Source organism: Eublepharis macularius, chromosome 9 (assembly GCF_028583425.1).
Source record: "Eublepharis macularius isolate TG4126 chromosome 9, MPM_Emac_v1.0, whole genome shotgun sequence".
Lineage (NCBI taxonomy): Eukaryota > Metazoa > Chordata > Lepidosauria > Squamata > Eublepharidae > Eublepharis > Eublepharis macularius.
The window spans coordinates 65560708-65815167 of record NC_072798.1 but is presented as its reverse complement, the minus strand read 5'-3'; the positions used below and the strand labels follow the sequence as shown (position 1 = coordinate 65815167).

The 254460-nt window shown below is 42.1% G+C and overlaps 4 protein-coding genes across 10 annotated transcripts; 3 read left to right on the top strand and 1 right to left on the bottom strand.

Moving 5' to 3' along the window:
* The first annotated feature begins 16783 nt into the window (after positions 1–16783).
* TBK1 (TANK binding kinase 1) lies at positions 16784–46938 on the top strand. 4 transcript variants are annotated; one of them, XM_054988722.1, is made up of 22 exons: positions 16784–16897; positions 18736–18825; positions 21013–21131; positions 22192–22332; positions 23257–23386; positions 24912–25093; positions 28475–28635; positions 30811–30921; positions 32308–32487; positions 33407–33603; positions 34195–34253; positions 35682–35773; positions 36662–36763; positions 37679–37757; positions 38499–38620; positions 38739–38815; positions 39767–39806; positions 40913–41014; positions 41343–41439; positions 42563–42669; positions 43323–43394; positions 44466–46938. In XM_054988722.1, the coding sequence occupies exons 3-22, from the start codon at positions 21045–21047 to the stop codon at positions 44515–44517; spliced, it is 2190 nt and encodes a 729-aa protein (XP_054844697.1). In that variant the 5' UTR covers positions 16784–16897; positions 18736–18825; positions 21013–21044; the 3' UTR covers positions 44518–46938. The 4 variants fall into 4 exon arrangements, with proteins under 4 accessions (XP_054844697.1, XP_054844696.1, XP_054844700.1 ...); XM_054988724.1 differs by lacking the exon at positions 16784–16897 and adding an exon at positions 18042–18073; XM_054988721.1 differs by lacking the exon at positions 18736–18825.
* A 2758-nt stretch (positions 46939–49696) lies between these two features.
* RASSF3 (Ras association domain family member 3) lies at positions 49697–164684 on the top strand. Of its 3 annotated transcripts, XM_054988672.1 has the most exons (6): positions 49697–49815; positions 82820–82944; positions 147091–147198; positions 147982–148246; positions 154432–154547; positions 161742–164684. In XM_054988672.1, exons 2-6 carry the CDS (start codon positions 82927–82929, stop codon positions 161892–161894), a joined length of 660 nt encoding a protein of 219 aa, XP_054844647.1. In that variant the 5' UTR covers positions 49697–49815; positions 82820–82926; the 3' UTR covers positions 161895–164684. The 3 variants fall into 3 exon arrangements, with proteins under 3 accessions (XP_054844647.1, XP_054844646.1, XP_054844648.1); XM_054988671.1 differs by lacking the exons at positions 49697–49815; positions 82820–82944 and adding an exon at positions 117721–118104; XM_054988673.1 differs by lacking the exons at positions 49697–49815; positions 82820–82944 and adding an exon at positions 128904–128991.
* Positions 164685–166483: 1799 nt separating this feature from the next.
* GNS (glucosamine (N-acetyl)-6-sulfatase) lies at positions 166484–187187 on the bottom strand. The gene is made up of 14 exons (XM_054988984.1): positions 186925–187187; positions 185255–185314; positions 184031–184237; positions 183272–183337; positions 182895–182993; positions 178586–178753; positions 177045–177127; positions 175823–175941; positions 174973–175076; positions 173893–173994; positions 172774–172881; positions 172412–172522; positions 170355–170515; positions 166484–169642 (listed from the first exon to the last, which is right to left on the bottom strand). Exons 1-14 carry the CDS (start codon positions 187063–187065, stop codon positions 169567–169569), a joined length of 1605 nt encoding a protein of 534 aa, XP_054844959.1. The 5' UTR covers positions 187066–187187; the 3' UTR covers positions 166484–169566.
* Positions 187188–192648: 5461 nt separating this feature from the next.
* On the top strand, positions 192649–234245 carry TBC1D30 (TBC1 domain family member 30). Of its 2 annotated transcripts, XM_054989164.1 has the most exons (14): positions 192649–193062; positions 200959–201123; positions 212476–212537; positions 213063–213128; positions 214244–214369; positions 215561–215746; positions 216033–216201; positions 218380–218548; positions 222655–222760; positions 227390–227496; positions 227669–227808; positions 228786–228992; positions 229172–229228; positions 230614–234245. In XM_054989164.1, exons 1-14 carry the CDS (start codon positions 192699–192701, stop codon positions 231393–231395), a joined length of 2706 nt encoding a protein of 901 aa, XP_054845139.1. In that variant the 5' UTR covers positions 192649–192698; the 3' UTR covers positions 231396–234245. The 2 variants fall into 2 exon arrangements, with proteins under 2 accessions (XP_054845139.1, XP_054845140.1); XM_054989165.1 differs by lacking the exon at positions 229172–229228.
* The last annotated feature ends 20215 nt before the right edge of the window (positions 234246–254460 follow it).

Here is a 254460-nt window from a genome sequence, read left to right as displayed (position 1 = left end):
ACACGTGTCAGTTTCCTGCCTGCTGTTTTATTACCTTGATGCTGCAATAGACTGTGTAGTTCCCTGACTCCATGCTTGGATAACTGCACAAAGGACTCTTTTTCTGGGCAGCCCTGCCCTGACCTGTATCTGGATTTCCCAGTGTATGTTTGGACTTTATTACAAGTGTGCCCCGTGCCTGCAGTGCCATCTGCCACGGACTGTGCCTGTTCCCTGCCTTGGACTGTGTTTTAAAGTGCTGTTCCCCCTGCTTCCATTGAAGCCTGCCTCGTCTGGGCCCAAGCCGCTGCTAGCAGCCGGGCGCCTGCCGGGGAAACCTCCAGCGAGCCTGGCTAGGCGCTCCCTGGTCAGTTCCCGCCTGGAGACTCCCGCGGGTCGGTCCCCGAGCTTGCCCTCGCTACCGGGCAGCCTGCAAACCAGCCCCAGCTATGCCCAGCCGGCATCCATGTTCTTAGGCAGCCAGAAGACCCAGGGAAGAAGCCTGCTTTGGGAAGCCATTTCAGCGAAGCGGGCACACCACGTCCGCAACGAGAGTACCTCGCCCCGCTCTGCATATCTTAGGAGCCGCCCCGGAGAAGGAACTAAGTGCCGACCATCCCAAGCACTTAGAGAATACATCTCAAAGAAACCTCCGCATTCCAGAGCTGATGACATCAGGACAAGCCCTGTCCGCTGGAACATCCATTCAGCCCACTCGGATTTCCCCCTCCCTCTTTTGTCCCCTCTTCCTGAGGTGTCACTTATCACAATCAGATTACCGAAGTGGCCCATCCAAGCCATTCAGTAACCCATTAGACCCTTTGTTTTAATCTGTGAGAACCACCAAGTAAAGCACCAGCCCCAGGGTACGTTTTGGGGTATTTAAGCCGGTCTCTCAGACCGCATGGTGCTCATGCCATTCCCGTCCTGTCCCAGCCAGGCGCGTGCCATCCTATCCAGAATCCCTTGCTGTCCGTCTGTGGTCTCAGTGCTGGCATTGGGCCACCTCGCTGTTGTGTCTCTGCTTCGCTTCAGGATAAGTGAGTAGTTGGGAACCAGCTAATGCAAAAGTCTCTGCATTTCCTACTCTGTATTTCTTAGATCTTGTGTGTTCTCTTGTATGCTTGTGCAAGTTTAGGCTTACGCCACATTGTTAGCAAATATACGTGATTGAAACGATTTGTAGTCTGCCTCTTTTTCACTAGAGTGTCTGGGATCGGGACCTCCGTAAACATAGGTTAAGATCCGCGCTAATTTAAGTTACAGACTGCTAAAGCTAATTTCCCCCATTAATAAGAGCAGTTCTGTTAACAGTTTACTGGTGGAGGATGCGGGCATAACCCGGTTCGTGTGAATCCACGTGAGTCGACATGTGTGTTTTCAGCGAACTGCCGTAGAGGAAAATTTTCCAGACCTCAGTGTAAAGAGCGCAATTTAGCTCAGGGAATTAAAAGTGTGAGTGTGTGTGGCTCTAGCGAGCATTTCTATCTTGTGGGTTGGCTTTTCCCCATTTCCTCCTTCAGCCAGCTTTGGACTACTTGCCTTTTGTGGTGCACCGCGAGGCCCTCCAGCCGTTATAACCGGTGTACTGTGGGTGAGGACCTCTGAACTGGTGAAGTTCCTGGCCACCTTCCGGGCCGCCTAAACGCGTCTATGTGGGTGGGATCCCAGAAGTAGGCTCTATATATATACATCCTAAAGCAGCACATATAAAATTCTCTTCCGCCCTCCCCCGTCTCTCCTAAGTCCGTCCAAACCCCGTTCCTGCCAGCACTTAGGCTTCAATCCCCGCTCCGGAGGAAACGTGAAGGGATCGATAGTCCGTTCGTTTTAGTTTAGCTTTGGGAATCTAAAGCCAGGTTCCTGAAGCCCCACGGCAACCGGCCGCACCGTGCTTAAGAGTTTTAAGGTAGACTCTTGGGCGCACCTCGCTTGAGAGTTAGTAGGACTCTTGGGCGCATTTTTGCTTGGGAGTTGTTTGAACTCTTGAGCGCTTTTCGCTTGGGAGTACCGTAGTTTTACTCCTGGGCACTTTTGCTTGGGGACGTGCAGAGGCAGTCCTTGAGCGCTTTAGTCTTTTGGTCGAGGCTTGGAGACAGTTTAACCGTTTGTCTCTTAGCACGAGGCCTGGGGACACTTTGAGTTTAGTTCTTGGGCAGAGAGCTTGAGAGCATTGTAGCTTCTGAGCAGAGGCTTGGGAGCATTTCTGGTTGCCTGAGCATAGGCTTGGGAGACCCCTTAATTGCAGTTTCCGAGCAGAGGCTTGGGAACACTTTTTGGGTTTCTGAGCAATAGGCTTGGGAGACCCCTGAGCTTTGGCTTCTAGGCAGAGGCTTGGAAGCACTGAGCATTTTGGTTCCTGGGCTTGGAGAGCTTGGGAGCACCTTCTGAGCCAGTAAACCTTTCCTGGTCCCGTGGCTTGTAGGCAAGCTTGAAACGGGAATAGGAATTTTCCTTCTCCCCCGGTGGAGAAGAACCGAGTGTAGGACCCTTAAATACCCTTGTGAACATAAAAGTAGGACCTTAAAACCCCCTGGCAAAACCTTGTGTAGAACCCAGTTTAAAGATCCTTGAGGACCCGAGGGAAGGATAAACCTCCCAAAGGAACATAGAGAGGAAAAAAAAGTTGTTAAAACCCTTGTGAATCCAGTGTAAGAATCCCCGAGGACCCGAAGGAAAATACCCCTCCGAACGGCCCCTAGACGGGAAAACTTATAGGGAGCTTTTAATCGCCCCACCCCTGGTGTCGCTGATCCACTCTTTAAACCGCCCTGAGATCAGCCCTAAATGAAAGTAAAATGTACCGGGCAAACCCCACCGTGCCCCGCCTGGAGAAGTGGCTAGTTAAGAAGGGAGATTGCCCTTGGGAAGCCGGTTCCTTCAAGGGACCCGACCCGCTCCAGATAGTTAGAAGCGCCTTCCAGGATTTCTGTGACAAGGAGAAACCTAGATCTAGTAAGAAAGACAGATACGGAGCTTGGGCACTTTTCACTGCCCTGCAGGACAGCGTGTCCCTAATTAGTAAATTACAGATAGCGCAGGAAGATAGTGAGCAAGAAATAGAGAGGCTCAGAATAGCCCAGGACAAAGAGAGGAAAGAGCTAGAGGAAAAAGCAAAGCGAGAACAGGACGCCCTGCGTCTAGAAATCCAGAGCCTCAGGGCCAAACTAGTCGAACAGGAAAGAGACCATGAGGAAAAGGCAGTTGAGTGGCGTGCTGAACGCGTCAATTTCATATTGGAAAAATAAGGACTAACCACTGCCCTCCAGGACGCTCAGCACAAGGCTGAAGCGGCCACCGCTCGCGCTGATATGGCTGAGCACGCAGTAATTGAAGGTCAGGAGAAAATTGCCAAATTAACCCATGCTGCCCAGTTCATGGCGGAGCACAATCACTCCAAGGTGGCTTCTGCAGACCACTCCGCTTGTAAGAGGGAGCTAGAGGCCCTGAAACAGCACCTGGGGATGCAGCAGGCCGTAATTTCCGCCATGCACCCCTCCGCCCTCTTGGCCCTCCCAGAAGATAGTAAGGATAGCTGGGCACCTCAGTCACCCCAGCCTGAGGAAGCCCCGCAGCCCCTCCGCCCGATAGCTACCAAGGAGATCGTTTCCACAGACGAGGATGGCAGAAAGACGGACCGGATAGTTAAAGAAACCCGCAACTGGAGGCCCGACGAACTCCAAGCCATAGCGGACCGCATGGGACCCCTGAACCGGGACTCAGCTATACAATGGTTCGCACACGTGACCATGTCCCAGCCCTCTGCCAGTGGCTCCAATGTGGCTCAGCTGGCGCGCCATTGCGCCAGCCCCGAAATAGTCACCTCTCTTAACGCATATATTTCCAACCGGAGACTAGCCACTCGCAGTCAGTATGGTGCCATGAAGGAGTTGTGTGCCTTCCTCTAGCCTACTAAGAGCTTGAAAGCCTTATACATAGCAGAATCTCAAAAACCCGGAGAGGACCCAGAGGCATATTTAGCCAGAAAAGAGCTCCTAGCCGAACTAGCAGACAAGGTAGATTTAGACTTAAGCGACATGCCTGACTTCGATGACTTAGAATTTAGGAGAGCAGTCATAGATGGTCTCAACAGTACCACTCGCCTGGCCCTGGCAGGAGTTGAACCCGGGAGCATTACATGGGGAGAGCTGGAATCCCGCATCAGGAGCATTGCTGGCCTGTTGCGAGAGACCGGAGCGATCCGCCATGTGAAGTCCCCGGCCTCCCGTAGGAAGGAGAGCGAACCGATTAGTGTAGTCACTTATGCCAATCATGGACCCCACTCTCAGTACCGGCCTCAGGAACGCAACTCGTACTCGGAGGCAAGGGGAGGGATCCTGAGGGGAAGGAGCAACAGTTTCAACCGGGGAAGAGGGCCAAGGGACTACCGCCCGGGAGTTTCCTTTGCACCCACCCCAAGTTACGGTTCCTCCTCCCAGCAGGGACCCCACGAGCCCCGACCGCAAGATGCGCCCCTAGCCCCTTCCCATTCTCGAGCATCGCACCCGTACAACCATCAGGTCTACCCACCTCCAGATCAGTCTAACGCTTGGGGAGCACCACAGGGCGACCACGAGGGCTACAAGGACCGCGGCAACACGCCCCAGTCCAGGGACCCCCTCCGTTGGGAACTTTGGATGCACCTTAAAAACATCGGAGCGAACATGGAGCTATTCGATGGAAAGCCCACGTCCGTTCTGATGAACGCGATCATGGACTGGGAAGACCAGCAGCAACCTCCGGTACCCCCGACGGCACCCCCTTTACCGCCGGACCTTTCCTTTCCGGGTCCCCCGATAGCTGCGGTCCAGGAACGCCCGAGCCCCAACAACCCCTTTAGAGGAAGCACCGCTTCCACCGACCAGGGCGCAGGATCAGAATAGGGCCGCCCCGAGTCCCAGTCTCCTTCCGTGGGCATAGTTGCCAGACTAAAGCCGGACACATGGGGGAGACCGACAGTGAAGGCAGGGATCGGGACTCCCGGGGAAAAGAAGAAGCCTGCCACCCTCCTCATAGATACCGGAGCTTCACTTAATATACTCTGGCCCACCTTATTTACAAAGGGAACTCAGACCTCTACTACCATGCAGCTCGCCGGTTTTGGAGGCGGCATGCAGGAATCCCCGGTCTGGCAGGATATCCCCCTCTCTGTTGGGAGCCTGGCCACCCGGATTTCGGCATGCGCAAACCGGGGAGAAGATGACGGACTTTTGGGTATGCCGTTTTTCCGAGCCGAGGGACTGACCATTGACCTAGCAAACGGGCTCCTGTGGCGCATCCCAGGAGGCCCAGACTTTGTCAATGCAGTCCATCAATGTGCAGCCCTTAAGGCCCCTTTGCCTCTCGCCCCCATCACAGGAGACCCCTGGGTTCAGGACTTTCCCGAAGTTTGGGTGACAGACAAAGCCGAGTGTGGGATAGTGAAGGGCGCCTGCATCCTAATTGAAGGAAAGGACCCCCCTCCCCAGAGACAGTACAAGTACCCAGCCGAAGCCGAGGCAGGGATAGCCAAGACCATTGAAGGACTCCTTGAGTGGGACGTCATACTCCCGATGCAGTCCATCGGCAACACCCCATTGTGGCCGGTTCTGAAAGCAGATGGAGTGACCTGGAGAATGACGGTCGACTTCCGTGCCCTGAATGCCACCACCCCTCCAGTTGCCCCGGTTGTGGCCAAGTACAACGAGATCCTGACGGCCATTGCCGCTGGGTCCCGGTTCTACTCGGTCATAGACCTGGCCAATGCCTTCCACTCTATCCGGTTGCATGAATCTTGCTGGTACAAGTTCGTGTTCACTTTCCACGGCCAGCGATACGCATTCAGGCGGACACCCCAGGGTTTCCACTCCAGCCCCAGCATTTGCCATGCCCATGTAGTCCAGATGTGGGAACACCTCCAACCCTCCTCGAGGCCCCATGTTCTGAGCTACGTGGACGATATCCTGGTCCACGCCCCCACAGAAGAATTAGCTCGCCAAGTCATGAGGGAAGTCCTAGAACTCCTCCGCGAGACTGGGTTCAAGGCAAGCAGGGAAAAGGCCCAATTGGTTCAGACCAGTGTCAAGTACCTGGGTCTGACCCTGGGACCCGAAGGTCGCACCCCGGACGCCCAGCGAATGGAGGTCATTTCCAAGCTGCCTGCACCCACCGACGTCCCCTCCCTTAGAGCCCTTCTAGGAACCTTCAACTTCTCCCGAGATTTCATCGAGTCGTTTGCAGATAAGGCTCGCCCTCTTTATGCCCTACTTAAAAAGAACACTCCCTGGGAATGGGGACCAGATCAGCAGACAGCCCTGGCCGAACTGAAATGTAGTCTGGCTGCAGCCCCAGCTCTAGCCCATCCGGATGTCACCCAGCCGTTTTTTATCCAGCTAGCAGTCTCGGACAAAAGCATAGGAGCCACGCTCACCCAGCAGCAAGCGGGAGCCGCTAGAGTAGTAGCCTATGCCTCTCGTAACCTAACTTCAGTAGAGACCAAGTTCAGCCCATGCAAAAAGACTTGCCTTGCTCTAGTTTGGAGTCTGACCCATTGGGAATTTATCATAGGTGGCTCGCGCACGATAGTTCAGACCACCCACACGCCCCTCAAGTACATCCTATCTGGAAAAATACAGGACGGGCAGGTATCTAACGCCCGCATAGCACAATGGACCCTAGTCTTGGTCAACCGCGGAGTAGAATTTAAGAAGGAAGCCACTGAGCCACCAGCCCCCTATGGCCTGTTAGTAACCGGGACCGAGCACGAGTGCCCCCTGGACCCGCCACCGCAGGTTGTTTGGCCAGTCACTTGGGGAGTCCCGCTAGAAGAAGCCCGACTGAACGGCTTCACATGCTGGTTCTGCGACGGCTCCTCCTTTCACGTTGGCACTGCTTGAGTTTGAGCCCCCAGAAAGCCCACTCGCCATTTACACAGACTCGGATTGGACGGCCAAAGCCGCCACAGTCTGGCTCCCGGTGTGGCAAAATCAGGGGTGGAGAGCTAGCGATGGGAAACCCGTAGCTCACCTACAGCTATGGCAGCAAGTAGCCGCGCTCCTTCAGTCTCGCACAGGCCCAACGCAGGTTACACATGTTAAAGGGCACCAAAAGATGAACTCAGAAACCGCCTATTGGAATGACCAGGCAGACCTCGCAGCCAAGGCAGCTGCCACTGAAAATGCTCCCTTACCGGACCCAGCCCCAGATTGTCCCCTCCACCCTGTCACCACCCGAGCACAAGCCCGCAGCCAGGCTCAGGGAACCGCAGGTACACTAGACCTAGCCCAACTGCAGACATCCGACCCAGAAGTAGCTGACCTCCTAGCCGCAGGAAGAGACCAGACAGGAAGATTAGTGATACGAGAAGAGGAAGGCATAGTTTGGGCAGTAGATGCAGCCGGGGAACGCCACTGGGTAGTGCCACTGGAAGTCAGGGCCGACCTGATTCAGTTTGTCCACGAGCAGGGACACCGAGGCAAGGATCTGACTCTGGAGAGGGTCAAAGAGGTTGGTTGGTGGCCTAGCATGCGTACCGAAGTAGCACAATGGGTGGACAACTGTCTGTCCTGCGCTATGGTCAATGCAGACCCAACTGGACCTAGAGCTCCCCTCCAGCATCAGAGAATTGATGGACCCTGGGCTCGTATACAAATCGACTTTATCGGCCCCCTTCCTCCCACTCCCCGCGGCAATCGCTACTGTCTCACTGTCATAGATCCCTTTAGTAAATGGGTCGAGGCATTCCTGTGTAAGCATAACACTGCAGCCACCACGGCCAAGCTACTGTTCAACAATGTATTCTCGAGATGGGGCACTGCACGAGTCATGGATTCCGATTTGGGCTCACATTTTATTGGAGAGGTCACCCAGGAACTTTGCAAGGCATTAGGCATCCAACAACGCTTTCACATAGCCGGCCATCCCCAGGCTTCCGGCACCATAGAAAGAACCAACCGGACACTCAAGGAGGCTCTCCGCAAGATGGTTCGCTCCTCCGGGAGAGACTGGGATGAAAAACTCCCCATAATTCTAATGGCCATCAGAGGCACCACCGCAGTTCACGGACTCACACCCCATATGGTCATGACAGGACGGAAAATGCAGCTCCCAGAAGCCTTCTAGCTAGACACGCAGCTCCCTTCTGATATGCAACCCATAGTAATTAATGACGCCTGGGTTCAGGACCTCATCTCATCCATACACGCCGTCCACATGCAAGTGGCCCAGAAGTTAGGCACAGCCCAGAAGGACATGGACTGCAAGCTAGGATGGGTCAGGAACCCGAGGCAGTGGGAGGAAGGACAGCTCGTTTTATATAGGAAGTTCTCACAGAAGGCACACTCGTTAGCGGCCAAATGGCAAGGCCCTGTCCCAATCACGAAAAGAGACTCCCCAGCCGTCTATCAGGTAGCCATCCAGAGGAAGACAGGAGGCACTTGGCTAAAATACTTCCATGCCTCCCAATTGAAGGAATGGAAAGGGAAGCCGCTCCAAACCGCCCCGCCTGTGTATGATCCTGGGGGAACAGCCGCCAGTCCAGCCCCCCTCTGCCCAGTGATTCGCCAGATAGCCCTTCACCCTGGGCCAGAGACACCCTATGTCCCCTTAGACCAGACCTTTTTAGCTCTAGTATAAAAGTAACGGCAGAATATATATATATATAAATGTTAAGAGTTTTTTTTTCAGTTCTATTCTTTAACTTTCTTAGGCGGGCCCCACAGTTGGGACCCTTGGGGGAAACACGGCAACCAAAGCCAAATAGGACCACCACCAAAAGTGATTCTTAATTGGATTTTTAAGCCGCATGTTCGGAAAAAAATTGCACAGGCAAAAGAGAGTTGCCGTGTGTCGAGTGTTTGGAGAGGCGTTAGCCCAAAGGTGATTTCCAATACTGTAGATGCACCAATAAAGGTGATCTCTGTATTTGAAAATGTTTCACCCGCCGTGCTGGTGAAGATCCCGCATCTACGTAGATTCGGGGTCTCACCTGCCAGACCCACGCTTTCGCATGATGGTCGGCTTTGGCTTTGAGGGCCATGCCTCCCCTGACGGAAACCCCCGTCCAGCCCGTCAACCCCCTCTTTTACTAATGTTCATATTCGTCATGGTGAGTTGCTATACGGCGCCACCATCTAGTACGCTTTAGTGCAAAGGTAAAAGACCCGCCAGTATTTTGTAAATATGTTACCCCTGGAATGTGTTATTGAGGTGCGTTCGCCACGCACAAGGGGCAGCGTGCCTCATTTACATAGCCAGGATCCCTCGCGCAAAGATGACCCCCGAACAACCCAGACCCAGCGGCGCCGAAAGATTTCCGCCGTCTTCGCCGCTTTTCGATAAACGCCGCCGAGCGCCTTTGGCTCTACTTCGGCCCTTTCCGCCAGCAGCCGCCCGCCCCGTCCAATGTAATCTTTTCCCTTGCCGGTACCGTATAAGGGAAAAGAAGGGGGGGGGAGACATATTGAAGATATAATGAAGCCATGCCAGGCCTTCCAAGTGAGGGCAACCTGAAAGTACCCCGCACCCGTGTGCTTTTGCTTTGTGTGTTTTTCTTTCTTTTAACATAAAAATGGGGCCTCCCGAGGGAGCCCCTCCAAAAATTGTTCGTCCTGCAGAAAAAAAAAATAATTTCAGAAAAATTAGACAAAGGTCTCCTTTAGCAGCAACCCTTATGGTTACTGGAAACAGCTCTCTAGCCCATCTTAGGCGAAACAAACGGCAAGGCCAGGCCGAGCCGGACCGATAACTCTCAGCCCGCAAAATAAAAGCAGCCCGCCACCGAGCAAGGGGCACCTGAAGGCCACATAGTCTAGGCACCCAGGGACCCCTGGGGCGAGTTTGCATAATCCCGCCTAACGCACAGCCGACCCTCGCTCGACGTAAGGACATTACCCTCTGAAATATACATGCTTTAGGAAGAAGCCCCCGCACAGGAGTTCCCCAGTGCAACAAGCTGGAAGGCTCGCTTAGTGCCCTGGGACTCCTCGTTCGAACCCCGCTTAATATACTGTGCTGGCAGAAAAACACCCTCCCTTTTTACCCCGCTTCACTTCATTTATTTTGCTGCAACAAACTCAGGGAACCTGTACTTATACCCACAGGTCTCCCCAGGATATTTTCGCCACAAAAAGGAAAAGAAGGCCGGGAGATGAGACACCTGGCTACTCTGTGTTTGCTTGTGCTGGCAGGCACCCTAACAGAAGGACGCCCGTCCAAATTAATGCCCTACCCCCACTGGAGATGTATTAATACCCTGGCAGGAAATGAAATGATGGTCTGCAAAGTTGTGCAGCAGAGCAATATGACCACCCCTACGGATCGCACAAACTTCCGCAGTTGCGAAGAGCAGTGGATCCGACCCCCAGAGCTTGTTATTTTATGTGTAGGAGTAAAAACCATGTCCCAAGAACTAGTATGCTATTCACCTACCGATACGGTTTCACCACTCGCTCCGATTCCATGTATGTTTCTCCCCCGCATCAGGCCAGCCCCCACCGCAGTCCCGGTGGTAGACAAATATACCACCCCTGCCAACCCCGAAACCTCGCCATTTGTCACTGAGGCTTTCGGACCATACTGTGAAGTTATTCTAGTGTCAGCCGCAGTATGGAAGGCAGGAGACCCCTTTAGAATGACCATCCTACTAGGCACTACTACCACTGAATCTGCATCAGTCACTGTCACGCCCCCTTCAGGTGCAGCTCTCTCTTTTGCTATAGAACACTGGGAGAACCTGACCTGGATTGTAAAAGAGGAAGACCTAGCCAAACACAGCCCACCTGATTGGATACTGGTTCAACAGACGCCCGAATGCCAAACCAAGCCCCTAGTAGAGAAATTTCACCGGCTTGGGCTGCTCTTTGTAAATTTGACTCACGAACCAGGCAATTATTCCCTGCTGATCTGGACCCAGGAGACCCACGTCATCCAAATTGACCCTTTGATTGTTAGCAATGAACAATTGAGCCAAGGTGGCACGCATATAGTGGGCTCCCATGTTTTGAAAACTGACATTCGAGAGAGAGTTCTAGTCCGCCCGCAAATGTCTTTAAAAGAGATCCGCATAGACTTAGCTGAGCTAAATGTAACCCAGAGGCTGCCGCAGTGTGCTCCCTATCTGGAGGCCGGTAGCAAGGGTTGGAATGCATGGCTACAACTGTGGATCGATCCCTCCCCCTCTCTCTCGCGTGCCAGACGAAGCATTGCCGACTGGACTGCTCCTGCAGCCGGAGGCTTAGCAATCATGGATTCGGTCAACATTGAGACTCTCGCTAATAAGTTTGCCCATGTCACGACTAGCATCTCCGACTTAGGTAAACCGGTGGTGCAGTCCCTAAATTCCATTTCGAATGGGCAACATGAGATCAGCTCCATTTTAGTTAACTGGGAGAGTCAAATTGAAAGAGATTTTTCTCTGCTGCTCAAAGGAACACAGTCTTTTGAACGCAACGTGTCAGTAGCCATGGCATGTATGCAAGCCCAACAATTAAATCAGGCTGTGGCCATGGGGCTAATTCGGCAAGCCACGGACGGGCACTTGCCCCTGGAAATTAAAAGATTGATTATGCCCAAATTGTCACCCATAGAACTGGAGCTTGAATCCTGGTGGTCTCTCGTAAATTCCTCATTCTCACCGACCACCCAGGAGCTTAAATTATTTTTATTAACGGCCAGTGCGCACGAGTCATTCCACGTGTATCCAGTCGTGCCTTGGGACTCCAAGTCAGCGACACCGAAGTCCTCTACGCCCGCCACCCTGATCATTGGGCCCACTTCACCCCGACCAGATGGCAACTCGTCAGCCTCCAAGGGTGCCAGCATCGAGACCAGACCGGCTTCATTTGCCAAGACCAAGCCTTTGCACCGCATTACCCCTGTGTAGCCCCGCAAGTTGACGCCCTCAACGAGTGCTCCTTCGAGGTCGTCCGGGAGAACAGCTCCGCTGTGGTCTACCTTGGGAAAGGATGTGCCTGCGTGCGAACGGCCTGCGACTTCGTGATCCTGAATTCGTTCCAGCTTAAGCCTGTGATCCCGGGAGTCAATCGCTGCTTCTGCAACCTGTCTTCGGTGGCAGCCTGCGACTTCACCTACACGGTACCGGTCTGGACCCAAGAAGAGATCCTGGTGGCACCCTCCATCTAGCGTTATGTGAAGCCCATCTCCCTTGGCATCGGTCTGGAGCTAATCCACGAGCTCCTGACCCACCCGCAGCTCCACCGCACCCTCCAGAGCATCCAGAGGGACGGGGACACTACTGCTTTGGTTGTGTCCCACAACGGCAAGGAGATTTTGGATCTTGCCCAGCGGATCAAGACCACCGGAGAGCATTCATGGTGGGAAACCCTCTTTGGCTGGAGCCCCACTGCCACTGGAATTTACAATTTGGCTTTGCACCCGATCGTTGTTATTTTGGCTTTTCAAGTTTTGTTGTGTGCCTCACTACTTTATTTGGGCTGTTGGAGCCGCCGACAGCTCCAGCAACTCCAGCTGTCTTACCGCTTGGATCGATACAACCCCGACCTCCTTCTGCCTTAATGGTTGTTCTTGGCGCCCCATTTCTATTCCTTGCTTATTTTGTTGTTTATGGTGTTATGAACTATGCTTATGTTTCATTATGTGTACGGATCCTGAACCGGCCCCATGGACGCATTGCTGCTGGACACAGCTCCGAGGCCCTCTTATGGACTAGGGGGGGACGCATTTCTCTGCCTCCCAGCCCACGGCCCATCTACAAACGACCGCCAGCGGCACTTCCTCCATGAGGACTAGAACTGTGTGCCTGAAGCCCTTCTCGCCGCTCACCGACCCTGCTCTGCGGATTGACGCAGACAGCAAGGGGGGGTGGAAGTGTGTTTTGGAACACATGGACTAAGTTTGCTTGTTCCTGTATATATGCAACCCAGTCTAGCAGCTGCACTGCGGACTGAGCCGTCTGTGATCTTTTACCGCTCTATTGTTTTAGTTCTCCATGAATTTCTTGCCATTACTTTCATGAATTTCACCCCTATGAATTTAGCCCCGAAGTAATCCCTCACTCTATCTATTGCAAGTGCGCCTATGATCCTCCCATGAACTGGGATCTTTTAATCATCCCCTATCAATTTTATTCCTATGAATTTTCTTTTAACTATATGAATTGCCTTTTAACCCGAATCCCTCCGCCGAAGTGATTTTAGCCTATTTATCAGTCGTGTGAATTTGGTTTTAACCGGGACCACTCCTGAACGGTCTCTTTTAAAGGTTATTTAATTACTGATTTTAAACTTTATGGATTTGGTTTTAATCTGGCCGCATGAGTTATCCTCTTAATTGCGAAGTTTATTTTTCTGCCCCCATGAGCCCTTCCGCCGCTTACTCTCATGAATTATTTCCTCGCGCTTGCTTTTATTATTGCTGCTTTTATTTATGTACTGGTTTTAATCTCTTATGAATTGTTCTATCCCATCGATTGCTTTTAACCTTACATATACATATATATTATTTTAACCGCCCATGAATTACTCCAATATTGTATCCATGAATTAGTCTATGCCTTGCTTGCACTTTTCACTTTTATCCTGTATGAATTGCTTTTACTCCTACATTCATGAATTGAACCATGAATTGTCTTTGCTTTTAACCCTATGCTTATGAATTAATCCATGTATATGAATTGCTCCTGGTTTTTAGTGCTTTTAATCCACCCTGAATTGAGTATGAATTATCTCGAGTTATGAGTTGACCAAATATGAATTATTGCTGCTTATATACATGAATTGCACATTGCTGCTTATATCACTATGAATTGCTATTGCTTATGAATTATTGCTATTTATTCTGACGGTTGCACTTAGCACACCTCCTGGTGTGAACCCAGAGACCTGCAGCCCATTGGCTGATCCAAATTGCACTTATTTGGGTAGGTGGTTCTCCAAACTAAATTTTTTTTTGAGTGACGCCTCCCCCTCCTTCCCTTCCCACTCCTTCTTCGCTCGAAGCTCGACCACCGGACATTGCCGACCACCTCGCCTTTGAAGTCAAGTTCGGGGAGCCACTACTGCTCCCCGAGGGGGGGAATTGTTGCCCCCTCTCCTGCTTTAAAGCCTGCCATGAACTGTGTTAAAGTTTCCTGCGTTGCTGTTTCACTGCTACGCAAAGATTGCCCTGCACGTGTGTGTTCTGTTACATGTGTCAGTTTCCTGCCTGCTGTTTTATTACCTTGCTGCTGCAATAGACTGTGTAGTTCCCTGACTCCATGCTTGGATAACTGCACAAAGGACTCTTTTTCTGGGCAGCCCTGCCCTGACCTGTATCTGGATTTCCCAGTGTATGTTTGGACTTTATTACAAGTGTGCCCCGTGCCTGCAGTGCCATCTGCCACGGACCGTGCCTGTTCCCTGCCTTGGACTGTGTTTTAAAGTGCTGTTCCCCCTGCCTCCATGGAAGCCTGCCTCGTCTGGGCCCAAGCCGCTGCTAGCAGCCGGGCGCCTGCCGGGGAAACCTCCAGCGAGCCTGGCTAGGCGCTCCCTGGTCAGTTCCCGCCTGGAGACTCCCGCGGGTCGGTCCCCGAGCTTGCCCTCGCTACCGGGCAGCCTGCAAACCAGCCCCAGCTATGCCCAGCCGGCATCCATGTTCTTAGGCAGCCCAGGGAAGAAGCCTGCTTTGGGAAGCCATTTCAGCGAAGCGGGCACACCACGTCCGCAGCGAGAGTACCTCGCCCCGCTCTGCATATCTTAGGAGCCGCCCCAGAGAAGGAACTAAGTACCGACCATCCCAAGCACTTAGAGAATACATCTCAAAGAAACCTCCGCATTCCAGAGCTGATGACATCAGGACAAGCCCTGTCCGCTGGAACATCCATTCAGCCCACTCGGATTTCCCCCTCCCTCTTTTGTCCCCTCTTCCTGAGGTGTCACTTATCACAATCAGATTACCAAAGTGGCCCATCCAAGCCATTCAGTAACCCATTAGACCCTTTGTTTTAATCTGTGAGAACCACCAAGTAAAGCACCAGCCCCAGGGTACGTTTTGGGGTATTTAAGCCGGTCTCTCAGACCGCATAGTGCTCGTGCCATTCCCGTCCTGTCCCAGCCAGGCGCGTGCCATCCTATCCAGAATCCCTTGCTGTCCGTCTGTGGTCTCAGTGCTGGCATTGGGCCACCTCGCTGTTGTGTCTCTGCTTCGCTTCAGGATAAGTGAGTATTCCCCACCATCGTTGGGAACCAGCTAATGCGAAAGTCTCTGCATTTCCTACTCTGTATTTCTTAGATCTTGTGTGTTCTCTTGTATGCTTGTGCAAGTTTAGGCTTACGCCACATTGTTAGCAAATATACGTGATTGAAACTATTTGTAGTCTGCCTCTTTTTCACTAGAGTGTCTGGGATCGGGACCTCCGTAAACATAGGTTAAGATCCGCGCTAATTTAAGTTACAGACTGCTAAAGCTAATTTCCCCCATTAATAAGAGCAGTTCTGGTAACAATAGCTGCTTTTCATGAAGGTACTTCTGATAATACTTAAACCAACTTAATCTCTTCAAAATTACTATTTACATGAGCAGGGAAGCAAAAGGCTGATGTTTGCTACTACCCTTTACAAAATATAATAGAAAGGCTGTGGTGTGTTTCCAGTTATATAGATGAGTTCATGCAACCTTGTGCATCCCAGTACTATTGCCAGCATTTTTTTAATTAAGGAAACCTTTCTGTAATGATATAACACCTAATACTGAATCCTGTAGAACAGAAGGATTACTGGTTATTTCACACCGTAATACATCAGCATTGCTTTTTTTGTTAGAACTTTGGCTGGGATATTACAAAGTCAGTGTGGCTGAATGAATGCTGTTTCATAGACTGGTATCTAATAAAACTGTAACTGTCTTAATAATGATGTTGCTACATTTGCTAGATATGTAACAGTTCCTTTAAAAACGTGTGTATCAGTCTTGTCCTTTGAGTTAAACATTTCACTATATTTGAGTATGTCCCCCCCACCCAATATCCCCACTCTTAGAGCTCTACTTTCTAACTGGTTTCTGCCAGCCTAGACAACAGTAGCTGTTGCTCTGCCCAACTCACACACTGTTCGTTCTTTAGTCTTGACTAAAATCATGGATGTCACAGATGACAGTTCTTTTTTGAAAGCATAACTCTTATAACCAAACCAGAGACTAGGAGATTGCCCAAACATCACTGGTAAACAGAGGTTTTAGGGATCCTACATTCAGACTAGTACATGGCATGTCCATGGGGAATTTAACCCTTTCCCACGTGTCACTTTTCCATCTTCTTTGACCCACAGCTAGTATTTGCCCCATTAAGCAAATACAATCTGCCAGTACACTGAGGCAAAAAACGTCAGGAGTGTGTGTGTGTGTATGTAATTGAGACTGGGAAAACAGGGTTAACCCTTTGCTGCCTTAATCTGAATTGAGGCTGCTATAAAAACATAGGGGGGCTCCCATCACGGATCTCCTGCAAGGGTTAGAGTGGGAGTGGAGAAGTCCAAGTCCACGAGAGACCTTTTGTCAGTTATATTGTCCCTGCCTAGCCTACCTCACCGGGTTGATGGAAGTATCAAATGGAGATGGGTATATCCTGGTATACCTTTGGAGGAAGAGCGGAATTAAAACGTGTAATAGAACAGATCATCTAGTTCGAGCCTAACCACCACGGGAACTTTCTGAGGCGCATAAGGGGCTGCAGATGGAGACCTGTGCGTTGATTCGCGCGGCGTATTGCCTCGGTCCTCCCGGGGTTTGGTAGTCACACCAATGCACCCGCCTCGGCCTTGCGTGGGGCTGGCCCGCCTCCTACGCGTCAGGAAGCCGGAAGCAGGCAGGGGAGCCGAGCGGAGTGAGGGAAAGTGGTTGGCGAGAGGCGGCGGGAGCTGGAGCGGGGCTTCGGCCGAGGTTGGAAAGGGCCTTCCCCGCCTTCGCCGTCCGAGGGGGCACGGAGCGGGTAAGGCCGAGCGACAGGCCCGCAGGAAACGAGGCGCCCGGGTTCGTTTCCCTGGGCAAGCCGAGCGCGTGACGCCTTTCTGGGGGAGGGAACTGCGCCTCTCGGCTCGAGGCTGGCTGGGTCGATCCTGCAGGCCTGAGGGAGGGGAATTCCCGGCGCTGGACTGACCCGAAGCGGCGGCAGCTGCTGCTGGGCCAGGGGATTGGGGGTGGGGGGGAGAGAAAGAAAGCAGCGCGTGCAGCGTGGAGGCGCCTCTGGCTCGGGGGCCCGGGAATCGCTGGCAGGTGCAGCTTTTCTCCAGCTCAGCCGTAGCGATCAGAACTTCCCGCTTTTGCAAACATATCTGACCCAGTGCATTCGGTCAAGTTCTCCGGGCGTCTCTCTGTCCTCTCCCCCAGACTCTTCAGCTCTTCCTTAGACTGCCGCCGCCTCGTTCCTTCTCCAGATCCCGTTTCCTGTTTCTTCCGCTGCTTTTCTTGTGGCCGCCTGCTTTGCGCCTCGAGGACCCTACGCTTCTTTCGAAGGGGCGTTCAGGAACGCGAGTTTCTAGATTGCGTTGTTTCGCCCGATTTTCTAGCGCAGTGTTTTGCAGGGGTGGTGGTTTATGGGCTCGGCTGTGAGGTAGTGATGTGCATAGTATGACTTGGCATTCTTGTCCTTCTGTCGTTGCTTGTTCCTGTTAGGGACAGTAACGTGGCTCAGACTTTCCACTGATTATTAAGACTGTTTTGTTAGGATTGTTAACGCCTCCGTTGTGTATTTCAGCTGTTGATCTTGGGTTTGAGACTCGGGTTCAGATTCTCAAATCACTCATTAGTTGATGAAGAGGGCAAATGGTTAAAAAACTGTACACTAACCCTTCTGTGTAGCAACTTTTGGTAATTTGCACCTCAGTCCTCCAAGCTGCTGAGAAAAATCTTTGTGAAGAAGGAAGCACATTCTGTTTAACTACGTGCTTCTAAGCAGTTTGAGTCACGTGCCATAGAAGAAACTGTTCTTTAAAATATTTAGAGCTTGACTTTGTATGGATCCATATATCAGGAGATTTAAAGTTCAGTTAAACCGCCTATTAAAAATAAAAACAAACAATAAACAGCCTATCATAAGCTAAAAGTTATAATGTGGCAGCAATAAAATAATCTGCTACTAAACTACATACAAAAATTTTATGGAGAGGTAAGTTTTATAACTATTTAAACAAAGTGCCACAGTTATAGCTGGAAATAATTACGTAAATAAGTTAGACAAGGGAACAAGTAATGGGAGTGAAAGTCAGTCTCTAGAACTGATTAATAGTTTTTTTAAAGATACTTACAATGCCTTGGACCGTGTTTATTATACTAAAGCTTTGGCCATTGCTGTATGAATAAACTGTATGAGAATTTTTTTTGCTGGATAATCTCTGTTGGGCATCAAACTTTTGATGAGCTTGGGCAGACAGGTATTTCTACAGGAATATGGGAAAGACATCAAATAACAGATAGCTGAAGTTTCCCCAAAAGGCTGCAAGAAAAGGGGGAGGGGTACAGTAGGTATACAAGCCTTATGTTTTAAAGGCCTTCTGTAAACAATGCACCTTTTCCTCTTAGAAGTTTTGTTTCTGGGAATCAGATATCTGATGTATCTAGTGTTTTACAAGGCTTAAGGAAGAAAGTACAATTGTGGCTTTCCAGATTCAAGCCTTCCCTATAAAAAGCTTTTAAGTGTGGGATTCGCCTAAGTATAAGTAACAAAAGCATTCTATAGTTACTTTGAAGTATTTTGTTTCCTATTAAAAAATCTAAAATTGTCAGTGATTGGTTATTTAACTTTTTTAAAAATCTTATTTGCAAAAACAGGGCCAGCCTCCTCCATTTCTGTATTTCTGGATTAGCCCTAGTCTTGCAGACTACATTCTTCTTCCAGTTCAAGACCACATGGCAGGAGAGGTCAGTGCCATCTCAGTAGTGCACCACTGAGTTCATGGATGGATTTATCGAATTCTGGCAGAGGCAGCTTGGAGGTTCACCCAGCCTGGCTGAAACACTCATTGTTTCTGCTTGATATTGGGGAGGATTGCAGAAATCACTTCAAGCTTTAATCACCTCCAGGACTTACAAAATTTCGTTCTGTGGAGTGGGATCTTAATATGGGTGACTGAAAGCTGAGAGAGCAAACAAAGAGTAGTAGGAAATGTTTCAAGTGATTAAAAAAACACCTAGTAGTTGGGAAAACTCATCACTGCTTACACTTGGCCATTGCCACTGTCCATTTGGGCTGCAAGGATAAGCTGAGTGCCAACAAGCCAGTATGGCCTTGCTACTTGAAATGAGAGATTAGCAGTGCAACCTCAAACAGAGTTATACCCTTCAAAGTCTGTTGAAGTCACCGGATTTAGAAGGGCATAACTCTGTTTAAGATTACACCGCAAGGTACTTGATGCCCCAGTGTTGTTCCAAGTGGCAGGCTAGAACTCCCCCTTCCCATTTATAAACATCCCTGCTACTTGATCATCAATTGCTCTGCTGATTGATTACAGTGGCTCTGCATATGGGCAGGTTAAATGCATGACAAAGAAGAATGCTTATATCAAGACAGTTGTAAATATGTCAGAAATTGAATGTATTTTGGAAGAAGCAAGTACTCAGAGTCACATTCACATGAAAAGATATTTCAAGATTGAATGTCAGGAAGTAGATGGGCAATTAATACTTGGACTTAAATCCATAATTGAAATGTAAGCCCAGCATAACATTTTTCCATATTGTATTCCTCGGATGTGAAAACTTGGTGCATCTCTTGGAAATAAATGTAAAAAATTGGAGAGGGGTTTTTAAAAGTCAAAACATGGATGTTTAAACAGCATTCATGACCTGAATAGAAATACTTTGGAACATAGCTGTCAGGCCATCTGTTTTACAGTCTACATGGTACAACATTTTGCACATGAAGGATTAATAAATACCGTTAAGAATTTTAATCCAGCCTCCATCCTTCAGCATTATAACAAGTGATGTGAAATTATTACGTGAGCTGTCAGGTGGTGTTTATCTACTTTTTAATCTATGCTGTGCACAACCTTTACAGTACAAAGGCTTGGATCCAGTAAAGTGTGAATGAAACAGAATGCATGGAAAGGTTGTTTGATGATTACCCCCTTTTCATTGCAGCCATCCATCTCCTGAAGAACTGTTTCTGAAGCTTGGGGGGATCCCAAGAAATGGCATGGCATGTATCATGGGGGGATAGAGTAGGAAGGAGGAATTGATAGAAATAACTCCTCTCTTGCACATGAGCTTGCTCCATTTGTAGAAGAAATCAATTGTACTTAAGTGCTATTTATGATTACGGGAAGAACAACCAGTACTAGTTCAGTGCAAAATGTTACTACTGGAAATACTGTGTAAGGAAAATAGGAACAAACACTTTCCCCCCTCTGAAGCTCATATTGTATAGAGGATTTATGAATAGAGACCACCTTTCCAGAGCTCCGCAGACATTTTATTGCTTGCATAGGAACTCCTGAGTCATGCAGGCTTTCTCATTTACTGCAAAGTGCTGTGTGCATGGAGCGCTCCTTAACACTATAGTGAATAGGGGAGAGTCCTAATGCTTTTGACAGTTCTGAGTGCATCAGAATTGCTGCATGAGCAAAGAGCTTTTCATTGGGGCATGAACTTAGAGAATTTCTTTTAAACAGTGCTGTAAGTGTGTTGGGGAGGGAAGGTAGCATGGCATAGCCCCGTCTTGTCAGATCTGGGAAGCTAAGCAGAGTCAGTACTTGCATGGGGGACCACCAAATAAGCCTCTGCAGAGGAAAGTAATGAAACCCCCTCTGCTTCTCACTTGGCTTGAAACCCTTGATGGAGTGGCCATAAGTTGCTCATACCTGGACAGTACAAATAGATGGGTAAAGTGTGTTGAGAGGAGTTTTGTATGGAAGTACACACTTTGGATAGTATACCTCTTGGGTCACACCTATGAGCTCTCAGTAAGAAGAGAGAAGTTTGAGAAAGAGGATTTGTAGTATATAGCTTATATGCATGTTACGCTGTTATCATGTAAAAATGAACTTTGTAACTAAAAAAGTTGCTTTTGTAATTTTGAAAACTGAAGATTATTATTTTTTTGTTAAGCTTAAATAAGAGTCATCTAATCAAGAGCAAACATGCAGAGCACTCCAAATTATCTCTGGCTTGTATCAGACATCCTGGGACAAGGAGCTACTGCAAATGTTTTCCGCGGACGACACAAGGTTTGTATAGAGAAAGATCCTATCCATGTGCATGAAAGTGCTTTGTTTGTTTGATTGTTTGTTATAGTTTGCTTTTTCTCACTAATACTCAAGACAGATTACATAGTGTAAGTCAATACGATCACCAGCTAGGACATTCAATAAATGGTACAATAGGATATGTATTGCTGATATTTAAAAAGAAACCTACATTTGAATACAAGAATACAGAGATGAAACATTGCTGAAAACAAACCATAAGTAATTTGAACACAGCATATTAAACCACATGGAAACTACCCAGTAGGAGAATATCTTTATCAACATTATGTTAAAATAGACCCATTATTTAGTCACCATGGATCTATCTATGTTTCATTTTTATCTCATCCTTTTTCCAAGGAGTACATGGTACTGCATTAAGGTTCTCCCTTCAACCATTTTATCTTTACAGCAATGCTGTGAGATAGAATAAGCTTTGAGTGACTATTACAGGGTCACCTTCATAGCGGGTTGGGGTTTTCCTAGTCATAGTATTGATACTCTGACCACTACATGCATAGGTTCTCTCTGCACTGAATTTGTGTGTTCCTTACTTTTTAAGAAGACATGATATGATGAACAGAGCAATATGTCAGAAACTCATCTAGTTTGACTGGGTAAGGGAGAACTTTTATCAAAGACTTTTGCCAATTATTGCTTAGTAACCACAAAGGTTACTAAAGCTGAAAGTTTGGTCTTTCTTTTGGAAAATGACTGAAACAATGTTTTTCTCTGTGTTTTACATTAGTAATGGTTCTGGATGTTTACGCTAAAGTGTTTACAAAATGCCGTTTACTCTGTTTTTCAGAGTCAACCCTATTTGTAAAGTAACAGTAATACTGCAAATACCATGTGTGTTTATGTACTTGGTAATCTTTCACTGTGATCACATTTGTGTAAAGAGTTTTTTGCACTGTTAGTTGATTTAAAAAAAAATTATTATAGAATTTGTAAAGACCATAAAATGATTTCATTGATAAAATTATTTTGTGACATGTTTTTTTTTAATTTTTAAATAATATCAATATTTGTTTTACAGAAAACTGGTGATTTGTATGCAGTCAAAGTATTTAATAACTTCAGCTTCCTTCGTCCTGAGGATGTTCAGATGCGAGAGTTTGAAGTATTAAAGAAACTGAATCACAAGAACATTGTAAAATTGTTTGCAGTTGAGGAAGAGGTAGTTAACTGAGACAGTACAAGATTTTTGTGCATATGTACAACTGTAACATCTAAACATTATTATATATGGCAAACCATTTGCCATTTATGAAAAATCTGTTAATTGCTTTTTATAATTAGTTCTAACCCCTTTTTTAAAGACTGCCCTTTTAATCTCCCAGGTAAGAGGTACTTTTTGGTCGCTAGTTTCAGGTGGGTAGCCATGTTTGTCTGCAGTACATGAGCAAGGTTCAAGTCTAGTAGCACCTTAAAGACCAACAAACAGTTTCCAGGGTATGAGCTTTCAAGACTCAAGCTCCCTTCGTCAGATACTGGACTCACATCTTTTTTGTAGTCTGTTCCAGTAGTCATGCAGTAGTCATAAATGAACCTGGAAGCTTCACACCAGAGCATCCAGGTAATATGTGGGGTATACTAAAGGGAAAAAAAACCTGACAATTTTGGCATGAAGTTGAAAGGTGGATCTCTTCCTGTATGGAATCTTTCATAGCAATGTCCTATCCCTCATTTAGAAATGTGAAATAACTTCAAAATGATCAACTTTTTTTTAGCTTAAGATAATGTTGCTTTAATTTGAAAGTCCCAGGAAAGTGGCTTGCATGAAGATTCCATAGATGCTTTTACTTGTGTACCAGTGGTATACAAAACGTTTGACCATGGGGGAAATCATCTACGTTTTTTCTTTTACAGATCTATTTCACTTTTCTATTTTGAGTGCCGCCAAGGCAGCTAACCAAGAACATATAATAAAAACCACATATTTAAAACTAACAAAAAACACCATTAAAAGAATTAAAATCAGAGCTAAAATACATACAAAAACAAACAAAAAAACATTGGGTGGGAAGGGAAGGAATGCCAAACGAAACAAAGTCTTCTACTTATTGCATGTAATTTACAAATCTTTGTTTTTCTTTTTCAGACAACCTCTAGACATAAAGTTCTTGTTATGGAATTTTGTCCATGTGGCAGTTTATACACAGTTTTAGAAGAGCCATCTAATGCGTATGGCTTGCCAGAATCAGAATTTTTGATTGTGTTGAAAGATGTTGGTATGTGGAACATACTTTGTATAGTTCAGCTTATCTTAAGTGTTATGTCACTGTATTCAAAAGTTTAACCTAATTTGTAACTCCTTTAAGTGCAGACTCTGTGCTGTAGAAACATTGTGTTGGCCTGTCTTATATTTATCATTGGTTTCATATGTCTGTACCCAGGAATACAACAATAGCTTATTCCTAACAGTGAAAACAGTTGTCAGGGAAAACTGAGACAAGGAAGAATCTGTTCCCTGTGTTCATACTGTGGATGATTAAACACTGAGATTTTGCAGTGGGTGCTTGGTGCAAGGGAGGAGAGAGGTTTCCCTATTCTTTGTACACACATCCACTTTGCCAGTGAGCCAGGCAGCCTGATTGGCCTCAGTATAGAGTTATCTGTCTGCTTTCCAATATCTTAGGAATCGTCTGTTTGACCCTTAATGCAGGGACTCAGATGCACAAACCTACATGTTTTTTGCTCCACTTCTGCTTTTCTCAGCTGGATTAACTGAAACAGCTTTATGTATGTCCTATTAAAATTTTCAGGGAAGTAATTTTAAGTACTATTGTAGGAAGTAGTTTAGTGTGGGACATGTGTGAAAAAACTGGTCAGGGATTGTGTGAGCGTAGCATTTGTTAACAAATTCAGGAAAACACCTATGCTTTGTCATCTGTTAGCATACAGAGGGAAATTTACCTCTTACAGGTTAACTCTTGTCTGGAAAAAAGATGCCATTATATATTCATTGCATCTACTACACATATCTGATCTGTCTTTCTAATTCCAAAATCATAATTCTGTTCCTGTTTTGTCTGCAATATAACCTTGCAGAATTAAAGGCTTTTTGCTTTGTATGTGTGAGATGTAAATCTAGAAGAAATCTGAACATGTTTATTTAAATTGTACTGGTGCTATGAGATTACTTCTAGCTGTATTTTCCCCTTTGGGGAAGGAGGATAAGTGTCTAGGAAGAATACATCCTCATAATACCAGCAGTTATGCTAATGATAACATAGTTTCTGTAAAAACAATATTTAGGTGTGGTTACACTACAGTGGTAATTGTATAAATAGCGTGACTATGTTGTTAATGATGTTTTGTGAATATTTTGTTCTTGTAAACTATCAAGTATTTACATGTTCAGTAAGTACTCATTGTAGGAGTTAAAATAGTGGGAATATATCAGCAGTGTTAAAACTACTGGCAATTACTGAATATAAACTTATAACTTGTTAAATACATGATTCTTTGGCATATGGTGTGGATCGCCACACAATACCATATCTCATATCAAGACAATGTGCAGAAGAAATCAAAGTTACCCATTTCTGTACTGTTAACAGCTCAGGATATTGGATTTTTTTATACAAAAAGAGTCCAAAATTCTGTTCTAATCTTAGATACCATCAGTTGTTTTGGGTTGAACTTGATAGTATTTTGGCACTGACAGGAAAAAAGCTACTGACTAATTTTCTGTTACAGGCACCGTATTTCTTTGAAAATACTCATATACTTATCTCTGCCTTTATGTTTAAGTGGCTGGGATGAATCATCTTCGAGAGAATGGAATAGTGCATCGTGACATTAAGCCAGGAAATATAATGCGTGTTATAGGTGAAGATGGTCAATCTGTTTATAAATTGACAGATTTTGGGGCTGCTAGGGAACTGGAAGATGACGAACAGTTTGTCTCCCTCTATGGTACAGAAGAATACTTGGTAAGCACTTTAATCTTAGACATCTTAAAAGTTTGGAGTATAGTTTGAGGATGGCTTGCATGACTACCACCATTCCAACAACTTCTTGCAGTGACAGCTTAAAACATAGTAATACCCTCAGTATAAAATCAAGAGATTTGTAGTACAATCCTATACAGAATTATCCACTCTAAACCCAGTGTGCTTAGACTGCAGCAACTCTGCATAGGATTGCACCTTCAGAGTTATTTTCCAGATATATTTTCTTCTCAAACATTATATTAAACAAGCAGGGGACCTGCATAGACTTGCAGGGGGCATCTCATTTCCCCTCTCCTGCTATTAGCTTCTTCCCTTCCCTGGTAGCTCCCATAGCCCCTGCCCTTTTCCTGCTTCCTTATCTCCTTACCGCCCTCCAACCAATCTACCTTTGTAGATCTCCTGTCTTCAACTTTCCCTCCTGCCCTTTGGCAGCGTCTCCTCTGGAAAACTATGGCTGAGTTGCAAAGCACCAGTGTAGACGGAGCCAGGCCCAGTTATGCAGCGGGGAACCCTCAAGGACTTGTTGGGGGAGGGGCATCACAAACCTACCTTTTACCTGCACCACATCTTTAGCTATATTTATTATTGACTTACTTTATATCCCTTTTTCTACACAGTGGGAGACCCAGAGCAGTTTACATCATATTCCTCTCCTTCATTTTATCCTCACGTTCTCCCTTTTGAGGTAGTTCTGTTTGAAAGTATGTGGCTGGCCCAAGGTTACCCAGCAAGCTTCTGTACCAGAAGTGGGATTTGAATCTGGGTCTCCCAGATCCTAGTCAGACACTCTGATCACTACACCTCACTAGATGTGATAGCTCAGGGAGATTCATAAACCCCTTTTATTTCATAAAGGATGGGATATATTTAATCCTCCCTCTCTGTGCAGCCTTTCTTCACAATGGGGATCCGACGCAGCTTACACCATTCTCTTCTTGGGTTGCCTGTTCTAGGTGTGAAATTCCTGGAGTTTTGGGGTAGAGCCTGGGGAGGGACCTCAGCAGGTTACAATGATATGCAGCCCACCCCCAAAGCAGCCAGTTTCTCCAGGTTCACTGATTTCCTTCATCTGGAGATCAGTTGTAATTTTGGCAAATTTCCGGACCCCACCTGGAGGCTGGCAGCTCTATTCTCTTTCAGCAACCCTGCAAGGTAGGTTAGTCACAGAGATAGAGAGAGAGAGAGAGACTGGCCCAAGGTCACCCACCATGCTTCCATGGCAGAGTAGAATTCAGTCCTGGGTCTCCTAGATGCTTGTTTGAAACTCTAACCACTACACCACACTGGCTACTGTACAGTGGCTGCTGTTGAACAGTAGTGGCTGGCAGGCCTGACCCCCCCCCCCTGAGTTTTCCCTCAAAGGCCAAAACAGGCCTGGAAAGCATCCCGCTTCCTCTTCCTGCCCTTTTATTGACAGAAACAAATGCTTGAAGGCTAGCAGTATTGTAGTAGTTGCCTAGCAATCCCCATCATGGCCACTTCAGAAGGCATTAATTTCTTAAGGTAAAGGTGCTGCTTCTATTATTCTTGAGAGTTTTAAACTGGTGCATTTTTAATGATTTAATTTTTTCTGCAAACCTGGGGCTATTCTCAGTTTTGTAGAAAGATCTGTCTTATCTCTTCGTGGATCCAGTCTTTGGATTTAAGTATCCACAGATTGGGTCATGTTGAGAATTAGATATAGTGATAATTAAACTTGTGCATGGGAGTTTTTAATTTGTTTTGTTATTATTTGTTTTCCCAAAAGGGAAATAATTACATTATTGGATTGTTTCTTATGGTTCTGTTTCATTATTTTTTGTTATTTTTGTTTTCGTAATTCTGCGTTGTTCTTATTTTCCATTGGTTTCAATGGAAGACCTCTTTTCTCGGGTCTGTGTCTTCATGGTACCTTCATTGCCAATGTTCAGACAGATAGAGTAAAGCTCCCCCCACCCCCCACCCCTTTGAGGCAAAGTCTACAGGAGCATTGATTAGGAAAGATTCCAAGCAGTAAAACGGACAGCACTGCAAATAGTTAGCTTGAAGAACGGTAGCATGAGGAAGAGAGAAACTGACAAGGCATGGGCGTTTGATGACACAAGAAGAGCAAGACATCTAGGCAGGCAGGAAACAGCTAGAGGAGCTTGAGGTAGATTTGCTGGGACTGGGAATAAGGTTTGGAGAGCTGTAGGCAAGCAGGGGAGTGCAGACTCCAAGGGGAGACTTGGTGCAGCAGGCAGGCATTAGGAGAAAAGCACAGTCGCACCTCATATCCTTCAGGATTGGAGTACCTCCACATTTATGTAATCCTAGTGGCTACTGCTTGCTGTCAGTCAACAAAGCCCAGAGCCCGTCTCTCATCCCCCCCTCGTTTCCTCCTGAGGAAACTCTGTAGACTTTCTGTTTCCCTATTAGAGAAATATTGTCTGCTTTGAAAAAAGGAAAGCAATAGAGGTAGAGACTGCAGTAACAAAAGAAACCAGAACCATTTGAAAGAAATCAAGCTGTTCAGATGGTAGATTTGTATCATATAAATTACAATAATTACAAAACATCCCATTTTTTAGTAATTATTGTAATTAATGAAAGAAATGCATTGATCTATTGATGATGACTATGTTTAGAAGACCTATCATTATTGTATGGATTTATGAACTTTTTATGGAATGTTGGCGTATCAGGGATTGCTAAATTGAGAGGAAGGCTGCCTGGGAGAGAATTTTTTTGTCCAAGCTACTATTTCAAGATTTTCACTTTGGATGGGAAACTTATCTGCTGGTCATTAGCTGGCCACCTGTTTTTATTAAGCCGCTTGACGGCAGCAAGTGGATTATTTCTGTTGGTGACAAAAACCAGCATAATTATGATGATCTTGTTTAGTTGGCTGCTTCAGCATATGCTCCACCACTAACGCAGTCTTTCAGAAGAAATTTAATTATTTAGAAAATGTATGCTGCCTCTCTAGAAACTTGCTTTCATTTATATAATTTCACCTTTTGTTTCAAATAATGCATAGCACACTAGAACATGCATGGTTTTATCTAAAGAACAAGGATTGGAAAGAAGTAATCAATAATATTGTTCCATAAATAATTGTGTAAAGAGTTTTCTCAAGATATTTATTACACAGTGCTATAACAGGTAGCTTTTATACCAGGTGTTTTTGTATACGTATGTACAAGAGGTTTATGTAATCTTTTGTACAAGTGGTAGAATAGCTTTGAGGTTTATTTCGCTTAATTTTGGCAGTTTCCTAGTGCAAGGACCAGCCCATCTGTGACCAGAAGGGGAACATTTACTTTCTATCTATAGTATTTTGTGTTAATTGTTTATAAAGCAACTGATACTTACGTAGCCTTTCTTTTTCACATTCTCCAGCACCCTGACATGTATGAACGAGCAGTATTGAGGAAAGAGCACCAAAAGAAGTATGGTGCAACAGTTGATTTGTGGAGCATAGGGGTGACGTTTTACCACGCTGCTACTGGAAGTTTACCCTTTCGGCCTTTTGAAGGACCTCGCAGAAACAAAGAAGTGATGTAGGTAACTTTAGAAGGAGACTCTGTCCACAGGGTTGGGTTTTTGTTGTTGTTTTTTGTAAATAAAAATGCTGAAATCAAGAAACAATAAAAATACAGTCTAAAGGGTTTTTTGTTTGTAATTCAACCACATAATCAAAGTGGTTGATTATGCAAATTTCAGAATGGTAGCCTTTTTAGCGTGTTGCAGCAAAACCAAAAAAGGAATCTTGTGATATCTTGAAGACTAACAGATTTATTGTGGTGCTAGTTGTGAATGAGAACCTGCCTGTTTTAAACAGTATATCCTTAGCTGACAGATACATACTCTTCTGCTGACAGCCCAGATAAGTCTTTAAGAACAAAAATGACATTTCAGGTTTAATTGAAATGTCACAGTTTATACATTTTGCATTTCATCGGCTTTTCACAATTTTTTCCTCTATCCACTATTTGGGTGTGTTTATATCTGCCAACTAAGAACCTACTTCATACCTCTGATGCAATGAGCATGAAAGCTTATGCTACAATAAATTAGTTAGTATTTAAGGTACCACCAAACTGTTTTCATACACTATCTTGTTATGTGTGCTGCCATTTCTTTATTCTTGTATTGTATATACAGCTATATTTATGTTTTGAAAGGTTTTTTTCAATGAAGTAAAGTTGATGTTTTCAGCTGTGTTTTGTGGGGTCTAGACTTGTTTTCTTAAATATAATGTCTGTTTTTAGTGTATAGAAAGTTTTTAAATGATGACTATTAAGATATGGCTATTTTCCACAGATAAGCTCTGTAGCCAACAATGAAATGATGGCAGTTTCAGGCAGATTTTTAAGGCTTTGTCCTTCATATGAAAGCGGCTGAAAATTGCTTCCTGTGGCAATAGCATTTGTGTGGCAAGCTCAGATGTTTTAAGGCCCCTACACATGTAGCACCTTCATGGTAGCATTAGTTGTCAGGGAGGATGTGGGTACCTGGTTTGAAGTCATTATAAACAGCATGCCTATCATCTGGAACACTGCCTAGTGTTATAGAATCATTTTTGGTGGCCACTGTGTGGGAACATAAAGTTTAAAACCATACCCTTCAGGCCAAGCTGACGTTACACATTATACAAGTTGCCAGTGGGGACTGGCAGCTATATTGCAGCTGCAAGTCCCTGGTGGCAGCTCCCATGTGAAAGCACAGCAGGTTGCCCACCAATTTGAGGAGCCAAAATGACAAACAGTATATATGCATTTCCTTGATGAGGCAAATAATAGTCCCCCAGTGCAGCCTCTGGATCATTTCTCCCCTGAGAAGGGTGCAGGGGGGAAGGCAGACGCCTCACTTCCCACTGTGTCATGGTCTAGATCTGAATCGGGCCCCTGCTGCACTTATACATAGGAGTTGCCAGTGGGGGCACAAAGCTGCAGTATGGTTGCAAGTTCCCATGGTGATTTCTTGTAAAACAAAATGTAATTTGGCCCTTGGTTTAATTCTTTAACAGCATGTAGTCGAAGGTTACACATCAGTGATGCAGTGCTAGTTCATTTTTACTGATATCATTCTTGCATTCATATATAAGCTTTTCCTGCATTCATGAATACAAATTAATTTTAAATCTGACTCTGAAAAAAATCATGCCACTAAATAATTGAATATTGCTTTGCTAACTGTATCTTTTAATTTGAGATGTTTATCAGTAATGGATGACATAGTGGTAAAACTTGCATTCACAAATGCTCTATCTAGGACTTCTTTTGATGTACATAATGCACATTCTGATGAAATCTGCTTAAATTGAATTTAGTATATGCTTTCCCATGAATTAAGCTTTCTGTTATTCATCGTAGTGTTCACTTACACGGGCACTGTCATTCTGGACCAGTAGTAACAGTTAATTTTAAAAAATAAAATTTGTTTTCTAAGACATTATAATTTCCTAAAGTTGCCGAAGCATATGTGTCTTTTTGCTAATCTTTATTGAGATAAAAATAATTAGGCTGGAATATCTTGCTGCGTTCTGTTTTCCAAAGGCAAATAGTACTGCTTTTCAACAACAGTAAACTATTGGAAATCGGTTAATAGATCACAACTTCATTCCTGAACTGCATTCTGTTGAAAGAATTCAGAATGAGAATTTGCATCTAGAGTTTCATTAGAGGATTTAACTGTGTTTTCATTTTTACTGTGTTTCAATATATTTAACAAAGGTATAAAATTATAACTGGAAAGCCTTCTGGTGCAATATCTGGAGTCCAAAAAGCAGAAAATGGTCCAATTGAATGGAGCCGGGATATGCCAGTTTCTTGCAGTCTCTCTAAGTAAGTTGTATCAAACTTGTTGACTTACCTGAATGACACTAAGTGCATGTTCCCTTGTGTTTCATTTAGTTGTGTATCAGAGGAGTTAGCCGTGTTAGTCTGTAGTAGCAAAATAGTAAAGAGTCCAGTAGCACCATTAAGACGAACCGACTTTATTGTAGCGTAAGCTTTCAAGAGCCACAGCTCTCTTCGTCAGATGCAAGCATGCATCTGGAATCTTTAATATTTAGTAGTGTGTTACCAGGGTTAAACATTTTTGTTCTGTTTTTTTGCTTATATCAATTATGAACTTGTAGAATAATAACTATTTCTTTTTCACATCCATACTGTTAGCATAATTTACTCAGAAATAAGATATTTCTGTAGCATGATCAATATTTGAATGTTATTGCTTATTCTAACTGGGAGAGAGAGGACTGTTTTGAGGTTTAGCAGGTCAAAGTGAAGAATTTCCCCTCAACTGGTGATATTATTCTCTGATAGGCTGCATCCCAATCATTAACACATTTTAGTCTATTACAGGCAAAATATAGACATGGTTAGCAGTAACTTTGGTTTGTTGCCTTAAACCTAGTGAAGATCCTAATAGCAACCTAATGGCTGAACTGTGAAGCTAAGCTCTACTCTGTATCCTATATTATGCAGTTTAACAGTAGTCACAAATGTGAACTTCCTGAACTTTCACCTCTTGCTCCTCCCTTTTGCCTTGGTGGAAGTACCTTTTGTCAGCTGAAAATATAGTAAGAATCCAAGCCAGTATTCACATAGGGGGGCTGGGGGCAGTAATCCTATAGATTTCACTAGAATCTGCTTGAAAATACATGCCTTTGGTGTTGCAGCCTTAGAGTTAAAGTATGTTCATACCAGCAGCTGATACAGAATTTTTCTGGCAGGACTGCCTTTATCATTGTGTTAGTTTTACAATATACTATCCTTCTAGAGCTCTTAAATAAATGTGTTGAATTCTTGGCTGTTTACTGCAGCCCATCTACAAATGCACTTTCCACACTATCTCCACAAAATACCTTGCCGTAAAATGACAGAGGGAGAGAGGTCAGCAAATCATACCACTACTGGTACCTGTGCTGGCCATCAGGAGAAAGCAGCCTGCGTACACTTTCCATTGTGCAAAATGCACGGTAATTTGAAAAACTTTCTCCTGACTAGCAGTGCTGAAATATCTGGCCAGGTATGATGCCTCCACTTTAGATGGGGGGTGGGAAAATTATTGACCAACTCCTTGTCTGCCTGTTCTACCAGCAAGGTGTCCAAGATATCACTGTGCTGTTACACATAAAATAAATGTACTCTATCTTGGCCAGAGAGAAAAGAAACAAGAACATATTTCCCAGAATATAAAACAATCATATTGACTTGTCTCTTTAGAGGCCTGCAAGTGCTGCTCACGCCTGTTCTTGCAAATATTCTTGAAGCAGATCAAGAGAAATGCTGGGGATTTGATCAGTTTTTTGCAGAGACTAGTGACATACTCCACCGGATTATTATTCATGTATTCTCTCTGCAACAAATGACTGCACACAAAATTTATATTCACAACTATAATACGTAAGTGTTCCTGTATTTTCTCATCTTTATTCCTAGCTAGCATTTAGAACTGTGATCTGACATGAGCCAGCTTCCCGGGGACGCAATAGCTTTTCTCATTAGCTCTGAATATTTTTATATAGATCATTTTGAAATTTTCATTGGCAGAGGAAAAGAAAAGACCTCACAAACCTGTGTCTGAACTGTCCACAGGTCAATTACTAGGGCTTCCGTTAAATTTGGCATATGGGGCTCCACGATGTTCTGTCAGCCCATGAAATGACGCCAGGCTATGGTCCAAGAGTATGTGTTGTTAATCCAGGAGAAGCAGAGGCCCCCAAGGTGCCCCACAACTCCGTATACATCTACCTAGCCAAAGGGGTAACTGTCAGCCAGCATGTCTCCAACCCCTCATGAGGTGGCCTTTCTTTTGGGAGAATTGTGAGGCGCTGCCTTTGTTTACTGTCAAGTTGTAATCTCTGTTCTGTGCCCAAGCAGTGAACAGAACCGTCCTGCCAAACTGTATTTTACGGACATTACCTTTCTATGAGGAAAACAAAAACTCAGACCCTTCTGTGTCAGTTGGGAGATGTGGTAAAATTCTTTCCTGGCATGAACTAGCAATGAACAAGTCCATAAAAAGAGAACTGTTACGACTCAAGAAAAACATATGGAATATATGGCTAGGAAGGGAAAAGTGAGACATGAACTGGTCAAACCCCTTTAAACATACCAGCAGTGGATCATGACAGTGTAGTTTCCCCCATGGTCTTTGATTGGCTGCCTCTGACATCAAGGTCAGAGGGAGATTCATCTGAACCATTCTTTTCCAGACCCTTCTGAGCCAGATGCAAATAGATCTCTGTATCAAAGATAAGGAACTGTCCTTTGTTGTGTTAGGAATGATTTCCTAAATCTGACGATGTTGTTTTCTTAACAGTGCAGCCATATTTCATGAACTGGTCTACAAACAGACAAAAATAGCCTTGCTAAATCAAGAACTGATATATGAAGGCCGGCGTTTAGTACTAGAGCCCAGTCGATTGGCACAACATTTCCCCAGAACTACTGAAGAAAATCCTATAATTGTAGTAAGCAGGGAGCCTGTGAACATCATAGGATTACTCTATGAAGAAAGTATGGTGGAGTCTCTTTCTTAACTCTTTAACATTTTAAATGTTTAGTTTGTAACAATGCTAATTCTTCTCACTATTTAATCATTATAGGGTTTTTTTAAAGGAAAGGATTAAATATTTGCTATTATATCCTCATTACATTGACATTAGAATTGTTTTTTCATTGTTAAGTTTTGAATGTCTTGTATCCAGATAAGTCATAAGCAGTTACTCCAGTCTAAGCCCATTAATTTCAATCGGCTTAGACTGGAGTAACTCTGCTTAGGATTTCATTGAAGGTCACTTAATGCTGGCTGCAGTTCTCTGGTCTTTCAAAGCAGCAGAGAGTGAATTTTTGTTTTTTAATAATAATAACAACAACAACATTCAATTTATATACCGCCCTACAGGACAACTTTTTAATTTGAGGGTCCTGAAAAAGATACCTAGAATTTTTATTTTACCTGTATTCCTGGAGCTTTTATCATATTTTTAAGACAATACATTGGGGGGGAGTTGGGAAAGGGAACATTATTTTATGTTGTTGTAATTTATTTTTGCTTCATTGTCTGCATTTTTATAAATGTTTTAAATAAGACTTTCTGTGTTTCAGTTTCACTTCCTAAGGTCCATCAGCGTTATGACTTGGATAGTGATGCAAGTATGGCTAAAGTGAGTATTTAACTAAAACTAGTATTGAGGCTGTTGTTCAGAAGTGAAATATATATCTACAATACCAAACTTAAATAAACTAGTATTTTTTTTAATGATTTTTTTTATTTTAACATCTAAAACAGTAAACTACAAAAAACTACAATAGTGCAAGGGGAGGGAAAGAAGGAAAAAAAGAGGGGGAAGGAGGGGTGGAAAAAAGGGGAAGGCAACATACAAACACTAAACACTACACTTCAGTGCTTTCCATTCATACTGCCATAATTAAAAAATAAAGCTTAATAAAGTAATGATGGAATGGTTAATCTTACAAAATACAAATTACAGTTCAAATTAAATCTTTTTCCCTCCCCTCGGCCTTGGACGCAGTTCTCTCTGAGCAGCTGCAGCTGCAGCGCTCGTTGCCTCCCCCCTCCCTTCAGGCTTCGCATCTTCTTCTTTTTGCTTGGTGTCTTGCCCAAATTCTTGATTTTTGTCCACAAAATCCCTTAGCTGATCTTCCGAATTAATCTTGTAAGCTTGATCTTTATAACTAAACCTGATTCCTTCCGGAAATAGCCATTTGTACTTTATGCCACGTTCCCTCAAAAGAGCTGCCAGCCTTTTATACTTAAGTCTTCTCTTCCGAACTAAAAATGGAATGTCCTTCAGTATCTTGACTTTATTTCCCAGAAAGTCCAAGTCCGCATTATATGAGTTATATAGGATAGTGTCCCGGACCCTCCTAGATGAAAACTCAATAACAATCTCACGAGGCAGCTGCCGCTTCATTGCATATTTTGAAGATGCCCGACGGACTCCCAAAATGGCGCTTTTTACTTCTTCTTTAGTTGCCCTCGCGGGTGTCGCTAAAAGTTAAATAAATTAGTATTGAGGCTGTTGTTCAGAAGTGAAATATATATCTACAATACCAAACTTAAATAAACTAGTATTGAGGATGTTGTTCAGAAGTGAAATATATATCTACAATACCAAACTTAAATAATATAGGACAAAAGTATTTACATCAGCAGTTCTCAAACTAAGGTCTCTGGACCTCCCATGTGGTCCGCTTTGACATTCCCAGTATGATTCTTCCTCATCTCCCCTCCTGCATTCCCATTTGCCCTTCCTGTGAAATGCTATTCCTGGTGGTAAAGGGCACCCCTGGAAACAGCATGGGGGATTTCGGATGTCTGCAGTGGAAGTGGGCAATTGCTGAAAATGACCTCTTCCTCTCCATCTGCAAAATCCTCCATAGGATCTAAGCCATTGTGAAATACTAATCTGAAGTTTAGAAAAGTCTATTTAAATATTGTCTCAGTAATAAGTATGTTGACCACTATTCCTCTCTGCATGACAAATTACTTTTCCATGTTACAGTCTTCAAAAATGTTCACCTTTTATTGCTAATAACTGTAATACTGATGCTTTTTATTTTTATTTCAGACAGTGACAGGTGTTGTATGTTACGCTTGTAGAGTTGCCCGTGCTTTATTGCTTTACCAGGAACTGATGCGAAAGGGGATTCGATGGTTAATGTGAGTAATGGGATCACTTGAACCTTTAACGTAGCGGCCTGTCTAAAACTGAGTCAGACCAATGGTCCATCCAGCACAATACTGTTGGCTCCAACTGGCAGCAACTATCTAGGGTCTCTGGCAGGTAAAAATCTTGCCTAGAATCTCCCCCCCCCCCTCAAAGCCTTTGACTGAAAATGCCAGGGATTGAAATGGGGAACTTCTTGTGCAGAGTAGGTGCTTTACCTGTGAGGCTCAGCTCCTTTCTGTGATCTGTGTGATTTTCTCTGATAACATATTTTTCTGACCTTGGATAATCAATGTCACCTGGAAAGAAGAGAAGGCCTAGGAAGGCCTTTAACTTGTAATCTATAGTAACACCTAGCTATGATGTTACTTCACACAATATGGGTGGTAAAGGCCCCGAGATATCAGCATCTCAGGTTTTCCTAATAAAACATAACTCATGAAAAAGAAACAATTAACAATAAGAATCTGCAAATAAAGTGACTCAATTATACCTTATAGATGCTTGTATAATTTGCTAACAGTGCAGTCCTAACAGCAAGTCAAATGCAAGTCTCCATGAGTTTAAGGAAGAACATAGAATAATAAAGATGTTTAGGGTTACAACCTTGCAACCTAATGTTATTGGGCTGTGTTCAGTGACATTCTTACTCACAAATAAGTCTGGAAAAGATTGCAGCCTTTCAACATGCCCACTTTCAATAGCAAGTTAATGCATTTTGCATATGAATAATGACCTTTTAAAAATTTGCTCCTTTAGTAAACTGATGTTACTGTGTCAGTACACTTACATGACACAGTCATGCAACATTGTTTTTTAAAATAAGTTTTAGGGGTGTGTGTGTGTGTGTGTATTATATGTGCTATTGGGTTTTTTTCCAGTGAAATAATCAAAGAAGATTGCAATGAAACAGTGCATGAAAAGACTGAGGTTGTCATCAGGTTAGAATTTTGCAACAGAAGTCTAGAGAAAGCTGGGAAAATGTGAGTAGTTTGGGAATTATGATCTGCACTTTTCATATCTATAGTAACTGTTAACATTTTACTGATTGAGGTTAATTTAATGCATGTTGTAAATAGGAGCTTAGTACTTCACAAAAAGGTCTCTGATGTGAATTTTTATCCTTCGTATTGTACAAGTGTGTTTCCCAAAATCTTGTGTGGATTCATAGCTGTGGTACAGTGGTTGCTATAAAACAGTTCTGTGCCATCTTAGTAGGCTGTCAGTTCCAGCCCATTTAATTTGACGGAGCTCTGCTGGATGGCATTTTGGCAGACAGAATGGCAGTAGAGAAGGCTTGCTTCATTACTGTCATAATACCTGAAAAACTATGCTACAGTCAGTCAGCACTAGTGAAAATTGATTATCATTTTACACACCTGTTATTGTCTAGCCATTTTACATGTTTTGAGTCCTCTGTGTAAGGAGCAACAGGACAGGTCACTGGGGAGAAAGTACATCAGTAAATAATGCTGATCTGCTGTTCTAAATGTACTACAGTTGGCCTTCAGTGACACTGCTGTCAAGATCTGTAGGTCAGCAGGATTTTAGTCCAGTGGCACCTTCTTTTGAAGAAGGGAGCTCTGATTCTCAAAAGCTTACACTCTGAAAATCTTGTGGGTCCCTGTGGTGCCACTGAACTCAATTCCTGCTGTTCTAATGCAGATCAACACAGCTATCCACCTGTAGGTGTTTCTGCAGAGATTTCTTTTATCCAGTCTTTGGAGAAGACAGTCTTATTTAACAGCAGCTGTTCAGCAGTCAAGAATTCTTTTTAGTGCCCAGTCAAATCACTTTGAGTTTTAATTACATTGGAATGTCACCAAAGTGTCACTATGCTAAACAGAACTGTAGCCCACTGTTGACTCCAGATTTTAACTCTTAGTTCTTGCAAACAGATATCAAGATATGAGGCAGATGAATCTCGCTCCATCAGAAGGAGATAAAATTTCAGACATACACTCAAAGCTATTACGGGTAAGCATCTTACATTGAAACAGTGTCGTTTTCAAAATAAGGTCCTTTATGCTAAGTTCCAGGTGTAGTTGTAGAGTAATTTTTTCTGTTAAATCCATGTAGTTGCATCAGCAGATCCTTATGCTATCAGCAGAATGTTCAACTGGTTTAAGGAGTCTTCTGTTTACAAGAGGCAGCAATAAAAGGCTCCTTGTGCCCGACGAAAGCACTGCTGTTAGTGGAATGGATCCACAGGATGCATTCACATGGTCCTTTACACAGGTTTAGGGGTGGAGGTTGTGGCTCAGTGGTAGAGTTTTTCCTGAAAGGGGTCCAAGGTTCAACCCCTGGCATCTCCAGTTAAGAGGATCAGTAGTAAGTGATGAGAGAGAACTCTACCTGAGACCTTGGATAACCATTGCCAGTCAGAGTAGACCTTGATAGATTAGTGGTTTGATTTGGTATAAGACAATTTCATGTGCTCATTTATTGCTGCCTTTTTCATCAAGCTCAACTGGCCAAATTCATAAAAAATGAGCTTGTATAAATAGCCTCATTATACTGGCCCTAGAAAATTTACTATCTAGAAAGAAAAACTTGAATACCTTTCAATCTTTTATAGTAATCGGGATCTTAGTCTACATATATTTGCTCTCTATAGATCAATCCATTTGAAGGTGGTGTACATGTTTAATACTCCTTTCATATGGATATTATACATGATTTTTGTTGTATAAAGCTGGATTTGTTGCATTCATGTAGCTTTCCAATTCACGGGGAACCATAGAGTCTAGTCTTCAGGAGATTAAAAGCAAACTCTCTCCTAATGGCCAGCTGACCGATGGCTGGGCTAACCAGGAAGGCACACATCCAAAAGACAGAAAGTAAGTGACTATTTCTTATTGAATGCTTTTTATATGTGGTGGTGGTGTTGCTTTTTAAAAATGTAATGTGGCCTGGCATGTATTAGTGTTTATATAATCTATTCTCATTCCTTTCTAGCCCAGAAAGATTACAAGTACTACTGAATTCTATATCAGATATTTATTACCAGTTCAAAAAAGACAAAACTGAACGAAGTAAGTTATTTAAACCTGTTTTTGGTTTAGCTTAATGTTACCATGGAGTTCTGTGTGTTTTATATTGTTTGGACATAAAGAGACTGTAAAAACAAGAGTATTTCAAACAAAAACAAATAGAACATCTTCTAGACCAAGTATTGAATAACTGGATGGATATACATTTGGCCTGCTGTGATGCTTTTGCAATGCATTTTGAAGATAATTCTGCTCGCATCCACCATGACTCATTCCACCATTGGTGCAGTTCAGTCTTGGGATGTTATTGGAGTCCGGTTCTAGTTGGCTGATGAGGCCTATGAAGTAGATGAGCTGCTGCGAATTGTGTGGCCCACCAAGTTTAGGCTTGACTCTTGGCCTTCATGGCTTGGTGACTGAGTGGGTCTGGGAGGTAATAAACACCTTTCTGCAAGAGGGTGTAGTTTCAGCCGCCTTGAAGGAGGAAGTCATTAGACCCCCTCCTGAAGAAGGCGTCCATGCCCCCTGCCAACCTTAAACGACTACCGCCTGATGGCCAACATTCCTTTTTTGGGGCAAGATGCTTGAGCAGCTGGTAGCTTCAGGTAGTCTTAGAGTAGACAATCTAGAACCATTTCAGTCTGGAATCAAGCCCAGGCTTTTAATTTAAGAGGTTGATCTTTTAACCCTATTTTTATAATGTGCTTCTAGCCTGAAACTGTTGAGTGATTCATGTTTTTATGCTCTGGCTTGGTTTCAATGCTAATTTTAATTAACAACGTTAATGTTTTATGTTTTTATTACGGTTTTATTTTGTAAGGTGTCTGGGATGAGTTCCCTACAGAGGTGGCATAAGCATTTTCTAAATAAATAACATTTAGCTACACTTAATGGAAACCATTGTAACTTATACTTTTAATACATCTTCAGGAAAATAAATGCTACTAAATGAGTGATAAGTATACAGTTTCTATTTTTTCTTTCTTGTTTAAGGACTTCCTTATAATGAAGAACAAATACACAAATTTGACAAGTAAGTCTTTATAGTATAAACATTTTCTTTTTGCAACACATTTTGAGGTGCTTCTAGTCTGAAGTCTTCTACAGCAAAGCTAATCCATGTAAGTTGTAAGAGTTTCATTCATTATATAAGGCATATCTGTATAGCTTGCTGTGTGTTAGAAACGTGAGACTCCCAGACTGAATTTTTAAAAACCCAGTAGGGATTGTGCATGTGCCGTGTCACAGCAGAGTCATTTGTGCCCTTGTGTTCTAGCTCTCAAGTTTACAAAAGTATTTCTGAAAATGTGAAGGTGAAAAAATTGCCAAAGGAGCAGAAATAGGGAAGCACTTGAAGCTCAAAAATTACAACTCTCAAAATTTCTAAATCTGCATGTGTATTATCTTAAAACAGAATAAATTTGATATTTGTACTTTTCCTATATGACTCAGAGTGCCTAGCAACATTTAACAATGCTCTGTAAAACCAGAAGAAATAAAACTTGTTGAACTATGATGCTGTGAATGAAAACAAATTAAAACAATCCCGTTCTAGTTTAGTGAAATCCCAAACATTGAATATACCAAACAAGAAGGCATTCGGTTTTCCATAGTGAAAAGATTGCCCTTTCCTGTTCTGTAGCTCATTGTATAGTTTTTTAAAAAAAAGAATTAGATGATGAGAGGAATCTCTGGAAAGTATGTAACTCTGGCTCAATTCAAATACCACATGAAACTCTTGTTTAAGTAAATTAACTGTGGCTGGTTATGGTCCATCAGCTGGTTATGGTCCATCTGAAACGATGTTGGTTTAGTAATCACAGTTAGTGCTAACTATGGATTTGTGTGATGTGACTTACTCCATAGAAGTGCCTCCCCAGCAGCAGAACAAAGGTGATGAAACCGGCGTTTGTTGAAGCAAACTGGATTTCTGTAACACAGGATTTGAGTGATCAAGCTGAATCTTGATGATTTTTTTATAAAATTATGTTTTTGCATTTTGTCTGCAATCCAAACCTCTGTTGCATTATTAAAAGTACCGTTTAAATTGTCTTGTGCTGTGTGATTTGCTTTGAGCCTCAGTAACAAAATAAGTAAATAAAAGAAGCCAATATGTGGATTCTTATTTCTGTCATATAGGCAGAAGCTTTGTTTACATGCCACAAAAGCCATGACTCTGTTCAATGAAGAATGTGTCAGCAAGTATAAAATATTTTTGAACAAGGCAGAGGACTGGATGAGGTAAGGTTCTTTTCTGTAGTAAATTTCAGAGGAGTTGCTATATCAGTCTATTGCAGCAAAAATAAACAGGAGTCTTGTGGTAGATTATAGCTTTTGTGGTATTTTAAAGATTTTATTCAAACATAAGCTTTCACAGTCTAGAGCCCATTGAGAACGGGAACATAAAGAGCAACGGGCTCCAAACCACAAAGATTTAAGCTAGAATAAAAACATGTTAGACTTTAAAGAGCTGCAAGACTCCTGTTTATTTTTGTTTGTATACTGTTTAACAGCAGACAAGCCACAGGTGCTGATTTGGTTTTTTTTTTTAAAAAAAAAATCTTTCTAGGAAGATGCTCCACTTAAGGAGACAGTTACTGACTCTCAGAAAGCAGTGCTTTGATATTGAAGAAGAGGTATCCAGATATCAGGTCTTTGTAAATGAGGTATACATTCTCCTTGATTATTCCATGTCTCTTTAGTCGTTTAAAAATGATTAAGACAGGGATAGTTTATCAGCAACTGTTTATATAATCTGACCTAGTATTTGAAGAACAGGTCCCAATAATCAGAGCCTTTGATTTTGTGGTAACTTTTCCTAATTGGGGACCATCTTGGTTGCTTCCATTTCCAGGGCACCTTGAAGGCTATTGTACTCATAGCTAGCTCCACCACCATTTCATGAAATCATTGGAGTTCAAGGATGTGTTTACTGTTGTGAGAAATGTTTAAGGAAAGAGTTAGCCTCAATGGTTATGTTGTTTTCTGGAGTATGACTTCTCACCAGCGGATTTTTTGTCACGTTCCCTTTCTGCTGTCCCTTCCCAGGGAAATGTCAGCAGAAAATTAAGGTTTAAGGAGACAGACTGTGGGACTGGGTGTAAACCCACCCCAAACTAGCTTGATATCTGAGGGATGAGGTAAATTGGAAAATACAAGATGGTTTTATTTTTTAAATTGAGTGAAGTTTATTTTTTTAAAAACACACAGAGACAAATATAAATAGGGAACTTAGAGAAGTGGGGTGGCAGTATTTAGACACAGCATAGAAAGACCCTTCCCATGAAGACTTTAATACTTACACTGTTAATAAAATGCTACACATATTCCACAGCACTCACCTGTAATTCAGTAGCCATCTCAGATTTAGAACAGCTTCAGTCCCACAACTCTGTCCCTTACCACTCTCATTCTAACTCGTTTTCAAACTCTTCTCCCTCCCTGCCAACTCCCAGCCTTTAGCTAATTGAAGCTTCACCTGTCACTCCCATTACCAGGCTCACAGCTCCTATGGGCTGCATTAGAGCACTGCTCTCGTTGGTATCTGTATTGCTGGGGTAATTTCTCTGCTTCACCTGTCACAATGGTTAATTCAGAAAAAATGGGCCCCTTGTCCTCATCTGCTTTATCAAGTAATTGTTGCTGTTGGTTTTGGGGATCATCAGTTGGAAGAGGGAAACAGGGTTTAGAATCAGTTTCCAGCGCTTGGGATCGTCAGAGCTGATTGTACTGACCATCTGTTAGGGATATCTTGTTTTGTAATTGACACAACTTCTTCATCTATTGCAGTTACAAGAAACTTTGCCCCATAAGATGATGGCAGTTTCCAGTGGGATCAAACACTCAATTAATCCAGTTTACCCTAGTTCAAACACTTTGGTGGAAATGACTCTTGGGTAAGAATTCTTCACCTTAATTGCTATGATACTTGCATATGCCTTTTACATAATTAACATTTTCCAAGATTTAAATGTTTAGTCTCTTTGGCAAAGGTGCATTTTTTAGCTCTTAAAACAGGCCAAAGGGAGAAGTTCTTGTGTGTCATGAAAAGAATCTGTTCACCATTTTAGGCTGTGACCTATCATTAGCTTTTCCTGTGCAAGCAGCCACACTGCAGCGACTGATCATTACAACTGCTATTGTAGGAAGGGACATTGATTTGCTGTGAAGTTTTTTCCCTTCCATATACAAGAAGAATTGATTCTTGATTTGAGTCAGAAGGCAGGGCCAAGCAAATACCTCATCAAGAAAAGAATTGAAGGATCCTCCCAGTTTAGTTCTGCCTTCTAACCAGAACTTTTAGTGGCTAAAAGCCACAAATTTGATAGCAAGAAAACGGATCTTATTCTGGCATCACTACATACGGTTCCACCATAATTGCAGGTTACTGAAATGACTTGCTTTGAATTCTTATCTTGTCCCTTGTTTGGGTATCTTAAAAGATCTGTTTCACTACTAGATTTATTATAACTGAAGAAACAATCTTCTTGAAGTACTAACTAAAAACTTGCATAAAATGGTATATTCTTTTTTATTTTTTTATTTGCAGCATGAAGAAACTGAAAGAAGAAATGGAAGGTGTTGTTAAAGAATTAACAGAGAATAATCATCTTTTGGAAAGGTAAGCAAGCACTTTAATTACCTTTCAAAATGCATTCTGGCATTTTAATGGATTCACCAAATTAAGTAGCTGTGCACATTATCTGACAATAGCTTACATAGGAGTCCATGAGCTCTTTGCCTGTTACAGAAGGCACAAGAAGCAGCTCACTGCACCCTGCTGCAAAAGCCCCAGGCAGATGATAATTTTATTCGCAGTATATTTTCTCTACACACCAACAGGTTCTATGCTTGTTTATGCACTTGTCAGTCCACATTCATTTGTGATTTGATTTGATTGTTGGAACAAATGCCAGTTCTTGCATGACTTTATAGAAATCTGATTGTGGTGGAAATAAAAATGCTGTGAGTGCTTAGAATACTTTCATAATTGATGGTAAATATTGGAATGACTCTGTGGCCTCTAGAACAGATTCCCAAATTAAATACTGAGATGAAGTCTTCTGGTTGTCACTAGGTTCATAGCATTGGATGTTAGTGGCAGAATGGGCAACAAGAGGCAAAATGACAGATAAATTGAAAACAAAGATAAAACTTCATTGCTGGGTCTCCCAAGTTGCAATTGGCTTATTAATGTATTCCCATTACCTTATATTTGTTTTTCTGAAGCTACATGAATTGTAGTTTTTTAATACACTGATGATGTAATCCTAAACTGCATAACAGCCATTTAAGTTCATTGGACTTAATACTCTGCTTAGCATTGCGCTGCTCAAGTTGCACTGCTGTGTTGCACAGTATTTTTCTTCTACATGAGAGATTCCCTAGCCATCCCCAAATCACATTCACATGGAAGACTTCAACATACAAATCAAAGATACAGTCAACAATCATTCCTGAGAGCATAATATCTAGGCAAAAGTGCTGCAGTAATTGTAAAAATACCTTTCTCCTTTTATCTGCAATCACCCTGTCTGCTCCAGGTTTCTTGGTTTTTGATGCAACTTGGAACTCTGTTCACTGGTTAAACTAACCTTCAGAAATGCCATAGCACTGCAAGCTCACTAGGACTTAATACACACAAAAGAGATGTTGAATATTATGCCTAAACAAAATTTATTTTTTATTTTAGGTTTGGAGCTTTGACTATGGATGGTGGCCCACAAAATGTGGATTGTATCTAGTTGTATAGTTACTGTGACACAATTTGATGACTTTGCACACAAAAAGAGCCTTTACAGGCAGATACTCTGCACTCGGCTCCCTCTCCCTAGTATTTAACAAAAGTATGTAAATATGTATATACTGTAAATACAGTAAAATATATCACTTTTGGTATTGTTTAAAAATGGTCTTAACATTTTAGGAAACACTAGAATTTCCCCTACAAAACTAATTGTGGCTGCAGATTTGTGAGCACACGGGTACAAGGCATTTACTTTGAATGTGGTTCTTCACTTTCTGGTGAACTTCGCTGGGGAGATTTTGGTGTTGAGTTCGTCTGCTATTTAGACTACCTTTTCAGCCATCTGAATGCTGAATACTTCAGTTAGGATAATCTGGACTTAACCTGCTTGCTTTTATTCACTGTGAACAGATGTGTCATTAAATACTAAAAAAAAAAATCCATTCTCACCAGTACCTTAAATGGCAGTGTTTAATTTTGACTGTGAAAGGAAGTGCTGTGTTTTCAATCATGTCTGCTTCTGGTGCATCAATCCTTTATCAAAACTATAATTTGCCTACTTGGGACTTCTAAGCAAGCAAGCATGAATCCAATCTTCTAGTTTGCTAAAATCACAGGTAAAGTGTTGCTTATCCTTGTGGGTGACGTATAATTTAATACTAGTGGTGGTTCTTTCTCTGATGAAGGCTGTCATCTAAAGCAAACAGATCGGTGAGAACAATTTCCATCCTGCATAAATCAGTGAAATTCTTTTTATTAATTCAATTTTAAAATGTTTGGCAATAACAAATAAAGCATGCAAAAGTTAGCACAATTGTGTTTATGCACAAGTAAGTGCTTCGTTTTTTACCTCTAGTGCTTCTTATGCGATAAAATGCATCCCAGTTCACTTCTAAGTGGAATCTAGTCCTATCGATGTTAGGAATTGAGTGTTTACCTGAGACAGGGCATTAAGGCTGCAGTTGTCAGCCAATTTATTCCAGATCAGACTTGAAAGAGACCAAGTGATTTATTGAGACTGTACCTGAATTAAGAGGGCTGAGGACTGTGGCCTTTATTGTTTTCACTGTGGCTTGCATAGGTGAGGTTTCCAGTGAATTGTGTCTTCTGTCTCAAACAGTTTAACATGCAAGAAACTTAAATATCCTTACATGGAAACGTCCTGAAGTTGTGTTAAGTTGCACAGAGAGGTTTTTCAAGCATTACTGCCCCAATATTAGGCACATGAAGTCTTTGGACCAAAGAACTTTTTTACTCAATTCATTCAATTTTGAGCAGACTAATAACAGTGAAGCAGTACAGGTTACCTATCCAGGTTTCTTGGAAACAGCGGCATTATGATGTATACAAGTAAAAGATCCAAAGGAGTTAGCCATATTAGTCTATAGTAACAAAATAGTAAAGAGTCCAGTAGCACCTTTAACGACTAACCAACTTTATTGTGGCATAAGCTTTTAAGAATCACAGTTCTCTTAGTCAGATGCATCTGACGAAGAGAACTGATTCTCGAAAGCTTATGCTACAATAAAGTTGGTTAAGCTTTAAGGTGCTACTGGACTCTTTACAAGTAAAAGGGACTCTGTAAAGAGCAAGGTTGCAATCCTCTATGAAGGCTATTTAAATCACATTAATTAACCCCATTGAATAAATCTAAGTACAGTATCTTCTTTGGTCCAAAGTAATTTATAGTAATTATTGATATATAGAGCTAAGTTTACAGATTCACAAGATGAACTTAATACCATGTTCATTGACAGTAACTCTGTGAAATCTTGCTGTCATATTGTATATAAATACATTTGTTTAATTACATTTCTGTAATTTTATGAAATCATTTTGTACTTCAGTAGAATCATTGTTTTTGCTCACTGAAACTGGGGTGAGGAGGAAAAATGGATTTTTTATTTTCTTTATACAGCCTGTCTTCAAGAAGTAGTTTAATTGTTAACTTGGTTTATATGCTATTATGTATAACAGCTTGCATATTTTAAAACATTTTATATTTTATACTGTATTGGGTCAAAAACCTCTTGTTTTTAGCTAGGTAATTGCATCAGTAGCATATGGGCTTATAATTCATTTAGGAGTGATGTACTGCAAATTATTGTAAAAAGAAAAAACCCAAATTTTCACATTTGTAATTATTTTTCATTGGTGAAAAAAGGAATTTATATTTTCATGTAAGCTGTACTTCACTTGAAGCTTTAAGTCAAGACTGCTTATATTTATGTTGAATGTCATATTATTAATCATGTTCAGAAAAAAATAGATGGAAAGATAATTTTAAAATGAGACAGCTGTGTTTTGGTAAAATAGTACATTGCAGTATTCACTTAGAACAAGCCTATCCTCTTATTCTGTATAGAAAAGCACGAGTGATTCTCTATGCAAATACAGTATCTACTACTTACTTTGTCTTGTGTTTTTAATTTTTTTCCTATGTGACATTTTCATGTAGAATGTACAGAGAGCAGAAGCTATATTACTATGTTCTGCCAAGTTGCCTCCAACCTATGGTGACCCTATGAATGAAAGACCTTCAAAACATCGTTAACAGACTTGCTCAGATCTTGCAAAATGGAGGACATGGCTTCTTTTATTGAGTCCAGCCATCTTATTTGGGGTCTTCCCCTTTTCCTTCTGCCTTTCACTTTTCCTAGCATTACTGACTTTTCCAGTCTTGTCTTCTCATTATGCAACCAAAGTATGATAGCCTCAGTTTTGTCATTTTAGCTTCTAGGGATAATTCAGGCTTGATGTGATATAGAACCGATTTATTTGTCTTTTTGGTCACGCATAGTATCTGCAAAACTCTCCTCCAGAACCACATTTCAAATGAATCAATTTTCTTCCAGTCAGCTTTCTTCATTGTCCAGCTTTCACATCCATACGTAGCAATAGGGAATACCATAGTTTGGATTTTCTTGATCCTGGTCCCCAGAGAGACATTCTTATCTTTTCCCCATAAGATGATGGCAGTTTCCCTTTGATTTCCTGGATTGTGTGGAACAGATCTCTTGCTCTTCCTTTTTATTGTTCTCTTCTATTTCTTTGCACTTGTTATCATAATAGATTTCTTTGTCTCTGAATGCAGGTCGCTAAACTGCATTTAGAATTTATTCTATTTCTCTCACCTTTGTTTCTTATCTGTCTTTAGCAATTTTAAGAGTTTCCCCATCCATTTAGGCTTCACCTTTCTTTAGGCTACAGGAATAGTCTTTGTACATTCTTGATAGTATCTCTGGTTTCAGCCCATAGTTGTTCTGGTTAATGTCAGTTAAACTTAGCATTGCAAATCTGTTCTTTACACGGTCTTTAAATACTTCAAGAACGTTACTTAAATTATATTTTGGCACTATGATTCCTTAAGGATTTCTCTTCAACTTTATTCTAATTTTTGATAATAGCTGTAGCAGTAGCTAAATACACATACTAAACATGCACACGTGCCAGACTAATGTTGTGACCAGTATCCTATTTAGGATTGTTAAATTGTTTAAAATAGGTCAAAAGGTAAACCTCAATTTCTTCAATTTAATATAAAAAACCAGAGTTGCTGCAAGTGTTGCTGAACAACAGAACTTGCAGCATGATTGTGTTCATGGATCTTGCCTCATTACAAGGATTTGCTCTGAACATTGTTACTCCTGTTAACAGCAGCCCTTGAATACAGTGTAGTTAGGAACAGATAATAGAAGAGTTTCCCAGATGCAGCAAATGGTTCCAGTAACGATGGAAACAAAAGACCCTAATTTTCAAAGAACTGGACATATAACATATCCATGTTGTAATTTTTGGAACTGAGATTGTGGTGCTGTGGTGTATTCAGTGAGTAAAACTGTATGTTGTCAGCCTTCTGGGGCATCTTGTAGGATTGAACCTGGAGATTTAGCAACAACTGAGGACTGAACCTGGACCCTTCCTGAAAGATGGCTCTCACAACATGGTAACTTTTCTTTCCATAGGATTTATTCTATGAGTTCCTCTTGCACCCTAAATTGTTTAACATCTGTATGAAGTTGCTGTATGAGGTCATCTATGAAGATGCCACACAATTTGGAGAATTCTTATCATATGGGAAGTGAGGAAGCTGTCTGGAAGATTCACCAACTACATTAGTTTACAAAGAGTTGCACTATGCTAACTTGCTTCACTTGCTCAGCAACTGCCTATTGTGTTTGTTGCTACCCCAGACCAGTGGCAATCCCCTCTATTCCATATTATGCTCACAACAACCCTTAAGGTACTTTAGGCAGAGTAAGTGGCCCTAAATCACCTGCCAGTTTCTTAATGGAGCAAGATTTGAGTCCAGTTGCACCTTAAAAGATAATCACTAAACAAGCAATAACCAAGAATGCTACTTTTTGAAGAAATTGAGGTTTACCTTTTGACCTATTTTAAATCACAAGACTTTCTGTTGAGGTCTGAATCCATGTACAGTTATAACAGTAATATCTAATGATGTGTAGGTGTAGAGAAAAGGTAGTAAGAACAATTAAGAAGCGCACATGCCACAACACAACCTTGAACACACTTAAAAATCTATTCTCAATGAGGCAATTATGCCCAGCTACCAACCCTATTTTGTAACACCGCCTTTCTAGGAGCACCTTTTGAGTTCCTCTCATGGCCCAGCCGCCTCGGGCCCCTGAGGCACGTCATTCGATCAGTACGCGTCAATGGATGTGGCGTCTGAGCGGCCTCCCCACCCTAAGTTCTCTACTCGGGCGAGGCCAGTGGCTGCGTCTAGCCTTGCTCAGCCTCTCTGGCGTGGACGGTGTCCTCCGTGGCCACCCCGGTCCAGGGGAAGCCCGCCAGGTGTTGTAGCCACGGGGCGCCGTGAGGCGACTCGTCTGTTGCTCGATACCCCGCCGCACGACTACAAGCGGCGGCTGTTGAGAGTTCCGGCCGAGCCTTAGCATGGCGGAGGCCGCCTTAGCGGCCAAGCCGCTCCCGGTCCTCAGCCCCAGAGGCAGGAGGCGGCGTGCGTCCCGGAGGCCGTTGCTGAAGGCGCCGCGCGCCCTTCGGCCTCCCGGCCCCCAAGCGAGGGAGCTCTTCGCCTCGTCGCAGCCACTGCCCCGGGGGAAGGACGGCGACCCGGCGACGCTCTGCCCCTTGCTGGGCCGCCGACGGCAGGCGCTTCACCGGCCGCGTCACGTTAGGACGATCTTCGAGCCCGAGCTCGCGCAAGAGCCCCGGCTGAGGCAGCCGCACCGCTTCCGGCCCGAGCGAGGGGCGAGGACGTGGTGCGACCTCTGTTGCCGCTACATCTTCTCGACCAGCCAGCGCTGCGCCGGTGAGCAGCCAGCCGCAGCAGCAGCAGCCGCCCCCTTTCTTCCTCCTCCCGGCTTGCCTTTGGTCCCCTGCCTGCTGCCACCCTTGGCACTTTTAACTCGGGAGCTCTTCTCTCCTGCTCACGCCGCGCAAAGAAAGGCTAACATTTCCATAAACTGGAACCTCAAAATTCACCACAATAAGCCTCGTTTTTTAAAGAAGGGAAGCCCCTCGCCTGTCCTTATTACATCAGTAAGAAAGGTTGTTATGGCGCATTTTGTTCTGTGTTAAGAGATCTGGAGGCATGTATTCATATCCTTTTCCCCCAAATTACGTTTTAATTTCCCCTCTTTTTTTTCTTTTGCACACTTTCTATTACTTACTATGTTTCTGCTTTGTATTTCATGTATTTTCCCCTTCATTGGCCTTGTCTCCCTTCTTGTTTCCCCTTTCCTAACTCAGTTGCTTTTAGGGCTGTTGGATGCTGCTGCTTATACTATTGTTAGTGATTGTTATTAAATTGTATCATATTTTTAGTGTACAAAGTGCATTTTTTAAATCTAACACAAGAAGTTGCTCCTTTAAAACTCTGGACCTGGCAACCATACCTATTCAGAATTCCACACCATTCTGTGCCTGCTTCTTTACTTACTAATGTCCCCCACTACTCAGCTGAGTTTTTGTCTCAGCACCAGGGCTTTTTTCAGCTGGAACGCTGTGGAACAGCGTTCCAGCACCTCTTGAAAATGGTCGCAGCACAGAGGGCAATCTAAACTCCCCTCTGTCTGGAGATCAGGGGGTGGGGCCACCAGCCATGTGACCATTTTCACTGAGGGCAATTTAAACTTTTAAAAACTCCCCCCTTGTTCCACTGACCCAAAGTGACATCATTGTGTGGTCCTGGGAGCGTGTGTGCACTTTGCGCGTGTGCATGTGGTACCAGGGGCACCACCTCCCACCAAGAGTTGTCCCCTGTGTTGGCAACCCACTGAATTCCACCACCTCTTTTCCCAGAAAAAAGCCCTGCTTAGCACAATTGCCATAATTAAAAAAAGACAAACCTGAGTCTGAAATATCTACCCATCTATCTATACACCCCCCAAAGATTATATGAAGGGCTGACATTGAAAGTGTTGTGAAGATAAGTTGTGCAAACATTTCACTACTAGTCTTTGATTGCAAGAATAAGGAAGAAAAAAAGTGCAGGTAGCTCTGTTGGTGTGTGAGAAAAATACAAAAACAGCAGCAAAGTGTAGTACCTTAATTAGGACCAACTAAAACATGACAAAATAACGAGCATAGTTTCAGAGTCACTAGAAGTCTTTGTCTGATTAGTGTTAAGCAAAGCAAAAAGGCCAACAATTTCTCCAACCCCCCCTCCTTTTAAAAAATTCTCATTTATTATCATGCAACTGAAAAAGCTCTGGTAAACTTGCAAAGCTTGTTTCTTCCTTTCAGTGTCTTAATAAAGGACCTAATGTTATTTCACAACAAAGGAGTAACCTTAGGATGCTATTAGAAACTCCAGTGTAATTATGAGTTGTAAACTACAAGTAGAAAAATGTAGGTTGTGTGTCAAGAAGAACTTGCTGATGTTTTGAAGGTCATTAAAATGGTCATTATCTTTCATTCTTCATCAGTTTCTATAGTATGCCAAACTGCTGCAGGCATTGTTTTAATGTTGATACAAGTTAGATAGAAAAGAGGTCTAGATTTAAAACATCAAACAGACGTTCTTATTGTTGATGGGAGCAGGGTGGAGCGCAGTGCCTCTAAGTGTAGTTGTCAGTATGATTCATCCATGACCTGTAACTACCTTTATGTTCATAGCAGCTTCTCCCGCCTCTCTATGCAGTTTTCTTTTAGTTGTACTCCGTATCTGTCAGTGGATCTTGATAGACCAGTGGTTTGTCTGATTATAAGACAGCATCATGTATTCATATAAATAAAATAAATCCTTCACCAGCCCTTTGTTTAAAATGCAGTATTGCTACTGTCATGTAGGACAACCAATTGATCTGTGTTTGATTCTCAGAGATCAAACCTCCCTATTGCTGCAGTGTGAAAGTGTGCATCCAGAATGAGGGTCGGATATGGTTGAGTCCTAGAAATTTGACGTTTCTTGGGAATTTTTGTTTTTTTCAAATTCTCTTGTACATCCTCCTTAGTCCCTTATTTTGTATGACCCAGTCATACAAAATAAAATGTTGCCATGGCATCTCTCAGCTTTATGGCTTTCCTTCAGACATTTTAAAATTCTATTAGGTGACTTTTTTATGGTTCACTTTAAAGAACAATGATGTCACTATAAAACTACATTGTTGAGTTTGATTCTGGGTATTGGCATCCATGACTAAATAACTCTGCTTTTAAACATTAACAATTGTTATTTGAAGTTCAAGGTAGGGTCAATCTTAGGGGAACATTCTGACTGAGGGAAATTCTGTCACAGTACAGCAGGTTCTTTCATTATGTTTCATTCTTGTTTTGCTAGTTTTAAGTTGGATGTTTTGTGCCTTTCACAATGAAAAGGTGTGCCATGGATTTTTTCCAGATATAATTTCTAAGGAACTACAAGTCTTTAAAATGTATTTGTTTTATTTTTGTACTCAAACATTAGAGACTGGAATCTGAAAACATTATAGTACATCCTGCAGTAAAGAACAGTCTGCACTTTAACAAAGAGACACGCTTCTAATGCTTTTGTCTTTCATGAAACGGCTACAAAAATTCTCTCCAACAGACATGACAATAGTAAGAAGGAATTTGCAGCTAAAATGATTTAAAATTTAGAAGATAGCAATTTAAAATAGAAAATTATTTTTAAAAGAAAAACATTCCAGAAATAATATAATAATAACTATAATAACATTCTATTTATATATTGCCCTTCAGGAAAATGTAATGCCCACTCAGAGAAGTTTACAAAGTGTGCTATTATTATCCCCACAACAATCACCCTGTGAGGTGGGTGGGGCTGAGAGAGCTCTGAAAGAGCTGTGACTGACCCAAGGTCACCCAGTTGGCTTCAAGCGGAGGAGTAGGGAATCAAACTTGGCTCTCCAAATTAGAGTCCTGCCGCTCTTAACCACTACACCAAACTGGCTCTCAATGTTATTTAAATTTAAAATCACCAGTCCTTGATAAATAGTAATAAGCAAAAAACATGCCAGAGAATTGATAGGAAATTTATCTGTGGGCCATTATGTATGAAAAAAGCTCTCATGATTCTGTGGGTAACTAATATCACAGCAAAGCTCCACTAATTATTTGATTCAATCTCAAATTTTATGAAATAAAATGTTTGAGAGGATCTTCTTATATATTTGGAGTTTGCAGGGCATTGCCATGTTGGAGAATTTTCCAGCATGAATTCATGTAAAAGATCAGTCTAGACTCTATACATTATACTTACTTGGAAGCAGGGCTTTTTTTAGGGGAAAAGAGGGTGGTGGAACTCAATGGTGGAACTCAGGACCGCACAATGACATCACTTTGGGTCCGCTGGAACAAGGGGGTTGTTTTTAAAAGTTTAAATTCCCCTCGGCAAAAATAGTCACATGGCTGGTGGCCCCACCACCTGATCTCCAGACAGAAGGGATTTTAGATTGTCATCCACGCCACTCTCCTCTGTCTGGAGATCAGGGGGTGGGGCCACTGGCCATGTGAACATTTTCAAGAGGTGCCGGAACTCCGTTCCACCGCGTTCCAGCTGAAAAAAAGCCCTGCTTGGAAGTAAATTATACTAACTTTAGTTGGTCATCTTCTCAATGTGCATAGGATTGCCGCTCAATAAACATGAAAATGTCTATAAATACTGGACCAAAGCTTACCACATTCAATGTATGTTGCTGTGGAGTTACTCTGTATTACTTTAGGGCAGTTTGGAGCTAATCATTCCAAATGTCTTATTCTCAGCTACATTAATTTCTTACAATTCAAAAGACATTGAATTGAAGAAAGAAGTTGAGAAAGAAATTATCTTTTCACACCCCGACAAGCAGTTGATAGAATGATCAGATTATCAAATAAGGAAACTTAAGCAACTACCATAGACAAATGCCACTCAAACACTTTTCATAACCAAGTAAATTCTGCAGAACTATCAACCTAGTTCCAAATCACCCTGCTTTCAGAGTTTTCAGGAACACACAAGGCTTTGAAAAATGTGATTATGACAGCAGAGTAGATAACACTACTGAAATAATAGGACATTCTCTGAAAATCAGGCAGTCTATCAACTTGGGAATATCTGCAATTCAAAGTGTCTAGAAGAAAACTTAGCAAATGGGAGTTTATGCTTCACTGGGTGATATGGAAATGGATCTCATCCCCTGTAGCTGCAAACAAATAATATTGTTCCATCTTTGTTTCCATGATGAGCCTGGTACGCAAGGCTCTTAGAACTGAGAGCTAAACTACAAGAGACAAATTACATGAGGACGTTCATGTGAAGGGTTAGCTGGGAAGCAGAGTTTTAAAAGACAGACCAGAAGGCTTTGTCAATTACCTCTCTCTATGGAGCAATTTCCTTTCTCTGTGGAGTGGGTTTGTTTATTTCCTCTTTGCCTCTTAGAAGGGGAGGTGAAGAGGAAATTAACAAACCCTCTGAGGAGACTTCTTTGCTGGCTCTGTAGAGAGGGGAAATTGACAAAGCCTTCCTAACTGTCTTTTAAAACTCAGCTTCCCTGCTAATATTGCGACTCCCTTCACATGCATGTCCTCATGTAATTCATCTCTTGTAGTTTAGCTCTGAGACTCCCTTCGCAATTCACAATTCACAAAGATACACAGGAGAGAAAAGGAGGAAAATGCAGAAATGGGAGAGGATAATGGGATAAAATTCTCACCAAAAATGGGAGAAATTATGTGATAGTGTGGATGATCGATTATACTTCTTCAAAGTTTGAGTCCAATAGCACCTTAAAGACCAACAAAGAGTTTTCAAGGTATAAGCTTTTGAGAGTCCCTTCTTCATCAGAGTCTTGAAAGCTTATGCCCTGGAACTTCTTGGTTGGTCTTTAAGGTGCTACTGAACTCAAACCTTGCTCATCTGCTGCAGACCAACACAGCTACCCATTTGAGACTAACGTCTTCAAAAAAAGAATAAAATGAATCCTATGAAAGGGGAAAGGATGTGGCTGTGCCCTATCAAAAAGAGAAAGTAGTAGGAGAGAAACAGTGCTTTTAGAACAAAGTGTTATTGGGAAAAGCAATTAATTCTGCTTGTAGAAGAGTGGGAAAGGGTCCTTGAAGGACATTGATATATGTAACTAAATTGTTAACTGTCCTAAGTCCTCAGAATGGAAAGATATAAGTCTGAATAATAAATACCATTCAGAATTGTATTCATTTAGTGTTTTTAGGGTTTTTCTGCTTGATCTGTTGGTTGTTTCCATATATTTACTAATTTAGGTAAACCGCATTGTTACCCAATGGGAAGGTCTCCTTGCAAGTTGGGGGAATTAGCATGCAAGGGGAGCAGTGAGAGGGGATAATTTAGGGATCTCCACCAACGTATACGGGGATTGTCCCAACTAGAGAAGACCAGACAGAGGTTTCAACAAAAAAGGGGATTTTAATTGAAAATAACAAAGATCAACAGCACACAAAACACACACAGCACACACTCAGAGCTAACTGGAAAGCAGTGGTGAGAGTTGGATAGAGTTCAAGGGACTGGGTGATATTTACCATCCAAAAGAAGGCGTCTGGAAGAGAGAGTGTTGAGCAACCTGTGCGTCAAGGCGGAAGAGCTCAAACGCATCTTCTGCCCCCAAAACAAAGACTTCCCAGAATGGGACAAAGGATTGAGAGGTTGTCTCTGAGGTGAGACAAAGAGCTTGCAAACCGTCTCCGGGGTCTGACAACAAACTAGGAGGGTTTGATTAGGTCCTTCCTGGATGGAACTGAAGTTATCAATAATGACTGACAATCCGTGAGGTATAGATGGGTGAGGCTAGCAGCTTCCTGAATTGCCTAAGAACAGGAAAGCGGTTTAGGGGAGATCGATCGGGTGTGTTGTGGTGATTAATTCAGGAACTCATGGAAAGCCGGCTTGTATCGGGATCCTTAGCGTGCCTCCAGGATGTAGGAGGGGGTGGGCTGGCCTTGTCTGTCATTCCTCATGTTTACACGTTCCATCTCCCAGCCGGGTGCTGGTTTCCATGTTTCTATCTGCTTGGGCAGTAGTTTTAATGCTCCGAGAAGGGACTTATGGCATAATTACATTCATAAGACTTCTAATATTGTGGGGACAAGTCTGACTGCTAAAAGGATCTAATGTTAAACATAGTGATGAAAGAAGAAACAAACCCTCTCAGGCACTAGAACCAAAGTACACATTCCTTAGATTAAATTTTGGGTAGAAAAAAATTAATACGGAGTCAGTTTTTATTGGGACACCAACACTAACAACTATGTAGTGAACTACTTTCCACTGTCAACACATTGTGCTATATGAACTGCCTGTTGCCATTCAGCAGAACTATGTGTCACATTTCAAGGAAAGTCATTCATTTTTAAGGACCCAGTAGCTAGCCTCCGGCTGTTCATCTGTTCTTAGTTTTCTCAGTTTGTAACCTGGTTGGCATTCTAAGAATGCATAATTCTTGTGTGTGGACTGACGTGGCAAAACTGAAAAGGTTTAGGATAGGAGTAATCTACATAGATCAGAGACTAATAGTTTTACCTCAAACATTAGCAAACACAGAATTCTATTATGTAAAATGCTATGAAATAGTTAGCATATTAAGACTCTATGGTTCTGCAATTCCTGAAAACTCTATTCTGTTGATCAAATGAAACTGAGTATCAGGTCTGTAATCTGCACAATTTAATAGAGATACATTTCTTTGTATTACTTTGTTGGCATTGAGGTACTTGGACCTGTATTGATTTTAGCTGTAATAATTTTAGAAACTAAAACAGCATAACTGTAGAGGAGATACCATGTTTTGGCCCACTTATAAAAAGCCATTTTTAAGTGGCTTTTTGCAAGTGAATACAGGACCTCTAATTTTCCTGATTCTTAGGCTGGCAAATGGCCATACCAAACCACACTGGTGTCTGTTCTGCACCCACGCATAAGCTCTTTGTTTGACGCTGCTGTGTTGCACAGGGGAAAAGAAAAATTCTGTCTTTTAAAACCGATGGCTGTTTTGGAGGGTGCCTTTTTATACTTGAAAACCTAATTTATGTATCAGAGACAGGAAGTCTAAGGATTTGTTTCTGTACAAAGTCCACATGCCTTTTAATCCATTTTGAGTAGAAAAAAATAGCACAATGTGGTGAAGTTCCCAGACAGCAAATGAAGAGAATTTGAGTCCCCCCTTGTATTATTTCTCTTCATTCACTAGAGGTATTGAAGACTTGAAATCTGAGACCCCTTCGTATTACATGTCTTCATTCACTAGAGGTGTTGAAGTAACAGAGATATTATGTGGAAAGAGACCTTTAGGTACAATGTTTAAGTTATTTTTCTCTGACCAACATATATGTTGATAATTTCAGATGTATAGCTGTGTTAGTCTGTAGCAGCAAATTAAAACAGGAGTACAGTGGCACCTTAAAGATTAGCAAAATTTATTCCAGCATAAGCATTTGTGATTGTGAGTCTGAGCTCACTTCATCAGATGTACTGGAATGTGCAATTCGTTATGTCGATGCATAATGGTGCATGTATTTGGCTGGGGACAGATGTTACCAAGAGAAGCTGGTTTAAAGCAAGATCCTGGTGAAGTCTGACAAACTGTTGTTAGATAGACAAGGCAGGATTAATATAAACTCTCACGCAAGAGGATGAACATGCTACTAAATCACAGTAAAACTCTAAAGCTTTCTGTTTGCAAAGGAACATGATTGTTATGAGCTCTTTAGCAATTAACTCATACTGGCAACGAAAGAGTAGAATCACATATATAATTGCTCCATAAATTACCCCATTCCTTCAAGGTCCCACAAAAATAAACTTAAAATTTCATTCAGCAGAACCGGGCACCCACAGCCATAGCACCACAATATGCCAACATTTTCATGGCTGACATGGAACAGCGCTTCCTCAGCTCTCACCCACTAACACCTGTCTTGTATCTGAGATTCAATGATGACATTTTTATCATCTGGACACATGGGAAGGAAGCACTGGAGAAATTTCTCCAGTCTTTCAACAACTTCCACCCCACCATCAATCTAACCATGAATCAATCCTCACAAGAAGTAAATTTTCTAGATACCACTGTACAAATACATGATGGAAACATAAAACCCACATTATACCAAAAACCAACTGGTCACCATACATATCTACATGCCTCCAGTCATCATCCCAAACACACCAAACAATCCATCGTCTACAGCCAAGCTCTGCTCCAATCCCTCTGGCAGATTCTCACCTGTGTGATCTACAACAGAGATTTCTGGAATTACAGTACCCACCAGATGTAGTAATAAAACAAAGCCAGAATGATACCAAGGGATGATCTGCTACGAGATAAACCCAAACAAAACAACGGTAGAACACCATTGGTCACATACAGTTCCCAGCTCAAACCAGTTCAAAGCATCATTATTTACCTGCCACCCATGCTGGACAATGACAGTGCTCTCTCACAGGCATTGGGAGGCAAACCTTTTCTTGCCCACAGACAGCCACTAACCTTAAACAACATAGCAATGCACTTCCCAACACAGACACAAACTCTGGAACTGAGGTCTGCAATAAACCAAGATGCTAACTCTGCCCCCATATTTACTCCAACAACTGAGCCAAACAACACCAGCTGTACCAGCTCAGGCTCATTCACTTGTTCATGTTCCAACGTTATATATGCCGTCAAGTGTCAGCAATGCACCTCAGCTCCCTATATTGGACAGACAGGTCAGTCCCTTTGCAAAAGAATGAACGGACATAAATCTGATATTAAAAAAATCACAATATTCAAAAACCAGTGGGAGAACATTCCAAGGACTTTCCATTGCTGACCTAATAGTAGCAGTTCTCAAGCAGAGAAACTTCAAAGGGAAATTACAATTCCTGAAACTGAGTTTATTTGCGAATTTGGAACCATGAACCGCCCCAGGATTGACATGCTGATTTTCTGCATTTCGCACCCCTGCTTTACTAAGCTAATTACATGTATTATAGCTTCCTGATCCTCTAATTTAATACCCTCTCACCCGCTGCCTGGATTATAAAGACTTCCTTTTTCGACTCCTTGTATCTGATGAAGAGAGCTTAGACTCTTGAGAGCTCATACCTTGGAAAACTAGTTGGTCTTTAAAGTGCTATTGGATCTAGATTTTGACCCAAAACAAACTGTAAAGGAATTCTTTTGTGAGCTATATTTTATCCACAATATACAGTCCCCATGTAAAATATTCTCTTTTGCATTCAAAATAATATATTTAATGTAGTCATAAACCATACTTGCATTTTATGTTTATCAGGATCCTCTGTTTTTAAATACTGATAATATGCTTGTGACTTTGTGCTAGATTAGATGAGTTTTTCTGGAAGTATAGAAAGGAGGTGAGTAGGATAAACAGGAAGAGAGAAGAGATAGATTATGCTTCGTTTATCTGGTCTGATTCTGAATTATGTATTTGCTTCCAGGAACACAGAGTTTTTCTTGGCTTGCCTGCTTTGAATAGTTAATGATTTTGCTCTCTAGTGTCTCTAAATTTGATATTTTTTCAAATATTTTATCATAATAAGATAAGAGGAAAACATGACTGGAAGAGAGGAAAGTAAGGCAGTGAAAACGATCGTAAAAGGATAATAACAAAAAAAAGAGATAGTTACATTTCTTTCTGTGGTCTTATCATAGTCCAGTTTCACTCATTTTAAAGACCTGTTATGAGAACATCAACAAATATTCTGTGTCTGGAAAGAGGAAAGTATTCGGGGAATGAGTAAATAATAAGGTATGAATGGAGAATAAATTGTGGGAGATTGGAGAAATGGAGGAAGTGATTGTGCCATGCAGGAAATGCGTATATTTATGTTTAACAATGAGTCAAAGCTGTAAGTTGAAGCTTTAAACAAATGCACTGGAACTATAATACTTTAACAGACTTGGGTTTAATTTACCCTTTGTGAAAGCTCAGAGGTTAAGCTAGAACTTCCTTTCTAAGTAGATCAAAGTTTGCAGATCAAGTGTTTTTTCTAGCCTTCAGTCCATGAGCCTAGCTGGGGGGGGGGGCAATTTACCTGTGTGTATGTGATAGCCATGCCAACAGCACAAAAGAACAAAGGAATTTTTCCTATGACACTTGATCTGATTTCATGAAGGGAGCTCTGCTAGGTTTGCCAAACTTGGGTCAAGAAATTCCTGGAGATTTGGGGCAGAGCTTGGAGGGGGTGCGGTTAGGGGAGGAACCCTCAGGGGGTATAATGCCATAGAGTTCACAGCCATTTTCACCAGGGGAACTGATCTCTATTGTCTGGAGATCTGTTGTAATTCTAGGAGATTTTCAAGTCCTACCTGGAGGTTGGCAACTCTAACTCTGATGCATGCAAGCTCCTATGCTGGAATAAATTCTATTTGTCTTTAAAGTTCCACTGCTTCTGTTTTATTTATTGACCTAAGTGTCATCAATGGAGCATTAGGGACCATTTGTTGTCTGGCATGTGATTTTCTAGGAAAAAGAATGGGAGGAATCTGGAAGGCTGTAAAAGAAGTTGTCTGTTCTTTGTGGAACATTTTGAGAGACTTTGGGAAAGGACTTTGGAGGAGACTTTAGGAAGGACAGGACAAAGGCAAAGAAGCAGAGAATCACTGCTGGAGTCACTTGACAGGATCCAGGGTCTTTTCTCTCTGGGGATCTGATGTGGAGGAGCCCTGTAGGAACACTTCTGTGCCTCCACCTGAACCATTGTAAACAAAGCCAGAAATCTCTAGTGTGTCCATTTCTAGCCTCTGGAACTCCTTACCAATCAGAGAAGTGAGGCACAAATAACAATATCTAAAACACTAAATCTAAGTCATTAAGCATGAAATTGAATGACTGGGTCAGGTATTTTCCTCCTGCCTGTTTGTTTAAATGTCTTAATGCAGGATACAAAAGAGAAGTCTATTCATTTTGGCTTACAGTCAACCAAAGCCTTCAGGCAAGGTGTTCTGTCACCCAATGACCATAATATTATATGTCAGATAATATTGCAAGATTCCTCAGCACCTTATACCCACACACATATTCCTTGCCTCCATTTCTTTTTCTCAAATCCTAAATAGTATAAAGTACAGTACTAAACCTCATGCCTCTATAAACAAAAGTTCTGTTATCACTGATGTTAGCAATCAGTGATAATGGAACTTTAGTTTATAGCAATCAGTAAGATTATGATACAATCTGCACTTTTCAGGCATGTATGTGTTTTAATTTCTCTTTGTGCATAAATATATTTATTTAAAATAAATAATAGATTGGATTAGCTGTTTCCTTCCACAGCAGGAAGGGGGAGGAAGGAATCTTAGCATGATTGGGTCTAACCTTATATATAAACATTAAAAAATCAAAGGTTACACAATGCTGTCCACACATTTATGAAATTATTTAAATTGTATTTGGTACCTTTTCAAACAGCTTGACGTAGATTAAGTAAAACACCACAATACAAACAGAAGAAATATTCTTATGAGATGCCACAGTCCAGGCACTTGAACAAATTGTAGTTTGTTTCTTATTTACAATCTGAGATTCTAAACCAGGATTGATGGTCTTCAATGTAAGATCAATGTGTAAGGGGAGAAGGGAAGGAGCACATCAGCCTGAGGATAAACTGGGCTAATTCTTTTCAAAAATGAGCCAGAGGTTGTTCGTGACATCTGAAAAGCTCTAGTCAGACAATACAATTGAAATAGTCAGGCATCGGTATACTGTAAAGCTCTAGACAGGCTAAAGTCCTGAACGTATAAAGTTGCCCTGGACTGCCCTGGACTGTTTGGTCAATATTGATCAATATTACATAGTCTGACTAGAAGGCAGCAGCTCTACAACGTCTCAGGCAGAGGTCGTCTTGTCTATCTTTGCCACCTTAGATCCTTAACTGGAGACAACAGGGACTTAACTGCTAAGCATGTGCTCTGGCAGACTGACAAAACCCTGTGCTTTGTGGATCAAAATTAGCACCTTGTATCCTTCCCAGGAACCTATAGGAAACCAGTGTCTGGCATAAGATCAACAAGTTAGTCTTCAAGGGATATAATCTGAATATTTCCCCTCAGCTTGCTAATTGGTATCTTTTTGATATTTTTATAGTCTTTTGCTTTCATTGTTTTTGCTCACCTTGGATCCCACAAAAGGTGGATCTATACATGTTTTAAATAAATGAATAGAATATGTAAGTCCTTATTTATTAATGGATTGGGTCCTAAGCAGAACAAGCAGAATCATGCTAGAGAAGGGCAACTTCTCCCCTCTCTCACTTAAGACTTCTTCGCCCACAAATCATGAATCTTAATGTCTATCGCTCAAAGAAAATAGTATGAGGAACAAAATAGGGGGTGGAAAGGAGTAATCTGCAGGAATTTCTCTCCCTTCCTCTGCAGGCAGAAAAAAAATACTATTCAGTTGGAGGAGCTGCAACTGTGCTGGTGGAATTAAGGCCTGTGATTTTTCCAAACTTCTCATTTAAAACTTTAAATTGAAATTGATAATCTGATGGTATATTAAGCACTCCTGTTTGTTTATTGCATTCATAATCTGTCTCATGACTAGACTGGAGAAACTTCAGATAATTTTTGATCCTTGATCTCATGATCGTATTAAAACTGCCGCTTTAATCCTACATATCCTTAACTGATTTTGATTGATGCATTGTGACATATCTGGTACAAGTGGAAATGTTTGCATTTTTCAGGACATATTGACCCAGGAAAACTAATCTAGCCAAGTTAAGTCTGGGCAAGGGCAGTAAGTTAAAAATATCTGATTGTGGGGGTTAAATATTTTACGTGTTTTAATCTGTGGGAGTGAAATATAAATATCTGCTGAACAGTTAAGACTCTAGCCACTGCCAGTGCTACACACACATTTTAGTGCCAGTCTGCAATTTTGGCAGTAAAGGCCTTTGTTCCATAGCATTTCAGTGTGCTATTTTGGCTGTATTTTGCTGAGAAAACGAGATAGACAGCTGAGTGAGATAACTGCACAGGAGAAAATGCAAAAAAAGGGGAAGGGGCGGGATATGCTTCAAATGAATGCTATCATTTTACAAAAAATACTGTAAATGCCTGGATTTCACCCCTGATGGTTATCGCCATCCAGACTTGGTTCACTAAAAGCATTTTTATTTATATTTTTAAAAGTATATTATTTACTTCTTGTATTCTTAACTATGGGACAACATAAGGAAGCTTCCCGTCAGTTATTGTGCACAATTCACGGCCATGACTATCACATTCAAAGCCCTATTGCTCTTTTCTAAATGTGTATACTTAGAAATAAATTTGGAATCAGTTGAACTTATTTATAAGCAGATGTTTCTAGAAACTCCAACATTACTTTTTTAGAGTTTCATTTATGAAGGACCAAATTTTAAACAATAACAACTGGTAAAAAATGATTTCCTAATATTTTAATTGAAAAGTTTTATTTAGTTGATTCAGTTAGTGCACTACTAATAGGAAAACTGGATAAACCTGATTAATTTAGGATTATTACTTGGGGAAATGTGTTGGAAAAAGAAGAGAGATTTTTAAATGGAAATTTAGAATACGATACTGAAAAATTCCTCCTTCTATAACCAACTATTTGTATACATATACAAATATAGAAGTCTTTCATTCGCTGAGTGGGGACGGGAGGATTTAGGACTGGCAGGTGGTCCTGAGACGTTCTGGCTGATGTTCTAGTCACAGCTATTTAGAGTATGTCAGTATTTGAGAATTTTTTTCTTCCTTTCTTTACTTCTCTATAGTTACATCAAGAGCAGCAGAAACCTTTTAGCTATGGCAGTAAGAAGGGAGTTGAACAAAACCATCAGGAGGATAGCACAGTTTTTTTATTGGTTCCCAAAATCACTAGGTAGCACAAGGAGGAGGAAAATCAAACTTCTTTGGAAGTCTTCTGGTAAGTTCCTCAGCATCCCCCCCCCCAATCTTTCTTAAGCATTGGAATTAAATTGAGAAATAATTTGTTTTTATAGAAATGAGACTTTTTCCACTGCTGTCTGCATGCCAGTGTAGAAAACTGTTAAACTATTTTTCATATCTCTGTGGTCTGGAGCATGCCCACTGGGATTATTCTTTCTCCTTTTAAACCAAACTGTCACTCCTGCCATAAACTGCTTTGAAAACTTCCCAAAATATGCCATTACGCATATGGAGCTGTTCTTCAAGAACCCCCAGCTCCATGGAGTGCAGTTTTGTCTTCCTTTGAATCATGATCATAGAAATTATTTGGACACGTAAACTAAATCATTTGAAATCCTAGTTATCCTGTTTCATGCATTTCTTCAAAGTCATGCAACATTGTGAAAGTTACCGTTGTCGGTTTTAAGTTCTGATTTATTAAAAAATACTGCTTTGCTAGATCAGACCAAGATTCATATAGTCTAGCATTCGGCTTCAAGCAGCCAGCTGGAAGCTCACAAGTAGGCCATGAAGGCAATGGTCATTTCCAGAATCTGGTTGAAGGCTGATAGTCTTTAATATGTCTTGTTAAATGTATCTAAACTTTTCTTAAAGCAACCTAAATGTTGCACTATGGCCGTTTTCACATGCGCCCTGGGAGATCGCACAAACTCATGGCATGAAGCGTCTTCCTACCACGATCTCCCGGCATGATCCCCTTAAATGGCCCAATGACATCAGAAAAAATGCCATTAAACGGGATTGTGCCAGGAAATTGCGCTAGGAAGACATTTTTATGTCGTGAGTTTCGCATGAACTTCCGGGTGCATGGCCATGTGAAAATGGCCACTATCTTGTTTTAATAAATATAATGCATTAATCATTTTATGAATATACAATTTCCTGACCAAACTCATTGCCAATGGTTTAAACCGGATGACCCCAAATTCTAGAATCACAAAATCCATACTATATGGAACTAGATGAAATCTAATATGATGCCATTTTATATTCCTTTCTGCTTCCTCATACATACTTTTTTCATGGCAGCAACAACTGCATAGTTAGGAGCGACTAGGGAAATTTTAAGTTTTCCAAGATTAAGAATTAATCATAGGTAAGTTCTCATGTTCTCCTTTTCTCTCTCTTCCTAGACTAGGACATAGAGATGGGCACAAACGGAAATACGAACCAAAGTTCGTGACGAACCAGGCCGGTTTGTGGTTCACGACACGAACCAATGGTTCATCAGAGCCCATTTCTGATGAACTGCCACAAACTTTAGGCTGGTTCGTTTGGTTCGTTTTCTGGTTCGTCACTGCAGACAGCCTGGCACCAATCAATCAGTTTCTTAGGCAACAGGGGATGGATTTCCTGCAGACTTTCTGCTGACCCAGAAGTGGCATTCTGCTGGCCCGGAAGTGACCTTCTGCTGACCAGGAAGTGACGATTTGCTGACCTGGATGTGACATTTTCACGAACCAAACGAACCGGTTCACGAACCCGGACAGGTTCATGAATGTTTGTGGTTCGTGAAATGCGACGAACTACGAACTACACGGTTCTTTTGTTCCCGGTTCGTGCCCATCTCTACTAGGACAGCTACTTATGCAGTACAAAGAGGCATCTTATGTATGTAATAAGCATCATATGAAGCACTGTATCATACTAATTTTTACCAACCCCCTTCAATGATACCTTTCTTTTCCTTTTATTCCCTTAGAAGTCCATTGATTAACAAATCTTGAGCAGCAAAAAGTTCTTATTCGTTTTTTGGATGCAATGGATAGAAGGACTGAGGCAATTTTTGCTACCTCCAAAGTAATCTTAGAATCATTATCTTTCAGCAAATAAAACAATATTTCTGGGTTATAGGGGCCTTCAATGACACATGCCACTGCAAAGCAGTTCTATGGCTGTTTTTCTCTAAGAATAGAATCTGAAAATGTGCTGCTTGCCAGCACTCAGGAGAAAAATCACTCAAATGCCTGTCTAAAGTTGTCCTCTTGACATTCAACCTTAGTAATACGTAAACAAGCATTTTCCTACTGTGAATTTTACCTGACCATGGCCCTATTTTGATGCAGTATTTTCTACCTTATTTTGTTGCTTGGATACTATATACATATCCACATGTTGAACACATAGAAGCTATTCTGCTGATGTTGCTGAAAAAGGCGTGATTGCAATAGGTGGGCCCTATTTTCAGAAGGATTGTTTTCTTGACAAGACAGTTGTGTGTTCTCCAGAGCCCAATTAATAGAAAATACATTATATCTTACAGCAGGCACACAGTGCATTAAGATATCATTTCTGCAATTCTGTTAAATCTTATTGACAAACTATAATGTCATTCTTGCTCTTACCTATTTTAATAAACAGCAAATAAACCTGATGCAGGGAATCAGTGCAGTCTTTCTGTTATGTTGTACATTTAGCACTAGAGGGCAGTATCTCCATCAGTAAACACTGTGCTAAAGCAAAAGATTCATTTTTAAAAAGCTTGCTTTTCTTTTTAATTTACATTTTTATTAATATTTTAAACTTTTTTTATAATACAAACATTCCAACACTAAACTCCAACCTATAACATTAACCAATAAGGTAGACAAATTAGTATAAAATTAGCGTATTAATGCAATGAAATAACACATACATTCAACAGATAATATTTCCCAGTATCATTATAATAAAGGGCAAGAGGTATCGCCTATATATCAACAAATATCAATTAATGTTTTATAATATTCCATTTTCGGTATTGTTTGTTTGACCGTTTCATTGATTGTAAGGAAATCCAAAACTGGGAGCCATTGCTCAAGTAGTTGTGACTTATGGTTTAGGGTTTCTAATTGTGCTATATGGTCTGTTAGTTTCTCCATTATAAAGTAATCCCATATGTGGAGAAACCAATTTGATATTGTTGGTGGTTGTTTTTGATTCCACTTAAATTCTAGCTTGCTTTTCTGTTTGATTAAATTTCATATTAAAGAGTGATTCCAGGATCCACAGTTCAGAAACAGTTATTTGCATTAATATTCATATTTGTACACAAAGTTATAAGGAAAAATTCAGGCCAATATTTAATATTTACTTATTGTGGAAAGTCATGCTGTTGGTTTTTATTTCAAAATAAATGCTTTGATTCTCTTCCTGAGCAGCCTCCATCTTAATGCTGCTATTAAGTTGTAAGATGCACTTTCTGAAATGTAACATACTTTTAAAAAAATTATCAGAAAAAATCTCTCCCATGGGAAGTTTTGCCTGATAGAAAAAAACAAAGAATTACAGACTTTAAATGATTAACAATGCAGTCCTCTGCAGAGCTACTGCAGTCTAAGTTCATTGACTTCAGTGGGGCTTAGACTGGAGTAACTCACCATAGGGTTGCACTGTTAGTTCACCAAATATTAATGAATATTCTAGCCTCTATTACTCCATGAAAACCCACTGGAAGTGACTGAAAGCGGCAAAAAGAAAAAGAAAATGCTGAAAGAGGGATGGATAGATCTGTTCTATACAGAGCAACAGCTCTGGAATAGTATATAACAGTAGTGGTACAGCTAGAAACTCACATCCATGCTCAGGGTTTGAGGTTATACAGCTGAAAGTATTGAAGAGAGAGGACAGAGTCAAATCATTACAGATTTTATGTGCTTCCAAATACCTGCATGTATTTGTACTGCTAGCAGTACTAAAAGTCACACATGTTGAAACAATAACACTTGTATAAGAATAAAAACATTCCTTTGAATACTATAATGTTAGGCTGTGTCATTCTGGGGGCTGAAAATTAATTTTCACAAATGTCTTAGTGAGGGGCTTTAAAAATACATTTTTGAATGTCAAGAATTCAGATCTGCTATTTTTTTTATTGGACTACATTTAGCATGGTAAATCTATGTTTGATTGAAAAGCACATACACTGCTCTCAGAACACAACATATAATAATTTTAGCTTCTGAAAAAGTCAGGTAATGCTATAAAATTTTTATTTTCTCTGCATAAAACCTATCCTAGTATGCATAAAACATATCCTTGTAATCATAAAACAACATGAGAAAGTAATGACATCAGTTAAAAATATTCAAACAACCAGTTTCATCCAGTCTTGCTTTGATTCATTCTTGCATAGCAGCTGCAGACTTACTTCTTGGTCTTTGATATAGCTCTCATGTTTCTCATGTGTATACATCCTGCCTGCTGCCTCTGTGACTCGTTTCACATCCCTCTCTATAGACTGACATAAGAGGGCCACTGTGGAACTTGCACGGGCTCATCGATTAACTTTTTACTTCTGCTGTTGTCACTTTGCATGTCAAAGGAGGTTTATATACCCCAGGGAAGACGCACTGGGACTGATGGAAGGTGTCTTCCTGGGACATACAGAAAGATCTCACTGTGTCATCATCTCCACCCCTCAAGTCAAAAATCTTTTGCACACCATCTCTCTGCTGCTCACTGTCATTGGAGCACAAGAGTGTCTGGATTATCATGAATGCATAAGATGGCTGGCAAAACAGCATCCACTACGGCCTTCTTTTGCAGCCTAAGTAGCCACAGGTGAAACAAGGGCCATTTCCACACTGCTTACCGGCCATGAAACATCGCACCAAGCTCCCGGAACAACAGCGTAATTGCATGGCGCAATTTTGCGTAAGAGCTGCAGTTCTCACGTGTGAAAACAGCCATGGTGTGGCATGGGCTTTCCACCCAAGAGTGTTTTACTTTGATCTTGATCCATCAGGGGTAGTACATGCCAACAATGTTTTGCCTGTAAGGCCGTGTTTTGAAACCCGTATGCAGCAAACCCTATTTGCTGTTGTGTACCACCTTGAATGGCTGACTGGACCAATTTCAAGAAGGGCCAGATCTGAGGCACGTTCTCCTGTGCTTATGGCCTGTGTAATTCTATACCCATACACCTGATCAGTTGAGAGATCCTTGTCAACACTGTCACTCAGAGGAATAAGAAGCTCTCCAATTGAGAGTTTGGTGAATGAAGGATCAATTTCAAGTTCTGTAGCAATGTCTAGCGTCTTGCCAATTTTATATGTCCATTTTTTTGTTAGACAAGGCCTTCCTATCTAGTGCTATGATCAAGTGTTGCGGGGGTAACTCATTGGTGTGGAGGGCACAAACCAACCATATCAACTTACAGCAACTACCCAATGCATGATACCACCCTCCCAGCCCGTGTTAACATTTGTAGAATCACATCCAATGGCCTGCAGGCTTTTATCAACACCCTTCTTCATGAAATCTACAGGACTATCGGCAATAACTTCAGCAGGTTTTTTTTCTTTGAGCCTTTCTCCAGAGTGGAGTGGTAGAGCTGTGAAACACTAGTGGCTAAATATTTTACATTAACTAGAGGCCAACTCCCAATCATGGGATAGATGCATGATAAGGATATACATGGCTGGTCTTGGTCATGTGGTGCAAGTCTTTTAAGTGTTTCAGGAACACCATGAAACCCACACAGAAATATTTAAATGGCACCTATGTATGCAGAGATTATACCTCAACATTGATCTGTGATCATCCTCTCATAGAGTAGATAAGCCTTAGTGAAGAGACTTTCACTTCTAGCATCCAAAGATGCTTTGGGTTATAAGATACATGAACAATAGATCATAATATTTTTATATTTAATTTAATATTTAATATTATATTTAATTACTTACTTATCTCATACTAAAAGCAGGTAGCATATAATGATAAAAATGGTGATCTAACAAGAGGCTTTTCCATCTGGTACATCCACTTCCACATTGAAACTAGTTAATTTCCTCCTATTTGACCCATTCACATTTTATTATTTGTTCCCCCAGTTGTGCATCTGTGTCATCACTGTTTCATACTTACTGCTGTCATGCCATTCTGTTTGCACATATGGCCACTCTTGCTTTCAACCGTCTCACTTCTGTAGTCCCACCACCATAGCCATTTTTGCCCACAATCTTTTCATTAAGATGAAGAGATCGATATCAACATTTTCATGGCTCTTAGGACTCTTGAAAAAAATCATTCAGGAACTGTGAAGCTGATGCAGTTTAGATAGTAGTTTGGGTAGTTTGACGTCTAATGACAGGCAAAACCCCAAGTGGTGCTAATTTCAGGACCAGATCACATTATCATTTTGATATGGTGATATCAAGGTGAAGTTATAAGCTGTTTTGTTTTGGTGTGGTGGTAACATGAGTTTTCTGATTCAGGAATGCAATTTCCTGCCTCAGTCCAATTTCGAAGGCTATCTAGAACAGCCATGATGTCAATATCTTTTTTATTTTAGAAATGGGGCCATAGAGTAATATAATAGGACAGAAGTATACAAACATAGTTTCAAGTCAAGACTTAGGTTGCTTCCACATGGCAAGGATATTAATGTTTTGCTTTCACTGCCATTGTGAATGCAGTGGCATGTACATCAGCAATGGAGCTTCCACGTAGGCGTTCTCTGTTTAATTGCCTCCTATGTCTACCATTTTATCTACATTTTTCTCTTGCCATATAATGACAACAACATTTGATTTATATACCGCCCTTCAGGACAACTTAACACCCACTCAGAGCAGTTTGCAAAGTATGTTATTATTATGCCCACAACAATCACCCTGTGAGGTGGATGAGGCTGGGAGAGCTCCAAGAAGCTTTGATTGCTCAATCAAACCCAGGATGAATCAAACAACCAAGGAAAAACAGTCACCTACAGGAAAAGTGTTTTTGCCATATATCAAAGGAATTACTGATCAGATGGGAAAGCTTATGAAAAAGCATAACCTTCAAGCAGTATTCAGACCCACCCGAAAAATACAACAGATGCTACGATCAGCAAAAGACAGCAGAGACCCCCTCACCTCTGCAGGAGTATACCGTATACCCTGCAGCTGTGGACAAGTTTACATCGGGACCACAAAGCGTAGCATCCAGACAAGAATAAAAGAACATGAAAGACACTGCAGACTTGGACAGCCTGAAAAATCAGCAGTGGCTGAACATAGCCTAACTCAAACAGGGCACAGTATCTTATTCCAGGACACCAAAATACTGGACAACACTTCCAACTACTTTGTCAGACTGCACAGGGAAGCCATTGAAATTCACAAGCATAAGCAAAACTTCAACAGGAAAGAAGAAACCTTAAGAATGAACAGAGCATGGGCTCCAGTTCTGAAAAACACCAGGCCAACAAAACACTCCACACCCGACAATAGCCCTGCAGAGAAGATTAGCACATCAAACACCAATCCATATGCAAAAGAACCTCCTCAGGATACAGTGAAGCCTCCCGCCATTAGCATTCCACACCCTGGGAAACTCTTACAGAATGACTCAGCTCAACCCCACCCCTCCTGAGTAGATACAAATGACCTACATCTTTTCCACACTGTGACACTGAGAGATCTCTGTCTTTTGGTGCTACACCTCTGAAGATGCCAGCCACAGCTGCTGGCGAAACGTCAGGAACTACAATGCCAAGACCACGGCAATACAGCCCGGAAAACCCCCAACAACCATCGTTCTCCGGCCGTGAAAGCCTTCGACAATACAATGAACACCATGTTCGGGTTTTTTTCTGTTCGTGCCCATGTCTGCTCTTAAGCACTACACCATATTACTGGAGGGCTTTTTTTTAAAAAAAAATTGTTATTGCTGTAGCAATGACCAGTTTTTTTAAAAAAAACCTTTCTAGTTGTGCTGCAGGCAAATGGCCACGAGAGGCTGATGGCAGGAAAATGGTACTGATGTGGGTAGGTCCTTCGCTGGGCAAGAATATGCACACTTTGACAGATGATAATACGCTTGGACTTGATTGTCCAAGATTGCTGCAAAGCAGGTTTGGGGAAAAGTATACTTAGAAAGAGAAAGGATGATTAGAGTACAGCATCATTTGGATGCCCCCCAAAAGGTAACACTACACTGTTTGGAAGCCAAAGTAGGAAAAAAAACCTGTGCAAAAGCACTAACCTTATTCTGAAGGTGGCAAGAAAGAGGTCTCATTGACTCCTAGCTGAACTATTCCCTGGATTTTCAACACTGCCTTGATTATGTTCAGAGCTTAGCCTCCATTATGCCAATGTGTTTGCAAGTCAAATTAGCTGAGTCAAAATAGGCTTTTAATAGGCAGTATACACAGGCTGGAAAAGTAGGTCCTGTGGCAGAACATGGAAACTTGTGCTCTTGAACATCAACAGCCGGGGCTGTTTTTATCAGAGCCAGCACAGCTCAATTATCTAGGTCTGCTTGTAGAGCATCTGTTAATCTGCTTGTCTGTACAGTGTTGTAGATGCTCTGTGATGGGAACAGCTATACACAAGCTATCAAGCAAAATCAAGCTCGAGAGGAAGAAAAAACAGATAGCAGGTAGGTGGCTGCTAACATAAAATAAAAGTGAGAGGTCCGCACGGTGTGGCAGAATATTAGCATTAGAAGCCATTTGTATGTTTGGTTCTTCTTGGATTAGACTTTAAAATAAGAGAAATTTACTCTTATGCAGAGATGAGGTTTTAAGGCTTACTATATGCCATTCTTCATTAAAGAATGAAACATTTGAAAAAATGATTCTTAGATGCAAAAAGTATTTTCTGGATATATTTTTAAAATTATATTTCTAAAAGCAAAGGGGATAAGACCTGTGTCAGTTGTATTAGCACTGTAGGTACTTATCTAACTGTTGGATGGCTGATGCAGCCTATCCTTGCATCCCTCTCATCACAGCAGACTAATTTATTAAGAGTTCAGTAATATTTTTGTCACAGCAGTGCTCAACTTCAATATCATCCTAGCCAACATCTTTTATGTGCAGTCACCCAAATGGACGATCGGAAAAGGTTTGCTTTCAGAAACAATTTTTTATAATTAAAATCTCAAGTACTCCAGTGATGGATATCCACACTCCTTAAGTAAGGACCGTTCCTAGCATTTTCTTTTTCTGCTTGTGGCATCGATGGCTCTAGTGCAGTCCTGCACAAATTAAGGCCCATGAGCCAGCTGTGCCTCTGGGTCTAGTGTGCTGCCCTCTGGGAAAATTCTAAGTACCTTTCTTTTGTGGCGTAAGCTCATTAGAACTCAGAAGCTAAGCCGGGTCAGCATCAGTTTGTACTTGGATGGGAGATCACCAAGGACATCCAGGGTTGCTCTGCAGAGGAAGACAAACCACCTCTGCCCATCTCTTGCCTCGAAAACCCCATGAGGGTCTGCCATAAGTCGGTTGTGACATTTTATTGTTATTATTCCAACATCTTTGTGGAAACATCTAAGAGCCAAGCTACAAGTGACGCCTGACACAGGTTGGACACTTGTCAGCTTCCCTCAAGTTTTGATGGGAAATGTAGGCATCCTGGTCTTGGAGCTTGGCTCTCCATTTAATTGAAGTTTACAGAAACCCACACACACACACCCAGCAGAGGGGAAGGGGGGCACCCAGCAAGAGCCCGACGCCAGCAGTCCCCTCCTGACCGCATGTTCTCCCTCCCATAGACTGCCGCTCTGTAAACTTCAATTAAATGGAGAGCTAAGCTCCAAGACCAGGATGCCTACATTTCCCATCAAAACTTGAGGGAAGCTGACAAGTGTCCAACCTGTGTCAGGCGTCACTTATAGCTTGGCTCTAAGTCTCTCCCAAACCCTTCAGATGTGGAAGTGGGGATAAGAGAACGTCTGCATCAGTGCCCATCCTCTCCTCCCCAGATTCATATGGAGTAGCCACTGGTTTCTCATCCTTTGCACAGGATGCTGCACCGCCCACTTGTGTCTGAAATATTATTGGTATGAATTGCTGGGATTAAAAACAACACTTGCACTGTTTCCATAGAACTCCCAAGAACAGAGAGAAAGGGGGAGGAAACAGAAAGAGAGAGAAAATAGAGACTGACGGGGCATTCCTAAACAGAGTTATACACTTAACTGAAATCAATAGACTTAGAAGGGTGTGATGGGGAGTCTGCTTAGGATTGCATTGTGATAGAAGAAAAAGGGGGGCAACTGTGAAATGGCCATGAAGACACCTGGGTGAGAAAGAAAGGGTGGGAGGGTAATAAATATGAGAGTGCAGAGAAACTTATAAAAATATGGAAGGACGACAGAGTTGGAGAAGAAATGCAAACAGAAATGACTAAGCATGTCTTGGTAACCTCTTACTTAGATTAATGTCCAACTGAGATTTGTAATTTCCTGTGCTGGCTACATTTTCATTGTATGTTCTTTGATGTAGGAACCTTTGTGCTTGTTATTTTGTAAAATGCCACATATATATTGAAGTTGTGATAGAAATAATAATTAATTATTAGGAAAGACTTCCTCACAAGTTGGTATTAGCAGTTGCTCTTATATAACACCATCAGTATTACATGGCACTTAACAAAGTAGCAAGCATCTTTTTTTAGTACTGCTCATTAAAAGAGGATTAATTGAAATGCAGTTTGACACAAAAAATTACATGGATTTACAAAAATATACCTGTTGTGATTTTTCAGTTTTGGCTTAAGAAGAACTTGTGTGTCTTCCTTCAAAATACTAGGACTGAATTGGTTACGGATTTTAAAAACAGACGAGGAAGAACTTGTTTCCTAATATGATTATTAATCCTGTCATTGGAATTATTTATCCAGGACCTAATTCCCTAATATGATTTGTCAAAATGTGTGGGATCAAGTGCTAAAAATAAATGAATACAAAATAAATGGGATGCCAAAGGATTGTTTCTCAGCAATCTTGTTATCATTACATTATTGGTGAGAGCAGAAAACAGAATTGTCTAGAACCGGCTCTGATGCACAAAGTAGAAGTCGGTTCCTAGTTCCTTATTCGCAAAGCCAAAGCCAAACGTTGTGGGGAAAATGAAAAGCTCTGCACCCCAAAATGCAGAGGGAGGCCTCCAATTGGCCTCCCTCTCAGAACCTTCTATTAGACATTGCTGTGAATAAGGAACTGGGGAAAATAAAAGCACTCTGCACATTCAAAAACAACAGTAGGTTCTGGGAGGCAGGCCAAATAGGAGGCCTTAGCTCCAGAACCAGAGAATGGATCAGCACCAGCACATGTTCTGGTTCTGTTGTGGGTAACAGTCTCTGGAGTTCAGGACTGTGATTTGGGATGATCCAAAGATTGTTTTGGTGGTATAGAGGGCTTTTATTTTCCCCATTCCTTATTCACAGCAATGTCTAATAGAACATTCTGGGAGGCAGGGCTGGATCTAGGGTTGCTGGTGCCCAGGGCAACCCTAGTCTGACCCCTTGCGCGCGTGCGCGCAGTGCGTGTGCACTCCCGGTGCTGTGTGATGGCATCACTTTTGTGATGTCATCGTGCAGGGCAGAGTGTGCTGCCCACGCGGTGCACCAGTGGAGTCAGTGTGCGGGGCTGGGAAGCCGCCCGCACCATTCGCCTCCCTGCAGGACAGGGGGTGGCCGGCTGCCCCCTATCCTGCAGGGCAGGCGAATGGTACGGACAGCCTCGCAGCCCCCTGTGCTGCTTTTTCCCTGCCCCACAGGACAGGGGGTGGCCAGCCGCCCCCTGTCCTGTGGGGAGGCGAATGGTACGGGCAGCCTCACAGCCCCCCATGCTGCCTTTTGTCTGCCCCACAGGACAGGGGGCGCGCAGTAAGCCAGCTGCCCCCTGTCATAAGAACATAAGAACATAAGCAAAGCCATGTTGGATCAGGCCAGTGGCCCATCCAGTCCAACATTCTGTCACACACAGTGGCTAGAAATCCAGTGCCATCTAAAGGACTGTCAGTGAGGCCAGGACACCAGAAGCCCTCCCACTGCCTTCCTTCCAGCACCAAGACAACAGAGCACCACCTCCCCACAAAGAGAATACCATCTATCTCCTGTGGCTAATAGCCACTGATGGACCTCTGCTCCATATGTTTGTCCAGTCCCCTCTTGAAGCTGGCAATGCTTGTAGCTGCCACCACCTCCTGTGGCAACGAATTCCATGTGTTTATCACCCTTTGTGTAAAGTAGTATTTTCTTCTATCTGTTCTAACCCGACTGCTCAATAATTTCATAGAGTGCCCACGAGTTCTTGTATTGTGAGAAAGGGAGAAAAACACATCTTTCTCTACCTTCTCTAACCCGTGCATTATCTTGTAAACCTCTATCATGTCTCCCCTCAGTCGTCTTTTCTCCAGGCTAAAGAGCCCCAAGCGCCTCAATCTTTCCTCATAGGGAAAGTGTTCCAACCCTTTAATCATTTTAGTTGCCCTTCTCTGTACTTTTTCCAGTGCTATGATATCTTTTTTAAGGTGTGGCGACCAGAACTGTACACAGTACTCCAAATGAGGCCTCACCATCGATTTATACAGAGGCATTATGATACCGGCTGATTTGTTTTCAATCCCTTTCCTAATAACCCCTAGCATAGCATTAGCTTTTTTTATGGCAGTCGCACACTGTGCTGACGTTTTTAGTGAGTTATCTATCATGACTCCAAGATCTCTCTCTTGGTCAGTCTCCGCCAGTTCAGACCCCATCAACTTGTATTTATATTTTGGATTTTTGGTTCCAATGTGCATTACTTTGCACTTGGCTACATTGAACCTCATTTGCCACATGGATGCCCACTCTTCTAGCCTCGACAGATCCCTTTGGAGTGCCTCACAATCCTCTCTGGCTTTCACCACCCTGAACAATTTCGTGTCATCTGCAAATTTAGCCACTTCACTGCTTAATCCCAATTCCAAATCATTAATAAACAAGTTAAAAAGCATTGGACCCAATACTGACCCCTGTGGCACCCCACTGCTCACCACCCTCCACTGTGAGAAGTGCCCGTTTATACTCACTCTCTGTTTCCTATTAATTAGCCAGTTTTCGATCCACAAGAGGACTTGGCCCTTTATCCCATAGCTACTGAGCTTACTTAGGAGCCTTTGATGAGGAACTTTGTCAAAAGCTTTCTGGAAGTCAAGATAAACAATATCTATCGGGTCTCCCTTGTCCACTTGTTTGTTCACTCCCTCAAAGAACTCTAACAGATTGGTGAGACAAGATCTTCCCTTACAGAACCCATGCTGAGTTTTCCTCATCAGCTTTTGGTCATCAATGTGCCCACTAATTTTATTTTTGATAATAGTTTCCACCAACTTACCCGGTATTGACGTCAGGCTGACTGGCCTGTAATTTCCCGGATCTCCCCTGGAACCTTTTTTAAAGATGGGGACAACATTAGCTACCTTCCAGTCCTCAGGAACAGATGCAGAGTTTAATGACAGATTACATATTTTTGTGAGGAGATCTACAAGTTCACACTTGAGTTCTTTCAGAACTCTTGGATGTATGCCATCTGGGCCCGGTGATTTATCAGTTTTTAAATTATCTAGCAGTCGCATAACCTCCTCTCTCGTCACCTCAATGTGACTCAGGTCTTTCAAAACCCCTCCCAAAGTCAGTGCTTCCGGAGTGGGCATGCACTTCTTATCTTCCACAGTGAAGACAGAAGCAAAGAACGCATTCAGCTTCTCGGCCATTTCCCTATCACCCTTTAGTAATCCTTTTACGCCTTGGTCATCCAAGGGCCCCACTGCCTCCCTAGCTGGTTTCCTACTTCTAATATATTTAAAGAATTGTTTATTGTTTTTCTTTATGTTCTTTGCAATATGCTCCTCATATTCCCTTTTTGCCTGTCTGATCACAGACTTGCACTTTTTTTGCCACAGCTTATGCTCCTTTTTATCAACTTCACTCCGACTAGTTTTCCACTGCCTAAAAGAATCCTTTTTACCTTTTACAGCTTCTATTACATTGCTTGTTAACCATGCTGGCCTTTTCCTAAACCTATTTGTGCCTTTCCTAACCAGCGGTATATATTTAATTTGAGCTTCCAGGATTGTAGTTTTAAATAGTCTCCAAGATTCCCCAAGTGTTTTGACCTTTTTTACTTTCCCTTTCAGTTTCTTCTTCACGTACCCCCTCATCTCAGAAAAGTTACCCCTTTTGAAGTTAAACATGGCTGTGTTGGTCTTATTAGGCAATTTCCTTATTAGGCAATTATTTCCTTATTAGGCAATTTCCTATTTATACATATGTTGTACTCAATAACATTATGGTCACTGTTCCCAAGTTCCCAAGTTCGCCTGCGGGGCAGGCGAAAGGCAGCACAGGGGGCTGGGAGGCTGCCTGCGCTGCTGCCTGCACGCTCCCGGCAGCTAGCAGCTGCTCCTGGGGCCCTCTCCCTGGTGGCGCCAGGGGCAGACTACCCCCCTGCCCCCCCTCAATCTGGCCCTGCTGGGAGGCAGGCAAAATAGGAGGCCTTAGCTCCAGAACCAGAAACTGGATCAGCACCAAAACATGTCCTCTTGTAGGGGACAGTCTCTGGTGTTCAGAGCTGTGTGTTTTTCCGGTGATCCAAATTTTTTTTTTCTGCTGCAGCAGAAATTTTTCTTCTTATTGACTTTTTCCGGGGGCACCCTACTTTGAAGCTATTAACTCAAGAACTGGGCTTTGTAGGATGACCCAATATAGGTCCACTTAGAGGGCTGAGTCTGCTGAATCTGTAGGTGTATGATATGTGCCCCTACAAGCTTCATTTTGGGGCAGAGCTTTTCATTTTCCCCACAATATTTGTCTTTGGCTTTGGGAATAAGGAACTAGGAACTGCGAATGAAGAACTGGGAACTGGGAACCAACTTCAGCTTCGTCTCTGATGCAGGCTTGCCAAAGCAACAGTTTGAACTAATACATGTAGGCAGGCGTATTTCTGCTGCCTCACTGACTGTAGCTCTAAAAACTACAATTAGAGGTAAAGCTTTTCTCTTCTGCAGATTGAGCAGCTCAGCAGGATTTCAGGGACCATCAGTGGACCACTTTGATTGGGGATTCGGCTACATCTTTCTTGGAAAAATGTTTAAAATAATTTATCACTCTTGAATTTTAGCACAAAATTATGTTGCACACTTAAAATCAACAGATGATCCTGGTAAGAAACCAAACTGCCATTCTGCCCATTTCACAGAATAGTAAGGTATGATCAAGCTTACACAACAAACTAAGTATATCTGATGAAGTGAGTTCTGACTCAGGAAAGGTCATGGCGGAATTAACTTGCTTAGCCTTAAAGGCGCCACTTAGATTTTTGTTTAATAAGATAAGCAGTGATTTTTAACAAAAAGAAAAGAAAATGGAGACCTGTGTTTATTGTGGCTCTAGCCTTAAACTTGTTTTTGATGTCAGGTTGGGCTGCCAGACCCCCGCCCCCCCTACCTGGCCAGCGGGGGCGCGCGCACCTTCCATGCGCGCCCCCCTGCGGTGCTGCATGGCCCCGCGCACAGCAACTGCCAGGATCAGGCCTGTTTTGGCCTGAAACGGGGCCCCTGTGGAGCGCGGGAGTATTCCTGCACTCCGCAGGGGCTCACAACGGGCCCAATCCGCGCCAAAACGGGGCCGATCCGCGCCCATTTTGGCGTGGATTGGGCCCATTTTGGCGCAGATTGGGCCCGTTGTGGGCCCCTGTGCAGGAATGCTCGCTCCACAGGGACCTAAAACGGGCCCAATCCGCGCCGAAACGGACCCGATCCATGCCAAAATGGGCGTGGATCAGGCCCGTTTGCGTGCAGATCGGGCCCGTTGTGAGCCCCTGCAGAGCGCAGGAATGCTCCTGTGCTCCACAGGGGCCCACAACGGGCCCGATCTGCGCCCAAACAGGCTGCGTGGTGACGTCACTTCCCAGCAGTGCTGTCATCACGCTTGCAGGAGCACGCGTGCGCGCCCTGCGCGCGCACCCCCCCCCCTCCAGGTAAGAGCCAGGTCTCAATCTCCCACTGGGAGATCGAGGGGGCCTGGCAACCCTAATGTCAGGGTTCAGTTTGTGGAAAATATAATATAATAATGATAGACTGCTCTGGCACAGGCAGAATACTCCTGATTAATTATAACAAGAACCCACACATCTGGGAATGAGAAGTGCTTCCTAATCAGGGACCATGAATTGTCTGTAGGCTTGAGGTTCAGCAGTTCTGATTTTTGAAGTTAATCACACCAGGGAACAGTGTTTGTGTGGGGTGAGGTGGGGGTGATTCTTTATTCTGAATGTGGCTGTGCCTTGTAGCATTTTAGTTTTTCTGTACACACAAATGATCTTCTCTACCTTTCTGACCTTGTAACTGCTCAGGAATCTCTCTGTTATATCTAAAGATTTGACTGGGCAAAACCCAAACTCCATGTGGTGGCTGCCGATCCACATTTTCAAATGCCGGTTTGCATTTGAGGAAGGGCAAGGATGAGAAAGGACAATATAAAGGGTCAAGGAAGTGCTTTGGCTTTTTGCTCTACAGCATGACCCTCCAGGTTCTTTCCTCCTAGGATGACTCACTTGGGGTATTGAACTCACGGACCTGGAGAGACCCTCTGTGGAGAAAAGGGCAGGGGTGGGATGGGGGGGTCACTTCCTACTATCTGTATATCCTTTTAACCTTAAAATCACGTTTCATACTTGACAGGAATCGGGTTGATTCACATTTAAATACATGGGCTTGCTGCAGCAATATATGAGTTACACTTAAGCTTTTAATTTTTCTCCTTTAAAAACCACAAGATTCTCCTAGTAAACAGAAGTGAGCTAGGAGAAACTTCTCTGATACAGCTAACATGGGCAAGAAATGATCAATCAACAGTGCCTCTCTTTCACTTATTACCACCTCCTGTCCACACATGCAGTAAGCAAGTAAATATAAAAACAGCGACAGGGAGGCTGTTTTTTTACTGGCAGCAGTTGGTTGCTCAGAAATTTAATGAGTGACCTTGTTATTTGAAATGATACAAAAAGTTTTGATTACTAAATGTCTGCTCTTAAAGGCACAAAACTAGGCCCAGTAGAAAAAGTAGCAATAAACAACAATCGTGAAATCCTGACGAAATAAAGACTTAGAAAAATTAAAAAACTATTCTTGCTGTTATATCCTAATTCCAATTGCCATTCAATACATCATCAATACACACAGTCTGCATATATAGACCTATATATAAAGTGCTAGTGCAAAGTCATGATGGTATCACCTATGAACAATTATTATTTCTGAAGTCCATCAGTATTCTTGGAATTTTCTCAAGAAGTTCATAGGGTCAGAATTCAAGTATAGGTCCAGACACGTGCAGGTTGGATAAGACCATCTAATGGGCCGACCGATTCATTTGGGGGGGGGGTCCCATTTCCAAGTCTTTTTCAAAGATGGTTATCACACCAACGTAATTCTCAGTATTCAGAAGCTCCCATTTAAACTCCAGTCAAAAAAGCGTTGGGTGCTGCTCCTAGTCTTTTTCTAAATCTTTCTTTCGTCAGGATTTCACGATTGTTGTTTATTGCTACCTTTTCTTGTGATTCTCCATATATTTGCCCCAGTAGAAAAAGTGGCAGTCCTAGATACAATCTTATTCAGGCACCAGAGGGAAAAAAATTTGGTAGATTACACTAAAGTGAATTATAAACACATTCAACTGTGCACATCCAGTCACAGACCTAACTATTTCTGACTGAAGGTTAAAGATTTTCCTTAATTAACTCTGAGTGTCACCTCTACCTTTCAGTATGGATTCCCAGGCAATAGTATTCTTAAGTAACCAACATTCCCCAAATGTTGAGCTTGCTAGGTCAGTTACTGACAAATTGCTTGGGGACATGTTATCAGGATGTTAATTAAAATAGTTTTATTAAATTTGATCTTCAGACCTTGCAAGCAGACCTTAGAAGGGCCTCAGTTAGCTCCTGAGCCTGAAATTAAGCAGAGCACCTAGAATGGAATGGCTGTCCCTTCTCCTCTGATACTACCAGATCGTGTAATGATGGCCACACTGAAAGAGACAGTTCTGGGAGGGGAGAAGCCAAATGGCATTATTCCTGCGGTTAGCAATTTTGTTGCACTTTTGTTTTATGAAGACACATACCAAAGTATATGTGCTGCAAAACTTGTGAAAAAACAGAAATGAAAAAAGAATGGAATGTAAAATGTAATTATTTAACTCATTTATTCGATTCGATTTATATAATAACGTTCAATGTATAGACGGCCCTTCAGGACAACTTAATGCCCACTCAGAGCAGTTTACAAAGTGTGTTATTATTATCCCCACAACACTATCACCCTGTGAGGTGGGTGATTTATACCCTACTTTTCTCCCCAGTGGGGACCCAAAGTAGCTTACAACACTCTTTCCTTCTCTGTTTTATTCTCACAACAATCCTGTAAGTAAAAGCAGTCCAAGTAGGGTTGTCCAGCTGACCTGACAACTGGTGAGAAATTGGGGGATGGGGACGTGGGGCCACCTGTAGAGTTTCAGTGATTTTTAGAGCTATCCAACCTAACATCCAGGTTTCCCCCTGAAGTGATGACATGGCTCATGTAACACTGACTTAAAAAAAATTCTCCCTCTACCCAACAGTGGCAGGCAACATGGGTTGCTGGCAGGAGGTACAGTAACCCTAGGCCCCATGTCACCCAGCAAGCAGAGCGGGAGCCGGGTCTCCCAGATTGGCTCTCGAGGTGGGGTCTGAGACAGCAGGTTGCAGACTATTTTTACTTCACAGATAAAAGTGAGAGTGACTCCACAGCAATGCATATTAACAAGAAGAAAGAGAGAGGGTTTTTTTCCCTTTTGTACATGCATCAAATATTTCAGTGTTTGTTTGCACAGTAGCTTGAAATCTTTGAAATCCTTGCACAGTAGCTTGAAATCTTTGGGGCTGTTTTAAATTTTTTAATTTATTAATGCAAAACAAAAAAAGAAACTGTTTTAAATTTGCCCTCCTTAATCCACCTCTGCAGCTGTAGCAGTTGGGAATATGTGATATTCCCAAATGATAGATTACTTACAGAAAAACTAATCTGGAATAGCAAAAAAAACTGTCAAGTTGCTATGTTAAAAACTCTTTCTTGTACATTAATATATAATAGACATCCAGAGGTATTACATACCTTGACCTGCATTAAAATCTGATCTAAATTGTTTTATGTTTCAGACTGCAAATATACATGCCACTCTCACTGTCAAGACTTAGTACATCTGGACTGCCAGCAAAATGGAAAACTGATAGAATGCAGCTCTGTGTATGACAGTTTACCTCAGATGAATGACAGTGGGCAGGTAACGTGATTTTTTTCCCCCATATCTCATCCTTTCCTAAGCCCCTTTCTCACAACATTCTGTGGATAGTGAATGCGCATGTGTGGGAGGGGAGGCTTTGTGGCACTAAATCATGCACCCAATCTCCTGTGTTTACAAAGGTGTGTAAAGATCTTTTTCTCTGACTGTGGGCTAATCAGTATGTGAGTATATATGTTCTTGCATATGAAACATAGGTGACTTGAATAGCTACAAGAAATATATGTCAAAATGGAAACCACTAATTACTATGCCTAAAATGAGACTTTATATTGTGGTTGCTGAAATATCTAAAAGTGCTTGAAATTTATATCTAGAACGATGATGTTCAGTCAGTAATATAGTCTGAATTGACAAAAGCCCGCCCCATATCAAATCCTAACCATAGGAAAGAATGTGTGAATGGTGTGCCTGGTGTGCATAAGGGGAAATATTGCTACAGAACTTTAAAAACAATGCTGGCAAGAAGCCACACACTCACCAGCAGTATCCCTCAGCGGCTGGTTGCAAACCTATGCAAACCATTGTGCATGCCATTGCTCTCTATTGTATTTCCACTGTGCTCGGTAAATGGAGGTCTCCAAAAAACTGTATTACAACCAGGGCTTTTTTTCAGCGGGAACGCAGTGGAACGGAGTTCCAGAACCTCTTAAAAATGGTCACATGGCCAGTGGCCCTGCCCCCTGATCTCCAGACAGAGGGGAGTGGCAATCTAAATTTCCCCCTGTCTGGAGATCGGGGGCAGGGCCACCAGCCATGTGACCATTTTCACCGAGGGCAATTTAAACTTTAAAAAACTCCCCCCTTGTTCCAGCTGACCCAAAGTGATGTCATTGTGCGGTCTTGAGTTCCACCACTGAGTTCCGCCGCCTCTTTTCCCAGAAACAAAGCCCTGATTACAACCTTAGAAAAATTCTGGTCAAACTAATTATAAATTCAGATTGTATTTACATGCTGAATGTGTTCCACTGACATTACTCAATAGTTTTATTTTTAGTATATGTGGAGGTTTATCCCACTAAATTGCTAAGAATGCTAGCTGTGCACAATGCACAAATACAACGTTGCATATAGTTTGGGCCGTGTGTGTGTGTGTGTGTGTGTGTGTGTGTGTGTGTGTGTGAGAGAGAGAGAGAGAGAGAGAGAGAGAGAGAGAGAGAGAGAGAGGTACCATCTCCACCCATGCCCACCCCACTTCACTCTGCTCAGACTAGTCAATTCATTCTTGAACAACTACAAGGAATTCATAGACTGGAGTTTTGGTAAAACTGGAACTCTATAAAGTAGATGGGATTAGTTTTCCCAGATGATTTCAAGACCTTTCTAACTAATTTATGACCAAATACCAATGATTTCTTTTTCATGCTTGTAAAACAGACCTCAGTGAATAGTCAGGAGTTCCTTAGTGCTGCAGATAGCTAATGCTAAGATAATATGGCTCTGATCAGCCACCAGATGAGCGGGATCCCCGTGTACATGCTGATTAATAATTAAAACATGTAAAAGGCTTGTCAGACTGGCTATAATACATTTATTTTTATAGTCTCTTCTCCTCTCAATCTGACTTTTAATAATGTGCTATTTAGCATGAAATGGTAAAATAAGCTATTTCTTTGAGTAACTGACTATAGAACAACAATAGTATGTTTCTTGAAGATTTCATATAACAGTTTTCTAACATTCATGTTCCATTTGGCATCTAAATTAGTTGATGCTCATCAGTTTGCATCTTTATGACACTGTTCATTTAAATGTATTTATTTAATTTTTTTTTATTTTAAAATGACATTGTATTTATTTACTTTGATTTATAGTCTGTCTTTGCTGAGACTCAGGGCAGATTACAAAATTTAAAGACAATGGGTTGGAGCCAGACTAAATTTTCCACTCACAGAATGTTTCTGCCTCCCTCTCCTCTGGCTACAGCCCACTGATCCCCCCAAAATGCTGCTCCTGGGGGCAGGGCAGGGGATACTTGGGAACAACATGGGGGTCTGCAGCAGGAAAGGGGAATAAGCAGAAATTACCACACCCCTTCCATTAGTGGAAAATTTAGTCTGGATCCAACCGAATTCAAAAGGAACACTATAAGCAATGCAATAAAATTAGATTCAAAATAAGAAAATAATGTAATAAAACTGCAACACATGGTATACCATAAGCAATACGAAAACTGGATTGTGTGCATATGTAAGGTACTGTCAAGTTGCAGGTGACTTAGTGACGCCATCAGGTTTTCAAGGCAAGAAACAAATAAAAGTAGTTTGCCACTGCCTGCCTTTATAGTCTCTCACCCAAGTAAAATCCAGATTGTGTGTGTTATGTGCCAACTTATGGCAGCCCTATGAATTAATGGCCTCCAAAATATCCTAACATTAACAACTTTGCTCAGATCTTGCAAACTGGAGGCTTCCTTTATTGTCAAGCCATCTCATTTTGAGTTTTCTTTTTTTCCAAAATAAAAAAATAGTTAGAACAAGAAAATGCATCCAAATAAGCTATGTCCTCAACTACACCCGTAATCCTTTTAACCAACCATTTTTTCTTATATAAAATTATCCTTCTGAACTCTAACCCATAACTACTTTCACATTAATGTATATTTCAAAGGCAAACTCATTCTACACATAAAACAGTTCAAGTTTCTTAGAAGCCACCAACTCATTGGGGGTGTGGTTTACAGGGGCTCCTGCCACTTTGTCCTTGCCCAAGAGGCTCCCTGAGGCCCCATGTGACTGCTCAGGGGCCAAGGAATTCAAGACACCTGGCCAGCCAATCCAAGACGGGCTGACCAGGCCCGGGGGAGCAGGCCTGGCTGGTGAACCTGAGCAGTGCAATTTTCACTCAGGTCTGCTGGGCAGGCTTATCATGAGGAGCTGCCCAGGCGGTGCACCTGGCATCGAGTGCAGAGCTCCCTCTTAGCATTGCAGTGGCATAGGGTTGTCAGGTCCCTTTACTCTCCCAGTGGGAGATTGGGACGCTGGCTCCTACCTCCTATTTTCCCCCTTGTGTGCGCGTGCAATGCATGCATGCTCCTGGCTGACATGATGATGTCACTTCCGGGAAGTGACATCATCACGCGGGTCAAAGGGCAGCCTGGGAGCACTCCAGCATTCACCCAAGGGCTGGATCCCCACCCCCCATGGGGCCAGATTCGTCTGAAACAGGCCTGCTGCAGGGCGCAGGTGTGAGAAGCTGCGGGGCGTGGGAATGCACCACACTACCTGGGGGTGCGCCGCACCGCCAGGGGGCGCCACCAGGGGGCACGCCCCCCACTGGCCAGGTAAGTGGGGGTGGGGGGAGGGGAGGTGGGAGCAGGGGATCCCCCGACCCCGGCGGGGGAATGGCAAGCCTACAGTGGCAGAGCAGCAGCAGCTGAACAGTGGTGGTGATGACAACAGAATAGCATTCGCAGGGCAAGGGTGACAGCAGTGTGGCCTGCAGTGGCAAGGCCTTACGTTCTCCATAGAGGATTGGTGTCAGGCGGGAACAACAGCAATTGTTTTGCTGGCTGAGTGGTGTGGTGGCAGCAGGCCTGGGAGAGGCCATGCGGGCGGTGCAGGTTCCAGAGGCCCGATTGCAGGGGGGAGGCTCCTTCAGTGGCCTAGTGGCAGCTTGGAGAGGGAGGATAGTGGTTCCAGAGCCTCCTAGGGTTGCCCCTGGAGCTGCTCTCCTTAGCAGACAGTCGAGGCAGCACTTCCTGCCACCACTAACCGTCCTTTTAGGGCTGTTAGCAGCCTTGCTGCTGTGAATGAGCCATGCCTCCAAGGTAGGCAAATGTTTCCAGCTCTCAACAAGGGGCCAGGGCAAAGGATAAGGTCAGCTCCCATGGCTGTGGCCCAGGGCAAGAAAAGAGGGGCACCTGGCCTGTTAGGCCAGTTCAAGGATGGGTGGCTGGGGCAGGAGAGAATTGCACTCTGCAAGATTTGTCCAGAACACTGGAGCTGCTCACTGGGCCCAGTAACACAGTGAAGGCTGCAGCCCCTGGGCCTGTCAGCCCCCCCCCCTCCAACCAGCAGGTAGGGCAAGGAGCACTCTCAGAGCAGTGCAAAGGTAAGTGCTGGGTTCCCCACTCCCTCCAGGAGGGTACCTGACAACCCTACTGCCCATGTTCCTGGCCTGCTGGTATGGGCCATAGGGCACAGGGCTGGTAGGAAGGCTAAGGACTCTGGGCCTCAGGCTGTGTATGCAGGCTTTGCCACATATAGGAATAATGGGGACCCCCCCCCCCCATCTGTAACCAGATCCTTGATGGTTTTATGTGAATATGTTCTTGTTGCAGCTTGAGGCCGAGGATGGAAGGAGCACCCCTCCTTCTAAGAAGGATAAAAAGTGTCCAGAGGGGAGGAAGCAGAGCCATCTTTGACAACTGGTTGGAAGGCTACACTGTTTTCATGGGGGTGGTGCAGGCTGCCCACCCAGATACTTGGCAAATGTCCTGCGGGTATGGGCCCTCACTGAGGACACTTAATATCATCCCATGGTGCCCCCTCTCAGATGGTAGACTGAGGGGGGTGAGCCAATCCTGAGATCCATGCTCCATGTAACACTAAGGCTCCTATAAGCCTTTTTAACTCCACTTGTGGTTTCTGTGTCTTCTTAGCCCAGCCCTTGCTCCCACCCTTAAGCTAGCTCCACAAAAGTTGGCCAGTAGTTTTGACTTGGCATGGATTATTTTCTTATGCAGCGCTTGATTCTAAGTCATCCTCCCTGTGTCTTGGTTGTATTATCATAGTGATATAAGCACTGAGATATTCTGGTGATCGGATAGAGCTTAAGTTTAGTTCTTTCTGGCATCAGTCAAAGTAGATAGAATCTTCCCATCCCACGTATCAATTAAAGCAAGCTGAACCATTAGAAGTTCCAGTGTTTAACTACTGTAAGAAATCATGTTCAAAATTTTGCTAGATATTTTTTGAGAATACTGTATTATTTAGAGTCTTAATTCAGCCAAAGCATGGACTCTAAACCTGTGCCAGGAGATTCACATGATTTTGGCTCTGTGAAATTTCAGTAGTTTCAAAGCTTCTTCTTTTCTGTATATTTTTAACTTTATCTACATTAAAGTATTAAACTGTGGATGATTAATTGTGCCTATGGGCCTGTAAAGTATTTCTGACATGCAAAGCAGCCCTTGGCCACTCCTTAAAGAATACTACATAGGCCACGTGGCATCCAAGGAATGCTCCAGTGTTGGTAGGCCTATGTGTCGGGTTTCAAAAACACTGCAAAATGGTATATCTTTGCTGACAAACACATTTGTTGAATCTTACTCTGTGAATAAACATATATAACTGGAGACTTGGAATAATTTTCATGGGTGAAGGGAAGAAAAAGGCCAGCAATCCCTAGTGTGGTGACCGCATACGTTTCTTGATGTCTGCTTGCTACCCCACTTCTTGACCTCTTCCTCTCTACTTTCTTATCCCTTTTCAAGTTCCTTTCTTCTGTCATACACTGCCCTTTCCACAGTCTCACATTCTGTCTTTCCCCTTTCTCTGACTCTCTTACTTTCTTGAGTCTCTTAGTCCTTCACCCCCAACCTCATACAACTTTAAGGTGTGCTAAAGTTGATAGAAGGATGAAGAGCTTGTATTGGGCCATTTCCACACACATTGAATAATGCACTTTCAATGCACTTTAGCAATCCTTTGGAAGTGGGTTTTTTGTTCCACACATGGAAAATCAGTTTCAAATGTTCACTAAAGAGTATTGAAAGTGGATTATCCAACATGTGTGGAAGCAGCCGCGGTGGAAATGGAATCTGACTGGGGAAGTGGGGGTGGGGGTGAGAACTGAAGTTGCAGCAGTCTCCCACAAAGTCTTATGCATCTGAAACTGCAGTCCCAAAGGGAGACCCAGGAATGGACTGACGGAACCAGTGTGTTCATATGGCTTCAGGCCTTCAATAGTTCAAGTCCAGTCAGTTTTCTCCCCCTGTGTCTCTCTGTTTTACTTGTTCCTAAGTTTAGTTTCTTGTTTATGGCTATTTGGAGTTACTGTGTTTCATAGTTAAGGGAGTTAGATCACTTCTCGACCAATCTGTGAGAATGGAGGAGAAGCCTCTCCCATCAGGGGTCACCAAAAAAGGCTAGTGATCCTACTGCCTCCAGGCAGGAATATCTTCCCATTACCACACCCTAGGACCACTGAGAAGGGAAATTCACAGTAAGCAAACAAATGTTCCATTATGCTCTATTCCAGAAACAAACATGCTCCTTTTTAAAATCTTGACCATCTGATCTGAAGAAGAGTACTGTATAAAGTGAAAGCTTACATATTCCATTCTGGTCAGGGAAAGAAATCCCTTTAATAGTTCTAACCAAAGCCCACAGTGCAGTATGTAAGGTTTCAATTTGTACTGAACTCTCCTTCAGACTAGGTGGTCAAGAAAATTCACTCTGGAAATCAGCAAAACCATTCATTTAAAAGGATTAGTATTATTTTTAAATACAGAACCACAGAATCGGAAGGGGCCATACAGACCTAGTCCAACCCCCTGCCCAATGCAGGATGACCATAAGGCATCCCTGACAAATATTCATCCAGCCTCTTCTTGAAAACTGCCAGTGAAGGGGAGCTCACCACCTCCCGAGGCAGCTGATTCCACCTTTAAACTATTCTGACCATGAAAAAGTTTTTCCTAATATCCAGCCAGTACCTTTCTGCATGTAATTTAAGCCCATTGCTTCAAGTCCTATCCTCGGCTGCCAACTGGAACAGCTCCTTGCCCTCCTCCAAATGACAGCCTTCCAAAAATTTAAAGAGAGCAATCATGTCCCCTCTCAATCTCCTCCAAACTAAACATTCCCAAGGCCCCAGTGGTGTAGCATGGGCCAGTGTCGCCCAGGGCAGGAGGTGCTTTTTCTCCCCAGTCCTGCACAATGACATCACTTTCAGGAAGTGACATCATCACACCCGGGAGCGCTCCTCCAGTTCGGGATGCTCACCATCCCTTACCACTTCGCCGCAGCTGCACGAGCAGCTGCAGCAAAGAGGTCAGGGGCAAGCAGGGAATTGGGGGGGCGGGCCACCTCCCCGCTCACCTCCCTGCTTCCCTGCTTGCCCCTCCGCCACCTGCCACACCACCAGGGCACCCAGCAGCGCCAGCAAAGGGGCAGGGAGGTGGCCCGCCTCCCCGCACGCCTCCCTACGTGCTGTGCCGCTGGGGCGCCCAGCTCACTGTGCACTGAGGTAGGCAGCAGTGCCAGTGAAGGGGCGGGGAGATGGGTTGCCTGCCATGCTGGAGTGCGTGGCTCGCTGTGTGCTGAGGCAGGTGGCAGCGGCTAAGGGGCACTCCCGGGAGGGGTGTAGATGAGGCGCCCCCTCAAAATTTTGTGCCCATGCAAGCCGCCCCCTGCCCCCCCTCGCACACTACACCTCTGCAAGGCCCTCAGCTTTTCCTCGTAGGGCTCAGTCTCCAGACCCCTGATCATTCTTATCACTCTTTTCTGCAGCCTCTCAATTTTGTCCACATCCTTTTTGAAGTGAAGCCTTCAGAACTGCACACAGTACTCCAGGTGCGGCCTGACCAAGGCAGTATAGAGAGGGACTATGACCTCCTGCGATTTCAATGCAATGGCCCTGTTGATACAACCCAAGACTTAGTTTGCTTTTTTTGCCACCGCATCACACTGACTGCTCATATTTAGTTTATAGGCCACTCTGACTCCAAGATCTCTTTCACATATACTACTGCCCAGAAGTGTATCCCCCATCTTGTATTTGTGCTTCAGATATTTGTGGCCCAAATGTAATACTGTGCACTTATCTATGTTGAATTGCATCCTGTTCACAATCACCCACTTCTCCAGAGTATTCAGGTCTTGTTGAATTTTAACTCTATCTTCTTGGGTGTTTGCCATTCCTTCCAATTTGGTATCATCAGCAAATTTAATGAATAGCCCATTTACCCCTTCATCCAGATCATTGATAAAAATATTGAAAAGTACCAGGCCCAAAACTGAGGCCACTGGACTCCTCCCTCCAATCTGATGAAACGCCATTGACCACCACTCTTTGGGTGCGGTCCTTTAACCAGTTCCCTATCCACCAAACTGTCCTATAGTCCAGTCCGCAGTCTTCCAGTTTAACCATTAGAATGTCATGGGAAACCTTATTAAAAGCTTTGCTGAAATCCAGGTAAATCATGTCGACAGAGTTCCCACGATCCAGTAAGCTCGTCACTCGATCAAAGAAGGAAACCAGGTTGGTCTGACGAGATCTGTTGAGGACAAAACCATGTTGATTTCCCTGGATCACTAAGCGGTCCTTCAGATGCTTACAGATCAATCCCTTTAAAATCTGCTCTAATATCTTCCCAGCAACAGAAGTCAGACTGACCGGCCTGTAGTTTCCTGGGTCTTCCCTTTCTTAAAGATTGGGATAACATTAGCTCTTCTCCAATTTTGTGGCACATCCCCAGTCCTCTAGGAGGCCTTGAAGATGATGGACAAAGGCTCTGCTAGTTCTCTAGAAAGTTCTTTGAGCACTCTTGGGTGCACACCATCCGGCCCAGGGGATTTGTATTCGTCCAGTGCAGCCAGGTGTGTCTCCACAACCTCTCTGTTAATGTTAACTAGCCACCCAGGTGTCCTGTCATGTTTACTACCATCTCTAGATGGGCTCAATTTCTTCAGGGAGAAAACAGGCAAAAAAGTCATTAAGTCTGTCTGCTTTTTCTGTGTCTTCCACCAGAGTTTCTCCTTCCACACCCAACAGTGGTCCAATTGCCTCTTTAACCTTGCGTTTGCTTCTTACATATCTGTAGAAGTTTTTCTTACTGTAGCAAGCCCCCCTGGCCAGACCCAGCTCATATTGAGCTTTGGCTTCTCTGATGGCTGATCTGCAGTACCTAGCAACCCTCATATATTCCTCTTTAAAGGTCTATCCGTCTCTCCATTTTCTGAATGTTTCCTTTTTCACCCTTAGCTTATTCTGGAGCTCTCTGTTCATCCTCACCGGTTTCTTGGTGCATAAACCCTATTAGCTGAGTGCAAACAGAGCAGAGAAGTTACGCTGTGCTGATTAAAGAGGCAAAAAGTTTATTTGAGGAAATAAATACTTGATAGTGAAGAAGAGAGATAGAGGTAGTTTCCTTGCTATCTGACTACATCTTGCAGAGAGAATGAATAAGGCAGGAGAGAGAAGAAACAGGATATTGCCCTGTTTAGCCCAATAGGAGACAAGACAAGGAAATGACCCCAGGAAACAAGAGAGATGCTGCTCTCACTGTCCTAACTAAGTGATCCTTGCTGCCCCCTGCATAGAAGGCTCATCTTCCCATTGCTGCTGCAGTACACCAGACATTGTTATTTCCAGCACTTGGAGCCCTTGCCATGTTTCTGTCTTGCTGGAATAGTGAGGGCTTGAGCTTGCAAAAGCTCATGTTTGAGAAGAGCCCACCCTTCACTTGCTCCTTTCCCTTCCAGCACACTCCCCCACGGAATGACTCTCATCAAGCCTCTGAGTTCATTGAAGTCGGCCCTATGAAAATCTAACCTATGAGTCTAGCTACGAATTTCCTTGGCCCCCCACAGCAACTGGAATACAAGGAGGACATGGTCACTTCCCCCTAAGGTCCCCACCACCTTCACCCTATCTACCAATTCTTCCCTGTTGGTTAATATTAAGTCTAGTATGGCCAAGCCCCTTGTAGCTTCCTCCACTATTTGAAAAAGGAAGTTATCGGCCAGGCAGGTCAGGAAGTTGCATGATGCTTGTCGCTTTGCTGAGCTTGTCTCCCAGCACACATCGGGGAAGTTGAAGTCACCCATAATGACAAGGTTCTGATGTCTGGATACTCTACCAATCTGTTCAAGGAGGGCAGCATCCATTTCCTTTCCCTGGTCAGGTGGTCTGTAGCAGACTCCAACAACAATACCTTTGTCCTTCCTCCCCTTATTTCCACCCATATACTTTCCACTGGGCTGTCAACCACATTCTCCAGAACTTCCTGACAATCAAGCCCTTTCCTCACATACAATGCCACTCCGCCTCCTCTTCTACCCTTCCCGTTTTTCTTGAACAACTCATAACCATCCACTACCACATTCCAGTCATGGGAATCATCCCACCAAGTCTCAGTAATTCCTACTATATCGTAGCCCTCTGTTTGCAAGAGAAGCTCAAGCTCTTCCTTCTTATTACCCATACTTCGGACATTGGAATATAGGCACTTGTAGCCTTGCACCTTTGTTTGATCTGTCTTACCCAGGTGGGCTCCCGCTGTTATCACTTCTTCATTGAAATCCCCATGTTGATCATCCCATTCCCCTTGTGGCATCAGTTTAAAGCTCTCCTGATGAAGCTCTCCAGGTTCTTTCCAAACATTTTCTTCCCATATATTATGCGTGAATGGCATACATTTACTGCATGCACTATAAATTTAAAAAATAGACAAATATTTAATCTTTGACTGGTGCAAAAGCATGTTTCTTGTAATGATATCCTCTCTGTGTTATTCTGAGATACTGTCATGACCCCCTCTGGCCATCCCTCTGATCAGGCCAGTGACAAAGATGCTTTGCCTCCTCAAGCACAAGGTAGAGTTGCAGTCCCTTCTCAAGCGTTGAGCAGGCAGGGGTGAGGCTGGCAGGTGGAAACGCTCAGCCTTCATAGCAGTTCTCCCCAGGCAGGACCATGTCCAGAGTAGAGCAGAGCCTCCTGAGCCCCAACATGTGCTGCCAGGCACAGCTGAGCCGGATCTCCCTCACTCTAAATAGCTTGGCAGAGCTTCAGTGTTGGATCAACTGGTTCACTTCACACTAGCCTGGTGCTCCAGCCTCCAAGCTCCTTCACAGGCCAGGCAGCTAGGTAACCAACTCCCAAAGAGACCATCTGAGCAAGTGCAGGACAGATACATATTTCCAGACTTGTTTTTTCATACAGTTTGGGGAGAGAAGGGAGCTCATCAGGGAGGTGATGCCATAGAGTCTACCTTCCAAAACTGCCACCTGTAGTCTGGAAATCAGCTGTAGTTCTGGGAGAACTCCAGGCTCCACTTTGAGGTTGACAACCTTACTGAGAAACAGTGCATGGGGACAAGTGGATGTCTGCAGTAGAATGGAAGAATCAGCAAAAATCACCTCGCCCTGTCTGATGGTAGATTGGTTCCAACCTAAAACATTTAAAGACAAATATCAATTGTGCTGTAAAGACCTTTTTGGGGGGTACTTTCCTGTTGCACTGGAATGTTTTAAAATTGTGATTGCTTGCCAAGCACTGTCAGCATGTAAAGCACTGATATGCTTTGGGAACATCCTTGCCTTCCTCTCTGTAGCCAGAAGGATGGGTTTGCTGACAGCTGGGTGTTTGCATTTAGAGAAAGTTGAGCTCGGTACCTCTACCCCATTGCAGCCTTAAGAATAGCTGGCACCTGCCCATTGCATTGTCAGCATTTCATGAAAAAAGAAAGGTCCAGTAGGTTACGTTACAGCATAGACTGTAAAAGTAGTATTTCCTGACCATTTCCCTGTCATACCTTGTTCTTGAGGTTTTTAAAACACATCTGCAAGTTTTGGCCACAGTCGTAAAAAATGTAATACATTGTTCCTATATTTCAAAATATCTCAACAACTAATCATGTATGTCCTAGCTACCCATGAAGGTTAATGGTTCTTGTATTTGATTTTAAGTGCAGAGTTTTACAGCATAGTCCTAAGTAATTACACTCTTCTAAGTTCATTGAATTCAATGTGCTCAGAAGGGTTAACTCTGTTTAGAATTGCACTATAAAACTCTAAGTTTAAAACTGAATACAATGGTCTGTGTGGAGGTTGGGCCCTTGCATAAATATGCTAGGGCCCCTCCCTGAATTTTCAACATTATTTCTTTTAAGGTAAGTATCTGGCCCTTTTTGTGGCAATATAATGGAAAGAGTGCAGGTACTATATGGTACCCAGTTGCTCAATACATCTTCTTCCGCCTTCCAGTTTTCTGACCAATAAGCACCAAGTAACTAGAATAACATACAAGCAGTAAGCATACTTTCAGCTATTATCAATTTACATATAACATTTTTATAAATGTTTTATGTTTGCTCACTGTTAAGTTCTGCCCCACCAAAGTGGTATACCTTCAGCACAACACTTCTGAATACAGTCCTAATAAAACCCACCTTTATGCTATCCTTGAAATCAGTTCTTCAAGAGAAATTTGTTTCTTACCACAAGGTGGCTATAATTGGGGAGCTTTACCATCCTTCTAAAGATTTACAGAAGAAAGGTTGGGTGTGTGTTGTTATGAATTTGGCAAGGTCCTTAGTTACATTTGGCATGTCTGTTATAGCTACTTCCAGTAATTATCCCTCTATGACACTCATGCCCTATTAGCCCCTTCTGTAAGAAGTACTTGCATGTTTTTTTAAGGAAATAGATTTTTTAGTACTTTGGCTCTCTTAACTACAACATGGTGGAAACGACAAATGCAGAATCTTATAAGATGCATAATGCAGATACTTGAATAACCATTTCATTTCTAGGTCCACCTCTTGGAACCACATCACAGTTTGTGTGGTGATGACTGCATCAGTATTGATCTGAAGAATCTCAGCTGGACTTGGGCCTCCTTTGTAGCTGACAACTTGGGCTCTGAAGAGGCAGTTCAGGCAGGCTGGTGGAAGATACTGCCCATTCTACGTTAGTTGTCTCTCTAAGAAGCCTCGTAGGGCTCTCCCTACTAGGAGAGGATAGATGGAGACAAAGGGGGAGGGATTGGGACACTGCTTGACCACTGCAAATACCAAGGAACATTCCTCCTTGCAGTTGCTACATAAATCATTTATTTACTTCATTTATACTCTGTATTGCTCCTCAGCAGGGACTGAAAGCAGCTCATACCATTCTCCTTCTTCTTTATACCCTCACAACAAAGCTATGAGGTATATGACTGGCCCAAGGTCACCCACCAAGTTTCCATGGCAGAATGGGGATTTGAACCTGGGTCTCCCACTCCCACTGAATGGGGGTTTAAACCTGGGTCTCCCACTGAGAAAATATCCCGCTTTTAAGGAATCTTAATATCCTTTTGTTATAACCACTCCCAGTCCCTTTAGGCCATAGCCATTCACATTGATTAGGACCCCCACAACATCACCAAGATGATGGCAGTCATGGGGCTATAACAAGCTGCTGGGAGAATTTGAGACTGGAAATTAGGCTGATTAAGCAAGTCCAGAAAAGAAAGCTTTTGATTGGTAAGGACTTTCCTTTAGAGTATTCTTGGGTCTTTTGCTTTTATACTAGGCCTTCCTACTGAATCTAGGCAGCAACTTCCCAAGTACTAAACAGGGCACTTCACAAAAGAAGTTATCAGCTGGCGTGGTGGTTTTGTGGTACCATTATCATTTTTTCACTGTGGGGGTGATGCTTGCCAGCAAATTCTGGCAAGTAGTGCTCTCATCATAGGCTTGCCAGTTCCAGGTTGGGAAATTCCTGGAGATTTGGGGGCAGAACCTGGGGAGGGCAGGATTTGGAGAGGGGAGGGACCTCAGTGGGGTCTAATGCCAAAACAATCATTTTCTTCAAGGAAATTAATCTCTGTCATTTAGAGATTTGTTTTTATTTGTTTACATTTATTTTTTATTTATAGTTTGCATTTCAGCAGTGCACTGAAGGCAGATTACACAGTGTAAATCAGGGGTCCCCAACTTTTTTGAGCATGTGGGCACATTTGGAATTCTGACAAACCGTGGTGGTGGATGCAGCCACAAAATGGCTGCCCCCAAAACAGCTGCTGCAGGGGCAGCACCAGCCACAAAATGGCTGCTACAACTTACCCTCAATCACACAGTGAAGATTCTTGTGCTGTGGCAGCATCTTCTGCCATAGTAATGTTTTAAAAAATCTGCACAGCCAATCAAATCTCCAATGGCCAATCAGAAGCCATGCTTGGCAAAAGCCCCCCTGACCCCACCCACTTTCTAAAAATGCTTGGTGGGCATCAAGAAAGGTGTCAGTGGTGCAATAGTGCCCATGGGCACCATGTTGGGGACTGCTGGTGTAAATCAATATGATCAACTACTGGGACAGTCAATAAACAATACAATAGGCTATATAGATTGCAGAAATTTTAAAACAAACGTAATTCCAAATGCACAGATGGAACAGTCCTAAAACAAAACATAAGTAATTTCACATGATATATATTAAACAACATGGAAAATACCCAGTATGCATATGCTTACACAACCTGTATTTTTACACACACACACAGAGCTATTTAGTTTTAAGCACATAATTATTAAGCTCATTCTTTCAACCTCGTCTTGTATCTATACATAGGATTTCTAATGTCTTTCAAATTAAAAATGATTTCTAGCTGGATTGGTATATATAAAATTCTGTTGTACTTCTGGGAGATCTCCAGCCCCCACCTGGAGGCTGGCAGTGGAAACCATAAGTGTTTGGCCTGCTTCCCATCTGGGTTTAGTATAATAACAGTGACAAAAAGGATGATAATGATCCAAAAACAATAAACTGCAACCCTTAAAACCTATTTACAAGTACAATATACTGTAGAAAATGAGGCATGAATCAAAATATAAGAAGCGCTTTATCCTTTCTTTGTTGTATATCCTAGCATTTTTCAAACTGGGGCCTGGGGAACCCTGAATGTCCATAAGGATATTTCAGAGCAGAGGATTTTGAGTCTTTTGTATGAATAGAAGGTGTCTCCATCTCATGCTATCCACCTAATGTGAATCCCTCTCTGTTTCCTAGGGATGGGGTCAGGGTTGCTCTAACTTGGGGAAAGGAGAAGGGATCAGCTTTCCCCTCTTTTAAAGGTCAGGGGGGCAAAGGAAATCTAATGCAAGGTTGGGGTCACTGATACTGTGCTGGTATGTTGGTCTTCAGAGCTCTCTCATCCAAGGGGAACACACGGTTCAAATGGTAAGATGGCCTATATTAACCCGCTCACTTCATTTGGGGAGTTAGGTAGAATAATGTAGTTAGTTGATTTAATTGGCGGGGTAACAAGCAAGAAGTATTTCAGAGCTGAAATAGAAGTTCCAAACAAAATAGCTTGGGCAGCTTGCAGATTGTATTCTACCTGCTGTGACTTTTTTCGTCAGAGCTAATTGGGTGAAAAGGCTTTCCCCGATGAGAGTGTAAACAAGGTAGAGCTGACTTACTTCTAAAGCCACAAGCATTGACCTTCAGCTTTGTACCCTGACTTTGAGTCAAGCCATCTGCATTCAAAACAATTAAAAGCCTCCACTACTTCTGAGAATTTCCTTCCTTTGATTATAACATATGTTGCATGTTAAAACATTGAGGTAAACAGTTAATAGATTCCAGAGGGGGGAACAGTGTTAGTCTGCTGTAGCAAAGTAAAAAAAAAAAAAAAGTTTTTTAAGTTAAGATGGGTATGTGTAGCGTTTGAAAGAACAACAGATTTATTATGGTATAAATTTTTGTAGACTAGAGCCTCAGTTTGTGTAGATATACAATTATGCGCACACAGAGAATATCCAGTGTAGTGTAGTGGTTAGAGTGTTGGACTATGATCTGGGAGAGAGAGGTTCCAATCTCTGCTCTGTCAGGAAGTTGTCTGGGTGAATTTATAAGCAGTTAGATTAACAGATTGATATATATATAGATATATATTGGTTAATAAATAGAATATTGATAGAAAATAATTAAGGATAAGGATTAAATATACGGATTGAGTAATCAACAATATTTTCTTTCTTTGATAAGATTTGTATAATGCACCAAACTGAATGTATAGACGAGTCAAATTGATTGACTATGTGACGAGAGTTATATAGAATTACCATAAAAAGATAGAATGAGTAATACATAGAGAATAAGTCAAATTGTTTGATTTAAATGTGTAAGATTTTTATGGTTTATGATATATAGGTTTATGATATATAGAAATATTCAAAATTGGAAAATGGGATAAATTGTTTATCCAAGATGGAAACAAAGACTTACAGTTTGGGTATACAATAAGAAAAGTAGTTAAGGATGTACTGCTTAGTATAATGGAGAATATGTATTTGTTTTAGATAGAGAAATTTAATAGAAGTAAGGGAAAAGGGACAAAGGGTTGGAAAACTGTTGGAAGTCAACAAAAGGGGGGGAAAGGGAGGGGGTTAGAAATGAAAAATTTGGGGAAAATTGAATGTAAATGTAAAAATAACGGATTCTAACCCAATAAAAAATTTTTCAAAAAAAAAAAAAAAAAGGAAGTTGTCTGGGTGACTTTGGGCCCGTTACACTCTTTGAGGCTCACCTACCTAACAGGGTTGCTGTGAGGATAAATGGAGGGAAGGAAAATGATGGCCGTTTCTACACACCCTTAAAGGGACAACCGACTCATGGAACTCTGACAACATCTCCGTTTGCAAAATGTTTGCAGGCTGTTTGGCTTCCAGTTTTTCGCCACCTTTTCTGTGACCATGGCAAGTGCATTCCCCATAAAGTTGCCCACAAAAAGGAAAAGCTGAAAGCTTGCCCTGCGACTGTTTTGCAAATGGAGACGCCTGAATTCCTGTGGAAAAGCTGCCAGCACTCAGTGAGTGGGCCGTCCCTTTAAGGGAGTGTGGAAGCAGCCGATAGAAGCTGCTTTTCATCCCCACTGGGGAAAAAGGTAGGGTATAAATAAAGGGAATAAATAAAACTGTAAGGCCATAACGTGCAAAAATTACTGATAAGTCTGGGTCATTTATGTGGAATTAAATAGGGTTTTTGTTGGTGTAGCATGATCTAAACATGGTTACTCAGAAATAAATCCCACTGATTTCAACAGGACCCAATAAATGAATATAAGCTAGCAGCAGTATTATATTTATATATTTACGCCCCACTTCTCCCCTCTCCAATGTGCACTCAAAATGGCTTACAACATCCCTTCCTCCATTTTACTTCAAAACAAAAACCCTGTGAGGTAGGTTGGCAGGGGAGAAAGAAAAAGAGAAATTGTCCTAAGATCACCCAGCAAGCTTCCATGATTCTCATGTATTTATTTATTAATTTACTTCATTTATACTTAGAGTTGCCAGGCATCCCTACACTCCCAGTGGAAAGGGAGTACCCAGTACCTGGTTCATGCACACAGTCTCAGCCCAGCACAGTGATGTCACTTCTAGAAGTGATGTCATCATGTTTCATGCAGGAATACTCCTGCGCTTCATGTAGGGTTCCCAGGTGCCCATCGGTGGCAGGCAAACTCCCAGGGATTTTCCCCCTCATCCACCAATTGTTGGGCGATCGGCAGGAGGGGGCAAGCTCCCAGAGCGTGCCCGCCACTGGCAGGCACTTCAGGAGTGCATGCCTCGCGTGCTCCCACCTGCTGCAGCGACGTCACTTCCATAAGTGATGTCATTGTGCCGGCTGCAGGAGCGTTCCTGCACTTTGTTTGGGCCAATTTGGGCCCCAAATGGGCTGGATTGTCCCTATGCAGAGCATGGGAGCTCTCTTGCCTCAACTCATGGAAGTGATGTTGCCACGCGCCCAGTGTGGTGACATCACTTCTGTGAGTGGCGTCTTCACGCCGGCTCTGGAGTGCGCTTGTGCACATGCATGCAGGGAGAAACTGAGAGCCGGCAGAAGGTAAGTGCCAGGTCCCAACTCTCCCACCGGGAGGATAGAGGGACCCGGCAACCCTAGCTTCATGTCCACTACTGGTGGGCATCTAGGAAACCTTTTTATACTCCATGTTTCTCCCCAGTGGAGCCTCAAAGTGGTTTACATTGTTCTCCTCCCCTTCATGTTATCCTCACAATAACCCTGTGAGGTAGGTTAGGCTGAGTGTGTGTGTGACTGGCCCAAGGTAATTCAGTGAACTTCCATTACAAAGTAAGGATTCAAACCTGTATCTCCCAGTTTGATACTCTAACCACTACGCTACTTTGGCTCTCAAACAAGCTATCCTGCATTTGCACCGCCCTCTTCATCTTTTAATATTTCTGTGAATTTCCATGTAGAAAATTCTCTCATTAATGTTAAACTCCATTTCTTATGGATACACTACTTGATTCAGTTAGGAAATCCTGTTCTCAAAGCCTGACAATTTTTTCAGGAAACTTGTAGGCACATTTAGACAGCTAATCACTAGCATTAAAATCAGTTCTGTGTCCATGCTATAGTTCAGTTTCATCTAAACTTTCTAGCATACTCTCATGCTGCCTACTTAATTTGGAATGTGAAGAGTTCTTTTACAGTTTATCCATGACCAAGTTTGGCAAAAAATATTGGATAACGGACTGCAAATGTGAACAGAGAAATGCCTTCTGCTTTGTGTTGACCGGCCAGGTTGAGATTGTAGGAACACCCACGTATCCTTGTGCTGAAGAAGTCCATGCTTATTGTTGTTTTATTAGAGTGGAGATCTACAAGTTTTCTTTTCCTTGACCTAATACATTATACCTATCTCCTTCTTTAGAAAATTCTATTTGCTTGTGATAGCTTGGATCCAATGAATTGAGCTCTGCTTGAGCAACTGGCCTTTCCTCTTTCCTGCAGCCTCTCAGGCCTCCCAAAGCTGCCGCTGAAGGTCAGGAGACCCTTGGGAATGGCACTAGATTATGCTAAGAGGACTGCTAGAAGAAAGAGGAGTTGGCAGAAATTGCTCCCCCCGCCCCACGAGTAAAGGGCAAGGTCCCTTCTGCAAGGGCAGATTTGGAACCAAGTCACAAACTTTCTATTTGTTCACTATTCTTAATACTCTTGGCATTTCCATTTTTAAAAAATCATTAAACAGACAAATTTTGTTTTGGATAAAAACACAAAAACTTGTTTTCCAGATATGGAAAGGAAGAAAAGATCTGGTGTGAGATGACAGAATAAATTGTGGGTATTTTCCTCTAGGCAAATGTAAATTGGCAAGGCCCAGCTGTATCAAAATGTATATAAATAGTTTTACTGTAAAAGGAGAGATCGGACCATGGTTTGTGCCAGAGAGTGAGATCTCCATTTAAATTTTCGTAGCAACATCTTATACCTAATTCTACATTTTAAAAGGTACATTAGGACTAATCTCATATACTTAGGATTTGGGGGAAGGGAGCCTTCAAATGTGATCCTTCAGCAAACAGTCTGAAATAGTACCGTGCATGAGAATGCAGTCCTGCTAAGGCTTGCCAACTTCTATGTGGTGCCTGGAGTTCTCCCAGAATTACAACTCATCTCCAAACTATATGATAAATAAATTGTTATGTAGGCCCCAGAAACTTAATTAAAGGATATTATGTTTGGGCCATTAGTAGCGTCTATCGTTTGGCATAGGAAGCGTGATTCTAGGTGGTTGTGAGCTGTTTCTGCCGGCTGGTGTGTGTGCAGGAATGAAAATAAAAAATTCATACACTTGCTTTTAGAAAAGAAATAAGAGTTCTTTATTGTAGGAACTTTCCTGTCTCTGATAGGAAAGGAAGAGAGCCTGATCCATTCCTAACTACCTATCTAGTCTAAGGAGGGGCATGGATGCCAAGACAGGGCCTGCATCCATGCTGCCAAAATGGAGGGAGGAGAAGGAGAAAGGTGTTGCCTGGAACAAAGCCAGGAAGAGAAGAAGTAAGAGGGAGGAAGTCAGGAGGAGGAAATCCTGAGAATAGCAATCCACATATCAAAGGACAGTCAGAGCAGTAAACAGAGTGCCCTGACCTCTCTATCTTTCTAACTCTTTGGTTTATCCCCCACTGAAACCTGAGGAAAGAGACAGTGTTAAATCTTCCTCTTCCAACACTATAGAGAAGAGATCAGTTCCTCTGGAGGAATGCAGGATTTGACTCCAATAGCACCTTAGAGACCAACAAGATTTTCACGGTATAAGATTTTGAGAGTCAAAGTTCCCTTCATCAGATACAGAGAGCTTTGACTCTTGAAAGCTTATACTCTGAAAATCTTGTTGGTCTTTAAGGTGCTATTGTTTTACTGCAGACCTACACAGCTACCTATCTGAAACGATCTTTATGGAAGGCCCCACATTCAGCCGCATGGAGTGGAAATCTATCAACCTGGAGGAAATGGTGCCTTTGGAGGGGAAACTCTATGGTATACTACAAATTTGAGATGAAACCCCTCACTAAAATCCCCTCTTCACAGGCGCTGTTCTCAAAACTCCAGGAATTTCCCAGACTGGAGTTGGTAACCCTAATTTTACTGCATAAGTAGTTTTTACCATGTCAGTTTATAGTAGCTACATAATAAGTTACAAAAGTCAACATTTAATTTAACATTTTCTATTCAGTTTATTTTTAAAAACATCTTTACCCACTTTCTCCTATGTTGGTGACTCAATGCAGTTTTTAAAATGAAGTACACAAAACAAAGTTTACTGTATTTATACCCTACTCTTCTCCCCTGTGGGGACCCAAACCGGCTTACATTATTCTCTTCTCCTCCATGTTATCCTTACGACAACCTTGTGAGGTAAGTTATGTTGACAGGGTGTGACTGTCCCAAGATCTCCCAGTGAGCTTCCATGGCAGAGCAGGGATTTGAAGATAGGATTCTCAGGCCCTGGTCTGATACTCTAACCACTACACCCTGCTGGCTCTCTCTCAAAGTACAGTTCATATCCAAACATGCTGCACAACAGGTCCCCATAGGCCCTTGAAACAGCTGATAAATTGCAAGGTCATCATAGGTTCAAGTGTACTCTGTCTCCCTCCCTAGCAGTGCATGTGTATTCACAATGGGAGGAGAAGTGTAAGATCTTTCACTTGAGTGTCCCCTTGTAAGATGTCTTGTGTAGAGATACTCTTAGATGGTTCCAGTTCCCTCTTGTGAAGTCTGGCTATGGCTCAGCTTCGCATTACCTGCAAAAAGTTCAAATTGTGTGCTGGGGAGATAACCACAAAAGTAAACCCAAGAGGTAACTCCCCTCCCCCAATCGTTTCATAAGAAACATTATTAACTTGGTTATATTGAAATGTCTCTGTTAGCCAATCTTGTTGAGATCTACAATACTATCCCTACAAATTAAATATTTTACCTAGGAAGGAATAGTATTTCCTTGCATTACAGAAAACTCTCCTGGCCTGATTGTCTAATAGATCACTCTTCGTCTTGATTTACTGGTTTCAGGACAGATGCTGAGAGTCACATTGCAGTTATAGTGCATTAAAAGGTTGGAATTTTTCTGGTGCTTACAAGCATGTTAAGCTTGCACAGTTGGGTTTTCTATATTTAAACCACAAAGTTTTGTTGTTATTGTTCCAAGACTGTACATAGCAAATAGGTACAAAATGACAAGAAAAGAATATATTTCATTCAGTTTCATTTTACCACAAATATTGTTTGAGCTGAACAGCCTTTGTTGTTGAGAGATTTTTGGATATGTATGAAGCTAAGAAAGGACACGTTTTCACCACAAAAGGCCATCCTTCATATAATTTATTTATTTAATTTATTTAGGTTTTTTTTAATGTAAGAACTAGCAGTTGAGAAAAATGTTTGGCATTTGTTCTGCCTATATTTAGATAAAATTGTGATGACAGCCCTCCGCCATAGGACAGGCCGTTTTGGCATATTGCAAAAAGAGATCTGTATGGTATTTTGTTGGCCTGTTTTAGGAGATGTGTTGGCTTCAATACAGACTTCCAGCACAAACTTTGAACAATCTAATGAGCACTCTAGTATTATTCCTTGGCCTCAGTGGAGCTACAACTAGTAGGGTTGCCAGATCCTGCCTGACAAGTGGCAGGAGGTGTGTGTGTGTGGGGGTGCTGGTGCATACTTACCTCTGAGCATGCACACTCTCATCCGTGCCTGTGGCTGATGATGACACAAAAATGCTATCCTTTGGGATGATTGTTAAAGAATTGGCCTTAATGCAACGCCGTGACTTCCAGGTCATGCCAGAAGTGACAGTATTGGCCAGGGCTGTGGGTGCACCACTACCCACTTCCCCTAGCCTGCCTCCTCATACTGATCAGTGGGTGATCAGCTTACAGCTTGTTACTGGTGGGCACCTGGCAAGCTTAACAACTAGCATTGCCAACTTTGAGTTAGGAAATTCCAAGTAGTAGGGCCGGGGGAGGACAGAGTTTGGGGGAGAGACTTCAGTGGGGTATAATGCCATGGAGTCCACCCTCCATACAGAAAGTAGAGGGTGGGAGAGAAGAAAATAGAAGGGGCTGCAGGCATTGCCAGGGGTAGGTACAGAGGAAAAGCAAGATGGAGAGAGGGAAAAGGGAAATGTGAGTCCCACCCTTGTCAATCCTTGAGGTCCTCTTTTAATATGTAATTTTAATTGCATTTACTGGGTATTCCACTGTGCTTTTCTTCAGAATTGCAAAGAGTCTGAAAAAAATTGGGGAAGGTCTATGATGTTATTTGGGATTACTTAGAGGACCAAAAGATGTGCTAGGAAATCTACTGTTGTTCCATTGACTTTAACTGAACTTCCTTAGAAACATAGAGCTGGAAGGTACCCCAGAGGCCATCTAGTCCAACTGCCAGCACAATTCAGGAAATTCACAGCTACCTCCCCAGCTACTCTCCTAGTGACCACTCTCCCCTTGACCACTGCTCTATGCCCAGAGGAAGGCTAAAATCTCCAGGATCCCTGGCCAATCTGGCTTGGAGGAAAATTCCTATCCCGACCCTGAAGTAGTGATTAGCATTACCATGGGTATATAAGAAAGGGCAACAAGAGGCTAGCTCCAGCTCATCCATTCATGCACTTCCTCTCTTGATCTGTGTACATTCATATTGAGTCATAGAATCATCATGGCTGTCAGGTGGCCATCTAGCCTCTCCTTCAAAATCTCCAAAGAAGGAGGGCCCACAACCTCCCAATGAAGCCTGTTCCACTGAGGAACCACTCTAACTGCCAGTTCTTCCTAATGTTTAGACGAAAACTTATTTGGTTGAATTTTAACCTGTTGGTTCTGGTCCAGTCCTGGGAGACAACAGAAAGCAACTCTGCTCCATCCTCTATGTGACAGCCCTTCAAATATTTTAAGATGGCTATTATACCACCTTAGTCATCCCTCTCCAGAATAAGCATGCCCAACTCCTTCAACCTTTCCTCATAGAACTTGGTCTCCAGACCCCTCACAATTTTTGTTGCCCTCCTTTGGACACATTCCAGTTTGTCGACATCCATTTTAAATTGTGGCACCTAGAAATAGGCACGAACTGGGAAAATTCCAAACCATGGAACCATGGTTCGTGGTTTGTAGCGTTTCATGAACCATGAACCACAAACTTTCAAGTACTTGCCCCGGTTCACAAACCGGTTCATTTATTTCATGAAAACATCGCTTCCAGGTCAGCAGAAGGTCTGCAGAGAGCCCATCCCCCAGTTGCCTAGGAAACTGATTGATCAGTGCCAGGCTATCTGCAGTGACGAACTAAAATACAAACCAAATGAACCGGGCTGAAATTTGTCACGGTTTGTGAGAAATGAGCTCCTACGAACTGTCGGTTTGCAAACCACGAACTGGCATGGTTCGTGATGAACTTTGGTTCGTATTTCGGTTCGTGCCCACCTCTAGTGGCACCCAAAACTGAATGTAGGGAAATGTACTTCTGGAGGTATAGGCTTCTTAAAGTTATTCTGGGATTTGTGCCAGTCTCCACAGTCTTGGGAAGTGTGTTCTTCAATCAGCTTGCAATCTGCCTTAGTGCAGAAAAAGTCACTAACCCATGTAAAATTAGTCTATTTTATTTTTGTCTAGCAATTGTTAGAGGCTATGGAAAAATGGCTGGTGCATATATCAGAACGGTCCCATTTGGTAAAGACTGGAAGAATTCTCTCTAGGCAAGGACAACCGTAAAAGACGGATTCAGTGGACACTATGCTAGATTCCCATGATTGAGCAAGAGCATTGCTTATTTGGGATGACCAGCTGCTGTGTGTAGAAGTTAAGCCATCTATGAGTGATGAGTGTTGCTTGAATAATTAGTTAGCTTCCTTTGCTAGGTGTTCAGGAAAGCTTTATGTACTGGAGGAGGCAAGAAGGGCAAGGGAAACATGTGAACACATCAAATAAGCATGAATGATGCTGACAAACCTCTTACTTGTTGTGGCACATGATGAATACAAGCCAATGTTTCCCAAAGATAAGAGCAAGGCTGATTGGTAGGTTCAGGGGGACTGATGAGAAAAATGTTGCCTTTCATTAGAAAGACAGTGGTCGAATCCACATTCACCCATTACCCGCATGTTTATCGGATATCTTCAGTTTGCCTCCAATCCGCTATTTTTTCCTCTTCGTTCACATTCCTGCTTCCAATCTGTCTTTCTCGCACGTCCCTCCGGTCACACGGCTGCTCGAAAACCACTTTTTGGGGCGGGACCTTTTTTCCCCGCCCATTTTTAAAAAAAATTTTGAGCGCACTTTTCCATTATTTCGATCTTGCCTTATAAAGAAACATCATTGAAGATAATGATGCCTCTCTTTCCCCCACTGACAGCACTGATGGCTCTCTCCCGTTTCTTTTTTGGAAATTTGGAAGCACGTGGGAAGCTTTCGTGGGCATTTCCTATGCAGGACAGTTCAATGCCTGAATTTTACTGAAGTTTCACTTCCTTGGAGTGTCATTATTTCGATATTTTGTAATTTCGATATTACAGTAATATAAAATAAAAAAAATTAAAAACAGTTAAAAAGGAAGTTTGCGAGTCCGTTCTGAGGATGGATTCACCCCAAAATGATTTTTCAAACTACCAGATTTGATTCAGAAACAGAATAATCAATAAATCCAATGCTATGAAGTCAAAAACAGTCTTTTGCAGACTACGGAGCACTTGCAAGTTGAATCAGCCAATAGGAACTCTCGGAACGGCCGGAGAGACAGGAAGGGGGGTGGTTTTTAAAAAAACCATGTAAATTGCGCATTGGCCCGTTCACAGCCACCATGAAACTCCCGTTGAAAACCTGTGACCACATATTCGGGAGAAATGTGAATGAAATGCGTCTGTTTAATGAGGTAATGTGACCGGCACTCGGGATTGCGTGGGGAATGCGGGGAACATGCGACTTAGAATGAGTAATGTGGATTTGACCAGTATTTCACTGGTAAATGGTAAATGTTTGGAAAGCTTTGCTATACTCCTTGAAATTGTATGGCATCCTTTGTGTTTTAAAAGGAGATTTAGGAGCTTCATGACAGTATTGTCCAAAATAAGATATCTTTTCCAGGATATGTGTAAGGAAGTGGCTTCAGGGTACCTTCAAATGGCATTTGCACAAGGAAATGAAGGAAGGTGGTTAAACTTGTTCTTGTTTTGTGTGTTTGTGGTCCTGATTACCTTGTCTGAGATAAGGACACACAGATAAATTCAAACCCCACTGCTGTTCTGTAGCAATAAATAAACCATACCTACTAATTCAGAAAAAAAAGCAGATTACTGCAGTTATGAAAATAGAAGCATTATTAATTTATAGTCTGCCTTTCTCACTGAGACATAAGATGGATCACACAGTGCAAGTCAATATAATATAATCAACAGCTAGGACATTCACTGAGCAAAATGCAATATGATCAACAGTTAGGAGGACATTAAACAAACAGATACAATAGGGTATGACTGCAGAAAATTTGAAATTTGAAATAGGATGTGGTTACAGAAAAATTGAAAAGAGTATAACTCTGAACATAAAGATGAAAACTTTCTGAAAGTACGCAATAGCACAGCCTATAGTCCCTTACCAAGGCATCTATTTGAGCTGTTTCTTATGACACAGCCCTATAATCTGAGTAGAAAGCACTCCTGAATAATTAAGTTTTCCATAGTTTGAGGGAAACCATGAGAGTGTTAGCTTTCCTGCCCTTTTCAGGCAGGCCATTCAATAAAGTGTGTGTATGAGCAGTTCTTGATTTAGCCCAACTGCAAGGTAGTATCTGCCAAAGGTTCTGACTGGATGAACAAAGCTGCCATGTTAGAACATAGAGGGAGAGGTGGTTGCAAAGGTATGAGAGGTCAAGGCCATGAAGGACTTTGTATGTGACAGTGCTGAAAGAAACCAGCTGCTCAGCCCTCCCTCCTCTGTGCATGAGGAACTACAAGAACTGAGCAGCCAGAGAGAGAGGGACAGAGACAGAAAGGAGAAGAAATGAACTTCTGCCTGTGCAGAGAGAAGCCAGCTGCTTAGGCCTTCCCTCTTCTGCGCTTGAGGCACTATAAGAGTACTTGCATCCAGCGCTATGCTGCAAGAGAGATAGGGAGAACTCCTGCCTATGCTGAGAGAGATCAGCTGCTTTGAATGGCACTAACTTGCTGCATGCCTCAATCTGCTGCTCAGCTGGATTTTAGTTCTAGCTGTATACATCTCAGGCTTGTGGGTTGGAATGTGCCCCTGGGATCAGAGTATCACAGCAACTGGGGGGAGGGAGGTGTGGCGGTGGGAGGAGGTCAAGATATGGATATCTTTGGCTCCCTTCTGATCTCTGTCCCATCCCTCGGAATGATGGTGGTCAGGCCCAGTGTGTTTCCTTCTCTTCCAGTTTGATGTTGTATAATATCATGTCAGTGAAGAATAATACCCTCTGGGCAGAGCCAGTGCGCCCATTGAGGCAGGTCCGGCCCCCGCCTCGAGTGCTGAGTCGCTGAAGGGGGCGCCAGGGGTGGGGCGCGTGTATCGCAGAGCTGGTGTGCCTGGCCCGCAGCTGCTGCAGCCTGCCAGCTCTCCTGTCCTGCCGCTGCCGCCGCCACCAACACATGCCCGTGACTGGGCACAGCAGCCGCAGGCCAGGCATGGCAGGGGTCCGGGGTGGCTTGCGGAACCTCCCCAGCCACCCGCCACACTCAACTGGCAGCGTGGGCACCCTCTGCGCGCCATCCCAGCCATCTGCCGGCCAATGGGGCCTGCGTGATGATGTCACATGCAGTGACATCATTGTGCAGTCTGGGGGGGGGCATGCGCACGTACTCTGTGTGCGCACGCATAGGGGCAGCTGCAGGCACCAGAAACCCTGGCACCGCCCCTGCCTCTGGGAGCTTATTAGGAGGGTCAACTGTGACCTGGTTTGTGTGACTGAGAAATGGCTAAGTGAGGAAGCCTCTCTCCCACAATTAACACTACCAGGTTACTTGGTCCTTCATCAGCTTTGAACAGAAGATCAGGGGGGTGGGGTAGTGATACTTCTACGAGATACTTTTCCATTCCAAGTGGTTCCTGCACCAACAATTTCCAGCACTGAATGTGTAGGCCTGGTGTGGGAAGCTGGGGAGAGAATGGGTGTTCTGCTGGTGTACTTGTTGGAAGAGGAGTTCAGCGCTGTCCCTTTTCTCAGGTTTCAGAAGGAGAGAAACCAAAAAGTGAGAAAGACAGAGAGGTCAGGGCACTCTGTTTACAGTTTACTGCTCTGACTATCCTTTGATATGTAGATTGCTATTATCAGGATTTCCTCCTTCTGACTTCCTCTCTCTCACTTCTTCTCTTCCTGGCTTTGTTCCAAGCAACATCTCTCACCTTCTCCTCTCTCCATCATGGAAGCATGGATGCAGGATGTGTCCAAGCATCCATGTGCATCCTTAGACTAGATAGGTAGTTGGGATCTGTCTCTGTTTTCTTATCAGAGTATGAAGTTCCTACAATAAAGAACTCTTATTTTCTTTCTAATATAAGCAAGTGTATGCTTTGTTATTTTCATTCCTGCACACACACCAGCCAGCAGAACCAGTTCACAACAACCTGTAGTCACACTTCCTCTGCTAAACAACAGACTCTGCTAATGGCCCAAACATGGAATCCTTTTATTAGGTTTCTGGGGCCAACATACAATTTAATTATCAGTACTGACCACACAACTTGCCAGATGACACCCTGCTGAGGCTGTCAGAAGCTGTTGCAAATTGGGTGCTGTGGTTTGGGACATGGGGCCTTCAACATCCACTCAGAGGCTGTCTTGTCAGGGGCAACCTCGGACTTTATGGCTGCCGTGGCAACATTGCGTCTCTCCCAGGTTGTGTCAGCTCCCTAAATGAAGCTGGCCAGACACTAGATTTGGTCTTTTGTGCAGGAGTTGATCTGGAGTCCGTGGTTGTCTGTGAACCGGTGCCATGGGCAGATCATTTCCTCATTAGGACGGCATTGAAGTTAGCTGCCCCCCTCCCATTTTGGCAACAAGCTGATTTATGCTTGCCTGTGGAGACTTATGGATCCTAATGGATTCTGAAATGCTTTGCGGGATTTCTCTGGGCCTGCTGGCAGCTTTCTCAATGGGCTTACCAAGTCCTGGAATAAGGGTCTTCAGGAAGCCCTCAATAGAGTTGTTCTCTGATGCCCTCTTTGCCCTTGGTCCTCGCTGGCTCCATGGTTTAATGAGCAGCTAAGAAAGCCTAAGAGGCTGTTGACAGCTAGAGTGTATATGGCACCAAACTCGTGACAAGACTTTGAAAACATGTTATAGGGCTCAGTTGAAGGCCTATGAAGTTGTTGCCAACTAGGCCCCCCCTCCTGCTTTAAGGCCTGCCATGAACTGTGTTAAAGTTTCCTGCATTGCTGTTTCACTACTGCTACAAAGATTTGCCTCGCACGTGTGTGTCCTGATACACGTGTCAGTTTCCTGCCTGCGTGTTAATTACCTTGCTGCTGCAATAGACTGTGTAGTTCACTGACTCCATGTTTGGATAACTGCACAAAGGACTCTTTTTCTGGGCAGCCCTGCCCTGACCTGTATCTGGATTTCCCAGTGCGTGTTTGGACTGTGTTACAAGTGTGCCCCGTGCCTGCATTGCCATCTGCCACGGACCGTGCCTGTTCCCTGCTTTGGACTGTGTTTTAAGTGCTGTTCCCCCTGCCTCCATGGAAGCCTGCCTCATATGGGCTCAAGCCGCTGCTAGCAGCCGGGCGCCTGCCGGGGAAACCTCCAGCGAGCCTGGCTAGGTGCTCCCTGGTCAGTTCCCGCCTGGAGCCTCCCGCGGGCCGGTCCCCGAGCTTGCCCTCGCTACCGGGCAGCCTGCTATCCAGCCCCAGCTATGCCCAGCCGGCATCCATGTTCTTAGGCAGCCAGAAGACCCAGGGAAGAAGACTGCTTTGAGAAGCCATTTCGGTGAAGCGGGCACACCACGTCCGCAGCGAGAGTACCTCGCCCCGCTCTGCATATCTTAGGAGCCGCCCAGGAGAAGGAACTAAGTGCCGACCATCCCAAGCACTTAGAGAATGCATCTCAAAGAAACCTCCGCATTCCAGAGCTGATGACATCAGGACAAGCCCTGTCCGCTGGAACATCCTTTCAGCCCACTTGGATTTCCCCCTCCCTCTTTTGTCCTCTCTTCCTGAGGTGTCACTTATCACAATCAGATTACCAAAGTGGCCCATCCAAGCCATTCAGTAACCCATTAGAACCTTTGTTTTAATCTGTGAGAACCACCAAGTAAAGCACCAGCCCCAGGGTACGTTTTGGGGTATTTAAGCTGGTCTCTCAGACCACACGGTGCTTAGGCCATTCCTATCCAGACCCCCCCCCCCGCTGTCCGTGGCTCGTGCCATTCCCGTCCTGTCCCAGCCAGGCGCGTGCCACCCTATCCAGAATCCCTTGCTGTCCGTCTGTGGTTCCAGTGCTGGCATTGGGCCACCTCGCTGTTGTGTCTCTGCTTCGCTTCAGGATAAGTGAGTATTCCCCACCATCATTGGGAACCAGCTAATGCGAACGTCTCTGTATTTCCTACTCTGTATTTCTTAGATCTTGTGTGTTCTCTGTATGCTTGTGCAAGTTTAGGCTTACGCCACACTAAATACGCGTGTTTGGAACCTATTTGTAGTCTGCCTCTTTCTCACTAGAGTGTCTGGGATCGGGACCTCCGTAGACATAGGTTAAGATCCGCGCTAATTTTAAGTTACAGACTGCTACAGCTAATTCCCCATTATAATAAAAAGCAGTTCTGGTAACAAAGTAGTGGTGACGGCAACAAAGAGGAATTACTTTTCTACCTACCACTTTAATTGCTCTGGTTGATGACATCCGGCTTCAGCTAGATAAGGCAATTGTGCACTGCTGATTTTATTAGATCTGTCGGCAACGTTTGACACAGTTGACCATTTGGTCCTGGTCGATCACCTAGCCTCACTGGGGTAAGAACTACTGCCTTACAATGGTTTGCCTTTTTCCTCTAGAGATGCTCAATGAGAGTGGTCACTGGGGATGAGGGATCATCCTGATGGGAACTACACTGTGGGGTCTTGTGTGTGTGTATATATATATACCACAATCAAAGAAAAGTTCATCTTTCTCACTGTCTACTCTAAAACAATGTCTCACTCCAACCCGCCCCTATAACTAACATTACTAGCCCCACATACGTCTTCTGCCAATTCCACTGTCTAAGCACCTTGTACTGAATGGATCTCTAATAAAGTTACTTCAACTGGAACACCTGTGTGTTAACTGTGGAGAACTTGGGGATCTAACTGGCAGGGACTGATACCCCCCTCCCTCAGGGTCCAGTATTATTCCAGACCTCATCTAGGAACCGTAATTAGCATGTTCAAAAGGGGGGTGTAGGGCAGCATTTTCAAGCATTATTTTAGATAAATAAATAATGGGGTAATTTATACCCTGCCTTTCTTCCAATGGGGACCCAAAACAGTTTACACTGTTCTCCTCTCCTCCATTTTTCCTTTTTCAACAACCCTGTGAGGTAGGTTAGGTTGAGAGCGACTGGCCCAAGGTAACCCAGCAAGCTTCCATTGCAGAGGGAGGATCCAAACCTCCCAGAACCTAGTTTGGCACTCAAACTACTACACTACACTGGTTACCTTAACTCCATTATAAAGTGCACAACTGTAAAAAAGTATATTGTCTGAGTTGTGCTTTTATTTTAAGCTACTGTCTACGTAACTTCTGAGATACTGATAGCAGTTTGTATTTTAATTATCTTGCTTCACGTTACAAATCAAAATCCTCTTGAAATGTTTACAAATGATCACGACAAATATTGTTTTATGAAGCAGAGATTTTCTTGTTATCATGACTAAGGTGTGATGAAATGTGGATACCAAATGCTTAAATGAAGATATACTAGTGATAATAAATGGATATAGCTGATTACACTTACCTGTTAGAACTGGCACAATGGCTCTAAGTAGCCTTGGATGACATTGAACATTTTACAGTCTTGCCAATCCCGCTGATTGGTATCAAAGAACACCAGATGTTGCCGTTACTGAGCTCTTCTAGACATATAATTATAATTCTGCTTCTTTCTCTCCACCATTCATAGTATTAAACTTTGTGAAATAGAGTTCAGAGTGCTTCTAAATACAGAGTGCTAGACTTGTAAGGTAGTGTTTTAAATTCTTGGGAGGGTGTTTCTTGTCTTCTGATATAGTTATATACTAGTAACATTTAATTAACATTGCACACAAGAAGAAACCAAAGGTTTTAGCTGTCTGTAAATACATCCCTCCAAAAGCATAAGACACTATAAGATATGGTGTCTGCTTCACACACAACATAGGTCTTAAAATGAACAGGATGCTTTGGGAAGCGGTGCAACAAACAGCAGAGAAAACAAAGGCAAAATGTTCATAAAACCCGTTTATTTATTTTTATTTATTTATGTCATTTATGCTCTGACCTGGATAGCCCAGGTGACCCTGATCTCATAAGATCTAAGTAGCTAAGCAGGGTCGGCCTTGGTAACTGGATAGGAGACCTCCAGCAAAAACCAGGGCTACAGAGGCAGACAATGGCAAACCACCTCTAATAGTCTCTTGCCGTGAAAACCCTGCCGGGGGTCGCCATAAATCAGCTATGACTTGAGGACACCAAACACACATGTCATTTATGGTCCGCATTCCTGAGACTCAAGGCGGATTACACCGTGTGAGATTAGTACATTCAGTATCAAGGACAAATTCATAAACAATGCCACAGGGCAAATAAACACAAGTTTACAAAGATATAAGACAGCCAGTTTGGTGTAGTGGTTAAGAACGCAGGACTCTAATCTGGAGAACCGGGTTTGATTCCTCACTCCTCCACTTGAAGCCAGCTGGGTGACCTTGCGTCAGTCACAGCTTCTAGTTCTCTCAGCCCCACCTACCTCACAGGGTGTTTTGTTGTGGGGATAATAATGACATACTTTGTAAACCTTCTGAGTGGGTGTTAAGTCATCCTGAAGGGCAGTATATAAATCGAATGTTGTTGTTGTTGTTATAACATTAGCAAAAATCCAATACAGAGTTGAAGAAATGCTGAAACAGAACATAAGCAATTCTAGCAATACAGAGTTGAAGAAATGCTGAAACAGAGCATAAACAATTCTAGGGTTGACATAGGAGCATGTTTTTAAACAAAATATAGTTCATAAGGCAACACAGTAGTGAAGTCTATGGGTGAAGTCTATGGTCCCTAACTCATTAGTGGAGCATCTGATACCAATACAAAAGCCTCTTTGAATAATTCGGTTTTGTATCGTTTGCAGAAAGCTAGGAGACTGGGGGCTCTCCTGAGTTCTTCTTTTAAAAAGTCAGAAACACATAAAAATATCCCTGACATGTTTAAAAAATCTTGAGTTTTTTTAAGCTAAGGGTTGCTGAGGTTTTTAAAGTTTAAACATCTGCATATAAGATGAATGGGAAAAAATCTAGTAACACTTGAAACGGTAAACTGAGAATAGAACATAAATAACTAAATAAATAAAGGCAAATACTTATTTTTATTTTTAAAAAACCTCATTTCTTAAACCTGGTTTGTTTTATAGTCGTTTATTCTCTAATAGTATTTGGCAGGAGATGACTTAACAGTAAAAACACTTAATTTTAACAGATTGGCCTACCAGGAAGAGGCTCAAGTAAAAAAATCTTATTTGCCAAGTTACAATTAATAGCTACAGTCTCAAGCAAGGTGTAAGACCCCTTGAAAAATATGGCATCTAACTCACAATGCATTTCTTAACATTTCACACCAAGCTTATCACCTTCTACATACTTGACTAGTCCATAATTTGCAAAGAGGATGTTTAGATACTCTAGTAGAAATGAGAAAATAGTAATGTGTGCATGTTTTCAACGCCAATAACTTACTTCAGCAAAACACGTCTTACAAAAACAAGGAGGATTACATCCTCTATGAAATGTTTGGTAGAAAACGAACACAAAGCATTGGCTCTCATATGTCCAATCGTTCCATTGTCAATATTGTTAAGGATTTTGCCAGTGGCTTTAATGTTTGGTAATGGAGGTACTAGGCTTGGCACGGTATCACCTGTTATGAACTGGTGAGTTTTGTTCTTCTACCATTCTGCAGTTAGGCATTCAGAAAAAGAGTATCTTAAAAACAGAGTATGAATAGAACCTATTCTTACTAGCTTTGCATTTTTTGTTATCATTAATTGGATGTTTTAAAATATCATCTTTTTTCTATTGCCACTTTTAAGAGACTAACAAAGTATTTTATGTTCTTGAGAATATACTTTGGAATATACAGTTGACGGATATTATCTAAGGCAGACCTCTCATCTTTAACTGAGAGCCAGCATGGTGTCGTTGTCTGAGTGTCAGACTAGGATCTGGAAGGCCCAGGTTCAAATCCCTACTCTGTCATGGAAGCTCACAGGGTGACTTTGGGCTACTCACATTCTCTCAGCCTAACCTACCTCAGAGTTGTTGTGACGATAAAATGGAGGAGAATGACGTAAGCTGCTTTGTGTCCCAATTGGAATGAAGGGGGGGGGGCATACAGTAAAAAATATAAAACAAATAACATAAGTAATACAGTCCCAGTAACTTACTTTAGAGTAAATATGCTTAAGAGCATAGTATTTATTTTTATTTAACCTCATTTATGCTCTTCCTTTCTCCCCAATGTGGACCCAAATTGACGTACAACATTCAGCCCTTCTGAATTTTATCCTCACAGCAATCCTGTGAGGTAGGTTAGGCTGAGTGTGTATGACTGGCCCAAGGTCTCTCAGCATGCTTTCATGGCAGAGATTCAAAACAGAGTCTCCCAGATCTTAATCTTACAGTGTAACCATTATGCCATGCTGGCTGTCAGGGTATTATACTGAAATCATCTAATAGCTTGAATCAATGACAAGACTTTTTGCAACATGTATGTATAGCAGTGTGCTAACAATCTGCTGTTTGAAGGGTTTGTGTGTTTATTGAATAAAGTTCAGAAGTTAACTTTTCTTTAAGATATTTTGTATCTTCTCAGTGAGATAACTTAATTATATTTAAATAGAATGATCAAGATATTTGGCTGACTGTTGAGACCCCCAGTAGTCCCTCCAGTCTCTCTTTCAAGAAACATGTTGTGTTGAAATTAGTGTAAGAATGAAATAACTCTTGCAGTGCTGCTCAGTCCTATGTATATTTACCTAGCAACCTTACCAAGTTCAGTGGGTACCTATGTTTAAACAATCCTTGCTTCACGATGCTGTATTGCTTCTGTTGTTCTAATGGTGGTATTTTTTTGCTTTTAACCATCATACACTTGTATGTAAATTTGGTATTCTTTTAAGCAGTTTAATCAAAACTCTTCCAGATCTATTTGCCTGAACTGGCAAAATAAAAGAATTTTAGATAAGGTTACTGGGGGGGGGGGAGACCAGAGCTTTGGTGCATACCGTAAGAGAAACCTCTTGTATTGTCAGCGATATTCTGAAAGGAAGGCACAGCCCTTCACAATAATGGACATCTGATACCACAGGATTATAAAGAACAAAACGATGACTATCCGAGGCAGGCCACAATGACTAGCACTTTGCAAACGATTACAAGGTATTCTCAAGACAAAAGTGCTCTGAGGGAAACGTCAAGCATGTCCACAGAAACGAAGCGTCGGAAGTGCTGCTGCCTGCTGAGGCGGGGGTTAAAGTCCAAATTCAACAGGCGAGAGGAAGCGAGCGCCCCGCTGCAGCGCCAAGTTCTCAGGCAGGTGGCCGCAAGCAATGGAAGCTCGGAGGAGGGCCAGGCCAGGCCAGGCGGGAGGCGGCGCTGCCTGAGCTAGGACGGCCCTGCTCCGCGGAAGCCTGCGAGCGAGCTGGCCACGGCAGCAACCGGAGTCCTCTGCCGGCTCAGCCCCGGCGGGTCCCCATGAGGCGGCGGGCGGGGGCGCTTCGGGGCTCCTGCAGGAACAGCGGCGGCAGCGAGCGGCGCCCATGACTTGGACAAGCAGCATGAGCAGCGGCTACAGCAGCTGGGAAGAGGAGTCCGAGGAGTTTTTCTTCACCGCCCGCACGTCTTTCTTCAGGAGCCCCCTCGGCAAAGCCAACCAAAGTCTGCAAGTGAGTGCGGCGGAGCCCGAACTTCGTTCCCCTCCCCTCGGAGTCCGCGCGGGCAGAGCGGGAGTCCTCCTAAGGGCTTGTCCCGGTCCCACGCCAAGCGCTTCGCCCCGGCCTGACCCGCCACAGGCCGCCCCTTCAGCCGCCGCCCCACGTGTCCCCTTCAGTTCCACAGAAAGTCCTCGCTCTTTCCGCCTCGGCGGAAAAGGGCAGCTTTACTTAGGCGGCTCGTTCCTGGTCCGCGTTTCAGCATTTCCTCGTGGCGGCTGAGGCGGAGGAAAGCTGTTGATGGCCGTTGGTCCCGCGGAGCAGCGTCTGGGAAGCAGAGCCAAACGGCCGGGTTTGGCCGCCAGCCCGCTCTGCGTTTCTCTCTTTTTTCTTTGCCCTGGTAAAATCCACGTGCAAATCTCAGCGGTCGTTGGGTTGAGTTTTTAGGGCAACGCGGAGCCTGGCTTTCTCGTGAATCTTGCTAGAAGTTGTGTGAGGGAAGGAGGGCTGGGGGCGGTGTGTGTGTGAATAGAAAGCGTTTTCCTAAACCCGACTCCTCGCGTGTGATTTGTGAAGCCACATGACCTTACAGCCCCAGCTCTCCCTAGACAATTATAGGAATTATGGGAAAAGGCGTAGAACACTGTCTATCAGTAGAATATGTTAGGTTTGCCTGGGTCTTGGTTCAGAAAACGTGCACACGCCAAGTTTCAGTCAGTTTATCGTGCTAATCGAGGCAAGAATTTATTAGAAGGTGCCATATTTAAAGTAACTGTTCTCCTTTGTTTTCTTTCATTAACAACATTCAGATGTGACAGAAGTTACTCTGGGGCTCATTTCGATATGATGCTACCAAGAGAAAAACATTTACCTATGTAGGTTGGTTGTATAGTGGATGGTGCATTTTGTGTTTCAGGTGCCACTGGTGTTGGCGTAAGTAGCTTCTTGCAGTCTTGATGCTGTCTCTGGCACACCTGCATGAGGAAGTGCTTTTCATGCAGCAGTATCATCCTCAGTAATATATCTAATTCTTATCATGGTTCCAACCATGGATACTTAAATCTGAGATTGGAGCCATGATCAGACAAGATAGATCTTTGTACAAACCTTAGAAAAGCCCCATGTTTGCAGAAAAAACTGAAATCTAAAAAATAAAATTGAGGGGCTAAAACAATACATGTAGCTTTAAGAAACAAATAACCTCAGTGGCAGTTGCTGGGCAACCACAACCATATTGCCAGCCTTCAGTCCTTGGTTTCTGTCATTAAAAAGCAGAGCTCTTGCCAGGGCTGTTTTTGGATTTTATGGGAGAACTCATTGGGGGACCACGCCTGGCAGCAACCATTGGGTGACTTGCATGACTCACTCAGGCCTGGCTGTTTGCTACTATTCAACAGCAGCCACCCCATGAAAGCAGTGTTGTTAGTGGTTAGAGTTTTGGACTAGCATCTGGGAGATCTAGAATTGAATCCACATTCTGCCATGGAAGCTCTTTGGGTGACTTTGGGCCAGTTACATATTCTCAGACTAACCTACCTCACAGGGTTGTTGTGGATAAAATGGAGGTGAGAATATTGTAAGGTGCTTTGGGCCCCCATTGTGGAGAAAGATGGGGTATAAACAAAGTGAATAAATAGCTAAAGATGGGAGGGCTGATAAAATGAGGGTGGGTGGGAGGGAAGGCGAAAAGGAAGAATGGAAAGGTGAGGAAATGAAGGTTTCCCGGAGCAAGAAAATAGAAAAGCAAAGTGTCCTCCGCAAGTCCTTGTGCATTCCCCAACTGTAACTGGGCCTGGTGGGCAGCACTGCACAGCTGGGCCTGGCAGCTGGCACTGTGCAGAGACTGACACTACATAGAGTTTTCTCAAAGTAGAGGCTGCTAGAGAGAGGGAAGGAAGGAAAGCTGAAGATTGGGGTGCGGGGAGAGATAAAGGTAGGTTGGCTGGTGGGTGAGAAGGTAAGATGGAAGTAGGGGAGGGGGAGAAGTTATGTGGGGCTTTCAAAGACAAGAAAGAGGAAATAGTGTGGGAGGGAAAATAAGATGCCTCCTGCAAGCACTCACAGGTCCTTCACTTGTTATATTTTATTGTGTTGTAGACAGTCTTTAAGCTAAAAGTCTACATAGACCTGTTCTAGCTGCATACGTTTGCTCTGTTAAGCTCTATAGCATTTTTAACTAATTGTACCCTGGCTGAGCTGAAGTTTGGTGAATCATAGGATGACATAGCTTTTCTGCATGCTAGTAGGAGAAAAGTCAAGGCCTAATGTATTGCCAAGCATTGTTTTTAAAATTAGAATGGCATCACACACAGGGTCAGGATGACAACAATAGTTAAGAATGCAGCAGTCATCAGTGCTCGCTTGGTTTGGATGTAAGGCTATAAGGTAAGCGTAATTTGTCCCTTGCATTACTGGAGAAGTTGACTGCAGCCTTTCTTCAGTGACTTTTCCGTATCCAAGGATTGTAACAGCTGCTAGAACTCTGCAGGCAATGCATAACAGGAGTCACTGTGATCACAGTTGGGCAGTATTTGGCCTGAAGTTTTTGGCACTGATAGAACGATACAACCAGTGACCAATGTGTGCAGGAATTAATCGAGGACCAGTGACAAGTTGTTACTGATGTTATTAATTTATGTATGATACAAGTGCCATTTGTACAGATACGAATACTTGCCTCAAGTAGCTCTCAGTCTGAATTGAGGGAGGAGGGATAGCAGAAAGAGGTAAGAGGAGCTGGCAGGAATATATAGTTATATGTGCTTCGGTTTTCTTTTCTTTGTCTTCCCTGCCCTTTCAGGCTTTATAAGCCAAAGGTTTCATAGGTGGAATTTGAGAGTAGAGAGGAAGAGTTGGCATCATGCAGGGGTTCTGAGATGGAAGTGGAAACATAAATGAGGGTTTAAGGGAGACAGGGTGGATTCATTTGAAAAGATGGAAGTCATAGACAAGGGTATACTGGGGATGTCTGAGCAGAAAAAAGGAAAAGTTGTAGTTTTAAAGGTGTATTGTGTAGGAGTTTGTGAATGTAGTACAGAAGGCTTGTGACTAGCAATGCAATCTTGCAGTCTTGAGGTAATTATTACTTTGCACATGAACCTCTGTTCTCTGAAGTGTAAAATCTGCAGGGATGTTTTATGTCCTTTTTTATAAATAAAAATGTATTGATGATTTGGAAGTGGTCTATTATGCCTAGGTAAGCTTTGGCATGTTTCCTTTTTTGAACAGCAGGATTTGAGACCAGTAGCACTTTATAGACCAACAAGATTTTTTGGGTATAAACCTTTGAGAATCAAAGCTCCCTTCTTCACAAATCTGAAAAAGGGAGCTTTGACTCTTGAAAGCTTTCACCCTGAAAATCTTGATGGTCTCGAAGGTGCTACTGGACTCAAATCTTGCTGTTCTACTACAGCCCAGCATAGCTACCTACTTGAAACTTCCTTTTTTGAGTTTCTCAGTCAGTAAATGAAAGTGTCTTGTTGAATTATAAAGTTGAACATGCTTGCATTTATTTACTAGTGCTTTTAATGAAGGTGTGCATAACTACTTAAATTTGTCAAAATGCTCAATTCTTGCCGTTTTTCCAGATTGGAGTTACCATGTGACTCCATAGGCACTGCATAACAGCATATTACTTTTTCAGAATCCTAATATATTGAGAGTTGTGGCAGGGGGTAGTGGCATATGTGATGAGTTCAGCCAAGCAATATTGTGACTGCTACAAGGTGAACTGCAGAGCAAATTGAGTCAGACTCCAGTTTTGTCAGGTGAAGTGTTTGAGTCAGTCAGTTCCAGTGCTGGCTTTCCTCCCCACCCAATATCTTATGCTAACAGGTGTTAACTCAGTTTGTGAATGCTGCACAATTCTCCCTTACTGTGAAACAGTGAATTATTTTTGCATTGTTGAAGGAGCACTGGAGAAAAGCAGTTTTGTAGGGACTTGGTATAGTTTTTCAAGTAAGAATGGCTTGCTGCTGCAGTCTGTGTGCCTGAATATCCCTTTGGAATAGGGGAAGAGCACATTTGAGATTGAGGTCAGAGAAAGAAGGAAATATAAACTGGCACACCCCTTTGTAATCACTCTGGGCTAGGCAAAGTAACTATTCTTGTGGAGTTGGCACTGCAAATTGTTGGCATTTCTCTAATTGTTTGTTTCCTAAGATTTCAGAGAGTATGTCTTTCTCTTTTTTAATTTCAAAAATTCTCCAGGAAAAACTCATAGTCTTCAAAAAATATCTGGCTTTCAGATATATTAAAATATGATGTTAACTGTATACAGATGTAGGAAGGCCACAAAGTGACTGTTTCGGATTCACTCTATGTATGTGAGCAGAGAGGGTATGGCTTAGTGGGAGAACATCTACTTGGCATACATAAGGTCCCCGTTCCAGTCCCCAGCATTTCCAGTTAAGATCAGGCAGTGGGTGATAAGCAATACCTCTGCTTGAGACCCTGGAGAGCTGCTTCCAGTCACTGTAGACAGTACTAACCTTGGTAGATAAAGAAAGTATAATGCAGCTTCATGTGCCCAAAAATCATGTGTTCGGCACTGAGAATGCAACATGTACAAGGGGCAGAAATTCTTGAACTTCCTTCCATATAAATCTAGATAAAGTGAGGAAGACTATAGCAGTTTGGGCAGCATTTTAAAGATTGTGGTGAGCCAAACATTTTCTTACTTTTATGAATGTACCTGACCAGACTGGCTTGCTTCTACCTTTAGCCTCAAGACTTAAATGCGTAATTGCATCCTTCTGGTAGCTAATAAACTGTTCAGTAAAAGCAAAAAGTTCTTTCGAACAATTGACACTGTAGCAGGTAGCTTATAGAAAGATACAGCATTTTTAATAAGCATGATTTTTCTCAAAGCGCATACTGGGTTTTAACAAACAGGGATACTGTTTGTTAAAAACCAAAATTGTTATGTCAGTAATAAATGGTGGATCATACAAATGAAACATACTGAGAATTCTTCTTTAAATATACTTTGTTATGGTCTATTTCTATCTTCAATTTGCCTGTAAGTGGTTTGTTAAGTATCCCTAAAGCGTTTAAAACAATAGATCCAGCTATGTTATGATGATTGTGGATGGAAAAATCTAATTTTTTATTTTGTCTTTTAAAAAACAAGGAGTTACAGAAATGGTCCTATAAAAGGTATTCACATTATTCAGTAATGTTTGGCTGTTGTATTATTGCTATTTTGGTATTCTTCCAAAACTCCATACTTGCATTAAAGTAATAGTATTAGAATCTTTCACAATTACTTTATTATACTTTGGCATGAAATTTTGACCAGAAATACATTCTGGTTCTGTTCTGTAAATAAGGGATGAACTGACTTTTGTTTAGAATATCAGTTTTCTTAATAGGCAGTGGAAACAATTCAGGTACTCACATTAAATAGCATGAGCCATTACAGAAGAGAAAGTTATGTGGGGGAGATACTCGGCTGAATCCTGGAAACATGAACAGTCCCTGGTAGTGCACTTTCCCTCTTTTCTCTTATGTTTCTTGAAAAGCAGCTGCTGATGCTCAGTAGACCTTGAGAACAGAATAAAATGCAGTGTGAGAGCTGCTACAGGAAGGTATATTTGGAATAAATCCTCTCCCCAATTTTGTGAACTCAGAGGAGAGGGGATGACTTCAGCAATTGCCCCCCATGCATGTTCTATTCAGGCCTCTCAACCTTCAGGAGCAGCAGTCTGTGGAGCTTTTTCCACTTGCAAGTGAAGAAAAACAAACTTGCTGGTGAACTTAAGTGAAGAACTTAAATGTAGCAGTCAGTGGGAACACTGTGCTCCATTTCTAAATCCGCCTCAGTTTACCTACAGATCACATCTTGTAGATAGTCAGTTTTTACTATTTGAAATAGTGATTGGAAGAGGACATTTCATTAGTTGCAAAGCTCCTAATAAGGCTCTTTGATTGTTGGGTTAACTGGCAGAATCTGGCAGTAAGAATAGGATGGTTTTTACCACTAATCCCTTCTCATTCTGTTTTTCTTAGAACCTTAACATGTTCAGATAATGTTGAACAAAGTGCAGGTAACTTGAGGATTTATTTTATGTATCATATTGAATTCACCACCACCCCTTTGACTGCATAGCTCCGTTTGTCTTTAGTTGGTCTGAAATAGGCAGGATAGCCCCTAAAGTTTTGGCTGAATTGCTGATAAGATTTAAAGATCCTATCTGTTGGTATTCTGTATCTCTTCCATGAAGATTTGTGGGGAGTTTATAGCTTGGTACTCAGTATGAGAACAAGTTCCGGTTTTCTTTGGTTTGTAAACACAGAGGATTAGGATGTTCAGTGACTTGTGTGATCTGATTGGTTATACATTCCTGATTCCTTTCCTATATAAAGTTAAAATAGCTTGCAGGTGCTAACTTAAATCTACAAAGATAAACACACTGGATAATTATGGAAAGTTTTATTTAGTTAATATCTATACCTATATCTATATATCTATATCTATATATATTCTCTATATATCTATATATAGAATATATTTTATATATCTATATATAGAATATATTTTATATAGAATATATATATATATATATATATATAATGCCTTTATTGTCACCAATGTGCTATCATTTTGTTTATTGCACAAGTTAATAATGAAGTGTTCCCTTGGCTTGTAACTGTGACGAATGCTGTAAAATATCATTAGACTAGTAACAGAGCTTGTTGTGTGGAAACATACAATGGCCTGTAGAAAACTGATTTGGCAGGCCCAAATTGGGCCGCTGTGGAGCCTGGGAGTGCTGCTGGAGCAGTGCAAAGGGCCCTGGAGTGCTCCTGTGCTCCACAGCAGCCTGATTCAGGTGGAAACGGGCCCAAATCAGGCCACTGTGAAGCCCGGAAGTGCTTCCAGGCCCTGGAGCTCTCTCCAAATCAGGCCTGTTTGGGGCTGAAATTAGCCTACTATGGCACATGGGAGTGTTCCGTACCACCAGGGAGTGCACCTCAGGAGGCATGTTCCCCCACCTTTTCCCCTGCAAGACAGGCAAGTGAGGGTGGAAGCGGGAGATCCCCCACCCCTAGCAGGGGACTGGCAAACCTTTGTAGGCGACAGGGAGGCCCAGCATGGTGGTGCACCTCCCAAGGCCCTGCAGTAGCCACGGTGTCTCACTGGGCCTTCCAGCTGCCACAGTGGCCTCCTCGGGGCCTCCGAGACAAGCCCTGTTGCCAATGGATCATCTTTTATCCCTGTGGAAGGGCATGCGAGTGTACCTGTGCGGGTATAAAAAGTGAGTCATCACCAATAAGGTTTACCTTTTATATAATAGGATTAATTGCTTATAGGGAAAAAGCCCATAATGTATCAACTTTTTCTGGTAAAAGCTGGGAAAATTTAAGAGCTAAGCTGCAAGGTTCAGTTCCACACACACACCCCTGACATACTAGTTGCTGAATAACAGTTTTGAAAACTTCAAGGCATATCTAGACTGCAAACTGATATTAGAAAGTACTTTCAGTGTCCTATCTGCAGGAGAGGCTAGAAGGAAGAAGCTCCTGTTCACAGTTCCATCTCTTAAACTGAATACAAACACATGTATATGAACTCTGTTGCATATCCACATTTTAGAGGATAGTGTTCCCATTTACAATTACTGAGTAGCATTAAAACTTAGTACTGTGCATCTTGCCCTACGTCTGTCAGTGCATCTGTGGTACAGAATTCCTAAGCAGGAATAGTGAAATTTTCTCTGACTCTGAGTACAAGCAGAGTGCTTTTCTCTCACTACTGAACAACTGCAGGCTCCTCTCTATCCACAGAATTAAGAAGCAAGCCTAATGGTTTAACTCCAGATTTAAATCCCCATCATCTTGCTTTTTAGAAAGTGTCAAGTTTAACAGCAGACTACACCCAGACAGGGTGTGCATACATAGAAAAAAAAACTCTTTTCCACACACACATACCCCCTTTTACAGACTAGTTTTCCTTGCCTGTTATACTCCATCCGGATTGATTTTTGTGTAAAGACTTCACCAAGATGTTTTGTGGGCTGCCACTACTCCAGTCAATTGGTGTGTGTGTGTGTGGGGGGGGGGGGGTGCTGGTGTGAGATTACTCCTGCTTCTGGTAGCTGCTGTTGCTTGTTAAAGTGTAGGTACTTATCTCTGAAAATTGAGTTCTGTATAGAGAGGTTTAGATCTGCTGAGAAATATGTCCTACTGATTTTAATGGTCTCTACTAGAGATGGGCACGAACCAGAAAAAAAAAAACCGAACCATGCAGTTCATGGTTCGTCTCGTTTCACGAACCACAAACTTTCACAAAACTGCCCCGGTTTGTGAACTAGTTCATTTGGTTTGTGAAAACGTCTCTTCTGGTCCAGCAAATCATCACTTCTGGGTCAGCAGAAGGTCTGCAGAAAGCCCATCACTCGTTGCCTAGGAAACTGATTGATCGGCACCAAGCTGTCTGCAGTGATGAACTGAAAAATAAACCAAATGAACCACCCTAAAGTTCATGGCAGTTCGTCAGAAATGGGCTCTAATGAACCACCAGTTCGTGAACCATGAACTGGCCTGGTTCTTGACGAACTTTGGTTCGTATTTCAGTTCGTGCCCATCTCTAGACCCTACTCTTAGCTGTACATAACTGCAGCAGGCAGGCTAGAATTGTCTGGAAAACAGGGTGTTACATTTCAACCTTGCATCTTGGAAGTTAAGATGACAATATTTTTTTCTCATTATATGATAGAAATTTAGCCAGTGAATCTTTTATGATGCTAAGTTGCTGAAATTCCTTTTTACTTAGCAAATGAGTCCTATCATTCTCAATTGTTCCTGGTTTGAAAAAATGTTTTGGAGGTTTTCCTATTTCCAAACGGCCAAGCATTGTAGGTGGTGTACTACTGCTGTCATTGTGGGAGTGTTTCAGACTCAAAGTCCAACACAGTGAACCTTATGCATGTTTGGAAGTAAATCATACAGTGGGCAGCAGTTCTTACATCCAGTTAAGTATACTTGGAATAACAACTTTGGAGTGTGCTAGTCATAGAGCTTGAGAGTTCAGGGTGTGTGAATGTTATTTTTAAAGAGATGAGGATTTTGAGGAGGATTGAATTGTTTTCCGAGAAAATTCGTATTTGCTTACTTGTGGGTGCCAAGATGACCTCCCCCGCCCGTCCTTTTAGATGGCACAGTAGTAGTGGAATGAGCTAGGCTGCAACCATGGAACAAACAGATTTGGGTGGGGATGGTTGTGTACATGCATGTACACTGCCATTAGAAATGATGTGTGCCAATTCTGTGCCTGTGCTGTCTTTCACTGAAGGAAGCTTGCTTGCCAGCTTCGTTAGTGAAGCCTCAGCTGGAGGGAACGAAGTTGTGTCACTTGGTTTTCTTTGTCCTTTCTGGCCTCTAAGATGTTCTTTGTCACAGCCCTTCTGTAAGGGACTTTCGAGTCATGCATGCTTCATCGCTTCTCCCTGTTCGCCAATCCCATCCTCGGTGCAAGTAGGTGGCGCTGGTAATAGAGTCTATTTATGCTTGCTCTGAATCTAATGAAAGCAATCTACTGTCACCACAGCAAAGAAGCAAAGATTATGCTTTTCATAATCATGTGGCCAGTTGGTAAGTCTGACCTTTCTCTCTCTAGGTACCATTCTCGTCTCCATTGTTTACTTAACACCTGCTCAGGGTCAGCTGGCACACTAGCTAGCTTCTACCTATCAATTTTATAAAATACCTTGATTGAGTATACTTTTAAAATAAGAACGCAGTGAGAATCTTGGAACTTCTTAGAACAGTTAGTTTTCTATATCTTAAAATAAGCCTTGTTGATTAAGCAATACCAAATGTCCCAGTGTAGTGATCCCTCAGTATGAAGCTGATATGGTACCTGCCTGTTCATTGCTTGATTCTTGGAAATAAAATGCAAAAGGTCTTGAATAGATCAGGAAGAAAAAAACCTCATTGAGCTTGAAGTTGTTCCCTACCAACTGAGTGGCAAGTTGTGGAAAAAGTACCTTGTTGCAGGCTCTAAGAAATGTAGTCTCAAAAGTTGGTCTTTCTTCCCTGCCTTCCCCAGTCCAACTCTTTTTCCCTTACAAGGAAAGTAGTGTTTCACAAAGTGAGTACTTTTAGTTTTTTAATAATTACTTGCCTAAAAACTGTAATGTATATGAAATAAGACATATTAACTATTGTATATTTGCCATTAGTTTTTAGTGTTGTTCATAGAGAGCCCCTCAAAGATGGTCTTCTGCTTCCAGAAATTTGTGGGGATTTTTTTAAAGACATGACATACGCTCGCAAAAGGAAATTGCTAAACCAAGACATAAATTAATATTCATTAATACAGGGAAGGTGAATTGTACTAAGACTTTATTTCCTGGGCTTAAAAAATATAAACTTCAGTAGTATCATGCAGAAATGGAAGAAATCTATAGTTTTCAGAATAAACAATTGCCCTATAATCAAAGAATAGCTGTATGTTTTGTTTCAATGGGTTGACTAGAGTAACTCTGTTTAGGATTGCACACAGGTTATAGGTAGATAAAATTAGCCATCCTTATTTATTAATTTATGAAATGTCCATCCTTTCTTCCCTGTGTTTAAAACACTTGATAAACATAATTAAACCATTTAAATCTAGTCAGTGCAATCAATAACATCATAAAATCATCTATTGAAGTACAACATATATCACAATGAAGACAGGCCAGTCCCAAAATACCAAACAGAATTTTCATTTAAAAGTCAGCTGAAAAAAAAGTTTTGCATTGTCTACTGATACTTAATAAAGAATGAAATTTTCTCACTTTCTCTGGGAGTTGATTCCAGATAATAGGTGCTAAAGATGTGAAGGATTTAACGCCCTTGACCTTACCTGCAGATGAAAGTCATTACCGCTAGTACCTGTTGGCCAGATCTTAACAGGTATGTGTTCTATAACAAGAGGTGGCCCTTCCAGTATGTAAGTCCTAGGGAGTGAAAAAAATTGAATTCCTGAGTTTTAAATTGTGCTTGAAAACAAGCAAGCAATCAGTGCAGATCTTTTAGCACAGGGGTGATACAATCCATGTATCCAGACTGACACTTGGCTGCTTCATTTTGGGCCAATTAATGTCTCTGAGCAGTTTTGCAAAAGTGATAACCCATAAATAACAGTATTTTAAGATGCATGTGCCTGGATCATCATGGCCAGATCAGGCATTTTGAGGAATAGCCATAACTGGTATATCTGATGAAGTCACTGTGGAAGAGACCTGAGCCTCCAAAATGTCACCTCCGCAGTATTTGTTTGGATCGAAGTTCATTTTATCAGACCATATCTTATCTCATCGCTTTGTCCCCGAACCTAGACTTCCATAACCACACCCAAATCATCTGATACAAAGACATAGAGCTTGATGTCGTATGTTGGTGGTGCCTCACTTTAAATCCATGGATTCCCTCTCCTAGTGTTTTTATGTAGATGTTAGCATAGGGAACAAGAAGCATTCTGTGACTGTCAGATGGCTTTAAAGTATACATCCTGGCTTTGGTAAGCAGCAGAAAAACTAAGTGGGCAATAGTAGGACTGGAAATAAAGCAGAGAAGTATAATCAGATTGGAGGAAAAGGCCTGGATCAATATAGTATTAAAAATAAAAACATCTTTTACTCCAAAGTAAAAATTATTCTTAATGTTTGATGCAGTCTGGAGTGAATTGAGGAAAGCAATGTTGATGTCAAATAAGGAGGATATACTAAGTAGAGTTAGCCAGCTATACTTTCTTCAAATATATTATTTGGGTAAAGTTCATAGGTAGCAAACTTTCACGGGATAGAAATGAGTGGTATCTGTAACAGTTTTTCTGTGAATTGGATAGTTTAAAATCAGTAGACATTCTCTTAAACTTATTCTCTGTAATCTTTCAGTTTCTCTTGCGTATGATGAGGTACAGCATTTAGTTCATGTTACCTGTCAAGTTTAATTGTAATTGGTTTCCAGATATATAGACAGTATGTTGGTTTAACTAGTATTTTTGCCAGTGGTTGTTTGGAAAGTTGCTACAGCCAACATTTGTTTGAATTTATATGCTCCCAAAACTTCAATTATAGTGCACCTTTAGTATGGTTTATTTATAAAACTGTTAAATATTTTTGCTTCAGATTCCAGCTTCATATGTATAATGTCTTCAGTATATTGTAAAAACAAGATGTAAAAATAGTATGGTATTTGCCATAAATAATTAAGGATTATGGAAAATAATCCTGAACTTGAACATAGAAGGCAAGTTTACTATACAATAAGATACGTTTCACTTTCATGGATTAAAGCTATTAACTACTTTAAATTGAAATAGTACCATCAGTGTATTCTGGAGCAATCATAAGGAGGTCTGTTCAGAAGTAAGTCCATAAATAAGGTACTAAGAGGAAAGCAGGCACAGTGAGATGTCAGGGAAGGGTGGGGCTGCTTGTAGGATTGCCAACCTCCAGGTAGAAGCTGGAGTTCTCCTGGAATTACAATCACTCTCCAGACTAAAGAAATCAGTTCCCATGGAGAAAATGGTAGCTTTGAAGGGTAGATTGCTCCCATTGAAGGGTGGATTCTGCAGCATCACATCCCCACTTAAAGTCCACCCTTATAGCACCTCAAATCTCCATGAATTTGCTAAGCTGGAGATAGAACTTTATAAGCTTGTGGTTTACCTTGGGCTAGCTGTGCTATTGCCCAGCTACTCCCTCCATGCTAACATACCATTCTAAAAGGTGCTGGGTTCACTGCCACCCTTGTCATAAGCCACAGTGCCATTAAAAGCCCTAGATTGTTGTTGCCCTCAGTGGGAACTTCGGCATTGAGCGAGGGAATGGATCGACAGGGATGAACTGTCTGTGCAGTGGGCCTTCATCCTTCCTCCACTAGTGGCTGATAAGTGTAGGGAAGTCCACATATATACGTTGCTAGTTTTGAGCTTACACATTTGATTTCATAAGCACTGGAAATGGATGAGAATCAAATGTTTTTTTGTTAACTGAAGGAGGATTTGCGTTGCCTTCTATGACAGATGCCAGTTAAGTGGATAATAAGATTTTACTGTATGTAGCTCAACAAGCAAGCCCAATGTGTCTCCATACTGGTTCCTTGTCAGACAGGCTTCCAGACTGAAATGATCCCAGGAGCAACTGGTTCTTGTTTCCTGGAGAAAGTGGCAGTGCAGAGTGCAGTTTAAACAGTGTTCTTTTTTTTAATCTTGGCAGTGTGTCTGGGATAAGATTTGGTTGGATAACTTCCTTGTCTGGCTTGTAAATATTAACTTTTTAAAAAATGTTCCTTACCATTAGTAAGGAGGACCCAATATTCTCATAATATAACTGACTATATACTGCCCAAATGCTAGATTATCAGTAGGTTACAGTTCAGTTGTATTTTATAAGGCGATAAATCTTTATTCAAAACATATACTATTCATCACTATTGATATTTTTCCTCCTATATGGAACATGGGAAATTATTAGCTTCTGCACAGCATGAGACTGAATATCTCTGTTCTTAATCTCCTCTTTACTGCTTTGGAATATCCTCCTGTCCCTCTCTTTGTTAAATAATTAAGTATCACTAGCAGCATGTTTGTAAGGTACAGTAACTAGGAACTGTTGAATAGGGAACATACCATTGCAGATGAATGAAATACACTTCCCAACATGCTAGGAATTGTTTGCTATAAATAGAATATACTGGAGGTATAAAATCAACGATGCATGGTCTGTGGTGAGAGAATGTGGTTAGTCAGTGCTTGAACAACAGACATCTTTAGAGCCAGCTCCTTTAAGACCGCTAAAAGTGTTGTGGTAATAAGTACAGGTGGGTGGAATGGGTGGGTGGCCATTACTGGAATGCTGGATTAGATTAATTTTAGTCTGTCCTAGAAATGCTTATAATTTTTATGTTCACTATTTGCATACAAGTAGACTAATTAAAAAGCACAATTCTTTTGTAATTCTTTATAAAAATGCAGAGTTCTGATTTTTGTGGGTGCAAAGAATATATGGAAACTAAGAAGCAAAGCAAATAGTTCATATCCTTGAAGGAAAATTCTAAAAAAACCTAGTGTATTTTAAATCTGTTTTATAAATTATTTTGAGGTGATACTTTTAACTGTCGTTGGAAATAAACTGCGTATTTTAAAAAATATATAGCTACCATTTTGTACACTCTTGCCTTTTTTCCACTCAAGGAACAATAGGTTCCACATGTCTTGATGGTAAGTTCTACCTTGAAGTCTTGATTTAAGGAAAGGTGGAGCAGCACTGTTTCCTTGTGACTTGGTTTCCTGTGCATGTAAATAGGGAAATTAGTGTTTAAAAATGAAGAAAGTTTTTGAACCTTAAGTTACAAAATCAACACACATCGTTCCAAGTACTTACTTACGAACAAAGCTTTTCTCTCTGTTTCCTGATGACCTCTTTCCGGAGTTGGGAGGATAACTTGCTTATTTACGACCTGATTTAAAGTGAAATCCTAAGCCAAGTTACTCCAGTCTAAGCATATTGATTTCAGTGGGTTTAGACTGGAGTAACTCTGTTTAGGATTTCACTGTTGGTGATTTATGTCCAAAGGCAAATTTTGTGCGTCTGGTTGTTTGCCTCTGCTTTGAGTGGCTTTTCATTAAAAAGAATATATTCAATGTAACTTGCTCCATTAGTAGTAGGATCAGTTTTCAGCTTATTAATATGTATGGAATTTGCCTGTGTACATTCCAGTTGATGCTATGTAAGTATTAAAGCTGTTAGAGAGTAATGATAATTAGTATAATACGTGAGACAAGCCATCACCTACTTAGGGCCAGCCAGAGCACCCTGCAGGATTTTTATTTATTGTCCGCCTTTCTCACTGAGACCCAAGGCGGATTACACAGTGCAAGTGCAATACAATACAATCAACAGATAGGACATTGACTAAGCAAGTACAATACTGAGCCAGTTTAGACATTCAGTGAAATAGATACAATAGGATACAGTAGCAGAAAATTTGGAAATAAGCATGAATTCGAGCACAGAGAAATCTTTCTGAAACATAACACAACTAATTTACATGGAATGTTAAGCAACGTGGAAATTTCCTAGTGGCACATATCTGCATCAGCATACAGTATCCAGTAGCATAGCATATAGTCCTTGTCCCTACCAAGGCAGCTGTCTGAGCTATTTCTTAAGACATAGCCCTATAATCTGAGTAGGAAGTCCTCCTGAATAATTTAGTTTTGCATAGTTTATGAAAAGTTAGGAGAGTGAGATCTTTCCTGACCTCCTCAGGAAGGCCATTCTGTAAGATGGGGGGCCTACACAGAGAAAACACATGTGTGGACAATTGTTTTTGCCCATCTATAGGGTGGTATCTGCAGAAGGCCCTATTCAGATGAGTGAACCTGCTGTGGAAGAACATAGGTGGAGAATAGTAAATAAGTTTAGAAAACACCATAATTTTAAAAGTTTGGGCAAAAAACAGCTTTAAAATTAGCACAAAAGTATTAGAATTATTAGAACATACCATGGCTGAGGATGGTGTTATATGCCCCTTGAAAAGTCAGGTTTGCAGCTTGAGAGTGCTGCTGACATAGCAGTCATGTTAGAAAACCAAGAGGCTACAAGGGTTTGGAGTGCTTTTGCTCAGCTTTGGTTGGTGCATCAGTTGCACACCCATTCTTGGCTCAGTCAGATCTGCCCACACTGATCCATGTCTTAGTTACATCTAGACTGGACTATTGCAGTGTGCCATACTTGGGTCTACAACACTTGAAGAGCATTCAGAAGCTTCAGCTAATGCCAATGCTGCAGCTAGTCTCCTGGTTGGGGCCAGCTATTGGGAGCTTGTGACCCCAGTGGTACAGCAACCACAGTGGCTACCAATCTTCTCCTGAGCACAACTTAAAAGTGTTGGTCTTGGTCTTTAAAATCTTACATGAGTTGGGACCTGGGTATCTGAAGGAATCGCCTTCTCCCATATGTTCCTGCCCAGGAACTAAAATCACAGGGAGAGGCCTGCTTGACTTTTAAAAATACTTTTATAATCAATATTTTATTTGTATTATAAACTGCCTGTATTGTAAACCATTCCTGCAGGATACAAAATGGCTAGTATGTTTTGAATAAGTAAAAGGGGACGGAAAAATCTTGTACACGTATACACCTAAAACGATATAAGATAAGCACTAGGTGAACTGCAATAGGGAAGAGCATTCCATAATAGGGCTGCCACCACTGGGAAGACAGCTTCTGTTAGCCATCAGCTGTGATTCTGCAGGTAAAGGGACATAGAACAAGGTCTTTAAGCAAGTTAGTAAGTGTTCAGAGGCTCTGGTGGGAGTGAGTGGTCCCAGACCATTTAGAGAATCCGCAGCTTGAGTTGTGCCCAAAAGAAAATGAGTAGCCCTTGTGTAGCCATTCTGAGGGTGGGGACATGTGATCCCAAGTAGCTTGTTGAAGTCCGCAACCTTGCTACAGAATTTTAAACTAAGAGGATGTGGGTCCAAGGCCACAATTTTTTCTAATGGTTGTGGGGGGTGGGGGGGACACAAAACCTTGATCTTATCAAGCTCATGTTGTTTTTATTCACGGGTGTATGGGTATATTGCTTTTAATTTCAGAAGGCTTTGAAATTTGAAGGACATCTAGCCTTCCTGTCTGCATTTGCAGATGCAGTGGAAAATAGGCAAGCTTGGTGCCAACCCCATATTCCCCTTCAACTGTCTGTGTGTAGCACTTGGTACCTGAGGAGCTACTTATTTAGCAGGGTGGCAGAGGGACAAAAATGAATCGTGATAATGTCCCATTTAGCAATGATAGTTGCAGTATGCTCATCTTTGACTGTGCAACTTCTTTCTCCTGGTAACTTAAAATTAAGAGGTCAACTGTAGCTTTGAACAAAATGTTTACTTGCCAGGGAAGCCCCTGTGCAGCCATGCAAGTGATGTGCTATATGGGATAACAGCTTTGTGAAAGCACCCAAAGTGTACCATGGCCAGGATGTTTTAATGGATAGTGCAATGGGTGCACATTGGGTGGCTTTGGACAAGCCATTAACCCTAGCCAATACTGTACTGCATGGAATTGTCTGTTTTACCCTGAGCTTCCTGGAGGACGGGTACGAGTCGCACACAGTTGCAATGGATATATTCTCAGAGTTCAGATTCATGACAAGTAACTCCATCTTGGATATGAAACATCTCTTAGGATACTATCCAGAAAAAGGTATCACATGATTTATTTATTTTATAGCTGTTCAGGGTATCTTGAAACTTCCTATGCAGAATATGAAAAGTGTACAAGCAAAACAAAACTATTGGGTTAAAATTGTATGTACCCAGTTGTGCCTTGATATAAATTATGTGCCAGGGCTGTAAAGTGTTGCTTTTTGCGGTTCAGTCAAACTTTAAACACTCAACTCTGTTTAGAACATGGTTGCATGCCAGCAGTTACAACACAGCCATATACGGCATGATTTTGGAGTGAGAACACATTAAACTTGATCTGTTACTTTAATATCATAAGTACATACAAGTCTGGTACGTTCTCTCTTACAGATGACTAGGAAAACACAAGTTATTTTATATTTTTAGTTCACCTTGCTTGATTTTCTGTATTGAAGCTTTCCTACGTAGGTTTCATTATGCCATAAAGGAAAAGAGAAACCACAGCTAACTGTCCTTACTAGGATGTCACAAAGTTGACATATTTTGACAGGCTTTACATTCTGGTCAAGGGTGAGAGTGCATTTATTTTATAAACTTAACCATTCTGGTGCTTGGAAGAGCTGCTGTAGCATAGTAGTTAAGTCACTTGTTCAGAGCCAGCTCTCCATTAGTTTGACTCTCATTTACTGCCATGAACTCTGCAGGTGGCCTTGGGTAAGCCACTCCTCTCAGCTCCAACTCCCCGGCTGTTTTGTGGGGATAATAACAACACTGACTTTGTTCACTACTCTGTGTGGGACTAATTTGTCCAGAAGGGCAATATATAACCACACATCTTGTTATGATTATTACTGAAGTCCGTGTTACCCCTTTATCTTCAAGAGCATTAGATAAAAGATTGAGACCTGAATGTGCCCAAAATGATGCATGCAGACCAAGTGATACCTACGTGATACCAGCTTCAAGTGTTTTATACTCCACTGTTTTATTCAGTAGTAAGCCCAGAGTGTGTGGTATTCTCTGAATTTCTTGTTTGTAAAACATTTTAGAACATCTTATATGTGAGATGTTTTAGTACTAAATCTTGATAGACTTGTAAGAGGTTAAACAGAAGTTGTTTATTTGGAGGATTACTGTTCATTAATTATTCCTCACCATATTTATGTAGTATCCTTGCATTTTCATTCTGTGTTAGTTGTGTCTAGGTAGGAAAATTACAAGTCAAGACCATTAAATAGATGTCTAATCAGTAAAGTTGAGAGCTGCAACAGTTTCATACTATATATGGTGTTTATGCATAAGAGGGAAATGTAACATTAGTTTTTACTGTGGGTTGTGAACCAGTGCTTTTTGGAAGGTATCCAGAATTCAGCAAAAGGATTTACAGTGGACTTAAAAAATCAATATGCAGCTTAGAAAAAGACTGGTAGGGGGTCGGATGTTCTAGGCTTACTTTTTAGAACATGGCTATATCTTGGTACCAGAAATCCAGTAAGTGTATGTCTATGTAGCTTTGAACAAATAATGCCATAAATTGTTCTCCCAATACAGTTTTATGCACTTAGGTGACAGTGTGTGTTATGTGCTATCAAGTTGTCTCCAATCTATGGCAACACTATGAATGAAAGACCTCCAAAACATCATATCATTAACAGACTTGCTCATATCTTGCAAACTGGAGGACGTGGTCTCCTTTATTGAATCTAGCCATCTCATTTTAGGTGGTCCTCTTTTCCTGCTGCCTTCCACTTTTCCTAGCATTATTGTCTTTTCCAGAGAATCTTGTCTTCTCATGATGTGACCAAATACAATAGCCTCAGTTTTGTCATTCTCCCTCTGAGGCGGAGGACATCTTGGGTGTTTCCCACCAACCAATCGGGGAGGCAGGAAGTAGAATCTTTCTTCCTCTTCCTTGGTACGTGGGACCACCCTCTCTTTCCTCAGTTCTTTTCCTGCCTCAGGGGAGAGCAGTTCTCAATAGGCTAGCTCTGCTACCTTTTGATCATATCTTTGTCTTAGTGTTTTTTCCTCTATTACCTGTCATACCTTTACCTCTGTTCCCACCTCGTCTGTTCATCCCTCCACCTTTGTCCTTCTTCTCCTCTTCTTCCTTTTTTCTCTCAAAAAAAAATAGAGGGGAAGACAGAGGGAAAAATCCCTCTAATTAGGAATGGAGAGACAGATGAGGGAACAGGAGTCATCGGACTCGGAGGAATCCTTTTTGGAAAGGGCTGAGGGCTGTTCTCCAGGAACCGTCCTCCCGACGGTGGAAACAGGCCCGGCCGGGTCCGACTCGCCTTTGAGGCCTGATCGGCCCCCCGGCAGAAGAGTGCGCGACGACGGAGCACAGCCCACCAAGAAACGGCCCCGTCTGTTGCAGACGGAGCCGGGGAGAGCCGCGCGTCGTCAGCAGACGCCAGGAGAGAGCGCGGCTGCAAAAAGCCCTGTTTCGGCGGGAAAAGCCGCTGCGGCCCGTTTCCCGCCAAAAAGCATTGCCGAGGTTGCCAACCTCCCGGCGGGGGAGTCGAGGCAACTTTCACCTATACCGGCGCAGGGCTCCAGACACAGCACTCCAGAAGACAATGTAAGTGCTTCCTCCGTATCCCCCGAGATGTTAGCGGCTATTCGAAGGTCCCTTAGAGAAGAACTAAGGTCCCTTTGTCAAGCAGAAAGCCCAGGGCCTAGCCCTTCCTCCTTAGATGAGCCCACAGGATTGTCTCAGGCTCAGAGCAACATGCCTGCATCCTGGCCAACAAAAGCAGCCAGAAAGCAGCAAAACAAAACCCCTAGATGGGTGGAGGAGGACCACTCACTTAGCGAGGCTTCTGAGGAGGGGGAGTTTCTCTCAGAGGAGGAACAAGAAGCAAGTACCACCGTTCCAGAACAGTCTAATAGGCTGTTTCAAATGGACGATTATACTTACCTATTGTCCAAAACTCTTTCAGCCCTGGATCTGAACGAGTCAGGAAAGGGGGAGGAAGAACAAACCCCCTCACAGGGATCACAAGGCAGACCAAAAGGGAATAGGGAGTTCTTCCCCAGATCAGAGAACAACCCTAGAGTCTTCCCTTTTCCTGAGTATTTTGAGAGGCAGCTCAAGGCAGAATGGCTGACGCCAGCAGCCAACAAACAGGTTCCCAATGTGATGAAAAAGTTATACGTGTTACCTAACTTTGCCAATCAGTTCCTGCAGGTACCCGTGATTGACGCGCCTGTTGCTGCTCTTCAGTCCCAGGGACTTCTTTCGGAAGATGGCCAAGGGATGATAAAGGACGGCCTAGACAAAAAAGGAGAAGCGGTGCTAAAAAGAGCTCATGAGGCTCTGGCTATGTCTATCAAGGCATCCTCCATAGCCTCCATGGTGTCCAGAGCTGCAGTAGTCTGGACCAGGAGACTAATTCAGTTACTTCCAGAAAATAACAGGAGGCTTCTGGACGGAACTAACAGAATATTGAAGGCCTGCACCTTCACCGCAGATGCCACACTGGACGCAATGACCATGGCCTCTCGAGCACTGGCGTCTTCTTCTTCGGCCAGGCGACTTTTATGGCTCCGGGCTTGGCAAGCGGATCTCCAGGCCAAACTTATTCTGATGGCCTACCCATTCCAAGGCGACAAACTCTTTGGGGATCAGTTGGAAAAAATATTAGTGGAAACCAAGGATAAGAAAAAGGCACTCCCAAAATCCCTGAGGAGACCAGAGAGACGATCCTTCGGGTACCAAACGTTCAGATCGCACCATACTTTGCCCAGGAATCGTCAGGATCATAAACGTAACTGGTCTGCGACTAGACCCCAACCTCGGAGAGGTCCCTTCCAAGCCAAGTTCAACAGACAACAAGGACTCCGCGGCAACAGGCACGAGTCCGAGGATAAGGGCCAGAAGCCCTGACTCTCAAAGCGCTCCGGTGGGGGGACGACTGCTCAGTTTTCAACAAATATGGGCAGAGTCCAAGGCGGATGCCTGGGCATTGGAGATTGTATCAAAAGGCTATGCAATAGAATTTCGTACCTTTCCACCGGAGCGATTCATCATCTCGCCCTTCAAAAGAGACCCACACAAGAGGCGAATCACCATTCAAGCCATACAACACCTCTTACAAATAGGGGCAGTGGAACCAGTTCCTGCAGAAGAAAAGGGTCAGGGCGTATACTCAATATTTTTCACAGTCCCCAAACGGAACGGGGACTGGAGAGCCATCCTGGACTTAAAATATGTAAACAAATTCATCAAGCTGAAGCGGTTCAGGATGGAAACTCTTCGATCTATTGCAGAGGCTCTACAGCAAGGGGAGTTTCTAACGTCGATCGACCTCACCGAAGCATATCTCCATGTGCCCATCGCCCCAGCCCACCGAAAATTTTTGAGATTCTGCATACACGACAGCCATTTTCAGTTCAGAGCAATGCCATTTGGCCTGGCAATGGCTCCCAGAGTGTTTACAAAACTGTTGGTAGTTCCCATAGTCAAACTCAGAGAGCGGGGATTCCAATTACATCCTTACTTGGACGATGTCTTAATAAGATCTGTCTCCCTGGAAACATCGATCGAGGAAACAGCAGAAGTCATTCGAATTCTGGAGACTTATGGCTTCCTTATCAATCGAGCCAAATGTTCCCTTCAGCCGACACAACGTCTAGAACACCTGGGTCTCATTATAGACACCAAAGAAGGTTGTATGTTCCTTCCGAAAGAGAAGAGAACAAAACTAATTCGAATGGCATCCAATATAATCAGACAACCATCATCATTACTAATGGACCTGTCCAAATTCATGGGCCTGTTAGTGGCACACTCGGAAGCAATTTACTGGGGCAGATTCCATCTACGACCCCTACAGGGTTTTCTATGCCCATTCCAGTCCCAGATCGCCCACAAAACGATCCTCAAAGTTCAAGTGCCACTCCCGATCAAGGAAAGCCTGCGCTGGTGGACTACCGAAATAAACCTGCTACAGGGCAAGAGCTTCCTCACCCATCGTCTTATTCAAATATTCACCGATGCCAGCTTGACAGGCTGGGGCGCAACCCTAGAGGGTTTTCCGACGCAGGGAGAGTGGTCAGCGAGAGAAAGGAGACTCCCGATCAATGTATTGGAGATGCGGGCAATCTTCCTAGCTCTGAAATTCTTCAACAGCCAAATGACTCTCGACCACGTACTGATACGGACGGACAATATCGCAGCAAAGTCCTATCTGAACAAACAAGGGGGAACGAGAACGTCCCGTCTACAACGAGAAGCCAACAAAATCATCAGTTGGGCAGAACACAACCTCAAATCCCTACAAGCAGAGCACATCCGAGGAGTGCTCAATATCCAAGCAGATTGGCTGAGCAGAGAGTCTCTGCACCCGGGGGAGTGGACCTTGAAGAGAGAGATCTTCCAGATGCTGGTGAGACACTTCGGGAAACCAGAGGTAGATCTGTTTGCATCTCACAGGAACAATCAACTCCCGAGATTCTTTTCCAGGTACTTCCATCCACGAGCAGAGGGGACGGACGCCCTACATGCGTTATGGCCAATGGGCCTTCTGTACGCCTTTCCTCCTCTACCAACGATTCCCAAGCTTCTGAGAAAAATAAAAGAACAGCAAGCGACAGTGATCATGGTCGCCCCTTGGTGGCCGAGAAGGCCGTGGTTTGCAGCTCTGCGCCGGATGTCAATAGCCTCTCCTCTCAGACTGCCAAGCCATCCAGATCTACTACAGCAGGGGCCCATTTGGCACCCCCGTCCAGAGTGGTGGGCTCTGACAGGCTGGAAATTGAGCGGGACCATCTCCGACTAGAGGGTTTCCCTCCAGACATTATAACCACCCTGCTGGCTTCTAGGAAGGCGTCAACAGTCAGGATATACAACGCGTCCTGGAAAGCTTTTCATCGCTGGTGTAGACGCAAGCAAGTCGATCCAACTCAACCCACCAAGGCTTCGATACTGAGTTTCTTGCAAGAGGGGCTAGACAGAGGTTTATGCCCGGCCACGCTGAGGAAACAGGTGGCAGCCATTAGCACTGTTCTACCAGCATTAGATGGAGTGCCTCTGGCCTCACATCACCATGTGCGAAGGTTCCTGAGGGGTGCTACATTGTTGAAACCTCCAACGGTACACAGGTTTCCTACTTGGCGCTTAAGTATCGTTCTCTCAGCATTGACTAAACCTCCATTCGAGCCCATTAAGGATGTACAACTGAAATGGCTGAAGCTGAAGACAATTTTTCTTGTGGCCATTACCTCGGCTCGACGTATCTCCGAGTTGAGCGCTCTATCTGTCCGTCCAGACCTATGCATTTTTCATAGGGACAAGGTTGTCCTTAGGACAGACCCTTCCTTTATGCCTAAGGCGTATTCCACCTTCCATAGGTCACAGGAAATCAATTTGCCCTCCTTTTGTCCGAAGCCATCTCATCCGAAAGAAAAGGAATGGCACAATCTTGACGTTAGGAGAGCTCTTAAGGCATACATGATAAGGACTGAATCGATCCGTCAATCGGATTCTCTCTTCGTCAACGTTTCACATCCCAGATTGGGGCAACGCATGTCATCCACTGCCATTGCATACGCCATCAAATCATGTATACAAGAGGCCTACAAAACTATGAAGCTGTAAGTTCCATCAGGAATCACAGCACACTCGGCAAGGAGCGCGGCTACAAACGCAGCTCTCAGATGGAATGCCTCCATAGAAGACATATGTAAAGCAGCTACCTGGTCGTCGTCATCCACTTTCATCAGGCACTACCATATCCACACTTATGCTTCGGCAGATGCAGCATTTGGACGTAGAGTTCTTCAGCATGTAGTAGAGGACGAAGACTCCGTCCCACCCAGGACTTAGTAAACTGCTTTGGGAGCACCCAAGATGTCCTCCGCCTCAGAGGGAGAACGGCCCCTTGGATACTCACCGTGAAGGGTCCTTCTCCTCTGAGGACAGGAGGACATCTTGCCCTCCCTGGAGCTTCGTCCATCTGTCATTGTCATTTCTGTACTTCACATTGTTACTCATGTCATTATACATGTTCCGGCTGTAAATCTAGTTATTGATGCCGGAGTTTGTTCTGTGTTTTCATTGTAGAGAGCGTTTGCATGTTTGCATGTTGTTCTTTCTTCTTCTATTCTCAGATTACAGTTATAATAGTTGTATAGGTTTAGTAAGCACGAGATACTGCTGAGGGGAGTCACCCGAACTGAGGAAAGAGAGGGTGGTCCCACGTACCAAGGAAGAGGAAGAAAGATTCTACTTCCTGCCTCCCCGATTGGTTGGTGGGAAACACCCAAGATGTCCTCCTGTCCTCAGAGGAGAAGGACCCTTCACGGTGAGTATCCAAGGGGCCGTTTTACCTTCTAAGGAGAATTCAGGCTTGATTTGATCTAGAACCCACTTATTTGTCTTTTTGGCCATCCATGGTATCTGTCCTAGGTTTCCTTCAGGATGGACTAGACTCTGGCCTCAAGCCCAGCCACACAGCGAAAACAAGTAGCGGCCCTGGTGTCTGTTCTTCCTCCCGTGGAGGGTTTCTCCCTGTCCAAGCACCCTCTCATACAACATTTCTTGGGAGGTGCCACCTGGTTAAGCCCACCAATGGTCCATTGGATTCCTACTTGGAGATTGTGGACCTGTTCGGTCCACTGGATTCCTACATGTCATCTTGTCATGCCTGACTAGGCCTCCCTTCAAACCAATAATAGACATATCTTTAAGATGGCTGAAGTTGAAGACCATTTTTCCTCATGGCCATCACTTCAATCAGGAGAATCTCAGAGCTTGGAGCCTTATCTATCAAACCTAGTCTATGCATCTTCCATAAAGATAAGGTGGTCCTTCATAGGGATCCAACCTCTCTACCCAAGGCAAAGCTCTGGGCTTCATAGGGTGCAGGAGATTACTCTTCCCTCCTTCTGTCCCAATCCATCTCATCCTAAGGAGAGGGTATGGCACAATCTTGATGTGCGGAAAACTCTCAAAGCATATTTGACCAGAACAGAATCGATAGAAAATCGGATTCTCTCTTCATTAACACTTCCCCTCCTAATGTTGGGAAGAAAATGTTGGCGTGACAATTGGGAGGAATATCAGGACCTGTATCATAGAAGCCTACAGATCAAGCAACAGAGAGATTCCCAGGGGAATCACAGCTCATTCAGTCAGGAGTGCAGCTGCTAACACAGCTCTGCACAACAACATGTTGGTGGAGGAAGTCTGCAAGGCCGCCACTTGTTCCTCAGTCTTCTACCTTCATGAGACATTACAAGCTAAACCCGTACGACTCGGCAGATGCCGCCCTTGGAAGGAGAGTGCTTCAACACATGATACAGGATGAGGAACTCGACCCATCCTGTAAAGAGTAACTGCTTTGGGAGCACCCAAGATGTCTTCCACCTCAGAGGGAGAATGGACCTTTGGACACTTGCCGAGAAGGGTCCTTCTCCTCTGAGGAACGGAGGACATCTTGCCCCTCCCAGGTTCCTCATCACTGTCCTTCTACGTCTATCTCTCCGTGTTGTCTCCTTTTTTTCTATACCATTCTAAAGGTCTAAGTACCAAGTGAAAGTCGCTCTCGAGCAGTACCAGTACCAGAAAAATTCCACTGCTGTTTGGAGTCACCCAAACTGAGAAAGGGGGTGTTCCATGTACCAACAGGAAAGAGGAAGAAACTTAACTTCCTGCCTCCCTGATTGGGCAAAGGGAATCACCTAGGATGTCCTCTGTTCCTCAGAGGAGAAGGACCCTTCTTGGTAAGTGTCCAAAGGCCCGTTCCCCATATTCTGTCCTAACAGTAGCTTCTTGTCCAGAGTAAAGGTTGCGCATCAAAACTATCTGATTTTGTGGAACCCCTATTTCTTTTTAACATTCTCCATAGCTTTTCATAAGCCACACAGTCAAAAACTTTGCTGTAATTTATAAAACATAGGCTGATTTTATTCTGAAATTCCCTGGTATGTTCTATTAGCCATTGTAAATTTGCAGTGTGATCTCTAGTGCCTTTTCCTTTTCTGAATCTAACTTGAATATCTGGCATTTCTTGTTCTGTATATGGTAAGAGTCTTTGCTGTATAATTTTGAGCATCACTTTGCTTGCATGGGAAATTAACACAATGGTCTGATAGTAGCTGCACTCTTAGACATCCCCTTTTTTTTGGAATGTAGACTGAGTGTTTCCAGCCTATAAGCCATTGTTTTGATTTCCATGTTTGTTACAGATTCTTGTTAAAATTTTGATGGACTCAATTTCTATAGCGTAAAATAGCTCTGCTAGTATTCCATCTACTCCAAGTGCTTTATTTTCCTAATTGCTTTGAATGCAGCTTTTATGTCACTTCCTGAGATTTCTGCTTCTTTGTCAAAAGATCCATCTTTGAAAATACCTGTCATCTGTCTTTCTGTCAGGCTATGGATGACAGGCTATGGCAGATAGATCCCTGTACCATTGCAACAAGAAATCCATGCTCTTGGTTAAATGGTTTTTATTCAGAAATCAAATAATTTCCACAGATATGTCCATAGGATTACTCAGAAGCAAGGTAAGCATCTGAGCAATAAGAGCAACATTGACAGGAATAGTAATTCTTGGGAAAACCCTTCCTCTTAACACATATGGTTGCTCCTTCCCCCCTCCCAACAGTAAACAGGATTTGTGGTGCGAATTTGCCCTGAGAACATCTCACATTGCTGTACTATCAAGTTGAGACATAGCAATGCATGGGAGTGAGTAGTCTACAAGGTCATGAACACTGAAAGTTTCTGCAGTCCGTTAGATAAGCATCTACAAGCAGCCTGTGAAAGATACAGTTATGGCATTGGCAATAGGACATCAAGTTACAGTATGAAACATTGGTTCAGTATTAGCATTGGCATGGATGGGGCTCAGACATGACACTTTCCATCTCTTCTGCATAGTTCTTCAGTGTATTGTTTCCATCTTTATTTTGTCCTGATCAGATACTGTATTTCCATGTTGATCTTTCAGCATCGCAAGCCATAGCTTGAATTTCCCTTTGATTTCTTGGATCTTGTGGAACAGATCTCTTGTTCTTCCTTTTTTGTTGTTCTGTTTCTTTGCTCTAGTTATTATAATAGATTTCCTTGTCTCTGCGTGTAAGTCACTGAAAAGCTACATTTAGAATTCTTACTCTTTCTGTCACCTTTTGCTTCTCATCTGTTTTTAGCAATTTTAAGAGTTTCCTCAGTCATCCATTTAGGCTTTCTTTTGGCTAAAGGAATAGTCTTTGCATGTTCTTCCTTGATAATATCTCTGGTTTCAGCCCATAGATTTTCTGGTTCATGATCAATTAAACGTATAGCCCAGAGGAGGTGACTCAGCTCCAGCCAGCAGAGAGTGAGGGGGGAAAGGAGCCAGCCAGGGAAGCTGACCAGGTGCGCACTGCCTAATCAAGACTCAAAGGGCAAGAAGCACGCATGCCTACCTGGGATGCCAATACCAGGACAGACGGGCTAGAAGCCCCTGCCCAAGCCCTAGGGGGAACCAGCAGAAACACATTCGGTGTTTCCGAATGTTTTTCCTGCTTTTGGGTGCACACCCCTAGTTGTGAGATATTCTGTCTAAATCAGGCAAACTGTGTGTGAGCCTGCATCAGTCTGTGTGTATCTCAGAGAGTGGTTATTTATCTCAGTTAGGCAAATTGTGTGGAAAATCCTGAGTGAATCTATATATGTTTGGATGAGAAGAGTGTGTGTTATGTTAGAGAAGATCTGTGACTAGGTCTGTGAATATACCTTAAGAAGATGTAACCATTTTTGAAACCACCAAACCTATTCTGAAACCAATACGCTTATCAGTTCTCTGGAACCATCACATTTATGTACTTACAAATAAATTCTACTTCTGGTTAAGCAAAATGCCTCATCCTTCTGGAATATAGAATCCTTTTTTGTCCTCTCAGCCACCTCCATGTACTGATCATTCTGTCATACTGCTCTCTATAACAAAGCCTTCCTATAATACCAGTTAAATGAAGCGATCTAAGGTGAAAGCCTTGGGTGGCATTGAAAACCTTTTGAGATGCAGTAAAATATGGGTCACACAAACAGAGCAAAATGCCCCAAGTTAGCAGTGGGATTCAAACTCTAAAGGGAAGATGTTCTCAAGGTAAAAGCCTTGGTAAAGTAGAGAACACTTGAAGTCCTCTGTGTGTGGAGAAAAAAGGAGTGTTGGATGTGTGACCAGGGCCTTCCTGACGTAAACGTTGAAGGTAATGTAAGGAGGAGCTGTAATAAAGGTCCAAAAGGCAAGGTTTAGAACAAAAAACTTTTTTGTTTTGCTGCTGGTTTATGTTCCTGTGGTGAATGGAGCCAGTGTAGTATAATAGCTAGAGTACTGGAATAGGATCTGGGAGACCCAAGTTTGAATCCCCACTCTGCCATGGAGGCTGACTGGGTGACCTTGGGCCAGTCACATACTTTTAGCGTAACCTACCTCATAGTAGGATAAAATGGGGGAAAGGAGAATGATGTAAGCTGCTTTGGGCCCCCATGAGGGGAAAGGTGGGGTATAAATGGTGCAAATAAGTGAATAAATAGTACGTTGATTTTAAATGTCTTGGTTGTGGAGAGAGAGTGAGAGAAGCAACAGCAGCTTGAGTAGCTGGCACTTCCTTGCATGATTCTGTGTCTTGTACAAAGCACTATCTCACAAGAGATTGCATCTTGGAACATCATTCAAGTCTGATGAGCTATTTTAGAGAAAAAATTGTAAAACGTATAGTAGTATACAGATTTAAATTAGAAACTTTTATGTAGATCTTTGTCTTTTATGTTTTTCTGCATAGTGCTTATCTTTTATAAACGCTCATGCTACATGGTTGATGTTTAAAAAACTGTTTTCTGTTGATTTGTCTTTTTATAGGATGTTCAGAAAGAGAAAGAAACTCATACTTACCTCACCAAAGAAGCAGTCAAGGAAAAAATCCAAATTTACAATTCAGATGTTACTGACAAGCTAAAGATGACCTTGGTAAGACTTGTATGACTTTTTTGAACTAGAGAATCATTACAACATTACTGGCATGTAAACTTAGGTATATTGCAAAGTGTCTCCCAACATTGGTTTTCTGTGCTAAAAATGTAGTGTTCAGCACAGATGTTTTAAAAGTGTATAATATATCTGAAGTGAAAGAATGCTTGTTAAAGAATGATGGTTTCTCAGTTCCCAAATTCATTCAAACCTTCTGTTACAATGAATAACTGATAAAATACACTGACATTACAAATATACATACACTGGGTTTCCAAGTAAACTCCTTGTTTATTATAAATTCTTCATTTAGATATTGATGGGGTATATCCAACCATCCATGGACTTTGTCTTATCCCCTTCACATCATAGTCCATTGAGCCCCATGAAAGTTTATTCTTGGCTGTCAGTAGAGGGAAGAAGAAATTGCTAACCTCTTCTTCCAAAGAATTGCTAAAAAAATTATTAGAATTACACAGTTAATACATTCCAATATTTCCTTAAAAGAAAGCATTATACTGCTTTGATGCTGTAAAACAAAGCCACAATAGGAATGACTTTTTCATAATACCAGTTACATTCAGCAGATATTTTGTGTTCTTCCTTGGCTATGGGACAACATGTTTTGAACATCTTTAGGTCCACTGTGCATTACGCTTAGGATATTTCTCCAGTCATGCTTCAGAAGAGTGGTGTTTGTTATATTTGGAAAAAACGTTCCAAATATCGTTCAAAGTAAAATAATTTAAGGAGTTGGTGATTTCATGATGTGCTTTCTTATAGAACTCCAATGGGGTGTACACTGGCTTTATCAAAGTTCAGATGGAATTGTGCAGGCCTATCACAGTATGGGCTTCTATGAATCCAGGAAAACACATCATCAACAATGAGACAGCTTTTTACTTACCTAAGGGCTACGTGAATACTCTTCACATTAGCAGCACTAATACTGTCCGTGAAGTTATCGAGGCTCTGCTGAAAAAGTTTCTGGTGGCTGATAATCCTGCTAAATTTGCGCTTTATAAACGTTGTCACAGGGAAGATCAAGGTAAGCTTTTTGATCTTTTGTATATTCGCAATAAATGAGATTGATGATGTGTCTTGGAGGGAGGGAGGTTTCAGGTGATAACTCCTTAACACTGAGTTGAAGATGAAGTGCAAAGTGTCAGGGAGGAGAGATCCTTGACAACTGCATAAGTTTTGGAAAAGGTTACATTATTTAATAGGAACAGGTAAATAATTGATTTCAGTCTAGTTCCCTATTTAAAACTTATTTTTCTTGCTTGTTGTAATTTTGTTCATGCAGGCTACATATACTGCAGAATTACCACTGCTTAAACAGGTATGGTTTGGCTCTTTCTGAACATATGCAAGGTACTACGACTGGGGATGGGGACTTCTCACTCACTCCCAGTCCTAGGCTCCTTTAGTAGCTGCCACCACCCAACCTAAAACAAGCTTGATCTTCACCATCCATTTGGGATGCTGCTGAGCCTATGTATGCATGTGGAGTTCTAGCAGATGGTTGAGCAGGAGGTTCATGAGTGAGGCTTGGACACAGCTTGATTGAACCTAAGAAAGATCTTTATTGTACTACAGCAGAATATAAAATACAGAGAGCACACTGATATGTAGGAAGGAGTGGAGCATAAGTCTTAACAGCTAATAAAAGAAGGTAAAGTAAACACAAAGTCTAATCTCAAATGGTACCTGAAACATCCCTTGCAGGGATGAGTGTTTGTTGTTTGGGGGGATAGGGAATAGAGGCAAGCTCACCTAGCACTTTTCTTTCTCCATCCCAATGAACCACAACACAAAAGGCACCAGAGCCTTTTTACAACCTCTGGGGAGAGGATTTCCTTTCCTCCTAGGGAGTTAAAACCAGTTTCTTCCAAACTCCATGACCTTTCTGGCCCTTGTCATGTAGGTACACGTAGGCCACGAAGCTGGTTTTATGTCGACATGCAAAAGGCTAGAACAACATCCATTTATCCCTGACAGGATATCAGTTTATAACAAACATCCCAAGGAGAGGTGTCAGTTAGAGCAAATGATGTAGTACCCTGCCAAGTTTGTCCTCTCCTCACTGCTTTCCCAGGGCTGGATTTGAAAGGTAAATCACAGGCCGCTTTGATATCTAAAAGGCCTGCAGATATATGTCCATATCATGACACAAGGATAATAAGCAAAATCCACTGCCTTGAGGGCTGGGATCTTATTTGGAAGAGATCTTATTTGGAAATGAGATTAGGCTGTTATCGCTGAGAACTTTGCAGGAGCAAGGATAGGTAAATATATGTCCATGCTTTGGCTAGTTGTAGATACTTATTATTTTGAGAACTGCACACACGGGTAGAGCTTGGGTAGTTGTTGTTGACCATTGAATAGAAGAACAAGATCACTCATATGGAATGGCATTTCCTGGCTTTACTTCTGTGATGATTTGGTGTTCCTTAGGTGCAATAGGAAGCCCACAGTAAGAAATATACTACATGATTTATTGTGTCATTTATAAAAGATAGCTTGAGAAATCATTCTTTTTTATAGTGAAATATTTTTCAATTTTGCAAAGCAGCTTTTTAACTCAGTGTATTGTATAGATATGATTCAGTTTTAATTGAATGTGTGTTTTTTATTTTATGTATTTATACGCTGCTGTTTAGATGTAGACTTTATTTATTAAAGCATTTATATTCTGTCTTTCCATAATAAACAATAGCTGTTTTCACACACGTTGCATAATGCACTTTCAATGCTGTTTAGTGAACATTTGGAACTGAGTTTTCGTGTGTGGAACAAAAAATCCACTTCCAAAGGACAGCTAAAATGCATTGAAAGTGTATTATCCAACTTGTGTGGAAATGGCCAATGTTTGCTTGGATTAAATCCAGACTTAATTACAAACCAGATTATTTTAATAACATAGATTTTTATCCTTAAGATTCAGTCTTTAAGGATCAAATCGGTGCTGTGGAAGAGCAATTACCGGAATTCAAGGGGAAGGGGAAACTAGCTTCTCTCATTCATGTATGATGGCATCCCATGGATCAAATAGCAGTGTTGGGGTGGGGGGGATACTGGAGAAAGCAGTGAAGAATTCATTACATCCACCCCACCAGTACCAATGTTTCTTCATGCCCCTTTGACTACTGGAAGTCATTTAAAGTAATCAGAGATTTTAATTGTGCTTCCTCCAGGTCATGTTCAGCTTGGTCCTAAGGTGTCTTGAGATTGGCAAATGAGTTCTGCTAGTGAAGTCCAACGTTGGAGTGACATTTGGAAAATAAAATTATTTGCAAGGAATTATATTCCGATTTCATGTTCACTAGTCTGTCACTTTATGTGACTGTGATGGTACTCTATGTGTAGAAATAAACATGTTTAACTTTTAAACAAAAATCTTAAATGGGTGAATTTTATGAGAGCCAGTGTGGTGTAGTCATTAGAGAGATGGATTAGGATCTGGGAGACTCCAGTTCAAATACCTGCTCTGCCATGGAAGCTCACTGGGTGACCTTGGGCTGGTCACATGCTGTCAACCGAACCTGCCTCACAAGGTGGTTGTGAACGTGAGGGTAAAATGGAGGAGAGGAGACTGACCTAAGGGTCCCCATGGAGAATGGTAGGGTATAAATGATGCCTATTACTTTATGTGACTGATAGCACTACAAGAGTAGAAAGAAACATATTTAAAGGATTTTTTAAACAAAATTTTTAAATAGAGAGGTGAATTTTATAGTGTACAAAATTGAATTCTGCCTTCTTAAAGAGTTCCAGGTATCTGAAGTCCAGAGGAGGGGCAGGAGGAGATAATGAAATAGCAAATCTTGTACAAGCATTTTCCTTTGATGCAGGGAAATTTGCTTTGTTTGATGTGCTCAGTAAATTGTGAAGTGCTCGTGATAAATCATCAAGTTAGAAATGTACATTGATTAGGGAAGCACTAGTAGTCTTCATCATATTTCTTAAAATTTTATAAGAAATAATTGGGCTGGATCCCACGATCTATTGGCACAAGGATCATGTATCTTTCCCATGTTCCCCCTCCCTGAGCAATCTCTTCTGTGACCCTGGAAAGTTTATTCCTGGGGTTATGGGACTTGCATGGACAGTATGCAGTCAAGAGGCTGATTACAGAGGAGAAAACAACAACTGCCAATTGATCACCATGTTTCAACCCATTGTGTTCAGCAAACATTAGTTGGAGAGGGAGACAATCTGATCATTCTCTAATGTGTGAATTTCTAAGAACAATCAATAAATACTTTCTTCCAAATATAGAGAAACTTGATAATGTTTCACACAGGCAGTTTCTAAGTTGTCCTGAATTATTGTTTCCTTGGATGTTTTTTTACATATGTTCACGTGATGAAAGGTGAAGTGTCTACATTGACTTTGGATCATGGATAATTTATTCATTTATGTTATTTATAGTTCACCTTTCTTACTGAGACTCTAGGTGGGTTACACAGTGTAAGTCAATACAGTCAACAGCACGGGGCATCCAATTAATAGTGCAGTAGGATTTGGATTGCAGAAATCTGAACAGAGCTGAAACAAAGCATAAGCATTACCATGATGTGTTAAATGATGCAAAAATTACATAGTGGGATCCTGCTTACAGCAACAGACAGCACAAGTTATACGCAGTATAGTCCACAATTCCAAACACTTTAGCCAAGCATCTTTCTGAACCATTTTGTTTCAGTACAGCCCTATTACTTGTGTAAGAAAGCCCTTTTGAATAATTTAGTTATGCATTTTTTGTGGAAAGCCAGGGGAGCAGGAGCCTTCCTTAGCTCATTAGACCGGCCCTACTAAAAGGAGCAACCGCAACAGAAAATGCGTGTGTACAGGCATTCATTGATTTTGCACATTTGCAGGTGCTGCTTAGATGAGCAAAGCTGTCAGCATGGGCCATTGGAGAGAGGTGATCCTGCAGATATGAGAGGTCAACACACCATGAAGGACTTTGTATGTGATAGCCAGTACCTTAAATTGAGCCTGAGCAGCCAGTGGAGTGACTGCAGAATGGGAGTAATATGCATGTTTGGCTTAGCTGCCAATAATGACTAAGTTGCAGCATTCTACACCAACTGGTATTTTTGGAGTTGACTTTGAGGGGAGCTGTATGTAGAGTGCATTACAGTAGTCTAGTCTCAATGCTACCATGGCATGGATCTAGGTTGTCAAATTGGCCATGTCAAGGTGGGCAGGACATCTTCCAGGCTACACCAAGATGGAAGAAAGCATTTTTTGCAGCTGCATTATATTGCTTATCCATCAGTAATGTTAGATCCAGTATAAACCCTAGGCTCTTAACTGAGTCAGCAAGGGACATTTGAACCCTATCAAAAGTGGGGGAGCACAGTGTCCTTCAAGATCTCCACCTTCCCACCCAGCATTACCTCTGTTGTTCCAGGCTTTAGTTTCAATGTATTCACTGAATAGCAAGACAGTGATTCAAGACCTCTACCACATTATCAGTAGTTTTGGATAGGGAGATGCAGACCTTGGGTATTATCAGTATACTGATGACAGCCATCCCCCAAACTACAAACGACTTGTACAAAGGCCTTTACATAGTGATAGAAAAGCATGGTTGCTAAAATGTTTGTGATATGCTGACCATTTGATCAAAGCACTAGGTCACGGAAACAGTAGGCTAATTCTTGTTTGACGACGTCTGCAGTCTTAGCAAGTGGCCAGTAGGGGTGTGCGATTCGGCTTAGAAATATTGAATGAATACCCAAAAAATAACTATATGGAATTATTCGGTTATATCCAGCATATTCAGATATATTTGGATAAACTGATATTTACATTACCGGATTATCCAGATATATTTGGGAATATCTGGGAACCACATTTTAAAGCTTGTTCCCTGGCTCCCTCCTTTGTAGGCTTCACAGGCAACTTCGCTTAGAAGGTGGAGGGATTTTAGTGGACAGGGAGGACTAGATTCCCTGCAATTTTGATGTAGTTTGTTTGAAAAATGGTCCCTCTAGCCTTCCAGAAAGATTTCCCTAAAGGGAATAACAGCTGGATATATTTGGAATTCTGAATACTGTTCTGGTATTTTTGGACCTGAATATCAGGAAAACTAAATATTTGTGGTATTTCTGATATCCAGATCTGAATAATACTGATTTTTTTTTTGCTGCACACCCCTAGTTGCCAGCAGAAGCCTGACTTCGGTGCTAGGGAGCAAATAGCCCTCACATCTGACCCTGCTAGCAAATAACCTACGATAGCATAATAATGAAGTTAAGCTGCCTCCTGCACAGTGCATTCTTAAGAGAACATCCAAGAGATAAATATTAGGAAGTCTGATACTTATGTCTTGCTGTTCTCCCCAATGGGAACCCAAAGCAGTGTACAAAATCATTCTTTCCTCCTTGGTTTTATCCTTACAACAACCCTATGCGGAAGGTGAGTGTGTGTGACTGGCACAAGTTCACCCAGTGAGCTTCCATGGCACACTGGTGATTCAGCCTGGGTTTTCCAGATCTAGTTTGCACCTCTAACCACAACACCATGCCGATCAGTTTTGCAGAACGCTATTCCCTAGCTTGTTTAATTAGGCAAGTTCTACTAACCATCAGAAACTTGGCAAAGAGATGACTAGTGAATGCTCCTAAGGTAGCTATTCAAGCTACGTTGCCGTCATTGACACTGACAGGACAGCCAGGACAGTCTGCTTAATTAGCTCATTTCTATCACACCATTTTTGATAGCTTTCCTTGCATTTCTTTGCGTTTCTTTGAAAACATTGAAGGGTTTGTTTGTTTACTAAGAGATCCTTCATTTGGTATTAGTAGTAACAATTATTGCAGTATGTGATTTAATATATCCTTGAAATACTTGGTTTTTATAATGGGATTTGGTTTTGTGTATGCGTGAGTTTTTAGTTGTTGTACTTGATTTTATTTATTTACAACATTCAATTTTTATTTAGTTAGTTTATTTTTTTCCTTTATATCGTACCTATCTCCCCAGTGAGGACCCAAGTTGACTTACATAATTTTCCTCTTCTCCATTTTATCCTACAACCACCCTGGGAGGTGGGTTAGACTAAAAGAGTGTGACCAGCCCATGGTCACCCAGCAGATTTCCTGACAGTAGGGATTCAAATATCATTCTCTCATGATTGATTTATGTTTCATTACAGTTCATTTGAAATCCATGTTTGCATGTTTAATCTTTATTTTATAATATTTTTCTTGTCTGAAGTTTATATGTGCAAGCTTTCAGAAACGGAACATCCCCTTTATTTGCGATTGGTGGCAGGCCCAAGAACAGAAATGCTTAGTTTTGTTCTGCGTGAACATGAAACTGGAGAAGTTTTGGTAAGTTGCTTCTGTGCTTCTAATATGCAGGATCTAGACTAAACATTTTCACAGATGCAAGGATTTCTACCCACAGAGCATGATTTTCCCACCTCCCTCTCCTCATAGTAGCCTGAAATCCCCCCCCATTATGTTTCTGAGGGGGCCCTCTCCCCCCGGAACAGTATTTTGAGAGGCATTTTGGGCCACAGTGAAGTAGGAAAATCATGGTCTGTGAGCAGAAGTCCTTCCACCTGTAGAAATATTAGTCTAGATCCAGTCCCATAGGTAGAAGAGACCTTGAGGGTCCCTAGGTTTACTGATGGGTCATATCTTGCCCAAGAGGTCAACTATATGTAGGCATACATTATAGGCACATGTTTTTTTTCCCTGTGCACAGGAAAAAAAAATGGTACATTTGGGTTCAGTAGTACCAAACTGGAAAAAAAATGTCAGTATTTCCCACTACAGCCAGTTTGGTGTAGTGGTTAAGAGTGCGGGACTCTAATCTGGAGAGCCGGGTTTGATTTCCCACCCCTCCACTTGTAGCCAGCTGGGTGACCTTGGGCTAGTCACAGTTCTCTGGAGCTCTCTCAGCCCCACCTACCTCACAGGGTGTTTTGTTGTGGAGATAATAATGGCATACTTTGTAAACCGCTCTGAGTGGGCATTAAGTTGTCCTGAAGGGTGATATATAAATCGAATGTTATTATTATTCTCCAGTTCAGTTCAGTAATACGAGTAAATTTGGTAAAATTCAGTCATTGTTTTCTATGGGAAACTCAATTCAATTCAGGCATATCCGGTGGCCAGGGTATGTGTGTGGGGGCTACTTTATGCCACCCCAAAGAAGGTGCCCTCAGCCATCTCGAATCTTCCCCTATGGGGAAACCTATGGGGCTATCCAGTGGGCTGGGGGTGGCATTTTGCAAGCAAAATCCACCAAATTTGCAGAGGACCTACCTCTTGACTGCCCTCTAAACACTCCTGAAGTTTCAAGGAGATTGGACCCTGGGGAGGGGGGACTTCATAGCCACCTCCAATCTCCATTATTCCCTATGGGAAAAACAATCTGGGAGCTAGGGGTAAAATTTTGCAAGTAAAATACACCAGTTTTTCAGGGGAGCTATCCTGGCTGTCTTCTAAAGATCCCCCCAAGTTTCAGGGAGATTGAACCCCGGAGTTCGATTCTGCTGGCCCATGAACAAGGTGTCCCCAGCTGCTCCATTTGTCCCTGTTGTGGAAAAAAACTCCAAACTGACTCTCACTGCAGAAACACATGCACCAAGGTTACCATGCAACTAGAAGCAAACTGAAGCAAGGGAATGGAATCCCCCCCAGAACCCAAGTGAAGCAAGGGACACTCTTGCAACATAGCCCAACAGAACCAATGTCATTCACAGCAGGCAGGCACTGGGTTCAGCCAGAGGGGGAACACAACCGAATAGAACCAAGCAGTACTCAGCCACAAGCACAAGACAATGGCAAGCATAAGAGTGATCACGATTCCTGCCCACTGGCCTGACAGGTACTTGAGAAACCTCTCTACAGCAGACTTCATCATCAGCCATCCTCTCCCATCCCTGTAATGAGGAAAGTTAAATTAACATTAGAACAACAGCATATTAGAACAGCACATTACATCAGTCATCCCTTCCACCACTGCAATGAGGAAAGTTAACATTTAGAACACCACATTACATACAGTATATTACACAACAGCAGTTTGTAGCTTCGTTTGGGTGTTTCTATGGGTTTCCGTCTGTGATACATGTTGTGTTGTTCTCTGCTTTTCCTAACATCTCTTCCTGACTTCTTCCCATCCCAGTGCAAGAGAACAACATTTCTAGTGCCTCTTTTCTCTCTCTTTTTTTATTTTTTTAAAAAATTTCTTTTTTTAATTTTTTTTGACATTTTTTATTTTTTATTAACTACATTAACTAACAATACAAAGGGAAGACAGGGATCAAGGGGAAAAAGGGAAAAATACCACAACAACTACAACATGTAACAACTATACTACACAAAATGTTTTCCCTTCATACTGCCATTATTCAAAAGTTAAAGCTTTATATTATATTGATGGAGTGGTTGACCTTACTAAATGCAAATTACAATTTAATTTCAAGTTAAATTTTTCTTCCCCTCCTGGGTCCCGGACGCAGTTCTCTCTGAGCAACTGCAGCCGCAGTGCTCGTTTCCTCCCCCTCCCCCTCAGACTTCTCCTTTTCGTCTTGCTTGGTGCACTGGAATTCTGGGTTCCTGTCCTCAAAATCCCTTAGTTGATCTTCTGATAATATCTTAAAGGCTTGATCTTTATGGCTGAACCAGATTCCTTCCGGGAATAACCATTTGTACTTTATTCCACGTTCTCTCAGAAGAGCTGCGAACTTTTTATACTTAAAACGTCTTTTCCGAACTAGAAATGGGACGTCTTTCAATATCTTAATTTTGTTGCCCAAAAAGTCCAAATCCGCATTGTATGAATTGTATAGGATAGTGTCCCGGATCCTCTTAGATGAAAAATCGATGATGATCTCGCGCGGCAGCTGACGCTTCATTGCATATTTTGAAGTAGCCCGACGGGCTTCCAAAATGGCGCTTTTTACTTCTTCTTTAGTTGCCCTCGCGGGTGTCGCCAGTAGTTCCGAGACAAGACCCCGTAAATCCTCGTTTTCCTCCTCTTTCACATTCTGGAGGCGCAAAATTGTCTGTGTTCGTTCCACTTGTAGCCCGATCAACTGATTCTCCACCAGTTTAAGCTCTTTATTCGTAGCCTTCACGAGTGACGCACTTTCCCGAGCAGACTTCTCTGCCCCCCCCCGCTGCTTCCTTGATGGTTTTCACTTCGCTCTTAATTAAGCCCACCCTTTGATCTGTTTCATTCAGCTTGTCAACAAAGGGTTTTATAGCTTCACCAACCGCCCTCCGTACTATTTCCTCCAGCGATTCTCCCTTTAAGGCAGCCGAAACTGACTTGCCAAGGGCAGGACTTTGGTTTTTTGTTGCCATTTTGGGGGGGGGGGGGCGCCAACCAAATTTTGAAACTCAGCAAAGGGGAAGAGTGAGCCTTCTTAGCTTCAGATCTCACCTCTCCTTCACGTACGCTTGTAATAACAGAAGGAATTCGCTTACTTGTAGGCTCTCGCCTAGTTCTGCTCTTTGCCGTTTCCCATGGCCCGGCAGCACTCGAGGCGCCGCGCACGTCCGCCGGCCTCCGTAGGGACAAACGGGCAATTAACCCCCCGCATTGATTCCGGGGGGCTCTTCCCGCAGCGTCCTGGACCCAGCCTCCCTCACTGGGAGTTTTGGGGGCTAATCTTCGCAGATCAGCCGCCCGGACAGGGTGCTCGGCCGCTTCCTCTCGAGCCAGCGAAGAGGAGCGTCCGACATGGCTGAGAAAACGAAACCGAATCTAGTGCCTCTTTTCTCAATTATCTGCAGAAATTTGTGCTCACACGGGCTGGTGGTTTTGTGGTCCAAATTGCATTGTGCGTTTGTTCTACCAACTGAATCAACTGTCCTCTTGCTGGTTTTCTACCTAAGTTTTAAGACTTGGGAAGAGTGTTTTCCCCCGTGTCACAGACTCTTAGAAGATGCAGGTCACAAAGTGGTTCACCTCATTCACTTTGGAAGTACAAAGTCGGGAAATTGAATAGTGGCATGTTGACCTTCAGGAAGACCAACTGCTCAATTCTCCAGGGGAGTAGGCGAGTGCAATGCAAGCTGGCAATGTTGCCTGCATGGGAAAAGACACACCCACTCTCCACACTTGTCAAAGGACATGAGAGGAGCTTTTGAGCCTCAAGAGAGAGGTATGACTAGACCACCTTCTTCTTGGCCCAGTACCTCAGTGGATTGGTAGAAAGCAACTCTCAGGGCTCTGCAACTCTCAGGAGACTCACAAGTTGCAGGGTCCTCTGCAGGTCCACTGGAGGAACCCAGACCAAGAGCATCCTTCACCAGGAGAGGAAGTTTGTGGGCCGCACAATAAATGTGCTTGAGGCCCACTCACACTGCCACAGCCTTCATGTTTGTGCCACCATCAAACACCATTATCCCATGGTGACGCTGGCCTTATCTACTCAGTCCACTAGTTCCCTCTTGATGGTGGCAATGATATTCTCCACCATGTGTGCCTTGTTGAATATCTTGACATGGAGCAAAGCCTTGCAGGAGCCAGCTCAGCAGTCTCCCATCTGGCCCTATTTGATGCTGGTCATACCACCCCAACCTTGAAGGTCATTGGGTTGCCACCAGTGTTCAGTAAGTGAAAGGTATGCATGCTGCGACTGAGGGCAGGTCTGAAGTGCATACTTCTCCTGGCAGTGTGAGACAACTGTGCCTCCTCATGTTCCTTGGCAGCCATATAAAGGGAGGGCATCACAGTCCTGTTCAGCATGATGCAAGCAGGGGGTGTGCCAAGGACAGACTAGCTGGAGCAGTCATCAGAATGTGAAGTCCTCTATTATGGAGAACGGCTGCCCGTCTAAAGCAATCATCTCTGTAATCTTCCAAGTGATGAGCCTAGATGCCCTCTGGATTCCCTTTCTTGGCACACTAGTGCCATGTGCACCAAACATCTCCAGCAGAGATGCTTGGCATCCCTTCCCTACAGGAAACCTGGAGAGGGGAATGCCAGAGGTGGTCGCAGGATGACCCCCTTGCTGGTTTTCTGGCAGCCGTATAATGCCAGTCTCTCCCCCCTAAGAAGCACTGTTTGGTGGTGCATAGTGGGGGTCCTCCATATTCTGGAAATGCTCCCAGATGTTGGAGGACAAGGGGTGCCCATGCTGCCCTGCTCCTTCTATGAGGCGCTTGGGCCAGACACACTGTGTCTAGACTGGGCAGAAAAAGATGGCTGAGGGTGAAGGGGTAAAGATGTGGGGGGTGAAGGGGTAGAGGTGGGGGTCACTACTTCCACACTCTCTTCCTCTTCTTCCACCATCCTCTCCTCCTGCCTCGCCATGCTGGTCTCAGGAAACTGGGTAAGGTTTCACCAATGGAGGGCCCGTCCGCCAGTTCCTCCAACACCCTCCAGGGCCCCGGGGTGAGCATGAGGGATGGAAAACGCTCATTCCCCAAGCCCACCCCAAAAGATTCCTCATGCTTCTCCTCCCGCTGCTAGGTCTCAGCAGCTGGAGGAGGGGGAGCCTCAGCAGCAGTATCCTACCCAGTGCCAGCTCCTGCCTCAGGTACTTGTGGTGGGAGTGATGCTCCTGCATCTGCCTCAGGAAAGAGGGCTTTGCAAACTTTTACTGTCACGAATCCTCTTGCTGTCACCAGAAGCCAGGCGGGTGCACATCAGCTACACTTGGGCTGGCCTGCTCTGCGCAGGTAGGGGGAGAGCCACAGCCATCCCAGCTTTTTAAAAGTTCATAACCCTGTGTGAATACCAAAAGTACACTCAAGCACCACTAGGTAATTTAAGTTAACAAACTGAACCAAGCGCCTCCCCCAGAAGAAGAACAGCTGACAACAATTGAGCACCAAATTAAACTTCTATGCCAACAGAAAACAGAACCCAGCAAAAAATTCCAACCAAACTTCTGTAAAGAAAGAGCAAGTCCCAACAACAGGGCAAAACATCCCCCTCCAAATGAAAAACCAGCAAAAATGTACAACAATAAAGAAAGCACCCACAACAGGGATAAACAGCCCCCCCAACAAGTGGATTTAATAAAATTAACAGGAACTATAAAACACCAAACAACCAATCACCCACAGCAGAATAAAACAAAAGACCCCCCCAGCAGAACAAGCAGCAAAATTAACAGTAAATGTAACCAAATTCAAAAGCAAGAAACCCAAGTGCCCCCCCACAAAAGCCCATACAGCAAAAAAGCAGTTTTTTAAAATTCAAAAAAAACCCAACCCCTCCCTCCTAACCCTATCCCTCCCAGACACCAGGCCAACCTCCTCCTCCCAGAGAGAAAAAACCCAGTGAGTTTACAATTCTCAAACCAGGTAGCAGCAGAAGTCCTCCAGGTGCAGCAGGCAGCAGCAGGAATCCACTCTCTGGGAAGCAGGATCCAGTTGCAGTCCAAAGCAGGCCAGACCACAAAAAGAGAGCCAACAGCCAGCAACAGCAAGCAGGCAATCTCTCTCAAGGGCAGAGCAAAATGGAGGCTGCTCTGAGGCAAGCCTGCATATTTAACTCTTTGCAGGGCAGTTTAAAAATTGCACTCACCTTCTTGAGAATCCCATTGGCCAGAAAAGAAGAGTTTCTGCAAGGACTGACCGTTTCTCTCTTGCCACTGTCTTCTCCCCCGTTCCATCTGGTTAAAGAAGGCGGGAAACCGTGTTTCTTTGCTGTTCTTTACCCAAGTTTACTGCATTAAACCAAATTAATTAAGTAAACTTGAGTTTGGTAATACTGAATTTGATTAGGTATTCCCTTTTTAGTTTGGTAATAGCGAATTTTACCAAATCAAGTTAAAATTGCACACCCCTAGGCCACAGTGCACATCTGGAGAGCTATTTGGTACTCAGTTGAAACCCAAACTAGATGGAATCCTTAGTCTTTTGTGTATAACTGTCTTGCCAAAAATATCTGTCCACTGCATACTCTCACAGCCATTCCTAATAGTTCAGAACAGTGCGCTGAAACTCTTGTGGTCAGCAGTTACTCATTTTCTTCCAAGCAAAAGAATATAGCAACTAAAGTATAGGTGGAATTGTATGAAGGAGAAAAATGAACGTTTTAATAAATATTTCATCTGCTTTCTTTCCTCCATACTCCTAGCAATCGGTGATTACTCATAAAAAGTTGTAGGCAGCTGTGCTGGTCCAAGGTAAAATCAGAAGACATGGACAAACCCATGTAATACCTTGTTTTAGTACCAACCAAAATGACACAAAACAGCTTTCTGTGATGTTTTGGTAGGTTCAAAAAAGTGATATCATGCGGATTTTGTTTTGGGATTTCATACATTTCACTTACTGTGTTTGTGATATTTTAAAGTCTTGTGAGAATTTTTCATTAAAGGAGACACATGGAACTTTAGGGTAAAGATCATCTTTTCACTATGTCTAGTTTATAATGCTAAGTCCTCTAAGGACTGTATGTACAGGTTTTCAGATCACATAACATGCAGAATAAAGGTGAGAATGACAAAGGGAAAACCATACATACTATTATTGGATGTTTAATTATGGGAGCTGAGATACTGTTCATGAGTTACATTAACTTTTTTGCCCTTTTTTTTCCTTCAGTGGGAAGCCTTTAGCCTTCCTGAACTACATAACTTCTTGCGTATACTGGACAGAGAAGAAGATGAACAACTACAGAACTTAAAAAGGCGCTATGCAGCATACAGAGACAAACTTGAAGAAGCTCTTGGTGAAGTTTGGCAACCACCAGGTTAAAATGGGACAAAGGACACTCAGGGAAAATTGCATTACTAAATACTATGTATCATGCCAAACATACTACACACACAGCAAGGATGGTTGCCTCTTTAAAACATATGACCATTTTTGAGGCCAAGAGAGAACTTTTGCAAAGAAGAGGTCCCACAAATCACATTCTTAGCATCTTGCATGTAGACACAAAGAGATGGCAGTACTGTATTACTTGTACATCTCTCTTTTGTGTGCTTTGTCTTTCCGAGCTTTCTTTATGGTCATTGTGACTCTGTGATGTCTCTTTGAAATTAGACATAATGAAACATTCTTTGCTTTAATGTTCATTTGTGGCTTTTGATAAAAAGTTGTGGGTAAAAATTTTTCTTGCTATGTATCAAAAATTAGTTTTGATCAAGGAGTGTTATTTCAAATCCAGTCTCTTTAATTTGTAAAGAAATCATTTTTATCACAAGGAATCATAAATGGTTCCAAATGTGCAGAAGACGTTAAAACAATTTTACTGAAGAAGTTACAGAGGAGGTTGGAAATAAGGTAAGAGATAGAGAAAAGAAATGGAGATTTTGAAATGGAAGACAAACAGTTGATCCTGGAAGTCTGTTTTTTCAGTTGGAAAGAAGATGAGTTTTTGCTGTTTGGGATTACTGAAATTAATATATTCAGAGTTGTTTTTGAGATAAGGTTTACGATAGTGGAAACTGAACTGCAGTAGTTTGTGAAGGGCAATGCACGCTTTGGTCCCAGTCTTCTATGAGCTTTATGATTTACTAAGTATTTGGCTGACGTTTTCATGAGTAAAACATCAGCATTAAAAAAATAATCCAGCATTTGTCTAATTCATTGAATGTCTAAATGTGCAGAGAAATTGATATGGGTACATATAAAATAGTGGTGTTTCTTATTTTTGAAAATCAGTGAGTTGAATCTAGAGATCCATGGTATAAGGATTACGGGTATTTTCCTTGTTCTTTTCCTCCCAACAGTTCTTTCTTATCCTGGAAAAGTTGCTTTTTATGGGGCAGTATTTGCATGAACTATTTAACTCCACAGGCAGAAGAGGTTAGAGGGACAATTTTGTTCCCTTCCCTTCTTCAGCGCAGCTCATCTCTTCCTACATGAATTTAACTTTCCTGGGTTCAGATAGGGCTGATGGGAGTAGTGCCTTCTGCTGATGGACTGCTGGATTAGACCCCTCTTATGTTTTGTATCTAAGTAGGCTGGGAAATATGTATATGGCCCTGTGCTTTGAGCAATTTGAATGTTTTAATTTAGGGTTTCTGCTTAAACTTTAAATAGTTCAGAAGCCGACTAGGGTTCTGTATGCAGCTCAACCAAACATAAGGTAAATAGAGAAGAGAATCTTGCCATTGACTAGCTATATATTTTTGTCTAGAAGTATTTAAGTATATAGGCTAAATGAAACCAAAGATATGGTGTGCAATACAAATCTATACAAATGAGACTTGTTCTAATTTTTTAAAAAATATTTTCAGCTCCCCAGGGAAAATAATTATTTAGAAAACTTTGTAAGTTTTGAAAAAAACTCATGAGCAGCCATCATTTTGCTCCTAATTATTTGGCCAGTATTTTTGAAACTTGCCTGCCACTTTGGTGTCACCTAGTGGATATTATATGCAACACCAAGATATGTTCTCTTGGGAACACGTGCCTTCATTTTAATCTTAGATGCTTCTTACCCGTCTTCCCTCCCCAAAAGAAACACACCAAGGTTTCTAATCCCCAATTACATATGTGCAAAGACAATCTTGATATTTTTGAAGTGTTAATAGTTAGTGATCACATTCTCAGTACCATGATTTGTTCTTTTTTTCTTTCCCATGTAACATTGTAGTACCTTGGATGGAATGTTATTTTTTTGGGAACAAAGCAACATTGCATTATATGGTGGTACAGGGATGCTTATACATCAGCCAGGATGATTTTTCTAGTACTGTAGCATACTTACCTGTTGAGAGGTTACTGTTCCTCTGTTGTCACAACAAAAACAGCCCTTTGATAATGGAAGCGGTAACATTTATAAGCTATTTACTGCTCCCACTTGTGCATAAAGTGGGGATCAGAGTGCCTCCACCTGGAATGTGCTGCCATACACAATTGAGCAGTTCCTGAGATAATGTGCATTCTAAACATGGCTTCCAGTGAAGTATTCCTTGAGGTAAGGGCATTTTAACATACAACATGTGAGAACAGTTCAGAACTGGCATTATGATTCATTTAGTTTTATACATAAAGTCATTGTTTGCTATTAAATATCAGACATTTGTTGTTGAGTTAAATACTGTTTGAGTCCAGAGAGGACAATTCTAAAAGTATGTGAATTTTTATTTTTACTTGAATGTTTAAGTTTCTTTACTCCAAATCTTTGTTTGGTATCTTATGCACTACAGGTTTAAGTAGAGTGGAAAAAAGAATTTGTTCAAACATTCTTAGACGTTTTACAAAATACCTGCAAAAACACTGGTTAGTTCAACTTTTATTTAATTTAAAAGAATAGGTCAATAATGACCCAAAAGGTTTTTTAAAATTTTGTTTTAGTAGCCTATTATTGATCTGTCAGGTATGTTGCAAAATCTGTATATTGTCTATTTAGTGGTACCTGAATGAAGTGTAAATGAAATGAAGACAGTGTAGGGAAACACTGAAAACAGTTTTTTTTTAAAAAAAACTATTTATTTCAAAAAGCTTTTCTTTTTATAGAGATTTGATTCCCTGCAAAGATGTTATAATAGCAAGTTGTGATTCCATCATTAAAGCTGAAGTTGATACAGATGATGTCAGTTTCTGTTGAATTTGATAAATTTATCTAATCTAATCCCAATTTAGCATCAGTACAGATGTTTCACTTTGGTTCTGGGGGAATTCCATTCTTGGGCTTTTTCTGGGATGAGTTCATACCTTGACCATGGCAGCCTTGCCCGTGTTTCTGCAATGGGAGTCAGTTTTGACTTTCTCCCTGAATGGAAACAGTGGAGTGGCTGGGGGCTCCTTGTTCAGGGGCTCAATCTTCCTGAAACTTGGGGGTCATTAGAGGACTGTCAGGATTAGGTCCACTGAAATATTAGTGGAGTTTGCTGGAAAACTGCTACCCCCAGATAGTCCCCAGGGAATAATGAAGAGTAGGTGGGGGCTCCTTCTTTGGAGGAACTTTAGAGGACAGTCAGAGGTAGGTTCCCTCCAAATTTAATGAAGTTTGGTTGAAAAAATGATCCATGGAGCCCACTGGTTTTCCTATAGAAAACAATGGCCTGGTTTGTTTGGGTTTTTTGGGGGGAAATATCTCAATTGGAGAATCATTTTGGAATTTGGGGAATTCTGAATTTTTTCTTAGATTTGGTAAAAAATTCATATTTTCTGAATATTTTGGTCCACACCCCTGATCATCCCCTGTGCTTGTTAGTAAACACATTGTGCAAAGGTACAGGCCCTGATTGCTGAATACATATTCGTCCACTTCTCTGCAGGCACAAGCCCTGATCCAGAAGAGTAAATGACACCTAGCAGTTCACTATAGCATATGGATTGGGAAGTTGCTTTCATTATTCAAATGTTTTACATACACCTTTCCACTCCTGCCCCAAAGGTTAGCTTAGTTAATTTTGAAACAAACTACAAACACAGCACGACAAGTCATTTCACGTTCATGTACCCCATAGAAATAGTTCTTAACCTCTGGTTAATATGTTCAAAAGAATGAAGTTTACCTCATGACCCAGCTATATGAAAATACATAATTCGAAAATGGTCTTTTACCTCTGCAGTCATTAGGCATCTGCAGTTTTTTGAAACACTTCTTTCCATTGATGTAGATGAAGCAATCTGCCTTTTGGCCTGCTTACTGATCTTTCCCTCACTCATTTAATGGAAGGATGCAACCTTGCAGGTCTTGTTCACCTGGCTATTGGATTAGTACCTTCATAGCAGCAATATAGGTGCTCCTCTTACACTCATTTAATCCTCTGTACTGAGAAGTAAATGGGTGGCTCTGATAATTCTTGAATTGGTGATAATTACCTTTTCAAAGTCTTTGAAACCTTATTTTTTAAAAATGAACTCAATCTATGCATATAAAGTAATGTTTTTCAAACTTGTATGCTGCCTCATCCTCATCCTCCATTACATCTGACGAGAACTGTGATTCTCGAAAGCTTATGCTACAGTAAAGTTGGTTAGTCTTAAAGGTGCTACTGGACTCTTCTGTTTTGCTACTACAGACTAACATGGCTAACTACTCTGGATCTCATCCTACATAAAGATCCCATAGAACTGATGGTTGTAGGTATACAAAGGTATAAAATTACATTAAAGGGAGCAAGGACTTCCGTGGAGAAATATCACAATCATATTTATCAGCTACATCATGTTTATTTTATCATATAAACATGATGTAGCTGCATGCCATTTTCACAGTTGCCACGAAACAGCTTCAGTACTGTGCCACTGGGTTGGAAGGCACAGAACATGCTGTAAACACAATACTATATTTATAGGAATTCAAAAGGGTTCCCATGACTAAATCACTGTTCCATGCATTAAAAATCCACATCTGACAGAATAAATGTCCATTCAGCAAGTGACATAAATTGCTAAACAATTTGTCTTTAATTTTAGTTCACAATTTGTTTTGTACAGAAACTTTACTGAGATACTTATTTACTGAAAAGTGCAGCAATATACAGGGTCCTTCAAAGGGCACTTTCTAAACAATTCTATGAATCATGAACAAGAAGGTTGATATGTACAGTGTCATTCTTCATTAAGGGAACACAGGAGGAATATAAGGGCCTTAAAACAGAACATCTGATTTCATGGCTTCACACAGCATTACAGACTTGTACTAGCCTTTGTCCTGAAGGGGGGAAAGTGCTGAAGAAGACTGCTGCAAGCACAGAAAGAGGTACAAATCAGAGAGGTACAAAGCTTGTTTATTCTATAGTGCATTACCAAAATAATACACCTTTGAAACCATCTGGTACTTTTTGAATAGTTTTTAGAATAAATCTTAAGAGTGGCATGCTATACATGAGAAAGTACTACTTAAACTTTAAGAGCTGTCAATTATGGCAAAGATAAACTTTCTAATTAATACTTATTTGTTCTGCTGCTCTGTAGTGCTTTCTGTAAGAGTTATGCAGCATAATTACTGAATTGCTGAGTTACTGCAGGGCTACTTGCTCATGATATAGAGCAGCTATTTCTCATGGGTAAGAGTTGCTTCTGTGTCAGTTTTCTAGACAGACTCGACCATTACTTAGTTTGTTGCCATACCAGTTTAATGCTCAAGTGATTTAAAGCCACTCTTTATGTAAGACTAATATTCTTTAAGGCCTTTCTTAGCATCCAGCAGTTAAATGGGTCCTTAAAGTGCAAGCAGGCAAGAGCCAAACCCCAACTTGATTATCTAAATAGGCAACAGATGATGTCAATCACCATTTCCAAAGAGGGTTAGAGTAGTGCATGGTACATGTGCAAGAGATGAGAGAGGAGGCAGCTTTTAGGGGCTCAGGATTTTTTACTGAATGGAGTTAGGTTAAATATGTAAATATGTATCTACACCCTGTTTTGGGGGGGTTATATTGACTCAGCAGTTAGCATCCATGCCAAGAAACCTAGCCCATGTAGCACTATAGCTTTGCTCTAACAAATATGCAATAAAATGGTAAGTTCAGTACTACACATAAACCATGTAATATATGTGTTCAAGTTATTTGTTAGTGGCTGAGTCACTAAGAAGGCCGCTAAAATATACTGCAGTTCATTTTGGCCTACTGTACACCTAACCGAAGGTTGAGATAGAATACCTATCCATATCAAGCAGTAAACAGCAAATAAAACACAAGACAAATATTAGTGGCTATGTTACTGTGAGGTGATTAATTTCTCATTTAGAGAACAAGATCATTAAAAACAGCAGGAAAAGATGGACAACTGAGAGTGGGGGAACATGATCAACTGCTATTACATTACCATGCACAACACTATAATGCCAGTTGAAAGTTGTAGTTAAGTGTAGCTGGACACTTAAATGACTTTAAGCTATCCACTATCTGCTCCCATTTTCAAAGGTCACACCTAATGTATTTTGATTAGCAAGATGAAAGTTCCTGCTTAGAACAGTATTGTTAGTATACATGTGTTTCCTTAAAAAAATAAATCAAAGGAGCTCATCAAATGACCAATTTCTTTAATAAGTTAATCTTTGCTTATTAGCAGCTGTTTCATATGAGAAACATGCAATTTACTGTTACTCATCGACTAGCTTTCATGTTATCTACAAAATACATCCTGAAATCTCAATTTTTATCAGATTAACTGAAAAATCAATTGTGGGACTACTTTGATGCTGAAGGATTCTTCTCATGATGTCCAAGTACAAACTAAAATCTGCTGCACATGGCATACAAGGGTTCCAAAGAAGGCATTTTTCTTTTCCATAATTTACCAATCTCTCCTTTCAAAAGGCAGTTTCTTGATACATTTGCACTTGATGCAATGTACATACCACATATCCCAGATGTCCTACTGTAATCTCAGGGAATACCTGTTGCCCCTCAATCTCTGCTGTCAGTTTAACAAAAGGTTACCACATCGAAAGCAGCTTCTACTGGTGTTTGCATACCATCCTGAATGAAATACGACATAAATTCTTCATTCTAGAAGACGTACCTATTAGCTACACATATGCTTAACCATTAATCTATTACCTTTAAGGACAATTATAGGATAATGCATTAAAATATTACTAGCTTCTCAATTCTGAAAAAGTGCTGAAACTGTACTTCACATCACCAAGTGGATATGAATTAAAAATGACCAGCAATTACTGCTGTCCCAAGCATCAAGCTTGAGCACTAAAGAGATACAACTTGCAATCCTTTAGCATAAAGGGCTCTTAGCGTGGGCTAAACCTAATTAACTTTTGATCCCAAAACAACTTTCTGGGAAGAGAAGACTCAAACCTCATTTTCTGTTATACATTGCTAAATTAGAATGTTAGATACAAATCTTGAGAATTACATAATTGAATTAGCCTAGATTCACGTAACTCATTTGTTACCATACAAAACAGAAAATGTTGGATGCTGAGGAGCCTTTGGGAACAGTGTCCATTCAGTGGATAACAAAGTTCAGAAAACTGAATTGATGATAACATGAAGACAACATAAGGCAAACAAATTCTGATCCACAACACCAGACTGGAGAGCTGAGAAGATGATGGATGGCAGCCTGCCTGGTTAACTTGATTATATTAGACTCAAAGTAGAAACACATCCGAGAACCACACTCACTTAAAAAGCTTACTGAGCAGTGGCTCTGGCCTCTGGCTCTGAAACAGATGCAGCACAACTTACTCCTACCCCTATCCAGTTCTTCCCATATATTAAGTTTTTAAGCAGTTAACAACCTCATTTATACCAAACAACAATGAATGAGACTCATTGAGTTAATATAGTAACAGCCTTTTAAAAATGGATATCATAGAGCTGAGTAGATTAGACTGACCACGTCTGCAATATACATGTATTGCGCATGGTAACCAGGTGGAAGTTTCCTCCCAAGCCAGCTGACAGCGTCTTTTAAAGTGTGGTCCAAATGAATGAGGCGGATCTGCTGCAGTGGCTTTGAGAAAATGAACAAAACAGGATAGTGGATGCAGCTACAAGGAACGCGTGAAAAGTCTGCGAGGTGGAGTTCCGTGATTGCTGAACATCAGATGTGGATTGAACCTGTACCTGAGAAGGTGGAAAGCGGAAAAAAAAAATAACTGAGCACAGGTACAAGAGCTGTTACAGAATGCTATTAAAATATTTCTTCTCTGTAAAGTGAGTCTACAGTGACATTTCTACAATACTTCTAGTAAATTTTATTTACAAAATTTGAATCCCTTCTTTCTGACCCATAAGTACCACCAAGGTGGCTTAACAAAGTTAAAGCAAGCATCATAAAAACAGTAATTGAAGCCAAAACTAAAACATTTAAAAGCACTCATATTTACATTTGTAAATGATATATAAATGTTTTATAAGCCCTACTAAAAGAAATGGAGGTTATAACAAAACCACATTTGGTAGTTTGCTTCTAAAGACAACATTTTCTATATTCCCAGCTCAGAGTTAAAAGTGATTAGTCGCTATCTGATCTGTCTGTTGCAAGGGTTAAACCGTATAAAGTCTTCAGAATTCACGTTCAGTCATCAAACAAGACATTTATCCAGGTAGAGATGTACATGTGCTTTAAAAAAAATGCATATTTGTTAATGTTTTCTACTAAGGAAACAGTTTCTGTCTTGCCCCACTTTGAGATATTTTAATTTAAAATATTTACAGCTATATTTTACTTCAAGAGGAAATGTTTTGTGTGAAATGCACAATATATAAGACAAATCTTCTCACCTTATAAATTCATAAGCAGTTATAAAATTAATAATTGAAGATTGACGTTTACCCTGGGTCAAAGACTCCTGGTGTGCGGCAAGTTGATCCAGAACAGGACTGCAACATCATTAGTCGATAATTCATTTTTTCTAAGATTTCTTGATCTATTGTTTTTGCAATATTGTTTAGTTGGTGTGGATCAGCAGTCAAGTTGTAAACTTCAACAAATACCTGCAGCAAATCAGGACAGTAAGACATATTCAGGGCCATATTAGTGTGAAGCTATATTAATACAGATCATTTTTCACATGGAACAAGCCTAGCCTTGGACCTCATAAAACCTGGGCACCAATAGTAAGCTAGGCCTAGTTTTACGCTTTAGTCAAGTATGTTTATGTAGAGAAAATGGTAACACTGAGATTGATCTTGGATCAAACTGGTTTCCACTACATGATGAATCATTATCAGCAATATTACAGAAATACTGATCTGAAGCATACTGTCAAAAAGAAGATTCGTGCCTAAAGCACTATGATAAAGAATAATTAAAATTTAACTGAAATATGGCCTAGATACCTTATACCATTGGAGGATTACTTTTGGACTTTTTATAGGACAAGAAACAGGCCCCAAGCTTCGTCAAGGAGCAGACTCGGAAAAACAACTGCTAGGGGTTTTTTTAGCAGCTTTGGTTTCACCACATACTGATAGTGGACCGATATTTTGAAAGCTGGAAAGAACTACTGAGTATTTCTGACACTAGATGCCTCATGAGATCTTAATTTTGCTTTTAAAAGGGAGAAGAGCCAAGAGAGTAAAAAAAAAAAAGCCAATTGTCCCGGATCTTTTTGCAGGACTGTTGTCTCCTCTGAAGCTCAAGTGGTTGCATGGATTCAATTTACAATGCCACCAGCCCATCAGCTAGTCTTCACTATTACTTTAGCTGCAGCTATTACATCAGGAACCACACTCTGTATCCCAACCTTGTATTTAGCACCCTCTTGGTGGCCTGTAAGAGCCAGCAATGCTTCCTCAATTGGCCCTGCTTACTGTAATGTCTATTAGCTGGAAGATAAAACTGGGCATACAGCCTACTGCTACTTGGGGAAACTGCAGTGCCAGAAAAAATACAGCCCTTATTACAGAAATTAAGATTACTTATGCTGAGTCCAACTAAAACATCATGGGAATCCATTCAGTATGGATTTTAGTAGGGAACATCTGTATAGTCATTGAATATTCTTTAGATGAAAGAACAGGTCTGGCAGATTGACAAGAGGAAGCATGGTCATGTTTCTGTACAAATATACATGGAAAGTGCAGACCCTTCTTTCACATGGGCAATACAGAAATCTGTCTGTCTGACAAATACACTCTTAGACTCATTCTCTCTCACACGTGAGGTTTCTTGTGGTAAATCTCACACAATTTCCTTAGAATAACTTTGTGGCACTAGATCCTGCTTTCAGGCAGAAGGAAGATAGTGGCAGAACCAGCTATCAATTTACATTAAGGATATGTAGCTTTGGACTAGCAAATCTGGCCTCTAGTTTTCAAGACCTGAGCAAGGCTGTTAATGATAGGATGTTTTGAAGGCCATTAATATATAGGCCATAAGTTGGAAATGACGATGGCGTATCACATGCGCACACACTAAATGCTACTTCCTGACCACCCAAAACAGCACTAAAACTTAGCTCTCAAAGGTTCTAGTTATGACTCTGCACATGCTCAAGTTCCTGTGTGTCTGCAGAGATGACCTCTCAAAAAACAGCAGTCAAGTTAAGCAGCCTTTTAACTAGTCTGACTGTAACATCTAAAGTTCCTTATCTGTTTAACTGTAATAAAATTCAAACAAAACTGGATGATTACATGTACAGACATGAATCCAAAAATGCCCTTATGTTACAGTACTTTGGATAATATGTTGTTTTCTACCTGTATTGTGTAACCACACAATAATGTGATTAATCTGGTTCCAAAAGTGATTTCTGTAAATCCAAGAACAAATATTTCTCCTTACAAAAATCTCATACCTGTTATATTTTTTATGTATCTTGTATAGTGAGCACTGAAAGAATGAGTATCAACACTATGTAGCCAAAGATATACAGAATAAAGAATTACCTCCCGATCATCAAATTCACAGTACTGTAGATCCCACAAAGCTGAGAGTGTCCTTACACAAGCATATGTATTGTTGTAAGCATCTTCACAAACACAATCTGGAAAACAATGCTATAAAAACAAGTTGTAAGACTGAGCTCCACTTCACATAAACAACAGATTGAAAGGGTAAGGGTACGCATCTCTAACCCTACCAACAGACTCCTGAAATTACTTCCAAATTTACTTTAATACTCCTTATCTCTCACACTTGCTTAAATCCCATGTCTAAGATACAGCTCCTATTATTTCCACCCAAACCCTCACCAATCATATTCACCCTTATCCAAAAAATGTAGAGAACAATTTTCAGAATTACGTACAGTGACGCCAGGCCCGAGGGCAGGACAGGTAGGATCGCTGCTGTTATGCCCTTCTCCTTGATATTCAACCAAAACATCTGATCTCCAGGTCACATTTGCATCTCCTCTCTACAAGAAAGCAAACATTAAAAGGTAGGTGTTAATTTTTCCCCTCCTGTGGGTTCACAGAAGGAACGGAATGTAAGCATCTTAGATAAAAGTGCTTCTAACCATCATAACTGTGGATATTAAGCTTGATCATGTGGTAGCAGCAGAAACAAAGTAAATATGAAGAAATCCTGAAGAAAGCCAATCATTACATTTTACAGTTTGATATTGAAGCACTGCTGCAACTTCGAATAACTTGAGTCAACAGAAAACTGTACCTACTGAGGAACATATTTATTACCTAATTCTCTCCTAATGTGCTGTTTCTGCAACAATCACAATGAAAATTGCACGAGTTTAAGATAGATAGATGTACACTTTCCATTGTGCATATATTATGTCATTTTGGCACATTATAAAAATGTACCTCTTCTATGGCTTTGACCCACCCTCACCTCCCTACCCCCACTTGCCTGGAACCGGTTGGAGGAGGAGGCCCTCATGCCTCCTTGCTGGCCTCCAGCAGCAGCCGTTTCTGCCGGCCAGCTGTGCCGGCTGCGGCTGTATGGCGGCAGGGGAAGCCCTCTCTGCTGGCCAGCCATGCTGGCTGCGGCTGTGTGGCGACGGCGGCGGCAGGGGAGGCCTTTGCCACCAGCCAGCTGGCCAGTGCGCCACTGGAGGCTGGAGCCTGACCAGGTAAGTGGGTGGGGGTGGGGGGATGGGGTTAAAGGGTGGGGTGGGAGTGGGCCTCCACCCCCGTCACTTCAGTATCCTCCAAATCTTTACAGAGCATACCGAAGCGACTTAAAAACCCAAATCCAAAGCGGCATGCCACTTCGGATTTCGGGTTCCCCCCCCAAAAGCCGAATATTTTTCAGGTGCACACCCCTAGTAGCAATCATGCTTGCCAATGCAGCGTGAAAACATCCGCAAGGGAGAGACTTTATAAACTTATTCACATTTTTTAAAAAATATTGCAACATTAGAAGCAATTACAAGAATGCTCATTAATAGTCCCATCTGTTTACTTACAAGAAGTGGTAAAAGTGACATCCCATCCATTTGTGTTTTATTTAGGTCATAGCCTGCAATATCTAAAATAGTAGGACCTAAGTCAATATTTGCCACAAGCATCTGGAAGGCATAAAAACACACACACACATACACAAAAGTATTAAATTTTCTAATTAAGACTCAAACAAAGCAGGGAAGGGTACGAAAGAATTAAACATATAGGCTATCATATTAACTTCGGTCAAAGAATTACAAATATGTATTGCCAGAGAATTAGGAGAGCAGCTGAATGGCCAATTATTCTTACCACTCCTGCCATCTGCCTACATTATCACTTCAGGTGGTATCCCTCATATAAAGTTTGGATTGTCAGTTGCCTCTGCACCACAATCCCAATAATTTTTGATCTAGTGTTTTTTCTCTTGTTATCCTATTGTACAGTGAACAGAATAAACTACATCACTGCTGCTTAATGCTGCTGTAGCATAGCGCTTAAGTGGTTGGGCTGTGAATCAACACTCTGCTGATTGGAATCCTGCTACTGCCATGAGCTCAGCAGGTGGCCTCGGGTAAGCCACTCAGTCCCAGCTTCCTAGCAGTATTGTGGGGATAATATAACACTGACTATGGTCACTGCTCTGAGCGCTAATCTATCCAGAAGAGTGGTATATAAGCACAGTTGTTATTACTGCTGCCAAGTGAATCCATCATTCAATCATTTATGAATAGGAATCAGGCCACAAGACCAGGAAGTTAAAACAAGTGAGTATAAAGCTATGCTTTTATTGACTACTTGTACAGCTCAGCCAAAAGCAATAGCTGTTTAGCAGACTTGACAAAAAGTGCTAATAATTCCATGCTATACTACTGCAGGTTCTCACTCAATGCTTTCTACATATTTTATTTCCACTCAGAATATTTTTACTTCACATTATTAGTTCCACTCATGAATTCCTGAACATGTTATGAATAGCACTTCTATGAAACCATACCTTAAATGCATTGGCACGCTCACAAGGGCAGCTTTATTTGTTTATTTATTTATTTATACCCTGCTTTTCTCCCCAAAACACAAAACATGCTATTTAAACAATGTACCTTATTTGTCTGGTTGGGTTTGATTCCTGGTCCTCGAACCAACAAGGGCACTTTAATGTCAAACTCATAGAGTTGACGTTTGTCAATAGGCAAAGAAAACTGACCTAAGAAACATACAGAGCAGAAATTTGACACATGTGCTTTATAATAAAATCCTACAGGTAGCATATTTTCATACTTCTGGGGACGTAAAATTGTTTTTTGCTGGCTGAAGGCATTTCTGCATACTTCTAGTATCTCTTGAATTTGGGAGACAGAAAGCTCCAGCAAGGGGGAAGAGGGAGTTCTCTTCTGAAATTCTGCTCATGGTTCTTTGGAGTCAATCCAACCTTTGGTTATATGCTGCTTCTTCCTGTCTGCTCAATTTCAGGTATATTTTAGATTAGATTCCCTAGCACTTTTTTCAAAGCCTGTTATGCCAACTAGCTTTTTCAGGGAGAATGGAGAATGACCTCTAGAAAAAAACATTAGACTCAAATATGTCTACCAATGATTTCCAAGGCCACAAAGCATCACACCTTCCCAGAGTTTCTGAAGAGATTCCAGAAGCACCCAAGGAAGTCTTATATAAAGCACAGCATGTATATTATCATGACTAAGAAGTTCAAAAAACCCATCACAAAATCATGGTCATTTTGACATAGAGCAACACAATGAACACTACAGGATACTAATTTGGAGGGAGATGTGTAATTTTGAACTAGACTTCTGTTTCTTCTTGTTTGTATGCCTCTCCTGATAATTCCATTGTCAAATTGCTAAAGATCTGTCACCTTGGCTCCCAGGGCTTCATGAACTAAGTAGAAAATTTTAATTTTAAACCACTCGGTTTTGCCATCTACTTATTCACCTGTATGAAAGCCATTGTCTGATGTATAAAAGATGTATGTATTATCCAGTTCCCCATGGAATTCCAGCCTCTTCACAAGTTTTTCTATCATATCATCCACTGATAGTAGAGTCTGCCACCTGTATATGAAAAGGATTATGCAGGATTATAAAGCTGAAGCTTTATAAAATTAACAGCATGTACATTCAAGTCTGATATACATTTCACAGTTTGAAGCAAACACTGTTTGGTTTTCAGAACCCAACTATTTTCCACCTTTCAGATGCAGAATACTGAATAAATCCTCATGCCATAATTTGTCTGACCTACAGTTTGGTGCAGTGGTTAAGAGTATGGGACTCTAATCTGGAGAACTGGGTTTGATTCCCCACTCCTCCACTTGAAGCCAACTGGGTGACCTTGGGTCAGTCATCGCTTTTAGGAGCTCTCTCAGCCCCACTCCCTCACAGGGTGATTATTGTTGTGGGGATAATAATGACATACTTTGTAAACCACTCTGAGTTGGTGTTAAGTTGTCCTGAAGGGTGGTATATAAATCGAATGTTATTATTATTATTATATTATTATAAAACCAAGTCTGCATTCTCAGCTATATAGAGACAGCTACAGATCAGGCAAGAAGCATTTAAGCTAGCTCATACTTGAGAGAGTGAAATTTTAAGGTCATCTTAATTGTTTTTTTAAAAAAAAAACAGTTTTGAAGCAATGCTAACCTTTTAGAATATCCTTAATGTGCTTTTAAAAAAGCATATGTGACATGTTTTCTGTTACAGCTACTGTTAGGTCAATCCCATTTGGTTTCTTGTTGTGTTAATAAATGATTTCTTGTTTTAACCCACAGGATTTAACAACATGAAACAAAACCAAACACTAACAGGGCCTCTAGACACTACCTACCTGTGCAAATGTCTGCAGATTGTGCTAATCTATCCACAACTAGGGCTGTGAGTACAGCCTATGCCTTCTAGAAGATATGTAGGTAGCTAGCGTACTGTCTATGTTACTCAACAACCTTGGCCCTTTGGATAACTCTTTGGTAAGGACAAAGGAGGAGAGCGAGTTGTTCACAAAGGTTATAGCAGTCTACTCATCATTATTGTACAAACTGAAAATTTTTACCTAAAAGAGCCATCAAAAACCTCTTTCAAAGCTAATGTTTAACAGAGCTACATTGCTTGGTCTCAGTTTTGCAAGAAATCCCAAACATAGTGAACTTTCCTACCTTTTCCTAAAAGCATCATCTAGGAATTGTATTGATGAATTAGTCATTGGAGTCTTTGCTTGCCTGATGAGCCAATGCTTGTCCTGTAAGACACACATTAACATTCCTTTAGATTTATATCCTGCCCTATACCCAAGGCTCCAGGTCAGTAATAAGAAAATCAGTACATTTTAAACCAAATTTTTAAAAAATTATTTGCAAGACTTTTTTACTCCTAGCCTTTGACTAGGATAGTGTAAGAAGAGTGAGTAGCCTTTGTACTTGTGGATTTTAACCAACACTGAGCCCTTGGGAAGGGATCAGATATAAATCAACTATTACCAAGTTATAAGAAATGTAAAACTCTCTCAAGTTACAGCTGCAGGCATAAAAAAACAAAATGGATCCAGGAGATTACGGTTTCCTGTAATAGCAATCACTTAACATATGCCATTTGGATTACAGGCGTCCCCTCTACTGCTTAGTTTTCTAATTTTTTATTTGCTGTTCCTGATGTTTTCCTCTGAAGCAGTTTACTGCAATGAAGTCTAAACATGAGTTTTTATGTTAAACTACTTTCTTCTACAAAAGGAGTTTGGTCTAAAGCAGTATAATGGAAGTCCTAAAAGCTATGTTTATTTTCCTTTAATGAAAGCATATTGTCTGAATACAAGCTTATCACTGGGCTACAGACAAGGATTTACAGGAGGGGAAAGACATCAGATCCTGCAGAAGGCCTTCAATGCTACAAAAACAGGACCTTGAACAGCAGAAGCAGAGAAACAGAATACACCAGGCGCTTGAGACAGAGCTCACTCCTCATCCCAGGAGGGGAAGTGTAATGCGGCCTTCATTTTCATTTAGAGATTGCATGAGCTGCACCAATCTAATCTGGAGTTAACAATCTCCGTGACTGTCAATTTTTCAGAGAACTGTGCGCAACTGCTTGCCTCATAGTAGATCAGCCACCAGCAACTGAAGGACAAAGAACTTTCCAGACACTTCCGTTAGCAACACAAATAGAAGCTGGAATGCCACTTTAGCTCAATACTATGATTACCACTGAGAAGATAGTCTGGGGCATCACTTTGTTATCAAGCAGACAGCTCATTTAGCTATAGAGCAACATACTATACGGGGGGCATCCGTTAACTGCTCCCTCCCCCAACAACGTAAGGCTGGACAAAGTTCCTTATTCTGTGTCTTTGGAAGGATGCTCAACACACCTGCTTTTAGCTTTAAATTATTTAGATCCACTCAACTGTCATTCTCTACACTGATATCTTCTCTCTAAGATTCTACAAACCCAACTGCGTTATAAAAGCTAACATGTATCTTTAACTTAAGTACTCAAAAAATATACTATATTCTATATTATTTACAAATCACATTTCTAAGTCATTACTGAGACAAGGAAAACTCCATAGAAACATGCTCATCAAAGGATCTGGTTTTTACTTTCAAAACTTTCTCAGCTCTTTTAGAAATTGAAATCAAGATGTACTACTTCTAGGAAGCATTACTCAATGTCAACTTATTTGCAAGGGATCAAGAATCCATACCTTTCCATGAATATTGAAATTACTGTTTCTTGGAGCACTGACATTCTGGAAGCTCTTCTTGTATTGAGGAGCAGCTACCCAAGGTGAGTGTGGTGCTGGAGTTGCTATCATCATGAAGAATGGCTCAAAGTTGGATTTATATTCCAGAAAATCCAGGGACATGTTGGCCTGAACACAAATATCAAAGTTCTAAATTCAAGTAATATTGTTAAAACTGTTGTCTTAGCTAGTAGTTCCCAACTTTTCTGGTATGGTGACCCACAAGTCCAAATTTACTTCATATGGTGACTCATCCAGGGCTGGCTCAAGAGACTGAGAAGGAGCTGGGGGGCGGGCGCACCAGGTTGAGGAGATGCAGAAAGATGGTGTAGTGGGAAGTGAACAGCAGGTTGTGCAATACACAGTTCCTTTTCTCTTTTGACAACCAATTAAAAGCTGGATATTAATTATTCTTAATCATTAATGATTCTTTAATTGTTACAGTGGACCACTAATCAGCTCACAACTTTTTGACAACTTTTAAGTATTTATAGAGCTTATCATGCCCCTGTACCATAATATCACACTTGGCTTTGATAAAATATCACGATTGAAAATCTGAACAAACAGCTATATCTAAGACAATCATATTTTTATATTATTAAAAATGTGTTAAAGATCTTAGAGATGCCTTTATAATTAGCATATGTCAATTACTATAAAAATGTCACCAAGATACAGGATTAGGATTTTGATGGAAGAAATCTCATGAAGAAGATTTAGGTGAAAAATATTTGCATGTGTGTTTACTGAAAATTTAATGCATTTCATATTATACTTGAGTATGATCTGATTTTAAATCATTTTTAGCTTTAAGGGATTTACTTTTTATTGCATACAGATGTTCATAAATGATTGGTTTCATTTTAATAAGCCTTTATATTTTAGTATCTTGCTTTATTCAATAAATACAGATTAAACTTTAAAAGAAGTCTGTGTGCCTTGATGGAAAAGGTTAAACAAGAAGCAATCAAAAATCATTTGTACTAAGCATAATTTGTACTAGTCATTTGTAGTTTCTTTAAAGAAAGATCTATCTTTAGACCTTATCTGAAACTCTTTTGAGCTGTTCAGAATTTGGGATAGAAGCCTCAGAACTGGATAGTTTGGAAGATTTAATGAGGTATGAATAAGTAAGTCCATTAAAATGGCAGATGTCAGCACTCAAAAAAGAGTTGGGTGGCAAGTGGCTCAGTACAGTACATCTCCCACTCCAAGTAGAGAGAGCAGTGAGGCACTGCAGGGGCTGAGCAAGAGACTGGGAGGCTGAAGGAGCAGTGCCAAGGCAGAGCCTGGACTGGCACATACTTCCCTCTCTCTTCTCACGTTTCCATGCACTGAACAGCTCCCACCTATTCTCCAGCACCTCCGCTTATTCCAGCTACTATCATGTTACTAGTTGCTAGACAGGTTTCCCCCCCTCATTACTGCTGCAAAGTGGGAGGCAGGAATGTGAGAAACTAGAAGGGAAGGACAGAAATAGAAGGGTGCAAATGGCACGAGCTAAGAAGTCAGATTAATCTAGAAAAATTGATTCAATGTCTAAATTTGTAAGGCACTGGAAGTGTTTTTCAACATGTCATATTCTACTGCCATAGTAGAAAGAGGAGTGTTCATTATGTCAGCGCTGAAACTTTTCCAGGCTAAAGTCATTAACCAACTCCTTTATGGCACCTTTTTGGGCATCTCAGATCGTGGTCTACATTCTCTGGAGAGAATTCAATCAAAGTTTCTCCGATCCATCTTACAAGTTCCACCCGGGGTGCCCAATTCCCTACTCTGATTAGAAATGGGACAAATGAGAATGGAGGCAAGAATTTTTCTGGCCTTGGCTCGCCAATGGCTTAGGACACAGAAGAATCCAAAAGGCCTTTTCCATTTAATAATTTAGGATGGTTACCAGCCAAAGTGGCTACAGCTAACTGAGAGCAAGTTAAATAAGATGGGCTTCTCTCTTGAGGCTCTGTTGTCCCAAAGTTTTGATGCTGCAAAATTACAAATAAAACAAAAGGTATGTGACATTGAGCGTCAGCAAGACATAATAAAAAATCCTAAATTTAGAGCATCAGAAGAATCCAGATACCATATGAAGATGGCCCAATATCTAAATAATTTAGAATTCCCTCCCTATAGGAGGGCTTTCACTCTAGCAAGATGTGATGCCATGCCATCCAAGGTAATGGAAGGGAGATATAAGAAGTTACCGAATGCGCAAAGGATTTGCGGGTGTCCCCTTGGAGAGGTGGAAACACTGGAACACATGTTTTTTCACTGCCCCTTCCAGAAAAGGACTAGAGACTTGACAATTCTTCCCTTGTTATTTGGTCTGGAGGGGTTACCAGATAACATACCCTTGGCAAAGCTATTGGCTGACAAAAATCCAGCTGTCACTAGAATGACAGCTAAGTTTTGCACCCAAGTGATTGCACAACAAAACAGACCCGCAAATACTGGAATGGCCACGAGGGAGTCCCCTCATCCTGATTAAGTTTTAAAGACTTCTGCCTAATACCACTTTTATATCAGGGGAATACAGTGAAACAAAATTCACTCAGGATTTGGTTACGCTTACCACTATATTGCTGTATTAGGATGTGTTTTGATATTTTATTTGAAGTATATGAATTTTAAACGATGTATTTTATCTTGCTACACTTTGATTTATTATGTATAGCTGGTCTAAGGACCGTTACAATAAATACCTACATACCTACCTATGTCAAACATTTACATTTATAATACTTTAAGCAGCTACTATTTGTCCAAAAACAAATTGTCATATATGTTGGAAGCAACTTAAATCAATGTAAAATACTTCTGAGTATTACACAACTGAATTACTTGTTTAAATTTTACCTTTTGGTACTTTGTTTTCAATAATAATTTAAAAGATATTTAGTTATAATTCTAAAATAAAAAACATTTAGATTAGGAGAAGATTGCAATCAAAAGAGCAACAACAGTACTCTCAAATTTAATTTGTTAATCCACCTTCCGTTTAGACTTTATAAATATTCTTGTGATGTTCAGCATTGTCTGTAATTTTCCATAGATATTTTTCTTTACTGGATAAAAGAATATTAATGTATTTTACATACATTTTAACATGGTATCTGGGGTATATTCAGGAAGCATAAAAGGTATACCTCTCTTATGAATATGCTGCTGCTAGCCATTCTCCAAAATAGACAATGCAACTATCTATGGATGAAAGATGATTTTTTCAACAGGAAAAGTTAGTTTAGGAGCTATTTACTTTTGTACTAAAGTAAACCTAGCATATGAATGTCCTATGTATGTAAAATTTCAAAATCTAACAGCCTGAAGAAATACTCATTCTTAATATACAATCTACAACTTGTTATGAATTGGTGCTAACTACTTGCGTAATAATTTAGAACTCTATTACTTCAAAACAGTCTCATGAATTCTAGACCAGTCTCCCCATGTCTTTTATAAGGGGTAACCACTGTAACTGAAATTTCACAAATGAATTAAACGTAATTCTTCTGCTTGCTCCCCAAATAGATACAATCAATTTAGACATCACACCAACCATGATTGGCATATATAGTTAGAAACCAAAGCATGAACTTCCAAACATACATACAGATCTAGATTATTAGAACTGCTTTTCTGCTTTCATTTCTCATCGGCTTCAAAGGGTAGTAGAATCCAGCATTAGAGCAATGACCATAACTAGGATTCGGTAATCCAAACATCTCATCAAACCACAGGTAAGGTTCCTTAATTAAGGTCTGGTCTGAAAACAGCCTAACATGCATAACTTAGAGTAAGGAAAAAACAGTGTAAGGTATGTGCCTTGCTACAGGAGTGTGTCTAAATAAAGTAGAGTAAAGCAGTTTGCGCGATTAAGACTCAAAGTTTGTTTACACTCAAAATCTTAAAGAGTCCAGTAGCACCTTTAAGACTAACCAATTTTATTGTAGCATAAGCTTTCGAGAATCAAGTTCTCTTCGTCAGATGCCTGATACAGAGACTCTGTCTCTGTATCAGGCATCTGACGAAGAGAATTGTGATTCTCGAAAGCTTATGCTACAATAAAGTTGGTTAGTCTTAAAGGTGCTACTGGACTCTTTTTGATTTTGCTACCACAGACTAACACGGCTAACTCCTCTGCATCTATGACTCAAAATCTTGATTCACTGGAATTCCTGTTAAATAGGTTGAACTCCTTGTATAATGCTGAAACAAGATAGCCAGGGAACCAACAGAAATATGTTTTACAGAACAACTGAGAAATTCTCACCAGTACATCAGTCAGGTAATCGACACTGTAATTTTCACCATGCTTCCGTGCTTTTCCATTTACTGAAAGTGTGTAATTGTAGTACTTCGAATTTTTTTCCTGTGGAAGACAACCAAAGCTACTTCATACACATTAAAAATTAGCCATTAGGATCACTAAATTGTACTGCATTGGTTATTCAGTTATGATTGTAATATATCTTGGTATTTGATGAAAATGCATTTAATAGTCTCCAAAAATAAAAATTATTAAAATGGGTAGCATGTGAAATCTTAAAACTCATTTTACCAGATTGTGGCCATCATTCTAGAAGTATGTTAAACATTCTATTAAGATTTTAAATACACATAAGTAAACTAGAACTCTTTGATACTTACTAGTGCATACCAAAAACTCCATCCAGGAGGAACATGGCCAATTCCCCCAGCATCTTCTGCTCCGTACTGAAAGAATAAAAAAATAAACGAGTCACTAATAAGATTCTACTAACCAAGACTAACTACTGTATGGCAAGTTTATTGCCATGCATATTAAGAATAGCACTGTAGAGTTTGCAGATATGGAAAACTACAATTTGCTTTTGACTTTTCAGCAAACTACAATGTAGTTTCTATGTCACTTGATAGCTATATCTCATGTATATGGGCTTGCAAAGCTATCAAAGTTATGTGGTGATTTATGTTTGGCTGCTAGCTCTCAGAAAAACATATAGAACTTTAGATTTGCAGAATGACTGACTGTAAGCTTTAATATACGGCACAGACAAGTCAGCGAGTGGCCTCTGTCCTCTCTTTTCTCCAGTAGCAACTTGTGACCCCCCCCTCCCCAAGTCTCCCAAATTTTGTGGCTAAAAACAAAACAAAAGGCAAAAAACTACCGAACTGCAGCAAGGAGGAAAATATAGGACCAGGTTCAAGACTATTACTGTACCAAGCTTATTCAATTATTCTAGCTATTCTGGATAATTGAAATAATATCTAATAATATCTTCCTTTTCATAAAAATCCAATTCTTGTTCTTTGTATTTTGAAATATGCAGAAACAGTATTAAAATGCACTAAATTTCTGTAAGTAGCTACCAAAAAGTAAAACAAACAAAAAAGGGCAATGTCTAGTATAGTACATAAAAATGATACCTCATTCAAGTATTTCCCAGCAAAGAAAGTCTGATAGCCACACATAGACTTGAGAATAGCCGGGAAGGTATATGGTTCCTGAATCTTCTGCCAGGATTTGCTGCTGCAATTTCCCTCCAAAGTGTTATTAACAACATGGTGATTATGAGGATATTTTCCTGTTAAGATGCTGGCTCTACTTGGACAGCACAATGCACTGGGTACATACTAGAAAACAAAATTAAAGAAGGGAATAAGCTAAGTGATAGTCAGAAATGCTCATCATAGTGACATATGTCAAATGTCCATCAATAAGGCAGAAAAATGGGGTTAATTAATTCAATTGATGTGTGTGTAATTCACAGATGAGGAAGGTGTTTCTCCATAATCAGAAGCCTCCTGAAATATGCATTAAGCCTCCTGAAATATTAAAGGGGAAAAAATACTACAGTGACCAATGAGAAATCCAGCTTGCTCAATCTCCTAAGAGTTTATAGAAACTTGGATCATGGAGAAATTTCCTAATGCTTTATTTCTACCTGCAGTTACCACAATTGGGCTGGATTTCTACCATGATTCCTTGTGGGCCTCCAACTTCTCTTTCGTATAATTAATATTCTATTTTTTTCTGACACTAGAATTATGTGCAAAGGGGTATACAATCCATATTCAGCCTGCGGAGGCCCACCAATATTTCTGTTTTATTGCTTGGGAAATGATGCAAATGCACTGCTACATGTAAAAGGCAAGTATAAGATTATGGTTGATTAAGTGTCCACAGCTTAAGAATTACGATGCCCACTATATACACAGGTGTGTCCTCTAGCATATATAAAGACCATCTATTCAAAACAAGATTATCAAGCAAATAAATACAGAAAGAAATGACAAAGCCTGGAATAAAGTTGGAACACACCAGCACCCAATCCCAGATTCTAGAACATGTTATGGCAATTTTGAGTGCCTTTTCTGCTTCTCTGTCCCACTGGATGAGACAAAGAGAACATGGAGACTAGCAACATAGCACTAAGTTGCCAACACTTCTCGTTGCCTTACGGCACAACTAAATTTTCACCATAAAGCATTTGAGAAACGGCACTTTACAAAGAGTAAACTTAAGCAGATATACCAGTATCACATCAAGGAATGACCATAGTTCCCACCTGATCTGTTTTGTTTTTTTTAAAAAAAAAATCACACTTGCTTGTATTGTTCATAAACGCGTGTCTTGATTTCAGTACTTACAGCACTGGAGAAGCTTATTCCCATCTCTGCTATGAGGGCATTGGTCTTTTTCAATGGTGTCTGAAACACAGAATTTATGCATAAAGAATTACAAAAGTGGTATGACTATGGAAGACTGACGTGTTTTGGATCCCCTCCCCCATGTCTGCATTGAATACCAGAACCATTCTACTTAAGATCAGTGTTGCATTTGTTGTTCCTTTTAGCAACTAAACATCCAAGCATTTTACCTTAGAAAGAACTCAGGACTGCACAATGACGTCACTTTGGGTGAGCTGGAACAAGGGGGGAGTTTTTTAAAGTTTAAATCGCTCTCGGAGAAAATGGTCACATGGCTGGTGGCCCCGCCCCCTGATCTCCAGACAGAGGGGAGTTTAGATTGCCCTCTACGCGCCTTGGCGCAGAGGGAAATCTAAACTCCCCTCTGTCGGGAGATCAGGGGGTGGGGCCACCAGCCATGTGACCATTTTCAAGAGGTGCCGGAACTCCGTTCCACTGCGTTCCCGCTGGAAAAAAGCCCTGTTTGTATCCCACCTTCCTCAAGGTGGCTTCATTATGCAATACTAACAGCACAATTCTATGCAGAATTCAGTCGTGACCTGAAAAGTCCCCAGGTATACAGACAGCTTCAATTACAGGTCAAAACAGCAGCTTTCCATCATCAGGAGCCTGTGTTTGAAAGGACCTACAAACTGTTTATTGGGTGGTTAGGTTAGGTCCTGAATGCTTTCCTTTTTAGTTTTTGTATTCAAATAATCTCTTGTGTAGTGACAATCCAGTGTGTCTAATATAGATAGTAGACGGTTTCTATCATAGTAGCTGACATGAACTACATGATCACAGGTTACCCAAATTTGACAGTAGCATAGGAAACACTGAGAAACACTGAGTTTGGACATAATTTGTTATTGACGATGTAGCTCAGCAGAAACAGGACACAAGGAAGTTATGGACACAAATTTGCATGTGTACTTCCAAGAGCAACATTCAGGGCCAAACTACAAGTGACGAATGGCATTTGAATGGCAAGTGTATTCCTCCCTGTTCACTTGCCCTCCACTTGCTCCCCACTCAATCCACTTGCCGATCAAGTGTCATTCATCACTTGTAGCTTGGCCCTCAGCTTCCAGCATTCCATGATGCATTCACACCCCTCATTCCCCGACCATCTGCGGCAACATACTAGAAGCGGAACCCTGTCATCAACCAATTCGCACAATCCGAGCTACGCCCCCTTGCATCACAGGCTAAGAGCCAACACCGGCCAATGTCCCAAGCCCCTTTACTGAAGCTACCAGGCGCCTGAGCGCAGACCTTAAGCACCTGCATAACGAAGCCCTTCCTAAGAATCTCAAAGGCTGGACAGGAAAAGACCAGTTATGCCGCCCCGGCATCCCGGTGCTCCCCGCCGCAGCGTCCAACAGAAGACCAAAAACTGTGATTACTCCCGAGGGGCGCTTCAATTCCTAGAAAAGGGGCAAGCAGAGAAACTGCACCTTCCTCCCCCGACCTCAAAGCATTCCTTCCCAGGACTCGGCGCCGGCCTCCGCCCGCCAAGGTGGGGCTATTTCGCATCTCCCCACTTGCAACCCCCTGGCGGCGCTCCCGGCGCTCCCCCTCCCCCTTAGGCCCTTTCACACGGCCGCTACGAAACTGCTGCGCTTACTTACCATCCCACCGAGACAGGCATCCTGGTCGTCGGTCAGGATCAGCACTACGTTGGGCTTTCGCGCCCTGTGGGCACCGGCGCTGAGGCCGAGGAGGACCCAGAGCAGCCACAGAGGCCGCACCGAGGCGGCCGCGCCACCCATCCTGCGCCCGAGGCTTGAACTGGGGGAGGGCGCGCGAGACCCGCACCTGAGCGCGAGACAGTCACGCGGAGAAACGAGACGCGCACGCCCCCCCTCTCCTCCGGCTATATTAGAGGGGAGGGCGTATCGGCGTCACGTGACCGGCAGGCATTCCCCGAGAGGCGACATGTCCCGCCCACCGGCTCCTCCTAGTTGCTCCCAACTTCCGCCTTCACTTAAACGCCTGCCTCCAGTATTCCCGTAGATGCGACGCTGGCGTGCTTCCGTACTTCAGTTCTCTGAAGAAGAGAACTGTGATTCTCGAAAGCTTATGCTACAATAAAATTGGTTAGTCTTAAAGGTGCTACTGGACTCTTTTTGATTGTACTTCAGTAGCTGGGCTTCGTTTTCCGTAGCCTCTAAGGAGCTTACAGGGGGCCGCGGGAAGGATGAAATCCATAGAGCGAGAAAGAGCCGCCTTGTGCTGAGGTTTCACCGAAGAAGCTCTAGTAAACAGAACAAAATTCGAGCCCAGTAAAAGACCAGCAACCTTTATCAGCTTTCGTAAAGCAAAGTTCATATGTCTGATGAAATGAACTTTGATTTACAGACGCTTCTGGGGTGGAGTGATGGGGGACTGGTCTTTAAGGTTTCACTGGACTCGAGTTTTGTTCTGCTGCTACAGACTAACATGGCTACCCACCTGAAACTATCTAGTAAAAAGGAGTCTAATGGTTGTTTTAAACTGTGACCAGTTTATTGCAGTATAATCTTTCACGGACTAGAATGCTCAAGTCCACAAAATGTTATGCTAGCATAAAATAGGGCACAATCCTGAACAGTATTGTCGAAGGCTTTCACGGCCGGAGAACAATGATTGTTGTGGGTTTTCTGGGCTGTATTGCCGTGGTCTTGGAACTACAATGCCAAGACCATGGCAATACAGCCCGGAAAACCCACAACAACCATAATCCTGAACAGGTTTATTCAGAAATAAACTTGTAAGAACTTACTCCCAGGAAAGTGTTTTTAGGATTGCACTGTCAATGGGCTATAAGATTTCTATTTTTGTTGTTGCTGCAACAGACTAAGACAGCAACCCCTATAAAGTCCTGCAGCATTAGATACTAGGGGAACTTTGGCTTTCAGACCAAAGGATGGCTTTTCTATGCTGACCTACATTCTGATATTTTTTGTCTAGAAATTAAGAGTGTAGTTCTATGCTCACGTAACTAGGAATAACTGAAGATAATGTCACTTTCTTCTGAGAAGATATGCACAGGATTTCACTATTCATATTATCCAGCGTTCCTAAATGAAAGGTAATTTTCTTTGAGAAGTAAATGGTGTTGGCTATCCATGCTTGCATATCTTCCCTAATATATTTTCTACATGGAATTTTATTAACATGAGAGGCAGAGTGGCATCCCTTCTACACCACTTGAACCAGATGACCAACAAGTAGCGTTGTTGCTTGTGCTAGACGTTGAAACCTCTTTCTGCTCAGGATCAGGTTGTAAGGGACTGTGAGAACTGGTTGCTGAAAACAGCCATCTCACCTTGTAATTTTCTGCAAGCTCGAATATCTTTTGACAAACAGAAGCAACACAATTATCTCCAATAGCCAGTGAGGCAAGATGTAATTTCTCATGCTCAAACCTATCTAGAAATTCCAGATCCTGACACCCTTAGCTGACATATATGAGGGTTGACTGAAGATCTTCAAAGGAGCACTCTGCTCTCTGAGCACTTGCATGGTGAAAGATACGTTTTTCTACTAGATCTAAATATTCTAAAAGGATTGATTCCCCCCCCTCCAATATTTCTAAGTGTTACCTAATGATATGGGTGCACTATGCCCGCAAGCTTGGTATATGCATCCTTCCTAGAAGAAAAAAAATGGAAATAAGGAAATGAGATCTGAACAACTATGTGCCATTCAACCAAAATCATTGTGGGGTAGACTTCCAATGGCTGTGATACACAGATAGTGTTCCCAGCTGCTTGGAGCAAAAGAAAGCCCTGTCCCTTTAACTGAGGCTTAATAGGATGTTAGTTACCTCCATGTCATAAAAATCTTCAGCTGCTCATTTCCACGTATTATGCCTCTATTAAAGTGACAAGACATTTTTCAACAGATCCGTTGATAACCCAGTACATAGTAGAATCCTATGCATATTTACTCTAGGGTATTTGAGGATGCACTACAGTTAAAATCTCAGTTCTTTGTATTTCATAAGGGGATGCAGACATAGTGGTGAAGCATATGGTGAAGCACACAAGTTGTCCAGTTGTATTTTTCCAGACGGAGTCCAGCTACTGGATTCTGACAGTGGCAAGTTGACATCATAGTCTGAAACAGATTTTGCTAATTTTGAGTGAAGGAGGCAGAAAATGAAAAAGTTCTCACAAGCAGAATTTTCACTCCAGTGGAGAGATGCACGAGAATTTCAAAATACCTGTCTTAAAGCACTAGACAAAGCATTAACCAAGGCCTCTCTAATGTCCCAGCAGACAATTGCTAGTGTGCAGTAACAAACAAATTAATCAAACAATGAAAGGCATTAAGTTTCTACATTATCCACATAATTCTCTGGCCCTGCTCATACTTTGCTGGGAAGGCTTTTCTGACTCATTTCTAGCTTGAAAGTCATTCAAGTCAGAGATACAGCAGAATTACATCGCCACAGTTGAAGCTGCTGATTTTATTGCTATATGAATTGCTTCTCCTTCCAGTTAAGAGGTACTGCAGAATTTTCTGCTGACCCATGAGTGTCATTCTGCTTCGGGACCTCCAAGAGACTGACAGTGTATGACACTCAACAGCTGTTCCGGTTCTCCACCCAGTGGCACCACTCTCCCAATCACGTCTGACTCCTGGAGGGATCCCTTGCTTCCCTCTGGGTATCTGTGCTATCACCAGTGTGTCAGGTAGAGCATTTCACATTAAGAAAGTGAGAACTCCTAGCAGTCTTCATTGTAGTTTTCAGGCTCTGCCTAGTGCCTGCATCTCCTGCTTTTGCTCCAGCTAGCCTTCTTAGAGATGGCTTACTGCACGTGTACAGTCCTGGGGATCTAGCAATGTATTGCACAATCACAGCCTCCCCACCGGTACCTTTTATCAATGTTTTCAAGTGGGGCTTGTTGTGGTTATGGGAAACAAACAGTGTTCAATATAATAAATTTATTAAAAAGAAAGTGTCTATGCACATACTTTGCACAGCAACAGAGCAAGCAAAGTTACAAAATAAAGATGCAGCCTCTGTTCACTGACTAAAGGGACCCTGGTTGTTGTTATTCTGGGGTAGGCTCTTTACTTGAAATGTTACTGTTACTGTTACTATTGCCTTCTTTTTCTGGGCTGCCTGCCTTTTGTTAGCTCCATGTGGTAATGGCAGCCATCAAGATGGAGCCCAGGTGTGAGAGCTCCTTCTTTTCAAAGGGTCTTGTTTCCCTCCAAGAGTCAACTGTTTTCATTTCCTGGAAGAGATACAATCCAGCATTTGGCCAATCCCCAAGTCTCTGTCACATATTACCAGGGTGTAAAATGGTCCTTTTTCTCTGCTGGCCAGAAGCATTCACCTAACCAAGCTGAATGCTTGAGAGATCCATTAAGAAGATGGGGAATGCCCAAGAACAATTAAGTGCTAACCTTGTACAAACAGAGAAGCTTCTTGGAATGAATGTGAGGGGTTTGCAGAGCCAAAACTCTGAATAGTGTGATATAGCTCAAAGGAGAGTGCATTTCTTCACAAGAGGCACACTTAGAGAAGTGACACATGCATAGGCATGAGTGGACTCAGCTGAGATGGGCAATGCACACCCTCTAAAAGCTGAACTACATGAGGCGGATTACACATGTAGAGCTCATGATTGCACTTACATGTGTCTCCCCTGTTACTTTCCTGTTCACTCACACACTCCAAGCACACAGCTGTTGATCTCGTGTATGGACTGGCAAGGGTTTCCTCACTGTTCCTCTGAGACAAGGGATGGTATCCCATGGTGCACCTTCTCTTTGCGCATGCTCAAATCTTTCTTGGCAGTAGAGCAAATTTGGAAAAAATTGGCCTCTGTTTCCAATGAGAAATGTGATTTGGGGCTTTCTGGGGTCCTGGGGGGGGCACATTTATGGACCGAATTTTACCAAATTTGCTGGGAACCTACTGCTAACTGTCCTCTAACAACCCCTAAGTTTCATGAAGATTGGACTTCAGAGGGCCATTTTATGGATCTCCAAAGAAGGTGCCCTCAGCTACCTCTAATCGCCATTGTTCCCTATGGGGAAAACTATGAGGTGCTATCCAGGGGTGGGGGGTGGGGGTAACATTTTGCAAGATAAATCTACAAAATTTTCAGGTGACATACTCCTGACTGACTTTTAAAGACCCCTTAAGTTCCAGGGAGTTTGGACCCTGAGGAGTATTTTACAGCCCCGCAAAGAAGGTGCCCCCAGTCACCCCATTTGTTTCTATTGTGAGAAAAAACTGACTCCCACAACAGAAACATATGGATCATGGCTGCCATGGGCCACAGGAATACTCTCAGTTACAATCTACACTTAAGACAGCCCAATAGAACCAAAATTAAGCCCTCCCCAAAACTCCAGCACCCCCTCATCAGGGTGACCAGCCAATCTACATATCAGACAGCCCAACAAAATAAAACTGAAGCCTCCCTCCCGAAAATCCAGCGCCCCCTGAGCTTCTTTTGATGGAGAAGCTGTGCCTGTTGAAATTGTCCGTCAAGGTATTTCAGGGACAGAAGCGCTATATTCCTGCACTATTGAGAGTTACTATTTTCCTATTCAAGTTGGTTTTTTCACACTTCCCTCCTTCAGAGGAACTGTACTTTTTAAGAGCTGCGGGACAGGCATACATCGTATAATCCTGAGAAATTCCAGGAGGGTTGCAGTAGGTGTTGTACCCAGAATAATAGAGAGTCTCTTGTGACACCTTTCTTCTCAATGAGGATCCAAAGTGGCTTATCACATTGTGCTCCCTTCTTCGGCCCTAACCCCCAATAGCAACCCTATGAGGGTTAGGCTGAGAGAGTGTGAAAGGCTCACCGTCATGTTGGGGAGTTTCCATGACAGAGCAGAGATTCGAACCCAGACCTCTGGGGTCCTAGTCCAACCCTCTAACTACTACACCACGCCACCTCTCGAGTATCAAACGAATTATGGCAAGTTTTCATGAGACAGATCCCTGCGTATGAGCAGCTCGTGGGCTGCATCTCCGTTCGGAAGACATTTCCAGCTGCAAGCGCGCAATAGGATGCAGGCGTATTCATGGCTTTTTCCCTGAGCAGGTTTCTGCGGGGAGGGGAATAGGGAGAAGACCCCACTTCGGCCACCTGCCCCACCACCATCCTCGAGGCGAGCTGACTGGCTGGTGGCAACAGCAGGTGCATCTCACGGGTTCCCTAGAAGCCGCCTGTTGTTGCAGCTGAGCGGTGTGTTCTATTCTCAGGAAAGAGGGGGGAACGGGACTGTTAGGCAGGCGTAGGGAGCGCAGTCCCTTCCTTCCTCCCCCTCTGTCCGGAGGACAATGGGCCAGACCCGGAACTCTGGCCCTGCAGCCGCTACACTAGCGGCGGCGAGAAGGTGCTGAGGCGACGCATGGAAAGGAGGCGCGGCAGGCGGCGCAGGGGGAATGGAGCTCACCGAGGTCGACCTGGGCAACGAGGGCGCCGGAGCTGCTGCCCACCCTGGCCGAGGCAGGATGGGCAGCAGCGCGGACAGCCTGGTGGAGGACGAGGAGGACGAGGACGAGGCGCCGAGTGAGGAGGGCAGGCGGGCCAGCCGCGGGTCGTCGCTGGTGAGCGGCCTCTTGGTCGAGCTCTACAGCGTGGGGCGCTCCCGGCCCCGCGACAGCGTGGACAGTTCCACGGAGGCATCCGCCGGCTCCGACGCCTTCCCCGGGGGCAGAGGCAGCAGCAGCGCCGAGCCACGCTTCCTGCAGGAGCTGCGGCGGAGGCCCAGCCAGCGGCACCAGCGGACGTACCTGGGCCAGAAAGGTAAAGGCAGGGGGGAAGCGGCGCCCTGGCCCTGGCCCGTCCCGCCCCCCGCTTGCGGATAGATCTCCGCTCCTGCTCCCGTGGCCGGCCTCCGGCGCCTTTCACGCTCCCGGGCAAGCGGAGAGCCAAGACGCGAAGGCTCCGTCGCGCTCTGCCTGCGTGTTTTCTGTTCGTTTGTCGGGGAGCTGTTAAGGGCGCAGCACCTCGGCCAGGAAAAGAGAAAGCCGTCCAAGCTCCGCTGCAAGCGTGGCGGGCCAGAACGGATGCAGCGTTCCCATGGCCGGGCGCTGGGTGCCCTTTCCTGGCACGCACCCTTTCTGACCTAGGGGCCGCTTATAGTTACTCCGCCCGGATGAAAGGCGATCGCACCTGACCGGGGGCGCTCAGGGGAACATATGCCCGAGGAAAGGGCTCCAAGTCCTGGGCTGCCACCCGCTCTTTCTTTCACTCTTCCTTCCTGCCTGAGTCAGAAGTTGGCTCGGAGGAAGAGGAGAGATCTCATGCGCACTCTCGCCTTTCCTATTTGTTCTTGGTTATGTTTCTGGCCGGTTTTGAAAAGCGACCTTGATATTTAAGCCCTGTGGATTCAGCTTTTCCTTGCTTGTCATGCTTTGGTCATATTAGCTCCTCTCTAAACAGCCTAGACAAACTCATACAATGGAAGTTATGAAGGATGCCCTGTTTAACTCAACTCAGACATTTCCTGCCTTCTGATTATTTATTACTCCTCTTTTAAAACTTTCTGTCTAGAGTAATGCTGCTGTGATATATTTGACTGGCATTTGAATTTAGGCAGGAGCGCTCAACTAATGCACATTTCAGTCAGACTGACCACTGTAGATAGAAAATAAAATGAGAAAATATAAATGTTACATCAAGTCCCAGGGCTTTGTCGTGATGTTTTTTCTTGTTTCGGAAACATGAATTGCACAACTTTTGATCTTCACCTACTGGTGCTAATGCATAATAATTTTATGATGGGACTCAGAGTAAGCAGGTCTACTCAAAATCACTCAGTTGGGTTTTCTCCTAGGAAAGTTGTTTTAGGATTACACCCCAGATCTCGGTTGCAAAGCTGTTAAGCATCAGAACAGATGACACTGAAGGAGATGAACCAGCTTCATCTCAGTCTAAACCAGCTTCCTATCCTGGAATGCCTCCTCCTTAGAAGATCATTCAAAAATAATAATTTTCTTCTTCTGCATTTACATATAACAATATGAAGGAGTACATACTTTTGCTGAATGTAACACCAGTGGCAATTTTTCTCCTTTATTGGTATACATTTTTCTAAAGTTCTGACACCATCGCTGGTGATGGTTATTGCCATGTCATTATTTCATTAATAGTCCTCTAGGTATTCATGGTCTACCCACTGCTTTGCCTGCTGAGTAGTGATTTATAGGCACAGGGCTGTTGGGGTTTTTGTAGTTTGTGTTGATTTTTACACTTTCCTGTATGGCAAACTGGTCCTCAAATTCTTGTCTCTTTCCTTTCCAAATGTGTGAATTCTCTGTTCTTTTCTCCGAACTTTATCCCCTGACATTAACAAGGGTGCTAAACTCCAGGTATCCAGTCACCGCTAGCAATTTAAAATAGGATTTGGTGATAAGCACCTGGGTTGATGGAAAAGAGCACAGAGCTCTTACATGTACTGCTGTGGGCAGAATTTGGCCGCTGCTTCCCCCTGTACTCTGTTGTCTCCCTTGTTTATCAGTCTCTGTCACATCTCTATCCCACCTGTCCTCTAAGGAAATCAGGACTGCATACTACACCTCCCCTTCTTGCTGCTCTACCTACCCGCCCATCCAGCTGCCACCTGCCTGCTGAGGGTGCTGTTTTTCCCCTGCCTTCCTCAAGTGGTGGCTCCCAGCAGCATGTTGGGGGTGGTGGGGTAACAGTGGTTCCTCCTTCCTCCCCTCTACCTGCTGCTCTGCTCTCCCACCCACCTGCCCCCACCAGTCTGCCCACTCCTCATTCTCCTGCTCATCTGTGTCACTGCTGCCTTTGCCATCAACCAGCAATTCCAATAGAAATGTATTGTCTGCACCCATGCTGACAACACTCAACACTCCTCTGTTCAGAGGGATTTAACTCCTATCCATTCCCCCCGCTTGTTGTCAGGGTTTTTTCTTGCAAACTGGGGGGGGGGGGGGGGGCTTCTTATGTTTGTTGGAAAAAAGTTGCCCATGGCCACAACCTGCACATTTAAGATATATTGGTACACAGCTTTTTCTCCCCAAGGGGACCCACAGCAGTTTACAACCTTCCTCACTATTTTTTCCTGCTAGCAAAAACCCTGAGAGGCAGGTTAGGCTGAGAGAGTCATTGGCCTAAGGTAACCAAGGAAGCTTTTGGGAAATGGGGATTTGAACCTGAATCTCCCCGATCTGGCACAGCACTTCAGCCTCTGCACCATGCTGGTTTGTTTGTGTGTACTTGGCGAGGGAGTACTCATGGCGCAGGGGGATAGCATCTGTTTTGCATGCAGAAAGCTCCGGCTTTGACCCCTGGCATCTCCAGCTTAGATCGAAGGTGATGTGGAAGACCTGCTGCCTGAGACCCGCACGCTTCTGTCAGTCAGAATAGACAAGAATAAACACGTGGTCCGCCTTGGTAAAACAGCTTCATGTGGTAGATTTATGTTGGAAGTGCTTCCTAATGGATGAATATGCATTTGATCTTCCTCAGTTATGCAGAATCCTTCCATCTAATCATCAAATGCTAGTCTTTTTTAAAGGATAAATTAATTTGTACAATGAAGCCAGCCATAGTTAAATTTAGGATTCTGCAAACCTGAGAACTCCCAGATTTGTAGAAATATCTAATAAAAAAGATTGGAGATAAACACCCTCACCCCCTGCATTTGGAAGGAAAACGCATATTCTGGACAGTCAATATTTGAATCCAGTAGCATCTTAAAAGATTTTCAGGGTATAAGTGTCAAAGCTGCCTTCATCAGATACATATTCTGGTGTCACTTTGCATTTCAGAAGCAGCTAGTACTACTAGGAAAAGGTTATGGTGATGCAGAAAGAAGAGCCTGAGGGTGGTAGAGAGGAAGTTGGGGGGTCTGAGAAAAGAGAGTCGGAGGCTCGTTGGTTGCTTGTTAAGCCACAGAGAACTGAAGAAGATAGCAGAGGAAGTGATATATGAAGGAGGAAGCCTGTAATATGGAAGGAAAGTGAGAGAAAGCCAGAAGGAAGAGAGGGTCATGTGAGGAGGATGTGGATTCTTACAGGGGTGGGGGCAGTGTCTTGATATCCTTATCCCAGCATTCTCAGTTCTTACCAGAGGGACATTGCTAGCTTCATACAGCTTCACAATATAGAACAATCTGAGGAGAAGCTGACCTGAAGGAAGACTTCCCAGCAACATAAGCAACATTCTGTGAGTGCCAGCTTGGGTGGAATGTAATGAAAAGGACACTGTATTTAAATTTATTACGAAACCAGAACTTGCGGCCTAGCCAAGCATGTTCTGAACAATTTTTGAATTTGGGCTTTCTTGTAGAAAAATGACCTGTCAGACCTTGGCAACATCATGATATCTACTTATACTGATTAATACTTCAAAAGTAATATTCCTTATTCTAAGGATAAGCTGAAAACAAAATGCTTCTGTTGCATTGTGTTTTGGACAGTGGTGTTTGTTCTGGTATTTGGTTTTTTTCCTTATTATTATTCCTCTTTGTAAAAATGTTCAAATGTCATTTTTGTTTTCAGGTTTTTGACTGATAGGACCAGAAAAAATAAAGAAAGCTGTAATAGGAAATCATATGACATTTATCAATATGTATTTTGAAAATACAAATGTCTTAATTAAAACAATGTTTTAAAAATAAACCCTGCTTACTCGCTGCTTGAAGCCCTGTTCACAAGTTACAGTGAGCTCTCCCAATATTCTGCACGTACATGCATACATCTGTTTGTAAGAAAGAGCCAGCGTGTGTTCATTTTACAAATGAAACCAGGGACCAGCACCTGGATGTGCAGTTTCTCCCATATGTTCAAGAGAACATGCTGAGAATTACTCAATACACATGTCTAGAGAAAATAGGTGTGCTTTGTACATGGATGGTATGTGCATTCACTTTAACTGGCCAACAGGGCTTGAGTAACCCAAGGAAGGAAGAAAACTAATTCACCTGTACCCTTGTTTTCATACCTCCCTATGTCAAAAAATTCTTTTATGTCTCTGGAATGGTGCTGGGAAGATCCCTTGGAAAGGGGGTGCAGTCCCTAACAGTCTTATCCCAATGGATTGTATAAAATAGACTGCTGAATTGCAACTGATAACAAAGCTCAAGACAATGCATCCACCTGGACTGAATTGAGACATTGACTAGCTGTCTCATTGCCAGTGCTAATTTCTCCACACCCACTACCCCTCTGCACACCCCACCCAATTGAATCACTCCTGCCATTGTCATTCACTAGCTATTATCTTTGGCTTCTGCAATCACTCCATTCTCCAAGATATAAGAGCAGATGGACTCACAGTCTAGCTGTATCTGAAGAAGTGAGCTGTGGCTCACGAAAGCTCATAACCTATCACAAATTTTGTTATTGGTGCTACTGGGCTCTTGTTCTTTTCTACTGCTACAGGCAGACTAACATGGCTACCCATCTTGATCTTGTATAAAATAAGATATTAGAAATTTTTCCAGTTTAAACCACTGGAAGTGACTTCCTGATTTGTTAACAGCTTTAATTCTAGTGACAAAGAAACTGGCTAAAGTTCATAGGCAAAGGAGCTCTCTCTTTCAATGACTTATTCCAGTGTAATGGAAAGTCACATGTCCTAGCACTAAAATTGTATGACTATTTTCATGAGGGATCTAATGTTTTGTAATATCTTCCTACGATATCCAGAAGTCATTACTACGTTCATAAGTGTGCAGATAACATCCCTGTTGAATATCAAAATAGAAAAGAGTCCAGTAGCACCTTTAAGACTAACCAACTTTACTGTAGCATAAGCTTTCGAGAACCACAGTTCTCTTCATCAGATGCATCATGCTACTACAGACTAACACGGCTAACTCCTTTGGATCTGTTGAATATCGGTTGTTTCTATCTACTGCTGTTGCTTCATGCCCAGAAAAAAAGACAATAACTTGAGTAGAAAGATCATGTTAGTCTCTCTGTGTTCTTGTCCACTAGAGGGGGCCTTTGGATACACATTATGTAAGGAAAATGAGTTCGGGGGGGGGACATTTTGAAGTAAACTTAATTAATTAATTAATTAAATTTAAGTAAATTTCTATTAAAGCCTAATTCTGAGATTCTTTTTCCTTATACATAGTCTCTGGCTAAACCATTTAGTCACATCTAATGATTCTTGTGAACTGAGATTTGCCTCAAGACTATTCTGATTGCCTCTGAGGAAGAAATTGCTGTTTTAAGGCACATGCATGTGAGCAGATCTGTGCTTCTTGAAAATCTCTGATCCACAAATATAGCTAAGTTACCAGTAAAGTGAACATTTAAAAAGTAATATTTTTGCAATGGAAGCAAAAATATCATCTTTTATCATGCCAACTGAACTTCCAATAGGCAAGCAGTATATATAGAATCATAGAGTTGGAAGGTACCTTCAGGATCATCTAGTCCAACCCCCTGCACAATGCAGGAAATTCACAACTGCCTCCCCCTGCCACACCCCCAGTGACCCCGGGATCCCTGGCCAGACTGGCGTAGAGAAAATTGCTTCCTAACACCAAAGTGGCAATTGACATTACCCTGGGCATGTAAGAAAGGGCCACACAAGAACTAAGCACTGATGTAACCCTTCCTGCCCTCCCTCTTATGATCTGCTTAGGTTCATAGAATCAGCATTGCTGTCAAATGGCCATCTAGCCTCTGTTTAAAAACCTCCAAAGGTGGAGAGCCCACCACCTCCCAAGGAAGCCTGTTTCACTGAAAGACCGCTCTGTCAGAAAATTCTCCCTAATGTTTAGCCGAAAACTCTTTTGCTTTAATTTCAACCCATTGGTTCTGGTCTGACCTTCTGGAGCAACGGAAAACAATTCCACACCATCCTCTGTATGACAGCTCTTCAAATACTTGAAGATGGTTATCATGTCACCTCTATGGTTGTTGTGGGTTTTCCGGGCTGTATTGCCGTGGTCTTGGCATTGTAGTTCCTGACGTTTCGCCAGCAGCTGTGGCTGGCATCTTCAGAGGTGTAGCACCAAAAGACAGAGATCTCTCAGTGTCACAGTCACAGTCTCAGTGTCACTGTGACACTGAGAGATCTCTGTCTTTTGGTGCTACACCTCTGAAGATGCCAGCCACAGCTGCTGGCGAAACATCAGGAACTACAATGCCAAGACCACGGCAATACAGCCCGGAAAACCCACAACAACCATCGTTCTCCAGCCGTGAAAGCCTTCGATAATACATGTCACCTCTATGTTTTCTCTTCTCCAGACTAAACATACCGAACTCCTTCAACCTTTCCTCATAGGACTTGGTCTCCAGTCCCCTCACCATCTTTGTTGCCTACCTCTGGACACATTCCAGCTTGTCTATATCCTTCTTCAATTGTGATGCCAAAAACTGAACACAATACTCTATGTGAGGTCTAAACAGAGCAAAGTGATACCATCACTTCACGTGATCTGGACACTATACTTCTGTTGATACAGCCCAAAATTGCATTTGCCTTTTTAGCTGCCACATCACACTGTTGACTCATGTTCAGTGTATGATCTACTAAGACTCCTAGATCCTTTTCGACAAACTTCTGCCAAGACAAGTCTCCCCAATCCTATAATTGTGCATTTGACTTTTCCAACCTAAGTGTAGAACTTTGCATTTTTCTCTGTTGAAATTCATTTTATTTGTTTTAGCCCAGTTTTCCAACCTGACAAAATCATCCTGTATCTTGACCGTCTTCCACTGTATTTGCTACCCCTCTCAATTTAGTATCATCTGCAAATTTAATAAGCATACCCTCTACTTCCTCATTCAAATCATTTATAAAAATGTTGAACAAAATAAAATATTATAGGGGGTTAATTCTTTTTTAAACAGTTATTTAGTCAAATTATGCAAGTATACTGGTATTTCTACACTTGGCTTATAAAGGAGGTATTTATGATATCTGAAATCCCATTATAGAGTGTCTCAAACTGATGGCTATGTCAAAAGCTGTATAAGAAATTTAGATGCATAGAGATTCATGGTTCCTCTTCAGGAACCGCCCCCCCCCATAGTTGTATTCTTGTAATAAAATTATATTTTTAATGCTGTAGATTGCTGAGGATATCTTTGGACAAAAATCAATTTATAAATAAAATGCTATTCTGCAGGTATCATATGCAATAAGCTCTTACATGTAAATTCTATATAATTTCCACATGATTTCATGTAAGGAAACTACTATGATTACAAAGGCAGAAAATGTGTTCTTGGATAATATGTTCCAGGCATTCAACAATGGTTTAGGGTTGCTAACCTCCAGGTGGGGGCTGGAGATCTTCTGGAATTACAGCTGATCGCTAGATTACAGATATTGGTTCCCTGGGAGAAATGGCTGCTTTCGATGGTGGACAATATGGCATTATACCCTCTGAGGTCCCTCCTCCTTCCTCAAACCCTGCCCTCCTCAGGCTCCAGCCCCAGATCTCCAGGTGTTTCCTAACCTGACTTTGGCAATTCTGTGAATGGTTAGATATTGAACTAGGAACAGAGGGATTCTGGTTCCAACACCCATTTTCCCATGAAATTCTCTCAGTGACTTTAGATTAGTCATGCACTGTTAACTTAGTCCATCTCTTAGGGTTGATGTAAGGAAAAAATGGGTAGGATGAACCTTGCCACTCTGATCTTGGACGAACGGCAGGGCAACCATGCAATAAACAAACACGTTGTTGTTGTTTTTTTATAGATATCAACGAGCTGATGACCATAATACAAGAGCTGAATTACAGAATATGTGTTCAGTCATCCAAACTTCTCCGTCTTTTGAAACAAAAGGACAGGCTTTCACATAAAGTGCAGAAGAACTGTGATATTGTTACAGCCTGTTTGCAAGCAGTATCCCAGAAACGACGTAAGTACTGTAGTATTTTTACATACAGGTTATTTATAAGATGCCACATCGCTCTTGAGAAACTTTAAAAGTGCTTTTTAGCGGAGGAAGGATAATTTCTGTTTTATAAATATCTGGAAATGTGGAAGAGAAGGGCAAGTACTATCCTGAACTGGAGTTTTCACTTAAAATCTTTATTATACTATTTTCTCCAGACTGTAATAAGTTTTTCAAAGACTAAATTGTGCTAATAGTTTAATTAGAATTAAATCGCTGGTTCTAGAATGCACAGAACAGGTTTGGATATTTTTTCAATAGTTGATTGTACAATCAAATTTGGGAGTATGGCTACAAATGAATACTAGGAAGTTAATTCTGCTGACATCAGTGGGTATCACTTCCTAGTAAACATATGCTCAGACCAGGGCTTTTTTTCTGGGAAAAGAGGTGGTAGAACTCAGTGGTGGACCACACAATGATGTCACTTTGGGTCAGCTGGAACAAGGGGTGAGTTTTTTAAAGTTTAAATTGCCCTTGGTGAAAATGGTCACATGGCCGGTGGCCCCGCCCCCTGATCTCCAGACAGAGGGGAGTTTAGATTGCCCTCTGCAGTGGCGCAGAGGGCAATCTAAACTCCCCTCTGTTTGGAGATCAGGGGGCGGGGCCACTGGCCATGTGACCATTTTTAAGAGGTGCTGGAAATCCGTTCCACTGCGTTCCTGCTGAAAAAAAGCCCTGGCTCAGACTATACTGTTACATACTACTTTCAAGCATAGTCCAGATACTTTTTAGTTTATCAGCTTCCTGGGAGAAGAATCAAGTGCATACTTTGAAATCAAATGGGGCTTAACTTTAGCTAGATTATCCCCACATGTAAATCTTGCAGTGACAGACAAATTTACTTCTTCCTACATTTAAGAATATTACTCATCAAAAACTAGGACATCATTGAAGATGAGTATTCTTAGATTTGTACACATTCCAGAGCAATATTGGATATAAAAATGTAACTGGCCATTTCATATTCTTTCAAAAGCTAATGTTCTTTGTCTTGTATCTTTTTTGTTAACATGCAGCATGGCAGTATGCTATACTCAGGTACAGTAAACAGAAAAAGCATGTTCACTGCAGTGAAATGAACTTTCAAGTGCATGTTTATTCTAAAAAAAATGTTTTGATAGTATCTGCTACAAGGGGCTTATTCAGTTTTGCTGAATGAATATGAAGTCTTTCTCTGCGAGTGGATGAGAACTCCATCCGAGTTAAACAGCTGCTTAGAATCTCATTAACTTCAGATTTCAGAATTGCATCCTTTTTCTAAGATGGAGTCGTGTATACTTGCTCTTAAGCATAGGTGTTCTCAATTGTCATGTTAGAGCTCCCCAACATGATACATAGCTTACTACCCAGCATAACTAATACCGAGAGAGACAAATGATTGCCTTGTTAGCATTCACCATATGATGGAGCTGGTTGACAGTTTGATGCACTGGGGAAAGAAGGCTGGGGAGACAGGAAGAGGTGGTGCCTTCTTGCCCATGTCAGTGGCAGCAAGCATGCTTAACTGAAAAAAATAGGGCTGAGAAACAATGCTGGTGATATTTTCATTGTTTCCCAAATCGACTTCAAAGTAACAGGGTGTTTTTAAAAGTGGTAGTTAGTCTTTCCAGATTTGAGGGAAAGAGTCTGATATTGTAGAACATGCACACAATGGCCATGTGCTTTAGTTTACGCTGCATTTGTTAATGATTTGCAAATGGCCTTTTGGCTGGTTTTCACTGTCACTTCAAGCTGAATAGGCATGCTGACTGTGTTGTGCAAGATATTTCTGTGTTGACGGAAAAGAGACTTTTATGGAAAAAGTACAGCCATGAGGCTTAAACCTTTGAAGCTGGAGTTGTAAAGTCTGGTCTGGATCCAAAAACCTCGTTATGTCACACCTGAGGGTTTAGGCATATGTTGTTCAGTGGGATTTTTAAATTTAAACATCAGGCTGTGCTGTTACCCCTGGCTGAGTAATGGCCAATTAGAAACTGCATTTGGCTACTCCCTCAGCTTCAGAAACAGATTGTCATTGACATGGAGAACAGCTGCGGAAGGAACACCCATTCCCCTGGCATATGCAGGGAGCTAGCTGTGTGGTAGTTCAGATGCGTTGCTACTATTTTTAAGCAGATCAAGTGGCTCTGGCACAATGACGTATGTCTTTGTTAATTATACATGCTGGTGGCTTACAAGGGCTCCCCCGCAACTACTTGCACATTAAGTTGAGAATGGTAGCCATCTTGCTACAAAATTCTATTTTATTTCTTTACAAAATATATACCCTGTCTTTCTGCCTGCATCAGGGCCACCAAGGCAGCTAAAAAAAATCAAAAACATACATAATAAAAATTCATCTTAAAAACCACTGAAGCAAAAACCACACAATTAAAACCAAGCTAAAATACGCATACAAAAACATAAAAACAACAATTAAAACATAAGGCATGAAGGATCACTGAGGGAGCACCAGATGCAACGAAGTTTTCACCTGCTGGTGGCAGATGGTGACAGAAGACCACAGAGTTCCAGTGTTTGTGTGCCATGACTGAAAAAGGCTCTCTTCTAGATTGCCACATACCTAATCTCAAGCGGCAGAGGGACCCAAAACACTGAAGATGGCCATAGTGGTAGGTACATTCATAAGGAAGTAGGTGGTCCTTTAGGTATGTTGGCCCCATTCCATACAAGGGTTTAAAGGTCAACACCAGCACTTTGAATTGTGCCCAGAAACAGACTGGGAGCCAGTGTCGATTGTTTGTTTGTTTGTTTGTTTGTTTATTTCAAATTTCTATTCTGCCCTCCCCTCAAGCGGGCTCAGGGCAGATAACAACAGATAACAAGGGGGCTTCCCTGCCCCCTTCCCGCCAATGTAATTTCAGGCAGTGGGGTGAGAATTGAAGTGTGGCCCATGAATGTCTGGCAGGGCAGGGAGGGTTACCACTGAGGACTTCCATTCTCTGAGGGTCGGAGCTGCTGGCATCTGATAATCCAGGCAGATGACTGCTGCATGCGGGGGAAGGGGGAGGTTGCTGCCAGGAGGTGGGGGATGTGGAGTGACATCTTAGGATCTCCAAGGCTCCTCCACCGGGAGGATGGACCACCTTCCTTTTCGCTGTTTGTGGAGGCAGGGATGGACTTGGGAAATCTGATGCGGGGGACTGGATGACCGCCCCCAGAGCAGTTTCTCTGCTCCTGCAGTCTGTCAGTCCACTATGGGGGAGGGGCTTCACCCCAGGACGAGAGCATGGCTCTTGAGGTCCAACCCATGTTCTCCTCGCATCTTTGTGATGCAGTAATGTGTTCAAATGGCGCTGCTGCAAGTCTGCAAGTGCTTTTCACTCCCATCACCTCCAGTGGGCCTTCTGGCCTCTAGTGTGGTTTCCAGTGGGCATTCCTGTCACTCATTGAAGAACTTGCCTTCCGCACTTGCCTCTCCGGAACCTGAGGGCTAATCCCAAGTGCTGCAGGACACGAGTGCAACCCTCGACGGGTCCTGCTGCCTTTCTGGTTCCACTTTTCAGGGAGGGGGAACCTGTTTCTCGCGGTGGTGGGGGAGATTTGCAGGCATGCGGAGCTGCAGCCACCGGCCAAGGCCTCATCGGAAATGGAGGTTGGATGGGCAAGAAGGTGAGTGCCCTAGCCACACCTTCAGTGTTACCTGAAGGATGCCTGCTCCTTGACGGGGGGGAGGTGTTGGTGGGCAGCGGGGATCATGGCCTCCCCATTAGTTGTGCTGCTGCTCGCCCCTTGCCCACCTGTCAGGGGAGTGGTGTGGCCACTGGCTGGCGTGGGTGGGGTTGTCAGGGAAACAGTGGGCAGGTGCTCTTGGTGGTGTCTGCACCTTGCCTTGCTGAACTCTGGTGCCAGTGTGGCTCTCCTGCAAAAGTCCACAGGGAGTGGTGGAGCAGCACTGCTTTTACATTGATGCATGGGCGGGGGTGCTGGGTCAGGCCTTAGGATTGAGCTGCCCGTCTATGTCAATTCATAACTTGCATCCCAGGAATTAACTGTCAGTTTTGCTGCATTTTAAAGTCTTGGGTACGATTTTTACTCTCTATTGCCCACTTTACTTAAATGTATGAGATTCCAGTTCAGAGGATGCTTAAAACTCAAAGAAAGTAGTCTCGATGGATGACTGCTCCATTGTCGAAAACTGGTCATCATACCTAAAATATGGTAAATAGTCGCTCTTGCTAAAAATGACCAAAAGTAGTAAGACTAGCAATAGATTTAGTTGTGGTGTCACCAGTGATTCATCATGCTGTTTTTCACTAAGTTCTTGCCTCTTGATTTTGCATGTAGTCTAGCATGTATTAACATGTATGTTACTAGGACCTTGGTTTAAAAGAGACATTTCCTGAATCATGCTAAGTAAAGACTGTTGAGTAATTTTGATTGTTGCTGAAAAATCGTATTTGCAGTTCTTATGTTGCAAGGTCAGACCTAATAGCTTTTGTTGGCATAGTATAATATATTTTCATTAATTAGGCTTGGATTTGACATCTTTATTATGTTAACATATTTATCTGGATCAATTAAGCTAATCATCAGCATTAAAAGAGAGCCAGTTTGGTGTAGTGGTTAAGAGCGCGGGACTCTAATCTGGAGAGCCAGGTTTGATTCCCCACTCCTCCACTTGAAGCCAGCTGGGTAACCTTGGCCTAGTCACAGTTCTCTGGAACTCTCTCAGCACCACCCACCTCACAGGGTGTTTTGTTGTGGGGATAATAGTAACATACTTTTAAACTGCTCTGAGTGGACATTAAGTTGTCCTGAAGGGCGGTTTATAAATCAAATGTTGTTGTTATCGTCATCGTCATCATCATTATAAAGCTCAATTTTACCCCAACACCTAAGAAAGTAATTCAGGGGGGAGCAAATCTTTTCCGGTGGAGATAGGTAGCACATAACTTTTAAAATAATGACACTGTGTTAAACTAGATTCGTAGAGGAGCTGTGAAAAATCCAGATGTCTCACATTTTTCTGTACCTTACTACCTTATCTGATTATTTTTCCTTATGGTGTAAGATTGCTTAAAGCCGTTTTTGCAATGTAGAAAACATTTTCCTTTCATTATTGATCTAAACAGAGATTCTTGCGTTATCCCCCTTTCCCCCAGTTGCTAGAGAACCAGTACTCCAACATGTAAACCTGGTAAATCTTGAAATGCACCAAAAGAATCCCAAAAGCAGCTATAATGTCAAGGCTAGTTCGTACAATGTAGTAGTTATTAGCTTTTTTAAAAAAAAAATATTTGTTTTATACATAACGACCTGCTCCTATTTGGTAGCTTGTAGTATGTTTTTTTCTCTCTTCATTATACCATCTCCAAGCTTTTCATGGTCATACACCTTTAGCAATTTCTGGTCAGGTGGTTTTTGTCTGACCAATAGAGTAAAGAGTACAAATATATTTAATAAAAGTGTTTGTATCTATTTGTCAGCCAGCAAACTAGAGAACAAAATGGTAGTCTTTGTAACCAGCATTAATTATTCATCATGTACAAAAGCAAAGATTGTCTGTGGTGACTTTTACAAGGCTACATCTCAGTCAAAACTAATAAAACTTGCAATTATCAATATAAAGCTTATTTGTTTGCTGTTTGTACAGCTGAGCTAACTGCCCATAATCGTGTGACTGGGTAATGGATCTATCTTTTAAAATACACTAGCATAATAAACATCCAGGAAGCTTCCTTACCTGTTTATTTTACAGGTGGACTGGAAAAGCCTTGTGAAAGAGATACAGTTGTCATGGTATATTCGATTACCAGGGGTACCAGTACCGTTTTTGGTACTACGTAAGCAGTATTTGTAGTCAAAGACCACAGGGTTTTTTTTAAAAATCTAATAAGAATAATGACCAGCCTGGCTCACAAATAAGATTAATTTCTAACGGCGTTAAACAAAGGCTGTCTCAGAAGGTTGCAGTGAATTGTGTGGTTCTTTCCAGTAGGAGCTTTAGAGTGATAAAGGCACAGTCCTGTATTTTATGGCTATGATGTAGAGTGAGAAAAAAGATACAGAGCAAGGGTACATCATTAACTGGAGAAGAGGGTACAGTAGATTCAACCAGTCACCCGATGTGACTATAGGTACTTTTTAGATGGCTACTCATCTGAATACCTTTGAATGTCACAATGTATACAGGGAGGCCATCTGAATACCTTTGAATGTCACAATGTATACAGGGAGGCGCTGTCTTATACCTCCTAGAAAATGTACCATATCTAGTTTGAACCAGTGTGGCTCTATTGTGATCATGTTCACACTAGCTGCCATGACAAAATACCATGTAGAGTGGCTTTACCAGGTGAATTCATTGGTTGTGTCATACATAAAGTGTACATGATACAGAACCTGGTTTTTGTGACTACAAAAAGGTAAACTGATATTTAAATGCATTTTTTTAAAAAAACCTGTATATTGTGTAAAAGTATACAACCATGATTATGACAAAAAGAATGTCGCATAGATATCAGACATTACCATTTTAGTAAGAGTGCAGATCCTTAATATAGTCCTGTTAAAAATGCATCTTGAGATGAGTCTTAAAGTGACTCCTGAAGCTTGTCTAAAGCTTAGAATACAAATTAGCTTCAAAACCAGCTTCTGAAACACTTCTGGCTTTTCTCCCATGTTCATGTTTAGGGTACAATGAACCCACATTTTCCAAATGCACCTTTTGGAAAGTGCAAGCCCTAGTCTGTGAAATAGCAGGGATTCTTAGAAGTATGGGGAGGGAGAGAAAGGGAGGGGAAATGTACTGCTTGCTACAACAGTCCAGGCCCATAGCCACGGTGGGGCCAAAAGGAGGCAGTATCCCATCAAAATTTGACATGCCCCTCCAGTCAGCACTAGGGATTGGTGTGAAACCGGATTTTAAAAGCCTGTAAAATCATGAGAGAAAGAATACATTAATGTATGCATTTAGAAAAATAAGTATGATAGGCCGCCCTCCCACTGTGTTCATTTTTCCCCCTAACAAAACTTCTGGCTATGGGCCTGCAGTGGTCTGGGAGCTTTTATTGTTTTTCTGTGTACAGTTGGGGAGGCTTTTGCTTCCGGTGTCCTCTGTGGCTTCTCTTTGTTACTCAAGCCTGACTGAAGTATAAGCCTGAAACATTTTTTAAACTATAGCTTCTGCTTTGTATTTAATAATAGAGCTGCCGAACAGGGAAGACCAAACACCCGGTATTGTGAGGCATATTCCATGGGCTGAAATTGCTTTGCGCCCAGGCGCTGACCTGCAGCTTCCTTAGCAGAGCTGCGGGCCGCGGCGTGACTGGTCCCCGCGCTTCGAGCTGCTGGCGCTGACGCCCAAGATGGTAGCGCGGCGCTGGCGAGCTGTGCGCGGAGGAGGCCGGAGTATTTGTCATCCGAGCTGCCGCTTGCTGGCAGGTGGTCCTGGAGGAGGAACTGCCGCTCGGCTCTCCTGTCAGTGATGCTGTTCTGGGGGGCGGGAGCTGCTCCCTTCCTCCCGCTCTGCTCATCCGCGCCTCGGCTCTCGTCTTCTCTGCACTGCAGATGCCCCCCGGCCAAAAGAGCGGCGGCCGCGGCAGAAGCCTTTCCCCCCCGCGCCCTCCTCCCGGCTCCGCGCCCGGTGGCCCTTCTGGCATTGTGAGGCAGTCGCCCGCCTCGCTCGGGGGGCCCGCGTCGCCGGCGCCCCTTCCCCGCGGGCGGCTGGGGCAAGCGAAGGGCCGCGGCTCGCGTCGGCAGGCGGAGGAGCCGGCGCTCCGCACCTGCAGGCGCTGGCGGCCCAGAGCCAAGTGAATGGTTGGCGCGAGGGCCGCCGCCCGCCATGAGGCAAGACAGGCTGACGAGCTCCCTCCGGCGCGGGGGCAGGGGCCTGAAGAGGCAGAGCACTGGCGGCGGCGGCGGCGGAGGAGGCGGCGTGGGCACCATCCTGAGCAACGTCTTGAAGAAGAGAAGCTGCATTGCCCGCACCGCGCCGCGCCTGCTCTGCACCTTGGAGCCGGGTAAGGGCCGCCTGGGCCGGAGGCGCCTGCCTCCTCGGCCTGGCTCGCCTCTTTCCCGCCTTGTTTTGAAACCGGACGCATGGCCTCGTTCCTCTAATGCCTTGAGCCAGGCTTAACCCTTCTCGAGCGCTTAAGCCGGGAGAGCAGGCGGCGGGGCTGGGCGCCTTGCAGTGGTTCTTTCGCTGCGCTCCCGAGAGCTCCCTGGGAATGGCTGAGCGACGGAGATGAATTCCCTGGGTAGGAGGCAGACCCCGACGCGGCTGTGTGGGCCGTGGTGGCGGCGGCTGTGTGTGTGTGTGTGGGGGGGGGGGGGGGGTCCTTGACTGGACTTTGCTAGGAGGAGGGAGGCTGTCGTGCCTTGGGCAGGGAGTGACCCCTGCAAATGGCTGCTTTCTCGGGAGAGAGACGGCAAGGCGGTGTCAGGAAACCAGCGAGCGCGGAAGAACTAGCTGTACAGAGGAGCGGGTGGATCTTCCATTGACGCTCAAAGATGGTAGAGCTGATTTTGTGCCCCCCCCCGACCTTTGCAGGGGTGCAACTGTGCCGTGATGGTTAATGGTCCCGGAAATAGACCTGTTCTGCTCAGATAGTTTCCTTTCTATGTGCCAGGTAATTTACAGGTCCTGTAAGCTAGATTGTATCTTACTTAAATCCTTGTTGCCTACACATAGAGGCTGTCTATCTTTCGTTACCTCACGTTTACACACACACTATTTCTTAAAGGCAATTTAAACACTTAAAGCTCTTAAGGGTAATGCAAAATATAAACTATGAACAGTTAATTGAGGTATAGTCTTCTGCTTTTAGTTTATTTTATATTAATTAGTTGTATTTATTGAAGTATTAATGTCCTTTCTCCAGATCTAGTGGCATTATAGTGCAATATCAAATTGATATTAAAAGGTAGAATTATTTTGTGATAATTTTAGAAAGTTGCTTTTGGTCACTCTTCTGTTTGCTAATTGTCCTATAGCGTATGATAAAAATGCTCCAAGCCTCAATGTTTCAGTATCTTTATCCATTTTTAGTCTTGGCATTGGGATGTTTGTTTGTTCGTTTTGTATCACATGATTTTTTTGGTAGTTGTTGGCATAAGCAGCACTCAAAAGTATTTGGTCTGAGGCAGTCAATAGCAATTTAATAAACAGATGCTATGGATCTGAATTTTCTGTCATTTGCCCTGAAACAGACTGAATAGTTGTTTTCTGCCAAATATGTACCAATCCTTTTCACTTCTAATAAAATTAAATGCTAAAGCTGTAGAGGGAAAAACCCAGCACAAAGTCAGTTCTAGAAGCAATACTAACAAAAAAGATGCTTCCCCTGCTTCCAGGGACATGAATAGGACTGCCCACTTTTGGCTCTAGAATGTTCTGAAGATAGCATTACATCAGTGCCAGTTCCTGACCAGTGTAGCAGCACACATTCCCTAGAGCTAGAAAACCTGTGTAATTTTTAGAAAATCTTATATTTATTAATCCTTTCTATGGACAGAAGTAGATTAATTATTTGAACAGCAGCTGCTTTGATTTAGTTCAGCTGTGCCCCTCCCCATTAGTATCTGTACTTATGGTCCTGTAAAATGCATTTATTCTGAAGCAATGATATCCAAATCTTTATAAAGATACTAAACTTGTAATACAGAGCCATACTTTGTGAATGAAAGTAATTAAAGTCTAGGGCAATATTGGTTATTATCCCAGACACATACAAAATAGCTCTTAAAGATGTAAGATGACATTTCAGCACCTTGGGTTTGGACAGCAGCATTTTACTTTTCTTGAAGAAATGTCTTTTAGAATGCACTTACCGTGGACTATCATGTAGCATTTTTCATCCAGAAATTCTGCATAGGCTTTTCTTGTGAAGCCTGCATTTGATAACTTTATCCCATATGAGGAAAAATGGTAAAAGTCCTGAAACTTGGTTTCCCAATGTATTTACAACTGTTCCTTAGAGAGAAGGAGTTAATGATCTATCTAGCTTATTTTGTATACGACTGGTTACAAAAGGAATCATAATTGTAGAAAAGTTGGAAGCTGTTTATGTTCATATTTTAAAAAAATTATTACACATAATCATACATCAATACAATAAACAGAAAACTCCTAATACCTCAAAATGCAAATACAAAACAAAGAAACATTTAGTTTTCTAACTTTTGTTGCTACAGCTCTGCTGCATATGCCTAATTAATTTGTCAAATTACATCTTTCTGTAGATTCCTAGTCTTTGAGTAGAGGATGAAGAGTTGAGTGTTGATCAGTAAAAGATATAAATGGATTCCAGATGGCATAAAAAGCTCACACACTCGCTTGATATTTTTTCCTAATTAAATGATGAGTTAAATTTTCTAACAGAGCTATGTTCTACAGGCTCCCATGCCGCAAAAGTGTCAAAATTTTAAGTGTAGACTTCTGAAAGCTTGTTTGTTTATAAAAAGATATTCTTGAGAGGTTTGTCTAATGTTATAATAGAATGACAGGATCAACCCATGAACTATAAATATTGATTAAGGCAAGAATGTATACTTAAAGAACTGCTCTGTTGAAACATTATTTGTCTTTACTAAATTTAAAACTGTGTTCCAATTTGGAACTGAATGTTCTAGAGAAATAATGAATTATGCATGGTGCCATTAAATCTTAAATTCTATAAGCATAGACGTTTCTGGCTGCCATTAGAAAGGCCCCCTTCCTGGATCAGAGGATTGCTTGTGAATGGGGAGTTACCACATTTCTGCACTCTGATGCATATGCGTTTTGCCCTGTTTCCACTTTTCATATCAAGAGGAATATTAGGAAGATAAGATAATTAGTGAAATTAATGGTAGTGGTATGTATCAGAAATGTGTCTGGGAATAACTTTTCAGTAGAATTTCTAGCAGTTTCTCTCATATTGAGGAAGCAGTTGTATTTCTGTCCCATGTTGTTTTCTTTTTGTATTTTCTTCTTTTAAAACTGCCACACTGAGTATCTTGTATCAAAGAAAAGCTTTCAAAAGCTTATTTTTCACAAGTTTTGTACTTTGTGCGTACCGTCCATACGATGTGGCTAATTCATGGGAGTGACAACAGGCTTCATGATATTCCTATCAGTAAAAGTACTCTGCCTGAATCAGAAATGATCATACTTTTAATGCTTCTTTTGAAAACTGTAAAAGCTTACTTCTTCTCTAGAGTTGTAAAATGCACAAGCCTGGAAAGAACTGTCTTCTACAGGGGATGAACAATAGTTGCACCTTAATGTTACAGGTTTTTTAGGGCATTCATGTGTTAATGTTCAGTTCTTCTGATGTTTTTGTCTCCTAAAAAGTATTTTAGTAACTTTTATTTATTTTTACTGCATAGGAGTTGATACAAAGCTGAAGTTTACTCTTGAGCCATCTTTAGGTCAAAATGGTTTTCAGCAGGTAACGTTACTTTTTTAATTCTAAAAGGTTAAATAAACTCATTGTATGCATAATAAGATTATATTCATTGTCACTACAAATGTCTTTGTTCTAGTGCCATTTTGAAACCTTAAAGTTGTTTAATTCTGATAATTCTACATGGCCAGAAACTTAAAAGCATTCCTTTTTTTTTCCAGTTTCTATCACACACCCGGATGATTAAATGTGTTAGTTCTGTGTGCACTACATGGTTTTTCTTACTCAATAATCTCATTTGTTGAAAGCAAAACACCCTCCCCCACCGCAAGATTATTCATCAAAAGTTTACTATATTATAACTGTAACTTGTGCATTAATTTAAAACAAAAACCTTTTTTTCTTGACGCATACCTGGAAAACAACTGATCATCCTTTTGGGGTAGCTAGGATATCTACATATAGCTTACAGTACATACTGCAAACTAACACTACATGTTGATAAAATTATATGTCTAATTCAGTTTTTGAACTGGCACAACCTAACATTGTTTGGATGCTTGCATTTAGTGGCATGATGCTCTCAAAGCAGTGGCCAGGCTGCCCACAGGGATACCAAAGGAGTGGAGGAGAAAGGTAGGTAGAGTTCTACATTTCCCTAAGTGTATTATGCTGCAACATGTTATATGAATATCAGTGAGAAAAGCTTATGCTATCAGACTGATTTGTGAATGTTTGAGTGTGGAATGGTCCTTGTGGATTTTAAGGGCAAATGTGAAATTTTTGTGTGGTGATAACTAGTTTTTCATAGAAGTACATAAAGAGGAAAACTGGTCTTCTCATACTGTGGTAATTGAAAAAAGATGGAAATCTGTGAATGTCCTCATGCTCCAGGACTGAAACTATCCAAGTCAGTACTGACTGATAGTTTGGAAATAAGCCAAGTTCTAATGTGGAGAGCAAGTCCTCAAAGTATGTATCCAACACAGGCAGGGAAAGAGAGTCTGCGGGGAGAAGACAGGCCAGTGTCTAATGCACATCAAACAGTAACATATTAGAGGAAATGACCATTAACTTAAATAGAGCTAATACTCTATGAAAAAAAATATCCAGTGAACAAACATAAGTTTTTTAAAACATATTTCTCTACTTTGTTAGCTGATGTTAGCTCTCTGTATAAATATCCTGTTCTTAGCCATACTCGCCAGGGATCTATCTTTTTCTTTCTTGCAAGTGCACATGGTTTAATTTAATTGGGCAGATAGTTGGGTTTTTCTTAAAGTATTTCCTCCCTGCAAGGTAGTGTTTTTCCATACTGATGCAAATGGAGGACCAAATATGGGAGAAAGGTAACAGGATGTCCAAGGGCCACTTAAATTGTTGCAGATAGCACTTCTGTGTAGGAAAACTGTGGAAAGCTTCCTAGTGAATGTACATGCTGCAAAACAGAGACAGAGGGACAAAAATTTGTCAGGACCTGCTTATATAATATGTGGGTGATATATTGAATTTTTAAAAATTCTCTTGGTGAAAGAATGTGGAAGCTTTACAAAGGGGATCTATATAATTACAATGTTTGCATACTTTTTATCATTAAGCTGTGATCCATTGACTGTGTAATTAATTTATATAGATACTTGTTCTACTTCTATTAATACTAAGCTTGTCAATTATACATTTATATGTTCACATATAACTTCCTGCTTAAAGGAAGGATCAGATAAAGAGTTATATTTGACCTCTCTCCTAAGGTTTGGCTCACTTTGGCAGATCACTACTTAAAGAGTATAGCAATTGACTGGGATAAAACAATGCGCTTCACTTTCAATGACAGAAGCAATCCTGATGATGACTCCATGGGCGTTCAGATTGTAAAGGTACTGGGTGTTTTGGTCCATCTGCTTTTTAATTCTGTAATTTGGTATAATCACGGTAGATAAAATATTCATTTTTGCTTAAAGTTTCCTTTAGTATGATTCCTTCTAATCAGCAATGAAACAGTTGAAGATTGATCTTTTAAGTTTCTGTTTTTAAGGTTTATTTTCTGACTTCTCACCCTGTTTTTCTAACACCCATGATTCTGCTTTCCTAGAGATGTACTCATATGAAGCTGCAATCCTAACTTTGTTTGTTGGGCAGTCCTAAACAGTTATGCCTTTCTGAGTCCATTGACTTTACCATGGTCCTCTAGCATGTGTAACTAGTCTTTGCTATAATGATGCTCAAAGATCTACATGATGATATGTCAGTGACTGAAATCTGTCTAAAGTACATGATTTTATGATGTAGTATTTTTTTTATCATGCCTTTCTCCCTAATGGGCATCCAAAGCAGTTTACAAAAATACACATTTAAACAAATCTACACAAAATTCTATAAAAAACAAAAAGATAAAAAGACATTGTAAGTTGATGTTCACAAGCTTAATCCATCTGGCTAAAGCTATAAGGCAAGGACCAAGAGCCCTTGGATGCTTGTTTTTCAGCTTGCATCCCAGGCTTTGAATTGCAAGCTTGAATGTATATATGTGAATCGGTCTTTTGGATTTTGTAAACTAGCATGAACCATATTATAATTTTAAGCTTGCTATAATTTTCATATTGATTTGTGCAATAACAACAACAACAACATTTAATTTATATATACCATCCTTCAGGACAACTTAATGCCAACTCAGAGCGGTTTACAAAGTATGTCATTATTATCCCCACAACAAACACCCTGTGAGGTGGGTAGGGCTGAGAGCTCAGAGAGATTTGTGACTGACCAAGCTGGCTTCAAGTGGAGGAGTGGGGAATCAAACCTGGCTCTCCAGATTAGAGTCCTGTGCTCTTAACCACTACACCAAACTGGTTTTTCAGTTGGGTGCTTTGAACATACCAATAGTAAAATAGAATATAAATTTAATAAATCCTTCATTTTAAAATCTGACACGTTAGTCCTTTGGTCTATAAAAAAAATCTTTCTTAAATTAAAAATATGGCTGAAATTCTACCTTATGGGATGTGGAAGATGTAAAAGGAGCTTGTATTGGCACCCCATCTCTTAACCATCTTTCCTTTCATTAGGATCTCCATCGAACTGGCTGCAGTTCCTACTGTGGCCAAGAGGCGGAGCAAGACAGAGTAGTGTTAAAGCGAGTTTTGCTAGCCTATGCAAGATGGAACAAATCCGTAGGCTATTGCCAAGGCTTTAACATCCTGGCAGCCCTCATCCTGGAAGTAATGGAAGGCAATGAGGGAGATGCTTTAAAAGTGAGTCAAGTTACCTAGTGTGTGTTAACCCTCATCATGTTTTGCTATCTGTCAGCTGGAGAGTGGTTCTCTGAAACTGTTGCATGGCATTCTTATTGACAATTATGACAGACTGTGTTACAGAATTGGTTTTATGTTTGGCTGGTGAACATAGAATAACATGGCTGTGTTCCTAACTTTTACAGTTAAATATAAAAAATAATAGTCGGTCAATGGCGAAATCATTTGTCCTTGGCCCTATGAGGTCTATGTGATGCTTCTGGCTTTTTTTCTGCTTTGTTTTCAGATCATGATTTACTTAATTGATAAAGTGCTGCCTGACAGCTATTTTGTCAACAACCTCCGAGCATTGTCTGTTGACATGGCTGTGTTCCGAGACCTATTAAGAATGAAACTACCTGAGCTTTCCCAACATTTGGATACTCTTCAAAGAGCTGCCAACAGGGAGAGTGGAGGTAGATTTGCACAAAAATACCATGCTGTTTGTTTCCCCATTAGTTTCTAGTTTCTCCATGCCTGTAACGCTTCGAAACGTGTGTGTGTGTGTGTGTGTGTTGCCTTGGGATCAATAATATTTTGAATGAATCTCTTCATGAGGCGACATCTTCCTGCGTGATTTAACTAGCTCATGTTTGGGAAATGAATGTCCAGGAATCTATCAACCAAACTGCTTACAAAGTATTAATATCAAAACTGTTCTGTTAATGTGCCTTGTGCTGAAGCATGTGTGTGTGTGTACATATATATGGTTTATCCTGAGTAGTCTGTGCCATAGCCCATCATTTTTATCTCTCTTTTTTCCCCAGATGCAATCGATTGTTTTTTTTTTTTTTTGCTTTGGATACTTGTATTTAGCAAGTGGGTTTGGGTGGCAAAGATTTGGGGATAGTTAAGGCAATTTTAGTACCAGAATAGGAAAGTTCTGTTCTGTTTCTCCAGAGATTTTGTGTCTCTGGAGCGTAATCAACTTTTGCTTTGTTTTCTTGCCAGTAAGGTTCATCCACAAGCAAATTCAACTGATAATGTTAATTTCATTAGATCAGGATTCAATGTACTGGTGTGTATCTTGAGGATTTTAACAATATCAATTTAAACACTGGGGCGACAACAGAGAGAGGGAAGTGAGGACACATGAGCAGATGAAATTAGGTTTTGTGTCAGTTGCAGCTGCCTAGTGTGCTGTACTATTGCTCAGTTTATGGCATATGTGCAAAAAAAGCAGGGAAAGTCTTCCCAGATTAGATGTTACTAGACACTGAACTGTGTTATTCTATAGAGATAGGATGAGTATACAGAAGAATGTAATTTGCTAGTGGACCATTAGCCAATTTCTGGAGACTCACCAAGTGCCTATTGATTGCTGGGATTCTTGCATGTATGCTGAACTAAGTAGATCCCAGAAAAAAAGAAAATATCCAGAATTACTTATTATGTATTAGGTATGCATTAACCATTATTCTTATAAGCAGATGATCAGAATGAGGAGAACAAACTAAAAATTAAGACAGGATTACTGAGGGATGGCAATCTAAGTAAATCTGCAAGTACTATGTTGAATGAGATTGCAGTCCCCATGAAGATCCAGGTGTGTGGTATGTAGGTTCTGTGGTATCTGGAGCAGCTGTTGAATATCCAGGTGATGGCAGAATACTGGAGTGTCTTTTACCAACTTAAATTGGTAAAGTTTTGCCCCTTTCTGCAGGATATGTGATAACCAGATTATATTAATGTGCCATGCTGTATAGTGGGCTGCTTCTGAAACTGTTCAAAAGCTGCAACTTATTTAAAATACAGCCACCAGTTTATTGATTGGACTAGGCCTCAGAGAGCAGGGCCAGTTTTCAGCATCTTTGCTGGCTTCTAGTTGGTTTTCAGAAATCATTTGAAGTGCTGGTGTTAAACTTTAAACTCTTAAATGGTTTGAGCCCAGAATGCATCTCAAGAACACCATTTTCTTCATACAGGCCTAGTTTCCCCTTAAGAACTTTCTTAACAGCCCTACTGCTTTCCACCCCTGTTGTTTGAGGATAGAGCAGATTTACAGAATTCCCCTTTTAGGGATGCTTACTGTCCCCATTTCTTGTTGGCCTTCTGATGCCTGGAAGTCAGTTCTGTTCCAGAAAGTGTTTTGTGATCTGGCAGTAATTTCTTGCTAATTTTAGGTAATTTGGTTGTGGTGTCTATAAAGTTGATTTTATTTATTGCAGTTTATGCTGATTTTAATATATGTTACACGCATATATATATCTAAAGCTGACTTAGAGGAGCATTTTTAACATTCAAAAGGCAAGCTGCAAACATCAATATAGGGTCAAAAAATGAATAGAGCACACAATGTGTTCCTGCTGTAGACTATGACTGTGAGCATGTTAGCTTCCCTAATCTATACCTGAATACAGTGATGCCATTTTTATAATATTGGAAAATAACAACCTTGAATGTGTATATAGGTGCAAAACCCACAAGAGCGAGAAGTCAAATTAATTTTGCAATCAGGGATAGCTTCGAATCAATTAGTGCTGTCAGATAGAAATATACTTCTACATTCTTTCCTGTTTGTTGTGCTAATAAACACTTCTTCAGTGAACTGTAGATGACTTGCAATGTGATGGTGGTGTATTTCTCTGTTTCAGGTGGTTATGAACCTCCACTCACCAATGTCTTCACAATGCAGTGGTTCCTGACTCTCTTCGCTACATGTCTTCCTAACCATACAGTTCTAAAAATTTGGGATTCTATATTCTTTGAAGGTTCAGAAATTATATTGAGAGTATCTTTGGCTATTTGGGCAAAACTAGGAGAGTACGTATGGTTTTTTTTCTGTGTCTCAAGTTTGACATACTTAAGGAAGCACTTTGTACTGTGCTGTTAAATTGCTGAAAACTATGGCCATTTGTGTTCTCATAGGCAGCTCTCTAATTATATGAGCTGTCGGCACTTTTTGGGGTGGTGGTAGAAACTTTCCATGTTGCCTGCTGCCTCCCTGCTGCCCATTCAGGAGCCAGAGAAAGGAGAATTAGCATCTTGCTCTCACAGGGAATTTTAAATTAAGGCCATAATCTGCACATGGCAGTTCCCAGATTCATACAAGATTCCTTCTTCTCTCTAGAGTTCAGCCAACATTTCTGGTTACCTCTTTTGCCAGCAAAACCCCACCAGGGGTTGCCATAAGCTATTACTTGAGGGCACTCTCCACCACACTATCAGCACAACCAAAATAGTAGATGAACTATGGTGAGAAGAAATAATTTCACAAGAGTTCAGGAATCCCTATAAAATTTGTATAGCTTGCTGTACTGTTTTTAAAGAGGGGTGGTGAGTGTAAACAGGTAAGGATGATGATGTCGTTTGGGAATCAGGGGCAGCAGGCAGGCAGGCAGGTGAGTGGGTGGCTCTTGCTACCATGGCCTCAGACATTGGAAGACCTTGCCATTTTCCTCAGAAGTACAAGATCACTGGTTCTTCACCCAATCATACCAGTTCAATGGTCTTTCTATTGTGCAGCTGTGTTAAATAGAGGTCAGTGGCTAGGGCAAGGAGAACAGCTTGATTTGGGTGCTAAATTAGTGCCAGGAGTGGAACTGATCTCTTTAGTGGTTTGTATCAGACAAGGTTAAAAACTTTGGAAGGCATGGACTCAGAAGTTACGCTGGGTGTTGCCAAATATTTTGCTTATATAATTCAATTTAAAGGATTATAAGTGTGGTAAACGTCAGGATGTTTAAAAGTTATTTATTTGTTGTTGCGTTTAGTGTGGGTAAGGTTTATTTATTTATTTTATTCAATTTATATTCCACTGTCCCCACAAGTGGGCTCAGAGCAGATCACAGACAGTAATAAATACAATAAAACAAGGTAGTATAATTTAAATTAAAATGTCTCAGTCAGTCCAATAAAATCTATATAAGACAGTCGTGCCCATATTGCCAAGTCCCCTTTCCCTCCTGGTGGGAGGGTTGGGGAACCCAGCACTCACCTCTGGCAGGTTCTTCATGCGTGCACACTCCTGGCACAATGGTGTCACTTTCAGGAGTGACATCATTGCGCAGACATCATTGCCCCTTTGGGTCCCAAATCAGCCTGGTGTGAAGCGTGGGAGCACCCCCACAGCCTGCGCAGTGATGTCACTCTGTGAGGCATGTTCTCTCATCTCCCCCCCCCCTTGTTGGCTAGGTGAGTGGTGGCGTGGGGGGGGGGAGGGGAGGAGTGGGGGATCCCTCTCCTTCTCTGGGGGAACAGCAAACCTAAATATGGCATTGCTCAAGGCCTGTTGACCAAATGAGCAGTATCATTAAAGTCAATTTAGTAAATCATAGAACTGGATAGCAAGAAGACCATTTGTTACATTCAAGGAAGCAATTTTATTTCTCTTGCCAGTTACTTACATTCAAAACAAGGAACTCTTTTCTCAGAGAATTAATTTTTTTGTCACTGACTTCAAAGATAACTGTAAGTAGAAGCCAACTAATAAGTCACTACTTACAATTTTAGTATGCAAACAGAAGGTTCAGATTTGTATTTTGGACTTTAAAAGAGCTTTCAGCCATGTTTAATCCCCAACCAGGACTTTGCAGTAGCTTAAGGTCAGAGATACACCCCCTGGTAAGCTTATAACTGAGTAAGTATTTGAACCTTGGGGGGGTTCTCCTATCCAAACATAGAACCTCATTTGCTGGTTCTCAGCCTAAAGAAATGTAGGTAATTTCCTGAACTACATTGTTATGGATAAAAGGATGTCATTCCAGGCAGTGCACATTCACAGGAACGGCTAAGAAATTTCCTACAAAATGTTTTTCTTTCATTTCCAACTAATTACATGGGACTATTCCCTCCCCCCCCCCCATTAAAGTCCCTTCGAAGTGAATGAGAGTTCATTCCTGCTGTAGCTTCGGCAAGTAATGTTTCCAAAGAGCTGTATCAAAGTCTTCTATTTCTTTCAATCACCATAAAGAATAGTTATTCCCTTGTTATTTATTTTTGGAATAATCTGTGTGCATATTGATTACTTGCTTACTGCTTTAAGAATGTATAAAATGTGAAGTTGAGAATACAGGAATAGCAGCTCTGTTGTGCCAATAATTTTTAAAAATATGTCTTACATTTTTATTTTTTTTACCCTCTCCTGTCCCAAAGGCTGTCGTAGGTAGCACTGTAATCCTTACACCTTTCTAGCCCACTGATCTACTGAACTTAGAAGGTTGTCACTCAATTTAGGTTTACACTGTAAGAGCATTTAAACCAGTAGCTGATATTTGCAATATTTCACCTGTTCTTAAACTCCTGCATCCTTTGGCTGCTGAAAGCAAGTTGAAAGAGTCAGGCACTACTTCATGAAAATGTTCAGAGATAGGCTTCTGTCTCTAGGGAAAAAAATCATCCACTGCAAGTCCTCCAGAAACCATAGAGACATGCTAACGGAATATTATTTGTGTTACCAAAATCAGCCTATTTATTTCACTTGCCATTGTCAGAGTAGCCGTGGCCATTTACTTTGAGTGGGTCTGGGCAAAAACATTATTTGCAGAGTGCTGAAGCAAGCTAAAGTAGATGATGCAGCAGGAATGCTAAGCAATGTTTCATTGCTATTCCTTTTAAGTATTACTGCTTTGAATCATTGTCTTGCTGCCCTTTCTTTGACCTCTTAAGAGCACCCAGAGGAGTTAAGTGGTCTACTGATCAATCAAATACCATCTAACCAAATCAAAGTTGTAGACAGTGGAATAATAATAGTTCTTCTGTTGTGGAATTCATTGGAAGGGCATGGAGGCTTCCAAATTGCTCTTCTATTGGATTGGAGCTTTGTTTACTAATCAAAATTATAAGTCAAAATCATTCCATCCAAATTTTATCAATAGAGTATATGTATGAGGAGACAGTGCTTCAGATTTTCTTCTAAGATGTTAACAGGTTATCATTCATCTTGAGATCTTTGGGGGGAGGATTGGGCCCAGTTCATTCACATGGTGTTTAAAAACAAGTTTTTGCGGTGCCAGCATAAGTAGTTGACGGACTGAGAAATATCCTGATGAAAGCCATGCATGATGAAGTGAACTAAAGCACCCCAACCAAAGGAAGATGAGGGTGGGTGGGGTGGGATTGCCAACTGTGGCGAAACATGTGGGGCCTGGGCGGCTGCACCTCAAGTCCGTGTAGGGCAGATCTGAGGGAGAACTAGGCTGCCCAAGTCTGCCTGCCCAGGAACATCCCCTCACTCGCCCAGCCGGTACTGATTGGCTGGACGGGTCTTTCCAAGCTATTGGCTCCTATAGAGTCATGTGGGTTCAGAGGGAGCTGCCTGGGCAGAGCCTCTGCAGCAGGTGCTTTTGGTGCTTGCCCACATTCTGCGGCCCCACAAACTGGCCTCTCAGTGAGCTGGAGGCCCGTAGCCCCTTGCTAGTGGAGAGATGAAACCAAATTTCATGCAGATCCCGTAGGTTACACAGGCGTTGAAATGGAGAAACTGCTGCACAGGACTAGTTTTTTCTTCACATATTAAAGTTTTATATCCTACCAGACATTTAGTAACAATTCCCCCCATTGCCTTTGTTCCATATGCTAAGCAACTTGCTTTTTGCCAGTGTAGTTAGTCAGTTTTATGAATCATAGTTGATCAAGCACAATAACATAGGTAAAGGTAAAAGTGAAAGATCATAATAGCTTTGTTGGACAACCTGTTTTCTTGAAAATTTGGCTTTTTCAAGTTAGATATGTTCATTTTTATACAGAGAGTGCTCAAACATAGACAATTACTATCTTATTCTTCAGGTACAACTACTTAGAAATATCTGCCCTTTTCTAATGCCCTTTTGCATTATTGAAAAAACATTCTTATGCAGAGGCAAGTCTGTACATATACTGTGATTATAACATGTTGTTCAGCTGCTGGAAATATTTGTGTTGTGATGCAGGCAGATAGATTGTTGTGAAACTGCAGATGAATTCTATAGTGCCATGGGAAGGTTAACCCAGGAGATGCTGGAGGACAACCTTATTGACAGCAACGAACTCATGCAGGTTAGTAAACATTGCCTAACTAACATTGCAATCCTCAGCAGAATTACACCATAGAGGGTGTAACATCTGTCCTTGGAAGGATATAACTCTAAGGAGGATTGAACTGTAAAGTGTAATTGGGATGGAATAATCTTACTCCAATTGGTAGTGGTTAAAGTCTTGGACAAAGACCCAGAAAACCGAAACTTGAAATCATGGAAGCTCACTGAGTGACCCCAACCAGTCACTCTCTGTCAGTCTACGCTGCCTCACAGGCTGGTGATAATGATAAAATGGAGGTGGGGAAAAGGTTGTAGTATTGTAGGCCACTTTGGGTCCCTGCTGGGGAGGAAAGTAGGATATAAATAATTTTTTAAAGTTAAAACAAAACTTTGCATTGGTTCTTAAGTATTTTCCTAAATACTACTGATGCAGAGTGTTCAATTATTAACATAATTCAGGTTTGTACAGTTTACTTTCCACTGAATTTCAGCAAGAATGTTAAAGAGAAGGAAGCTTTTGAATAATGAAAGACTACAGTGTTGTTAAAATGTGGGCACTACCCACATAGATATTGAAATAGTCTCTTGTGATTCCTCATTTGTATACTGAGAAAAATGTGATCCAACCTTGCTGCCTAATCCGTTTTGAATTTCATGTAACTGGTTAATTTGATGTGTGAAATCAAAGTCTGCCTCAATAAAGTTGATCCGTTTGAAACTGGTTTAAGATTTAGAAAGATGTGTTCTCATATGCAACAGAAGGCATACCTCAAAAATTTAAGTCTGTGCAGCATGACTCCAATAATACAAGCCTGCACATTGAGTCAAGCACAGCCCACCTCCCAAGTGAGGTGGCTGAGCAGGGGCTTGGAGAACCTATTAATCGAATTAAGTATCATGGGCTTTATATGCTTGTCATGTTCCATCTTGTTAGTTCCTTCATATAAAAGGCCAGTTGATGATAGGCTATTTTAAAAACAAATGCTAATCTTGTCATTATGGACAATAAAGTATTTTGAAGAAATTATAGAAAAGGTGGACCACGCCAGTCTGTAGCAACAAAAGCAGTTTTTTGTTCATAAACTGAGTCTTTGGAAACTGGCAACATGCAAAAATAGTGGTATTGTTTTGATCTAGAAGCTTCATATGGATCAGATTGCTGTTCACATCGAGAGTATAAATTATTTCCAGGGTTGTTCTCGAGGAGGAGAAAGGATTACAGAATATAGTAGGGAAGCAAGTGGAAATAATCAGTTCATTAAGGGGGAATAAGCACTGGGTTGCATGTAGTATTATCTTTATTTCTCAACATCGCAGTGTCATTATTTATTCTCATGGTGGCAGGTGTTGAGCAGATATGCAAGATGCAAAATGTATCTTATGTTGCAGGATTTTGGGTGTGCATTTCTGACTGAGACTAGCATAAAGGAATCTCAGCTCTGAGATGACAGAATTTGAATCCAGTGGCACCTTAGCGCCTGAAGAAGGGAGCTGACTCTCAAAAGCTTATACCCTGAAAATCTTATTGGTGTCTTAAGATGCCACTGGATTCAAATCCTGCTCACTTAAAACTCAGATCTGAGATGACTCCTTTTAATTGGAACCAACTTCTGGTAAAGATGGCAGATAATCAGAAGGAACTCTGTGCCGCTCCTATTTCTTTTGTGTGTTAATTGGTTTAATTTGGTTGCCCTATAGCATTATGGCCTTGTGTTTCTTTTCCTCCCACTTGTCAGTCATGAAGGAAATGCAGCATTGGTTTACATAGCAGACTTTGTATATTAAGCTTAAGCATATGCTAAGCATATTCACTCATTGTCTAATCATTTACAAATGTATCTTAACTGAGAACTTTTTGTCTGCATTAAAACTTTTGGAAAAATATTAATGGAGCCTCTGTCTCAATTCTCTTTTGGAAAAGCAAAAAAAAATATTGAATGTTAGGTTCATCCGTGAGTATATATGACTTTTTTGCTTCTATTTTACGGTAGCAGGTGAAAACAATCAAATCTTGCCATTGGCTAATTAATGATTTTAGTTTGCAATAGTTAGAGACGCTTTTTAACAGGAGATGCAGAAAAAGCACAATATCTGAGTATTTTCAAAAGTCACGCAGTGCTGTCAAACAGATGACATGGCTTCAACTTTAAATCAGAAGACCAACTAGAATTTATGCATGTCAAATTTTCCATGCTTCTATGACACAGTTAGTGAGTTAATGAGCAGCAAACAGCAATATCTGAGAGATGCAGATCACAGAAGTAGCAGCAATGGGATGGGTGCAGATTGCTGAAAACAGTGGAACTTGCAGGAGAGATCATTGCAGTGGGATGCAGGAAGATAGCTGAGCTACTTCAGAGTGTTGAGACCACTTGAGTTTTAGCATAAGATGCTGCAACTGCAGCTATAGTAAGAAAGGAGTATTGGCAGAAATCACTGTATTTCACTTTTACATTTGGGTTTACCAACTTCCAGGTGGGGCTCAGACTTGCAACTAGGGTTGTGAGGACCTGTGAGTCCCCCAGCAGGAGACTGGGACCCTGGCACTTATCCTGCAAAGTGCTGAGTCTCTCTCTTTGCACATGTGTTCCTGGTGTGTGTGATGATGTCACTTCAGGGAAGTGAAATCATCACGCGGGTCAAAGGGCTGCCCGGGAGCACTCCTGCGCTTGGCAAGGAGGCTGAATCACCCCCCATGGGCCCGATTCGGCCCAAAATGGGTCCGTTGTGGGGCATGGGAGTGCAGTGGGGTGCAGGGGCACACCACGCCACCCGGGGGTGTGGCATGGCCCCCCGCTGGCTAGGTAAGTGGGGGGGAAGGCAGTGGGAGCAAGGGATCCCCCATCCTGGGCGGGGGGTATGGCAAGCCTACTTGCAACTGATCTTCACTCTACAGAGGCCAGTTTCCCTGAAGTAAATGACATCTTTGGAGGGCAGATTCTGTTGCATCACACCTCTGCTGAACTCTCTCCCTTCCCCAAACTCAACTCTCTCCAGGCATTGACCCCATATCTCCAAGAGTTTCCTAAACCAGATTTGGCAACCCTAGTTACACCCTGCATGCTCTTGTTCCATTTGTGCAACAAAGACCCCACCCCCAAACTGCAGTTAACTGTGTCAGGAGAAAAAAGGCCGATATAGTTTCTGCCATTCCTGTCCTATCAGCTTGTGGTTGGAAAGGGGGCTGCTAATAAGTAACAAACCTGCAGGACAGTCTCAGTTCTAGTTTGGCCCTTATTAAAGAAGGTCTTTAATAAATTTTGCATTAGCAAAAGTTTTATATTGGCATTGGGCACATTTAAAATAGATCAAATTGTTCAGGAATTCTTAGACTCTGAGAGTTAATAAACGTACATTCTTAATATGGTCAAGGTAGTTGGACACATTCTCTGCTTTGAAATCCAATGCTTTGGAATGCAGCAAATGAGTGACAAAGCCACTCTTATCATACTTGGAAACTGCCTGTCATCATCTGACTGCTCTTTTTACCTCCTCTATCTGTTTTGGGAGTTGACTAGATACCTCTCATGCCTGATTCTTTGTCCTTCCTGCAGGAATTACGTGTTGCATCATAAAAACTAATATTTCACCTTTCAGAACATGGGAAAACTACCCAAACAACTAAAACATGGAAGTATCAGGACCAATGGTTTCAAGATTGCCAAATTGAAAAATCCACTGATAGATGGAATTGAATATGGTCGTCCAACATTAATACTTCAAATTCTATTGTTACCAAAATACAAACTTATAAATTAATTAACAGATGGTATATAACACCAAAGAAACTTTCCCAGATTTCTTCCACATCTCCACCTAACTGCTGGAAAAATTGTGGGGAAGAAGGGAACTTTGCCCATTGTTGGTGGAGATGTAAACATATTGAATCATTTTGGAAAGCAGTGCTAAAGGAAATTCAGAAAATAACAGGATATGAAATCCCCCTGATGCCAGAAATTATTCTATTGGACCAATGGGACAAATACCAAGACCAAATTTCAACAATAAGAAGAGACCTAATAGCCACCCTACCAGTAGCCACAAAGAGCACGATAGCTACCTTTTGGGAATCTAAGTCTATACCCTCAATTGATAACTGGCACAAAAAAATCTGGGACCATTATATATCAGAAAAGTTATATGATAAAATTTACCAAGTAGAAAATTTTCCAAGAACAACCAACTTTATTGAGAAATGGTTTCCTTTCTTTGAATACCTCAAAAATAATAGTTCCTTACCTGGTGTTAAACTCTTTCATACATATGCAAATATATAAGTAATCTGTCAATTTAATATGTTAGAATTTACAAGTACTTTTTCCTTATATTTGTTCAGACATATGCTCAGATATAACCCTCTAAACTGCTTTAATATGCATTCAATTGTTACTTATTATGACATGTTATGTGTTTATTAATTTTGATGTATGTATTTATTAACGGATTTTAGTATTAACTTCTTGTATGACTGCAAATTCATGATTGTGTATAGTTTAATAGTTTATTGTTATAAAAAATTTTAATAAAAAAAAGAAGAACATGGGAAAACACATTGCCTAATCTTGCAAACATGTGAAATCCACCCTGCGCTTTCGATTGGGAAAGCTTTTTTTAAAAAGAACTGTAATGTTTCTTTTATTTTTCCTAGACTGTTTATTCAATGGCCCAGTTTCCTTTCCCACAACTAGCAGAATTAAGGGAAAAATATACCTACAACATCACTCCTTTCCCAGCCTCAGTAAAATCAACTTCAGGGTAAGTTTCTTTTTCTCTCCCCTCGCTTCCATCTTACAAACAGTGCCAGATAGCAGGCTTGTATAGATCAAAAGGATGGACAGATTCAGCTGCTTCCCTGAGCATGATGAATAGTTTAATTATGATCCATTCATTCACTAGATCATCATATCTATATTCTCTTGTATTACAGACATCTGGGCAAAACTAGAGACAGTGATGAAGAGAATGATCTTGATGATGAAGATACCATAGCCAATGCCATTGGTTGCCTTGGACCATTCAGTGGGTTTCTGAGTCCAGAGCTACAGAAATATCAAAAGCAGTTCAAGGGTAAATGTTGGTCTCTTTGTAAACATCGTGGTATCCCTGTGGGAGCCAGGGTTTTTTTTTTAGATTCATATCACTGTAATGTTTAAAATCTGCAGCTGTGGGTAGAGCCAATCACCAGGTCACTGATACAAAATTGCTGTCCCTTATCCCAGCAGGGCTAATACAAATCAAGATTACCATAATTAAATACCAAAAAGAAAAGCTTCATTGGCCATGAGGGAGAGATATTGGTGTGTTTTGGTATGTTTTGTTTGAATAGCTTATACAACAGAGTTCTTAGCACTGATCACGTAATATTTTTATTCACAGAAAAGGAAAAATGCATGCAAAAGTGAGTATTGTGTGCAGGGTAGTAGGAAGGCAGACATTAGCAGTTCATCAATTTGACAACTGTTTATTTCTCTTCAGAAGGGCTTGTTGTGCACTCTCAACTTCTTACAAATTCAAAAATCTGAGTCATTAGGCTTGAACACGCTTTGATCATAATTAGTGGCACCCCCCCGCCACCTCAAGTGTGAAAGGAGCAGGCTCCTTAACAGCTCCCAGTGTACTGGAATGAAGTGTTGTTGCAGTTATAATTGGAGTTGAGGGATGCACATTCCCCAACCTCAGTTTCTCCACAAAAAACCTATCCCATATAGAATAAGGAGCTGGAAGTAAATATATAACACGCCCCCCCTCCAGCAGCACTATATATTTCAGTTTTGGAGCTACATAACCTATGTCTTCCATGACAGTCCATTCTACAGGGCAATAGATAAGATTTTTGAGGTTCAGAACTATATAAGCAGTCATATTGGCTTGAATCTCAGCAGTGTTTGATGTTGTATTTTGAGAAGCATGAACCTGCCATCTAATTTCTAGTATGGGATAGGATATCTTTATTGTTGGTTCATTTAAGGATTGGCTGAGGGAGCATCCATTGCTGCTAGATTAGATTTTCACGTGTTTCTGATAATTTTTCCTACTGTGTATAGATCACAACGAAGAACAAAGTCTGGGCTCTAGTAACATTGCAGAGTTAAGTCCTGGAGCCATAGATGCCTGTCGACGTGAGTACCATGCTGCTTTTAACAGCATGATGATGGAACGGATGACCACAGACATCAATGCACTGAAGAAACAATACTCCCGGATAAGGAAGAGGCAGCAGCAACAGGTTAATCAGATCTACATCCGAGCAGGTAATAGCATAGGTTTAAGATGTTACGCAAGTTGGCTTCAGCTCTGTGAATGGAGAAGCCAGTTATGTTTGTGCAGTCTTATACGGAAAAAGCAGAGGAATAGAAGGAGTGAAGCCATATTAGGAAAGGTCTCATTTGATATAAAAGACGATGATGGATTTTTGTTTTTCTTTTGTCAGGGTCTGAAGATGATGACCCTGGGCTAATGTTAGATCCCAGGGACCAGCTGAATAATGGTATTTAAAGATATGTATGCTAACTTGGGTATACAGCATTGGTTTCACTGATTTCACTAACAGCTATGGCATCCTTGAATTTGCAATACAAGCACCTAAATTTCCCAGTCAGACTGTCTGATGTACAAAAGAACTTCAGACCTTTAGTTAAATCCAACAAAAATGTGTATGGGAAGGAAATTGTGGATACAATGCTGATTTGGCTTTCTTTATGGCAGTATTATCTGTGGTCTGAAAAATAAAGACTGCCATTCTACTTTGCTGCCAGAGCTGGACCTTTCCCTTTGCTGGCATATGACAGGGTTAGAAATCTCATACACAGTGGTAAGTGCTACCTCCAAAGAAAAGTCTGGACCACCCAGGACAGTCAGGGCAGGACATTTTCCTATCAAATATAGTTTTAAAAATAGAGCAACTGGGTGCTCAGTGATCGAAAAAAGCATTCATTTTCCAGGATTGCCAGAACCCCTTTTCACTAATCGCAACCTTTTGTCTACTACATACCTTTTCCAATCTGTTGTCTGTATCTCAGCCTGTTACTGGAATATCTGATAGGAAATAGTCTGTCTTGGTTACTCTGCTAGTTTGCTGAACGTTAGTTTTATAAGATTGCATCCTTGCCCAGCTGTCTATGAATCAAAGGCTTTGGGGTGTTGGAATGAGGTAGAAATTAAATGACAGAGCCTAGAATCACTGTTCAGTGCTTGATGGCGGTCAGCTAAATCTTACTGATAAAGCAGAAATATAGTTAAAGATTGATTCTTCTACAGTTGTTCTCTGAAAATTAACTTAAAACTATGATTTGATTATCTAATCCACTAATTTGTTGATTGATATATATATGATTTCACACACTTGCCTTCCTGCATTGATCACCCTCACCCTGAAAAGAAGTTGTGGATCTTTATTATTTTAATCTATTTTTATGTGACAGAGTTCTTGGGATAGGTGGCAGAAACAATTTTGTTAAAGGATTACTGAAATCAACACATATTTGTGCCACAATAAAATTCTCCAAAAGAGTAAAGAAAGGGGTTTTCTTAGGTATGAATCAAAATAAAGTAGAACATGTTTGCACTGATTTCCTACAACTTTTGGATGCCCTGTTTCTTGTATAATTTATATTTTCAATTAACAAATGGCACGGTTGGTCTTGGTAGCTATTAAGAATATAGATTTAATGAGAAGAAATTTATATCCTAATCTTTAGTTCTGTTCTGAACTTTAAGGTATACTGTATAGCATAAGTAGAATTGATTTTCCTCTATAAGCAAAAATAAAAAACACCTAGTTAGCAATGGCACCATACTGGGTTTTTAAGATTTGTGATAATTTGCCTGTTGTGGCCTCCCTTAACAGACTATTTCTGATTTCCCCCCCTTCAGATAAGGGTCCAATTACCAGTCTCCTGCCATCTCAGGTAAACCATTCTCCAGTGATCAACCATCTTCTGCTAGGTAAGAAGATGAAGCCGGCTAACAGGTCTGCCAAGAATGCTATTATTCACATCCCAAATCATGTGGGAGGCAAGATGTCACCTGCCCCCCATGAAGATATTAAAACAAAGCTTAACTCCCCCTGGCGCACTCACATGCGGGTACACCGAAAGAACATAGCTAGAGCCAAAGGCCAGCTGGGTTATGGGGATACTATAGGGCTTATAGAGGAGCAGAGTGATGGTGGTAAAACCAGTAATCCCAATGCAAAAGAAGGAACTCCAAGCACACCTGAATCCATGGCAAGTGATGGGAACAGCTCAGATGCTGGGACAACCAGAAAAGCTGATGGACAGTCTCCTGAACCCACTTACATAGATGCCAGTGGTAACATCTCAGCAGTTCAGCTGAAATTGGAAGCACTGGAACTTACTCAAAGTAATAATGATGACATTAAATCTGTGCTGAGTCTGTCATGTCAAACACAAATATCCGAATTACCGCATCTGCCTACTGAGAATGGAACACTGGCAAAATCTCCCCAAGCCAACCATCCTAAATCACAAGTCTTTAGCCCTTTCCCTAGTGTCAAACCGCTCAGAAAGTCAGCTGCAGCCAGAAATCTAGGACTGTATGGACCAACTGAACGAACCCCAACTGTACATTTCCCACAGATGAGCCGAAGCTTTAACAAGCCTGCAAATAGTAACAGTGGGTCCAAGATACGATGATGCATATATTGTTAATGCTCCATTATTGCTATTATTTTAGTTTGTATTGTGAGCGCATATAGGATCCAGAGCAATTTCCAAGTTAAGTTCTTCTGAAGAGATGATAACTGGTGTGTGAACTGTGTTACCAAACTTATGTGTCTCTAGAATGAAGGACAATAAAGGCGCATGATGGCACACACAATTTTCATGTTAAAAGAATAAACATTGACTTGCAGCACGTTCCCACTTTTTATACTTTGATGCTTAGGAAGCGTCTTTTTTCCTTCCGGCCTTTGCCGGGGGCCGGCTGACTGCTGTCAGGAGCACCATTTCCTTTGTTTTCTTTTGACATCCAGTCATTTTGTTAAGACTACCACCTTTTACGGACTTTTGCTTATTTGGTAGATGCTTTAACTGCCTAAAAGAATTGAACCGAACTTGTGCAGATTATAATATTCAAAAAAATTGCTTGCCATCTATATCATTATCCTAATAGATTTGAGCAGCTGACATAATTAGATGTATTTAATGTTTCCACTCCAGTGTGCTGCCGTTTCTTTTAACTATTTTTGATATAATAATGATCAGTTTAGATCAGGGGGAAAAATACGTTGACATCTGTGACTTGATGTTGGTTGACTAAACAGTGACCTTTAGTGAGTCATGGGACTGTAGAAGTAGATATTTTAAACCTGGTAGTAAATTTACTATTAAAGTTCTTGGCAACGTTTTAAAGAAACTATATAACATAAGCCTTTTGTATAAGATAAGTCACTTTTTAATGTCAAGTTTATGGCAGTGTTGCTTCCCTGGCATGTGGTATTCCTATTTGTGAGATTCCCAATTTAGGGAAAAAATCATGACTGTATCTTGAAGATGTGTGTTTAACTTATTTCAGCAATGAGGAATTTAAACAGCTGCTTCCAAGCCAGGTCGCCTGCCTTTGCAAAAGGAGTGAAATCTACTTACTAACATTAGAGATGGGTTTTTCCCTTTGATGTATTACTGTGTAAAATGCCCAAACCAAACAAGCACTATGGCATGTGGGATTTTTCTTAATTTCCATTTTAGCCAAATAGTACATATCAAAATAGTGAAGAATGAGATCTCTCTGCCAACCTAGGAAATAGATTTATGATTCTAACTCTAAAGAACTACAAGACTATCCAATAATGTTCTAATGTAAAACATTAATAGACCATGGGATCCATTAAATAGAATAGCTAGGTAGGCTTGGGGAAGTTACCAATTTTGCATCTGTAAAATTGACATATAGGGGCGTACCTCATAGGACGGTTGTGAAGATGACTTGCAAAGTACTGTATACATTATGTGCAATAAAAGAAGTGCTGCCCAAGACTAGAAGACTGTTTTGTGTTAATGGGTGGGAGTAAAAGAGAATCTCATTAGATAACGTGTTTAGAACAGGTTGTGTGCTGTAAAGCAGGCACATAATAGGAGGAGGAAAAGTGAGAGTATTTCATCCAGCAATCCTTAGCTGGTTCAAGAAGTGTTGTAGCCCTATAGCAAATAAGAGGATTCTCTACACTGCTGTAAATAAGTGATTCACTACATAGTAGTTACTACATAGTAGTTACAAATATGAATGACTTTTTATCTTTACATTGTAGGCCATTGGATGACTATACACAAACCAGTAAAATATGAGCAAAAAAACTGTCCTGTGTCCAAAGAATTGGGCAGTTAGTACCCCTGTCCAAGTGGCTTTGGATTGGTTATTCCTGAATAGCAGCCTATATGATGCAAGGTAGACCATTTCTGAAAGTAAGGAAAGCACAATTGCCTGTGTGAGTTTTTCAGAGGGTAAAGTCTGCTTTTCAAGTCTGAAAAGCAGCGGGTGTCTTCTTTTTCAGAGGCTAAAGTCAAAAATCCAATTGTGGAAATGAATATTCTAAAACAACTCTTTGTGACCTAGCTCCATTGCAATAGCAATCAGAGTCTTTTTGAAAAGCTACATTTCATTTAATGTAAAAATTATAATTTTTGGTACCAGAAGTACTAACCTGGACTCAATTTTGGATTACTTTTTTTTCATCTAAAATTGCTATTCTCCCTGTCCATAACTCTACACAGACTATTTAAATTTTCTATCTTGGTGATTTTTTGAAAAGCTTATACTTTTTTCCAGTTTTCATTTCTCCTTCTAATGAAAGAAGTGACATATAAGGAGGAAGGGGTTAAAATCCAAGGTGGATGACTAACAGTTCTTGCAGGAGTTTTCAATTTTTCTTGCACTCGTCATCCTCATGAAAAGTTTTGTTGATTGGTTGCAATAACTTTTGCACGTGTGCAGAGATTTTTCTTGAACATGGAAACATGAGAGCTGTGGTTAAGTGTAGCACAGTGGTTAAGTGGTTGGGCTGTGATTTAGCAATCTGTTGGTTCAAATCCCACTGCTGCCATAAGTTCAGTAAGTGGCCTTGGGTGAGGCACTCCTCTCAGCTGCAGCACCCCAGTTGTATTGTGGGGATATTAACAACACTGTTTGCCTCTCAGTGGGGCACTAATATGTCTAGAAGAGCGGTATATAAGTGTTATTATTATTAAAATTGGTGTCCACATAAAATTCTGCATCCCAATCTGCATGTGCACTGAAGCTCCTGCAATGAGACAAGTATTCTCAATGTATCCTGCTGTGCTAGGTGACTGGATCTGTCACTTTTGCCATTTGCTGATATGAAACAACTTTGTCACCCCCCTTCTTTTGTCCCTTCATTGTGCACTATGTGTTTACCATAATTTGCTGGTAAACTTTATTTCTCCCATTGGTTTGGTCATTGTATTCTCCTTGATGTATACAGTGTACTATGTATATTGTTGTATAATATAAATATATTCAGGATGTATGAAGAGGTGTCTTGTAGTAACTGTTTCATCTGTGGGGTTTTTTTTATTTCACTGGTGTCCTTGTTACCACCCCAATTTGTACAGGTTCAGTAGGACATTATCCATAATGGTATCTTTAAGATTTCATTAGTGACCTCCTGTCCCTTGCAAATAGATAAGATCCCCCCTATATGCAAACATTTTTAAAAGAGCAGCCCCTGTAATAGAATGTATAGCCCATGATTATTGTTTCATTGTGGTAAAGAGTACAAGCACATGATTTCAACTTATGTTTTCTAAATGTGTACATGAACACTTGCGAGGGAGTGCTTCCCTAGTATGGAGGATGTCAGGTATTATGCTGTTGCATAAGAACCATAATTACGATGGCCACAATAAAAAAGTGGTTCCCACATAGTCTAGTTCTTCTAACATGACCTGAGTTTGGAAAGTATTCTTAGGGCTGTATAACATGAGAATACTTAACTGGAATATTTAATCTAAATAACTTGCTCAGTTACTAATCTGCAACCTGAGTCTAGAGAACAAAATGAATCTTGTGCTTCCTTGAAGACTGCATAAAGAGGAAAGGGAGTAGCATCAGAAATTGTTCAAAGGAGAGGTTTTTAGGGTTTTTTTGATGCAGTTAAATTACACCATGAATTTCAACAGGATCTTTATCAGGAGCAGCAAGTTCTCCTATATTGACAAGACTTTTGGTTGACGCAATCCTAAGTATGTGACTTGCAAGCTAACCGTAATCAACAAGGTTGAAATGTTCCACAATTCTATCCTGCAAGGAACAAAAAAAAAAACCAGTCAAGTAGGTCAAATGTTAATGTATTTCAAACAGATGTGAAAATTGCTCCAGTTTAATGTTTCATGGATTCTTACCAAGAAAGGTCATGACATATATGTAAAAAAATCCTGTTATTTAGATATCCATATTCTGCTTTTATCTCTGATAGGAACCTAAAGCCTACTAAAGGGACAGGGACTGTAGATTATTCTACTGGGTATGGTCTGTTGATGTAGATATGCTCCTTATAGGTAGTTTCAGCATCATTAAAGATTTTATGTTTAATTACTTATGCTTGGTTTCAGCTGTGTTTCATCACTGACTGGATTTAAGCGATTTTCAGATTTCTACAACCCATACTCTATTGTATTTGTTCACTGAATGTCCTACCTGTTGACTTATTGTCTTGCCCTGAATAATTTGCCTTGAGTCTGAGTGAAAGAGATGGACTATAAATTGAATAAATAATTTTTAGCCTCCTGACTACAACTCTGTGAGGTAGGTTATGCTGAGAATGGCATGATGAATTTAATTGCAAAAATGCCTGTAAGCCACCTAGTGCTTCTTGTGGACTAGTTCAAAACACATACAGTGCAATCAATAACCAGAATTATATCCTTCTAACTCTGCTTAGGATTGCACTGATATCTCTGGCATTTTTTAAAAATATTGTTTCCATTTCATTATGTGCTCACTTTGGGATGAATCCAACAGCCTACTAGTAGCCTTCCTTCAACCTAAGGACCCTTCCTCCAACTTTTAAGTGGCTCTTCATCCAGCAGAAGAGCCACTTAAATTGGAAGAAGACTTTGAACTTGAGCTAAAAGGGAAGGCTCAATCTATATTTTAATAAATAAATTACCTTTGTTCAGTGGAGTTTTAAGGAAAGTGGTAGAAATCTACCCCAACGTGTATACGTTACTTAGCTTCCCTCTGATAGGTCATTCTTCTAGGCTTGTTTTTAAAAACTTCTCACTCGTATTATTATTGTACACCTGTCTGATGCAGGGGAGTATAAGTGGCTAAAGGAGGGGTTGATTGACTGCCCGAAGATTACGGGAATGATGGTACAAATCCAGCTCAGGTGTTTTTGTGGTACTGTTTTCTGAGAAACTGATCCAGGTTTAGATATGTAGAGGTATATTTTTACCCATATGCATCATGGTGACAATTCACTGTTACCAGTTGCTGTCCTCAGTGCAGACAAATAATTGAGTGCATGTGAACAAAGTGGAGTCTCAAGGCAGTACTGATATGCAGTGAACAGCTCTTCTTGCAAACTAGTGCAATACCTAGCATAATGGGTAGGCCTAGGTGAAAGGGCCTGTATATTGCTAGGACTCCTGAATGGTGTAGTGTAGTGGTCTTCACTTCATGGGTTAGGTTCCTCAGGTGAAATAGGAGCTCCTAGAGTCACAGTTTTTTAAAAATAATTTGGACAGACTTCCTGATAGTATGCAGGAGAAGAACGTAGATGCCACACTTCTTGCCCTGTTTTGTATGCATGCTGAGAGGAATAGCAAAGTAAGGTCACTCAAAAGTGGAAAACATACCTTTCAGCAAAATCTCTCCCTTGCAAAATCTGGCACAGCTAGCTTCACCAATCTATCCTCCAGTGTTCATGTGCTTGCGTATGGAGTTGCCTCTTCCACCAGAAGTTTCTTTTTGCCAGTCTTTTTTGCCAATCAGTGTTCTGTGCACAGTGTACAGGGCCGGCGCGCCCATGGAGGCCAGGTAGGCGGTGGCCTCGGGCGCGCGGGCACTGGAGGGGCGCCGCTTGAGCCCCGCTGCCGCCGCCACACTTCCCAGCCGGGCGCAGCCTCCACGCACCGCCCCAGCAGCGGCTCGCAGCTTCTGCTCCCGGCTGGGGCGTGTGGGGGCGGCGGCGGTGGAAGCACGGGGCTGGCTGGCTCCGTTGCGTGCTCCTGCGCTCCAGCCGGGCGCAGAAGCCGTGAGCTGCTGCTGGGGTGGCGCACGGAGCAGCCTCCGTGCGCCGCCCCAGCCCCGGCTCGCAGCTTCTGCGCTCGGCTGGGGCATGTGGCGGCGGCAGCACGGGGCTGGCTGGCTGGCTGCAGCTACTGCTGCAGCCAGCCACCCCAGCTCTGCTGTGCACTCCTCCGCCCCAGCCGGGCGTAGAAGCCGTGAGCTGCTGCTGGGGCGGCGCACGGAGCAGCCTCCGCGCGCCGCTCTAGCAGCAGCCCGCAGCTTCTGCGCTCGGCGGTCTGCGCGCCGCCCAGCCCCCCTGCGGTGCGTGATGACGTCTGTGATGACGTCATCACGCAGTCCGTGGCGCGCCCGCGCGCACACGCCGCCGCGGGCGCCAAAACCTCTGGCACCGGCCCTGACAGTGTAGCAATGTGGAGTTTCCTCTCTGTTAGAAAACTGACCACTCTCTGGTGGAAGAGAGGCTTCACAGCATAAACATTTTGAGGAGCATTGGTTGGAAAGTTGCTTCTGGGAGGAGTGGGACCTACAAGAACTCTGTTGAGTTGCAGGGTGGGGAGCTGCTTCTGTCAGTGGAGCTGCACTTGTAGAAGACTGAGCAGAGGGTGATTTCACCCTCCTCCCTGACTATGGCTGTTGGCCCCTGTGCAAGCACCGAGTCATTACTGACTCATGGGGGGACAAATATCACAATGTTTTCTCGGCAGACTTTTTATGGGGTGGCTTGCCATTGCATTCCCCAGTCATTTACATTTTACCCCCAGGAAACTGGGTACTCATTTTACTGACCTTGGAAAGATGGAAGGCTGAGTCAACCTTGAGCCGGTTACTTGAACCTGGCTTCCGCCAGGATCAAACTCAGGTCATGAGCAGAGCTTGGGCTGCAGTACCACAGCTTACCACTCTGCGCCACAGGGCTCTCTGCTGGGTAGAAAGAAATAGTAAAAATCCTCACTCCTATTTATGATTTGCTGTATTCCACTCAATCATTAATATAGGGACCGGAGCTGTACCCAGAGGAATTGGTACATGCATTGGATACTAAAATAGAAAAGACAGGGACAATTGTGACAGAGTTGAGAAAATAACGATACATTTCCAAGAGGCTTTGGGTTATGTTTCCTGTCCCTGGCTGTGCCCATGGCTGTGACATTGACAGATATGTACCGATTACAGTCCTCTGGTTGCTGCCTCATGGCACCCACTAGAGACTGAACGTTTTCAGTAGTGGCTCCCACTTTGTGGAATGATGCTATAGTGACCCAAAGCATTGGTGTGTGTTGTCTTGGAAGCTCTGTGTTAATACCTAATGGCCCATCTAAGTGGGTTGCTTGTTTCACATCAGTAGTTAATTACACACAACATGCTTGCTAAATTAATCTTCTGATTGTAAGAGGATGGTTAGAAATAATTCTGAATGGTACACTTCTCATACAGAACAGAAGTCAAGCAAAGACTTCTGTATGAGGTGTACCATTCTATTGCCCTATTCTTGAAGCAAACAATCCTTCCTACTTTGGTACATGCACACATTTTCACATATTGATCTTTCCATTTCAAAGATAATAGGAGCAAAGAAAATGTATTTAGGGGAAAAAAGAAAGAAGGCATCTTTTAGTTGGGAAAAAATTAACAGTTTTTCATTTTGATCACTAGATGCCGCTATCGGTCCACACACAAGCCACTTTGAATGCAGCCAACAAATATTGATGTTTTCTGAAGGTATACACTGCTAGAATTACAATGTTACTTTTATTTATTTATTTATTTGCTGCACTTCTAGACTGCCCTCCCTGTCAGACAGGCTCAGGGCAGTGTGACAACACACAATTTGCAACATACAGTCTAAAAACAGTAAATGCATTATAAATAAACATTAAAACACTATTCCATACAATAAAAATTTCTCAATTTGCAGATATAGATATTAAAATACAGCATTTTAGCCGCAGGGCTTGGCTCTTACATCATGCCCTGCGCCACACTTATGAGCTCCTGCATGGGTGGTGGACGGTCTTCAGTAGTATGGCCAGCGAGAGGTCTGTCTTGCAGGACCGGCAGAAAGATAACAAATCCTACTGGGCCCTAGTTTCCTCAGACGAGAGTTCCACCAGGTCGGAGCCAGGACCGAAAAGGCCCTGGCTCTGGTAGAGGCCAGATGGATATCATAGTGTAGAGTAGAAAGGCCAAAGCCATTGTCAGAGCAAGTAACTATTTTGTCTATTGAAAACACTGCAGTGATGCAGACAGCAGATGCATTGCATCCAAAACATATAAGGGGAGAGAGGGAGAGAGAGTGTGTCAAAACTACAGATTTAAACCACTTTCAGATCCATTTAGCTGCCATGGCTTCTAGCCAAGAACTCCTGGGAACTGTAGTACTTCTGATCTAGACTGCCACAAGAGGAAATTATGAAGTTAATCAGGATCCAAGGGTAGATGCCTTTCCCAAATGTAGATTGGTGGCTCATGAAACAGGGCTGTACAGCATTGGGAGAAAATCTGCCTTGTGAGATTTTTCTGGCAGGACTTCCATGCCAAACTGTGTGATGAGCATTACTTAAGCAGCTAAAACTTTCTCACCAAGATATGGAGGGAGGAAAGGCTTCATCCCCTGAGTTCTCTCTACAGCCAGCGAATAAAGGACCAGGAGCTCTGCTAGGGAAAAGGATGGCCAGAAATCCCTTTTTGTGACTATAGTATATACCTGATGTACTTTTCTAAGTTATCCTTTTATGAAATGAATTGTGAGGGACCTGCTCTTTTTGCTGTAATATCTACAGAGGGCTGTGCTCACGATGAATAATAGATTTTGTTTAGTCATTCCAAAGCATTGACATCTAGGTCAAGAGAGGACCTGTATCCTGTCCAGTGGGCCCAGGCATTCATATGTCTGCAACAAGTTTTGCCTGTGTCCAGGTGAACACAAGTAGGCTTTGTACATGTGATTTAGGACCCTTTTTCTGCAACATTCCCATACTTACAAGCGGATAGGCCATTTTATTACATTATATCCTGTCTATTGGCAACGTATTCTAACTAGGAGTCTTGCAAAATGTAAGTAGCTCCAACACATTAAAAACTATAATAGTGCCACTGCCAAATGAAATATTTTTCTTAAAATAAAACATATTGCTCTAAATTATGTTAAGCTGAAATCCTACATACACTTTTTTGAATATAAGAGAGATTTTCAAGTAAACATGCACAGGACTGGATTGTAAACCACTGAGCAGCTGTGAAAATAAAACTGGTTTGCAGCACTTTCTATAAATGTTTCCAGAGTATGCTCAGATGGATCTCATTAGGTAGATACTCTATAACTGCTTTGGTGTCTACTTACCCTGACAGGTGGAATCTGAAGTGGTAGAGTTTGAATTACTGAGAGTAAAGGCCTGGAAAGCTCATCTGGGTACTCCTTAAGATATGCAAGGCCCAAACCTATGCTAATCTCTCTATCATGTACTGTGCATAGAAGCTTATGTACTGGTCTGACCATGCTGATAGTAGATTTGAAGCAGGTGATAGTAGATCCTAGTCTCCACATATTTTTGCCCACAGGGGAACCATCAGAGTTAGACTTTGGGTGGAAGTTCAAGGCCCCATAGGCTCATAGGCTTAGCTAGGGCCTTCCAAAAGCAGGCTGTAGCTTAGATGTTACATATATTACTATCTAAAGGGGAACCCCCATGTGGTCAGAATCTACAATTGCCTAACTACACTACATTGTGCAAACAGATGAGAATTAAAGAAATTGCACATTTTTTCCAATAAAGCAAATGTAGTGGCTTACTACTATAGAGAATCAAGAAAAGAACAAAAACCCAGCTTGTCTACATTTGGCCTTTGTAAGGAGAGATACTTTAGAAAGTACCAGATAGTGATTTAAAAAACAAAACAAAACATGGAATTATTTCCATATGTGATAATTCTCAGATTCTCCACAACTAGTCAATGTCTTATTTGTTCCTGGTTCATTGGTGAAACATGTCAGGGCTTGTCGCTGCCACCACTGGGCAGGGCCCCAGCTGGGCCAGCCCTGACATCACAGGGGTGCCAGGGATGCTGCAGGACCCTGCTCTGTGGGAGGAGGGGTGGTATACATCACCCTGGCTCCCTCTCAATCCACTCGCTGGCCTGCTCAACCTGGTCTGCTTACCCTCTACATCCTCCATCATCTCCTCCTCCCAGAACTCTCCTCCAAGCCTCCACTCTCACACTGCTCTGCTCTTGCTCCACACCATCTCTCCTTACTCACACCCACCACCTCAGAGCTCTTCCCAGCCACCTTATATAGCGTTTCCTTTCCCCGCCCCACCCTCCTAGGCTTGTTCCATCTCCTGACTTGGCCCAGCTGTGCCTTCCCTCAGGTGTTTCCCTCCTACCGCTAATCCCTTCTTGGCTTCCTTGCCTTACTGGCAGGGTGGGGTTGAGTGTGAGCCATCCCCAGCTGAGGTCTCCTTGGCCTTGCTTATGAGGAGCTGCCCCAGTAGGCCTGTGAACTGCTGAGCTAGCTTGGCCTTGCTCATGAGGAACTGCCCCAGGCGGCTGCTGTGCCTCCTTGGCCTTGCTTGCGAGGAATTGCCCTGGCCAGCTTCTGGGCTGCCTGCTCATTGCTGCTGGGCGGGGCTACCCATCTCCTCCCCCAGAATGCCTGTGGCAGCTCCACCTGGAGGTGCTTGGCTCCTAGCCACTCCTGAGCCAGGCTACTGTCCTCTAGCTGGGGCGTGGCTCTGGGCTGTAGTGGCTGCTTCTCCTCCTTGGCTGGTAAGGGCTCTGTTTGGGCTGTTGCTGGGTCCCTATTCCCCCTGTCTTGGCCCTTTTCCTCTAGCCTGTTTAGCCCCCTCTCTTCCCCCTGGAGGGTGGGACTAGCTGGCCTCTCCCTGCTCCCCCCAGCCTTCTGAGGCTTTGGCCTTTTGCCCCTTCCCCCTGGAGTAGGCAGGTTCTGGCTCTGTTTGCCAGTCAGAACGGTTGAACTGCTGTCTCCTGGCTGCCCCCCGCCGCTGCCTGCCAGCAAGTCCGGGGGCTGGGCTGCTGACCCCGGACAAAACATAGTATTTGTCTGAGATACCAGTTCAGGTCACTAACCTCTTACCCACTAGACCAGAATTGCTCAGTCATTGATGTAATCCTTTCTATCATGAATGTTTAATGGCTCCATTTGCAGAAACCGCACTCAGATGAGAAGTGACTTCTTGCCTACTCCACCTTGCGCAAAAATGTCCAACCCATTATACTCTTATATTTTTACCATATGTGTGCCTGTGTCTCTCACTGCTGTCTATGCTCTTGCTGTCTGAGAATCAGGCTCAGAGCAATAGTAGACTCTCTTTTATGTCAGGGTTGGGGAAACAGTGGAAAAGAAATTAACATTTGGGCAGTTGCTATATTGATAGACGCAGGACTTGTGATATACTTCATTTCTTTGCTCCAGGCCTATCTCTTTGCTTCCCTTTACACAAGGTAATATAGTTTGCTTTTAATCTTAGTTCACTGTGACAACCTACAGAAAAGCTTATTTTTCTGTCAACTTTCCTATTACTTTGTGCATCTGCCTTATCACATTGGGGAGTACATATTTCCTTAACAAATAGTGCTGAAATGATACTATTTTTCAGTTTCACGAATCAGGGCTGAAAAGATTTTTTTTTTTAAACTGATATGTATACTGAATCCATTTTCATTGTAGTTGCCATTAAAGAGGCCCAAAAGTAGCAGCTATAATTTATGAACAAGCCCTTCGGTATGTTCCTGTGGTGCTACTGTCACCTGTTTGCCAAGACACTGGTGTTATTAATTTATTTAATTTACTTACCTGCCTTTTTTTCCCAATGGGAACCCAAAGGCTTACATTATTCTCCTTTCCTTCATTTTGTCCTTACAGCAACCCTGAGAGGTATGTTTTCCTGAATGTGCATCTCTGGTCCAAGGTCAACCAGCAAGTTTTTATGGCAGAATGGAGATTCGAACTTTGGTTTCCCAGACCCTAGTCCAATTCTCTAATCATTACACCACACTGCTTCTAAGTTAGGAATATTACAGGGTTTGGTTGGCATCACATAATGCATGAACTTAAGCACATATTATCCCAGTGTTCTGCTTTTCAGACAATAGGGTATTTATGCTTACATGTGCTGAGAGACTACTAATATGATTAGCTGGAGTATTATGCAGCATTGAGCTGGAAATGGTTCCATCTTCAGCTTGTTAGATTCTACTGTTTTCACAACTTCATGTTGAGTTAGACTTTTTAAGGTCCTTTCCCCATGGAGGACTGTATTTATTTTACTTTATTTATACTCCACCTTTCTCCCCTGTGGGGATCCAAGGTAGCTTACATATTCCTTCTGTCCTCCATATTATCCCCACAACAACCCTATGAGGTGGATGAGGCTGAGAGAGTGTGACTAGCCTAAGGTCACTCAGTAAGCTGGGGGATTTGAGACTGAACCTACCAGGTACTAGACTGACACTCTAACCACTACACCACACTGGCTTTCAGAGTACTGTACCATCTGCCCTGACATAAGGAACTCTCTCAGGCCACTAGCTGTCCACAGATACTATCTGTCATAGCTGACTCAGAATCAGCATTAGTGAGGCAACAGTGGCACACTGTGCCACACAGTGGCAGTGCTTGAGGAAAGAGTCAAGAAAGAAAGCAGAGGATCTTCTTGTATAATATGTTTATGTTGTAAAACCTTGCAGGGAAGCTCTGGTAGGATGGGGATGGGAGAGAAAGGAGCTTATAAGTTTGAGAGATAAGTACAATGGGACTGAATTCGGGGGGGGGGGTAGTGAGAAAGGCTAGGGTCTTTCACATGGAGCTCTACCTGTACCTTGGGTGCATAAATGATGTTTTTTGTCCAAGCTTCCTCACAACACTAGTGCTCATGTATTGTCTTTCTGTTGTGTCCTCATTGTTTTTCTCTGTGTTTTCAAAATTAGATTGAATGTGGTTTGAAAAAGCATGGAGGAAAAAAATGAGAAAGTCATAGAAAAAGAACAAACAAACAACACTGTTGTAAGGTAGAAAACTACTGTAATTTGGCGCCCAAACTGCAGGAGAACTTCCATGCGAAAAACCCCACACGCCAAACATGACCTACCTTGAAGGAATGCTCTAAGACTGTGACATCATCATTCTTGCCTCATTCAAATGGCTGTAGTAATTCAGTGAGGGAAAGGCACCGTGCAAATGTCAATCAATTCCCTCACAATCCCTCCCTTGTGAACAATGAGGGCAAGGCAGTGTGGTTTGCTGGGCAGCCCATTTTGCTACTGCAGTTTCCCTATCTAAATAAAATAAAGTTGTCCCTTGATACCACCTAATGGTGTTGGTTCCTCTTTTTCTGTGTCCTTCTGCAATGGAAGAACCAGCTCACAGCTTGTGGGTAAAAAAAACATAAGAGACCAAAAGGGTCAAGAAGTGATCTAGATTAGGAATCTCCATCTTTTTTGAGCTGGCAGGCACCTTTGGAATTTTAAGGCTTAGAGGAGTTCTTATGACTCTATGTCTCTGTGGGTGTGGATGTGAAAAGAGTTTAATCTGTTAGTGAAGACCTGTGTGAAAAATTATGTGACTGAAATTACTTTGTGTGAAAGATATAATTCTATTTGAAACTGCCAAGCTTACTGAAACCAGTTCACTTATCAAAACTCTGTAACCATCATGCTTATATACTTGCAAATAAACTCTTCTTTTGTTTAAGAAAAAAAATCTCCTTTTTACCTCACAACCACACTCATATGCTGACCATCCTGTCAAACTACAATCTATAACAAGCCTTTCCATATTATTAGTTATACTAAAAAAGTCTAAGGCAAAAGCCTTTGGGGGCAGCAAAAACCTTTTGAGGGAGTCAAGAAGTCAGTGATATATATAGATCACACAAACAACAAAAGAAAAAGTGTTCTCAAGGTATAAGTTTGGGTAAAGTAGAGAACATCTGAAGCTTTGTGTGAGTGGAAATATAAGGAGTGCTGCTGATTGTGTGACCAGAGGCCTCCTGAGGTATAAGTTTAAGGTAAAGTAAGGATTAAAAGTCCAAAGACAAAGCTTTAACAAAAGGTTTGAAAGGTTAAAAACTAAGCAAATGAATACGAAGCATTACTTGCAGGTTTAAATGCAGGAAAAAGGTGTAGGGGTAGAAAGGAATACCCTCTTCTCCACACCCTTGTCCTAAGTCAAATGGACTCCTGCAGGCTTTAACAGTAGCTGTTGTCTGAGGTGAAAGCAGGTTAAGTCACAGGAACTCTATTTATTTATTTCATTATTTTTCTATTCCGCCCTCCCCGCGAACAGGCTCAGGGTGGATTACATCAGTTAAAACACAATCACAATTACAGCAAAATTAAAAATACATAAAACATATTAAAATCACAGTTAAAAACATCAAGAGGGCGGCAATCATAGTATTAGCTAAACATCGCTCAATAAGACAATATTCTAAAGCAGAGTGATGGTAGCACATCTGGTGGAGAAGATTTTTAAAGTATTCATCAACCCACCCTCCTCCCCATCTTGTTTAAAAGCATATTGTATAGTTTGGCCCAGAAGCGACTAGGTATGTTTCATAAAGATAGAGGAGAGAAGCTTCATTTACTACTGATGTAAGAGCCAGAAGCAGTAAAGATTTAGTCAGATGAATTGGGATTTGGCTGAGAAATACAAGCAGAGATTTACCAGCAACATCTGCTTGGGGAGTTAAGAGTTTCACCAACCCACCCTTTTCTTACCTTTTCTTCCTTTGTGTATGGTGGGCAGGAAAGGGTACCCCATCTGAAATACTGAAATTCATGTTTGTACTGAGACGTCATTTTATCTGTTGTAATTTTATCCATTTTATCCATTGTAATTTATTTATGAACCTGCCCTGAGCCTGCTTGCAGGGAGGGTGGGCTAAAAATCTAATCAATCAATCAATTCTCAGGTCCTGAACAAAATTTCCCCTTGGAAAAGAGCAGTCATCAAAATGGTAAAGTCTTGTGAGACCCTTTCATCCTTTCCTTTTATAGAACATTAGAATTTATTCTAAATTTGATTGTAAAACATTGGTTGTGATTTTTGTCCAGTATTTCCCACTTTGTATACATTTTCTGTGTAACATACAAGGTTGCTAGATTCGGATGGTTGGCAGTGAAGGAGACATTATACTAACTAAAGGGAGTTTTCTTAATTTTGTATTTATGCTGGATTAGGTTTTACACAGTATTGGGTTTTAAAATAATTTTAATCTGTCATTTCACCGTACTGTTTTATTGTCCTGCTGTTTTATTTATCCGTAAGTTTTACTATCCATTGTATCTTGCTTGCTAGTCTATGACCGTAATAATAAAATTTGATTTGGATTTGGTATACATTTTCTGATACACACAAAAACATCCTTGGTAAGGTTATTAAGACTCAGGTAAAACAAACCAGATAGTTGCTCAAGAATAGAACATGCTTTAGTTTTCATGTGTGAAAGGCAATACTTCCAATTGGCCCCATTTTCCCACTAGAAGCTGTTACGAAAGAAATTATCTCATGCCAACCATTTGCCATGACTTCAGCACTAAACAATCTCCTTTTCTTTTATGTACACATGCCTCTGGTATTGCGAATAACATTCTGACTAGTATCCAATTATTTGTGTAGTTTAGTGCAAATTCCGGATGTGACTCTATCTTTTACAATGGCATGAAAGGAAGTTTTCCCACTCAATTAAGGAAGAAATGAGGATTGCAACTAAAATGCTACTGCAAATGATGGGTACAGAATTAACAGTAATTCAGATAGGTTTAGGTCAGTAAAGGTAGCATGACTCAATAGCCCATAGATAGGAATTTGGGAATTTACCACTTATTGTTACATTAATTGCTACAATGGCTTAAAAAATAGTGTGTCATTTACTCTCAAACATGGTAATTAAAAAATCCTTTCACTTTTTAATCAGCCAGATATTAATCAATCAAAATCTTGCAATCCCAATTTTAACCCACTGGCTTGTTTAAAATGTCTATTGTTTATGAGAGATTGCATTGTGTGTTTCTCTGTGCTGTTCACACATTCTCAAGGTTCAGCTACATGTTGTGATTTTCCTTTTATGATTTCCCCCCCAAAAAAGATGACCTCTGGGACTGTGGTTTGAAAGGGAAGACAGGCACGGAGAGAAAGAATTTAGCCTTTGTCATCTCATTGTGTTCCTGCTGAAAATGACCATTTCCATGCTGTTTTAACCCCACTGGTAGTTGGGGGAAATTAGAGGTATACAGTAGGAGTTCAAGCAGCTTGAGACAGGGGAGGAGGGGTGATACAACCTTTTCTCACATGCTGATGTTTTAGTTTTCATCTGTAAAAGGCAATACTTTCAATTGGCCCCAATGTAGTAAAAAAATTGGCTGCAATGTGGTAAAAAATGAAAAGAATTGCAGCACTAATGCATAGTATTTAAACAAAAGCAATACATAAAATTTGTGTTTAAGTGTAGGTAGCACGTATATAGAATTTGAAGGGTTAAAATCACTTCCAATTATCTTCCTGTAGCCCCATGAAAATCTTTGTTGTAGGCTAGCTTCTTATTGCAAATGGTTTAGGGGAGATGGCTTAAGGTCATCTATTGAGTGAGATTCGTATTTGGGGTTCCTGAGTTACAGCCCATTTGTAATCACTAATAGTAATGCTCTATTCTGGCCTTAGTATACAAACTAGAACCAGGGAGTCTTGGAAAAATTCAAATTCTATACTGAAATTACCCTAATTCCTGTGACTAGAAAAGCCAGTTGTAACTAAGAGGAAACAGTTTTCTGTTTAGGTTCTGAGATATGTTTTATTAGGTTGAAATAGCTACCACTGTGATTGTCTTTTCTGTAAACCAAAAGTGATTTCAAAACCAGTAAGGAAAGCAGATCAGCTTATTAACCGGTGCATGTCCTAGTCACATGTTTTCAGTTAAGTTAAGCCGTAGGGGTAGCAGTGGCTCCCTCTTTTCCCACATCAAAAGGGATCCTGTTTCACATTATGCAGAAGAACCTGATATAGAATGATAGATCTGAGAGTGGACTTTTTAAAAAAGATGGTGAAAATGAATTCCTAATATGTTTCACATTATTTAAGCGCCACTGTTGGGCACACCACTTGGGAAAGGCTGGCAGGTGCAGTGACTTTCTAAGCGCATGGAATCTCAGTAAGAGTGATTAAACTCAAAGCTGTATGTGTGTCTTTCTACTGCAATGTTTTCAGAAAGTGTTTCTTTTAACCCTTGCCTCTATAGGGTTTCTACTGTACTAGTACTTTTTCCAGTGAGGAGGTCCTTCAGGTGTCTTCAAGGGCAGACTTATTCATGACACATTACAATAGGTACGTTATCAATTGAAATACATATACTGGTAAAGGAAAGTAGATTTTTGCATGACTTCCTTTTGGTATGCTCAACTAAGCATCAGATGCTTTGTAAATAATGGTTGGCTTTTATATCACAGGAGGTAAAAACAATATTAATGGCAAGCCAAATGAATAACATGTATTTGCTTGCCTGTTAAGATCTTCTCTCAAGGCTCTGTCTGTGCACCCCCATTTTCTCAATAGCAAAGATGGGGATATTTCTGTTACGGCACTGAGACTTTGGAAATTCACTAAGACTTTCTTGGCATCAGATTGTTCCCTGGAGAGCACTTCGCTTTGCTGATAAACATCTTAGGGTGGTGGTCCCTGGTCCCAAGGACGTTCACCTAGCCTTGACCAGGGCCAGGCCCTGGCAGTGGCCTGCTGGAACTCTCTGTTGAGACTAGGGCCCTGTGGGACAGGTTACAGTTCCACTGGGCCTGTAAGATGGAGATGTTCCACGAGGCTTACAGCTGTGGTTGAAGCTTGTGCGAACTGTCTGTCTGGCCTCCCTGCTGTGGTCTTTTGATCCTACTGCTTGTTAATACATTCTTGTAATTCTGCTGCCCTACCCCATGATATTTGGGGTGTTGAAGAGTGTTGTTTGTGAATATTGAAAGCTGCATCTTGGATATGTTGGTTTTAACTTTTGTATTCTGATGATCTATTTTTACTATTTTATTGTGTATTGTTATCTTTCTAATTTTATTGCATTGTTATTATAATGTTGTGACTTGCCCATAGCCTGCTTGTGGGGAGGGTTGGCAGAAAATCTAATAAATTAAATTAAATACATATTAGATGTTGGTCTTATTTTCTTTTACTACATCATGATAACTTATGCTTCAGTTCTTCATTGGTTATGCCAAGTCATATTATTCATACTTACACTGGCCACAGTTAACATATACCTGCTCTTCTATGAGTTAATTTCAGTAGCATTTGAATTTCAATCGAAACTCTTCCCAAGTCACCATACAATGTTTTAAATGTTAAAGTGCTCCCAATGCCACTTGCCAGTGGGGCGGGGAGCCTTTAATGGACCACAGACCAACGGACTGGCAAAAAGTTCGTGGAGTCCATGGAAGATGGGCATCCCATGACCCGCCAGTTTGCAAACGCTGAACCAGCTCGGTCCATGTTAAATTTTGGTCCATTTTATGGTCCATGCCCGCCTCTAATGGAGATTGAAAAAGTTTTAGGTAATGATGAGAAAACATTTCCTCTGAAGTTGTCACTACGCAGCCTTTTTAGAACAATCTTGTGAACAGAGACTAGTCTGGAGCACTGAATCATTAGCCAGTGAGTCATGTTGATGACCCATTCTGACAAAACATTTCCCCACGTACATAGCATGCATTTGTGGGAATTATGCCAAAGTCGTCTTGCAGATGGGAACAATTATGGGGAATGTGAATTTGATCATCATTATGTTAACAAAACCAAGCAGATAATGTAAAACTTGTCTGTGTACACTTAACTTTCAATAAACAAATTGATTTCTTTCCACATATTATGTGCCAATATTGGATGTGAATCCAACAAAGATTTCCAAAGAAAATCTGGTTGGATATAGGAGCATTAACCACCATTCACTGGTGGTTTGTATGTCTTCATCATTCCTCATTCTGTAATGTGCTAGAAAAGTTTCCTGCAACGCTCTAAATTAGAGAATTAGTGGACAATTTTAAATTAAACTAATTTAAACTCTCTAAATTAGACAAACATTGTTTGATGACTTGGGAAGGATTTCTATTGAAATTCAAATGCTACTGAAATTAACTCATGGAAGAGCAGGTATATGTTAACTGTGACCAGTGTAAGTATGAATAATATGACTTGGCATAACCAATGAAGAACTGAAGCATAAGTTATGATCCACCACCTTTCCTACCCACAGGGGTGCTCAGCAGCTTAGCTTTGACTGTTTGCTGCTTGATTGTTTGATTGTTTACTTTATGGCTTTATGAATAGCACTTTATGAATGATTGGTGGAATTTTCACCCACCCCTGAGGAGGTTTTTTATGAAACATCAGGTATTCAAGCTGGACCTGATTGTCGGGTGGGTGGGCTGTGTCACCTTTGGGTAACCTGGCTTCCTCAAAACCATCTCTTAAAAAGAGAAGGAAATATTAGCTTTTCATCCAGCAACTTGACTTTACTTATATTCTGCTTACCTACTGGACATTTACTTACCTGGCTTGTTCATCGAACTCTGCACCTATTGAACAATACAGCCATAAGGACTGAAAATATTGCAACAGTGGCTTTGTCTTATGATTTAAAGGACTGAAAACAGGGCTTTTTTTTCAGCGGGAACGCAGTGGAACGGAGTTCCAGCGCCTCTTAAAAATGGTCACATGGCTGGTGGCCCCACCCCCTGATCTCCAGACAGAGGGGAGTTTAGATTGTCCTCTGCGCCGCGGAGGACAATCTAAACTCCCCTCAGTCTGGAGATCAGGGGGCGGGGACACCGGCCATATGACCATTTTCGCCAAGGGTGATTTAAACTTTAAAAAACTCCCCCCTTGTTCCAGCTGACCCAAAGTGACGTCATTGTGCAGTCTTGAGTTCCACCACCTCTTTTCCCAGAAAAAAAGCCCTGACTGAAAATAGTGTAGCAGCAGCTTGGACATATTACTTAAGATATGCTTGCCTATTGGATTTCTTATATGACTATAATATATAATTGATACTTTACTTAGGATTGTATATCATGTTGAATAATTAAGAGCACGTTCATATTTCTTTTAAGTTTTTCATTGCATATTAGTCAATTGCAGTACATTTATATCTTTTTCTTGTGCAGTTTATACTGCTTATAATATTAGTCTTCCTTGCCTTTCCTTGTTTTTTGACCTCTTTCAGGCCCTGGTAGGAGATCTGGGTCCCCCTGGCTCATGAAAGGGCTGAGGGCAATGGAGACCTGCCAATGCCTGGCTGTCCACATCTGCCTCCTCTCAATTTTGGTCTGTCCCCCACAAAATCCTCACTTTCATCCTTCTTGGGAGTCGAGCTTGACTCTGTGGTGGGTTGTTCTTGTTGGTCAAAGGACAAGCTGTCACCCCTTAGGGAACTCTTGCTGAGCACCCTGTCCCACCCCAAGGCCACCATCAGGGGCCTTAACTTCATTGGGCACCTTAACTTCATCTGTTGGGTGGTGGCCCCAGGGTGGGCCTTTTGTACCTGTAAGCGGTTGGCCTAGCCTCCACCATTTTAATAGCCATTTTAATATGTTTGCTTTTGATATTAAAAATATCACCAGGCCTCTGGATGTAAAATGGCTGCTGTATTGCCACCAGAGGACCTCCAGCAGTTGCTGAATCCCTCCCGGGAGAACACGGCATACATGGAATGCTGCACCGAAATGCGGAGTGATTAAGAGATTATTGGATTTGCAGTTCCACCAGCCCCATAAGTGTCCAGTGCAACAAAGGTCTTGCAGAGCCATCCCCACTTAACACATTCCTTTTCCTTCTTCCGTGATGAGATCTCCTGTCCATGATTGAGGAGGTAATCAAATGACATTCATAAGTATATACAGTTGTTCCTGGGAAAGTACAGTCCCCACCTAAAATCCATCAACTCAGCTCCAGTGAAATTCACTAACAAACTCCCTTTTGTGCAGCACTAGAACATGTTTTGCATTTGCTTTCACACACCCCGGCAGCTACCAATCAAGGTACTCAAACCTTTTGTCAAACCCAGGAACTGACTATTGGAGCCTTTGTTCTAACGGCTAGGTGGGCTCTTCTATTTCACCTATAAAGGTAGAGCCCTGGCCTCATTCAAATTGTACATGCTTCCAGATCCACAAGCGATGTTCCCTTGAGGTTTACCCTAAGCCTCTTGCTCTCTTGGCCGAGAACACTGACTGTTCGAAGCAACTCTCTTCTCCCGTGGACTGGACCCCCCTCTTCAGGATAGGTAGATATATTTGCTCCCTCTCTCTCTATTCCCAGTTTCTGACTAAGCTTCCTAGGACTCTGTGTGTGTGTGTGATTATTTTTACCCCTTTACGAGTGTATGTGCATGCCATTTTGTTCTTAATAAAAGTTATTGTTTGACTTAAAGAACCAGCCTTGTTTGCTATTTTGGGAAGGGACCTGGTAGAAATTGGTGATAGATCCCTGCGGTTACCGGCCTCTTGCATAGCCATTCTCCTTGCTTGCTAATTCCCCCACAAATCATTTTATTGTAAGACCAGTTCTGGACCTCGCTGGGTCCATGGCAGGGGCTTCCATGCCCATCATCACATTTGAGTGTCCAAGGGCAGGTGGGCTGACCTTTAGGTCTGGCTCTTTCCTGGATGGGTATAATGGGATTTCTCTCTGGCAGAAAGTCTGGGAGCCTGGGATGAACTCCAGGTGCACTTTGACACATTGGGCAGCATTGGGTTCGATGTATCCCTTGAAGGGTGGTGGTGCACACAGCACTGGCTGGTAGCTTGGGGCAGGTCTGATTTCCTCAGAGGCCTCGCCTTCCTGGAGCTTTTCCCCATTCTGGACCCAGTTATAATCTAGCAAGGGCAATTTGTTGATATTATATTGGTCTGTTATTCTGATAAAGTATTTTACCAGTATCAGATACTCATAAAGTGTTTTATCAGAATAGTTAAGTATTCTAGGGCCTATGACCAATTAATGCAAGTGCTGTGCAAAAAAACAAAAACATAATCATTTGTTTTCAACAGCAAACTTTTGGTCTTCAAATGTTGATATCTGCTCCAGCCACTAGTTAGAATCTGCCTTGTCTTAAAGGGAGTGCCAACTGTTGGGTCGGCTTGAACTTCCTGCAACTTAAAAAGAAAGGGAAACTAGAAATGCCACTTAAAATTCCAGCCTGACTTGTCTGTGTGATTGACAGCTCTGAGGAATTCCAGATGGCTTAGCCCATTCTTTTGAACTTATTGTTTGATCTCTCTTGAATTTCCTTCTTGTTTCACCTGTTCCATGTTTATTGAATGGAGATGGAGCAGGTGGACATAGCTACCTTGCCACAGGGTGAAAATGATTCAAAGAAACTGTTGTACACAGCTGGAATACTATAAATGGAATACTTAAATTTATGGGGAAGTTAAGTAATTGAGATTTTAATTATGTGAATTATAATGCAAAAACACACTACTGGTTGTAACAAACTGATCAACCTAAAATCCTTCATCAGCAATGTATTGGAAGTCAGCATTCCATACTGTCTAGTTTTCAAAAGGTTAGTCGTTTGATTTAAAACTTGTCTAGCAATTCATACAAGACCAGGAGAGTGCACAGACTAGATCATATCCATACCTCGTATTCAATGATATGCATGAAGCTGTCTTATATGGAATTAGACCATTGGTCTGTCAAGGTCAGCAATCTATGTGAGCATGAGTGGAACAGTTCTCTGATATTGTAAGATATTAAAATAGAATTTATTACTTTAAAAACAAGAGGTATGGGGTTGTAGGGATGGGGGAAGACATTTGCAGACTATTCTGAAATGTCTATGTTTTTTTTTTTTTGAGAAAGAATAAAAAATCCAGAGTAACTCTGCTTAGGCTTGCACTGTTACTAGATAAACTAGCAGAGTTAAAGAACTCATAAAATTTTACAAGTACAAAAGGTGTCGATGCAAAGTCAATCTTTTTGCAAACCAAAAAGCAGAATAACAGTGCATCTACTCATTTAATTTTGCAGGTTCTGAAACTGCTTGCTCCTTTCCCAAGCTTCACTTCAAGTTTTGCAGAGTCCTAGAATAATGTAAATTCCCTGTTTTGGAAAACCACATCATTTGATCAGTTCAAAGTATCAGCCGCAATACTTGATGGTCTCTGTCAGTGATGTGCCTACTAAGGACAAATGTGAACTAACACGAAGCTGGGACTGCAGGGAACTGGAGAAAAGGTGGGGCCTGGAGTTCTTTTGGAATCACAGCTTCCGAAAAACGCCTATACATTCTGTAGAAATGTGACTAATCACAGGGTTGTAATGAGAACAAAAAAGGATAACAAATATATTGCATTTTGGACTGTGAAAGTGTTTTATGATATGGTAAAGGCAGGGAAATTTGTATTGTCTATAGCAGTTTTAAAAATGCTAGTTAATCACATTTGAAAAAAGTTATCCAACTAATGGACCAGGGTTTA

What these genes read in the sequence shown, in the direction of transcription:
- RASSF3 (XM_054988671.1), top strand. Translation starts at nt 117,979, where the DNA reads ATGACTTGGACAAGCAGCATGAGCAGCGGCTACAGCAGCTGGGAAGAG. An exon ending in AAGCCAACCAAAGTCTGCAA is followed by an intron (nt 118,105 to 147,090) that starts GTGAGTGCGGCG and finishes GTCTTTTTATAG; the next exon opens with GATGTTCAGAAAGAGAAAGA. An exon ending in TTGTCACAGGGAAGATCAAG is followed by an intron (nt 148,247 to 154,431) that starts GTAAGCTTTTTG and finishes TCTTGTCTGAAG; the next exon opens with TTTATATGTGCAAGCTTTCA.
- GNS (XM_054988984.1), bottom strand. Translation starts at nt 187,065, where the DNA reads ATGGGTGGCGCGGCCGCCTCGGTGCGGCCTCTGTGGCTGCTCTGGGTC. An exon ending in CTGGGAAATACTTGAATGAG is followed by an intron (nt 183,338 to 184,030) that starts GTATCATTTTTA and finishes TTATTCTTTCAG; the next exon opens with TACGGAGCAGAAGATGCTGG. An exon ending in GATGATGCTTTTAGGAAAAG is followed by an intron (nt 175,942 to 177,044) that starts GTAGGAAAGTTC and finishes TTTCATATACAG; the next exon opens with GTGGCAGACTCTACTATCAG.
- TBC1D30 (XM_054989164.1), top strand. Translation starts at nt 192,699, where the DNA reads ATGGAGCTCACCGAGGTCGACCTGGGCAACGAGGGCGCCGGAGCTGCT. An exon ending in ATGAGGGAGATGCTTTAAAA is followed by an intron (nt 215,747 to 216,032) that starts GTGAGTCAAGTT and finishes CTTTGTTTTCAG; the next exon opens with ATCATGATTTACTTAATTGA. An exon ending in TCAGATCTACATCCGAGCAG is followed by an intron (nt 228,993 to 229,171) that starts GTAATAGCATAG and finishes TTCTTTTGTCAG; the next exon opens with GGTCTGAAGATGATGACCCT.
- TBK1 (XM_054988721.1), top strand. Translation starts at nt 21,045, where the DNA reads ATGCAGAGCACTCCAAATTATCTCTGGCTTGTATCAGACATCCTGGGA. An exon ending in CGCAGAAACAAAGAAGTGAT is followed by an intron (nt 28,636 to 30,810) that starts GTAGGTAACTTT and finishes TATTTAACAAAG; the next exon opens with GTATAAAATTATAACTGGAA. An exon ending in TTGGTGGAAATGACTCTTGG is followed by an intron (nt 42,670 to 43,322) that starts GTAAGAATTCTT and finishes TTTTATTTGCAG; the next exon opens with CATGAAGAAACTGAAAGAAG.